We start from the raw sequence: 230,000 nt of genomic DNA, 5'->3' as shown, positions 1-230,000 counted from the left end.
GCAATTAATAAAAAAACAATAAAGGAATGTGGCTTCACTGTTTTGTACTGTGATTCTCATTCTGTCTGACAATGGCTGAAGTGCCTGAATGGCCTACAAATGATCAGGTCCACATGGGATCGGTGCCACAAATCTCGAAATCTTTAAGCTTTTGCAGCAACGACTTCCCTTATCAAATGACAGCTTTACATATTGTGCGAGTTGAGTTGGCTGATGAAATCTGGAGCACCTGGCCTCAGTGCTCACAAGCCCCCCAGTGATCAGTAGGGATCAGTCTCTTTTTCTGCACCTGCAACCCTTTCTCCTGGTTTTGCATAGCTTTTTGTTCCATACTACAACACACACACACACAACACCTACAACACGGTCAACGTACACAGTTATGCTATTCCACTACACACCTTGTATTTATAATTTCATATAAAAAAAATAATTCAACCCACTCTGGCATGCATGGCTCTACAGGCCTATGGGGTTATGAAAGTATGTGAATAGAAGATATGACTTATCATTAAAAATTGTCATTAAAGTCCACCATAATTCTTCTACCCAGCAGCCTTATGGCAACTGAGTGCAAACCTGCTATATGCACTAACCTGAATTGAATATATGAACCGACACGCTCATTATTGGGTTTCTTAAATCTGCAAACCACGCCAGGTCTCTTTTAAAAATCTTGATATATTTAAAAAAAAGAATATATTATTTCAGTAATGACATTGAGGCTGTATATAGCGCTATTGCCCAGCATACGCCACTTTAAAAAACATTCGCCACAATAACAGTGCTACATTAAAACCAGAATTTAATCAGAAGCTTCTCACAGCATATTGCACTCCTTCATATACTTTGCTCCCTTATGGACTAAGTTTAAAAATGCAAGCATACAGAAGCTTAAGGTTGCTTATATTGACTGTATGAGGATACTGCTCAACAAACCCAGGTGCTCCAGTGCAAGTGACCTGTTCTGTAATGCGGGGGTCAGCACCTTCCAGGCACTATTGAGGGGTCTTATCTACAAATATATTCGTCGCCTGAACGTCTCCCAGAACAGCATGGGTATGCTGCTGGCCAATCCTAGGTTTAGTGCCATACCATACCAATCATCACTATGGAAACACTGGTATTGTCTTTTATAGAAATGCAGTATTGTTGTTTCTTTTGTTTTTATTTCTCTGTATGTTGTAGGTCATGTCTGTGTCTTCTGAATGGACATTGAGTCTGGCAATAAAGTTGATGATGATGATGATGATGATGATGATGATGATGACGATGATGATGATGATGATGACAGCAGGGTGCGTTTAGTAGCAAGAGGTTGCAAAGGTCTTGTGTGGTGCACATTGAAACTCAACAAGTAAATGTAAATTAATTGCACATGCTCACAGATAACTGCTCTAATAATAATTGCATCCACATCCTGTGGTCATTACTGCTAGAGCTGGGTGTGGGGAAAAAAAGCTGACCAGAACCAATCAAAGTCTACTGAGAACTCCCATTTGAGGCTCCGTAATGGCCTGAGCTCAGGTCGTTGTTTTGAAGAGGTTCAGTCATTCGGACGGTTATATGCTCACATGGGACACACAGTAGCTTACACACAGCAGCACCATTAACCCGACAGCACCATCAGCTAGCCTACTGACAGCCGCCCCTTCTCCAAATAAGGCAATTAGGAGGAGAAAAACCGGAAGACTCTCCATGGTAACTCACTCACAAACAGGAGGGGCAAAACAATGGATCAGCAAGGGATGAGATGATTGACAGCTCGTGCGGCTCGCGCTCGCCGCCTTTGACTGCATCCACTATACAGCGATAAGAGCTCCCAACAGCACACCAATACACTAAATGTATTACGTTCGTGTCAATGTATTTGATACAAAAAGCTAGTCAGCGGCATGCAACCCAGTTCCCACCGCCGTATCACATTAAAAACACCGACTATTTAACAAAAGCGTGATAAATATTTTCTAGCATACCGGGTCCGTAGCCTATATCCTAATCAATATGCCTCATCTAAGCACCTGCTCACTCATTCGAAAGGAAGCCCACGGTTTATTTATAGCGATTCAAATGTCAGTTTACATTGTAGTTTCGTTGTTTTTTGTTTTTTGTTTTATCGGCACACCCTCCCCCTGAGTTGTAATGGCACAGGCTAAAACTTGGCGTTGCAAGATATTCAGCACATGGAAAGCAAAGAGCTGTTGTAGCCTACCTCAGTTTCTCTTGTTTATCCTCGTTTGGTTGTTTTTTAGAAGCGAAGAGACTCTCCAGTGAGATGTGCAGTAGTCCTCGTAGAGCCTCGGCTGAATAACGCTATTCTGCGCGTAACTTGGCTGCTGCAGGGATATACTACTGTTACAACCTTCCAAATCTCAAATTGTAGTTGACAGGTTGCTGCTCGGGCGTCCTTTCTGTCACGCGCCACATCACATGTAAAAAAATAAATAACAAAAAATAACAACCTAACAGATTTAAAAGTTAGCCTACTTCTTGTACTCAAAGCGACTATCGTTAATTGTTACTAATTAGTGTCTGCGACGTTGTGTTGTATGAAAGGCGGGGCGGCTTCTATCCTCTCATCCACAGCAGGGCTGGATGCTGTCGGTCACGGTTAGTGTTGTCCCCGCCCCCATCACCACTCGCACAGTAGAGGCTATTGGAGGAAATGTGTGAGTTTGATGATTTATCTGCAGAATTATTAATTCAGTAATTTACTCTTGTTCTCATTTGAAATTGTTCTCATTATGTAAGGAGTCAATGCTAAGCCTAATTGTTTTATGGGAAAATGATTATTCCGTTAATTTGCCACAAAACACAGATTATCAGTTGGTCACTCAGACAGTTATTTAAATCTATATTTATAATCATCTGTTCCGTCTTCTATTTCTCTGAATTCTGTACCTCTATTGTTATAGGCCTATACACTGGTGTATCGTGGTATTGTCAAGTCAGCAAAAATACAAATAAAACTTCTGGTGAATTTGATTTCAAAGTAAAAGTTCTCAAAGCGATGCATTACACCAGAGTAACACATGTAGAGTAGGCTACAATATAGTGTATGTGCAAAAGAAATCAGCAAACAGCAAGTGGTTTAATTATTAAAGTTTAAGATAGTGGACAACATTCAGAGTAGTATGGCCATCAATAGAATAAGTATTTATTTATTTATTAACTGATGTTTTTAAGTTGTCCTGTATGCCCTGGAATGAAAGTGCTGTAATCAGCACTGAATCTTCTGCTTCAGCCTTGGTGCTGAAGTTGATGTACATTTCAGTTACACTATCAGAATAACCAGAGGCAACCCTGATTAGAATGCATGAATTGAAAAGTTGACCCTAGTAAAATTAAAGTAATTAAATTAAATTAAATTAATTTTGCCCTGGTCTCAACAAGCCAAGTCATAATCCACATTTTGAATAATTTCACCAACTCATGTTTATAATATCAATGCTTTTATTTTGAACTAACCGGAAAAGTAATTATTACTGTTTGCTGTTAGCCTGTAGTTTGTATATTACTTGCAAACTGACCAATCACCGCAAACTTAGCCTTGTTGGAAGTGCACTCGTTTTTCTTATTTATATTGCCGGGGTGGGCGGGATTCAGGACAACGCACAAAGAATACATTCTCACGCCCGCTGTAGAGATTTATGAGACGACTGGAGACACAAATCGAGGTCACTCAAAGAACACTTCCTTTTAGTTGACACCAGCGAGTGTAAAGGGACAGTGAGTGCTACTAGCCGACACTTCACAGCAATAAACTGTATAGAAGACCGCGGGTAAATATCGATCTTAGCAAATATTATTTGCAGTCAAATGTGTCTTGCATAACTAAGGTTATTTAGGTTGCTAAAGTTTGCTTGGTTTGTTATCTTTACGTCATTGACGATGTTATATTAATGCTAACGTTAGCTAGTTATTGTTTACGTTACCAAGTTATGCTCAAACTAGTTTGCTTATACGATAGTGGCTAGTTCTAGCCATCTGTTATAATGTCACTTAACGTTAACCACTCTGGTTGATCTGCAAGGCAGGACTTGTGTGTTACCAGACACATAGACAAGTTGTCCAAGCTTTTTGGCTAGCTCATCTTGAAGTAGGACAACTATTAATAGCTTGCCACAGTGCTACTCACTTGTTCAACTCAGTATTATTAGACCGAAAGCAATTAATGTTAATTAAAGTAGAATCAGATGATTAGCCTGTCCTACAGCAGCATCATTGAATGACATTGTGATTCATGGATAAGCCTTTGAACTTCTGTTAACGTTACTCAATTGCTACCTTTGCACTCATTGCAGTTAAAAGAATGATAGAGAAGATAAGAAACGTTTGTGAAACTATGCCTAACACTTGCTATTCTGAACATGGGTCATGTTCACAGAAGGGCACAGCATGCACTCTGGATGGTCCATCTGTTTGTCCTACAGCCAAGTACTCTGTGTAAGTATTAAAATAATGAATATTTAGCGAATTATATGTATGGTGATTAAAGGTCCAATGACATGGTGCTCTTTGGATGCTTTTATATAGGCCTTAGTGGTCCCCTAATACTGTATCTGAAGTTTCTTTTATATAGATCTTAGTGGTCCCCTAATACTGTATCTGAAGTCTCTTTTATATAGACCTTAGTGGTCCCCTAATACTGTATCTGAAGTCTCTTTTATATAGACCTTAGTGGTCCCCTAATACTGTATCTGAAGTCTCTTTCCCAAAATTCAGCCTTGGTGCAGAATTACAGCCACTAGAGCCAGTCCCACAATGAGCTTTCCTTAGGATGTGCCATTTCTGTGTCTGTAGCTTTAAATGCTATTGAGGAGGAGAGGGGGGGGTGGGGGGTGTGGCCTTGCTCCTTATGACCTCATAAGGAGGAGATTCCAGATCGGCCCATCTGAGCTTTCATTTTCTCAGAGGCAGAGCAGGATACCCAGGGCTCAGTTTACGCCATTTCTAGCCACTGGGGGAATCATAGGCAGGTTGGGGGAACTCATATTAATGTTAAAAAACATCATAAGGTGAAATTTTCATGCCATGGGACCATTTAAGTGCATGCTAAAGATATGGAAGATTCCAAGTAGTTTTCTTCCAGATATATTCTCTATGAACACTGATCGTCAAGAAAACCTTTAGCTGCTGTTATCTCAGTCTGTATGTTATTGCAAAATTGGAACACTCCCAAACCCAGTCTTTCAACACTTGTTTCATAACAGATGTCTCATTTCTACAATCTCCACACATCCATGCTCCCAGACACCAAACACTCCGCAATTGTGCTTCCTAATTTCTGTTACTGTTTTTGTTCTCTTCCTCAGATATGACTAAACTTTGAAGACAGATGTGCATTTAGTGAAACCTTATCATCAATCCCCCCCCAGTACATCCATGTGTATAATTTTCTTCAAGTTTGACCCCCGGCCTGCGTCCAAAAATGCCTACAGGTGAGTAATTAACCCTTGTAACAAACTTTGATACTTACCGTGCTCAATGCAAAGTAAGTATATAAGGCGGCTAATTTGGTCAGTCATGCAGTACAGGGTGGGGAATTCCAAAAGAAAGGACTTGTAAGCACAATATATATGATGTCAAAACATAGATCATGCTCCCAGAAGATCATGAAATGTAGAAAATGTGTTTAAATTGCATTCACAGCCCTGGCGTTGTACTCTAGCTACAGCTATGTTGTAAACATTCCCAAATCCTTATAAGAAGTCCTTGAACAAACAAGGGAGCTGCCTCCAAACAAACTACAGCCCCTATACGCCCCTTCGCTCGCATAGAATGGAAGTGAACGGGAGGCAAATTTGCGTTGCGAAAGCACGCCCAGCCCTACTTGGCCAGTACTTGTTGCCTTCGTTGATTGGATTAGTTAGGTTTAGGCATGAGGAGTAAGATTGGTTATGGTAACAATACCAGGGTAAACCAATCAGAGGCAGAGTAAGCCAGAGTGGGGCGGGTCATGTCTTTGCCATCCTAGGAAAAGGGAGGTGGATAATCGCTGATGTTTATTTTGCGACCGTGGCTTAAGCAGCAATTGGAGAAACACAGAGATAAGGCTCACACATCATATCACCTGTGCACTTTGGATTTTGGCACTGCAGTGTGTTCATGGGGACATTCTAAATCCTAAAAGGTACCCACTGTGTCCATCTGGATAACAATGGTATAAGGCTATTTTTTAGATACCCAATAGGCTGTATTTTTGGAAGTGTGTGTATATAATATAATACAAATTATGCTTCTTCTTTTTTTACAAAAGAAAAAGCTGGGTTTAAATATTTCACTCAGTTTGCATCATATGGCTTCAGTGAAGTGTTGGAAAATGCAGCTACAGAATATATAGATACTTTTTTTTTTTTTAAATATAAGGTGAAAAAACCTTTTCAGGTGTCAAGTCTTGACATCACTGCTGTCATACTCTGACAATGCTGCAGTGTTCCCTATTTCATCTTGTTCCAAGATTGTCTTGTGTGCCACTTGGAGCTTTGTGAGGTGCAAAGACACACACACACACACACACACACAGTAGAATAATAGCAAAGGAAAAGAGGTACAATTATTTATTTATTTCTGTTTTATCATCTTATTTAAAAAATATGTGAAACCAAGGTTCTGATTTTGGAGGTGTCAGTCTTTGCCAGGGCCCAAGCTGTGTATAAAGGGACCCATAGCTTTCTGTATTGGGCACATAATGTACTTACCTACTAGTTATTGAAAATACATCACATATTTTGCTCAGATCTACGATCTTAAAGCGCTGAATGAATCTTTGTGCAAGCTCCATGTGTCCTACGCAGCAGTAAACGCTAACTTCTGTCAGTAGGGAGCACAGACCAGTGCACTATGTGCAGTCAATGTGAGTTACGGGGTGATGTCGACTCGAGTCCAGCGCATTATAATCCCCTTGAGCTTGACAGTGAACTTTATACCTGGCCATAGTCCATCTCTGTCCTTCCCTCTGGGAGTCTAAACCCGGCTCAGGAGATCACTGCAGAGGTGTGGTACGAGTTCTGACTCAGACCTGAACCTGGGGAAAGGTGAAACGTACTGTGCCTCATGTGGTTACGTCAGTGCTATATATACTGTATGTAGACCACTAGTAGCAGAAGTAGTTTTTTTTTTGCTGCTGTGATGTATAAATTAAAAGAATGTTTTTAGATTAAATTGGGTTAAAGGCTAGCCTGGGTGCCAGCTGAACTTAGCCCCACCCACAACATTTGAGGTCGGGATGTTTGGGCTGGACTTGATCCGTTGTGGAGCAACTATGCTCCAACCAGAGCTGTTTGGACCAATCAAATTGTCAGGGCGGGCTTTATATGATGATGGACAGATGAGTAACAGTAACGTAATCAACCACGTCACCAAAGAGCGCTTGGGCTGAATTCGTTTACAACAAAGATGGCTGCCGCTGGAGAATTGAAGATGTGTAGATTCCGACATTGCGTGTGTTATAGAAGATATCGACAGCGCATACAACTACGCTCAACATACGTTGCATACTCCGTCACTCTGATTGTTTGTAGGTCTATCCAACTGAGAGCAGAGTAGGGTTGGGTATCGTTTGGGTTTTTTACGATACCGGTGCTAAAGTGATACTTTTAAAACTTTTTAATCAAGTTAAAAAAAGAAGAGTACTAAACAACAGTTGGCGACATTAAAGAAGGGTTTGTTTATTGCTAAGGCCATATGGTCAAAATTAAAGATTTAATAATAATGTAATAACTATAACTTATAACAATAACTTATTTTACTAGTAAATTGCTGTTGAACAACAAAAACAACCACCAGATGGGAAAAAGGTATTTTACAATTACTGTGAATGCACCACGAGGCAACCTGTTTTTAAGTGAACGCACCGTCTGTGTTGTTTAATTCCGACAACAGCAGCTGCTGCGCTGCAGAGCAGACTGTTAGGTCCCGCTGTTGGAATCCTCTACAGGGAAATACAGTCACACTTTTAACCGTGTTTAATCCAGCTGCTAGCTAACGGTAGACCAGGGGTCGGCAACCTTAGGCACGCGTGCCACCATGGGCACGCGGGACCTTAACCAATGGCACACTGGCAATATGTGTGCAAGAGAGTTATTGATGTGTTGAAATCATGGTTGAAATGCTGAAGCACTCTCTCATCCGCATGCCAAATTACAACGTTCACAGTTGCGCGACCTCATAGGTGCCGATACCGTGGGAGCTCGAGCACCCACGGAAAATACTGAGCACCCACGTGTGCCAGACTCCCAGTTCATTTTTACATTCATTTAATATTAAACATTGCAGGTGGTGCTTAGTGGAGCGTCTGTCATAGTGTGATTGGTCATGTCGGTGGCATTGATTTATAATTTCCCAGGAAGCTGATTAAACTTCTCATCTCCAGTCCTATCTGTGAGAAGTGGCGCTGTCCTGAGTTGAAAGCTAGCTTACTTTACGGCGTGTGTGTTCGTGTCGGCCGCTGTCCATTTCCTAAGGTTCTGAAAGTCAAACATTGTTGACTACTTTTTTTTTTTTTTTTTTTTTTTTTTTAAACTGTGTGCGCGTGTGAGCACCCACGGAGGAAAACATAAATCGGCGCCTGTGCGCGACCTGTTATTTACGGTAGTTTGATTGACTCATATCTCTGACTGGGAACAATACAAAGAGGATTACCAACGGCCGCTGGGGCAGATGAACTAACGCTAGTCTCGTTACTGTAAGGAGGCTACAATTAAACCTTCGGGAGTTAAAAGTCAACACTTATCAGTGCACTCAGCTGTGTAGACCGGCATCAACATGTAGAAAGCGATATATCAATCTGCTCAGTCCGCTCTTGTCCACCGCGCTGTTTTACGCAAACACAGCTCTACTCTGCAAATAATAAATTTTTACAAAACAAGCTAAAAGAAAAGCTGTCGGTTTGTAGTCTATTTTTCTTAGTTTGCAGGGAATCTTGAAATTTGGACAAATTCTTATAAACTTAAGCTGTCTGAAGAAACCATCCTCTCTGCTGGAGCGGTAAATATGGCTGCATTATAAGACCAAAACAAATACATGTGGCTACTTAATATGCACGTGAATGACGCAATCGTTATGTTCATGTTGATAATGATGCTGGTTGTGTTATTATTATTTTGCCACAGCATCGTTTCATTGAAAATGAGGCATACAGGACCTGCTTATCAGTCCATTCGTCATTAAAGCTGGGCTTTTCCACTTCAACTTTTCCTTCAGGCTCTTTGACAGTGATAGTTTTGTCAGCCCATTTTCCACCAATCAGGACTGCATACTAAAACCATGTTTCCATAATCATAATAATAATATACAATAATAATAATACTTACAAGGTCCTGATTATGAGAAATACATGTTATCAAATGTTGCTATGGAATAAAATTACAGATTCCCTGGATATTACATTTTGATGTGATGTCATAATAAAACTTAATGTTAACATGGCACACTAATAAACAAGACATTTTGAAAAGGGCACTTCATATCAAAAAGGTTGCCGACCCCTGCGGTAGACTAACGTTACATGCTGTCGAGTGTAAAGTCAGGCACCGAAATTTTTGTTCTTATTCGGCCTCGTTACTACCATTTATGACAGCACTGGTGCCCTATTGGCACCGCGTTTCGGTACCCAACCCTAGTGCAGAGGCATTTTCTTTCCTGGTTGGGTTGAAACACGCCTCATAATCACAGCCCAATGGAGCAGTATCAGACTCAGACTCAGATTCTAGTCAGTATGATGACATCAGGCTAGTTAGAGGCAGGATTAAAGTTTCATTCAGAATAATTATTACACTCCCACAGCATATAAGGACAGTAGTATACTGTACCTACAGTGGTTAAGGGTTAAATGGGTCAGCACAGATGACTAAATCATTACCCACATGCTTCTTTTTTTTTTTTTTTTTTATTTCAACTTTTTCAGATGCTCAGAATAAAAGTAGTACTGCAAGTAACCAACCAGCATTATAATATGATTTTGACTTGTAATTATAGCACTTCCTTTAGGCTAGTTAATGTCATTGAAATATCAGCAGCTTCACTAGCAGTCCCTAGAGGCTGCCTTTCACCCAAAAAGATGAAAGGGATTGACTAAACAAAAAAATTCTTTATCCCCTTCGGAGTATAATGTTACTCATGGCAATCTGCCAATTAAATTATGATAGGTGCTGTAAGCAAGTTGACATTTTGACCGAACACTGGTTTAAGAGAGAACCTGTCCAAAGCCTAAAAGGTTGCTGATGTGTCTTGACCAATGGATGGCTTGCCATAATATTTGGTACAGATATCCAAGGTTCCCAGAGGATGAATCCTCATGACTTTGGTTACCTCTAGCAATAACAGCTTGATTTTTCACTCATCGACGTGACTCATCTCAACATCTACCAATGGTCGCTCTAGAGAAAAAGTCACACAGTCACCAAAAATCGTTTCCTCTTGGGACAATAACTATCTACAACAAATTTTATTAAATTCCAGCTATTTTTCAAAATACCTTGTATTGGAGCAAATGGTTGATCAAGTGGAAATGAAATATGACATGACGTTATACCTTATAGCTAACTCTGGTACTGCTAAGGCGGAGCTGTGCATTGTCCCTGTCAAATAAATAAATAAAAATAAATAATGCAAGATGAAAGGTCAAGGGCTGACACAAAGTATATGGAATGATCCAATGGGAATCCTGAATATCCTTGAATACGTAATTCCACATCAAATCTAACGTGGCTGCTGCCGTGTCCACAGACCACTGTGTTCACTGAATAGACAAAGAATCCGAGTTCAGTGTTCATGCAGAGCTTTGATACCTCTCTGCTTCTCACCAGCCCTCCTACACGATGCAGCTGGCTGACTGTTACTGTGATCAGAGCTGCACACATGTGATTCCCCCCTCAGGATCTGATAGCAGATGCTCTTTCTCTGGTATAGCATCATTAGTGTTAGCTTTGTTTTCTGGAGCAGCAGTGGCTCACACAGCACCATTGGGAACGGGCTGCCATTAGCCCTCGATGCACAGAGGTCGACCCCTATTAGGTCAGTTTGGTTTATCGGTTTGCTCTTAGCAGCATCCACCCACCCATGATTAATAGGGGGACCACTGCCGAGCTCAGGAGGAACAAACCTCTAAAGAGGTCAATAGATATTATTGGCCTTTTCTTCTGGCCTGTGTAGTTTTCCCAGAAGAAGAAGAGAGGGATGAGGGGTTATGTGCATGTGTGTTGCTGTGTGATGACTCCGAGTAGATTACAAAAGCTGAGTGAGGTTACATAGCCACTAAGTGATGTTACAGTAACCGTTCCTCGCTGCACAATTGACAGCAGTGACCTGCTAGTAAAGACATGTAGAAACTAATGGCTGGTGTTGCATTAGATGCAGGTCACACTTTGTAGCTGTTCATGGCCATTAACATAATGCCATCATCACTCACTCTGAATAATAATGCAAGTCAAAGTGTAGTGCAGCACTTAACTGACAGGCAGCCTGTGTCAGACAACGCAGTCCCATTCAAGGTGATTTATTTTAAATCGTGTGCGTGTGTGTGCACGCACACGCACACTTGCTTAGGCAATAGAAACAGATAAAACACCTGGAAAGGTTAGACGGGAGGCAGGCGCAGACAGCTCTGCAAGATGAGACGGATTATTAGGAACACCTGTAAGATTTCTCGTTAATGCAATAATCTAATCAACCAATCACATGGCAGCTACTTCAATGCATTTAGAGGTGTGGTCCAGGTCTAGACAATCTCCTGAACTCCAAACTGAATGTCAGAATGGGAAAGAAAGGTGATCTAAGCGACTTTGAGCGTGGCATGGTTGTTGGTGCCAGACGGGCTGGTCTGAGTATTTCACAATCTGCTCTGTTTACTGGGATTTTCACGCACAACCATTTCTAGGGTTTACAAAGAATGGTCTGAAAAAGGAAAAACATCCAGGGTGCTGCAGTCCTGGGGGTAAAAATGCCTTGCTGATGCTAGAGGTCAGAGGAGAATGGGCCGACTGATTCCAGCTGATAGAAGATCAACTTTGACTCAAATAACCACTCATTACAACCGAGGTATGCAGCAAAGCATTTGTGAAGCCACAACACGCACAACCTTGAGGCAGATGGGCTACACCAGCAGAAGACCCCACCGGGTACCACTCATCTCCACTAAAAATAGGAGAATGAGGCTACAATTTGCACGAGTTCACCAAAATCGGACAGTTGAAGACTGTAAAAATGTTGCGTGGTCTGAGGAGTCTCGATTTCTGTTGAGACATTCAGATGGTAGAGTTAGAATTTGGCATAAATAGAATGAGAACATGGATCCGTTGTGCCTTGTTACCACTGGGCAGGCTGGTGGTGGTGATGCAATGGTGTGGGGGATGTTTTCTTGGCACACTTTAGGCCCCTTAGTACCAATTTGGGCATCGTTTAAATGCCACAGCCTACCTGAGCATTGTTTCTGACTATGTCCATCCTTTTATGACCACCATGTACCCATCCTCTGATGAGCTGAGCAGGATAATGCACCATGTCACAAAGCTCGAATCATTTCAAATTGGTTTCTTGAACAGGACAATGAGTTCACTGTACTAAAGTGGCCCCCACAGTCCCCAGATCTCAACCCAATAGAACATCTTTGGGATTGGGTGGAACGGGAGCTTCGTGCCTTGGATGTGCCTCCCACAAATCTCCATCAACTGCAAGATGCTCTCCTATCAATATGGGCCAACATTTCTAAAGAATGCTTCCAGCACCTTGTTGAATCAATGCCACCAAGAATTAAGGCAGTTCTGAAGGCGAAAGGGCGTCAAACACGGTTTTAGTAGGGTGTTCCTAATAATCCTTTTGGTGAGTGTATATCTCTCGTTGGGTACACGGGCTCGGGTCGGGCTTGCGCTCCGGGTTGTGCAGTAAATGAGCGGTCAGGTGATGCGTTTCGATTAGCGCAAAAATGGATGCTGAGGAGGTGAAACTGAGGCTGGCCTCTGGAGGATTAATTTTATTTCTTTGTTCCAACTTCCAAGTGGCCTATAGCCTACGTTAGTCATGAATAAATTATGTTAAAATGTTTATATAATGCTCGTGCGCACATTTGAATAATGTCGGGCTGTAAACGGGTTCAGGCTTTTAAAAAGCTGTCAATCAAAATGTACTTGTCGGGCTCGGGCCAAATTCTGTCGGGCTCGGGCCTTGTTGGGCCTAACTTTTAAGGCCCGATTACAGCTCTAGTCTACTAGTCTTCTAGTCTGTCTTCCAACTCCCTTCTTGTCTGTCTTCCAACTCATTAGCTTATGGGATGTCATGAATTAGTCGTTGATAATGGATCTGCTGTTGAAACCAGCCATGGCCTTCTGTAATACCTCGTTGGTTCACGTCAAGCAAATAAACAAGACTCACTGAATGAACAAAGGTAACCCGACAACCTCTGGACCCCTGTCTCTCGCTCCCCCTCCACAGGCTAATATTGGCTGCAAACAGAGATGAGTTCTACAACAGGCCGTCCAAAGCTGCAGACTTCTGGGGGACCAACAGTGAGATCCTCAGCGGTAAGTCTCTACATTTGAGTCCAGCTCGCCACACACCATTTCACTACCTCACAAATACACATTTAAAAAGAAATGGTACATCTTGTTACATCTTGACAGATGGAATATGTGTTAGACTTTAAAACATATGTCTCTTGGCTCTGTAACTATGTGACAATGCAGCAGATGTTGGCTTTTTAGCCGTGGTTTATTCAAGTATACATGGGTTTCAGTAATCGAGAGAAAATCTGTCTCCTCCACCTCAGAATCCAATTCTCCTCTACTCCGTCACAGGATATCCCCACCCACAGTAAACTATATTTAATTGACTGATGTCCAATACACATTAAAGCCAAGCAGAGGAAATCAATCACCCGGCCTTTTTTTCCTGCGGAAACGCAGAGATAGCTTCGTTGTTCGTCAGTCTCCTTTTCCCCTCTGTAATAGAGGGGTCACGACTCCAGTAGTGGGCCCTTAATTGATGGCTGCTTTTATGCGGTGTGACAGGAATAAATGGCTCTGCCTTATCTGCAGGACCGTGGGGGGGGGGGGGCGGAGGGGCGGAGGCAGGGCCCTGAAGGAGACACAGCGTGACGCAAAGGGAAGGAAGCTATAGCTCCCAGTGGGATCAGGCTTGCTTTCAGTCCACTCCCAGAGGAGGCAGACCTCTTGGCTGCCGTGGTCACTGTCACTGTAAGTGGACCTGTCTTTATTGATCACCAGGAAGTGCAGTAGACATGCAGTGTACCTTTCCCATGTCATGCGAAGAAGAGGTATGTGGAAAGATAACAGATTCAGTGATGGATTCAGTTTATTTAATCGCTGCCAAAGCTACACACGAGGGTAGTCCAATCAAAAGACAGATCAAAGGATGTACTCCTCCTATACTGATCTTTTTATGTCAATAACAGTCAATGGAGTATTTTATTAGGTGTGTCTTATTGCAGGCTAGTTCAAGTTTAGTACCTTTTCTTTCTTCCTTTGCCCGCCTTTCACATTCGAAGGACGCCAAGGAACGGTCCCCATTGTCGTAAGACAAACGTTGTAAATGGGGAAAAAAAGAATTAACCTGTGAGATTAAGGTCTATGTTCAGTAATGCTTACACAGGTCTATAATTTGGTAGCCTATATCGATGACAATTCATTTAGGGGATTGCTCCGGTACCGCCGGAAGATCTGCCGGATGTCCGTCACCTTCCACTTTCTCTGTGTTGGCGTTCTAACCTCCGGTGGATTTCTGAGGACTATGGTTAACTGCAATCTGAGTTTTCTGTTGCATGACTAAAACAACCTTTTGAACGTACACACGTTCCACCAAAACACTCCCATCCCGGAGTGCTGTGTGGACTAGCCAGACCTTCCTCCGCAGCGCTGTGGAGGAAAAATACAGTAGTATCATAAGGAAGACTTTCTTACTGGACCTGTGTTAAACCACTGTGTAAAATCAGTAGAAACCTGGGAAATGACTTTACTAAATGGATACTAACTGGGTATTGAATGTTGTGGGGATTGTTCAAAAGTGTAAGGATAACTCTTATAACGGCTTATTGAATGGCTACTAACAGCGTAAAAAATATATTTTACCTCCCAGGTGAATTCCGATGAACAGCATGGAGCTGCGTTTAAGAAACATTTGACTACTTTTGTGTTAACCAGGCCTGGACCTGGAATGTAGTAAGGAGGGAGGATCATGGCTGGGGATCAGCAAGTGGGGCAAGCTGGCTGCAATCACCAACTACATGGAAGGACGTCTCAACCCCGATGCACAAGGAAGAGGTGAGCCAGCCGTGAAAAAGGCACAAATCTGTTATTCACTGATAAAATGCATCCATAGTCTCCACAGACTCCTGTGAAGTATGAAGAATGTTGCTTACACTTGAGATTTATTTGATAACTTAACTGTTCCTAATAGTCTATTAATGCAATTTCTTTAATAGGTTGGTACTATATATTTTATCGTTCACCCTTAAAAGCGCAACATTGCATTTCTGGCGGCTTGTGGAACCATTTGTGCTGCAAGTTTCACATATCTACTGTATCTTTTTATTATTTATATGTACATATTTTATATGTATTATTAACAACTAGGCTGGTTCATTGAGTGCTAAATTTAAGAACCATTTCTTTTAACCTTTGCCGTTCTGCAGGATTTCTAGTGTCTAACTACCTGATGGACAAGGATCTGGACTGCTACTCTTACCTGAAGAAGGTGTCGACAGAAAGCCACCTGTACAACGGCTTCAACCTCATCACCGCGGAGTTCAAGTGAGTGAAAGGTGTGGTGAAATCTATTTTACGTGTATAGTCCATTCACTGGTAAAGCTTAGCGAATGTATTAACATCATGAGGATCTTTACACTGAGATTTAGTTGCGAGAAGAAATGTTTGTCTTCCAGTAAGCAGTCACACTGATACATTTGACAAGTTGGAATTTATTTCAGAGTTAGAAAAAAATACGTAATGTAGCCACCTTAGGCTGTCGGATGTTCAGACAAAGTTCTTTACTGCACTGTTTTGGTGTCATGAAGTGATATCTGCCAATTCTTGTGCACTAAAGGAATCAAACTCCGTTTGTTGAGAATGGGCTGTAACTCTGTTCCTCTGAATTCTGGCCTTACCTTGGAATGAAACCGCAAAGGCAGCGTCTTCATCTCTGGAGTGCTAAGAAGGCAGAACTGAAAAAGAAATCTAGGCTGCTGAGCTGTGAAAGAACCAGCATTAAAATTCTGAAGAAACACCTGTTCGTGTTTCAGGGTTTCAGACAAATGAAAATCTTGACAGCATTAAAAATTAGGGTTTTTTTTTTCTTTCTTTTTTTCGCCTCTCCTGCTTCACCAGCCCGACTGACTGAATTTGGTGAAGTGAGAGAAATCGAAGTGGGATCAGTGCACACAGAGATAGTTGTCACGGTGGAGGCCCCTGTAGACAATTGGCATGGAAATGGGTCTCAGTTTCTGCCAACGAGAGGTTGGAGGTTCAGCTCCAACACACACACACCACCAGACGCACCAGACTGTATCCCTGGGGCCGGGGGGGGGTGTATCAGGCTTTCCACAGTGGAGTTTGGTGTCATGATCCATGTGTCAGTACCCGATCCGTTCCAACTGCACAATCCGTTCTGCGCATGCGCAAGATGTTCGCGCATGCGCTGTGGTACGATGATTTACGACACTACCCAATCTGTTCCCACACTAGCCTCCACCGGGAAGCTAACGTTAGTTTAGCTAATAGCTCATTCACGTTAGTTTAGCTAATAGCTAATTCGGGCGGACCGCTAGGTTATTATAGCGGTCTGCTGTTAGCCTCCACTGGGAAGCTAACGTTACTTTAGCTAACAGTTCATTTGGCTAACCGCTAGCTGATTGCAGCGGTCTGCCATCCGTCAGCCTCCACAGTTAAGCTAACGTTAGTTTAGCTAACAGCTAATTCGGCTAACCACTAGCTGAGACAGCATGCAAACTTTTAAAAGACCCTCAAAATAAAACTTCAAAACAAACGTTAACATATATAACAGCTGTTACGTCAGTTCTGCTTTACTTGTGCTCATTTAAAATACAATCACTCAATATTTGTCTTTATTGTTACTGTAAAGTCTTAATTTTGCTGTAGCCTGCTTTTCCCATCATGTTTGACTTAACGTTATTTTAGACTGAATCTAGCTGTCCATTCTGCCTGCACGATCCGTTCTGCGCATGCGTTATTTGTCGGCTAGCGCCTAGCCGACTTAGCTGTTAGCTAAACTAACGTTAGCTTGGGTGGAGGCTAGCATGGAACAGATCGGGCAGGTCGTAAAACTTATCAAACTTATCGTATCATCTGCGCATGTGTGAACATCTTGCGCATGCGCAGAACGGATTGTGCAGGTGGAACGGATCGGGTGCTGACACCATGTATCCCGGTAACATGGCCTCAAGACGGGTTTTTATGCTTTCCCGCCCTTCCTCCACGTTCTTTTAGCATCACTTTAAAGTGCCCATATTATGAAAAAAATCCCTTTTTCTGGGATTTGGGGTGTTCTTTTGTGTCTCTGTTGCTTCCACACGCATACAAACTTGAAAAAAAAAAATCCATGCTGTTTTGAGTGAGATACGGTTTCTGAATGTGTCCTGTTTCAGTCTCCGGGTGAAGTGTTCAAAATCTGCACGGCTTTCTAAGTCACTAGCTGAAACGAGGTGGCTAACCGTAGCATGCTAGCGCTAGCATGCTAGCTCGTTCTCAATGGCAAAACACTGCTAGTTCACAATAATCTACAAAAGAACTATTTCCATGTCCCTGTTCTGCAGGCATTTCACACAAAGTAGGTGTTTCTCAATGTTAAGGAAGGATCCTTCGAAGCCAGAATTTCGAGGATGCTACGTCATCGACGTCCGTCGAAGGACCGTTCCGATATCGAGGATCCTCCGAATCCTACCAAGAACTGAGTCCTTCGTTCGGAGAAATCCCCATAGACGGCAAAGGATGCATATGTGTATCCTTCGCGCTCCCATATCACCCACAATCCTTTGCGCGCGGCTTTGCCGGCTTGTTTTAAAAAAAAGAAAATGGCGGACCTAAACGGGAGTTGGAGCGGCATTGCTGACGGCGAAATAATCATTTAAACGTAAGTATCTTTAGTGTTTCTCATACATGTGTCATCACCGTTAATGTTTTAAATCAATGTAAAGCTTAACGCTTTAACGCTGGTACAGATTGCTATAGTAATTAGGTAGATACACCCGAGCTAACGTTAAGCTAACTGAACCTATCATTAACATTAGGCTGTTGGCTAGCTTGCTAGCTAGCGGTCTTTTTGTGCCATTTGTGTTTTTAAAGTTTAATGTCCGGTGGCATTTTCATCTCTTTTATATGTTGTTACTCTATATGCGTAACGTTAGCAGAGATTTAGAAATGTGTGTGTTTATCAGTTGTAGCTGCAGGGTGGTAGGTAACGCTGCACCTTATTTACTTCACTATCAACGTTACATGAAGGCTAAAATATATGAGTAGTTTCCCATGTAAAAAGTATAACGTTTCATATAACGTTACGTTATAGCATTCATAATGGTAAACATATTTTTCTTGTGTTTTGTCTTTTAACAGGAACAAACGGAGGCGGTCACTGAGGATGGGAAAGCAAAAGACAAGCAGGGAGACAGAGGCCAAAGAGAGATGAATAGCTAGATTATTTGCTAAAGCCTTTTAGAGATTGGCATTCTGAAAATAAATTCATTAAATGAACTGGTTTGTCTGTGTCATTACGTTTTTGGGTGTGTATATAATATAAACTGTTTTTCAATGTCTATTTCTAACTGAATAATTATATTCAGATGGTACCTGTTTCAATAACTTGTAAGGTATAGAAGCTCTAAAAAGACATTAACGAAACGTGTATCTTTTTATTATAACTTTTATTCAAACATTACTATATACTGTACAAGTAAGTATATTCAACATGAAGCGGCGATCAGACTCAGCTGCTGATAATGGTGTTTCCAGACTGCAGACAGAAGGAGAAAGGTTTAGGTTAGTCCAGTAGTTATCCAACCCGTCCTGGTAAGATTAGAATTGTATCACAAATATATGTAAGCATACTGTAACATTAAGGTACTTAATGTAACTGTGTAGTGGTCTCCATTATAGTCTTAACTGACAACTGTTGACCATTTAACACACTTACACCTAGCTACCTTTACTGTGTTAGTGGGTGTTTATCAATGGTGTTGTTATGACTTTTCATATGTTGGTTGTAGCCTTGTTGCTTGTGTGTCTATAGTACTATTTAACCTTTCTCACTTGCAGTTTACTGCATATCATACTGCCTGTGGTAGCTCATTAGCTGGTAGTGTTTACCTTGTAGTTGCTGATCATATTTTGCACTGCATTTATTTGAAAGCTAGAAGCTACTGGACAATGAGCTAATGTTACATGCAGTAAACTACAAGCTTTTGTAAACAACTACTGTAAGCTTAATCTAATTAAAATTAATTAATGCAATTCTCCTTACCAGTTAAGTGTTATGATAACTACAAACATGAACTCCCACGAATTTTTAATTTTATTGACATGGGATAAATAAGAGAAAACGACTATTGCTTACATTAAAGCCTATCAGTGTCGGTAACGTTGTCTACCTTGGCACGTTGCGGCAAAGTTGCCGACAGAATATTCTCCTCCTGCAAGCAGACTCACGCTGATTCACCTTCTCAACAAAAAAATTGAACTTCACAGTTCCACATCCATTTCGCATTGACATTTTGTCCAGTGTTTTGAAATGCAGCGCGGAAGTGAAGGCGGCGAAACATTTTCAATGACGCAAGTACGCAATGACGTGCACTTGCTAGCCTGTTCCAATGTACATGCTCTCCGAATGCTCAGGAGGAGCCTGGCCTAGCCTCTGAAGGATCCTTCCTTGAAGTTCACTTCCAAGGAAGGAAGGATCCTTGACATTGAGAAACGGCTAGTGTGAAGTGCGCCCTCGTTTAGAAGAAGACTCCCAGCTAGTCCTGCCTTGTACAGGCCGAAGTTGGAGAAACAGCTAGATACTTGATGTGATCCTTACCTAGCTACTGAGCATGTGCGACTGCCAACAAAGATGTTACAGCAGTGAGATGTCTCACTCTGTAGCTAAAATTGAGACCTGACACAGGGTGAAAAGAGGAGCTGCAGCAATGTGCCGTACAACAAAAACATGGTGATTTTTTAAAAATGAAACCATGTAAACTTATTCCGATATAACCTCTAAATACAATTATGAACCTGAAAATGACAATAATATGAGCACTTTAAGGTTAGAGAGATACATTGGTTTTCTGCTCTACGGTGTCGCCTGTGTCTGTGTCCGCTCACCACCGAAACGGTACTCAGAATGGCAAACCCCATTGACTGTCGTGCTAAAATATCAATATTTATTTGTTTGGTCTTTTCTTGCTTGGATTTTGTAAAAAGTATCGAGAAATAGACACAGTAAAGTCCATTGACCTAGTGACTAACCACAAAATAAGTCTGAAGTTATTAGCAGAGCTTATGTCAGTGAACTAGCATGTTGCTACTCCCCACAGTAGGCTGCTTGAAACAGGACAAGTTGACCAATCAGTCCTTGCGGTCTGTGTCGCCTCGACACAAAGTTACACATTTTTGGAGGTGCACGTCGAGCTACAGCGGAGGGCTTCAGGAGCATGAAACGGACTTAAGCAATCAAGATATGCAAATCTCCCTGTTAAGACCGGGAGCTGTAGTTGTGCCTGCGCTGCCCCAGTGGCATTCCTCTTAAATGAAAGAATAAGGTGCCACCCCCACCCTCACCGTGCTGTCATCTGAGGCAGAAATCACTCAGCAGAGCCTCGTGCTGTGAAAGTACTGTGTTTGTTTCTCTCCTCAAATACCCATCTGCTGGGTGCTGCGTTCACTGCAGATAGAGATGACACACAGCGGCTGAAAGCAAGCCTACATCTTTTTAATAAACAGATGTATTTGTTTTCCAATGTGGTGTGGCCAGCAGCTCCGAGGAAATAAGGCATCTAGTTTCTTTTCCGGATCAATAACTACGTCTAGTGGATAGAGAGTAGCACTATATTACAATTAGAGGATCTCTCATTCATCTGTAACCAGCTACATGATTTATGATGGGGCGGCAGAGGGTGACACAATGTGCTCACCATTTTTAAACCGTGTTTGTCTTCACTCTGGGTTTTTGAGAGTGTGTGTGTGTGTGATCACCCTCATTGTGATGCAATGAGTAGAAAGGGTGTACAATTAATACAGAACCCAGAGGCATTCATGTATTCCACTCTGGCCATGATTTATGTATTGCTTCTTTTAAATTGTGATGCTTGTTAAACCAGTCCTGCCTCGATTAATAATCCATGACCATGTTGAGTTGAGTTGTACATGCAAGTGATTTGGTCATTGCCATCATGCTGAGCCTTCCCTCCGTGGAGCTAATACCATGAATATTTACTTTTTGATCTCAGATCATCTCTGATTGATGCTCTCAAGGCTCCTTTTTTTTTTAACTTTTCTATAGCTTTGGTTTTTGATCTGATTTCATGTCACACTCACTTTAAAGCCAGTGCCCAGATATTATCCTTTATTTTTATTTCTTTAAGATTATTTTTTTTAGGCTTTTCCACCTTTTTAATGGACAGGACAGCTAGGTGAGAAAGGGGGGGATATTCACAGGTCGGACTCGAACCCTGGACCTCTGCGTCGAGGCATGAACCTCTATGTAAATGTGCGCCTGCTCTACCAACTGAGCTAACCAGGTCACGGTATTATCCATTTTAAATACTATTTTGTCTGATGTTTGCCTGCAACCAAATTCCCCGCTTAATGCACTTTCAGTTGTGTGGCTGCTTTATCAAAACAACTTTAGAATGTGGTTCAATCTCATGGTCTCAAACCATGTGTTGTAATTCTTGGCAGAAGCAAGTTTGAGCTGAGAAAGACAAACAGCGGAGCATCAGATACGCACATTCCAGAGTATCAGGGGTGGATGAACTCTCAACATTTTAAAGACTATGAATATTTGTTTTTCCAAGCGCTACTAAGATTACCTGTCGGAAAATCACATTCTCTTTGAGTGAAATAGAACATGTTTATGTACCCAATAGAATTAGAAGTGGATGCTCACAGTAAATAGCTCAAATATAGCCTGCATTGTTCATTGAGTGAATCCAGATGTCCGAAAATTGCCACAAAAATCTAAATACTTGGGATTTTAGCTCTACCATTGTTAGCATGCGGTCATATAAAACTTCAGGAGAAGCTTTTAATCCCACTATATTTTCCTGCCTTTATCTTTCCATGAAACCAAAGTGAAATTTTGATCTGACAATGGAGTTAAAGGAAAACTCACTGGATCACCAAAGCTATTACAATTCATCCTGAGGGGAACATAAATGTCAATTCCAAATTTCATTGAAATCCATCCAGTAGTTGTTTATGCTGTCTGACTTTTAACCACAAATGTCAATCTTGTGATGGTGCTGAAGGAAAAGTCAGGGAATCTCCAAAGTCATTAGGATTCATCCTCTGGGAACTAAGAATAGCGGAACCAAGTTTTATGGTTCCACCCAGCAGGTTTTGAGCTATTTCACTCAGTGGTGGACCGACTGACCGATCACCATTGCCATCCATTGAGCCATGAAGCTATCATGGCTAAAATGAACACCACGTAAAACAAGTGTTTTATCCCCCTATTCATTGACTTTAATGATCTGCATGTGTTGCTGTACACGCACAGATGTGTGTGACTGGATACCAGAGTACATGCTGTCCTTACCCAGGAGCCCCCACCGACAACCCATCTACATTCTGAACTGATAATGTCGAAAGCTCATCCAACCATCTCCGGGCAACTACTCCACAGCTGGCGATGGGGAAACCGCTCCACAGCCTCGGTATAGAGGACTCTTCATTAGATCGTCTCCCAGCCAGCATACTGATTACCTCTCTTACTGAGATCTGAAAAAGCCTGTTTTCGACTTTTCCCTCCTCGTTCTCGGTCTACCCAGTGATCTTGACCTCCTGCTGTTTCCTCATCTCAGCCCAAATCAACCCACAGCACCCCTTGATGGGAGTTTCGATATCCTAGCCAGTTTCAAATCGATAGAAATAGAGCTATCCCTCTGCAAATCCTCCACCTGCTTCCACCACAGTCAATTTGATGCATATCACGGGGCAAAGTGTATACATAAACACCAGGGCCTTTTCAGGCATTGTTGAGTTCAGGGCCATGCTCAAACTAGTTTTTCCGACATTGTGTTTGCCCTCCACAGAACTGACAACCGTTAACAGCTTTACAGATTCGTCAGTTTCCCTTCAGGTTACAGTGCCATCTGGTTCCCACTGAGCCGCTACTGTGTACGTGCGTGTATGAGGGGTGACTGCTATCACCCGAGTCAACATTGGCCAGTGCTGCTGTGTTCATAGTAACCATGGGAACTCAGGGAAAGCAGTTGTTTATTCAGACTGCTCAACCTGGTTTGGGTACAAGTTGGAAGCAATATCAAGGTCTTTGATTTGTTGTCGTCAGAGAGACGGTGTAGTGTCAACCTAACCTACAGCTTTGAGTGTTCTCTCACAGCTGCTTGGACACATTGTCCTGCTGTTAGAAAACTCTCTGCTCCGTGTGTGTGTGTGTGTGTGTGTGTGTGTGTGTGTGTGTGTGTGTGTGTGTGTGTGTGTGTGTGTGTGTGTGTGTGTGTGTGATGGTTGCAGGTGGTGTGCAGGTTAACACCAAACTGTCTAAACAACCACACTTGTTGTAATTGCCAATATGTGCAGATATGATACATTGTCAACTTGTGTGTGTGTGTGTTCTTTCTTTCCGTTCTTTCCATTCCTTCAGTCTTTAGTTGTTTTAATGAAGGGACTAATCCAATGAGAGACTAAGATTAATCAGTCCAGTCACCCCACCTACATATTCATTGTCACGTCACACAATCTCTTACCTCATTCTGTTTTATGTATTTGGGTTGACCTAATAGATAGTGGTCCTCAATGCTTCCATTACAAACGGCCGAGGAAAACAAGAAGCATTTCATTGTATCAAGTAAAGTTTAACGTTGATGAGCACATAAATGTACAAAAATCTTTCTTAACCTGAAGTGGTACACCTTTCTTGTGCTTTAACCAATAAATACGTCTCTCAACTATAAACCCTGTAGTCAACTTGTTTTTAACCTTCATATACTGTGGTATGAAATCATTGTTAATGGGTTGGGCAAACCTTTTTTTTTGCTTATAATATATGGTATAGACCAAAGACCGATATGTATTTTGGCTTTTAATACTATCCGATAAAGTTTGTGGCAGAGCAACAAACCCAGCAGCATATTTTATTCCTGTCTTGCCAGCTCTTGACTGGGAAACTTTCCAAGTTAGATGTTGAAGCAGTGTTGCGCCACATTTCAGATTGACTGATGCCACTGGTATGGCTGTCATAAAATTGACATAGTAAAAAAATAAAATAATAAATGAATTCCCCTGCTGGTTCAAAGGATTTGGTCCTAATTTACTATTCACTCTCCTGTACCAAAGCCGTCACAGCTGCCCTTGATGTCAGACAGATTTTTTTCAGACTGAATAAATTCCCTCTGAGGACTTTGCAAAGAGATCGAACACCGTAACTAAAAGGCTTTGTGCTAGTGAAAGTTGTTTGCAGCACTAATTTGTATTTTGAAACATTAATTTTACCCAGTTGCTCCTTTAGGATAGATTTAAATGCTGTATTAACTATAGTGTTATGTATTTTTTTTTCCATTTTGCAAATGAAACGGGCTTCTTCATTCCAATTTTCCAAGACTGCAAAGAAAAACAGTCATCAAAGAATACCGTATGGTGCACTGTTGATATTCTCTTTCACCCTGAGCACTCCTTTTACAGGATTCCCTCAAGAGTGCTTCTTTGAACATCATCTTCTCGCTGTATTTATGTTTATTTAAAGCGCATAGAAGCATTGTGACTCTTGACACAGCCTTCGTAATTAGACATAAACAATTTAATCATCGCTAAATGAAATCTGTAATTTTTCCGTCTTGCTGTGTCCCATGTAGGGCCAAACAAGACACTGTGTGTTACTATGGAAACAGAGGCAGCCCTGAACCCATCCATCTAAAAGCAGGTCTGTGTTTTTGCTATGGTTGCTGTAGAAACCGTTCCTTTCTCATCATACCCCTTCTGTCAGCCCATTCACGTTAGCCTGACATTTCCATGTTGATATTGTTGTCAGATTGTCTGTCTGTTTATTGGAGGATCATGTGCCGCGAGGTCACCCAACAGAGCTTACTAGGGTATATGTTTGTCTGTGTTCTTCATACGCCCCTCAGCAGGAATCTACGGGTTGAGTAATTCACTGCTGGAAACTCCATGGAGGAAACTGCTGCAAGGCAAGCGTCACTTCACCAGCGTTGTCAGCGACCAGTCCCTGTCCTGCGACGGACTGGTGCAAGAGCTGCTCAGCGTCCTCAACAATGAGGAACTGTGAGAGGCGAACACCCACTTTAAAGATTCATAACCCATTTAATTCATCTTCTTTTATGAATAAGCATATAATAATACTTTGCTTTTCTATTGATTTTAAAGGTCCAGTGTGTGACGTGTTTAGTTGTTCATTATCAAAATCTGTGTTGCCCGTTCACAGACTTGTCCTTTTTCATGAATATTTACCTCCACCATCAATTCCAAGTATTCCTTTTGGCTTGAAATTTTACATTTGCATTCGCATGAACTGGGGTAGACGCTCCATATTCATGCCCCATCTTGAAATACGTTAGCCGGTAAGGGACATACAGGACATACTGCTCCGCCTTTCACGTTTTCTCTGTCACATGATAAACTCCCAGCTGCTGCTAATGCTGCTAACGGGTATCGGAGCTTCCCGGCCCCGGTGGCAAGTTTGAAGAAGGAAACATGGAGGACCACACATATTCAAAATCCAAATTTCAGGAACAGGAGTCTTCTTCTTCTTCGCCCAGAAAAAGAAAAAGGAGATTGAAAAGAGCAAGAGACCGTCTTTTTGAAGCGTGAAGGCTAACGTAGCTGTAATACGTACTTTGAACTGCGTGGCGCGAGAGAATTGGTTGCGATATATGATCTCAACGCTAGATGGGAGAAATTCCCACACATTGGACCTTTTTTAAAAGCTTTTTGTTGGATGTAAAGCAATTCTGTGGCTTTAATATGGATGAGTTGCCATTAACGTTGACATGTAGAAGTTATTTACATCTACGTTCACTAGGGGTGTGAGGAGACACTCAGGTCACGAGACGAGACACAAGATTGGATTCACGAGAACGAGACGAGATTTTAACACTATTTTAAAGAAAACTTAAATGATAAAATATGACTTGAAAAATAGCCTTTTATTCAATCGAAAGTCACAAAATGAAATGAAAATGGAAACCACATTTATGTCCGCTTTACCGGCATTGCGCCGTGCGTGTCGATTGATGTAACGTGAATTAGTTTTCAGTTGCACTGACGTAATTCTGCACTGGTGTACTGATATCGCGAGACAACTTTTAACCTCGACGAGAAATTATGGTTCACTAGTAATATAGGGCTGCACGATATGAGGAAAATATCTAATTACCATTATTTTCACTGATATTGCGATTGCCATATGATTCACAATAGATTTTTTTTTTGCGAATATCTGTAACAAACAAAAAATCTTTAGTCTGTAGGATTCGATTTGTAGGCTGGGATGTCTGCAGCACAACAGTACTTAATTCAGAATGGTTTGCCCCTCCCCCCCTCTGTGATTTGGATATTGCACTAGTCCATATTGCAAGTACGTTAAAATTGCGATTAATTGTGTCTAATCTATAGTAATATGTAGAGTAGTATGTTGATGGTGAACATTGCAGAATTTTGAGACTGAAATTAGGGACGAGAACAGGTTGAGGAACCATTTGTTCAGGTGTTGCTTGTACATTACATCATTTTTGGATATTATGCATGAATCAATCGCTGACTATATACTGCATGGGGAATATGACAGAGAATGATCTATATGCTAACTCGTGACTCTAAAGCTTTTCAAAGAGGTGCATTGTGGGTTTGTTTTACAGGAACACACCTGATCCAGCTCAGGAGAGCCAGGGTGATGGTTTAAGCAAGCCAGCGATCCAGGCTCAGTCTGCAGTGTGTGTTCGCACCCCTCATTATGGCACAAGGTCAGTATCTCTCACCTACGCCTCCTCTCTCTCCTCTCTCTCTCCGCCACTGCCGGAGTCGTAGATGACGGAGAAACAACAGAACTGTAACAACAAAACTGTAAAATCCTCCTGCTTTCCGGTGGGGCAACATTTTGCCTTCCCCTAATTATGCGAACAAACAACCAACATCAAAGCCTGTGGGCTCCGACAGGACTTCATAGCGTTCAGGTGCACCTCGTTAAACTTATGGTGCATTCAAGTCTGCCTTGTAAACCCTGAGAAACTCAAATTCTTGTAAAGTACCCTTCTGCCATCTAGTGGCTCGTATTGCTGCATTGCTGCCACTGCTTAAAAAAAAAGTTTCAATTGAACTGAATCGTGACCAATCGAAACTAAAATTTGAATTATGGATTTGGAGAAGCGTGACACCCCTACACGTCCTGTAGCCAAAAGGTCAGAGGGTCAGTCTTTGCCACAGCCATCAAAGTGTCCTTTAACAAAGCACTGTCTGCCACCGCCTGCTCAGTCTTATCACGGGTGTTTGCTCAATACCTCAAATGTGACTTTTGAATGATCATAGTTGTCCTTGGTGTCTTCTTTGTTTTCTTTATTAGCATTTTAAATTGTTAATTTTAACGGGTTTGTGTTTGTTTGCTTGTATCCTGTGTCCCTGCCTATTTAGGACCAATACAATTATCCTGATAGACGCAGAAGGCAACGTGTCCTTCACAGAGCGCACCATGCTCAACTGTGACACAAGCAAATGGAGCACCAGTTCTTTCCAGTTCAAACTGCAGGCGTAAAGACATGATGGAGGAAACCCACTCTGTGCCTTTCTGCATTACCCCCCCCCGCCTCCTCCTCCTCAAGCTGCAGTTGACCATAGCAGCTATGTGAACATGTCGGCACAGTGATATGTATTTCTTATTCTTTATTTAAGCTAAAATGCATTATTTTTTTTTTAAATGTGTGCTAATTTAAAAGATTGCCAAAGAAGATTTATAATTTTGTAGAGGAAAATTATTTTACCCACATTTCACAAAACAGCAGGGTTGGGTTGCTTCAAAAAGTCTAGTCCAGTACAGGTCGCTGGTAACCTGCTTTAAAATGCAACCATTACCGTCGAGATTAAGATTATTTTAATGCAATCTAATTTATTCTTTTTGGTGTCATATTTTTACCTATACATGTCGTGGAGTGAACATACACTTTATGCACAATTTCCAAACTGCAATTTTAAATAGTTTTTTTGTTTCACACAATGGGAAAACGTTGAGCCACCAGTATTTTTCTAGAGAACGTGTAATCTGATTTAGGTTTACAGTTACTGTCATAGATTAGAGCTACCAACTACGTTTTACATTTCTGATTACTGTAACTCCATTACAGGTAATTCATGAGTTACATCCCAACCCTGCACAACAGTAGCCTGAGTGTTGGTTACAACAGATGTTGAATGCAAACCGTTTCAGGCTCTGGATCTCTGACCACTTCCATAGCTGCTTGAAAATAAAACAATTTTTTTTCCAAACAATCACATTTGGCTTACCATGTAATGATTGTTGACACAAACACACTGGGAGGAATTCAATTTTTTGTTGAAGTGACCACATGTGTTGATTCACCTGCCAGGAAATTCCTGCATTTAATGTATATCAAAAAGAGAGCTGGTTCTTCCTTTTACCGTATGTATTCTGATTATTGTGTGTGTTTGCCATTTACCCACACGTTACTCTTACAGGTGATGCTAATTCAGCAGGAAAAACAAAGCGGTTGAGTGGTTTAGAAACTCAAACTGGAGAAGGCTTGTGCAAATATTTAATATCTATTTTTTATTCCTCTATACTTGATGGACTAAAAGAGTTTTTTAGAGGCGTATTTCAATTGCCAGTGGCCCCATCGGGTTAATGTCAGCTCCTCAGGGGCCCATGAAAGCACAAGAACCCACACTATATATGACTTGAATAATGGAGCTTTCATATAGCCATATGGCTGTCCCAGGCAGTCTACAGCAGACTTTTTTTCTCTACAAAAAAGCAAATATGGCTTTTTGACACCTTGTTAAAGTAGGAAATTTACAGGGGCAAGTAATACAATTAGTTAATTACATTGAGCTACTTTGGTTTCTGGGTCCTCTTTAATGTTATTAGTAGCATATGTTTTCCCTAGTATGAAAAGTCCAAATGTCTGCTGTGATTAAGACCGATGTTACTTTAATGAACAAGACAAAATGTGCATGGCCAACATTCATTTTAAAACGAAAAGAAAAGATGAAAAAAAAACTGCTCTTGCATTGAATTTGAGCTACATATTGTGTTGGTTTAAGACACAACACATTTGATGTGTGTTTAAAATCCTCCCACAGGTTACTCTAACTATATAAAGACAAAATAATTTGTGAAACCATCTCCACTAGGCCTGTATTTTAAGTGGTCACTTATCTACTACTGTAAGTGAACAGTGACCCCATCTGGCAAGTTAAGATATTGCGATTTACAGGATCCTCATGGAGTCTGCCTCTCAAGACTTTAGGATATATCAGAATCAGATTTATTGGCCAAGTATACTTACATACACAAGGAATTTGACTTCGGTAGGTGTTAACTCTCTATACATTCAACAAATGGTCGTGTAGTAGTAAACATTCGGTAGACAAATGGTAATATAGACACATACTGTACAATAGATCAAACAATATACATTTAGGCACATATTTATATACAAAAATACAAATATACAAATAAGACATTATATCAAGACAAGTACATATGGAGTGGGATGCAAGGTGCAACAAGTCATAGTGTAAAGTAGTGTGCAAGATGCATATTGGAATGATAAGTATGTAATGTGTGGAGAAGTGGGGATGACCCCACTTATCCGAAGTTCAGGAGAGTGATGGCAGAGGGGAAGAAGCGGTTCTTCTGTCTGGTTGTTTTTGTGCTCGGGGATCTGTAGCGCCTGCCAGAGGGGAGGAGGTTAAAACGAGTGTGTGCTACTATATAAACTCCGCAAAAACAAGAAACGTCCTCTCACTTTTATTTTCAGCCAACTTAACATGTGTAAAAGTTTGTATGAACATTAAAAAAAAATCAACTACTAAGAACTAAACTGAACAACGTTCCACAGACATGTGACTAACAGAAATGGAAAAATGGCCCTGAACAAATGCACCTTTGACGTCAGTAAAAAAAAATAAAAAATAGTGTTATAATTAGTGTGTTACCCAAATGGTTTTATCTTGTGCGCACAAGATATGGATAGGCCTATATATAGCCTATTTATATATATATATAAGATACAAATATTATCTGTCAGATTTCAGGGACTCCATGGCTGCCTGCAAAACACTGCATCAGAGCTCTCTATGTTATAGACCTGTATACTGTTAACTGACTGCAGACATTTCTATTGGTTATTGTGTATTTTACAATATACAAAAAAATATTCTATATGGACATCTGGAAGAAATCACACTGTGTTTAGTTTGAGTTTGTGTTCTCCTCAACATGCAGGTCCTGAAATATGATTTTATTCATATTTTGATTGTATCTCATGCGAGATATGTTGTGTGTTGTGTTAATACAGGCATATTGTCTGCACAATAAAATAAAATATCTTCTTCTCACATTTCTGACAGTTTTGAGGCAGTTCAAATCATACACATCACAAAGCTACATGAAAATGACACATGTAGAAACAAAAAAAATGATAATTTGTATCATCCATTTGACTTCTTAACGTATCAATATAATCACACATACTTTGCATACTTTTATGTTATACAGTGTTTGAACAATTCGGCATCGTACTTACAAAACATATCAAAAAGATATTCATTTCCATCCAATGAACATTACAACCTTACTTAATGATCAAAAACTCGAGAAGAAAGGCACTTCAATACACAAAGAGAAAAAAAGAAGGTAAAAAAAAGTAAACAATACAAAATACAGAAAATATAATACAAAGACAAGGTGAAACGGAATGTAGGCTATATAATCACATTTACTTGAAAAAATCTTACAGTACATCAGCTATATAAATACTTCTCTTATTATTAACAATTTGGATAGACTCCAAAAAATTCCGAAATTCAATTCTGAAGTTGAGTAAAAGCTGGCCGAGATTTAGAAAATTTCGCTTTATGGATATGAAATTTCCCTTGTAGAATGAATAGGTTGACAATCCTATGTATATGTTTTTTTTTATCATAATTAAGAATAACATCTTTTGAATATTGAAATAGTTTTAAATTTTCTCCCAGAACTCCACAGAATAAATGTGTACTAGTTTGCGCGTGCGTCATTAAAAGTCATGGCAACAGAACGGTGACGCGCGACTAGGTGGGCTATATAACATCTGCAGATCTGCTCTCTCTCTCTCTTTGCTCTTGGACTTGACCGACTGCAAAATCTGATCGCTGGAAAGCATCTGGAGAACTAGCTAGCAAGCTAAAACAAACAACTGATAGAAAAACAAAAGGCGAATATACTAATATATATATATATATATATATATATATATATATATATATATATATATATATGTATATATATATATATATATATATATATATATATATATATATATATATATATATATATATATATATATATATATACAGTAGATTTGGCCTATATATAGCTATATATATATATTAGTAGTGGCGAAATGGCTGCTGTCAACAGAGGCCATCATCATGCAGGTAAGACTAACTTAGCTAGCTAGCTAAGTAACTTAATGTCAAGTTTTCCCCATTGAAATCAAATGTATTTCACATAGAGAAAATAAGCTTAAGAAATAAACATAGAAGTACATTAAAGTACATTTATTTTCTATGTTTTTTCTTGATTAACTCCGCTAGACACTTTAAAATCCTTCTCACTACAAAAATGAACATCATTTGTTGAATTTAAAGGTGAACAAGTAGCTAGCTAGCTGAACATTAGCAGAGTATTTGATGGCATGTTTCAACAACACAGATTGGGTGATACTCGACGTTTTCTGGCTGTAAAATTGTTATTAGGAAGTTGTATTAGTGGCGGCAAATGTGTGGAATACATCAACAATGGTGTAGGGATTTGAAAACGCTGTTATTTTGGTTTGAGGGGATCAATTTAGTCGAATTTGGCATCGAAAGTTTTGGAAAAAATATGGTGACTGGGCCAATTTTTCATAAAATGCATAAAATATATATTGTATGTAACCATGGAGACGATGGAACAATTAGGAGCAAACGTCAAGAACTATCAGAATGTCAGAACGTGCAGGTGATAAGGAGACAACATCAGCACGTCAGAACGTGCAGGTGTGAACATAAACAAACTGTGTGGCCAGCTGTTTCACACTGTATTCCCAGCTGTTGTTGGAGCATCGAGTTCTTTAAATTCAAAGTTCATCACATTTATGAGCTAATTTTCAGATATTTATTAAACGCATCATCAGGTTATTATTATTAGTGTTTTATGAGAAAATAGAAATCGAACTGCTGGTGTCTGGCTGTTGTTGAACAAAGAACACAAACGTTAACACTTTATTCTCATTTAGGACTCTTGTACTTGAAATGTTGTTATTTAACACTGAAATGTGTTTTCGTTCCAAGTGAGAAAAAAAAAGAGTGGCAGTTTAGTTGGTTTGTCATGTAACTTATAAAGTGGGGGAATAAATAGCGAATATAATGTGCCCGCAGAAGCTCAGATGTTTGTGTGATTATTCTGGAGTTGTCTGTTGATGTTTGCGCATGACTTTGTCAAGGTAGCCATGGTTCAGCGTGAGTAATAATGCATACATGTGTGTATTGTTATTTCACACACCGTAATTGCAAACCATAGGGGCAGATGGAGACTGTAACTTTAACTTGCAATCACACACACAGTCATGAAAATTGAAATTTATTAAAGAATTCTTGGAGAAGTGGAAAATGTTTTGAGCACGTGGGCTCTCAACTGATTGTATGCCAATGTTTTTCCGTATTGTATGCCAGAGTGATCAGTGGCACACAGCACACGTGTGTCTGTATTTGTATGCACTGATGGTGCAATGTAGACTGGGTAAACTCAGCGCGATCTGCCGCCGATTTGATTTCGCCCTGCAGCTCTGTGATTGACAAATATTGGTTCAACAAAATGTTGATTTTGAAACATGGTTGGCCCGGTACTATTTCTTGTAATGCCTCTGTTTGGTCCCTGCAAAAGCTGTCATCCTGTGTGATGTCACCTTGTTGTCACTTGAAATGAAGGTGGTTTGTGATTCAACTGCCATCTTTGTGCTTATAGGGGGGACTGGGCAAAGCAACTTTTTTTATAAGGTAAGGTTAAGGTAAGAACTTCTGAAAATTAGCATGTTCTTACATAGTTGTGATGGTGCATGCTTCATGTCTGTGATCGTGTGTTGGAGTATGTGTTGGGATGTGAATCAGTGTGTGAGCCCTTTCATTTATTTTCTTTAAGTTTTCAAGTTTTATTAATTGAATCTTTTATTTTTAAGCTCTTACCATTAGGTTACTGGTTATTTCACATGAAAGATATTTGGATGTGTGTTTTGTCTTCTCAACGTTCTAACGTGTATGTCTTGGAAAAGGAAATGTCTGCTATTTCTTCTATTTAACAGCACAAGGCCGGCTACACACTGGCTGCGTAGCGTGAGCGTGTCAGCTGCGTGGCGTGTCCGTTTTTATTTCGGCTCCCATGTTAACAGGTTAGGTGACATGCACGTCTCAGGCGCACCAAAAACGTGTGCATGTTAGAAAGAGGACCGACGCTTATTTTTCACGCAACATGCAAGTGTGTTGGAAGCGTTTCCTGGCAAAATAGAATATATGCTTATATGTGATTTTGACACAAATACATACATTTTGATGTTTGAAAATCTCTAGGTTTTGACATAAATGCAGATATAAATGTAATTTAAAAAAATAATAATAATTAAATTTTCAAATATTGCACCTGTCAATACAGAACAAAATATTATGTAGCCTATTTGCTGTCAATACTGCCAATGTTGTCTTTGCTTTAATCAAATCAGTATATATTTATGTTTAACATGAAGTATACTACTGCTTGAGTGCATTGTATCAATGGGAAACATCCATGTGTACAGACAAGGCTAGCAGCAGCAGCAGCACCACGTCAGACACGTTTCTGGTGTGTAAAGACATAGAAAATGCCACGCAACTGACACACCACGCAGCCAGTGTGAAGCCAGCCTAACAATCAGGATCACACACACACAGCAGAATTTAAGTTTTCATGTTTTATTATTATTTTTAAGATTATTTTTTGGGCATTTCCACTTTTAATGGATAGCACAGCTAGATATGAAAGCGGGAGAGAGAGGGAAGACATGCAGGAAATTGTCACAGGTCGGATCTTCTGCGCCGAGGAATTAATCTATATATGTGTGCCTGCTCTACCAACTGAGCTAACCCAGCCACATCTTTTATTATTTTAATCTATTATTTTTAAGCAATTTTTTTAAACTGACAATATAACGAAATACATTTTTTTATTTGATTATTGCTTATGAAGTCACCCATAAATTGTAATGATAAGTTTTTCCATGCTTTAACTTTTTCTCCGCAGGTGTCTTGTACATCATAGAACGTCCTGCAGCTGAAGGGTTCCCTGAGGTTCTCAGGATCCTCGACGACGGCGACGATGAAGGTAAAGCTCTCCCGATTTACATCTCTGATGATGACGAGGAAGCGGAGAATGTTTTTGTCTTTGCAGGCGATGACCCCGCAGAAGCAGACGTTGACATTCGTGAGGAAGCTTCCTTTGATAATGATGAAGAGGCTAATGAGGATGATGAAGATGACGAAGAAACAGACGACAGCGACAACTGGTCTGTATCCAGCGCTGATTCTGGATATGACAGCCTGGAGGAGGAGGAAGAGGAGGAGGAGGAAGAAGATGTTGGTGATGGGCCAGGTGGTCATCGGGGTGATGATGATGATGAATATGAGTTTGAATTTTATGATTATGTGATGAACTATAGGCCTCCTCGCTTGTGGGACCTACCACCACAACTTCAGCCACTAAACGGCCAACCTCCACAGGAGCCGGATCAGCATCAGCAACCTCACCAGCATCAAGGAGGCATCAGGGAGGAGGACAACTGTGGAGAGCCAACTCTCTCAGCCTCCTGCCCTCTCTCCTCCGCAAAGAGGAGCAGGGAGCAGGGCGACGAGGAGCCCGATCCTGCTAAAAGGCTCAGGAGGAGTTACGAGGGAAGCCTCAGAGAAAAGGAGAACTTTAAAGAGACCACTACCTCAACTTCTGGCCTCAGTTCCTCCACAAAGAGGAGCAGGGAGGAAAGCGACGAGGAGCCGGATCCTGCTAAAAGGCCCAGGAGGAGTTACGAGGGAAGCCTCAGAGAAGAAGAGACCTTTTTAAGAAACAACTGTCTCAACTTCTGCCCCCAGTTCCTCTACAAAGAGGAGTGGGGAGGGATACCTGGAGGTCTTTGCAGGACTGACAATCCATCTGAAAACAGCTGGTGGCTGGATTTTTCTTTGTAGCAGTGAGGGCTGGCCTTTGCGTCTGGCAGGGCTGGCAGCACCTTAAATGGTGTCTTGCACCAGGGCCTAACTGTGTCCAGTGACCTGATTTTAGTTTTGTAACTTTTCAGAGATGTCTTTTGCATCTGGCAGGACTTTTGTAACCTTAAAGGCTGGCTTGTTTGCAGCAATGCCCTAGGTAGCGTCTTGCACCAGGGCCTGTTTTAGTTTGTAATATGTAGAGGTGTCCTGAATAAGAACATCCAGCAGGGTGGAGCTCTTTGCCTAAGTCCTGGAGTTGTAAGAAGAGCCTCATAGAGAAGGACAGCTCTGTAAAGCTGACTCCCACCACTTCCTGCCCTAGCTCCTCCACAAAGAGGAGCAGTGAGGAGGGCGACGAGGAGAGGGATCCTGTTAAGAGGCAGAGGAGGAGTTGTGGGGAAAGCCTCACAGAGGAGCAATGCTCTGAAGATCTCTGTCAACTTCTTGCCTCAACTTCTCCACAAATACGAGTGGGGAGGTATACCTGGAGGTCTTCACTTAGAGGCCAAGGTGGTAAAATGACAGAGACTCAGATCAGGATTTCAGCCCTGTATGCAGCAGGACTGACCATCCATCTGGAAACAGTCCCATCTGGTGGCTGGATTTTTCTCTGTATCAGTGAGGGGCTGGCTTTCGCGTCTGGCATCGTCCTGTAGCGTCTTGCACCAGGGCCTGACTGTATACAGTGACTACGTTTTAGTTTTGTAACTTTTAAGGTGTCTTTTGCGTCTGGCAGGATTTTTTTTAACATTAACGCCTGGCTGGTTTGCTTGATTTGAGGGCTACAGGGAGGTCTTGACTAAGATGCCCAGGTGGCAAAATGACAGAGACTCAGATCAGGATTTCACATCTGGTTGCTGGATTTTTCTTTGTAGCGCTATGGGCTGGCCTTTGGCAGGGCTAGCAGTACCCTAGGTAGCGTCTTGCACCAGGACCTGACTGTATCCAGACCTGATTTTAGTTTAACCTTAGTCTTGAGGGCTGTTGTTTGAGTCAAGCAGAGATGGTGAAACCCCAGATAGTCTTGCTGTCGAACGCCCTAGATTTAATATAATATATAAATATATACACATTGTACACTAGAATTATAAATAGCATATCTAATATTAGAATTATTATACATGATAATAATGATGTTACGGTCAAATGGTACATGTAGTCATTTGTCCTATTGATTGGTTGCTGACATCAACAGGGTTGGTCTTATCTCATATTTTAGATAGATATTTTTAAAGATAATTTTTTAGGCATTTATTTGACAGGACAGCTGAAGACATGAAAGGGGGGAATGACATGCAGCAAAGGGCCACAGGTCGGAGTCAAACCCGGGCCCCAGATAGATATTTTTAGACAGATGTTTATTGTCTGGTTGGGGGGATTTGTTTTCACAGTCTGTTACATGCACATGGGCAATATACAGGGACAAATACATGGGTATTGTGAGGGGACACAAAGTGCTCTGAGCTCACGGATGACATGTAATTTCTGCTGGATATCGGTGTGTATTGATCAAAGCCGAGATTATTGTCTGAAGTGAGTACAAGGTATTTCAATTTATTGACATGTTCCAGCCGTCCAGGGTACAAGCAGCCGAAATGGGTTTCCTCAGGAGAGTGGCTGGCGTCTCCCTTAGAGATAGGGTGAGAAGCTCAGTCATCCGTGAGGAGCTCGGAGTAGAGCCGCTGCTCCTTCGCGTCGAAAAGAGCCAGTTAAGGTGGTTCGGGCATCTGGTAAGGATGCCCCCTGGGCGCCTCCCTAGGGAGGTGTTCCAGGCACGTCAGGTTGGGAGGAGGCCTCGGGGAAGACCCAGGACTAGGTGGAGGGATTATATCTCCAACCTGGCCTGGGAACGCCTCAGGATCCCCCAGTCGGAGCTGGTTAATGTGTCTCGGGAAAGGGAAGTTTGGGGTTCCCTGCTGGAGCTCCTCCCCCTGCAACCCGACACCGGATATGCGGACGAAGATGGATGGATGGATGGATGGATGGATGGCCAGACGGACGGACTTGTTCCAGTGTGTGCTTGTGGATGGAGATGGGAAACAGTCCATTGTTTGGTGCGTTAAAGTTCTGAAGTTTTCTCTATATTTACATGAGGGAGTTGTGAGTACACCACTGTGTCAGTGTTGATAGGTTGTAATGGAGTTGTTGTCAGTGAGTAGACACAGTATGGCAGTGTCATCTGAATATGTATAGTATGCAGTAATGGGTGATGGACTTATTCATATGAGACTGTCAGGGAAGAGAACAACTAAATCAGCGCACAGCTGGAGACACACACACTGCATGGGAAGAACCCAACTCTGCCTTCATCCTTCTTAGGAGTCAGCAACCAAAGGTACTCAATTCAATTCAGTTTTAGTTATAGTATCAAATCATAACAAGAATTATCTCAAGATACTTTACAGATAGAGTAGGCCTAAACCACATTCTATAATTTACAAAGACCCAGCAATTCCAGTAATTCCCCCAAGAACAAGCATTTAGTGTGACTGTGGCAAGGAAAAACTGTATACAACCTTGGACAGACCCAGGCTCTTGGGAGTGTGATGAACATTGGCAATAATAGTCACAATAAAGATAATGGATCTATGACTAGAAATAGTAGTTGTAGTAGTTCATGGTGTAGAAGGACATAGCAGGACGTAGCAGGACGTAGCAGGGCACTGCAGAGCGTAGCAGGGTGTGGCTCAGTATGTTGTGGCCTGTTAGTCGCTGGTGTAGTGGTAATGACTTCTGTTAGACGTACCAAGAAGTCTCCTCTCCATTACTAGCTGTGCAGTGACATTAATATGATTATAAATATAGGAGATAGATAGGGTTCTCCTCAGGCCTGGTCTAAAGAGGAGACCCCTGCTCCGGTTTTACCTGATTGCTGAACTGCATGCTGTGCACTCGGCCCAATTGAAAATGAGGGTCTCCCTCAATGGGCCCCGAGTTCCAAATAAAGGTTTGAAATGAAATGATTACAATCTCACCCTGTTTTCACCTGGCATTAACATCCGTCCTGAGTGATCGGATCACAAGTGGACAGCTCTGGGGAACGGTGAAAACGCAACATTTGGAGGCGGTTTGAGCTGCATGGGTCCACATTTTGATAGCTGTGAGAACGGTAATGTGTCCTGAGTCCACATTAAAGACCACCTACTCAACTGTGAGCGGAACTACGCACTCATTCAAAGTCTTTCTCGTGTCACAGAAACCACTGAAGGAACCGTGTGTTTTGGATATTATATACTGTCAGGGATGTGACAGCGTTTTTGTTCCTGCATGCAGCCTGCAGTCCTATATCCCCAGCTCTCTTGAGTTTTCTGCAGCACTGTTGCTTTGAAAATAACGTTATCATAGTTGTCTCCTTTGTGCATATGACTGAAATGAACTGTATCCTACATGTGCCACCACTCACTGCTATAACTATTATGAGTCCTGGGAAAGAAAAGTGACCTACAATGAATACACAAGAGGTAAGTATGCTACCGACATGATATACCTGTTTAATTTTTTGTATATGATTTCTTTGTTTGTTTTTTTACTGCGGTGATGATGACTTGAGATACAGGTATGGAAATCTTTAATTACATTATCAAAATAGTCTTGCAGGTCTTCTTTATAATTAATGTTATTTATAATTTATCTTACTCTTTTTGTTATATGTTTTTACTCAGGTGGTGATGGCGCCCGGAGAGAGAAGACATCGTGAAAGAGCGAGACTCAACGCCCCGGCGGTACATCCAGTTTCCATCTTTGTTTCCACCACGACGAAGAAGAAACGGAAGGACGACTGAGGAGAGGACAAGATGGAGAGCAGGTGTTGTTTCAGTCAACAAAGTAAGTAAGCCCCCCTTTATTAAAGGTACCACGGCATGAAAATGTCACTTTATGAGGTTTTTTAACATTAATATGCGTTCCCCCAGCCTGCCTATGGTCTCCCAGTGGCTAGAAATGGTGATAAGTGTAAACCGAGCCCTGGGTATCCTGCTCTGCCTTTGAGAAAATGAAAGCTCAGATGGGCTGATCTGGAATCTTCTCCTTATGAGGTCATAAGGAGCAAGGTTACCTCCCCTTTCTCTGCTTTGCCCACCCAGAGAATTTGGCCCACCCATGAGAGAGAGAGAGAGACATCATGGCTTTCAAACAAGCAAAGTTGCAGTTGGTCAAGGCCACACCCCCACCCTCCACCTTGCCCCCCCTCTACCTTGCTCCCCCCCTCTCTCCTCCTCAATAGCTACAGAAACAGAAATGGCACATCCTAAGGAAAGCTCATTGTGAGACTGGCTCTAGTGGCTGTAATTCTGCACCAAGGCTGAATTTCGGGAAAGAGACTTCAGATACAGTATTAGGGGACCACTGAGGCCTATATAAAAGCATCCAAAGAGCACCATGTCATGGGACCTTTAAAACTACAAAAGTATGTAGTGACATAAAGTTGTGATCATCTACAGTTAACATTACATACTGTATGTTGGTGATATTTGATGTTATTATATAAAAATATACATGACTTGTTTTTGATGTTAGGACAGGACTCCTGTATCTCCTGGGGGAACTTGAGAGTGGATGTCAACCAGCCAAACATCCCAGGCAGCTGCAGCACCACAGCAGTCCACCGGACACACCTAACCTGCTTCCAGACCCCCAGACCCCTGAACCAGTGCAGCAACCGTTAGAGGAAGAAGACCGCCCCATTCAGGAGGATGAGGAGCGTCCCAAATGCACCTGTGCAGATGAAGCTGTCACTATGGGATTCCTCTGTGCTGGCTTGTTTTTGAAGCTCCTCACACGCACGCACACACGCACGCGCACACACACACACACACACACACACACACACACACACACACACACACACACACACACACACACACATACACACTGAAGAAGCTCTCAGCATCTGCTCGCCTCCATGTGCACAAATCCAGTGGTGTAAGAAGGACTGAGATTGTTTACTTCAGTAAAAGTACTAATGCACTGTAAAACTACTTATACTCTGTTACAAGATAAGATGAAACTGTATTGTCTGTTCACTCAGAACATTTTCTTGCATCATCTGCTCCAACAATCAACAGATAACATAAAAAAATAAAAAACATTTGTATGGTCACCCATCAAACACATCTGACACACCTTTCTGTCTCACACACACACATTTATAATTGTCATGTAAAAATCCTGCATTGAAAATGTTACTTAAGTAAAAGTATGTAAGTATCAAGAAAATGTACTTAAAGTATTAAAAGTACTCAATACAGAAAAAGCCTCACATTTTAGTAACTGGAAACAAAAAATGCCATCAAAAAGAGCATTAAAAGTGTGAAAAAAGGGTCAAAAGTCAAATAATTTCAGCTGGACTTGTAAGTCGTTGTATTGTTGGGTAGTTTAATTTATAATAAAACATGGTATTTTATAAACTACATGTGTTTTGTGAGCAAAAGTCTTAATTTGTAAAGTAACTAGTAACAAAAGCTGTCAGATTACAGTAATGTAGTGGAGTAAAAAGTACACCATTTCTCTCCGAGATGTAGCGTAGAGTAGAAGTAGAAAGTGTCATGAAAAGAAAAGACTCAAGTAAAGTACAAGTACCTCAAATTTGTACTTAAGGACAGTACTTGAGTAAATGTACTTACAGTAGTTACATTCCACCACTGCACAAATGTGCAGACAGTGAAGAAAGAGAATCTGACAGACCATATGTAGGAGTGGTTATTATTATTGTTTATAGGCACCATTTATTTGACCATTATTTTGCCTACAGTGGTTTACTTTGTGTCTGGTGTTGAATTAAAAAAAATGGACTATGTGTAACATGATTCAGTCTTCTGTGAGATCCTTTACCCTCAGTGATGTGATGTCAAGTCAACATGAAGCTTCTTAAAGATTATTTTTTGGGGCTTTTCCCTTTATTGGGTAGTGACAGTGGATAGACAGAAAAGGGGGAGAAAAAGAGAGGGGATGACCCGCAGCAAAGGGCCACAGGTCAGATTCGAACCCAGGCGCTGCAAAGGACTCAGCCTAGATGGGGCGCAAGCTCTTAGCTGAGCTAGAGGCTAAAATGCTTCCAGACAACTTCTTAATCTCCACTGGGAGCCTGAGTTATCCGGATAACTTTATAAAATCCAGATGTTTCTACATCAGTCCATGTTCCAGATATGAGCAGCTCCTACATACTGCATCAAGCAGGTCAGGATCCATCACAGGGACTGAAGAACAACTCATTATGAAAACTGGAAGCACTAGTACAGAATGGATAGTACTACATTCACTGCAACAGACGCAGTCAAAATACACACAATACTTTCTATCACATCACAAATGTATGGAGAAATCAACCAAAATGAAGTTCAGAAATCACATTTTGTAAACATATATATATACAGTATATATCATTTTAGTGGATCTTGGTCCATTATTATATTATTTTACCTGCAAGGACTACAGATGGAAAGTAGCTATAGTAGCTGAATCAAGTACAAGGCATTTCTTCTGTTTCTTTTAAATTATTGCTTTTTTTGTACATGTTCCCTGATGTAAATAAACTAAACTAATTGAACTATTCTTATTTTGCTTTAACACTGATGATCAGGACAGAGAAGTCATTCATCAACACTAGATGTATTCTACTGCTCATGAGCGCTTTGTTAGAGTTTGTATCTTGTCCTGTTTGGCCATAGGTTAACATGCTTTAATGTTACTGTTCATTGACACCATGTGCATATATTTAAAACAAACCGCAAAATACATTTACATATTTCATGCTGGGACAGTTTTCTCAATTTTGACCCAGCCAAAATAAAAATCCTTAAAGCCTGAAAATCTAATTTCTTTCACTTTGTGATTTGTTTGCAAATCTTCATCACAGTGTTGCTTATTTCCTGACACTATTGAATGTCTGAATATCTACTTTGACTTGGCCGGGTTGGATCAGTGGGTAGAGCAGGCGCACATATACTGGGAGGTTTATGCCTCGATGCAGAGGTCCAGGGTTCGACTCCGACCTGTGACGATTTCCTGCATGTCTTCCCCCTTTCTCACCTAGCTGTCCTGTCCAATAAAACTGGAAAAACCCAAAAAATAATACCATGCTGAGTAGTACAACTCCTGACTAATCAACAGGGGTCTCGTTTATAAACGTGGCGTCCGCACAAAACGGGGCTAAAAACGTGCGTACGCCACTTCCCACGCAAAGGTTGTGATTTATAAAAAACAAACTTAACGGGAGAATGTAGAAACGTAGAAACCAGCGCAGATATGAGCGTAGAAATCATCTTACGACAGGCTTCACTTGTGATTTATGAAACGTTCGTATCACACCAATCAGAGCGTAAGAATGGTCGTACATTGATAAATGCGGCGGCTGGAAACGATCGTAATTTAAATATCACGCCCCAATATATTCTCGGTTTTGAGGCCTCGCCCCTACAATTCACGACATGGCGAGACGTAATCCGGCTGAGAAGCGGCACTTTTCAGAGGTGGAGATTGAAACCCTGATATCTCAGGTTCATTTGCACTAACGTGTGGACTATTTGGCAGCCTGAAAACTGGTATTAAAGGCTGTAGAAAGAATGCGGAATGGAAAGAGATCACTGATGCGGTCAACAGTGTTGCCGTAGTAAATCGGACTCCAGCTGAAGTTTAGCCTATTTAATTTATACATCCTTGACGCATTTTCTATAGTCCTAGTAATATACATGCTTATATTGCAATCTCTTAGGCCTACATGGTGTAGGCCTACCTATAATTAAATAAACACACGGTAGCAGAGTTTATGCAGTGTCTTTTATTTTACTCGTGTTCGTCGGAACGAGGCAACAGCTGAGGGAGAGCGCGTGTCTCCTGACAGCAGAGGGGCTGGAAAAACAAGCCAAAATAACTTGGTCAATGGCAGAAATAAATCATTCACTTGAAAGAGAGAAAAAAACCTTAAGAATAAATAAAAAGGTTGTGCATTGTCATGTTTCCTGTATCGAATATCATTGCCAAACATAACACTATAGGCTACCTTTTAAAAGTGAGGAATAATATCCTGTCTCCTTCATATAGCCCTCAGTTGGTGTCTGTTCTGGACACTGCTCTCTGGGCATCGGGTCATCTGGCTCCATCGCTACATTTATGGCACCGTGTTTTCCTGTGCGATGTTGTGCAGAACCCCCCAGGCTAAAACAATGTTGCAGACCGGCGCATAGAGGTCTTCTAAAAGAGCCAGATCTGCCATTGCTGATAAGTGATCAACTGATGACTTCTCCTTCTCCTGTTAAACTGATTATATGCTGCACTGCAAGTCCACACTGACTCGAGAACTTGCGTACACGAGTTCAGACCAGACGTGAGATTTGATCGCAGCATACGCTCACGTCCAAATTGATAAATGCTGAGCTTTGCGTAGGAATCGGCGTACGCCCGTCGTACGCTTGTTTTAGGTCGTACGCACGTTTCATAAATGAGGGCCACTGTAAGGATCCTACGCACAGTTTTATAAATGAGACCCCTGACCTTGTGTAAAATCAGTGGAATGTCTCTTTGAGTGACAAAATATTGACTTCACCGCAACAATAAGAAATGTAGACATCAGCCACAAGACAATGTAAATAAATGCATAGTAACAGGATGCTAATGAGAAAATAATAAATTCAATTTAAGTGCTTAACATAGAATGCAAACAAGACTTCTTGGAGAGTCAAACACTGTGATCTACCTGGGAAAATCTACCTTTGTGTCACTCAGTTATAAAGGTTAGCAGATTGAGGGGCTGAGAGCCTTCTTTCTTAACACTGGCCTTTTTTAGCCAAATCCTGTGATTTAAGATCTCAAAGTGTTTAGATAGCCTGCAGTTTTCTCTCCATCCCTTACACAGGAAGCAGCTGAGGTGTTTAAACCGATTGGCTCTGGGCACTGCAACATTTTGCAGACAGGCTGTTTTCTTCAGCTAAAAAGGTAACCGCACTAAACCTTTTCTGGCAGTTTTTTTTTTTTTTTTTTATATTATTTTTTGGGTCTTTTTCCACCTTAAATGAACAGGACAGGTGAGAAAGGGGATAGAGAGCAGGAAGACATGCAGGAAATCGTCACAGGTCAGAGTCAAACCCTGGACCTCTGCAGAGGCATAAACCTCTAAATATATGTGCGCCTGCTCTACCCACTGAACCAACACGGCCACTAGCTCTTCAGGTTTGATTCAGGTCTTTGTTACTTGGTGTTTCCTCACCCACCCCCATTAGGCTCCTGCACACTAGGCCATGATTTCTAAGTTTGACCTTTAGTTTAGTAGGCTATTTGTAGTTTAATCATCAGTAACGTAAACCAACCTTTTGCACATTGATTTTCAAAAGCAAGTCTATATGGCATTTTAACTACCTCAAGTTACACTAAAAGTGCAAAACTTGGCTTCAGCATTTAAATATTGAAGCAACATTTGTGTTAAGTGAAACCTTTATAGTCAGGTTCTTCAGAATATTTGTTCAGGTACACGGTCAGAGCTGTATGCTACATTGTTGAGACCTAGGATTCACAAAGGATTGCCAACACAGGGCATTTCAGACCGTTTGTTCGAGATTCTCATTTATTTTTTCAGCCAAGGACCCCTTTCAAGTTAGAGAATATACGGGGACCGCCCTGTGTACGTTTTAAAAAAATAATCACAGTTCCAAAAACATCTAAAGACAGCCGTGAAGTGAATTCATTCATTTTTTCTTTCTTGAATATTCTGACGTTGACACGCTAACATGTTGCTCACCGGCCAAAATGTGTAATGCTGTTGATTGGTTGAATCATACCAGTGGATGTCGTACAACGACGTTGTGATTGGCCCGCTGATCGATCAATTATCAAAATGCCGGTACTGGGAGGCGGGGCCTGAGTTAGTTTGCCGCTGTGGTTTTCTTCAAGATGGCGGGGCTGCAGTTGAAGCAGTATGGCGGCGCATGGAGAATAAAATAATTTAGAAAGGTAGTCATATTCCCGATAGTAGACAGCCGTTTCATATTTATCGGTGAGTATTTCTGTAATAAACTGTTCTCGAGCAGGCTGACCACTTATTCAGCCGCGAAAATCTGTAACGTTAAGCCTTGTTTCTTGCTAGCTTATTAGCCCGGATGTTAATGTCACCAGGGGCCCGCTGTGCAGAGGAGACTGAACAGATGCGTTAAAACGAGGCTCTTCCCCCTTCTATTTTACGATGAATTAGCTTGTTATTTGAACTTGGATTAACATTAATCATATTCCCAAGCAAAAGGACACATTTTACGTTGAAGTCAGATGCTAATTATTACAGTATTAGCTCATTAAGTTGCACTAACTTGACATCTAACGACCGTTACTCTTACTGGTCCTTTCTTTCTAGCTCCCAGAAGAAACCAGTGGAGGATGATCAGTGCCTAGATCCCATATTAAGCTGAATGCATTGTGATTTCCAATAATTGAGACAGTGATTCTGAAAGCTGTCTACATTAATGAAAAGAACAATGTAGTCAGCTTAGCATTTTCACCTCTGGTACGCGGTCTATACAGGGATGTGCTTCTGCATGCATTCTGGGTTTAGATAAGAAAGTCTCTCAACAGGTCAGATTTTAGAATAAACCTATCTGTCTGTATAAGTTGTAATTCGTTATACAGAGGAAATGGAGATAGATGATGTGCTACCCCCTCTCCCCTTGGAGCCACCTGATGATTTTGGCCAAGATGAGGGCAGGGCACCTCCACCACCTCCCCTGCAAACGTCCAGTGACGCAGAGGTAATGGACGTTAGCTCTGGTGGTGATGGATACACATACACCCCAGGGGACGGGGAAGCCAGCCCACAGCAGGCCCTCAGCAAGGGCTCGATAACTTTCTATAGCCACCTCTCAGATGAGGCCAGTGCCATCCCACCATGCCCTAGAACAGCCCGCCACGCGCCCCCAGTCACCGGGTTCCTACCAGACCTAAAGCTGCTTAGAGACGTTAAGATCAGCGTAAGCTTCACTGAAAGCAGCAATAGCAAAGACAGGAAGGTTTTGTACACAGGTGAAGGGCAGGAGGGAGGAAGTGATGACGGCTTAGACAGCGTAAATGGTGAGTTGCACGAGTCGACTAGTGAGCAAGAAGTAGCCGAGGGTAGCTCTGGAGCAGGAAACCTAGCAGGCCGAAGATCAGAGGAGGCTGAGGTAGACTCGGAAAACAAGGTAGAGTTCGCTGTCCTGGATGAGTTGGATGACTTCTACGAGAACTTCCTGGATGACGACGACGTGGAGCATGGTGGCTTTAAGTCTGATGTCATAGTTCAGCAGGAGCAAGCGGATGAGGAGGCCGTAGCTTTCTCCTATGGGGTACGTCTGTTCTTATGTCTGCAGTAACCCTTGTCATTCTAAGCTACGCCCCCGTTTTGCCCTTTACTGTCAAACGGAAATATGGTAGGCCTAATACAGCACATACAGTACAGTCCATACAAATCATTACATCATTAAACACAGCCTCCGCTGTCATTTCAATGAGATCACTGCAACGGCACAGCAGGGGGTGCAGACATGGCAACAACAACAAAACAACGTAGGTCAACTTTAGCAGCAATGCAATATCATCTGGCAACACACAGAATGGGAACACACAGAATGGGATAGTCTAACTCATCTGTAGAGTACAATGGACAGCGTTATTTTGCTGTTTACCTCCCTGTAATAGATTAGAAAGTGACTGCTGCTGTAATAACATTCTCATATTATAAACTGACTGATGTCAAAACAAAATAGAGTTATTGACATCCTGGATCCTGTCTTCTCCTGTCTTCTCACTAATATCTGGAGCCACCCCTACAAAGCAACAAACAGTGCAGATTGTAGTGGGAACGCAGCCTAATCGAGGCCAAGGTTTCATGGTGGTGGGATCCCAAATTGAGACCACACTTTCATAAACCTTGAACCTTGTTGTATCTTGTTCTTGCTCCTTAACTCCCTGGTGTCACCCACATAAAAAAAAACCTTTAGCAATGCAGATACTTGTTTTATTTGGTGAGATTGGCTCTCCTATGGTGTTATGTTGATGTACTCGACAGTAAGCGGGTTTCTGCAATGTTGCAGAAAATACAGGCTGGGTTATAAGTTTCTAATTATGCTACAGCGGAAAAATGGCACAAACAGCGCAACTATGAATTGGCTCATACAATTTGGGATCGTCTAATATGGTTTAAGTATAGCTAGAACTAAGAAAAATAACCGTTGTAATGATTTCTTGATTATTGTTTTTATTGTAACACTTGAGACCTTTTCTGCATTAAAATGTGTGACTGGTTGAGACAGAATCTAATCAAGCAGCAGACATTTAGTTATGTGTTTGTTTTTTCTTACTGAAAATGAGAAGTGAGATGCTGGAAGAGGTTAGTGCCATTTTTAATGTCTCCCATTAAATGCTGGGTGATTTGAGTTATGATGCAAGAGTAATCAATAGAAATAAAAAAGGAGGGATCCAAAGCGCTTATGTCATTTCATTTGTAGTAGTAGTTGATTTAGATTCAGTATGGTCTGTTTGTAAATTCAGAAGAATTTATTTTTTATGCGTCTGATGTTTTTTTCCTATACGCGTGGTTGTTTTCTCCACCAATTGTTCACCTTATGGCATCACATCAGACAAAACTCCCTCAAACTGGTGACCCGTCCTTCTCTCCCGGCCTTAACCATTGACTCTTCCAGGAGGAGTTTGACAATGACGTCGATGCTCTGCTGGAGGAGGGCATGCCAGTCCCAAAAAAGATGCGTCCCGCAGAGGACAAATTTGGCGGGGACAGTGATCATCAGTCAGATGGTGAAGGAGGTGTTCATCCCATGATGACCAAAATTAAGACTGTCCTGAAGAGTGAGTGGTGGATCTGTCTGTTTTAGGGTTGGGTACTATCAAGGCATTTTGGAATGTGGTTTCAGTACTATGGGGCACAATATGATATCATATATTCTAAACAGTATATGCTAGATGTTAAATCTGTTGAAAGTGAATTGATACAAAATATAGGTTAGTATTGGGTTTATAGTTTTTAGTATTATGTCATACGATAGTGTGCTGATATAGATTTCTATACAGGGTTTACCCGGGCAGTTGGTTAGAGTGGTAAGAACTGCACGACTAAAAATGGACAACCAAGTAACCCCCCTTTCTGTGTTGTAGTGCTCTGAAATAGTATCACAATCGAAAATGACACGCTGATGGGCACCTTTTGACATATGCACACTGGTGTTGGTCAGGTGGTGAGATGTAAAACACTACATGCAAGGACTCACTAAACTAATCAGGTTTGAAATCCTACTGGCGAACGAGTAAACTCTTGAGTCTGAAAAGTACATAAATGAAAAAAAAAAAAAAGTTTAGAAATGAGTATCCAAAATGCATTTTGTTAGTTCACTGTGTACAAACAAGCTCATTGTTCAAAATGCTGCAGATCAGGTATCAGATAATTGTTTAAGGTGTGTGTGACCATAGAAATAAAATGGGATGGCATTTCATTTCCATGTGTGTGACCTAAACTACGACATGTTGTAATGCCTAATCCAACTAGCTAGATGAAGAGCGAGTGTAGTGGTAAACTTTAAACTGTTAATGTTTAGTCCTAACCTTACTTACTCTACCTGATTTTCGTTCCTTAAAGAACAATTCAGGCACAAAATGAACCTAGGGGTTAATAACATGTACCGAGTTGACCGTTCACTGAGGTTTGTTTTCATGCTAATCGAATGCGTCTCTAGCTTTAACAAGGTACTGCAAACCCCGTGGTTAGCTGCTAACGCTAGCTTTCAGGGCAGATGGTATATCACTATTTTATACCACTTACAAGGCTCAAAATAGCACCACACTTTCACGGTAGCACAATGAGGGTCCCTACATGCAAACCGAAGCATTGAGAACTTTGTAAGTGTACAGACAGTTTATTAAAAAGATAGATTATAAAGACCGTAGCGTTCATGTTTACATGCCGACGCCATCTTGGAAAAACAGTCATGAGCAGGCGAACGCCGTGCAACCAGTAACCTGTAACAGCTCAAACGCAGCTTTCGTGATTGCGGTAGCTTGTTTAAAGCTAGAGACTCATTCGATTAGCATGAAAACAGATCCCAGAGAACGTTCGACTCGGTACGCATATGTAATTAACCCCTAGGTTCATTTTGCGCCGGAATTGTCCTTTTAAAACTTGAATCCAAGCCTGAGGTTAACCGTAGCCCAATGTGAATATCTCTGAAATAGCTGTCACACAATTAGGAGTTTTGTGGTAATGCATACGTCTTCTAATAATTATTAGATAAGTTCCCTACATAAAGTAATAGTGTAGTAATTATTGCCTGCATTTACATTTTCCCCCCTATGCCAGGTCGTGGGCGTCCACCCACTGAGCCTCTACCTGATGGATGGATCATGACATTCCATAACTCGGGCATTCCAGTCTACCTGCACAGAGAGACCAGGGTGGTTACCTGGTCCAGACCCTACTTCCTCGGGACTGGCAGTATAAGGGTAAGATGCAACACAAGTGTCTAATTAACACGGATGTGAACTAGGGCTGTCAGTCTTACTTTATAATACCATTCACATTTCATTTTTTTTTTTTTTTTTTTTTTTTTTTTTTTTATATTCGAATAATATTTGAATATTTAATGCTCAAATGCAGCCTGTTATAAACGTGTACTACACTACTCAGGCTTATGCATTGTCAATGTCACTATAACAGGGGTCTTCAATGTTTTTTAAGCCAAGGATCCCTTAACTGAAACGAGACGGATCAGGGACCCCCTATTACATACTGTATATTGTATAAATTGAAGCTTTTAGGGCAGCCTAAATCCTTTATAGATACTTTTTTTTTTTTTTTTTTTTTTTTGCATAGAATACTAAGCTATTCAAGCTATTCAAATAGTGGCATGATTTTATGAATATTTTATAAATCATGATGTGGAACTGTTAATCCTTTGGGATGAACTGTATCTGTGCTACCTTAGTGACTACCTTACCTATATGGCCCAGTAAGCATATTGTCAGTGTGGATTTATATTGGCTAATAATATGTTGGAATCATGTTAAGACTTTTTAATTTTTTTTTAAATATTCAAAAATTAACAATAATTTGGAGGCCCCTCTGCAATGACTGAGGACCCCCTAGGGGTCCCGGACCCCCTGTTGAAGATCCCTGCACTAGAAGCATGTGGTTGTTGTTACACGTTCTGTCCACTAGAGGGACTTCCAACATCATCAGCCTGGCCAACAGTCATGGCGCGTTGCATTTCTGGCACGCCGCTCTCTGTTTACCGTACATTTTATTCCACCACGAGTACACGGCAACAAACGCAAATCAACAGAGAACTCTGAAAGGAAACGTGATCTAACAAATGTATTAAAGCAGCTCTGTTGTAAAGGCTAACGATGCTCTGTTAGCACAATGACATCATGTTAGAAAGCACAGCCAAAACCATTTGTCATAAACTAAGTAACAAAAGTGTTAGCCACGATGCTAACGGCATTCATAACTAAGCCAAACGGTGCGCTCACTACTATTTTAGTGATTTTATAAGCAACCTGTTTCTTAATCCAGCTGTTAGGAGGTAATATATGAAGTTGAAGCCAACTCTGACAGCTGTAGGGCAGCTAACATTACCTTTTAGGTGTCTCCATGAAGCTCCCAGCTAAGCTCCTATAACTCGCGACGCAGTTAGGAAACAAGAACGAGCTAACTAATGATAACCTAAGCATTTTTTCTCGATGGATGTCGATTTTTAAAGTCGTTTTAAAACTATTTCCCATCCTTGTTCCGATTTCCAGCCGCAACCAGTCACTCCCCCCTGTACTAACGTTACTCGGTACGTAACGTTGGCTCACAATGCCTTGTGTTTCTCACTCCCGTAACTTATTGTTCATCAGACGTAGGGCTGGGCGATATATCGATATTATATCGATATCGTGATATGAGACTACATATCGTCTTAGATTTTGGATATCGTAATATCGTGATATGACATAAGTGTCTTTTCCTGGTTTTAAAGGCTTACAGTGATGTACTTTTCTGAACTTACCAGACTGTTCTAGCTGTTCTATTATTAATGATTATTTATCTAAAATCTAAGTGTGAAGATATTTTGCGAGAGCACCAACTGTCAACGCTAGAATATATCGCCGCAATATCGATTGAGGTATTTGGTCAAGAATATCATGATATTTGATTTTCTCTATATCGCCCAGCCCTATATCAGAAAATATGGGATGTAGAAATAAGCGCTGAAAATGTGTAGAAGAAAAATTTAACAATTTAAAACGTTGGAAAAAAACTAAAACAAACCTTATGGAGCTTTGATTTCAAAAAAGGTACTCCTGTTGTTATACAGTATTTGTTTACATTTTATTGTTATTTGAACAACTGAGCATTGAACCAGGTGAAGAAACCTGTTTATTATTTATTCATTTGATTTTGCAACTGTTCACTGAAATAGCCGGTTTCTATGAAACTACATGTGACATGTCATATTTGGCTTTAACTTTGACTGAACATTTGCTCTCACTTTGCGGAAAAAATATCGGGATATATATCGTATATCAATATTCAGCCAAAATATATCGGGATATGACTTTTGGTCCATATCGCCCAGCCCTAATCAGACGTGACACGAGAAGAGGGAGATTAGCTAATGTTAGCCAAAAAAAAAACAAATCTAATTATATTTGACTTTCGGAATTCGTTCCAACACCCCTAATGTGAACAGTTTTTTGCAGTGGGTTTGATTTTATTAGTTGGGTGCTGTCTGTTACATGTTTTGCTCCTACCATCAGTTTGTGCTGCTGGTCAGTGTTGAGCAACTGCCTCACAATAACACAATCTGCCACTTATAGCTTCCTGTCTGTTCAAGTCTTTCTCTTATCTATTCATTCCATTCCAAAAAAAGAACATTTGATTACCGAAAAATTGCAACTTATAAGATTTATGGGAAAGAAAAAATGTATCTTTTTTTTTTTTTTTTTTTTTTTTTTTAAAAGCCATGAACATATTCCAGCTTTGTTCTTGAAAGTCTGAGTGTCAAAAGTCAAAAAAATGTATTATTGCAGTTCAACATGGACATAACAGGTCTTTCATTTCAAGGAGACATTCTTACATTGAACATATTGACACCACTAACAAACACTAATACAATAAAAAAGAAGAAAAAAAGGATAATTATAATAAAAAAGACAAATATACAAAAATCACACACAAAGGGGAAGGGAGTGACCACTGTCTACAGAACCATCACTGTAGTATGGTTAACACTACTGCCTCATACATTACGGAACTTCTATACATAATATCCACAAATGAAAAATAAAATATAAAGCATGTCAATGTTCATCCTACTGGGAGTCAGGCAATGCGATTTGTTCCCTTACACAATCTAAGAAAGGTCCCCATATTATCTTATTGTACTTATTTGCTGATCCTTTCAAAGAGTATCAATTCTTTCAAATTTGAGAAAATAAGTTTGATCCAGCGTGTAAATATTGGATGTTTGCTCTCTTTCCATTTTATCAAAATCAGCCGTTTAGCGACGAGAGTAAGAAACGCAATGCTATCAGATTGTGCCTTTACTGTTGACCTTTTTATGACGACTCTTGGTCTTCCTTTTTGACACAGAAACATGACCCTCCTACCAGCAGCATTCCTTGCCTACACTACAAGAAAATGAAGGATCTTGAGGAGAAGGAGCTGAATGGGGAGGCGACGCCTAATGACGTGGAGTCTCCTGTTAAGCCTGCCGACGAGGTCAATGGCGAACAGAGTGCAGGCAAGTCAGATGCTACAGCTGAGGAGCAGGACGGTGTCCCTCCCTCCAGTATGACTGATGGCGACCCAGATGTAGAGGCTACCACAAATAACAGCCTGCAGCTTAAAGCTCTCTGTGACATTGCCCACGGAGCCTTAGGACAAGTTAAGGCCAAAGTGGAGGTGTGCAAGGACGAGTCCATAGGTAGGTACTTATAGGTAGCACATACATAAAGAAATTAAACATTAATATGAAATAAATACAGAAATTAATATATATATATATATATATATATATATATATATATATATATATATATATATATATATATATATATATATACACACACACACACACACACACACACACACACACACACACACAAAGGTAGTCCATAGGTTTTTTTTGTATTAAGCGATCTAACTTGATGAAACCTCTTCGCAGAACTTGAAGAGTTCCGTCTGTACCTGGAAAAATGCTTTGACTTTGAACAAGTCACAGTAAAAAAGTTTCGTACCTGGGCCGAGCGGAGGCAGTTCAACAGAGACATGAAGAGGAAGCAGGCCGAGTCGGAGAGACCCATCCTGCCTGCCAACCAAAAACTCATCACACTGTCGGTCCAAGATGCACCAACTAAGAAAGGTAACAATTCTATACATTCATACTTTGTGAATTTAATACAACTTTTTAAGAAGAAGGCAGGTGTTAATTTTTTATTATTGTTAACCAATGAAACGATAAAATAAAACAAGAATACATGTATCCTTACATAGTAGTTGGTGTAGCCTAGGGCTGGGTACTGCATTCCATACTTTTTAGGCACCAACCGCATTGCCTCTAAAGTATCGAGTATGTAGGGCTGTGCAATTAATTGAATTTCAATTTTGGCTTCCAACGATCACCAAAATTAGTAAAACCGAGAAAAAAAAGATTATTTTGCCATGTTCTGTTTTGCAAGAACACTCTTATTTTGTCTTGTGTTCTGAATTGCATGTGCACATCCACACGCGCACATCCACCCCTCCCGAAGCCATAAACTCTCTGGCAAGTCTTGTGCATATCATCCCCTGGAATTTAAAAACTTGACTTCACTCAGTGAGCGCTCCTGACAACACTGAGTGACAACAACCAAAAAATCAGCCCTAATATCTGTACTATCATTGTTAAAGCTGTCCTTTTTAAGTTTGTTTGTTTTGATGCATTTTAATTTTTCTATTTTAACAGAATTTGTCATCAACCCTAATGGGAAGTCTGAAGTTTGCATCTTACATGAATATATGCAGCGTGTCCTAAAGGTTCGACCTGTTTACAACTTTTTTGAATGTGGTAAGTTCTTTTTTGCAAGTGTCCTTAGGGAATTGAGGTGTTTTTAAGTCCTATGCCTTTCTTGCCTTATCAGGATTATATTGTGATGTGTAAGTCTACTACTGCTCATTCTGTTGCTCATTCTACAGCCCAGCACACATTTTCATTAGCCCCTTTGTAGTCCCAGAAATGTGCACACAAAACTACTGCTATTACCTCCTATGAATGAACATTTGTTGTTGAGTGTAACTTGATCTCAAATCAAACTGAATTTGTGTGCCCCACAGAGAATCCAAGTGAACCCTTTGGAGCGTCAGTCGTTATAGATGGAGTAACGTACGGCACAGGAACCGCAAGCAGTAAAAAACTTGCTAAGAATAAAGCTGGTAATTCCTTTTATTTACAGTACTTGGCATTGTGATAGGCTGGTTGGTGTATTTCACAACTGAAGATACAGCATATTAGCTCAGAGTACTACTGTTAGCGGGTGAAGACGTTGAGTTTGCTTATGGAGAAATTTTTTGAAAATCCCCAGTATTGTAAATATGTTTTTACAATTGTCTTAAATGTACAGCAGTTAAATCCGTTTAAGGGCTCCTCACAAAGAACCATCTTGGTCCTGGGTGTATAATAATCAAACTGTATTTTACACATCATGTTGTAGGTGGATGGCAATAACTGGCATGGAACATATGTGAATTATAGTAGTTTGTAGTTTTCTTTAACCAAATGAATCTGCTGACTTACCAAATGCTTACTGTTACCCAGTTTGGTGTAGCCGCAAGAGTGCTTATAAATGGAAGACAGAGTTGTTCCCACCCACTTAATTTCCTTTCACAACAGTCACTCATCTTTGTCGCACATTATATAATAAAGACTACAATATACTACAATAATATAGTAATTACTATATTCAGTACATGGTTGCACGGGTAAATTTGCATGTTTTAATACGTCACTACTTTTGCTCCCAATGGTAATTTGGTGTAAACTTCAGCTCGAGCCACACTGGAAATCCTCATCCCTGACTTTGTGAAGCAGACCTCGGAGGAGAAGCCCGTTGAGGGCGATGAACTGGAGGTACTTCTTTTTCTTTACCTGGAATCTTTTTCAGTAAAGTGGAATAGAGTAAGCTAAAGGTCATGTACGTGTCGCCAACATTGAAGGCAGGTAACATGATTTGGACAAGAATTGTTGCCAAAGATAGAATAACAGGGTAACACACAACAATGGTAACACTCTGTACTCTGCTCCACAGTATTTTAATCATATCAATATAGAAGACTCAAGGGTGTATGAGCTGACCAACAAAGCAGGACTACTTTCGCCATATCAGATTCTTCATGAGTGCCTTAAAAGGTAAGAGGTTGTCCATTATGCTAGCAAAGTACATTTTTATGAATATTTTTGGGTTTAATTTTTTTTCCCAAGATTATATCTATAATGAAGTTTTGTCTGATGCAGTGCATTACAATGCAACACAGTTCATTGCATTGAACACAAGTGGCATTATTTTATTTGCCATATTGTGATATATGTTAAAGGTCCTATGACATGCTGCTTTTTGGATGCTTTTACATAGGCCTCAGTGGTCTCCTAATACTGTATCTGAAGTCTCTTTTTATATAGACCTTAGTGGTCCCCTAATACTGTATCTGAAGTCTCTTTTTATATAGGCCTTAGTGGTCCTCTAATACTGTATGTGAAGTCTCTTTTATATAGACCTTAGTGGTCCCCTAATACTGTATCTGAAGTCTCTTTTATACAGACCTTAGTGGTTCCCTAATACTGTATCTGAAGTCTCTTTTATATAGACCTTAGTGGTCCCCTAATTAGGGGTGCACAATATATTGACTCAATATCGTTATCGCGATATCACGTTGCGCGATATTATACCGGAAGTCTCGCGATAATTACGCGATATTTTGTTTACGTTGCATCCCGCCCGCCATGTAACCAAAGAGTATAGAAGCAACAAGAGGAGAAACTCAATAGAACATTGTGTTGCATTAAGTCGAAGATGGCGGAGCTGCACTCAATAGACTGTTCCTTTGCAAGCTGCAGCACAACGTTCTATTGAGTTTAGCCTCTTGTTGCGTCTACACTCTTTGATGCACCTCTCGAAAAATACACATCACTTGGTAGCGTTGCAATTCCCCGACTCATTTCCTGGTTCTCCTTCTCCATAAACAACATGAAATCAAGGAGAGGGTTAACTTCTCCTGCTCCAGATTTTCCACCATGTTCAGAAAGAACAGGGGAGACACTTTGGTTCTCTCACTATAACGTTAGAGTCGCTACTCACTCCGAAGAAAAACGCCGTCACTTTCTCACTTCTTCCTTGCTCTACCACACACACACCGGCTGGCTCGACGCACACACCAGCGGAGAAGTATAAACAAACATCAGCTGCGTGGAGCGCCTTATTTAGGTGCCACTTAAATGCCTGCGCTTCTCTCTGATGATCCGAAAACGGACCTTAGAGGGAACTCAACTGAAACATCGCCGCACGGGAGGCTAGTTAACAAACACTTGGCATTAGCATTAGCTAGTTAGCGCTACACCTGACAGCAGGTAACGTTAGCATACCGTTAGCTAGCAGCTAACCGAGCATTTTAACAGAGTAAAAAATGAGGTTAAAATGCTGACAGCTAAACGGTGAAGAGTGTGTCTGTATTTCACTTGAGAACTGTAACACCAGACTGTAGCTGCCGTTGTCTGAAAAACAGCACAGACTGAGCCTCGCCAGCCTCATGCTGCATTCAAAGTAATTGTAAAATACCCTTTTCCCAGCCAATGTTTTTTTGTTGTTGTCGTTAACAGGAATTTACTGGTGAAATAAGATATTGTTATAAGTTATTGTTATTACATTTTTAATAAATCATTACATTTTAAATATATATAATTCTTTCAGTTCAGGCAACATTTTAAATTTATTGTTTTAGCACTGGGAAATAGGAAATTTATTTTTGATGCGTTTTCCCATAACTTTGGTAATTTTACATATGTTTAAAAATATCGAAATTAATATCTATCGTAATTTTCATTATCGATATCGCAATATCAAATTTTTTTCAATATCGTGCACCCCTACCCCTAATACTGTATCTGAAGTCTCTTTTATATAGACCTTAGTGGTCCCCTAATACTGTATCTGAAGTCTCTTTTATATAGACCTTAGTGGTCCCCTAATACTGTATCTGAAGTCTCTTTTATATAGACCTTAGTGGTCCCCTAATACTGTATCTGAAGTCTCTCTGCCGAAATTCAGCCTTGGTGCAGAATTACAGCCACTAGAGCCAGTCCCACGATGAGCTTTCCTTAGGATGTGCCATTTCTGTGTCTGTAGCTATTGAGGAGGAGAGAGGGGAGGCAAGGTGGAGGGTGGGGGGGTGGCCTTGACCAACTGCCACTTTGCTCGTTTGAAAGCCATGATGTCTCTCTCTCTCTCATGGGTGGGCCAAATTCTCTGGGTGGGCAAAGCAGAGAAAGGGGAGGTAACCTTTCCCCTTATGACATCATAAAGGGAAGATTCCAGATTGGCCCATCTGAGCTTTCATTTTCTCAAAGGCAGAGCGTAAAAATCTGCACGTTATTTCGATGAACTAAATCGACTACAGTGCACTGAGTGCACTCTACCTGGTAATGGCGTGTATCCACCAACGAGTCTTTCCTGACGCCTGTATATGTATGTATATATATATATGTGTGTGTGTGTGTGTGTATATATATATATATATATATATATATATATATATATATATATATATATATATATATATATATATATATATATATATATAGTTGAAAAATGTTCAACTTTGGGTAAAACTTTTACGTCACGTTTTACTCAGCCATCCAATCCCAGTGGAGGAGGGGCGGGACAAATCCCACGAACACCAACCATCACGTGTACATGTGCTGAACAACTTTAGTGACCTGTTGGGTCATTGTTGCCAGGGACAAAAAAGAGCCAGGTTGCAGATGTATAAATCTAAGGGCCGGGACACATCGGGCCGATTATCGGCCGTGGGACAGTCTGGCGAGGTCAGTGACTCGAATCTGTTCGGTGTGTCCCGTGCCGTTGTCCGTCTGAGGTGTGTCGCCGTTCATTTTGGCCGACCTGACATGCTCGGTCGGCGGCAGGGCCGTCGGGACTCACCCGGAAATGACGAGCGGAATGAGGTGACTACAGTCTCTCAAAATCTGACGGAAATCTTTTAAACTGACCTTTGTTGAGCTGATATGAAGACAGATTCAGCAACTGCACGGCCTATTTCTCGCTTAAAATGTTTTCAGAAACATGTTTCAGTGAACTATTTTAGTACAATATGAGATCGTATTCTGAACGGCCGCCATGACAGTCTGGCTTGGAATTTCTGGAGAAAACAAACCCATGTGACGCGTCCAATCAGCTGCCGGTTTTCATTTCTTGGGCAACATTACAGATTAGCGCCGCCTGCTGGTATAGAGATGTATTACGTCTCGTCGCCTCTCGTCTTTCTGGTCTGTTCTGTGGCAGTTTTTTGGGCCTCGGGACGCAACTGATCCTATCGACGCGGTTTCTGTCAACGGTCGCCCGCCAGCTATACATGTCTACACCTTAAAATGTACTGTTATGTCTTCCCCGTAGAAACCATGGAATGGGAGACACCAGCATTAAATTTGAGGTGATCCCTGGGAAAAACCAGAAGAGTGAATATGTGATGACGTGTGGGAAGCACACCGTGCGTGGCTGGTGTAAGTAGATCCTAATCCTCATCTACCCAAATAGTGACCGTGAACCAGTGCAACAAACTAACATACATAAGACACAAGCAGCTTTCAGTGACATGCTTTTTCCCCTTGTCACCAGGTAAGAACAAGAGGGTTGGCAAACAACTAGCATCTCAGAAGATCTTGCAGATGCTTCATCCCCACGTCAAGAACTGGGGTTCACTGCTGCGCATGTACGGCAGAGACAGCAATAAGATGGTCAAGAAGGTAAGTCCTCCCTTAAACCAGAATCGGAAGAGGATTTATTGCCAAGTAAGACACTTAAAGGTACACTGTGTAGTGTTTTAAGTATTGTATTAGCTGTAATCAATGTCTTCATTCATAAGTAAGTCCTCATTGGTGTAAAATGACCTCTGCCAATGATCTGACTTATCCTTGTAAGTGAAGAATTTCTTATCTGTATTTACATCGGACGGGCAAGTCCAAGGAGGCTTCCGTGTTGTTCCGCCATTTTGAAAAACTGTAACCGCTGAGAGGGACATAGAGCACTAGCTTACCTGTCTAGCTAATCAACAACTCGTTTTCGTTCAGAGCCAGCGTCACGTGACTGAAACCAGTTGAGAAGGAGATCAGGGCAAGGCACTCGTAACTGGTGGTTAGCACATACATAAACAAATTAAACCTTAATATGAAATAAATACAGAAATTTATATATATATATATATATATATATATATATATATATATATATATATATATACACATATATATATATATACACACACACACACACACACACACACACACACACACATACATACACAAAATAGCTGTTTAACATTGAGGGGGATAAAGAGGCTGGAGGGTTTACTGTAAAGCTCATGGAAACCTTTGGAAAAGTCTTTCTGTTTGTGAACAATTACCATATAATATCTGATTTTACGTATCTTAAAGCGTAACCTTTGGTCTTTTTGTGAATGTACCCGAGTCAAACTTTCGTTTTAAAAGCATAATTGAGTTTACTAAAAAAAAAACTTTTAACAACTCCCTGTAGCTGTTGGTTGTTATGGTCACCGTCCATCTACCCAGTCAAAAGTATTCGAGGGAGGAGAGTAAAGATGGAAAGCTCCTAAAGCTTAGTTCCATATAAATGCACGGATAATTCCTTGTTTTGTCATTAATGAAAAACAATATTGACCTTGTAGTTGGAAAAAGGAGCCTCATATAAGAATGACATTTCCTCCTATGGAGTCCGTTCATTTGCATTCAGAAATCGCCACTTTTTGACTGACAAGATGGTGGATAGTGTAAACAACAGCTACAGTGAGTTGTTAAAACCTTTCTTTTTACTAAACTCTGTGTATACAAACAATGTTGTCAATGCTGAGTTCATGTGTAGAGGAACAGTGTAGTGATACTTGGAGCAAAGTCTCATGTTGTGTCGAGCCTTCTTAATGTTTTAAAAATAGTGATTTTGATGCGATCATAGTACTGCCCCTAGCACTCCCATTCAAAAGGCCATTTGACCAAAAACGAGAATACGGTAAAACTTAAAAGTGGCGCTTCCGTCCTAATTATGCTTTTAAACGAAAGTTTGACACGGAAAGACCCTAGGTTGCATTTTGGCGAGAGTTTCGCTTACCGGGGGGATAAGAGATGTGGTTATGAGGATTGTGTTAACCTCACATAGTGCTGCCTGCCAATGTGGTCAACAGTCGAACCCTCACAGCATAAAATAAAATAAATAGAATAAAACCTCTCGCTGTAGAACTTTACCGCTTTGAGTAAGCAGTTATCGGGCTATTTCAGTTGTACTTGCCATTAACACTTTGCCTTGCTAACTTCACTACCTGCCACATCAGAGAACCACCAGTGAAATGTGAATGGTGATATGCTCTAAATGAAGATAATTCATTATGCAAGCACATCTCATGACTTTTAAAAACACCTGGTCTTTTGCAGGAGAACTCTGACAAGAGTGTGATTGAGCTCCAGCAGTATGCCAAAAAGAACAAGCCAAACCTTCATATTTTGAACAAACTGCAAGAGGAAATGAGGAAACTAGCCACGCAGAGGGTGAGAATTGTTCCCTTTTCATGCAGCATGCAGAACATCGATTTTGAATGCCATTTTAATTGTAACCACTGTTAAACATGGATCGTGTCTTCCACAACCCCCAGCCCAACTTTCTGTGGCTGCTGTGTAACTCAGAACTTAGATTTCCTTTTGAAATTGGTTTCAAACATGAATAAGGGAAGAGTAATAGGCCAAAGCAAAAATCTAAGCAGACATTTTGACAGCACAGCTGGTACTAATAACATTAAAGGGGAACTATGCAGTTTTGTAGCTTAATTTACCTTAACTGAACAGCTTCAGAGTCAGTGGAATGGTTGAATGGTTGAATTTGGGTTGTCTCGCTTCCCCCTAGCGCCTGTGAGCAGCTTTGCAACTTTGGGCTGGCGGCCTCGGCATCAGGAAGTATGGCGTATATCAAGTCTTGCGATGTATCGAATTGCTTCATGGCACTGCACACATCCAGGAACTGGCTGTTAGGGGCTTACTAGCTGTCTACCTCAGTGGACATGGCTCCGTGCGTTCGCAGGCTTCTTTGAAAACAAATGCACATGACCAGAGGGAGAAGATGGGAATTTTTACAACAGTGTTGCTGAATATCTATTCCGAAGCTGTAGGGGGAGCTCTATAGAGAAACCTGCCAGCAAAAAGAGAGAAAACAGCGAAGAAATTGCCAAAGCTGCATAGCGCCCCTTTAACGGTGGCTCTGTTCCATTCAAGTGAGCCAGCAGGCACAATTCCAGGACCCTAAAACTGAAGCAGATAAATAGAGTTTAGCCATAGTTTGTATTTACACCTGTGATGTTCCCACTGTGACATGTTAAAATGTCGCCTGTGAGAAATGCGGAACTCTGTATTTGCTTTCAGAGTGTTAATTCCGGGCTGCTATTTGTTCATCCTTTCTTCCCCTGACAAGAACCAAAAGGGTTTACGTGTTGTACATCCAACATTTTGTCACCAGACAGCTCATTAAAGGAAAGACGAGGTGGTAGAATTTCATTTTTGGCAAACTGTAAATCTGCAGGGCCTCAATTAATGACCTTGCCACTGCCGTGTAGAGCCCGACAGATATATCGGAGGGCCAGTATTAGCAATTTTCCAAACTATCTGTATCGGCATTTCTAATGGTCGATAAATGAATATTTAAAAAATTTAATAAAAACGGACAAGACCCCCTTCAACAGTGTTCTGAGTGTTGCCGTTGCGTAGTTTGTCCACCAGAGGGCGCTCTACAACGTCCCTGTTTAACCCTTTAAGTTTCCTATCTTAAGTTTGTATTTTATTTATCAGAACTTTAATATATTTTGATGTTGCTCTGTTCTGTTGTGACAATAAAACCAACCAGTTTATTTTTAAACTGCATTATCATATTATTTTAGTGAGGACTCAAATAACTACAACTAACTGTTAGGGAAATCTGTTTTGTTAAGCGTTTCAGGAGTTTAAAAATCAACATTGGCCTTAAAAATCCTTTTTATTGGTCGAGCGCCAATACCGTGATTTCTATATTTTAGAATTGAGAATGGATTAAGCTTTGTTATTCTTAACCTCTCGTACTGTTTTCATATGTACTCGTCATAATTTGCTTGCTTTTTATTGTATTTCTATACCAGGAGGAAACTAGGAAGAAGCCCAAGATGACCATAATGGAGTCAGCCCAGCCAGGGAGTGAACCCCTCTGCACTGTTGACGTTTAAGTCTCGAAATCACTGATTGAACCACAGCACTGAAACCCAGTCACTGTCAGACATCTCACACACACACACACACACACACACACACACACACACACACACACACACACACACACAAATTATGCATCACTGAGATCTAATGGCAATATAGTTCCACATTGACCTGGCCAGGTAGCTTGCTGCTTTCTTCCTTCGCCCATGTTGTGTTGGTTCAGCTGATAGTTGTAAGGGTAGGTCTAAATGCACTAACAGACAGTAGAGCAAATATCGTCTACCTCTCTAGATGCATCCTCGCTATGCCACTAGAAAAATAATAAAAAAAAATCGCCCAGGCTATGGAGAAGTTAATGTGACTTGATAACACATGAACCACATCAAAATAGAACTGCATGCTTGTTTTGATTGCGTGATTGTCGTTTTTAACAGTCGCAATAGTACCAGCACCTATTAGTTTTGTTTGTGCTTACAGTATTTGAAAGGGACTACTAATACTTATGTATTTATACCACTTGTTTAATTAGGGAAACAAAGTTACTTGTGCTGGTTGGTGTTCCGGATATTTTGGCTGATGGATGTAAAACATGCCGTTTTAATTTTTTTCCTCAGAATGGACAGTTGCTGTTATGGTTTGCACGATTGAAAACGTGTTGATGAAGTGATGACTATTCAGAACTATTGTTATGCACTTGTGTCCAGTCAGATATTTTTGTTGTCTGATCATGTTGGTACAAGATTTTCTGCTTTTAGGATATTTGGGGTAACTTGCATTTGGAGGGAATTGTTGCCTTTTTTTTCCCGGCTTTTGCTTTGGCAATACAAGTCTCATCCTGCTTCCCATGCCCACACTGCAGTAAACCCAAGCACCGAGTACTGTAATATGTTTGGGGCAAATTATCATTTCTTTTATGCTCTATGTTCTTGCTAGCTTTTTATTAAAGTACTAATGCCATGCACACCAGCTAACCGTTTGGTACATTTCCGTAGCTTTTCCGTTTTGGTGCCCTTAAGAAATTACATTGGCTACGTGTTGCCTTAGTTCATCCATTTCATGAAGGGCTCAGAGTATAATAAAGTACATTGGACCTAAAACACCCTTCAACAGGAAGAAGAAAGACCAAGTCCCCTTTACTTGATGAAGCATTTATTGTTAAGCCAGTTAGTATTTTAATAAAGAACAGCTGTAAAACATCAGATACTTTAGGGAAAATGCCTCCAGCATGTGCCGATTTTTAAAGACTCAATCCTTAATGGATTGTGTATTTTGTTTGTCATTGTGATAATTGATCATAGTTTCTGACCACAACTAGAATGCATTTTTCAAAAGGCAGCCTTGCCAAATTTAATTGGTACACTGACACATACAAAATGCGATCAAGTCATTTAGTTCAACACAAGCTGATGAAAGTGTGTATACCAAAGCTTACATCCAGTCTTATGCATTTTATAGAATTAATGTTGCTGCAAACTTGCTGGAACAAAAAATGAAACTGCTGTGCATTTTTTTTTTTGTCAAAGTATTTGGCCTTTGGTTTTTCTACAACATATTCAAGGACACATTGCAGTTTAAACACAAGGCTGTTCTGATATTATAGATTGCTTTAAGAATGTGCTTTTTTTTTCCCCCTCTGTGCATTTGTCTTGCCAAGTGTGTCTGTGAGAAAAAAAAAAAAATACTGCTTTGACATGTGTTGCTGTTGAGCTGTACCAATGAATTGTTTTGAGATGTTGCTGCCTAGAAAATGATGTATTGCAACCTGAGCTCTATGACTTCAGTGATATTTGTTATGCAAAATAAAATGTCTTGACTAATGACTAGAAGGGCTTTGTTTTATTCAGTCACAGAATGATGAAACACTCATACAAGAGAAGATTAATTTATTTATTCCATAGTACCCACAGTTTAACAAGGTATCAGTTCCAGGAAACCAAAGACTAACATTTAAACCTAAATAGCTTTGTGGTTTTAAGACAAAATAACCGACTCAATAACCCACTTGAGTGTACACAGCTGACAAAAGTTCTTAGACTAAAAAGGAACAGGCAAAGGAAATGTCTATAAAGCTCAGTTATAAGCAGAAAACTGCTCACTGTTTATTTGAAGCTGAAATTAATATTACATTACAAGATAAGGACAGGTGAGTGGTAGATAGTTATTTGGATGAACTGACTCTTTGAAGTAATGACTATTGGGGCTTACACATTACTTAAACAGAGGGGAAAAAATGCTTTTAACGTTAATTTCAAAGGCTCCTTTGAGTACTGTGTGTGCAAACGTTCCTAGTATGGAAAGCCCATGCTACCTATCAGAGGCCAGGGTGCGTTTCAAGTTAAGACCGCCTACTATAAGAGCAGTATGTACTGATTTGGCCAAAATCTAGCATTCAGTATGCCAAATATCCCCAGAGGTAGGACCAATCTACCTCTCCTACTGTGTCGCACAATGCAAAGTGACGCAACAAATGAGTTTACTTCAGTTTTGAAAAACCGGCTAAGCCTGACCTAGCATACTGCAAAATAAATGGATTTAACAGATTATCCCGACGAGTGCACTATACAGTACATACTGCGCTCATCTGTAGTATGTACTGTCGTAGGCGGTTTCAAATACAGCCCCGGTCTCTTCCTTATTGCTTGCTGGTCTGCTGCTGCTGGGAGTCGTAGTCCACTCTCTCCAGCAGCAGAAGCATCTCAACGTGCATGGTCTGAGGGAACAGATCCACGGCCATGGCTCGCACCGGACGGAACGGGGCCCCGTGAACTCTGTTGGATGGCGCTCTGCACAGACTAAAAGACAAAAAGTTACAACATAGGATTAACTTTTATAGAACCGACCACCTTTTAAATTATATTACAGTAGAAATATTTATTCAGGGTTTTGTTTTCCCTTTCACAAATCAGTTAAAAGGACAAATCTGGCGCATAATGAACCTAGGGGTTAGTAACACGTGTACCGAGTCGACAGTTCTCTGGGATCTGTTTTCATGCTAATCGAATGTGACCAGTTTTAGCGCAAACCGCTAATTAGCTTATAACGCTAGTCGTCGGGCACGGGTAAAGTAAAACTGTCCCGTTCACGTATACAGGCTGGCGCCATCTTGGGAAAACAGTCACGACTGGTACCGTCTTTATAATCTATCTTTTTAATAAACTGTCTGTACACTTACAAAGTTCTCAATGCTTGTGTTTACATGTAAGGACCCTCATTATGCTACCGTGGAAGTGTGGTGCTATTCTGAGCCTTATTAGTGGTGTAGAAATAGAGATTTCTTTTTACTTTACCCGTGCCCCGACGACTAGCGTTACAAGCTAATTAGCGGTTTGCGCTAAAACTGGTCACATTCGATTAGCATGAGAACGGTCGACTCGGTACACGGGTTATTAACCCCTAGGTTCATTCTGCGACAGATTTGTCCTTTAATAAAGCCGATGCCCACAAAAACATTGCTGCTTTAAAAACGGCAACATTATAAACACACAATGACTCACTCAATGAAGTTGTTCATGGCTGCCTTAGCGTTGCATGCCACATAAACCAGCCTCTTCAGATGCTCTGCCCTCCTGATGGCCAGGATCACCTTGGAATCTGTTTCATTAAGACCAAAACCTGATATGTGACAAGTCCTGCAGCGAGTGAAATGCATTTTCATGTATTGACCCGTTTACTCACGTAGGCCGGCCCTCGGCGGATCCACAATGGCTGTGAGGTTGGGGGACACCAGAGCATTGAGAATGTTGGGGAACACATCCTCGGCTTTCCCACAGTGAAACTCAACATTACTCAGACCTTCAAATGCAAACCAATGAAAAACGGATTTAAAAATAACAAAAAACAGAACATGCACTTTTAGTTGATCACACTGTGCCCGTCATGAACTAAATCTGAGGATCTAATACGCAAAAAGGTCATTTGAAACCAGGACTGCACGGTACCCACCCACCACTACCAACTTAAGAGATCAAACTCATCAATACCATCGGGACCTCTATGCTCTTTACACACCGACGAAAACATTAAGGGGGAAACACTTAATACTTCCAATTACTACAAGAAGTTTGGAATAAATGTTCACACAAAAAAGATAAGCACAAAATTAGATTGGATAAGATAAGAACTTTTGGTATCACTTTACTTGAAGGTATCTACATAGATCTACATACCCAGTCTCACGGCAGTTTGTGAAATGGTCACGTTATTTAATCTATTGATTTGTGTACACAAACACGTTTACCTAGTTCTTTTTCATGGTGGCCAAACTAATGTTTAAAAAAAACCCAACCTCCGGGTTAAGATGCTTCCCATTACGTGCTGACCACCACGAAAAAAAGCGGCAAACGTGTTCGTGTACACGAATCAACAGATTAAAAATAACGGGACCATTTCACGAACTGCTGTGAGACCGTATTGCTACATAAGAGTGACATGACACTGTCTTGTCACTCTTATGTAGATACCCCTAAGTAAAGTGTAACCAAACTTTTTTTGTCGTGAGAGACATTGTTAAATGAACATCTATTAACTTAAACGTCATTACGGACCATCCTACATGTAAGAATATTCCCACTGCGTACATAAATCACTGGCGGTAGTTTGAGGTTATCTGGCCTCTTACCGTTGAGCTTTGCATTAACTTTGGCATCCTCCACAGCTTCCTGGCACAGTTCGATCCCAATCACCTTCTTTACCCTCTAGAGACAAAAATCAACGGAAATGTCAAAACTGGCCAGAACCTCATTTTCACACCGGAAAGAATAAAAGAAAAAAAATAAATAGTGCAGAGGTTGCTGTCCGTGAGAGAAAGTTGGGACTTGTAATGCAAGAGTGGTCAAAATTACAAAAAGGTAATATGATTATGATTTCTTTTTATCTGGTACTGCCCTTAAAGTGTGTGATGAGATTAAATATCTTGGCAATCATATTGTTAATGATTTATCAGATGATAAGGACATCAACAGACAATGTCGCAAGATGTATGCTCAGGCTAATGTGGTTGCACATAAATTTGGCATGTGTTCTGCTAACGTTAAGGTAGCTTTATTCAAAGCATTCTGTACACCACTATCTACTGCCCACTTGTGGCGGTCTTACAGAAAAAAAGAACACGCAGAGATTGAATGTAGCATATAATGATGGCATGAGACGGCTTCTAAAACAAACAAGATGGTGTAGTGCTAGTCAAATGGTTGTTAGTGTTGGTAATAAGAAACCTTATTTATCGATGTGTAGAATGTCGGTCTCAGAAAACAGAATTATACAAGCTTTGGCCCACATGGATTTTTAGCTCTGTCAGGTATGCATCTAGACTGGAGACATTGGCGCTCCTGTTTGTATATTACAGGTGAAGGTTGTTGACCTTTTATGAATTTATATGGATTGTATTGTATATTTATTGCTATGTTTGTAAATAGTGTCATTTTTTTAATGTACTATGGACCTTCCATTTGTGTCCTGAATAAAAATTATTATTCACAAAAATGATGAGAAACATTATAATACAGTTATCTATTGCTGACTCCTGTGAGTTGTAATTATCAAAACCAGGTCAAAAGGTGAATTAAGTGTGCGTGACAGACGACTAGGTCACCTTAGCCAGAGAGATGCCGATGGTTCCAGTCCCACAGCACACGTCCAGCACTGTGCTGTCCCCATCCAGCTGGGCCCACTCCCCCACAGCAGAGTACAGCACCTCTGCAGCTCCTGTATTCACCTGCCAGGACACCAACCAGCATGGATTTGCAGCAGCGGAATGTAACTAAGTACATTTACTCAAGTACTGTACTAAAGGAGAAATTTGGAGGCACTTTCTACTTCTATTCCGCTACATCTCAGAGAGAAATACATTTCACTCCACTACGTTCATCTGACAGCTTTAGTTACTAGTTACTTTACACATTAAGGATTTCTGCACAAAATATGGTTTTATTGTAAACTGAACATTCCAACAATATAAGTGTCTACAAGTCCAGCTGTAATGATTAGCTGATTAATCACTTAGTTGATTGACAGAACTGTTTGGATCGTTTCCAGTTTCTAGAATGTGAGGATGTGTCTGCATCGAGTACTTTTGATACTTTAAGTACATTTTCCTGATGACACTTACGGTATATACTTTTACTTAAAGCTACATTGTGTAAGAATTTCTCCCATGTAGCGGTGAAATTGTATATAACAACCAACTGAATATTACTTTCTAGCCCTTCCTCCTACTGTGGCCGAACCCAAAATGATCTCTTAGTATCTCCATCGTTTCCACGCAGCTGTTCTAGCCACTCCAATATTAACTTTGGTCTTGTTGCTTTGCCTGTCGCGTAATAATTCTCTTTTTCGCTTCCCTGGCGAGTAATCTCCCCCTGGCATTCGTCACGGTGCCAATAGGTGTAAGAGGGCGAAATGTGGAGGTAGGTCCCTCTTTGGCTAATGTATTTTAAAGATGGGAGGCACAACATGGCTGCCGTCATTCAAGCGACTCGCTCCTATGTATTCTGAATGTCAGATTCTACGCTTATGAGAATACTTTGATTAGTTGGTGGAAGTAATTACATATGAATGAGTACATATATTTGTGAAAGAACAAAGGGGGTTTTGCAAAGAATCAACTCAAAACATTACATAATGGAGGTTTAAGTAATATTTTCAATGCAGGACTTTTACTTGCAAACAGTTTGGTAATAGTACTTTTACTTAAGTAAAAGAACAGAATACTTCTTCCACCACTGTGTATTTTTGTATTATAATACAATAAAAAGGAAAGGAAACACAAAGTACTTGTATCTTTAGTACCTGGAAGAAGGAGTGAGGAGATATTCTGAACTTTAGACCCAGGAGTTCCTCGTGGATGCTGCCTTCTCCAGCCACCAGCTCGCAGGGCAAGTCCTCCAGGTTAGGAGAAGTCCTGGGAAGCCCAAAAACACCAATTCAGTGCAGTATTTACAGTCCGCTCTCTACCGTTTGTCCTGCTTATTTTCCCCTGATGCTGTCAGTCATCTGGTGGAGCATGGGCATCTCTTCCTACCTTTGACCCTCTCTAACAAAGTAAAGAGAGGTTACGCCGCTGTCTTTGCCCTCTCCCTCGGTGAAGTACTTCTTCATGGAGCGCTTTAATGCATCAACTTCCTCTTCTTCAAGTTTCTAGGGAGTCATTAACAAGTAAAGATATCAAAAAGGAGAAATCTAACCGTGTAATTCTATTATCAGAAACGGGATCGCACACAGTTGGTAAGCAGAACATGTCCTCACTAGGGCTGAACAATATATCGTTTTTTTATCATCATCGCAATATTAACTGGCGCAATATACATATTGCGGAATATCGCAAGAGACACTCAGAGATTTTTTGTGTTAGTTGAAAGAAAATATCAGCAGGAAATAACACTTTAAAAATAATTTAAAAATAAGCTGTCACTTTTTTAGTGGTGCCTTATATATTCAATTCAATGTATATAATATAAATAAACTAAACTAAATAAAAGTAGGTTGGAAATGATTTCCTTTTATTTGTCTTTAGTTCAACAAGCAATTTGTTGTATTTTAGCAGAAAACTGAAAAGCAGCAGAAATGCAGAACTGAATACACTTTAATATCTCGTTATTTATCACAATATCTTTATCGCTATATTCACAACGTTATTGCATATTTTCCTCATATCATGCAGCCCTAGTCCTCACCTGTGGGTTGAAGAACGCTACAGCCATGGCTTGTTTGGTCCTCGTGGTCCTCACAGTCAGCTGCTTCCAGTGTCCTTCATACGTTTCAGGACTGTACACCGAGTATGAGGTTGTCCTATATGGATAATAATAGCGAGATTAAATGCCTTAGTGGTAGGGGTGTAATGATACATCCATCTGGATCGATATATCAAGTCAATGATCCACGATCCGGTGTGATCGGCGCAAAGTGAAAATATCGATACGCATCGTCTGAAAGATATTTTTTTTACTTGAAGAGCAAGTTTTTTTGCTTTTGAGTTGATATAAATGGAACTGTGTTAAATGGGCATACGATATCGTCTCAATTTGGATCGCAGGACTATTAATTGAATCAAAAGACTTTAAGACATCAGCAAATATCGTATCGTTGTTCAAAGAATGGAGAGAATATTGTATTGTGATGAAACTTGTGAGTTCCACCCCAAAGTAGAAGAAATGTGTCAAGACTTGATCTTTTAAAGTGCTCATTTTATGCTTTTTGGCTTTTTCCCTTTCCTTTGTGAGAGAGAGAGATAGATAGATTTTTTTGTGCACGTTATAGGTTTACAAAATGAAAAAGCCCAAAGTCCCCCCCAAAGGGACTTCCCATCTCCAACAGAAAACACTGTTCACCAACTGCTCCAAACAGCTCTATTGTAGTCCAGCCTTTACTTCAGAGACAAACGTGGTCACTTTGGAACACACGTTATAATGCTCACCTAGCTGCTAGCATGGCACGCCCTCATACTCTGCTTCTGACTGGCTAGTAGTCCTTACCTAGGTACTGTCAGGGCACGCCCTCATACTCTGCTTCTGACTGGCTAGTAGTCCTTACCTAGGTACTGTCAGGGCACGCCCTCATACTCTGCTTCTGACTGGCTAGTAGTCCTTACCTAGGTACTGTCAGGGCTCGCACTCATACTCTGCTTCTGACTGGCTAGTAGTCCTTACCTAGGTACTGTCAGGGCACGCCCTTATATTCTGCTTCTGACTGGCTAGTAGTCCTTACCTAGGTACTGTCAGGGCACGCCCTCATACTCTGCTTCTGACTGGCTAGTAGTCCTTACCTAGGTACTGTCAGGGCACGTCCTCATACTCTGCTTCTGACTGGCTAGTAGTCCTTACCTAGGTACTGTCAGGGCACGGCCTCATACTCTGCTTCTGACTGGCTAGTAGTCCTTACCTAGGTACTGTCAGGGCACGGCCTCATACTCTGCTTCTGACTGGCTAGTAGTCCTTACCTAGGTACTGTCAGGGCACGTCCTCATACTCTGCTTCTGACTGGCTAGTAGTCCTTACCTAGGTACTGAGCATGTGCGACTCCCAACAAAGATGGAACAGAAGTGAGATGTCTCACTCTGTAGCTAAAACAGAGAGCTCAACACACAGGGTGAAAAGAGGAGCTGCAGCAAAAATATGGTGTTTTTTGAAAAATTAAACCATATAAACCTATTCTGATATAACCTCTAAATACAATTATGAACCTGAAGATGAGCATAATATGAGCATTTTAAGTCTGATGTCTATGAAGAACCCTGAAGTAAAATACTGTATGTGATAGTTTGGTTTCCCGTGGCCGTGCCTTGCTCGTGTAAGAGTACCTGATGAACTTCTGAAACTCGCTGACCACTTTCTTGGCCTCGGCTGAGACATGGCGCGTCTCCGCCGGCGCCACCACAGCACAGGAGCCGCCTTTATATTTCCCCAGGCGGAAACCGATGGTCTTATCCTCGCCGTCTGCACCCACCGATATGAGGAACTCACACTTGTTTCTGTACTCTGTCTGCCATGATACAGGTAGAGAAATATGAACAGGATTAGGGGGATATTAGACACTTCATGCATTACTATGTGTACAACAATGGAGTTTACTTTTAACTAAGATCTTAAGTGTTATGCAAGATAAATTAATGTGTTGTACACTTACTGACAGCACATTAAGTTATTGTACTTCTTAAACATGTAGTGACAATTCTGCAAACTGGATTCTGTCTATTTTAAGACACTAATCTCTAATACAGACGTCCAGTATAGATTTATGAAGGTATGGTGTGTGTGTGTCAGTAGTAGGGCTGCTCGATTATGGAAAAAAATATAATCATGGTTATTTTGGTCAATATTGAAATCACGATAATTTAAGACGATTACTCGTTGACTTCTGGAAAGATGTTGCAATTATTGAACTTTAAAAAAAAGCAGTGGAAGAGGATAAATAAATCAACAGTAAAAACCACAACTGTGAAATTTGCCTTCATATTTAACCTATTTAAAAAGGTAAAATATTTTATAAATAAATACATTTCATTTATTTTTTCATTCAGTACACAAGAGAAAAGAGTTTACTTGCAAAACGTAATGAGCTAAATAATTGTTTTTTTCGATTATTTTGTGATCATTGGGAGCCAAAATCATAATCACGAGTCAGTAGAATGTGAAATGAGTTAAGTCATGCAGATATATACCTGTGTAGGAGATGGTCTGATAGCTTCCAGAGAACAACACATTTTGTTGTATTTCCCTTTCTGCGCAAACAGCCATGGCAACATGGCTTTGTTGGTGCTGCCAATCTCTCTGAAACAGAAACGGCGTAGCATTGATGGATATTTTGTATGGCATAACGCCCACACAGACACAGAACTTCTATGCAGTCATTCAGTAAAATATGCAATAATGCCTGAAACAATAACCTTTTGTGTGGAGGGGCGTTTAATGTGAGATTCTATACACTATTTTAAGTGTTTTCTACAAAGAGAATAAAAAGACAGTAAAGTTATTTAATGTGGACACTGAAAAACATGGTATTGGCCTTCAATGGCATATATTTGGTCAAAATCTAATTTTGATACTGTACAACAAATACAGCAGATCTGTTATGGACACACATGCTATTATTAGTATTAATGAATGGATGGATTAGGGCTGCACGATATGAGGAAAATATCTAATTGCGATTATTTTGACTGATCTTGTGATTGCAATATGACTGACGATATTAGAGGGAATGATCATGTTTGTAGCATTATTCTCTTTTTCTTCGAAAAAAATTAAATGATTATAGTGTGATTTTTGCGAGGATCTGTACCAAACAAAGACTTTTTCTTTATTCTGTAGGATACGATTTGTAGGCCGGGACATCTCTGCAGCACAATTGTGCAGCCCTGGAATTATTTATTTTATTTACCTTTATTTTACCAGGAAGAGACTCATTGAGATTAAAAAAAATCTCTTTTTCAAGAGTGTCGTGGTCAAGACAGGCAGCAGTACACATACAAAATACACTAAAAACGTAAAGCAACTGAAACAGCAAATCCCTTAAAGTCAACCACAATCCTAAACACATCAGGCAAAACATCTGCAGCCAGATGTGGCTGCCTCCAAGTCAGTCTACATCCTCTTAAAAGCGACCAATGAGAGCAGCTCAGTAAGTTTCATGGATTTCTGTAACTTGTTCCATGTAGAGGGAGCAGCAAACTCAAACACCTTCTTCCCCAGCTCAGTTCTAACCTTTGGAACAGACAGAAGGAAACGATCCTGAGAACGAAGATTCTAAGTCCCGAACGGATGCATAGAAATGACACCACTCACTTGGCCAGCCTCTGCAGAACCCCCACCACCTCCTGCTCCTTCCTCCTCAGCTGCTCCTCATAAGGCACATTCCACAGAGGAGTCACCACGTTGGCTATCTGGACACTGAGCGCCTCCTCTTTCTCATCCCCCTCTGTTCGCTTGGATGGAGGCTGCCCTCCTGCACCCTCTCCCTCCTCCAGCTGCTTCCTCTTCCTCTGGATGGGGTCTGCTTTGGGTTTGGCCAGCCTGACGCTCAGCACCTGGCCCTTCCACTGCATGCCGTGCACCATCTTCATGGCCTTGTCACGCTCTTCCTCGTTCTTAAAGGTGACAAAAGCAAATGTCTGCTTGCCAAACAACTTGATTTTGTGTGGGTTGAGGCTGTGTTTGGCCAGGAACTTCTTCAGGTCGTTAAAGCCGGTAAACTTGGGCAGATTCCTGATCTCCACTTTGTAGATCTCTGATGTGAAGAGGTCCTCTTTGATGTAGCGGTACATGCTGGGGTCAGAGGCTTCCTCGTTCCCCCCTTCGGCTTCGACACCAGGCTTTACATCGTCGTTGTTGGAGTCCAGGGGAGGCTCATCGGGCTTCTCCTCCTTTGAGGGTGGAGTATCGGCCACTGGGCTGCCACTAACATCTGCCATCACTCTGTTGATGCTGTAAAATTAACTATCCAATTAGCAGACTGATCTCATACATTCAAAAAGACAAAACATATTTGAAAAAAACGTTTTTAACAGTCTTATCAATGTTGCCAGACATCAAGCTTGATTAGGGGACATGGTAACATTTTAACAATGGTTACAATTAACTTCAAAATCTAGATGCGAGAGCAAAAAAAAAAAAAGAACGTTTACATATAAAGAACAGCTTTTATGTAAATGCAATAACTTCTACGGAATAGAGTTTTGGCTGTACGTCATGCTAAAATACTTTCATCACTTGCACTGCACACATACATGTAAAGTAAGCTAAAGGCTGCAGTGCATGCACTGAAGTTGCGTTCTTTCCTTTTCTTGTTTTATCTATCTTTTAATATCTAACAGGTTTCCAGGTCCCTGTCGTGCTAAATACCGCCAGCGGCCATATTCAATAGAAGTCCATAACATGTTTTTCATGTATCTTACCTTTTTATACACTTTCAATTCCACTTCTTACTAAACGTGCAGGGCGCTGCCATGTTGATTCAACCACGTGCAGCGGTGAACTTTGAACTCATTTAAAGTGGCAGTCGTCATTTCAGGGCTCGAGCGTCATGTCCATCGTTATAAGGTGAACTTATGAATTTAAAAACATGCGTTTAAAGGATTTCGGTTTCGGTTTCAATTTCTTTTAACCTTTTCTTTTTTTTTATTTGTTCCTACGGGAAAATGTGACTATTGTTTTTTACTCCTGAATTTTTGTTTGCTAACACTATACACACTACAGCACTTTATAAACTGAAAGGACAGAAGCCATTTAAGGCGAAAACTGCTGATAGTTGAAGGCATATTATTTTAAATAGCCTGAATGTACACAGAGAGACAGTGTGATAAATGCGGTCTATAGGTACAGTACAGCTTATTTTAATGTTACAAAAATATACACACCACACGTCTTTTCTTTGTTGCACGTTTCACTCACTACCTTGAGCATTTGCTTGAACCATTACTGATACAGTTTGGCTTAACCTTTTTGATAACTCTTTATGGATAGAATTATTCCAAAATGTTCGCACCTCGATTAAAATGTCAGTATATTAAATCAAATATTTTTTTTGCAGTAGGTGCTGTACAAATTCACACAATTAATCAATTGGTAGAAAGGTTATGATATAAAAAAAAAAAAACAGCATTTTGTGTGATACAAGCAGTCCCAGAGACGTGAGAGGCGGTGCGCGCGCTGTCACGGTGTGGGCGCGGGCATACGTAGGAAATTCGGCGCGCGAAAGCTGTAGCAGGAAGTGAGAGCAGCCGACGGCAACGGCGGCCAGTCTGGGTTTTGAATCTATCCAACTATTTCCATAATCTACAAACATCTACATTAATATGGCAGACCCGAAGGTGAGGCCGCGCATTTTAGGTCACTTAATGCACGATGTTCGCCTCGGAATTGGAATTTTGTGGCAAACATGTTATCTTATATGTCGTAATTCGTCAAAGTTTTCAAAGGAAACTGCGAGCCAGAAATGCCGAGAATTATGTCTTTCGTTATGCTAGAAAAGCCCATTGCTATGTTTTAAATGCCATAGGATGTAATTAAAGCTTTAGTGCATTCTGGTAGACAATTAGAAATGTCTAGTGCTAAATTTTTATACTTTTACGCATTCAGGGTTAACGTTGACGAGCTAGGAAGTGCTCTGAAGTGTGTAACGTTAACGTTAGCCAGACAGCATGTTAACAGTACCATCATACACCGATCATTAGCTAGCTATTTAGGAAGGCATGTGCATAACGCTACTAGCTAACTTAACTGTCGCAGTCGTCGCGCATTTGAACGGGGTGTTTAACTACTGCATTTAACCAGCTGACCAAAGACATTAAGGTTACCTGGGTCCCTTGTCTTTGTCTGCCAAGCACAGCAGTTGCTAACGTTTGTTGGCTAGTGTTAGCTTTAATAGCAGGGCGCTGGAGTCAGTGACTGCGTATTATCTGGCAGTCAGCAGTAACAGTGTTACATTGGGTGGAGTTCCAGTTAGCCCAAACATCATGTCACCTAAGTTCTTGTCAAATTAACTGATATTAGTTAACGACACACACCATTGTGCGAAAAGACAAACTATTAACGTTAGCTAGCTGTCGACTAAGGTTAGCCTGCTAGTGAAAAGGCCTCGTTAACTCATGTTAGCTAGGCAACTTCACAATGAGTTGTCTTCGAAAAAAAGTTGAACTGTTTAACATTAGGAGTACAAATGCAACTGCGACCAAACTTAATATAACGGTATCCACCTTATACATTATTCAAGCAGTGACTTTTATTTAGTTAATTATACCGATATTATCTTTAACGTCACTAGCAATTCTAACGTTGTAACGTTAACATTAGCTCCCTTGCTAAGTCGCAACGACTTCAGCGGGATACACCTAAAAGTTGATAGCTGCTAGCTAGAAAAGCCGGTGAGCATAATGGGGTAGAAGTGGAGTAGCCACCCTAAAAAAGGAAAGTCTCCCGCGTTTGCCTAGTTTCGTATCCGCTAAATGAAACTGCACCTAGCGTTACAGTTATTTGCGTATGGTCTTTTCACACTTTGTCACAGGTCATGATCTTGCGCACTTTTGCAATGAATAGCTATCCATCTTTATCCTGAGTTATTTTGTGTGGAGAATGTGTGTTCTTGCCAAATTAGTACTTTACATTCAACGTGGGAACATGCAACCCGAAATAGAACTAAAGATGCTTGGCTCAGCAATAGCGATTTACTAAGGGCTTTGCCTGTTGCTGTTAACCAATGAGCTCTTAAATCCCTCCATTGAAGCATTCATGGCCTGTTGATCAATTGTCAGAAGTCACGTTCTAGTGAGTTTCAAAGAACTGCACTGACCATATAACTTAAAATTGCTCTGATTGTCTTACATGGATAAGTTTTGCTTTGTGTTAACTCATCCATTGCTTTTAACTTTGACGACCAGGAAGAGCCTGAAACCACTGCAGATAATGCAGAGGACTCTAATCATGATCCCCACTTTGAGCCCATCGTGTCCCTTCCTGAGCAAGATGTGAAAACATTAGAAGAGGATGAGGAGGAACTCTTTAAAATGTAAGTCGTTTTAATAGTCTTTGTTCATTTGCATGTTATTTGTCACAAAAGTGGTGGGTTGTGTTTGCTGATTGGTATACTGTTGTTTTCCTAGGCGGGCTAAACTATATCGTTTTGCCTCTGAGAATGACCCACCAGAGTGGAAGGAGAGAGGAACAGGTGATGTCAAGCTGCTGAAACACAAAGAGAAGGGCACAATCCGCCTTTTGATGAGGAGAGACCGCACCTTGAAGATTTGTGCCAATCATCACAGTGAGTCAAGTTGACACAAGTAAATTAAGTGCAATTTTAGTACAGCAGGGGAAACAAAATAATTGTACATGACCCTCCCCCTCTCTCTCTTTTTTTTTTTTTATAAGAACATTCAACAGTATATTAAAAGAAAAATAAATATCCCAAATGGCATGTATGTGTGTATATATATATTCTCCATCGTAAGGCTCGGAGCTGTTTAATTCTTGAACTGCCCATTGTCTTTCAAATCCTGTCTAATTTCTAATGTACAGCTAATAGTTGTGCAACCACCAAATATGATGACGTCATACAGTGAATATGCTTATATCTTAGCCTTAACGTGTTTATCTTATTCCTTCTCTTGTCAACTACAGTTATGCCTAGCATGGAGCTGAAGCCCAACGCTGGCAGTGACAGGGCATGGGTGTGGAACACACTAGCAGATTATGCTGACGAAAGCCCTAAACCTGAACTCCTGGCAATACGCTTTTTAAATGCAGAAAGTGAGTATTTATTATACATCTAATACCAGTAGAAAGGTGGCCACACCAGTGTTTTAATTTGAAAGATATAGTGATCACACTGAAGTGAGAAAGTGCTTTAAGAAGCCCATTGTAACTTTCATTAACAAAATCCCAGCAGCTTTTTTTCTTACAGGTGTTCCTGTTTGTCAATGCATTATTATGCAGCCTCATTGGCCATCATACAACATCATGTTGATGTGAATATACACTAACTCTTTGTTCTGTTTACAGATGCTCAGAAGTTCAAGGGAAAGTTTGACGAGTGCAAGGAGGAGGTCAAAAAAAGTCTTGACGGAACAGGTACATGAAACTTGAACGTCATGCAAATATCTATTAAAATATTTAAAGTTGGATGATCTGCAGGTTATGTTTAGATTACATTGGTTATCCAAAATGAAAGTGTTGAAATTTTTCAAATTAGTTATTTAAAATATGCACAACCTAAGCAAAGAGTTCATTGGGTTACTAGGAATTGTAATCCATTTTACATGGTAACATGCCATTATTTTCAGGGCCCCCAATGCATTGCTCAGGTTTAAGTGATGTGCAGACTCACTCTGTTCTTTGCTGTTAACTCCAGCCTCGAACTTTTTCTGTCTGCTACATAAACATGCAGAATGTAACACACACTGTTTTTTCTAAGGCTAGTGTCCCTATGTTCTGCTACATTACAATTCAAATGTATTGCACAGTAAAACTGTTTTCTATCATGATCACATTAGCAAAGGGTCACATGGTCCACCTAAAATCATAAATTGCATATAGTGGCTGTATGAAGAGGTGGAATATTAAGACAGAGGAGTGCCGATTAAAACGTTAAAATATTGTTCGTTGAGTTTAAAGGTTGTCTCGCGATATCTGTACACAATTGCACCATTACGTCGGTACTACTCAGGACCAAGACCAATTCACGTTAAATCAATCGGTGGCAAAGGCAGAAGGTTTCATTTGCCCTGCCGACAGATAGGCTGAGGTTTTAGGGCAAGACAAGGCAACTTTAGTTCTTTGGCACCTTTTTGAGCAACATGGCAATTTAAAGTGCTTTACATGAAACATTTTAAAGAGCAATTAAAATTGGTCATGAAAATAAAACCGGCTAAAAAAATTATAAGATACAAGAAAAATAGTTATAGCGCAGTGTAAGAAATTAGTAATTATTTGATTAATAGGTTGTAGGGACAGGTTTGGGAGGAGAGAGGGACACCACAGTTATTAGGTCTGAAGAGGTTAGTAATACAGGAGAGAAGCGTTTGTGGCAAAACCTTTCACAGTGCTCATTTTTTTTATTTTGTGACTTTATCCAGTCATATTTCATCATTTAAGTTTTCTTTAAAATAGTGTTAAAATCTAGTTCTCGTGAATCCAACCTTGTCTTCTCACACCCCTATAAGACAGTGAGTTGATATGCAAAGTGAAAATAGCAGGACTGTTTTCTGTTAAAGACAGTTACATGGTAGGCAAGCAGAAGACATGCAACTGAGTTATGTTCAAACAGACTGTTTTTAGTTGACACATTTCACTGTTTCGCCACAGGCAACACTGATAGCGCAAACAAAGTGGCAGAGAAGCTGGAGGAACTCTCTGTAAAGGACAAGGCATCAGAAGAAAAAGAGGTCAAAAAGGAGACTGAGGTGAAAGAAGATGAGAAAAAAGAGGTGAAGGCTGAGGAGAAGAATTGAGAACCAAGAACTTGCTTTGCTGATCTTCAATATATCAGTGTTTCCTCTTTTTCTACAATAGACTCTAAATGGACTGAATTTGGACACTTGCATATTAGTTTTTTTTTTTTTTTTTTTTTTTTTTTTTTTTTTTTAATTATCTGTTTTCCCTCAAGATCACAAATCCTTGATGCCACTGGGGGGGAATACAAGATAGTGAATTTATTGGGAAAAATATTACAGTCCCCCCACCCCTTTCCCTCTGCACCATGGAATGCCACGCTTTCCATCCTTGTCATCTACAGTTCATTTTTGACAAACTGAAAAGAGGATTGTGATGGTGATAATTCCCACATTGGGGTACATTTTTTTTTTTTTTTTTTTTTGTTATTCTGAAGCAGAGTTTGTTTGTAGGGGGAGAGGATAATGTAGCCTGCTGGTTAGCAGCACAGGGCCAGGGACCAGACATGGAGGTGCACTATACACATAAAAACCCATGATGCATCTCAGTGGGCCTTCTTACCCTGTCCACTGTCCATGCTTCCACTGTTAGAAACTGCAAGTGAGGTGAAGACCTCTCAGTGGATGCCTTGTAGAAGTAGTTGTTTCTTGGTTCCTTCTTTCATTAGTTCTGTTGAGAACTGACTAGAAGAGGAATCCACTCCAGGCAGTTGAAGGGCCTCCGAAGCGTGCTGCAGAGCTCAGTGTCCACTGATGGCTGACTGATAGGAGATCAGATGCACTTAGCTAAGCTTTTCCTTTTTTTGTTTTAATTATCTGAAAACCAATAAGTCCAAAGTCAACGGTTCATCATAGTTTGGTGCAGCTATTCTGACTTAAGTTCCTCACCAGGAAATGGAGTTTGCATTCTTTAGATCATAACATTCCCAGACTTTAAGCATGTAGAGTATATGTAACAGTGTGCCCTATCTGATCTGTGTGCTCACCACCCTCTCCTTTTCTTTCAACTAATTGAGTTGTTAACCTTGCCTCTAAAGTGCATCTAAGTGCCAGTGCATCTGTAAATACATGTATATGGATGAAATGTTGCTTTTCATTTGAACTCAAATGATTTGAAATGTTTCCTCCACCTTCGAATAAAAGCTGTCAAAGACCATGTTTGCATTCATATAAAAATCACTTGTTTCCTGGTATAGCTAATTATAAAATGTGCAAATAATACTGCTCTATATACCAAAACAAGATTGTGATGAGGGTTGTAGGAGTCAAAACAAGATCATGTGACTGGTTATATGCAAACTACCAATCCTACAGAGGCTTGGATTTATTTTTGACTTCTAAAATGTCAAATCAACTGTTAAGTAACATCTATGGACTATAACAAGAATTTGATATCAATGTGCAGGTGTTCCCCATTGTACTTTTTATTTTTATTCACAAGAATCAATCTCATTCACTCAAAGAGTTGGACACTTTATTTACTTTGCTCAGGTCATTGGGGAAGTATTTCCTTTAAACAAAAATAGGAACCCATGTACATTTATAGTATATTCTATATTTTAATACATAGTGAACTTTCTATTTGGGGTTCAGAAAATAAAATCAGCTCAACAAAACAGATTCAATATTGACTGTCAGTAATGCTCCCTGACCTGCAGTGATTTCCATCCCCCCCAAAAAAAGAACATTGGACTAATGGCAGTCATCTTAAAGAGGAATGACATCGATAGTGTTTTTATATGTGGTCATGATAGTTTTTAGGCAACTCGGCAGCTAATGGTCTGTTCAGGTATTCAAGAAGTTCCACTGACGCCCATCAAGTTTGCCAAAAGTATTCCTGTATGCCACAGCCTTAAAACAAAAACTATGTTCAACCATTCAGAAACACATGACTTAAATAGAGTATCCTGTTACTTCACATTACTGTTTATTGTAAGGCAGCTGGGTGAGACTTTTAAAAGGGACCCTATACTAGCCACGAGGTTACTACAGCGAGTTTTGATAACATTCAACCTCGTCAGAAAGCAAGACTACCACAGCTAACGGCCTTTACGCTGATCTATGGGGAAAGGAATCAGAAATGAGAAGAAAAAAAGCTCCTGTAAAAAGTTATGTATTTTCATAATCAAGTAGGATCATTTATTACCTTGTACGTTGGCCTTTCTTCCAGAACTTTCTGCTGTTAAAATGTTTACCCAGTCCGAGTTGCCCCTGTAATTTGCTGCTCAATACAAAACACTAAAGGTAGTTCACTGTCCCCTAGGGTGCGATAGTGTTTCAACAAGCTGCATTTAATTCTGTATGAAAAGTAGCTTTTCCTCTGAAAAGGCAACAGTGGTTTATTGTTCATGCAAACGTAGCTGGGCCAAAGATACCGCTTTACAGCCATGTAAATTATGACATTTTTTTTTCATATTTATTGGTGCAAAATATGAACAAAAACCTTCCACTTAGATATTATCAGTTCATTTACTCGAAAGTAATACATGTTTTGAGACTTATTTTTTTAATTAACAGCAAAATAAAAGTGGGGGATAATACTGAAGCTGTTCCAGACAGCTGCTGCAAGTTGATTGATTTAACATTTTTCTTCTTGGTGATGTCACGGTGACATAGTAGCGTTGTCACCCATCCACTGTCTTTTAAAAAAATAAAGGGGTGTGTATCCACTTATGGCACTGCTCAAAGGCAGCCTCTACTGAAAGCCCAATTCTTGTCTTGGGCACAGCACACATTAGCAAGTCAACATGACTGTTCACTAGTCAAGGATTGTGACTTTTCACTTCCTCGAATCACATAATTACACTTCATTAGAACAAGCTAAATTTACTTTATGGATTTGACCCATTATATAATGACCTGAATTTATAATTTATCAACAAAGAAATCCACTCAAAATAAAACACTCATTCCAGGCTTAATTGTCTGTATAAAAAAATATGTATCAAACATAGCCTTTGGAAGGTTGGCTATATAAAAAGAAAAGAAAAAAAAAAACAATAATAATGAATAGGTGACCAGTCTCTATTTCTCTACACCTTTCCATCCGTTCCAATCCTATGATTAACAACGTACATACTAAACAATGAAACAATGGTTCTTCATTTATTTTTTAGAAAAAACTAAAACTAGAAGTTGTTTTGGTTGTGCAGGGCTGGACTCATTCTGGGCTCCGTTTCAGAAAGCAGGTTTAGTGAAAACTCAGATTTTGTTAACCCTGAGATGAGGGAAACTGGGTTTTCTGTTTCAGAAAGAGGAGTCATTTAACCTCAGTCAGTTACTATGGTAACTGAGTCGGTGAACCTAACCTGGTCGGGAGCAGGTTTTCTTCTCTGTCTCCTCCCTGTGACACAGCGCTCTTTCATTTCCTCATTCATCCATTCTGTCTGTATCAGGCGCATTTTAGCACAGTTTATTGGCATGAATACAAAAAATGATGTTGGTTTATTAATCATATTAGGCAGACTATAAAATGTTTTTTTTTTTCTAAAAACATGGCATTTCCTTTTGTCGACGATCCCGTTGATGAAGAAGCTGCTCTACTTCTGTTTTACTTCGCAGGCTGTTATATGTCGGGAGATGATATTGAAGCTTCGACATTTTAATTTTCCGATAACTTATTTGAGCGGTATCGTTTTTCTTCCCAGTCTGTTATGCAGCCTATAACCTTATCCGTCCTTACATCACTAACGTCACCCGTTTTGGGCATGCTCTATATCCCAGAAGATCATTTGTGTCACATTAATTTCTTTTTGAAAACTGCAGTTTTCTTTAAAGTAAAAGCCACTGTAGCAAAGCGCCGTCAGAAGAGTGTGACTCGCTCCAAAACGTGTTTTAAACATTTTTGTAGTGTTCCCTGGACACAAACCAGTAAGAGCCATTAAAAAGAAGTGATGTAAACCCTTTGAAATAAAATATTATGAATTATAATTCTGTTAATGATGGTGCTGCAGCCTCAGTGGGATTAGTAGGCATAGTACTTTTTCGCCTGCAGTATTGCACTTAAATGAAATAGATTATAGGTTCAATACCATTTCACCAGTAATATTAGGCTATGCTTATGATTAAATATGATACTCTAGCCTATATTGGAATATATGCATTTACTCTAGCAGCAATTTTCTCCCACGCAAATTCTCTCTCTTTTGCAGCAGCCACTGTGTTGTTGTTTTTTAACTCGCTGTATGTGCGCATGAGTATTTCTGCCGACCCGTTTGTTTGTGGTTGTTACCATGGTGAATCGTGGTATCATGGCTCCATTCGTGCTGCTTTTTTTTTTTTTTTTATTGTGGTGGTGCACGCGTGTGAACCTGCTCTGAGTTGATTGAACCAACTCCTATCAGCTGTTCTGGAACCGAGTTTCCCATCTCAGGGTCAATCAACTCAGACATCAGGGTTAGACTCCGAGTTTGTTAAACCTCCTTCCTGAAACGGACCCCAGAACTCTTGGGATGAGGTATTCTGATCTTTCAGAACGCTCAGCACTTGTGTCAAGGGTCATGTTGAAATCCGACTGAGCTTCACTACAACAAACTATGATGATGTACTGCACCTTTTGTGAAGGGAATACATGGGGCTAAGCTTTACTCGAGCCCTATTAATCTGAGACAAAGAAGGAGCCATTCAGCATGTGTTTATTATTTTATATCAACTAGCATCTCTGCTGGTTGCATTCATTCCCAAGAAATTTCTTTGGAATTTAATCATTAAGCAAGTCTTTCTCAATGACTTTGGAATGCAACCCCCAGACATGGTACGATGACTTTCTCCTCTCTATATCCCCCTTTCACACCTCACTCATCCGGTGTTGCCTGCAAATGCAGTTGGTGCTGATCCAATTGATTGGCCCTCTTATCGCCTCTCAAAGCTGTACAACTCAATATGCTGGAGATGGCATGAACAGTACAAGTTAACGTGAAGCACTTTGACTTCTTTGAGATCAATTGACTCGGAAAGGACATTCGTCTCCTACAGAGGTCCGTAGTGAGGATGTCAGCGTTTAATTCATCCGTTTATCCGTGTTTTTGTTGAGCCTTCAGCGCTTTCTGGAGTAAGGTTTGTGTGACATTTGGAACAACGTACACTTCATGACCACAGCTGAGAGACAACAGTAATACCATTAACGGTCCACTCTTACGACCAAGATGATGAGCCACAAAATGTTAACGACAAGACACTCCACACACACGCACACACACGCGCACACACGCGCACACACGCACACACACGCACACACACACACGCACACACACGCACGCACACGCACGCACGCACACGCACGCACACACACGCACACACACACACACACACACCAGCCTGCAGCGGTTATTAACTGACAAACAACCCTTCCGGTACAAACGCACACAGGCATTTGGCTAGACAGGCCCACACAAGGGCAGACAGATCCTCTGATTGGACAATAACTCCAAAACAGCGAGCGCTATGTGCCCCTGACTGGCCGTTATCTAGACTTCGCTAAAATAACAGACGAGAGAATCTCTTTGCAGCAGGGTGTTCGTTGTCGTTGGAGGCGGATGCCATGTCCCTGCTCACACTGATATCTCGTATGTGGTGCCTCCAACACCTGTCACCTTTTTGACGTTACTGTGGCGACTGGGGCTGAGGGTGGAACCCTGGGCACTGGGGTGGCAGTCCATCTGCCCATTAACTTTCATGGCCTCTCTGAGTGGAAAGAGGGGAAAAAAGGAACATAATTCAACACCAGGAGCCAAAGAGATTAAACACAAGCCAAACATATGAGGCTTGACAGTTGATATTAGGTGACAGTTTGAAATGACAAAAACAGCAATATGGATGATTACTTGAAAGGGTTACACTTTACACTAAGCTATCTACATAAGAGTGACAAACATTATAAAGAAACCATAAACGTTTATGACATACTTCTTTTAGTAAGTGTCATTCGGTTTTTATCATAAGTTAGGGTTAGGGTTAGAGTTAGGGTTCATGTGTTCATGACTGTGTCATGTCACCCTTATGTAGATACGTTCAAGTAAAGTGTTGCCCTTGAAAGTGTACTTGTTAGTGAGACAAAATGCTCGGGGGTGTTAAGACGAGTAGGTGAAAAGCATGCAAAAGAAATGAGGAGTTACACAACTTTATTCATTCGTCAAACAATACAAAAACGGATATTTTACTAGAAAGGAAAAACATATAAGTCAGAACAGAACATGTAAGAGTTTACACCAGACAGTACTAACCATGAATAAATGGACATAACAGTTGGACAAATACCATACACCATATACAGATGCTACACGTTGCCTCAGTTAAGGACTAGTACGCTAGTGCCCATGATTTGCTGGCTGTGTCCAGCAGACAGAGCAGGGTTTCCATTGGGAATACATTCAATGCCCACCAGTCCCCATTGGCTCAGTATAATGCATGCATTCCCACAGGGGGAGCGTTAGGATTCATACCTTGGGCCCCCTAGACGAGGCGCGTCTGTCCTCTCAAGAGCACTGATGTAGGAGAGTTTCTGGTGGGAGTAGGAGGGGGATCGGGGCATGGCAGGGGAGTGGGGCTGGTGGGCCGGGGAACGATAGAGGCCCTCGGGGCAAGTGGCCCTGCTCTGGCTGCTGTTGCTGCTACTGTGATCTGTGTGCAGGGAGGTGGATGAAGTCCTAGGGGCACGACCCAGCGTGGAGCCGGCATGACGCAACACAGGGGTTCGTTGCCCGTAGCTCACCAGCCCGACTCCCATGAGGTTGTCCCTGGAGCCTCCGTAGGCCGGGGGTGTTGGGCCTCTGGAGCCGGGGCCTCGAGGCCCATCTGGGTAACAAGCATTGGGGGGTAGGCCATAGCCCCCATCGAACACACCAGAGTCCTGAGCATAGCGCCCGTGCACTATCTGCCGTTTCTCCCTCTCCTCCATCTCCTTTCGCTCCTGGATGGAGGCCATGATGGTCTGGGAGAGGTTGTCGTAGCGCACCGGGGATGGGTCCCTGTCCTTCAGGTGAGGGGATTGCCTGCCCACCCCCCTGGGTGGCATCACTGGACTGAAGGTGGGGGCGACCTGGTGCCTCTGCATTTCAGGTTCTCGGATGTGGCACATTTTGGTGGGCAGGTAGGGTGAGTGGAACCCCACGGAGGGCATACCACGGTGGGCCATGCACTCGCTGGCAGTGGCTGGGGAGATGCTGGGATTGAGCAGGCTGTCATAAGACAAGCTGCCGTTACGGTTGGAGAGCGTGTTGGGCGAGAAGACGCTCTTGTACGGGGTGGAGGTGACTGCCTGCGGCTGCAGGGCTGGGAGCTGGCCCTTCTCCGGCCGGCGGTGCCCCTGCTTCAGGCTGAGAGAGCGGGAGTTGACGGGGTCAGAGTCCAGCTGGAGGGGAGAGGACTGGAAGGTGCGGTGGAGGGGAGCGTTGGTGTACTCGGGCAGGTCCAGGTTCGGCTCAGAGCGGTAGTCATGACCCCGGACACCCTCTTCCAAGATGGCCGAGGTCTTCCGCTCATCTGGCATGATAATCTGAGGAGCAAACAGCAGAACGTCAAATCTTAGTGGAAATGTGAATGTCCTTCACCACTGCTACTGCAACTTTTGAAACATGCAATAAACCGTAGACGCTAGATCGGATCCACTAGTCGTGTCGACGTCAAACGACGTGCCTCATGGCCCGCCTTATTCTGCCTCTGATTGGCTTACCCTGGTATTCTTACCCTAACCAATCCCCACTCCTCATGCCTAAACCTAACTACGTCAACCAGTCTAGCAGATCCGATATAGCATCAATAAACCCCTGGCTATTAGGGCAGAGCTACTAATCATAGCACCATAATAATGATACTACATTAAGTATGTACCTCAAACATAAGTGCCAAACAATTCATGTCTTACCTTCTCTCCAGCTGTGTGGTAGTGGACTTTAGGTATGGTGCCAAACGACGGTCTGTATTTGTACATGGCTGGAGTGGAAGGGTGGGTCTTACCAGGAAGAGAACTATCTACATCACACACACAGAAAGAAGACCACAGTTAACACTGCAGGTAATAGAAACCACACAATTACACAAGCTCCGATTGAAAGCCAGTTCTGGGAGAAAAGACAAGGCCTCAGAGCAGAATTCTATTATCAGAGTAAAGAGAAAATAAATTGGAGTGGCTGGGCAGTCAGACGGTAAGAGCCCGTTCTGTGACTGATATGCAACAGCTGTCTATCCTTGACTGACTACCTTATCCCTGAGCAAAGCATGAAACCTCTGTATGTGTCTCTAAGGGACATGCAAAGAACTCTTCCACAAATTCTTATTTGCTTTTTAAAAAAAAAGGAGGCAATCCATTTAGACCGGCTGCAGTACTTAGAAGTACCAGCAGGCAGTGATAGTGCTCCATGGAAGAGCAGAGAGCGTTCCCTCCCTGATATAATGCACCAGATGCTCTAGAGGGAACCTGCTGTTGTACGTTCACACTACTATTGACACTTCATACTATCGAATGCAACAGTATAAAGAACACATTCCCACCACTGATTAACACCCCTAGCTGTAAACCCACCACCACAATAGGATATATCACAGTTCCTAATGTACACAGATGGCTTCCAAAGCCAGTCAGTCATTTACTTAGTCCTGATTCTAGACCATATTCCGCTCCCATCCCTCCATGTGTCAGAGCTCCATTGCTACACGCCAGCACAAAAAAAAGCTGGGCATTCGTTTTGCAAATATTCACTTTGAAATTTCCCAATTGTACCACAAATCGGATGCTGATTCACTGAACAGGACTTGCCTCCTCGCTACAAATCACGGCTATTCTCCGGCCCGGCAAAAAAAAAAAAAAAAAAAAAAAGGCCATTGACCTGCCACTGGGACAGACATTTATCACGCTAAACTAGAGGCAAGTCACACACTGGGACACTGGTGATGTACAGAGTGGAGTTTGGGGAATTGCTGTTTGACACCCACCCTGACAGGAAACAGAAATTCCCATGTTTCTTACCTTCGCTGGATGCCATCTGGCTCTTCAGCTGGTTGTACCTGTCAGCTTTGGGTGGCAGCGGCGGCTGGGTTTCTTTCTCGTCCAAGCCGTCCAGGCTGCTTTTGGACTGCAGGGGGGGAGCAGGGTGGGGAGCAGGGTGTTACAAGCATCCAGAACAGGTGGGGGAACAGCAGATGAAATGGAGAAGAGCATGTGTTCGAGCTAGGGATGCACCAACTCTCACAGACGGTTGTAGGGTAGCTAAGCTGCACTAGGCAGATGCTCTACTTGAGCTTCATTTTTCTTTTTTCTTTTGTGGGTAATGGAGTGGAAATGATGAAATTATATCAGTGTTGGATTAAGTATTTTTTCTCAATAGCTCATTAATGTGTTAAAAAAAAAGAAACGAGTACTCAACTTATTAAGCATTGCACACGGTGTAAAACTAATATCCATGCAGCAGAAACAGCAATTTGTTTTATTCACACAGTCTTTTTCCTGACGCCTACATTGTCCACAATGCAACTCGTCTGCCGACAGTTAATTCAGTGATTTGCGGTGTGTTATGCTAGTAGCAGCTAATGTAGTCTCGAGCCACTTGCCTCAAGCAGAGTTCGAGGAGCGGGCTACAGAGGTCTTGTAGGCTCACTGCTTTCTAACTCCACACCCCAAGATTTGTTTTTACATTTTTCATGTAGCCTTCAGTCAACGAGGCAATTTATCAGACTTCATGCAGCTCCCTCCGGAACCACTAAAGGATTTATACAGCTTTTTGACATATGCAGTAGTCCTCCCCAAGACCTGTAAACAGACTTTGATGTGTAAAATTCTTGGACATCCCCAATTTTCTATTTCACTCACTGAATTTCTCAGTTTGCAGAAAAGATGTCACTGACCAAACCCGAACATCAGAAAATAATTTAATCTAAAGGGTTACCATTAAAGGGATAAGGGCGCTCTATTCACTGGAGCCCCTCTTTGTGCTTAAAGCTGATGAGATTATGTATTTAACAGGTACAGACTAAATCTGCTATGCCTCCTTAAAGGACCATGAATAACCTACAAACAATTTCCAATTCTCTGCAAGTTGATTTTCAAAATAAATAGCAGGAATTGAAACCAATGGCTATGGCCTCTAAATTGTTAACATTGTGTCAAGTGTCTAATAATATTCTGCTTTAGAACATGAAATATATCTGACTTTAGTGAGCTACTGTATCCTTTTATATGCTGCCTTAAGTATGAGCCTCAGTATTTAAATAGAAAATTGGAATATGACATGAAACTATGGGAATAAAGAAAGAGAAGATGGTTACACCCCTGCAGAAGAAGGCGTGACAGGGAAATAACAGAAAAAAAAGCTTTGTAGTGACTGTGGAAAAGCTGACCTTGGAGCTGATGATGGTGCTGTGGATGCCGTTGTCGCTGATCATGATAGTGATCTGCCTCTCCGACAGGTCAGGTCTGATAAATGGGGGCTGAATTTTGACATTGGGCTTTTTCCTGGGGTCCGATGTGTACCTGCATAAAAAAAAAAAAGGACAGCAGTTGGCTGCCTGGTTAGCTCACCTGGTAGAGCAGGCGCCCATGTGTAGAAGTTTACTCCTTAACGCAATGGCCGCGGGTTCAACTCTGACCTGCAGCCCTTTGCTGCATGTCATTCCCCCTCTCTCTCCCCTTTCAAGTCTAAGCTGTCCTATACAAATAAAGGTCTAAAATGCCCCAAAAAATTATCTTAAAAAAAAAAAAAAAAAGGACAGCAGACATGAAAACACAGATTCTTTATCGCCGCAGTACTTTCCCAATTCATAATTTGTTTGTATAGTTTGTCAGTCGGCATTGCCATTTACATTTGAAATGTTTAGTGATACAGAAACCAGGTAACACAGCCGAACCAGCACACAATAATGTACTATTACAGTACTTCACGTCAAAGTATACACCACACATGCAAAGGAGGGGGGCACTAGCTTTGTCTTCTTGCCCACTGCACTGTAGAGAAAACATTTGCTGCAAACTGAATTCATGTTTCAGAAAGCTCTTCTTATTCTAGCCTCACTGCACCCTGAATCTTTAGAATGTAATCTTTATTTCTAGATTAGAAATGCTCTGTGTTTACGTGCAGAAAGTTAGACTTGAACTCTTACAACAGTGATCTGTTTGACACTCAGTACTATATGTAGCTCAATACCGAATCAATAAATTATTTCTGAATAAATATTCAGATATATTACCTGATTTATGTACTGTATATGTATGTACATCCATAAATAAAACATATGGAAATGTACACAAAAACAGCTAACATTACTAATGTTATTTCAGTACTCCTCTCCAACTTGATATACTGCACCTTGTACTCCACTATGAACCCATGTTGGCCTTCCTGAGATATACAGGGCAGAATACAAAGGTGAAATTAGAGAATCACTTTGAGTAATCCCATTTGGCTGGTTACAAAGTTTAAAACACAACATCCTGATAGAAACTGTGAGCATTTCAGTGAGTCTCACAGGTTTTTTTTATTTTTACTTAGGGCTCTCAGTGTAATTTCTTTAATTTTTAATGGAGTGGATGGAAGCTTGGGGAGTAAAACCTGTGGTTTATTTTCCAAGCAGTCTTTATAGATTTCAAGTAATCAACCCCTACATAAAAAACAAACAATGCTGCTAAATGAATGTGACTTAACAGTCTGGTCCAACATGCTTTGAGTCAATGGCTCACTAAATCAAAAACCTTCCACTAGGCACTGTGCAACAACTTAACGGCAGACACTTGTAACCCAGCGTTTCACCCCCACCTGATGTTTTCTCTCTGCAGTCACACTGTTGATTTTTATGGAATGGAACTCATCCCTATAGGTTGTAAAACTGGTGTTGGGGCTTTTAGCGATGCTGTGTGTTGACTAGCTCTGTGCTCTGTTTCCCATTAAATGTTGTTCTACAGAGTGATTCAATTCCCTCAGCCATCTGCCTTCCCCCAGGGTTGCTGGCTGCTTTCAGGCAATACACACCTCCCCAACCACCTCAGAGCATGCACACACTCACACACACAAACACACACACACACACACACACACACATACATAGGTACAAGGTATGTGTGTTATTAAAAAAAAAGTTACATGGTGCTGCAATGGTACTAAGGCTTGGATGCTACAGGCTTTGATGGGCCATAACCAGTACACATGCATATGCAATATACATTTTACTTAAGAAATGTTTGAACTTCTGTATATATATATATATATATATATATATATATATATATACACACACACACACACACACACACACATATATATATATATATATATATATATATCATATTATATTATATTATATTGTATTATATTATATCATTATGCATACATTACTACATTCCTTGTTACATTCAGTCTTAGTTATTGCAATACTGTCTACACAAATTAATTTATTATTAGGGATGTAACGATGCATCGTTAAAATCCATAAAAATATGTAAAGATTACAACCGGTTGAGATCAAAACTGAATCGCGATGCATTTTTGAAACGGCTTAGGGCTTAATGTTCATTTGATTCCACTTGTTTGACTTCAGACGACACTACATGTTCCTAGTTTATTTGTTTGAAGAGATTTTATTTAATTGTTTTGATGTGGGATTTATTATTTGGGAGCGCCCTGGTAGCTCACCTGGTTGAGCGTGCGCCCCATGTACTAAGGCTCAGTCCTTACCACAGCAGCCCGGGTTGATTCCAACCCGCAGCCCTTTGCTGCATGTCATCCCCCTTTGTCTCCCCCTTTCATGTCTTATGCTGTCGTATCGAATAAAGGCCAAAAAAGCCCAACAAACATCTAAAAATTAAATACATGAATACAATTTTTAATATAAAATAAAATTTCATTTGCACATTTGATAAGAGGACACATCTGCTGTTTTGCACAGTTTATATAAATAAAGGAATATGTTTCAGTCATTTGTCTGCAACTCATTCTGTTAAATAAATCGTGAGAAAATTGTATCGTGAACTTAAAATCGTGAATCGTATTGAATCATTACATCCCTATTTATTAAATAATTATACTCCACCTTACATCTTAACTTGCACTATTTGTTTTCTTTTTGTCTCAGATTTTGTTTTTACTTACTTGTGTTTTTTTGAGTTATTTAATGAGCATAGTTGGAGTTGCATGAGGCCAACGACTACTTCGGTTATCGTTGCACACATGACAAATACAGAACCTTGAAATGCATAACCATACACAAACATATTCTCTCAAGTACATAAATACAGCACTATTCATTAAAATGTGTAGGCTACGGATAGAAAAAAAACCCTGAAAAGCAGCTACTGTGTACCCACTCACACATGCAGCATAACAAAGCATCTTACCTAGGTGCCAGGGGACTACATAAGACATACTCCACGTTACCACAGCAACCCCTGGTGAAGGGATTTACTCCTCCACGAAACTTGCCCGTCACCTGAGGAACACAACGCCTTGTTAAGAGTAGGCAGCAAAAGAAGGCCACAGTACACACACACACACACACGTACCTGTACACACAGAGGTCCAGTGCTTGAATACAAAGAAGGTGATTCATTTTGTTGAAGCACCACATAATTACTGCGTATGGGGATGTCTGTGCTGTTCATTAGCATTTGTGTTGTGTCTTTACTATCTTTATTAAGGTAAACGTATTTCTGCCCACACTCTAGCTGCTCTGTATTTTACTACCGTATGTGCCAGTAATGCACTGTGGTAACCAGAGGTTTGCTTGTCAAGATTTTTTACAACTATTTCAAAGGGTCCCTAAAGTAAGCACGGCTGCCAACAGTCATCACACTTCCAGGTGTGAATGTTTGAGTCTGTGTGAAGCAGAGCGGCACAGCTCTGTTGTTTTTCGCCGCGTAATTAAAAAGGCGAATATCTTTGTGTTTTCGTTCAGAACAAGCACGTCAGCAAGCTCCTGCACTCACCTGTTCATTGGTTGTTCGCCCTCGGGCAACAAGCACCATATGGAAACCTGTGAGTCCCATGACTGGAATAAAGAAAAGGCCCGCTATACACATCACCACCAGACTGGACAGAAACGTTAAAGATTAACGATGACAGTACAGGATCACAAAAACACGGTCAGATCTCCATCCACTCCTTCAGGCAGAAGTAACCACTTGTGCCATTTTGTCCACTCAAGAAACATTATTCAGCAAAATAAAATAGGGTTGAAACTAACGATTGAGTTGGACAAGTGAAGAAAATATTCATATTTAAGAAGCTGAAATGAGAGAATTGTGAGAATAGTTTTTGAATGAAAAACGACTGAAATCGATTACCTAAAAATAGTTGGCGATTAATTATATAGTTGACAACTAATCGATTAATCCTTTGCAGCTCTAAAATTGAATAAACAACCGACCAAACTGTCTACTTAAAGTGCTCATATTACAGTATGCTCATTTTCAGGTTCATAATTGTATTTAGAGGTTATATCAGAATAGGTTTACATGGTTTATTTTCCAAAAACACCTTATTTTTGTTGTACTACACATGGCTGCAGCTCCTCTTTTCACCCTGTGTGTTGAGCTAGTAGCTAGGTAAGGACTACTAGCCAGTCAGAAGGAGAGTATGAGGGCGTGCCACGCTAGCAGCTAGGTGAGCATTATAACGTGTGTTACAAAGTGACCACGTTTGTCTCTGAAGTAAAGGCTGGACTACAATAGAGCTGTTTGGAGCAGTTTGTGAACAGTGTTTTCTGTTGGAGATGGTAAGTCCCTTTGGGGGGCTTTGGGCTTTTTCACTTTGTAAACCTATAACGTGCACAGAAAACATATATAACACAATAAAGGAAAGGGAAAAAGCCAAAAAGCATAATATGAGCACTTTATTAAAACAATTAGCAGGCTTAGCAGTGAGATTTCCAGCAGTGAAAGGATACGTGACAGTGGTGTGCAGGGCTGCCAGTCTATCTCGGTGGTGGAGGACGAAGATGAGGCCGAAGGAGAAAACTCCCACCATGTGGATGCTCAACGACAGCAAGAAGAGGAAGAAGTAGCGGTAGTTCCTCCGACCAATGCAGTTGTTCACCCAGGGACAGTGGTGGTCGAAGTCCTGAGGGGGGAGAGAGACAGGGAGTTACACCTCGATAGTCTACGTAAGTTATCGAGAAGGCATTACATTATGTGACTTATGCTTCATCTTATCACTGGAAAGGGACTAGTTTAAATCCCTTGACTAATATGGCAAACCAAATCAGGCAACACAATGTTTTTGGTTTAGGTGAAGGTTAGTCTCGCATTGCCAGACCTTCCTCCACAGCGCTGTGGAGGAGGGTCTGGCCAGTCCTCACAGCATTCCGGTATGGGAGAAAAACGTGCTCTGGTCCTATTTGCTGACTGGTGTGAAGCCTCCCAGTTGCATTTGAATACGTCCAAGACCAAAGAGCTGGTCTTTGATTTTAGACGTGGGGCTCCCTCACCCACTCCGACTCTTGATAAGAGGAGAGGAGATAGAGATGGTGACGGAGTACAAATATCTTGGTCTTATCATTGACCATAAATTATCCGGGGATCAGTGTGCTGATGCTGTTTTTAAAAAGGGCCAACAACGCTTGTATTTTCTTAAGAAACTTCATTATTTTAATGTTGATAACCAAATTCTGACCTTTATCGAGAGTATTCTCTCCTTTTGTATCGTATGCCGGTATGGACATTAAAAAATCACCCATAGGAATAAATTGGGGAAATCATTGGTAAGCAACAGGTAGACCTGTACCGACTATATCTGACCAGATTGGCACAGAAGGCAGACATGGTCTGCATGGATACAGCCGTGGAGTTCAAGTTGCTCCCTTCTGGTCGTAGATATAGATACCCTAACTTCAGAACCAAGCGAGCAAAAAAACTCATTCATTCCCATGGCAATAACCCAATTAAATATGTTGGGATGACAGGAGGAGGAATATACGTATGTGAAGTACTGTGCAGTAGTTTCATTTATTTATGACATTAGGCTTTTTAGGAAGTGCAACATACTCCTTTTTACTGTATTCTATTTATTGATGTGTGTATGTTATGTGTTAGATAAATAGCGCTGTAGATGTCTGGTTCAATGTTTGTGTCGTGGATTATGTGTCAATATGCCTGTACTGTTCAACTAATTGCCTCTCGGGGACATTAAAGTTTTCTAAGTCTAAGTCTAAAGGTTCCGTATTGTAAAAAGGGAAATTTCTATGTTATTTTTTTGATTATAAAGTAGTTTGAGGTGCTATATAAAAAGTAAAAAGTATCAAAACGCTCAATCCACAGAGAAATGCACACGGCCTGTATTCAGAAAAGGTGCCTTAAAACGAGTCGTCAGTATATCTGTACGGTTGTGATGTCACAACTATACTGTATATAGGTAGAAAGTGCCGCTACAGTCATTCTACAGGGGGCAATGACAGTGCAGAGACTCAGAGAGCACATATACAGAAGACCTGGAAATGCTGACCAATCAGAGAAGACTGTGCTTTTTTTGGTAGGGGGGTTGGGGGGCGGCATAAAGAGACAGGTGCTACAACAGAGCCTTTCAGACAGACAGTGAATACAGGTATATTCAGACAGACAGCGTGAAATTTTTTTTAATGTTTTTTGAACATTAAAGCATGTAAACATGTTCTAGTAGAAACCCAAAACATAAGTATGAACCTGAAAATGAGCAGAATATGGGACCTTTAACTCCAATAAACATCCAATACGGTGTACTGATTAAGGGTGAGAGATTCTCTGGTTGCCCTACTTTCATCAGTCGATGTGTAAATAATAATTTACATCCTCATTAAATATTCTTAACCAGGTTCTTAAAAACACTCAAAAAGTCAAACACTCACTTTTTTTTAAAGGAAACAGGGAGCAGGAATTAATTCTGCACCCTGTGTGTAGATGTGTGTTAATGTCTTGATGGATGTGTGTGTGTGTGTGTGTGTTTGTGTGTGCGCATTTGTAAGGCCAAAGTGAGAATTTGAGAGCTAATACTTATAACAGTATTTTATGGTTGAAGCTGCCAAAAGCGGATATTTATGCTGGTAATTATGATTTTAATGAGGTTTTCTTCTTTTGCCAAAAAACACAGATATTTAGAAATTATTTATATATATTCAGCATTTGTCTCAGATTTTAATACTTGGCAGGATAGGGAATCATTCTGAATGGATTTAAGCTACAAACATATGTACTCTGTACATACAAACTGCATCTGATAACATTTCAAACATGTCAAATGCTAACAGAACAGTGTCAGATTGTTGATAAAAAGCTAATCTATTGGTCTAAAAGATGCATATTTAGATTTCAGTGCCTGTATGTATACTGAACATACAGTCTCTCTGTTTGCACATTAGTATTCACACATACACACACACCTCCACACAGTTGTCACAGACGCTGCAGTGCGAGCAGCGAGGCGGCCTGTAGAAGTGACAGGTGGCGCACCACTTCATCCGGACCTGAATGCCCTTGATCTCCACGTTCTTGTAGAGCGGCGCTCGGAAATCATCGTCCTTGTCCTCGTCCTCGTCCGCTGTGGGGAAACACACACACGGAGACACACACACACAGAGACATGGAGACACATTAACAAGGCACATATGCATATGGTGGAGTGTGAGAAAAACAAACCCAAACACAGAGCAAAGCATAGTTTTGATTTATGATTCCATTTGACAGGGACAACAGGGGAGCACCTTAAATGAAGCTCACCCCCGCTGTTAGCTGTCTGCAGAGAGAGCAAACACTGAGAGAAATGCACATTTTTATAGACGTGACCTATTCATTCTGCTTTTAGCATTAAGACTGATTAACAAGCACGCTGTGAATCATATATATGTATAACAGAAGCAGTTTGGTTTAGACATTATCAGAATGGTTTATCAAAAAAAAAAAGAATTGAATGGGAATTAAAGCTATAGTGCGTAGTTTAGACATGTAACTGCACCCATAATCTGTAAAGTACAGTTTATAAGACTACAAGTGGCTTTCCCCACCAGCCTTGGTGCGACTCTGCAGTCAATCAAACTGTTAATGAGAAGCTTTGTACATGGTGCTACTTTCCTGCGACTCAGAGCTTTTTGCTTTGGAGCTGCAGTGAAAAATAAAATATATCTTCAAAGGGCACTTTCAAAGCATCTACACGGAGCTCCGACCTGAGAAAATAACTTCACAGTACAATGATAACTGCAGGGAGATCCAGGTAGCCACACACACACACACACACACACACACACACACACACACACACACACACACACACACACACACACACACACACACACACACACACACACACACACACACACACACACACACACACAGAAAAAGAAAGCGAAAACAAGAGAGAAACAAAAGCTAGAGCACAGAAATAACCAGTTCCATAAGCAGAGATTGCTCTGTTATTATGGCTGCTCAAGTGTCTTCAAATAGATTTTAAAGGTGAACCGCCTGCCAAAGCAACAGAAACAAACAGCAGTTACGCTCGCTTCTCCCCTGACAGCTTCTTCTCTACAAATGCTCCATGCACAAAGCAGTGGCCTATTTCATACAATGTACATGTACACTTCAAAAATAACATTCAGTTTGGTTCAATTACACTCAGTTCTTGCCTAAAATTTAAATTATCTTTAGCACAGAAGAGTGAGGTACTTACATCTTTATCGTCTGAATCTTTGTCCAATACATTTTTAGGCTTAATCCTGTTATCACCATTCATGTTAAATGGCAATAATCTTCAAGTAGAATTGAAATCGTTGACACCCTGCCCTGATAAAATAATTGCTTGCACGAAGATCAGGTGGAATATTATTGACATCTGAGGTTGTTATAATTCCATTTTCTTTGAAATTAAGAAGCATTCTGAGGACACATAGACAAGCAGGAGAAATTCTACTGCAAGTATTACCCACCACAGCATCGTTACGTGTGTGTGTGTGTGTGTGTGTGTGTGTGTGTGTGTGTGTGTGTGTGTGTGTGTGTGTGTGTGTGTGTGCACTAAAGTTCTAATAGTTTTTTGAAGTATTTATTTCTTCTTAATTTTTGGTTAGTTATCAGAGTGTCTTTGTTAGTTTTAGTTTTACATTAGTTTTTCTTTGTTTTGTTAGGGGCAGGAATAATGTTTCAGTAGTAAGTATGTAATCACATATACATACAAAATACCTGGTTGGAGAATAGCCATGATGTTTAATATTTCATCTCTGCACTAGTAGTCTGATGCGAAGCAATTACGGCACGGCGCCATCTCATGTCAAGTCCGTTACATTTCTGTGGTTCAGCGTCACAAACGTTGACAGAAATTCATGTGGTCCCTTTTTTCCCAGTAGTGATATATGAATAGCTAAAAAAAAGAAAAAATCTAAAACTGAAATGATTTCCGTTCAAAATTTGTATTTTTTTTTTTTAAACCTGGTAATATAGTTTCAGTTCAGTTTTAGGTTTTCTCAAAGGTTTTAGTTTAAGTTTACTAAAAATATTTGTCTAAACTAATTTTAGTTAACTATAATAACCCCGGGTCTGAGCATACATGCACAAGTGTTTGCCATTGATCACGATAGATACATAGATAGATAGATAGATAGATAGATAGATAGATAGATAGATACTGTATTCATCCTGAGGGAAATTGTAGGCATCCAGTAGCTTATACAACCATAACACAACAAAACCATATATCTCACATACATAAAAATCACTCACAGAAATTTAAAGAGTTAAAGGTGCAAAGGTAGACTGTGTGCAATGGTGGTAGTGTAAAAGAGAACAGTGCAGGATAGAATGTAGAATGATCCCTTATGAAAGGGTAAACTGTGGATCTATATGAAGTGGGCAACTCCCACTGAGTGAGGGCATGATGACACTTGGGCAGGATGGATGGTTATAAAGGGGATCAGATCATTGACCTATAAGTAATAAAATGAGCACTCAGCCACACTGTTTTTATATGTACACCGCTAATATGTACTGTAGCTGTTGCCTAGGGTAACACGCAGTACAGGGTTCAGTGTCTTGTTCTAAAAAGCGTGACACGAACAACAGCTACAGCTATTGCTGAGGAACGGTACAATGACCAGTGGTGGAAGAAGTATTCAGATCCTTAAAAGTACTAATACCACACTGTAAAAAAATACTCTGTTACAAGTAAAAGTCCTGCATTGAAAATGTTACTTGAGTAAAATTATGTAAGTATCATCAGGAAAATGCACTTAATGTGTTATGTATTAAAAGTACTCAATGCAACAACAACAAAAAAACTCACATTTTAGAGACTGGAAACGATGCAAACTGTTCTGTCAATCAACTAAGTGTTTAATGGTCTAATCATTTTAGCTGGACATTATATTGTTGGGTAGGTTCATTTATAATAAAACATCGTATTTTGTGTGCAACAATCTTAATTTAAAGTAACTAGTAACTGAAGCTGTCTGAATAATGTAGTGGAGTAAAAAGTACAATATTTCTCTCTGAGATGTAGCAGAGTAGAAGTAGAAAGTGGCATGAAAAGACAACACTAAAGTGCTGTACAAGTACCTAAAATTTGTACTTAAGTACAGCACTTGAGTGAATGTTCTTAGTTACAGTCCATCACTGACAATGACTATAACTGCAACATCATATATTGTCTTTTATTATCGTTCTTGTTCTTCCACTGAGGAACGCAGCAGGAAGACATCATGAGAATTCTTTGTCACTATCGAACACCTATTACATCACACATTACGACACGCTGGCAATATAAAAATATTGATTACTGCTAACACTTTCTTCTAACGTCCTCTGGCATTAAACACAAATACATGTGTCTGTCATGTTCCAGTTTACAGATGAAATCAAGTTAAGTGAACATTTAAAAAAATAAAAATAATATATATATATTAGGGCTGTCAATCGATAAAAAAAAATTAACTAATTAATTGCACAATTTGCTGTAATTAATCGCGATTAATCGTTTTTTTTAAATTGAGACTGAAGCTTATAATAATGGATATTTAAATGCTAAATCACTTAACTTTGCAAATATGAAGAAAAAACCAAACAAGGAAAGGTTCTGCTAAGTGCAGAATGTTTAATATCTTTCAGAACAACAGCAGCAACAATTTGGCTTATTTAGTCCTGCTGAAGGCTGCTGAAACGGCTACAAACTGTCTGACCTGAGAGCAGATTTTTGTCACCGTCCCCGGCTGCTGTCGCCTGCTCTCGTCTACTTTACAGGCGAGGCGCAGTTCATCTCCAACGAGCCGAGAGTTCAGTCGGCAGCAGGGCAGTCGGGACTCACCCGGAAATGGCGAGCGGAGTGAGGTGACTAGAGTCTCTCAAAATCTGACGAAAATCTTCTAAACTGACCTTTGTTGAGCTGAAATGAAGACAGATTCAGCAACTGCACGGCCTATTTCTCGCTTAAAATGTTTTCAGAAACATGTTTCAGTGAACTATCTTAGTACAATATGAGATCGTATTCTGAACGGCCGCCATGACAGTCTGGCTTTGGATTTCCGGAGAAAACAAACCCATGTGACGCGTTCGTCCAATCAGCTGCCGGTTTTCATTACTTGGGCAACAATACAGAGTAGCGCCGCCTGCTGTTATGGGGCGACGACACGTTTCTCAGCCGCCACATGAAGTAAACAAACACAGCTGCGTTAATTTCGTTAATTTTTTTTAACGAGTTAAATATTAAAAAATTAACGCAAAAATTAAAGCGTTAATTTTGACAGCCCTAATATATATATATATATATATATATATATATATATATATATATATATATATATATATATATATATATATCACTGGATTCCCACACCACAGTGGGTAACAGTGCTAGCCTACTTTATGTTGACCACATAAGACATGCAAAAATCCCACTCTTATGACAGGAAAATGAAAAGAAATACACACATTCTATGAAAACCTAATTGCTTATGCGGAGAGGCCTTTAGATCCTGCATAAGGTCAATACACCTTTTAACTAGCAGGGAAACTGAAAATGTCACTTACTGAGTTCTGCAATTTGCAATGGCACCCAGATGCTTGTAACTGTGCAGCCTTATTAGCCACAGCCATCTCTCTCATCTGTCCATTACCTCATTTTGCAGTTTCCCCCAAAAGGAAAATGATAATAAATGTCCGCGCCATGCATCAATGACCTTAATGGGGGGAAACAAATCCTTAATACACACCAACCTTTCATTCTCACTTTTACAATCTAAATGACGGGAGTGATTCTCTAAGCAGATGCCATTCAACGGCTATGTCAGTTCTTCATTTTTTTGTATTAAAACTTTACAGTTGGTCTGCAGCCTGTGAGATATAACACAAAGAGCTTAGAAAGCTCCCCCTCCCTCAGTGGTCTAGAAAACCCAGCAAGGCCACTGTCACCTCTGGAACCAGATTACCTAATGATTATTACACCTTTATGGGCAGGTGGAAGACAGGTGCTTATCATTTACAAGCAAATTACAAACATCCCGAGGATGAATTCAATCATCATTACTTAACCCAGAGGATAGAACTAAGGTCAAGAGGCCTCCATCAGGAGCATAAGTCAGTGCAGCTTGTTTGACAGGCCAAGCAGCCGAGAGATACTGCCTGTGGGACATGTTGACTGTTACGGGCTGTAAAGCGGAAAATAGAGTCCTGAGACGTTGGGTAGCATCGCTGCTCTGATAAATCTGGTGCTATTAAAGGTGTACCCTCTACATGACGACTCAACAGGGAGGAAACATTACTCTAACTTGTGTGCACATACATTATGACAGATGCTATTATTTTTAGCTGTCAAGATAAAAATAAAGATAAATAAACATAAAGATAAAAATTGCACGTATTAATGTTTTTTTTTCCCCCAGAATTCTGTATATCTGTATCTGTAAGATATAGGAACAGCATTTGCACCATCACCATCACATTTCATTTCACTGACACTTTGATCCAAAGCGACTCCCAGTAAGTGCATTCAACCATGAAGGTAGGTACAAACTCAGAACAGCAAGAATCACATAGAAGTACATTAGCTTCAAATAAGCCAAACTACAAAGAGCCACATGTAAGTGCATTTCTTTTTTTTTTATAACCATCATCTTAGCCAAGGTGCAGTCGGAAGAGATGTTGTGTCAGATGATTTAGTGTTTAGATGTTGTGTCAGATGATTTAGTGTTTAGATGTTGTGTCAGATGATTTAGTGTCATCAAACTTAAACTTAAACTCATTTGCACACTAAGAGGCATGCATACAAACCTCTGGGGTAAACACCAGGGTCCATGAAGGTTGCCAAGCTGAAGTTGGCCAAGACGAAGAGGAAGACCAGGCCATTGTAGAGGGGCACAGCGGGAGAGATCACCTTCGTCAACCAGGGGCACCTAGATACACACATTTAAAAACGGGACAGAGATTAGGATTTTATTTCTAAATCTATCATGTGGCACTTATAGTCACACACATTTAAACACCGTCACATTTTTATCATAGGTGTGATTTTCTGTTCTAGTCTCAGCATTAATGACGATTCCCTGACCATGCAGTGTTTCCTACACATCGACTACGGTGTGGCGGTGCGCCGCACTATCAACACCGGCCGCCGCACATTGCGTTTCGTTATTGTTTTTTTTTTAAACGCTATTTAAAACACGAAGGTAAGCTGCCTGTAAGGCGACGTTAGAGGCTTAAAACACCATCGAGCCCACGGTGCACACAGCGTCTGTCTCCATCAAGGAGAGAATACGGCTGGCGAAATTCATAAGTTCACGAAAGGTTGGTATCTATCTCATGAACACCTTTACACAATCACACATTCACAATCACCGACCCGACTCTTAGCAAGTAAGCGATTGTGCCTGCTTTAGAAAGTTAACTAGTCACAAGTTTGCGGTAAAATGCAGTTGGGTTATCGTTGTCAAAACACTATATAGCAGCTGTGAATCAAAGAAACTTATTATAAATAATGTTATGTCATTTTTTACTCTTGTGCTGAATGTTTGCTGCTTCAATCCAGATGAGTATTGAAAAGTATTTTCTGCGACTGAAAAAGGCCCGTGTTGAGGATGAGGACCAGCCTGAACCGGAGGTATCAGTCTGAAACAGAGATGAACAGTCCAACCAGTGTTATTAGTTATGTTATTAAATTGTTTACCCCCCCCCCCCCGTGACACAGGGCGACACCCACTGCAACGTCTCCTTTAAATTCCACCAACACTTTGCGTCAAGAATGACCTTCTCCACTGCCTGCAAGTCATAACTTAGTCAGCACTGTGAAATATTCAACTGTGGAGACAGACACCTGAATCACACCCACAGCCCTGCTCAATCACACAGACTCAAATGTCAAGACACTGTGTACCTCCTAAGGCGCTATCATTCAGCGTGTTCTTGTCTCTGCAGAGATGAAACACCGTTAAAATGAAGACGTGTTTAGGCACACTGCAAAGATCCTGCAGGTCAGAGACTCACAGAGAGAATTTATGAATGAATAAAGTATGTTGCAAGAGAGGGACAAAGGTGTTTCAAAGAGAGACCCTCACTTTCACTTGCGTTTCCAGCACTCCCGGCATAATGATGACTAACACACCCACGGCCACTTCTGCACACCTCATAGATACACACCATTCAAGCACTCCTCTACAGATTATTCTGACGTCGAAAAGGCAATTTCCTGGTACCCGTGCCCTGAGATCATCTTCAATCTATAGCTCCTCTTGCGCTCCACCAGTCCTCTTTTGCTTTGTTGAATTATTCAGAGCCGTGACGTGGAGGGAGCCACTAACAGAGAATAGAGAAACGCTAATGGGGACGAGGTGGCCTGTCACACAACCAGCCTGCACTGGTCCATAGCTTTGTGAGGCCTAGCCTGGGCTCGATTCATTCTTCCAAGCTATCACTGCACCATAGCGGGACAATGCTGAGGCCAATTATAGCTGACTTCATTCAACTGAAAATGTAGCTCACATTATAATATTCCACAATGATGTATTACAAACATATTATGAACTCATTAGAGGAAGAGATACAATTTATTATCATAAGACAATCAACAGGAAATCACACGCCATTTGTGATGTCCTTCTCTTTATTAACGCATACGGTCAGCCACACTACATATCAAACTGAAAATGACATCTTGAGTCACAAACTTAAAAGTTTGGTCATTTAAGTTGTGTCACTTTTTTCTCTGAATACAGTTTCAGTGGTTTATTTTATGGCACATTTTTTTCATAGATTGCATGTATTTCTTTTCACATTACTTTTGCAAGATAACAACCTCAAAGAACTTGTCAGTGGAATTTCCATTTAGGCAGAGGACTGTAGTGAGTAGTACTGTGCTCTGTCATCACAGCTTGGCAGCAAGTAGACAAAGTACAAATTCTTAAAGAATTGATCAAAGAAAAGCATAAGCGTGCAGCTCCACCGTCTTACAAAATCCCAATTTACTACCCTGTCTAAGGATCATGTGTTTTTGCCCACAGTGTGATACAGTCGAGCCAAAGAGAAGGAAAAAAATGGAGTGCGGCTAACAGCAACCATTTTAGGAGTCTGGGAGCAGACAGCGTGGGAGGAAAATGTGACAGAGAAAGCCTGATTAGGGACACAGACACTGGTTAATTGAGTAGGAGTAACAAATAAACACACAGGGCTTATCAGCACAGTTTACAAGCCATTTTACTTGCTTGTGTAACGATGATACCACAACTGGTGCAGAAAAGCCTCCATCTTGTCAAAAGATCTGGATCAAGTTTATAAAGCTGAAGAGGCTTTTGCTGCCAAAAGTGCAGTAATGTAATGAGTCTGGCTGAATCCTAGCTGGCCAAAGTGGAAGAAAGGCCTGAGTTCTTCGTGGTAATTAAAATGCCTGCAAATTTGAGCTGCATGGAGAGGTAACGAAGCGGGCACCCCGCAGCCAATCAGCATTTCAAACTCCAGATCAAAAGCCCCCGCACACGCCCAGCACACTGTCACAACAGAAATGTAAAGACAATATTCATGCTGAAAATCACATTTCATGTCCTAGCTGAAATAAGGAAAAGAGCAAGGGGAAAAACAAAGGATTAGAGAGGAATAATCCCCAGCTCGCTCCTCAGGCTGGCAGAGTACCACACCGTCTCCTCACTAACCTTAATCCGATCAATACGAGGCAGACTGCTGGCACAGGGCACACCTTTCCACACAGCAGCTTTTACTTTGTCTTCATACAGTAGCATCGTTAAAGTGGAAATGAGTTTTGACTCACTTGTTTGTGACACAACATACATACATGTGATACAAGGTTTTTTATATAATGCAACTACAATAAAATGTACTCAGTTAAAGTATGACTGCAGAATTTTCAGTCCAGTCATAAACAATTGCTAGAATATTAACATGAAGTTGTATTGTTTCATTATTATTAACTGAGAATTTATGAAATCATGATCATGGGAAAGTCATCCGATTTGTGATAACTATGTCACTAATATCGCAATATACAGTCCCTTCTTTACATTCTGATATACATTTACATTCCATTTACTTTTAAAGCTGCACTTTTTACTATTTCTCATTAACACTGGATCAAATGACTATCCATAATGAGAAAGTAGTTGCTTTTTATGAAGAGTGAATTATCACCCCACTGCAGTTCACTTCAACTCTACGGAAAGGTTCCGCTTCTTTCAGCGTATTGTTTTGGTTTTATGGCCCGCAACTTTAATGTTCTGGTTCCGCTCTCATCGACCCTGTTTCCAGCTACAAGAGGCAGACAGACAAACCTTGCAACTAGCTGGTGAATATAGCGGAGAATTTAGCAGCTTAACAGCCAGATATTTCCATCAGGAGTGGGTGGAGACCAAAACAAAAGCTAAAAAGGAGAGTGGACTTAATTCGTCAGGTCTACTGAAACACAGTCTTGCATTGACAGACCTTCCTCCACAGCAATGCAGGGGAGGGTCTGGCTAGTCCACACTAGAGGATGTATACCCGAACCGAGCCCGTCGGGACCCGGCGGTACCCAACGGGCCGAGCTTGGTTCTGACAGATATTTAGAAATTATGTTCTGGGCTCGGTCATATCAGCGCGAAAAGGCATTGAACATTTTAAATTTAAAAAAGCTTATTATGTAGGTGCGGGCCTGTGTTAATGTGCGCTTGTTGCCCCATGTGCGCTGATGCAGCCTGATCCACACTCTAGTCCACACAGCATTGCGGGATGGGAGAAAAACGTGTTCTGGTTTATCGGCATTTCTTTAAACCAATCACAATCGTCTTGGGCAGCGCTAAGCGCCGCACAGAGCCACGGTGCCGCTGCAAAATAGCCTCAGGGAAGAACTTGTTTTTGGTGGAACATGTGTACGTTCAAAAGTTGTTTTAGTGGGGCGACCTATAGCTCACCCAGTAAGAGCGTGCACCCCATGAAGGCGGAGTCCTTTGCAGCGGCCCGGGTTCGAATCCTGGATTTACCCTGCAGAGATCTGAGGAGCCCAAGACAATTTCCATTTTTGGTCAAGTTATGTCCAGTAGAAATCCTTTTTTTTAATTTATATTCATGATTAATTCCTTCAACTGCAACCACCACAAACTGGGATTAGTTTCATCTAAACTGCAGCTGGAACTCACTCTACTTTGTAAAGCTGTAGTTTCCCCTGCTGCTTCTTTCGACTCTTACGGGTCTCATCTCATTTGTGGATTACAACGATGCTGCATCTGATCTCCACCCCAGAAACATAGCCATATTTATTCTGCTCTTATAACACTGCAATATATTTCTTGTCCTGCCTATGCACCACCTGTCTATACTTGTATATCGCATTGCACTTTTCTGCTTTTTTTTGCACTTCTGGTTGGACGCAAACTGCATTTCACTGTCTTTGTACTTGTACACTGCACAATGACAATTAAGTTGAATCTAATCTAATTTTCTGGACCGAGCCTATGGCTATCCGATGGCCTTCTCAGCCACTGCAGCAGTAGGGGTATCTCTGGTAGGGTATTAAGATCAAAAAAAACACCAGGCTTTCTTTCATGATAACCCAGCTGTCTTTCCAAAAAAAAAAAAAAAAAAAAAAAAAAGCCTCAACATAAATCCTTATCTGCCACCCTAAAAAACACAGGCTTGAGTCGGTCGCTTAAACAAATCTGGGTGGAACACTTTGAAATGAGCCCTCTAATCCCACTGCCCAAACCTATAGAGGGAGGAAACCACTCGGTGGCCTTTGTAAAGTAATTAGGTGCTTGATGAAGAGCTTAAAGCTTTCTAAAGTGGTAGGATTGGTCTGCTGGCACAGTTGCAGCTTTAAATAGGGTTGCAATAATCAATTGCATCTATCCAGTGGTGGAATGTAACTAAGTACATTTACTCAAGTACTGTACTTAAGTACAAAATTGAGGTATTTGAAGTCTCTTCTTTACCGGCCACTTTCAACTTCTACTCCATATTGCACTTTATGCTTCACTACAATATTTACTACATTAGTTACTAGATCCTTTACAATAAAGATGTTTGCACACAAAACATACAACTTACAAACGCACAGCTGAAACAAATAGTCGATTAATCGATTGACAGAAAATTCATCGGCAACCATCTTGATAATCCTTTGAAATTTTTCATGCAAAAACATTTCATGGTTTTAGCTTCACAAATGTGATGATTTGCTGCTTTTCCTTTTAATTATTTAAATTGAGTTTTAACCATTTTGAATCTTGTACTATTGGTTGGACAAAACAAGCATTGTGAACATGAATGTATGGGTGGTAATAATAATAATAATAACAATAATAACAATAATAACAACAACACACACACATATATATATATATATAATAGTTTAACAGTCACAGGGGCCATTTTTCTGCATTCTGCAAGACATTTTCCTGATGATACTTGCATACTTTTGCTAACATTTTCAATGCAGGACCTTTACTTGTAACAGAGTATTTATTTTGTTAGTTTTATAGGATCGGAATACTTCCTCCACCACCCCATCTATAAAACGTTGTCTAAATTCTCGCTACACACCCCAGATATTTGACTATTCAAATGTGCCTGTCCTTCATTTGCCTGCTTTTGGATCGGAGCAGGAACGGCATCCTTTGAAGTTTCTCTTATCTGTTCTTTTAGTAGCTCTGGAAGGATTGGGGGTGGGGGGGGTGGTGGTTGTGGGGGGGCAGAGTCTGACAACCATCAAAGAGAAAATTGAGTCAATCCAGAGAATTTTGGGCACCCACAGGTAGCATTTTTCCTAGCCTCGCATTGCCAGACCTTCCTCCACAGCACTGCGAAGGAGGGTCTGGCGAGCCCACACAGCATTCCAGGAAGGGAGAAAAACATGCTCTTTCTTATTGGCATTTCTTTAAACCAATCACAATCGTCTTGGGCGGAACATGTGTATGTTCAAAAGTAGTTTTAGTCGTGCAACAGAAAACTCAGATTGGACAGATAGTCTAGCTAGCTGTCTGGATTTACCCTGCAGAGATCTGAGGAGCAGTTAACCATAGTCCTCACAAATCCACCGGAGGTTAGAACGCCAACACAAAGAAAACGGACATCAGAAAAGAGTGACATCCGGCGGAATTTCCCGGAAGTGGAACGTCGTGGATAAAGAGTACACTGTTCTTACTCCAACATGAAGGTAGACATTTTCACCATGTGTCTGAAATAATTCAGGTGTTGAATGCAGGTTTGGTGCTTAGTGACATTCATGTCAGTCAGCTGCAAATCCAATCGTTTGCTTTGTGTAAAGATTCAACATTTTTCATTCTCTTGTTGATTAACTGTTTTTTTAAATATCCAATCTAGAAACACAATAGCATGACCATTTTCAGTTACAGTTTAATATGAAATACAGTAGTGCTAACTTGATTTTGAAGAATAGGAGAGGAAGTAGATTATTGAAGTAAAATTTGAATCTACTTGAAAATAAACAAATCCCAGTTCCCAGTTATTAGATGAAGAATATCTGAGAATAGTGCTTAAAAGGTTTGCTAAATGACGAGTTAGAACATTTCATTTTCACAGTCAGACAACCTTTAAACTACCTCTATTGTCCACTGCCACTCATGATTGAGATAATGCTGTTTGACTAACAACATATTTCAGTACAGGAGAGTAGTCTGCAGAAAACATTAAATATTGCAGCTTTTGCTTGGCTTGGCATTCAAATGTTCAAAGTTAAAAGGCAGAATAATTTGTTGGTTGCGGTTTGTAAACACAACATTCAAAGTTGGCCCCTCCTTCCCGGCTCAACGGCGGTTACAGTGCTCGCCAGCGAGTGAAAGCCAACCACAGATTCACTCGCTTTTGGAACGTGCTTTGTCCGCTTGCCGTTTTGCCTTTCATTATTGACCTTTTTTCGGCGCAGCGTCCTCCATTTTCGCAGCTTCTTCTTGGATGCATGCTTACGCTCAGGCAACCGGTCGCTACGTTTTTATAGAGGTTGACGCCCAGAAACGTCCCGAACACAGCAAGATAAGAAAATACATGTAGTTCTATGAGTAATGATTGAGAGGGATTCTTTTTGGAGGAGTCTATACATTGACTTTTTAGGAATATCCTACTCAGTGTGCCTTTAATATGCCCTTTCTATAGGGAGGAATCCATCACGTATTATCAGTAAAGCCTTATCAGACAGTACTGCCTGTGAGCATGAGTGACACCTATAGCACTCCACGATGCTGCAGGGCCACGGGAGTGTTCAGCACATCGTGAGAACAACATGTCATTGATTAGTTCATTAACACTGAACCCAGTGGGACGCACATGGGAGGCCTGGTGAGGTGAGGTTTCAATTATTAGGTTTCAGTTGTGATCCGCATGCATTATTAAGAAATCTTTTCACATTTGTGCAATCAGCCCCCGCCTCAGAAGCCCTGAACCAGCAGAAACCCTGCAGAGGTTAATTTTTTGCAGATTCATCCCGACTCTTCACATTCTGTCAAACCTATTTCATTCCTCGTAGGATTCATGAATGGCAGCAACGCGTACTGCTAACTCCCCTGGGACCTGCCAATCTTTCACGCAAACACATCACAGAGCCATTCACACACTTGGCATTCCACACACACTCAAACAAGCACCACAGCAGCAGGCCTGTTGTCAGTGCACACGTGATGGTGATGTTTGCTGGAGCAGAGCCGTCTGAGGCAGAGCTGCACAGATTGAATGGGGTATCATATGATGAGATCCTAAGATATTCATCAGGGAAGGGTATTTTCTCTTGTTTTGCCCACTAACAGAGCAACAAAATACTTAGGCAGAGTTGTATATTCACACATGTAAAGTGTGCATTTCAGTTAAGTTTAGTCTTTAGTCTATAAAATGTCAGAAAATAGTAAGTTATGGCCTTCACAAGTACCACAACATACATGTGTAAGTTTCATACTAGACCTTGATTGGCTTTCAAACTAGTTGCGATGTCACAAAATCATGTTTGTACGCACGTCTTAATCTCGGATTTAAGGAGACCTTTCTCCCTTTGGAAGACACGTGTGCAAACTCGAGGAACGTTTTTAAATTTTTTTTTTTAAGATTATTTTTTGCCATTTCTGCCTTTAATAATAGGAAAGCAATGAAATGGGGGGAGAGAGGGGGAAGACATGCAGGGAACCGTCCCAGGTTGGACTCAAACCCTGGAACTTCTGCCTCCAGGCATGAACCTCTATATGTGTGCGCCCGCTCTACCGACTGAGCTATCCTGGCCACACGCCGCGAGGAACTGTTGACTTCACTGTAAGACAACAGAGCAAAGGAGGAACCGGTGCAGCTGCAGGGTATACTGTATTCCATCTGCATTTCAGCTAATAGCTCAGTGAAATTTGCATATTCATAATTGCATAAGGGTCCATTTGAAATGAAATAAAATGCTTTGCCCCCACACGCTGCCCTTTTGTAATTTATATATTCCTAACCCTGTTTTTCATGGTCTGTAGAAAGAGGAAAGCAGGAAATCTATCCCGTGAAGAAAAACATTTCTATTCCCTCAGCAACAAATGTAGTTTAACCGGCTCACCACAGTAAATTATATCACAGTATAAATAAGCCCAATGAGCACTGATACTATTACAAACACTGCCTGCCTCCATACAAGCTCACGTTTCATTCCACAGCTGACACATAATATACATTTCAGCTTTGGAAATTCATTGCAAATCTAAAATTTTATTTAAAAAATGCATGATGGTCATCCAACTTAAAACTGAGGGAGATTCTCAAGGTTTTTTGTAACACTGACAGTGTAACAGTATCATCTGTTACACGGTGCCTTTTAATGTGGGTAGGCATTTTGTGGGAGCAGATATCACTTTTTGCAAATGCGGATATCACTTGGTGATAAAACAAATATTTCCATTTGTGTGTGTGTGTGTGTCAAGAACAGCGGGTTACCTTTTGTTCCTATGTCCTCCTCCTCACTGTCTTTGAAGTATTAAAAGAAACACACACACACAGGTTTTGATAATCTTCCTTTTTTTCCCCTGATAAGGAATCCACAAAATCACAAATCACACACACGCACACACACACACACACACTCACACACACACACTCCAAAAATGTCCTCTCACACTCCACTAAACCTGCAACAAATCAACAACGTCTGTTCTAATAATCCAATGAAACAAATGTCAACCACTTTTTCTGATGAAAAACAGTTTGCACTGACATGTGTCCATGAACTGGCACAACAAACACACCCATGTGCATGTATTCACAAACACAGTGTGCTGTACGGGCTGGTGTGTAAGTGTAATCTCCCCAAGGGGGAATGACGCATGTGCTGCCAGTCTTTCAGGCTCCCCGTGGGAAACTGGAAACCAGTACAGTGCCATGGGTCAGTTGGAATAAATTGGGTTTATGGGGCCATAGATACTGAGGCTTAACTAAACAAGTACAGTAAATATCTGTGGGTATTAAGACCACAGTAGCAAGGACGCTCAGCTCTGCCAATGCAACTGCTGCCTGTGTGTGTGTGCGTTTGCATGTTAAACTCTGCCAGGTTAATCCCAATCTGGATATTGGCTTCGGTAGGGGGATGAGTGCGTGGACTCAGCTAACAGGGATGCCCCTTGCTTCAAGCAACCATTGGGGCTGCATACTCAGTTGCCAGGCTGATGTGTACGGAGGGAAAGCAATGCATTGCCCTGTGTCACATTCCCAGCCACTCTTTTTCTAAGCCCCGAGCACTGCGACCTGCATGTGTGGCCACTGTCAGCAGCTTCAAGAGTTATGACTCCAAGAGTCTTCCAGTCTGCTGCGGCAGCCTGTTTTCAGGTAATTGGTTGTCCCTGGACATTAGTGTCAATGCAACAGAGACAATGAGTTGTATTCAACTCCAAAGACTCTCGTAGCATGAACCTGAACTCAGGAATCCGTTAAACTTAACTTTTAATTTATTATAAATATGTTTTTATGTTGATAATGCAAAAAAAAAAAAAAAAAAAAAAAACACAGTGAAACTAATCTTCGCATCTTCACGAAACATTTGGTAATGTAGGGACTATACTCGCTGGGATAGTTTGCCAACTACTGTAAGCTAACCGCTAACACACCAGCCAGCCAGGAACATGCTAGCTCTTTTCAGTCTCCAACTCTCCCAGCTAGCTAGCTTGCTAACTGTCAGTTGGCAAGATAGTTAGTCAACGGGACAATACATTTAAACAGTTTCAGATAATAGCGTTCAGTTTTGGACTCTCCAGCTCTCTTTTCAGCCCTATGAAGACCAAATTTGCGTGTCAAAGTTCACCAAAGTCAAAGCAAAAAAGTTGTGTGGATTTACACCGCAAAGAGTGAACACACAGATCCCAGGGATTTGATTGAATTTAATTGATTTCTGATTGCTCCACAACATTCCACAATTTTAAATGTTGTTATAACCAGGACTTAAAGCTAAGTGGACAACAACAACAAGATACAGTAAACACATCAACCTCCAGAATCCAGCATGAACCTTAGTTTGACAAACCGTAGTGTACCACCACGACAATTGTGTAATCTCCACTCACTGACGTAGGTCTCTAGAAAAAGCTATAAGGGGCAATGAGTTTATATTATTAAACTACTGTAATAATGAGCTTTTACTCTCTAACAATAAGCAAATATAACAATAAGAAGACTCAATTCATGTTTCAAGTCCCTTTCTTAACCAACTTGTTTATCTGACAGAAACCAGTCAGTGCACTTCTCAGCCACAGCAATGATGCCAAACTCCCCTCTGCCAGCACCCGGCCGGTGAAGACTCAGCAGTTTTTAGGAAATGAGAGACAAAAGGAACCGCACTGAACCCTGAGGAGGTACTCCAAAAATACAGCAGAGAGGTTAACAGAAAGAGAGACACAAACACACACAGACTCCCACAGGCAGAATGTACAAGTCAAATAAAACACAAAGAATTTTAAGTAATGGGAGACAAGTTGTTGACCTTAATGCACAATGACCCTTAGCCCAACCCCACTCTCCCCGACACAATTATGACTGTTATGGCTATTTATCTGCAAGTGCCATCTGCAGACTGCCTCCATCCACACCAGTGAGGTCAGTCCAATTCTCTTCTCCCTTCCTGCAGGAAGCCGTGGTGGAGCTGGGACTGGACAAGCACACAAACACACACACACACAAGCTGCTCTGAACAGAGCAAACCGCTCAGTCTGCAGCAGACACAATGTGGAGAATTTGGAGAGTGGGTCGAGGCAGATGGCCGCCCACCAAGAGCCAGGGTCTGCCTGAGGTTTCGGCCTGTTAAAAGGAAGATTTTCCTCGCCACTGTGGCATCAAATGCTTGCTCTTGGGCAGAATTGTTGGGTCTCTGTAAATTATGTATACAGTATACAGTATTATTAGTGTGGTCTAGACCAACTGTCTATAAAGTGTCCTGAGATAACTTCTGTAATGATTTGACACTAAAAAAATATAATTGAATCAGGGATACAGTGCATATTATTAACACACATTTAACTTGCATGCATAGAAGACAAGCCTTGTGATTCAGGTTCGACTAGTCTATATACACAACGTTCTACTTCTGGGATTGCGCCGTTGCCGCCGGAAATTCTGCCGTATGTCCTTCTTTTCGGCCGGATGTCCGTTACTTTCCGCTTTCTTTGTGTTCTTTATGAGGACTATGGTTAACTGCTCCTCAGATCTCTGCAGATAAAAACAAGTGCCTTGCAGTGGAAGGTGGTATAATATGTGGACAATTTATTAAAAGGGAAAAATCCCACAAATTTTAAAGTACATTTGAGAAGCGCGCACAAGGAGGCTAACCTAACTTACCTTAACAAGGTAAAGGATAACACAAAGCCCCCTCCCCCGATACAGAAGCTGGATGTATGGGTACAGGACATTGATGTATGGGTACAGGGTATGGATGTATAGGTAGAGGGCATGCATGTATGGGTACAGGACCAGGCAGCATGACCAGCATGACAACGGCAGGACAGAGAACACTACAGGCGGGCTTTCACCGGTGACCCGATAGCTGCTGGTTAGTAAATACGCAGGAACACCAAAAGCGGGGGTTAATATGTGTGAGTCGACTGACTTCAAAAAGTTCGACACTTTACTCAAACCAAAGTTCAAAACACCTGTTGATGTCTGTCTTCAAAACACCTGTTGATGTCTGTCTTCTGTTGGCTATTTAGGGTTTTTCCTGGAACACGTCACTTACACATTCTGCACTCATTCCAGCGGTTGAGAGACAGAGTTAAATGGCGGAAGGCAAGAGTGACGTTGTGGCTAGCTTGATAGCATCGCCTTTTTCAAGGCGGCCTTTCACAGAAAAACTTGAAATAATAAAAAACGGAAGACCAACTCCAGAACTGGAATTAAAAGAAAAGGTCAAGAAAGTGGAAAGGCATTTCAAGACCGAAAATGATCAGCGATATCCATGGATGACGGGCTGTAAGAAGCTGTACTCCTGGAGTTGTTTACTTTTTACAACTGACAAGTCATCCACCTGGGTAAGCGGCGGATTTGTCAGCTTTACAAATCTGACAAAGTCAACCCACCGACATCAAGATTCTGTGGCACACCTGCAAGCGACGGTCAGTTTGAAAACTTTTGGGGACACAAGAGTTGATCTTCAGCTAGATGAGCAGCGCCCACCTCCTCCGTGGAGCGGTCTTTCTCGGCTCTGAAGCACATCAAGACGCACGCCAGGAACAGTACTGGACACGATCGCCTGGGAGCTTTGGCACTGATGTCCATAGAGAAATCACTTCTTTTGGAGCTCAAATCAAAGGACAAACTTTATGACGCCGCCCTCGCCCACTTTTCATGTAAGGTAGGCCTATGTTATAAACCACCTTGATTATTATTTCAAGGGATTAAGATTACTGGATGTATTTATTGCAGAGGTTGTCCCAGCGCAAATTGCCTTTAATTCAATATCGAATCAATCAATCAATGTATCAGAAGTGTGCGGTTGGATTTTTTTTGTTTTTAGAGGGTTTTTATTCCCCCATGCTCACTTGTCTGTCCCTTTCCTGTGGCGAATTAAGGAGGTATAGTATAACCTATAAATTAAAATTGTGACTTTAATTTATTGCACTATGCGTAATTGCGCATGGAGAGGCATTTGCACTTCATTGCAACTTTAAAACATAGTCTTTGTATTACCAGCTTTGTGTAACTTTTGGCGTATTGTGATTTTGAAGTTGTATTGTAGATTGATGATGCTCATGGATTTATTTGTCAATGTCTGAATGATTGGTAATGCGCCGTGATTTCTTAGCGCTGTCCATGGTGACGGGGTGACATTCTGGGTGACCTAATTTTATATTTCCAGATTTTGGCTTTAGAGTATGTTTATTTAATTTCAACTATGTAGCCTAAATGGTCTTCAGTTTTCTGAAGTTAATGTTGAGAATGTTTCTTGTTGCGGAGAATGTTATTAACGTTATGGTCTATTTGTTTACATCTTTGTCATCGTTAATTAAAGGATTGCACTTGTTAAACCCTTTCAATTCATCGTACTGTTGCTTTTTTCCGCGATGATTTCTTTTCTCGGCGGTGATGGCCGAGGTGAAGGCCCAGCTGTAATACTCACGGTTCGCCACTGATGTACAGTCATGTTTCTCTGCGGGCAGTGTTGGCATTCACTGGTGGATCAGCTGCCTGCCTGCCTTCTGGTCCTGGTGATATTTACTGTACACTCTACACTCACCTACCTTTCCAAAAAAACACTGATTAAATGAAATGACCAAACTGTGTTGTTTTCACAACTCAAACATGCCGTTTCCGCTAATCCACTTAATCCCATAACTAAACCCATACAATGTGTAGCACAATGGCAGTCACTAATAAAAAAAAACTCAGCTACTTTTATAACTAATAATAATAATAATAATAATGTATTTTCACATTGAGAAAATTGTCCTCACAGCAAACAATCTTTCACAAAGGCTGCATAGTCATGCTAAACCGCTGATGCAGCCAGTGTCAAGCCACAGCAAATTCTGGTTGGGGTTTAAATCCACTTCTTGTTGCCGGATGCTTGTCTGCCCCTGCAGAGCCCATCAGCCTAATGAATTGTTCATCAATCAGTTTAATGTACACACACACACACAGGCTGTGGCTGGTACAGAGGTTGGCAGAGATGGATGGCACAAGACTCGACAGGTAATAAAACAAAGGGGGATGTCAACACATATTCCTCCTTCTTTACAGCCAGAGCTTTGAGTCAGATACCAGAAGACGGAGAGGGGTTTTGGAATCATCCTGGAGAGGCCCGTGTTGATGTAACTTATGATGCAACAACTGTCGGAAATTGTGATAAAAGTGTGATAAACTCCTATGGAGGAGTCTGAAAAGAAACAAAACCTGTTAATGCATGTTTTTCTTAGCATGACACGCCAGACCCACATCAAGATGTTGGGTCTGGGAACTCACCGTTGGCAGACTCAATCCGAGGGGCGGGATAAACGGTTGTCTTTCAAATTCCCTCTGCACGCAATAGGATAGCGCTACAACCAACCAGAGCAACGCTAGTTGATAGATTCAACTTTTGCCGTATGCGGTCGGCAAAACTCCGAACACATCTTCCTTTTTTAAGAATGACTTCAGTGCTGATGTTCTGTTCCACCATAGTCACGGCCAAAGCAGATTCCAAAGAGCGCTGTTCGCCAGCAGCAGCAGCCATCTTTGTTTTCAAGTAGCAGTCATTATGTTAAGCCCGCCCACCGACTCTATACACAATGTGATTGGCCTGACTAGAGTTTGGTTTTTCCAGCTTGCAAGCCAACGGAGAGTTGCTAGACGGACCCTGGCTGCAAATTACATTTGCTGCCGCTAGGGTGCGTCTAGATTTCTAGGCTATGTTTTATGTTATACAGTATATATACAGTATATATACAGTATATATATATATATATATATATATATATATATATATATATATGAAGGTCCCCTTGCAGCCATGTGCAAGGTCCACAGCTTCCAGACATCACTGGCTAAAACATTTCTAAGCTTCCCAGTTGCCTGTTACAACATCTTGGAATAATAGTTTGTTTATGTGCATTATTTAATTGGGCACAGATCATTTCATTACTAATTAATCCTGAGTTTGTGTTTAAATGATATCAACTCGCTACTAAGAGAAAGCCCCTGACACACACAATGCCCAATGGCATTAAGTGTCAGAAATTCTAAAAAGTCATTACCATGATGGAAACAGTAAAAGTGTCAGTGTTCTCCATGTTGGTAAGATTTTCTAAATGGACAGTTGGATAAAGAGTGTGTTCAGTGAAGGAGAGACACACTAGTTTACCCTGTCATTTGGAACTACGGCCATTAAAGCAAGTATTTCTGCTGAGCAGCAGCCACTGTGGCCTTAATGTTAAAACTGAAAAGTGTAATAGTAGCACAAGAAGAGAAGATTTAGAGAAGACAGCAAACTGTAAATATTGTATTTTTTTTTTAATCTTCTACATCTATCAGTTACTTCGCAGGTTCAGAATTTACACACAAAACACATTCTCAAACCTCAATAGTATCAGTTATACAGCAATAGCTAGCTAAAGTTTGCTAACAATGGCTACCATTAGCCACCATCAGACCAAGTAAGGTCCTAGCAGCAAAACCCTTGAGCAAGGGGTGTGTCTCATTCCTTATGAACTCAATGTTTCATTAGTAAAAAAACAATGTGTTGTACACCATCTCAAAAGTTAAATACTGTAGTCTCGCTTTCATTGCTAAGCCTACTCTGTACCTCTGAGAATTGGTTAATGTTAGCTGATGTTCTGTTCCACCATAGGTGACAGTGACCCTCAGTAGCTAGAGGGCCTTGCCCAGAACCCAGAGGAGACCAAGCGGCTCTGGCTTTTAGCATCATTATTCCACATGCTCAACAAATAGGAGTTTTGTGGCATTGTACGGGCAGAACACACCCTTTCCTCTGTTTTGTGTGAAATATCATGTCTCCAGTAGAACATGTGTTTAAGCCAAAGAGATTATGAGCCAACTATTGTGTAACTTGGCTAGCCTTGCATTATAAATGAATACTGGAGAAAATATTTTGAACTTCACTAGCAGTGGGAGCAGTTAATCATCAGTCAAGCCCATCCTTGCAGCAAAGTTAGATACAATCATTAACATGCCCTTTTAAATTCACCTGCAACAGTAAGTTAAATACACCCAGATACAAATGTGTTAATAGTAAATTCAGAGCATCACACACACACACACACACACACACACACACACACACACACACACACACACACACACACACACACACACACACACACACACACACACACACACACACACACACACAAGTGAAAAAAAATGTTTTCAGCTCCAACAACTGCTCAGTCAAACCCAATCTCCAGGCTTGACACCTCCGGCTATTTCATTTGCAGGGATTTGGCCTTCTGCTAACCTCTAACAGATTTGCCATCATGGTAAAAGGCCATTATTGGACTTTCCCTAAAGACAATATTATGGGATATTCACAGTTGGAATATGAAATCCTTAATCCTAAGCGATTGTCCATATGTAGCTCATAATACTGTACTTTCCAATTCAATTTAGCCGCTGACAGATGTGGAAAGAGATTGAATCCAGTCAGATTGAATATCTATTTAGCACAAAATACCACAGTGCACTGTGAGGAAGGCCGGTGGCAGCGTTACTGACAATTTGCTTAATATTACAAATGTGTTATTAAAATTGAAACTCAAAAGGGACATCTCTTGACTTTTTATTATTTCCTATAGTGCTTAAAAATGCTCTGAATTTTTTTTTTTGTCTTTGGTTGAATAAAATAAGGTTTCTTAGGTGGTCTCTCACCACTTCATAGAGAGTTGGTATTCAGCACAAGAAGCCTTTGTTCAGGGAACTAGGTGAAACACTGCTGCCTCACAGGAATTTTAAAGTGTAGAAGACGATATTTTTTTCCCCATTTACAGTATGGTGCATGTCTCCCATATGTAGTGCAAGGCCTCGGACTCAAAGGGAGGTTTCTGTGGTGTGGTGGTGGGCTCCATAATAGCCTAGCCTCCACAACAGCCCACATGTCTGGATGTATTATGACAGACTAGGGCTAGGACTAGAGCCACTCTCCCACCACTGATGTCCAGATGTGCTTCCCTGTGGGTCTTGATCTGACGCCTACCATTGTAGGTGGAAAATAGCTCATTTCATTTTTTTTTTTCATTTAATCCTCTTGGTCCCCTTGGTTAGCATAGGAGTGCATGTGTGTATTTTATTGTGAAGGTGTTAGATGTAGCCTTGTGAACATCAGTGGATTTTGTAAATTACCTGTGAGCTCATGGTATAAACCAATGTCAAAATGCCTTTGGTTTTATGGGGGGTTATGGACTGATCATCACTGTGAGGCTGCCATGTAAAACAGCTGAGACACTATTATTATTATTATTTTTTACCATTGAACAGAGCCAGGCTAGCTGTATCCCTTGGCTTGAATGGCTTCAGTCTTTATGCTAAGCTAAGATAACGGTCTCTTGCTTCTAATTAAATTGACAGATATGGCAGATGTATCCAACTCTTTGCAAGTGAAAGTGCATTTCCCAGTACATGTGTGCTATACAGTAAATTTCCCTCAAACCCAGCCAGTTAGCATACGATGTAAAATCCACTTAGGACTCAGCAGAAGATGCCAATCTGGTTGTTTCTTTGCAGTTAGTATACTATGTGTAAAAATTAATGTGGTAATAATTTATTGATGCCAAAATACAAGCAGCACCTTTAAATTCACTCCACTGAAAATGTAAATTGAGTCATAACAGAGCGTCAGAGGTTTAAACAGGAGAGTTGAATTAAATTAGATCATCTTCGGATATAAGAAGCTTTTCAGGGGGGAAAAAAAACACCATCTTGGGACCTTTCATAAGAATCTCCTTTCTGAATTTGCGTGGATTTAAACATGAATTAACCCCATCCCCATCATGTCTTTGTGTCTGCACTGCATTGATGTACGCGCTGAACAGACGTGAAGAGATTAGCAGGACAAAATGTCCTTCACTTCAAGCCCAAACCTGCTCCGTCCCCCTCCCTTCTTCCCTCTCTCAGTTGTTCCTCTTCATCCATCATGAGCCCCGGAGCAGCGGCAGGTGCTTTCACTAAACCTCCCTCAAGAGCTCACCCCCTCCATTTCCTCCTCCTCCTCCTCCTCCTCCTCCTCCTCCTCCTCTTCTTCTTCCAACGCTTTCTTTTTCCTCATTCATCTCTGTCTCTATGCCTCCCACTCTCTGTCCTCTCTCCTACTAAAGGAACTCATCAGTGGCCCCTTCACATCTGCAGGAATCTTAATTGTATATTGTCAAACGTGGATTTTTTCTCCAGCAAGGGAGGTGATCTAGATCAGCTGAGGAGCTGCAGGGAGGCTACGCATGCATGCATGCACGCACCCACGCACCCACACACACACAAATGAATGTGCAGAAACACACAAACCAAATATAAAGTATGGAGGAGCATGCTTGCACATACTTATTCACAGGAGCTCAGAGAGAGGAAAAAGCGGGATGGGAAACCTCTGAGGAGATGGAGTATGGCAGCTCTATGATATCATAGTTGCCTGCTCCTTCTCTGTTTGGATAGCTGCAGGGTTTAGGATGAAATGTGACTATCTGCTGGTCCTTTTGCAACCTTTCTAAAAGCGCAGAAGACACGCAAATGTGATCTGCCGAGCCTATGCTCAGCAGGCCGCAACCATGACGCGTCAGTACGGGCCGGGGCTCCACGTCCTACATGCTGCAGAGGGAAACAAAGAGTCCTATTGATTTACCGAGCTGCAACAAGACAAGACAATGGTTCCTTTTAGCAACAGAGGCTGGCAGCACTGGGCAGAATCCCACCAGTGTTCTCTGAGAACTTGGGGACAAAGGGAGGGACAGACAGAAGGTGGGAGGGTCAATAAACTTGGTTGATTTGTCTTCAATGCAAGCTCTCTAACTCCAGCATACAGCAAGTCACAGCACAGAACGGCATGATGGCACATACATGACTGGGCACATTCACGCTAACACTAAACGGTTGCATAATTGATATTACAGCAGCATTTATTTTTTTGGAAAGCATCAACATGTTCTTTCACATCAAGTGCCAATTTACACGCCACTACCCTGTGAGCCTTGCTTGGTTGGCAAACTTGTTGCTAGTGGACAGATGTAAATATAGGTCGCTGACGTTAAACGCTCACAGGGTCAGTTACAGCGTCCTGGCTCCACCACCCCAAAATAAGAGCTCCTCTTGTGATGCACCCTCAATTGAGCGCCCATTCTTTCCAAGGGGGCATTTAAAAACCCACAGACTGAAACATAAGAGGGATGGATAGGAGTTAAAAGAGCTTGGGCTAAAAATTTGCACTTTGGTAATGTAATTGGTGGCACAAAGGTGGCATGCAACACAAAGGGAAAGCAGGAGATTATTCCATGTGTAAGTGGTTGATATTGGGAGGGTGGAGTTTAAGGATGGAGGGTCAAAATGCCTGGTCCAGAATGAGATCTGCTACATTCTGGTTAAGTTCTGATAACAAGAGACAAATTAAAGCTGCAAGCGTACTAAGTAATTGGCCGTTTGCGATGGCTGTCTAATCATAGTTATCAGCAGTAACCATACTGTAACTATGCCTAGTCGGCTTGACAAGCTTTGGATTTATCCACATATCTAAGCAGTGCTCATGGGTCTCCACAAGAGAAATATACAGAAAGTTTTTTGGATGATGTCTCTTTTTTTTTTTTTAGAACAGAACTTGAAATTAAAATATGAAATTGATTAAACAGTGCGATTATCTGATCTAATGTAAGCTGCAAATGTTAGCATGCACTACTAACTAGCTTACTACAGTACCTACATTTCTAACCAGACATTACTTCATGTGCTTATTTTCCCTTTTTATAGGGTTCTCATCTTAAACATTTATGAGTCATCTAGAAAATTAAACTTAAGACTTGAATCACCTCAACTTGCTACAGCTAATCAAATCTACAGTGACAGTCGTTAAAAAGTATGGATAGGAAAGTAGGATTTGTCCTATTCATTTTTCTCTCTCTTGACGCTCAGGTCGTGCCATCTGCTCCGGCTGCACTGGGGAGTTTATTATGACGCTGACAGCCCTGCGAATTGTGACTCTTAATGAAATTGTGGAGCAATATGTAAGGTCTGATCCGCTTAAGGGGCTGTTGAGGCCTTTCCCCCTGCCGCCGCGGCAGGCAAGAGCTGGAGAGTCAGAGCAGTGGGAGCCTAGCTGGACCCATATGAAGGGATAAACGCTGATGTCAGGTCACCACTGATTTAATAAGGAGGACTCTCCAGGGCTGCTCCGCTGGGCTTTTACAATAACAACATATTCACATTAAGAGGGTGGGATTTCATTACTGAATTGTTAAGCGATTCCTGGACATATTTGCTGAAAGGCTCAACATAATAATGGGGAGTAGAGAGTTGGCAACATGTAGGAATGAAGACTGATGGCCTTTATTAAGATAAATGTATTTTGTCCCTTCACCGAATCAACGGTTACTCAGAGCACAGCCCGGGAGAAGATGAGAAGCATAAAGATTCATTTGAAAGTCCAGCGCTATGCAGAGTAACACAGAAACCAACTCATCTCCTTTGTTCCTTTCTTGCAGTTTTATGTATTACAGCTTAGACGTGATGAGCTCCAACAGCTAAGCGTTTTATTCTGGGTGATACTCGGTCGTTTTTGCAGGACGCTAATGAGAGAAACTAATAGTAGCCGGTGTTTACACAGAGCACTATTCAGGCCATTTAGTGTAACTAGCTCTGTTTTGTGTTTAATGTGTTTGGAAAGACTGATTATGTCTATAAATACACATGCTGACCCAATTATAGGTAGAGTAGAGTCATCTGTGATTTTGTCGGTTTAAAGCCAGCCAAAAAAAATCCCCTTGAGTAGGCTGGGAAGGGTTAGGTAATATTCTGAAAACAATTAGAGTTGGATATTTAAAGAAACACTCCAAAATCCATTGCGATATGTTGCAGAAGAATTTGACGTTTTTCCCTTTAGAGCATATAGTGTTGCAGGTAACAAATTCAGGTTAAAGCCAAACACAATTGGGGGGGAGAAAAAAAGAAAGAAGGAAAATAGCTTTTTATATTCTAAAATACAGGTGAGTGCCCCCAAAACGCCTTAAGGACACACTCACTCAAAATATATCCCGTGGTAGTCATAAGTGTCCACATACTGTATGTACTGTACGTGTTGTGAATCCAAATGCATCCCTGTGGCCACATGGAAGAACTGCCGAGCTGTATGGGGGAGTGCACATGTGCATCCTTTTATCAGGTTTCTGAAGAACTTTTCCTGAAGCCTGTGGATTTGGGGTTTTTCCACATGCTGTCATCTTTTCCCAATAATACTGACAAGAAAATCCCTATTTGGCCAAAAGGAAAGAGGCCTTGATGAGCTGAGTTAAGGAATCCACCATGGGTGAAAGGTTGAAGCCCAAAATCACCACAAAGGAAAAACATTAGAAGAAAAAAATTTAACTAACTTCTTCATTGGCTTAAAGGAATAGTTTGACATTTTGGAGATGTGCTTATTCCATCGCTTGCTGAGCATTAGATGATCAGATCAATACCACTCTCTTGTCTGTGTGGTAAATATGTAACTTAAGGCATTTCCTGGAGTTTGCACTGGTAACTTAGCAACTGCTGGTAACTTAGCAACTGGTTCTGGGCCAAGAAATAGTCCAGCAAATGACCCTCTTTAAAGCAGAAAATCAGCATTTTTAGATTAAATTTTTGTAGTGAACTAAACCGCAATGACTAAATGAGATATAACAATTTAATCAGTGAGCTTAGCTGCAGTTGGAGGATTTTGCTACCTTTGTGCAGTCTATATGCTAAGCAAAGTTAACTGGCTGCTGGCTGTAGCTTAATATTTACTGTACCGATATGAGAGTGGTATAGATCTTCTCACCAAACTCTCAGCAAGAAAGCAAATAAGCCTATTTCCGTAAAATGTCAGAGCTAGAGTGATGGTGGCCACTAGCTTCCAGCCGATAAAATGTTTTTATTTGTGATCTGCACTAACCAACACCTTGCTAGCCTTTTTCAACCTGCCTCATTATCACAACACTTTGCCTGAGGCACCGCCTCTGGAAGGCCAGTCCCATCCCTTAATTAAACCTCCAGATTATGCATTCTGTAGCATTTATAAACATTTGCATATGGGAGCGCACCAGTAGCTCTGCTGTTAGCCAGTGATCAGCAAGCGTCTAGGATTCTACACCAGCATATCCTGGTGTCAACTCAGATAGCGAGTTCTCACACAACACAACTCCAAATGAGAGCACCAGGAATCTGCTTCACACCCAGGCAGCCATTAGGATCCAGGGCGTGAGCAAACATCCCCATGGAACCAAAATAGAGCTCTGCTTCCAACTAATCCCAGATGAACAGGTGCTTCTATTTAAAGGATCAAATCCTCTCCAATCCACCCATTGGAATCCCTATTCCTTCTTTCCTACTCTTTGCTGTATGTCCCCCCCTATTTTTCCTTCCTGGATTATGGGCAGAGAAACAAAAGCATTGAGTCCTGAATGAGCTGTGGAAATGTGCATGAGGAAAACCACTTAAGAAACCAAAGCTTTCACCACCCTTCCCCCTGAGAGAGAGAGAGTGCCGAGGTGTTTGACTGAGCATGCTAATTTCAAATACAACGGCGAATTGGCACTTCTCATTCAATTTATTATAACGTTTCCAATATTAACCAGTACACCGATAAATGCTTCAAGGCCTGAAATCTACATAAGTGGTACAAGAAACGTAACTGTACGCACTTAAAATGAGAATATATAGCATGAATATAGATCCGGATTTGAAACTTATATTAAGACCAATAGAAATAAGGACAGAGCATCTAGGAGCCAATATTAACCCTTATCAAAGGCCAAAGCCGGACCTCGTTAACAAGCAGCTTGGTAGCAGAGTGTCTATGTCAGGAATAGGAATATGTTTTTAGTTTTTTTCAACCAAGCATTTAATGTAGTATTTCTGAATGGGCTGAGTACTCCTATTGTACAAAGATGAGTGATTAACAATCAGGGCAGCAAAGAGTGGCGATTTCCTTGATCCCGGACTGAGTAAACGTCTTAGGAAAGTTCACACAGAGTGCTAGGGCAACCTGGATGACGGAAGCGGGTTGGAATCAGAGGAGGAGGAGGTGCTGGAAGGAAAGAAGGGGGTTACAAGATTTACTTTAGCCTCTCCTTTGTTTTCTTTGAACTCAAGACCTCTTGAATAGCTGTGAGGCCCGCCAGGCAGAGCAACACCTGGTGGACACTGAGTGACGGGACAATATGGTGCAAGTCTGGCTTTGACAGCAGCCACAAGGTAGATTGATGGCACCCTGCGAGTATGGGATCATCATGGCAAAACAACAGTACGGCAAACCAAAGCTCTCATGAAAGCAGCTGAGTTTGAGCTCGGCTAATTATAATTTCCCCCTTGGGCCAGAAACCAATTTGTCTCGTTTTCAATACCACCAAGTTTCCCCTATCATGCTGACAGATTGGCTTGGGGCACTGTTTGAAAAGCTGTAATGAAAACAATTTTCTTCTAACAACCAGTGGGGTCTGGATTCAGCCTTGAAAAATGCAGAAAGAGTAATCCCTCCACTCCTATCGCTGTAAGTGGGTGGAGGAGCAAGGGAGCAAGCAGACATAAATTCTATTGTAGTAGTCCAACTGTGTTATGTTGTTAAAGGGGGAATAAGGTTGACAGGTCCCTGGGGCTGGTCTGGAGAGCCAGCTATTCACACAAGCACAATCACGACCTTTCCAAATATGAATTTTGTACGGCCTGTGCAGTCTTGGCTTTTGTTGCGGACACAATATGACATGCATGGGCTGCGGCGGCTCAGCAACATACAAAAAGAAAGAAAAGGCCGGGGGCATCCGAGTATAGGACAGTGTTCTTGGCTTTCTTAAAAGCCCTTGTTTCCTTTCTGTGGCTTGACCTGATGAGTTCTCCATAAAAAAAAAACAGAACAGTAGCCTACATAGTGATGACTTTGGTTGGCAATGTGGGTTTTTTACTGAGGCAGCCGATTGCCCTTTATTACTAAATGTAATCATCAATATGCTTTAATATATTATGCCAACAAATTACTTTATTGTCTCCCACAAATGTTTTTATTGTTTTATTTTTAACCTTTATTCATTATTCATTCACTTCAGACTGAAAAAGACATCATGGGTCACTAAAGCTTTCCAGTGAAACACAGAGAAATTCAATCATGTGTGATGTGAAATATGTGAGACTGTACTTAAGCACAGGGTGGGATGGTTTGAGCTGAATGCTAATGTCAGCAATACCTTGAACGGCAGCTGGATTGTCAGGCTTCAAGTATTGTGTTTGTGTCCGAACAACCAGCTGTTCGCCCCAATCAGCGTCCTGTGAGGCGCTACTGTACAGGCTTGGCTTAGGTGTGTGTCGCGGCCATGACTGTTAGCTTAAAAAAAACAGATTTCAATGACAGCTTCTCAAATGGTTCTGTGTAACAACCCATCTGGCGCGTCTGGTTAATGTCAACAAGCTAACATGTTCATAATAACAATGCAACATGCAGACATTTAGTATTATGTTCTTTGTTCACCATCTTAGCTTAGCTTGTTAGCATGCTAACATTAGCTAACTAGCACTAAACACTAAGTACACCTGAGACTGATGGGAAAATAAACCCAGGTATTGGGCAAATGAAAAGTTTGACACAATTTGTCACAATTTATCTTGTGGGGAACATGAAACGGTTTTTCACAATTTCACGACAATCCACCAAATAGCTGTTGAAATATTTCAGCCTGGGTCAAGGTAGTGGACCGCTGCTGTAGTCAAACATGATACATATTCAATACAAGGCACGTAGGAGCTAACATACCATATCATTCCATTAAAAAGCATGACTACACTGTCAGCTAAGCCACACTGAGGCTGTGGGCACTCATGGTTCTATGAATTGCAGTTAATAAAATCATGCTAAATCAGTGTTAAAGAACCATGTGGGAGGGAAAGTTGGGACCTATTAAAACCAAACCCATCCTAACATTCCTGGGACTGAAGATTCACTCTGACATCCAAATAACTGGATCTCATCAGCGAGGAAGAGTGTGGCGCTGCACCCTTCTAGGGCTTGGCAGAGATACACTCAGCACTTTGCGCCCATTCTTTCAGCTGGTTCTGAATCTCAGAGACACAAAAGCCCTGCAAACATCCACTGAGAGATGACAGAGGGACAGATAACCAGGCGGATTGGAAACCGGTGGCAATATGAAAGAGTGGACAGACTGTCATTGGGTATCAGCAGGTGTGGGGAGACTTCTCCCACCTGAGGGTGAGGAACAAAACAGTGGATTTACTGAGTGACCCTTTGATATACCTCACACAGACAGATACACTTGGCTCATACAGTATTAGGGCTTTTGAGTTGCAACCACCTCACAAGCCAGGCAGTATGATGACCAAGGGAGATAATGTGTCTCAGTTTCAAAAGACGGAAACACATACACTATAACAACATCCTGGTCAGGAAAGCATTTTAAACATTTTGACTTGTTTCTTGACAGTGCTGACATTAGAAGCAATGGAAGCAGCTGGAGAGTCCAAAATGGAGGAAGCTATCATTTCACCATCAACTTATATCAACCCTCCTCTGTCAGAGTTCAAACTGCTCCGCAAAAGCTAGCTAATGTGGAGAGCTTCTGTGACTAGCACTAGCATGTTACAGGCTGGCATGTTAGCCATTGGCTCAGCGTCAGTCCTAACTTTAGTTTTGGTGGGCATTATGCATTAACAAGCTGTGACTGGTTACACACAATCATGAAAAAAACGTATTATGGATTTATAACTGAAATTGTAGATTCATGAAACAATATTAAATGATTAGCTGTGCAATCAGATATTAACGGTGTGGATTATTTCATTTCCATACGTCTGTCTGCTGACAGCAGAAACACGCAAATATCATATGTGAGTCAAGATGGGCAAAACCATGAGTAAAAAAGTAAAAAACTAAAATTTAAAGTAGATACTGTTGATCCTATCACACATTATTTATAAGGTAGTATAAACTCTGCACACAACAAACGAGTGTACCTTCGCATAATTATAGATGTATTTTGTTTGTGTTCATCTACAGACAATTTATAAAATCAAACACTGTCAATTGACAATTAAATCCAAGCGTTGTAGTTTACCGAGTCAACATTCTGTGAGAATCCAGTAACAGTAGAACAATAACATTAAATGAGCTAGAGTCAATCTGTAATCCTTTAGTCATATTTCTGAATCTGTGCTACCCGTGAATTCCCGTCTTGTTTTAGTTTCTCACATCTGACCAGGCTGCACGGACAACACTTTGCTCTGCTCCAGTTTGTATCAACATGACATTTGTGTACTGCCCTTTTGCAACATCATCAGTGAATGATGAGCCAGATCCATGCTGCTCTGCCCACCAGGCCTCAGACTGAAAAGCATGCTCATTGTGACTACTACATCAAGCCTGACACCAGTATGTCCCACTACATCAGCAGGCTAAATCTCTGATGGGAAGCAATTACCTGCAACAAATGGGCCTATGAGAATGGCTGGTTTATAGCCACGAGGTTAAAGCATTTATTTAGGAAATCAAAGGTTTCCCACCAATGATAAGTATGAACAACAAATATGAGTGAAGCGGAGCTCTCCTCTCTGTAAACTCACAGAGTAGTTTCACACGACCAAGTTTGATGCAACAGGATGTAGAGGGCATCTGATCCTCCTTCCAAAGAAATCTTTTCCTCTGCCTAAACTTTCACTTACTCCTCTGGTCTTGGCAGGCATAAGGTCGGTCAAAGGGTTGGGTTTTTCTTCAGTGACTCTCTGTACTCTGCTCTGCTGTTACTTCCAGGACTTTAATAGCTCTCTCTTTCCTGCAGTAACCCGGCCATGACTTTAGCTTGCTTTGCTTTTTTACCTACCTACTTCATAGAAAGCAAAGTGTGTCTCGATATCATCTTTTTTTTAAAGCGCCTGATCTTGTCAGCAAACTCTTTATGACACCATCTATAACTTGAAATCACATCCCTCCCCTCCATCTTCCCCTTGTGGTACTTCTAGTTGTTAAAGTCTGGCATTCTCGACAGATAGCTGCTGAACAGTGAATACTCACTGTAGTTTGCTCTCGGTAAGAGTATAAGCTCACTGCCTTAAAATGTTTCAGTAAAAGCCAAAACACTTTATCTGACTCAAACCACCTCCCTTCTCGCAGAGCATTCAATAGGGTGGGGGGGTGCTATTGGCTCTTCACAAGTCACTCTCTGTGAAGAGAAATGTCATGTGATTGTAGGCCTTTGAAACTGAAATTTCCTTGATCTCTTTCTGCTAACTGGCTGCACTATTAAATAAACACAGTTGAAATAACTTAACGTTACCACTTTCCAGCCAAAGAAGATTTAATTAGAGGATTATTTCTCTTGTTTACTGGCCCTGTATTGTTGTGTTGTGTTCAGCAGTTTTCTGACAGTCGCTGAGGGGTTGTGGTGGGGGTGGTGGTGGTGGTGGTGGTGGGGGGGGGGGGGTTCAGTCTCATTCTGTCTATAGAAAAAAAGCAGCAGAGTGCGGTATTAATTGTCCCACTGTCAGCCATAGGCACTCATCTCATCCCTGAACCATTAATCATAAAGTGAGAGGCGGGCAAAGGGTGCAGGGCCAAAATCACATATGCATGAAGGCAATTTGTAACACCAGGAATCTGATCAGGAAAAGCACATTATGGTTCCCATGCTGATGCATATTGGATCAGCAGTGTAAGATTTGCTCGTTTTGTTTCTTTGAGAATATCAGTAGAGCAACACCTTGCTCATCAGTGCATTGCAGACTAACTGGCAGGAAGGGTTTACAGTAAACACACGTATGGGAATGCAGGATCTCATTAAAAAACGACCACAGACAGAGGGAAGCCTGTCTGTCTCCACGCAACAATGCTGCCTTTCTTTTTCATTCCACATAACCTCGCAGGAGTCTGAATTATAACTAGCGCCGGTCTCTCCTGAGCCATGAATAAGACCAACAGTTCACGAGTCAGAACCTTTTTACATCCGCACCTATTGACGAGGAGAAGAGAACAGCAGCCGTTAGTGGGCGCAGCCTCCACCTCCCTCCCTCGGTTCAATTTATGAATGGAGGCTCTATTGAGCCTGGATGGTCTGTTGCTTCAACCCACAGTGGAAAATATGACGACCCAGCAGCAGGTAGGAGAAAGAGGCTTCTGGAACGGGTGGGAGGTCCCACCACCAATACTCCCACTTTACACACAGCCGCTTGAATGTCTTTGTAGATGTTTAACTGACAACCAGAGTGACTTTGAGGTTAGGGGTTCAGCTTTGTCTCAAAATTGAGTGATTGCTCTTTGAGCACAGGCAAGACACGTGCAAATTAAGTCCCAACTTAGGAACTTGTTTCAGAAACCCAGAAACATCACCCCAATTTGCACCAGACCGACTTTAGCCCGGCGTGAAAAAGAAACGCAGCCCACTCATTCATTTGAATGAGACCAGTCCAGTGGCACAGCTATAGGCCTAACATCTTTAAAACAAACAACTTTATTAGAGGCGGTGAATGACAGCGATGGCTGTCTCACAAGATCTCAGCAAAGACGGGATTGGATCATTTATGTCAAATCCAGGGTCTGTTTGCCATAATACATTACTGATGTTAAAATAAAACTAATAATCAGGCTGGTTCCAATTCAGCTCCATACTGTAGGATTTTACGGTTATTGGAGAGAAAAAATAAAACTATGACATGCAAACAAAAAAAATGATTTACACAAAGGTGTAAATGATCATACAAATAGGAGAAGTATCATTCATCTGGCAACACTGGAGTCAAAACACCGGTTGCACACCTATTGTTTTCTGTGTAATCTCACAGTGGGAAACAGTGAGGTCAAGCACACCATAGATTAGTGATTCCCAACCAGGGGTACTTGTACCCTAGCCTGGCTCAGTTCTCCTATGTACTTTCGCTCAATTTTCATTTTCCTTCAGTACTCCGTCTTGATTTGCAGTATATTCTTGGGTTTTCTCCGGTCAAGTTTTTTCCGGTCCAATCAGCGAACAGAGGGAGTGGCTGAGAACGATGACGTTGAGGTTGTGCGCTAGTTTGAGTTGTAGTTCCGTAATGGCGGCGGAGAAAGATGCAAGCGAAAGTCGTTCGGTCCGTTGTGGCAACGCTGCCGAATATCCAGAAGTTAAAGCCCGAGCAAGAACAATCTTTGCTGAGTTGTGTTGGTGGCCATGATGTTGTGGCCCTCCTCCCCACAGGGTTCGGCGAAAGTTTGATTTCTCAGCTCGCTCCGTTAGTGGTGAAGGAGTTGGCTAAGGCTAACGCTAGCGATGCTAAGCCGACGTCACGACCAAACGTTAGCGATTGGTTACGGCAGATCCAGAGTGGCTCTGGGCAGATCCAATAGTTTTAAACTTCAACAGAGTACCCGCCTTCAAGGAAGTTAACACTTGTCAATGGAGAGTGGCCAGACTCTCTGGACAAATGAAATGTACCAGAATCTGGTAGGACCAGGCTAGTGTACCAGAGTCTGGTAGGACCAGGCTAGTGTACCAGAGTCTGGTAGGACCAGGCTAACGGACCAGAGTCTGGTAGGACCAGGCTAGTGTACCAGAGTCTGGTAGGACCAGGCTAATGTACCAGATTATGGTAGGACCAGGCTAGTGGACCAGAGTCTGGTAGGACCAGGCTAGTGTACCAGAGTCTGGTAGGACCAGGCTAATGGACCAGAGTCTGGTAGGACCAGGCTATTTGTACCCCAGGGGGTACTTCTGCTGTTGCCATGGGGTACGTGGAATGATTGTGGTGCAGCTCAACTAATTTGAAGAAATTGAAATCATATGATCAACATCAACTGAACTGAAACACCTAAACACTTCGGGCCTTATCTTGCACCCAGCGCAATTGACTTTGTAAACCAACCCATGTATCATTCCTATTTTGCACCCGACGCACAGCGGACTTTTCCCTCCATAGACTCACGTCGGTAAATTAGGGAATGAACTTGCGCTCCCGGGGGCGGTTCAGCGAAAAGAGGAGGCGTGTTCCCTGGTGCTATTTTGCAGTTTCAGAAAACAATTCCGCCACAGACCAGGAAAAACCTGGTCTAAAGTCAGTGGCGCAGTTATTCAGATGCAATTTTAGGGGCGCATGCTTGGCCGTAATGTAGAGTGTGCACACCGCGCATACACTTTGCTTCTCTCATCTCACAGACCCAGCAGCTCCCATTTTTGCAAACCATACTTACAAGGAAAAATATGACCTTATTTTACACAACATTTCCATGAATCATGGATGTGTTGATGAGATAAATGAGGAAATATTAGAGGACTTAAGGAGATGTGATGTTGAACTGCATGACTGTGCCGATGCCACTTAACCCAAATGCCCCAGCAGCAGCACAGGAGAGGAGAGACAGAAGAGCTGCATCGTCTATAGTGAGGTCATCTCGGTCTAATATAGGACTACATTGCAAAAATATCACCATGCATTCATAACCTCGTGATTCAGTGAGAGTGAGCCCAAAACATCGGAAAGTATGTTTTAGTGACATTTCTTTATTTACATTTTGTCAAAAAGAAAAATCAATAGCAAACGTCGGTCTCCTCGGCTGTGAACTGCTCCTGGCGTGCGCCCATGGATGTATTAAGCGCGAGCGCCTAGCAAATCCGCCATCATAATAGCAATCCGCCATGGAACAAGTGCGCCTTGTTCCAAGGGAATGTGAGATAACGCTCTGATTGGTTTATTGCACGTTACTCCCAAACCACACCTATGAGTAATGTAGCTACTTCAGACCAACCCATTTTAGATTTGCGTCGGGCGCAAGAGTCATTTATCCTGCCGGTAAAATAGCAACAGCGCCCGAGATCCGCCCACAAAGCTACTTGCGTTTTGTGTTTGATACTTGCGTTTCAGATCGTTAAAATACGGCCCTTCATGTTGCAGTTATGTAGGAGTGCATGAAACTAGTTAGCAAGTGAGCACAGTTTAAGTTTAAACAGGTAGCTAAAAGTAATGAATAAGTGGTAGATATAAATAGCTAAAAGTAATGACAGTTGAAATGATTCACTAAAAGTAGTGGATAAATAGTTGAAACATTCAGCTTCACTCCAAGTAGTAGTAATAGTAGTAGTAGTATCATTGTTGACCAAACCAACCTTCATTTTGACTGTTCAACATGAAAAAAAATAATGAATAGTGTTATACATTTAGAACATACATTGGGAATTGATGAAGCGAGTTCATCTGACAGGACTGTGGGGGTACTTCAGACCAAAAAGGTAGGTAACCACTGCCATAAGTAACAGGACAAGTTCATCAGCGGAGTCAAAGTCATCACCCTCCTCCTCATTAGGAATGTCCTGATCATCAAAACATGCTTGACATTCCGGTTGATGGTTGTAGACTGTCAGCAGTTGAACAAGCCATAAATGATTCCCATTACTGTGAGGTGTCCTCAGATAAAGCTGCATCTAGTGGGACACTGACAGACATTTAGTAGAACAAATATTCCCTAAAATGTTCCAATGATGAGAGAAAATGGCTTGGTAAGAAAATAACGTAGTTTAAATTAAGTTTTTGCCTCTCTCACTTTATATGAATGCAGTGTTAAAAACAAGAGAATTAATATACCGTATTAACTAGAACTCATGACAACAATTGCTACAGGTAATAAAGCGCTACAGTGCAGTGCTCTGGTGCAAGTGCTCGCTCTGATTTCTGGTAGCTTCTTGGAAAACACACAGGGCCTCTTGTCTTATCTTCCTCTACTTCCATCTTTTCTCTCCTCTTTTTCCATCTACCTACACACTCAGGCTTTAATGCCAAAGGCTGAGCGAACATTTGCCCAGCGTTGAAACAAGTAGGACTCCTCTACATAGAAATAGCTCTTTGGTCAGAGAGCATCCTGACATTTTGACTGGAGGAGTACGGCAATAAATGGACACATTTCCCACAAAAACAACAACCCACAACATCCTTACCGGGTCTGTGAAAACCAGCAGCACCATTTCTGAGTAATTAATACACAGAGGACTAACATACAGTATAAGTGTTGAAAAAAAAAAAGTAGGTTAGACTGATTTGTTTATGATATAATCGGCTCATACTGACATTTTTCTTAAAAGACCAGCCACGCTACATTTTAGTGTCCCATGATCTTAGTGCTTTTCCACACTGCCAACAAAGCAGAAAATTGTCATATTTTAAGATTAATGTTATTAGCAGACACATTTGCACAAATAGTGTCAGTTATCAGCAGGTCAAATGTCAATTGTGCAGTTTTTAGCCTGCAAATCCCATATTAGTTGAAGCCTAATGGGATTACTTGAGTCCGGCTAGGCAAACAACACTACACTGCAACACGCTAAATTTATCTTAATCACTGCATCAACTAGCATCCTCCAACATTTTTTTATATAATTTATTCAACCCCATCTTCTGCGGCTATCAATCCCCAACAGTTGCACCATCCATCCTCGCCTTTCTGAGAAAAGCAAATTACTTTCCAGAGATGGAAGAGGAAACAACATGACAGGCTTTGGATCCCCCACCCTCTGTCTCCTGCTACCAATCTCACATTAAAGTGACCTGTCAACTTGTGACTATAAATTGTTCTTTTTGAAATACACCCTGCCTTCATCTCAGCCATTGCCCCATCTAACACAGAGAAAGAGAGAGAGTCTGGTCTTGCTGCAATTGTGCAGAACAAAGAAGTCTTCCATTGAAGTCTGTAACATATTTATAGCTGCCAAATGTAAGAGGAACTTCTTCTACTTCTATTTCAGTCCGACTGCTGAAGTGCCATTGAACAATATGCACATGGCAGCATATGTACTCTTGTGTATTGGAGCGATACCCAGTTGCAACCCTTAAAGAGGTATCATTTTATCATACAGTAGAAGCCAAAAGACCCCTGAATCATTTGTAAGGTAAGTGAGTCCAACACTGCCAAGGTCGAGGGTTTACTGGAGGATTGGGTTGTACCAGCTATGAGTAACTGTGTAAAGTAGCTCAAAGTTAATAGTAACTAGTCTCGCACTGCCAGACCTTCCTCCACAGCGCTGCGGAGGAAGGTCTGGCTAGTCCACACAGCATTCCGGGATAGGAGAAAAACGTGCTCTGGTTTATTATTATTTTTGGTTTATTATTTCTTCTTTATCACAATTGTCTTGGGCCGGACAGAGCCATGGTGCCTCTGCAAAACAGCCTCAGGAAGGAACTTGTTTTGGTGGAACATGTGTACGTTCAAAGGTTGTTTTAGTTGTGCAACAGAAAACTCAGATTGGACAGATAGTCTAGCTAGCGGTCTGGATTTACCCTGCAGAGATCTGAGGAGCAGTTAAAGGTGCCCTGCCATACAAAACCGTTTTTACTTGCATTTTTTAAAATATGTTAGGTCCATATGTGTTTGTGTTATGTTGTGAATGTGAAAATGAACTGCTACCTCCTTAGTCAGCTCTAGCCACTGAAAAGAAATAAGCAGAGAAATTAGGCCAATTACAAAAGCTGGTCAGTCTGACATCATATTGCCTGAGCTCATTACTATTCATTAGCTCACCCAGTTGGGCTGGGTAAAGGATTCTGACTCATTGGCTAGCTGTTAGCCAATCAGATTCAAACAGCTTAGGTTGTTGAATATTAATGAGAACTGGCAGAAATTGAGCTGAGTCTTCCTGTAGGCTTTCTATACCACACTAGAATGGCTTGAAACAAGGTAACCAAGGCATTTTTTCCACAAAAAATGGTCCATGGTAGAAGTTCAGACATTACCACAAAGTAATGAAATACGTGTGGCAGGGCACCTTTAACCATAGTCCTCATAAATCCACCGGAGTTTAGAACGCCAAGCCAAAGGAAGAGGAAGGTGAGGGAACAATCCCGGGAATGAAACGTTGTCGATATAGACTAATTAGTAACTAATAGCTGCTTTTAAACTGGTGGTGTACTAAATGTGGTTGAAATTAAAGGCTGGTGAGCTATGCCCTCCTCACACCTTTCATTGCCTGGCAACAAATGCTGCACAAACTAACTTTAGGTAGGTTTATCTTACACTGCTTTCATGCTGCCAAAGGTAGTGTTTCCATTATTCCTAAAACCACCCTTACTAAATATGTACACCCTCTAATGAAGGCACTTTGGATAAAAGCAGTACATTACAGCACCGGCAGAGTGCCTACATATATGGTGTGGGTTGTTCGGATAAAAGCATCCATTAAATAGCTGATAATATTATATAAAGCAGCAGAATGTGCTGATACAATGGGCGGTAATAGGAATGTAATCGGTGTGCTGTGATTATGTGGAGCCAGGCGACCCATCCTGCAGGGATTAGTCAGGGAAAACTAGACCCTGTGTTCACTGTCACCTTGCCATGACTTCACACCTTTTTAAACCTGTGACAGGTCACAGTTCAGTTCACAGTTCACAGTTCACACACACACACACACACACACACACACACACACACACACACACACACACACACACGCTATGACAATAATTAATTCCAGACCCGTGAAGGAAGTGTCAATCTCTATCATTAAGAGTAAAGCAGTGGATTGAAAATAATTAAGTGGTACCTGCAGTTAAAAAGTCTTCCAATTTACAAAGAGCGGCAATCAATTAACTGTTAGAAAAGCAAGAGCCATTTCAATGCACCATTACCAGGTTTCACTAAAGACCCAATAAATGATTTGAAACCCATCCAATATCATCACTTTAAATGGGGTTAACGTGGAGCTTTGGAAATTAAATCTATTATGTAGCAGTAACAAAAGGTCATCATTCCAGCTCAACACCTGCTGTAAGGTTTTCTTTTTGTACACAGGGGAAACACCAACCGTAATTTTGACAGTCTCTTGGTGTTTGTTTAAATATGGTGTGAGTTCCCCCCCCCTTCCCCTCCCCCCCATTCCCCTCCCCTTGAGAAACCTAATTTCCTCTGTGCGACACGAAAGATGTGAACTGCTGTTTTGTGCCTCGCAAGAACAAAGTGTTGGCTTGGGAGCAACATTATCTTATTCATGCAGTGAAGTACGTGACGAAATGTTACAACAACCGGCTGCGTTTTACTGTTCTACCCTGCTCTGCATACAGCGTTCAGTTTCTCCAGCTGCCACTGTTTTTCCAGGAGACTCAGTTTATACATGATAACTAGCCACTGACAACTCTGTGTGTGTGTGTGTGTGTGTGTGTGTGTGTGTGTGTGTGTGTGTGTGTGTGTGTGTGTGTGTGTGTGTGTGAATGTATAAGCATGCCTTGGGGCAGGTGTGTTAGGGGGTGTGAGCATCAGCAGTTATGGCTGTGCCTCCCAGGCTGGGCATAAGCCTCCTGCCATTGGCTGATCAAGCTTTGTCTAGAGCTTTCAACCACATAAATATTCCGGACAAAGCTAGTAAGTGGACCTTGAGTTAAAATTTGTTTTTTTTCAAACCATTTTGTCAGTTAAGAAATGGTACTTGTACTTAAGCAGACTGATCTCATAAAGTGGCGTATGTATGACACGGCAATTCGTGTTTTTGCCGTTTACATCCGCTGGATACAGCGTAGACATACACGTGGATAGCTCAAAATGTGTACAGATAACACGCCATTTGGCTTTAGGAAAGTGGCGTGTATGTTTTCGCAAAGTTATGATGCCATGTTAAGATATTATGTTATGGATATGTGGTGATGGTGCCTAATGTATCTAAAATTTTGAGCTTTGGAATACTGAAATCCCAGCTAATAGTACAGTTCAATTCAATACATTTACTACATGCATAGGGACAGGTGTATGTGGGTGTTAAAGGTACAGTATAAAAAGTGCATCAGCCTGGATGGTGGTCTCTAGGTGAGACATGGCTCCAGCAGAGCCCTGAGCCCTCAGTATCCGGTGTTGGGATCCGGGCATCTGCCAGCGGTGGCATAATGCAAGCCTCATTAGGCCCTGGCATAAAGGAGACAGGCAGAACCCGAGCAACAGAGTGCTGCTAAGACCTCTGAAACACAGCAGGTGTAGGAGGAGAACAGAGGACTGATGTCCATTATAGGCTAACAAGGAATTCTGCAATATTCAGATTGATTCAAACTGCGCTGTGTCACAGCTTCTTAACATTGAAGTGTCTTTATTTGATAAGCCACCGCCTCAGCATCCCAGAATCAATAATCTGATACTGGTATTTTCAGTACACTCCACCATGACTCAGCAAAGATGAGTGTTATAACAGGCTGGTATAAATAGTGAGGCAAGAGTAAAGAGGTTTTCAGAAATGCTCACAGTGCTTAAAGTTGACTCTGACAATTAAATTTGTCTAGCTTTACAAGTCCTTTCACATCAATCAATATATGCTCTCTACATGGAACAAAATATAATTTTTCTGTAGCAGCCTTATACTCTGTTCAAAAGTAGAAGAGCACAATCGACCTTCCTTGGCGCTCTGAGGAAACATGTCAGCAAGATTTTAATTACTCCAAGTGTAAAGCTCTACAGACATTGTTTGCTTTGATGGTGTAACACTTGTTTCCTACTTTTGAACGGATTTGTATTTTTTTTTAAAGGTGAGCACCAACTTGGAACGCAAACACTTGCTGCCTTTTTTCAGTTCAGTAAGTTTAAAGGATATTTCAGGTTTTCCTATCAAAACCACAGAAACCAACAATGAATTCATCCTACTAATATTGCCTGTGTAGCCAAAGCCTGACATCCTATTTCTCGGTACCATAGACTGTGCTGACACTGCAAAAAGTCCAAACATTCAAACGAATTCCTTAGCTAGTTTGAATTAACTAATTTGAAAGCAACTCTTAAAGGGTAATGCTTTATATATAGATAGAATAAAGATCCCCAAATACTTCCACACGCTGCTTCTTCGATGCTTCGGTGTCATGATTATCTGAGCAGCACAGCTTTTCTCACTAGTGTCCTCCATTTTTCTTTATTATTTTAACTTACCCATAGGTCAATAGGTCACACATTAGGTCAACCCTACCATAGACCTCCATTGTTGTCCAAAAACTATTAAAAAACACATCAATGAGTCCCACTGTTGCACTGGACGACTTGTTCCTTCATTAGGATGAACATGGGAACTGTTGTTTATTTGATCGCTAGTACAGTGTCCTGGTGCTGTAAATAATCACTAGATCACCAAACGTGTATTAATCCGCAGATGAAACTAGTCCCAAACAAATGCCCTATTTACTCCTGTTCGAGTAAGGTTTGCTAACATTACGATGCCAGGCTGTTAAAGTAATTTACTGAGCTTCTGTTGAATTAAACTATACGGTATATAGTTGTGTCCTGTTTTTAAAGAGTTACATCTTCAGTAGGAGCAATCGTCTCGGGGCTGAGTCACAGACAGGATAGAGGAGTCGAAGTGATGGATTGTTGATTTGGGGATTTTTTTCATGGGATGTTTAGCCAATAAGAAGAATACATAATGCCAACATTCCCGGCAACATCCCCAATGTATAAGTAGGCTGAGACTGATTGGACCTCAGCCTACATTACGAGATTAGTGTGCGTCTGCGCACGCTCAGCTCCAGGAGCATAAAGCACATTCGTGATGCACAGGTGTCATCAGCAGATCCCTTCCCCACTTAAGCCCCAGGCCCATCTGTTCCATTCATACCCTGTGGAGAGGGGTCACAGCCACAGCCAGGCATTACGAGTCAACGGATGATCACCAGGTGCAAGGAAAAACTCTGTGAATATGAAATGTATAAGCGGGTGATATCGCATAGAAGTAAACATCTCCATCAAGACGCTGGAGAGTCCCAAGATTTATTAATGTTTGCACCTTCCTTCTACCTGATGAAATATTTGGCTGAAATGTTCAAGTGGAGCAAGATAAAAAAAAAACATTAATCAGAGCAGTTTGCTCAGTAATCTGGTCAGGCTGTGTTGGGCTCTTGGGTTTGTACACATGGAAGGGTGATAAAAATGTCCTCCGATATGGTTTGAAGATAAGGGCTGGCAGGCAGCCAGCTCAGTGAGCCCAAAAAGCAACTGAGATTCCTGAGTCTCACGGCCAAGTTAAACTCCTAAATGCTCCCTGCAGCAACATTTATAGTAAAGTGCAGGTCCCAGAACAGCCTCACTGTTGTTTTAAATAAAAAAAAAAAGTTTGATCCACTTGTCCGTGTAAAAAAACAAAAAAGAGGAGGAAAAAAGTACAACTATGCGTCGATAGTTGCTGATTGACAACAAACTGCCTTTTAGCCCTGTTGCCCATTTCAATGAGAGAGCGCTGTGCTCCAGTTACAAAAGAAAGTGGGGGAGAGAGAGAGAGAGAGAGAGAGAAAAAGAGAGAGTTAAAAATAGGTCTCACTCAGTCACCACTTAGCCTGGCAATGTGGAGAGCAGATTGTAAATGAGCACAGTGAAGTGCTTGAATGGCAGCCCTTGACGCTGGCTCTCTGGGCTCTGACACACACACTGAATGTGAAGCAGAAACACACACTGCTCACGATTGAGCAGTAAGCACACTTATCATGCATTAAGGGTATGTAGGGCAGATAAGGACAACAGCAGCCCTGTTGTTCTGAAAGAGCATGTGAAGAAATGATGCTTCATGTAGGATTAGACCTCGACCCTGGTTTGCTAATACACTCACATTACGGCCTCAAACTAAAAATCACACATCTTTGTCGCACTTCTGTACTAAAACTTTCCTTTTGCTCTCCCCTTGGGGGCACGTGAAGCAGCTGAGGACACACGTCATTCTCTGTAACAGTGTTCGACAGATGACGAGCGCCTAAAAGTGAGCAAAAACTGGCTACAGATGGACGAGCTTGTGGCAGGAAGCCTTGTAGGCGAGGTGTCGCCTGACACAGAGGGGTGAAGTGGTTTCTCTGGGCTATAAGGAATGTGACAGACGAATGCTTAGTGCACCTCGTTGCGTCCAACTCATCTCGTCTCCTTATTAATCTACCAACAAATTGCATGTCAGCTACAGTATATGCCGAAACACTGACACATTCCACTGCGTTTGCAAAGCCAATCACAGAGTTGGATATACGCAGAACAGAAGCTCAGTGGGGAGATGATGCGACCTATCATGCTGTGCTGCCTTCAGGTTTCATTTTTTCATCTGTGTTTGTGTACTTGGTTACCTGTAGACTACCATGTAAAAGGAATGTTGTAATGTTGCAGGATGTTTGAGGAAAAATAAAAAATCTAAATGAACAAAAATATGGTTTCTCAGTATCTTTTATGTGTTGTGGTTTGTCATAACCGTATTATCTTTAAACCTGTGTTCATTGATTTCCTGGCCCTTTGGGGGCAGTACAATGAGCCATAAACATATTGACATATAATCAGGTTATAGTTCACGTGGCCAATGTGTTATTTACACATCCAGCAGATCTGGGGCAACATTAGCATTCATTTGAAGTCATCTTTTCGGCTCCCTATTATTCTCTCTCCCCTTTTAGCTCTGTTTTCAGCTCTGACAAAAAATATCTGACATGCTAGCTGCTAAATACGCCCCTACTAGCTAGTGTGGTTTTTTTCTAAAAAAGAATCAACTGCTTGTAGAGCCTGGAAACTAGGGGTGTAAGAAAAAAATCTATACACTTGAGGATCACAATATTTTATTTTGCAATACTGTATCAATTTTCAAAAACACAATACCGATTTTATTTTTTAGCCAGACGTAATTATTCCACTCATTATTATTATTCACCAGGGGGGCAGCTCCCCCTGCCCCCCGCAAACTCATGGGTCAGACCCATCTGTTAGCAAAGGAGGGCCGAGACTAAGATCTACAAAGCTAAAAAGACATGACCCTCCCCTATTTTTCTCCGGTGGTCCATTCCATAAATACCAAACGGTCCCTTACATGCAAAAATATTCATGCAAGATAGTGGTTCACGTTTATGTTGTGTTTAAACCCCCTACTGCTAGATGGCTATGCTGAGATGCACCACTGTGTCCTTGCCTAACAGTGCCTAACAGGGCCTAACAGTGCCTAACAGGGCCTAGCAGTGCCTGACTTTTTGCTAGAAGCTAACAATGTAGATATGGCTGAACTTTGGTCTAATTTAGCATATCAACATTAGCTCACTAAGAACCTGTGAACCACAATCCCAAACTGGCAGTTTGATTTTCTGTGTACTGAATTGTTTACCTAAAGTAAACTTCTTTGACTTTCATGCACATCATGTCTTTTTTTAAGTGTTACTTTTTCTAAAATTATACTTTAAAAAATCCCAATATATTGCCTTACGCACAGTATCGAAATATATTGCAATATAGTGAATCGTGACCAATGTATCGTGATACGTATCTTGCCAATACACAGCCCTACTGGAAACAAGGTTGATGAGAGCTGTAAGAATGAACCAAAACAGTTAAGTTGTGGTTCGTAATTCCAAAAACAATGAGCTAAAAGCTGCTAAAATGCACCATAGAGCTGAATGGGAACTGCAGTCAGGGGATAAATCTTGGTGGGCTCTTCACTGAGAGAGACACCTTTTGTGTAACAGGTAGTTATTTAACCCATTGTTAATACAAAAATATGGATCTGTGCCAATTTAATATTTTCTATTTGTTTTAATTTCTGTAGACTCTCTTCTGCTTTTTCACTGATTACCTCACAAGATCTTTTGAATTTATTAAATAAATTAATGTCAGTCATCAACTTCGCTGTAAGTGTGTATGCTACTGACATGCACCCAGAGTAAAAAAAAAAAATAAGATTCAGCTGTACCACTCTGCCTTCATGAAGGTTGTCCATTGTATAGGTTTAGAATATATCAAAATGCAATTAGCTCCTGCTTTATGCATAACTCATTAGAGGGAAGATCAATACCCCTACTCATTCTGCCTGTGCTTCATTAAGTGCACCACAAGGCATCACCTCGACAGGGCATGAAAAATGTGTCGGCAGCACCGGCAGTCTTCCTCTTGGGGGAGAGCCACATGTCTGCAAACACAACTTAGCTTCAGAGGCAGACAGGATCACATGTCTGGCTGCTCCTGCTAACCCACAGGCTAAGTCACATTACATTTAGCCCCTGCGAGCCATGGAGAAGTGATAACACATTGATCATACTAATGAAATGCATGGAAGTGCGGAGGGTCACAGTACATAGCACTTTTCCTGCAGCCATGCTTAATGTCCTCGCCAATTATAGTTCAAAAAAAAAAAAAAAAAAACAGCACTTAAAAGTTCACAGGGGAACAAAAAAAAAGAAAAGAAAAAAAGTCTGATAAGACCTTTAATTTCTAAAGCATCAAAGTATTTTACACAGCACCATGTGTTTTTGTCATGGTAAATGTACTGCATGTGTATACGAGGTGCGAGGTCATGCCAAGCCAGGAGGCTCATGGGAGGACGGCACCCGGAGTGTGACCCAGAGAGTCTATTAGCAGCACAGACCTGCCTCTGTGCCGCCATTTGGCTTCAAGTCGTCTGATTCACATGGTGCGCTGCAGGCTAAGCTAATGTTACTCTCCATGGGCAATTTTAGACCCTTTTTAGGGGGGCTCAAGCCCCCCCCCCCCTACATTTCATCTCAGGCCCCCTAAATATTATATTAAAATCAGCCAACATGGGTTTTAAAAAAGAAAAATCTATTTTAGTGCTTCAAGTTAGAGTTTGCGAACTTGTTAGTGACAGAGGACAAACTATTACAAGTTCAAAGGGCTTGAAACAGGTTTAATATCCTGTGTGGCTGTCGCCAATGCTACGCACCTGTAACCCCGTCAAGGAAAGGGTCAACAGAAACGTAGTGTTGGCCAAACGGAGGAGGTTGTGCCAGTCCCCCACCTTTGGCTGAGTCTCTATCTGATCGGTCAGAGGGAGATCAGGAGACGGTTGGGAAGTTTATTGTTGGTAGTCCCCAGAGAAGAAGTTGGTCATTTCATGGTGCAGATTAGAACCCAAATTGAAACATAAGCAACTAAAATTGCTGAATGTTAGAACGTTGTATCATATATATATATATATATATATATATATATATATATATATATATATATATATATATATATATATATATATATAACTCGTCGTTATCACAGTGACTTATAAAGTGTCAGGTTTAGTTCCATCATAGTGTTAATAGTGTCGACAAACGTTAGCTGACGTTGTTGTTCAGTAGATAGCTCAGAAATTATCAGCTAATGAAATAACTGATTTAGCAGGGGGGGTTAACACTTTTGCAAGGCACTGTATCCGTGTCACATTATCATTAGTGCTGATATCAGTACCTTGTTGGAAATTGGTTATTGTCCAGTCACTGAAAGCCTCATCAGATATGATTGATGTGGTACAGTATATATGATTTCATATACTATGTAGTATGTCAATGCTACACTATTATGCTATCCATCTGAATTGACTCTAATGTCAATGCTGTTTTGCTACGGTACAGTAGAAATGTGTATGAATATGATGGTATTTTGTCATTTCATTTAACAGAGCATGGCTGTTGTGCGGTGGAAATGTAATTTCAAAAGCTTTTCCTCTCTGCCAAGAAATTATGTGAGAGCTCTGAATGATTGACATTCTCTAGCATGAAAATGGTTACACTTACACATAATTAATACAATTTAGCTAAATCAAAAACCCTACCAAAATGTAATGTACCAGTAGGGAATTTTGTTCTGTTCATGTTAATATTCAGATAAATGTATTTCACTTCTGACATGTAAAAGTAGCTGTTTCTACCAAGATTTGGTTGCTATACCTTTCAAAAAGCTTAAATAGGACATCAGTGCTCATTTTGGTACATTTTCAAAGATATCTTAAAGTACACTATATGGACTGCATTTTTCTCCCATGTGAAAAGTATCTGTTTGTTTGTTACCATAACAAATTATACATATAACATTTTACAGACTGCAGACTAGCCTGGCTCCGCCCTCTTACGTAGTTACGCTCATTTTCATTTCCCTCCAGTACTCCGTCTGGGATCGCGGTATATTATTGGGTTTTCTCCAGCCAAATTTTTGCCGATCCAATTAGCAAACAGAGGGAGTGGCTGAGAACAATGACGTTGAGGCCGTGTGCTAGAGTTGCGGCGGAGAAAGCCATTCGGTCCGTTGTGGCAACGCTGCCGAATATCCAGAAGTTAAAGCCCGAGCAAGACAAGAATCTTTGCTGAGTTGTGTTGGTGGCCATGATGTTGTGGCCCTCCTCCCCCACAGGGTTCGGGGAAAGTTTGATTTTCCAGCTCGCTCCGTTAGTGGTGAAGGAGTTGGCTAAGGCTAACGCTAGCGATGCTAATGCTAAATATAAGCCTTGACAGCCTCTCCTCTTGTTGCACATGACATACGTCACAACCAGACGTTAGCGATTGGTTACGGCAGATCCAGAGTGGCTCTGGGCAGATCCAATAGTTTTAAACTTCAACAAGGAAGTTAACACTTGTCAATGGAGAGTGGCCAGACTCTCTGTACAAATGAAATGTACCAGAGTTTGGTAGGATCAGGCTAATGAACCAGAGGCTGGTAGGACCAGGCTAGTGTACCAGAGTCTGGTAGGACCAGGCTAATGTACCAGAATCTGGTAGGACCAAGCTAGTGTACCAGAGTCTGGTAGGACCAGGCTAGTGTACCAGAGTTTGGTAGGATCAGGCTAGTGTACCAGAGTCTGGTAGGACCAGGCTAGTGTACCAGAGTTTGGTAGGATCAGGCTAGTGTACCAGAGTCTGGTAGGACCAGGCTAATGTACCAGAGTCTGGTAGGAGCAGGCTAGTGTACTAGAGTTTGGTAGGACCAGGCTAGTGTACCAGAGTCTGGTAGGACCAGGCTAGTGTACCAGAGTTTGGTAGGATCAGGCTAGTGTACCAGAGTCTGGTAGGACCAGGCTAATGTACCAGAGTCTGGCAGGACCAGGCTAGTGTACCAGAGTCTGGTAGGACCAGGCTAAACTGCAGACAGCATCGACAGGCAAATTTGTCAACGTGACTAACATCATGACAGGCTCCTGAAATTATCAGACAGATGCTGTGATTTATATTAGTGATGGTCTAAAAATATCATTTTGTGGGAATCTACAGTAGAAGCAGGAGGCTGATGCACGGAGGCATGATGTTCTTTTTCAGTTTTCTCCTCTTTAGCCGGGGCTCTCCTATTCCAGCTGCCACCACACCTCAACCACATGCCACATGAAAGCAGGCTCCACGGGAATCTGTCGTCACAATCCCTGTCACCCCCCACCTCCCCACCCCCCGCTGAGGGATTGACCTTTCTCAGCCACTACAGACACAACAATACTAACTACTTGCCCATCACTGCCAGAGCTGAGCCGACGTGTTTCAAGGGCTCAGGCTGAACCTTGACACGTGAGCTACATTTGCGTATATTGGCTCCTTTAGGGCTTAGCTCAGGGGGTTGAGAGAGACAGCTGTACTGCTGCCACTTTGCACTATCCTGAACAATTGTTTCGGTTGTTAGTGCTTTCCAGAGCCAGGTGTAGTTTCGGACTGCTCAGCAGTTTCTTTGAGAGTCCTGCTCCACCTCCTCTGCCTCCTCCATCTTCGGGAAACCATTCATTTGGGCTTTCCATCAAATCAATCACAAGGTTGTTGATGGGAGTTGTGGCTCCCTGTATGGTCATTTCTCCAGCAGTTCCTGCAGATGGACTCCTGAAGTCTCCCCGAACAATAATTACATCCGTCAGTCACCAAGGCCAAAAAACAAATTGCACGGTTTACTTCCTGTGGCAAGTCTGACTGTGAACTGCACAATTATTCAGTTAATTCATCTTATTTAGTGCACAGACATTACTTTGAGATTCATCATGTTAAAGCAACACATTTCTCTTTTGCTTATGAAAATCTTCAGGGATACTGTGATTTGAAGAATATGAAGGGAAAAAAAGTGTGTGGCAATACTGTGATGCTTGAGTAAATAAAAAACGTAAATTAAATTATACTAGTTTTGAGTGTTTCGAGAAATACATCCGATAACCAGAAATTCTCCTGGAAAAATAAAATGTGACAGAGGTCTCCAGGGAAGATCCAAGACTCACTAATAGCATTCTGCACACATTCTCAGGGGGAACTTCTCAATTTGCGGTACCCAGCGCATTAGTGCCGGCAACAGTATGTTAAGGAACGAGAACGCCGGGGCCTGTCGCAGATAAGCGCTGCAACTGTGGATGATTTCATAAACACGGAGCAAGATATATCGTGCCAGGCAGCACTTATCACTGTAAAGCCAACCTACCTGCAGTCTCTTGCTCTTCATTTAGAGCATGGCAGACTAAAACTTCCAGAGAAGTGAATATAGCTGGGAGAAAAATGTGAACTGACACTACGAACGACATCTTCAAAAAAAAAAACATGGCATAGGGAGATGTGCAGGATCAGAATGTAAAATAAATTAAGAGGGGGGGCAGAGAGTATAAAGATCAATTAAACAAACTAACTGATATTCACAGGTTAACCTTCCTGATGTTCAGTGATGCTTAAAGCCAGCATGCTCATGGGGATAATGCAAAGAGGTACATTATAACCGCTGCATTATTAAACTTCTGTGGGCAAAGTGAAACTGAAGTAGAGTTTGTGTCATAGATACAGAGAGAGAGAAGGGAGCGGTCTTGAGATACTGAGCTAAGTAAATATTTTACTGGAACTTCAACATGGCCCCACTTGTTGTGGTCTGGTCAATCACATAACACACAGTTGGAAAGGATGGCACCCTGAGTACTTGCAACTTGTTCCCCAACCACAAATCTGTCTAAACGTGGCTTTTTTAAGTCACCTCTGCTATTTGGAGACATATTTCAAGTGACTTTGAGAAAACATATCCTGGGAATAAAATCTTAGCGGCAGTAGGGGTCAGGGGATCGGCCCTCTGCTCTTGTAAGCAGGGTGGCCTTCTTGTCAACAAGAATACTATTAAAACAATTGAGGGATCAGCTGGATTTGGCAGGGTGGCTAATAGTTCCACAGCAGTTTAATCAGGACTTTAGCAATTATTCACACTGCTGAGAATGCACATGGCGGCAGCAGTGATGAGGGCGGGGTGCTGAGCAACAGACTTTGAGAACAACAAAGTCTGCTGTTCGTGTCAGTTCTGATCAAATGGTTTTAGCCTGCTGAAGTGACTGAATGAAGCCAGGTCACTGAATAAGATCAACGCCTTGTGGTCGGATTAAGACTCCGACTAAGATCCAAATTTGGAGTGGCACTGTGGTGTGGCCGTGAAAACACGGTGCTCTAAGCACTGACACCCAAGGGCTCTGATGTAGTTCATCACTCATTTAGCTTCAGGTCTGTTGATATTTTGCACTTCAGCCAGAGCCCAATTTTACCGGTGTACTAATAGTCAGTGTGTGAGGTCTGAGCTTACATGGACTGTTTTACCAAAAAGGTCAAAGCTCTAGGTTCCAGCTCATCTCTCAAGATGTCAATTGCCCCGAGACATGAGGCAAAACAAACAAAACATCCTCAGCCTGGAAGAGATAAGGCAGGAAGAAGCTCCTTACCTGGGACTTTAAGTTAGTTATCGAGGACTTAAAGCACTTGAGGCTGCTCAACCACATGGCCTTACATCCAGACCACACAATAGGCCCACAGCCCTATGTTCCCACATTTCTAAGATTTTTAAAAAATTAGGCCCTATGTTACCATAGTTCTAAGATTTCTTTCCAAAATTAGGCCCCATGTTCCCACATTTCCTTTTTAATAAATTTGCATCAGATTTGATCCCCCTTTCTCCCAATCTGGTAGCCAATTACACCCAACCTATTATCCAGTAGCAATGGACTACAGATGGAATGTAACTCTAAAAGTGAAAAAAAAAAATCTTAGAAATGTGGGAACATAGGGCTGACCACCTTGATTTCATACAGAGGCAGCCAAGAGCAAGTTTCTCAGTTCTAGCCAGAGATTTTATCAGCTCTAGTTAGCTAGCTAATAAAGCTAACGTTAGCTTCAGGAGTTAGTTGAAAACACTGTCTCCAGCTTTAGCATGGTTCTTGTATTGCTGTGTAGAGCTGTAGTGCTAGTATTATAAATATGACATGGTAAAATTCTGTTTGGCTGCTCAGTTTAGTTTTCACTTTTAAAGGTGCCCTGCCACACGTATTTCATTACTTTGTGTTAATGTCTGAAGTTCTACCATGGACTCTGTAAAAACTTTTGTGGAAAAAATGCCTTGGTTACCTTCTTTCAAGCAATTCTAGCGTGATATAGAAAGCCTACAGGAAGACTCAACAAGCTAAGCTGTTTGAATCTGATTGGCTGACAGCTAGTCAATGAGAGCCTGGCTGTCAGAATCCTTTACCCAGCCCAACTGGGCGAGCTAATAAATAGTAATGAGCTCAGGCAATATGATGTCAGACTGACCAGCTTTTGTGATTTACCTGATTTCTCTGCTTATTTCTTTTAAGTGGCTAGAGCTGACAGAGGAGGTAGCAGTTCATTTTCACATTCACCACATAACACAAACACATATGGACCTAACATATAAAACGGTTTTGTATGGCAGGGCACCTTTAACGTATTTTTGCTATATAGTAACGTTTGCTGGGGTTGTTGGAGCGTAAACTTCCCAAAATCCAATAATAATAATAATAAACGTTAGCCTAAACACTGATGTGATAGTCGTGAACAGGACATTTTTGGGTATTTCTATTATTAATATTGTTTTTTTTGCATATTTGATGATAGAGGGCAGTGTAAAAATGGGGAGGAGGGGGGGGTATGACATGCAACAAAGGCTGGAAGGACGGAATCGAACTTGCGATGTTGCGGTTATATGGGGTGTTTGGTGTTTTAAGCCCCCAACATCATCTTCCAGGCAGCATTGCCTGGAAGGCACTAGGATTAGGCAATGGTTAGGGTTAGGGTTAGGTGCCTTGAAGTCGACGGTCGCAACGCTGCCTTGAAGTCGACGTTGGGGTTTAAAACTACATTGAGCGTTATATGGCATGTGCTGTATCTATACGGCTACCAAGGCGCTCCAGGATTTTTTAAGATGTAGCCTTTCCTGTAACCCCACAAACTAAATGTAACGTTGTTAGTTAATGATGTGCTCCCTGGCCTTGGAAGTAATGCTGGGTTAGGTTACAACTGTGAGGTCTTTTCCCCCAGAGACAAGAGGCAAAACAAAAAACATCCTCACGCTGGAAGAGATAAGGCAGGATGAAGCCAAAGCATATTGAGAGCTGCAGAACCACACTGCACAGTGCCTAACAAAAACATCCAGACCACCCAATTAAACTGCTTGAGTGACCCATATCACATTAAAATGTGAAAAAGTGCTATGTACCTAACATTCATAGAGCCAGGGAACAGCTTTGTTCAATTATGTGAGTTACTGTAGTTTCTGTGCATCACTGTCTCCACAGAAGTATGAGTGAGAAGTAAAGAATTGTCTGCTTCCTGTCCTGGTTTTTCAGTTAAGGATAGAGTAACTATGACTTCAACAGCTGGACATGGATAACACTCACAAAAATTACAGGTTTTTCTGGAGAATTTTGGGCGAAAGAAAATAGTGTAGCTGAGAAAATCCAGTATAGAGCTGGCTGTGATGCTCTCTCCGGCAGAAGGTTCCGAGTACTGCCTCGGTCAAGGATGTGGTCAAGAACTTCCTCCCCCGCCATCAAGGGTATTAATTCGCTACACATTTTTTTATATTGTCTGTTAAATTGTGTAATAAAAAAATAGTAAAGCTGCATAATTGGGTCTTTTACCGGTTTGCAGCAATAGATAAATAAAACAATCCTTGGGACTAAAATTAAAGTCGCTTCAAGTATTGAAACTGTAACCTGAAACCTCCAATTAAGTCCACACTCTGACCTTTCAAAACTAGCTTCAAGATTCAAACTGTCGCAGAGATTTCTCTCCATATGACACTTGGACACTATAATAAATGGAAGTGGAATCCACAGAGAATGGTCTGGCCTGAGGGCCTGTCCACTGTCCAATTAAACCTCATTCTAAAATATCCTCGCTGTCAAGCATGTTGCCATTCTTTTAAACAGACATTTGGTAAAAGGATGACACAGTAACTGGTAGGGCTGGGTACCGAAGTCAATACTTTGTAGGCCCCGACCGAATTGCCTCTAAAGTATCGAAAAATGCCTCGCATTCAATACCCAATTTCAATACATAAGGACTAAATTTCATCGGCGTCAGTGAGCCAACAAGCATGCAGCATGCCTCTACCAAGATCTAATAATGTTTCTGATTGTCTGTCTAACGTTACACATCGTAAAGGCAGGCAGGAAAAACTCGACGTTACGCACAGAGACAGGGCTCACGTAGTAGGAGCTGAAAAATAAATTATAAGATTTGTGCGGTAATGTGTAATGTAATTTCTTTTTGTTTTATAAAATTGGTATCGACAAAAAGTCGTTCGTTTAGGAACTGGTATCGAAGTCACAGTATTGGTATCGTTATTGGTATTGATAATTTTTGAACGATACCCAGCCCTAGTAACTGGTTGGAGTACAGAGGCCCTCCGCCAAACTGGTACATGGTGAAGCCTCACTGGGTTTTACTTTCTGTCCCTGCATTCTGGCTGTAGCTTAGCATACTGGCAGGGTTTAATAGACCAACAAACAACAAGAGCAAACAATAGTCATGGGGATGTATTTGCCTTTTCATGTGTTTTGGCACCAGAGGAGCTCCATTATAATTTCAGATATGAGAGTGGACGATTAGGTGAAAGCTGAAACGGCTTGGGTGGAAGTCAAACAGCAGCTAATGCACAACATGACGAACCACTAAATGTATAAAACAGGTTTTGACTGTTTTTTAAAGCTATTAAAAAAAACACAATTCCCGGAATGCCACAGCAAAATACGTAAATGTATTCTTATAGGCGCTTGTGCTAAGACCTGCATGTATAATCTGTGATGGCTCCTAGGCCTCAAGACCTATTAAGTCCCTTTGGTTGCTGGGATCTGGGGATTGGCTAATAAGGACTGATGATTGACACCTGGATGAACTGATTGCTCACATGTCCATAAATAGGAGTGCCTGGGCAGTCACTCTTCCTGTCTCCTCAAGGTTGCTCGGTTTGTTTGGACTTTGGGTTGAGTTACTTTTGCGTTCTAAAATTGCTACACCTACACACATCCATACACTACACACATTACTGATAAACTGATAGCATGTTTACCTTTGTTTATTTAAATAAATTTGATTTTATTGAGCAAACGTGTGTGTTCTCCACATTTTGTCATACCCTTGAGCCAGGGCATGACAATGCTTATTAAGGACATTTCTATCTATAAGTACATGACATTTGGCAGGTAACACTATACAATAAATATAAATATAAAACTGATGCCAATTCATAACTGTCTAGCGTTGTGTGAAATAATAGCATGTGACATACATGACGGGATAAGGTTGCCTCTACAGTGAACTACAAAGGGACTGTGTGAAAGTGTAACAGAGGCAAGCCTGGCTGGAGCCCCCTGGATCCGCGGGCTTCAAAGACGAGAGCGACCAGTTATATTAATAGAATGTCACCTCATCTCACACAAACACATCAGATGGATAAATCGGAACAATATTAGCTTGGAGTGTTATGTGAATCCGAATATATATAATAACATAAAATTAGGTTGTTGTTTTTTTAACTTTGACATGCATTAAGTGACACATCCAAACACGGAGCAACATTGGCATTCATTTTGAGTCATGTTTCTAAGTCCAATATTTACTCTCCTATTAGCTCTGTTTTTGGTCTGCCAACTCCTGAGGAAAATATTTGGCTATTTAGCTACTATATGGTAGGTAGCATACAGTAGGTTTTTGGAGAGGAGATTTTTTTATGAAAACAGCTGCCTGCTGTGGTACAAAAACAGCGCTGAATGAACCAAAACAGCAACGTTTTAGGCCAGACAGCTGAACAAGCTCCGTAAAGCTGAGGGGAGCTGAAGATTCACCCTCAATTTCCACCAACTTTTTTCCACTGACTGCGGAGCGGCTGCATTCCGACTCCGTCCCAGCTCAGGTGATCCGCAGCCCTCCGCAGTAGATACGCAGAGCTTCTATTTTTGCCAGATGCCAGAGAGCTCCGCAACAATTCAGCACACGGCAGATTGTGCGGGACAGGAAGTTGAGCACAGAAACAAAATAAAACATCCGTTTAATTTCCAAAATAAAATACACCGTGCTCACGGCGGATCATATTTCCCTGCACTACACCTTGAAAAGGTCATCATGGGCAGAGACAGGCCTGAAGTCCAGTGGTTTGGTTTTGTGGTTCTGTTTATAGATCTCTTACGCGCGATCATGCATGAAATCGCGAGATCTCGTGGGTCCTCGTGACTTCAGCTGTCAGTCGTGGCCGCAGCCGTTCTGCAACAAATCGAGACCACTGAAGGACGGCGGAGCAGCAGAGCCGATCCGCAGCCGTTCAGCAGTTGGTGGAAATAAGGGGTCAGATGATCAATCTCTGTAGGTTTACCACAACGAACAACGTCTTTCACATTGTCACATTGTTTTTAAATTGTCATTATACAAATATCAACTGTAGCTGCTATAAAGACATTTCGGCTGACATCAGTCAACACACCACACAGACAGCGCTGTTTTTCACTCGCTTTCCTACAAATGTATTCAAATTTTACATTTTCCTACCAAACCAACAGTGATCAAAATATTTTTGAAAGAGGCTATAATCACATAAAAATTCTACACAGTGGCTTTAAGTCGAAAATGTCGATATCCGGGTTGGTCTACAGTAGCTCAATGGTTGAACTCTACTACACAGATGAATGAGAAGTGGCTTTGTTTGCTGTACCCACTCATCTCCACAGACTTCTAAAGCCACTTACTTCAAAAAGTGGCAAAGATGCGGAAGACCTGCCCTTGTAATCACAGAGTCTGATCTGTCTGTCTTCCTCTGTGTCCCACAGATGGACACTGCTTCACTCTTGTTAACACTGGGAGCCTCAACTTGCAACGGACTCCTTGATCTCTCAGAAAGCCACTCTGACCGAGGGTGTTAAGACATAGAGCTCTGCTTCTACTTATTAACAGTCATGGTCTCCCTGGCAAAACAACATGATGGGAAGCAGGGTGGAGCCATCCTTGGAGGGAGAGGCTGGAGGTCTAAATTAATCCCACATGTTCCCCAAGAGGAGACTTTCCAGGCGTCCTCGGCTTATTCGGCTGGTGGAGTACAGCAAAATCTGAGAGCACCTCGCTGCACTTTCCGCCTACACACTGCTGTGCACTGAATCCACATGGATCCATTTGGCTCAACTATGGCATCACAAGGCACAATTTACTTTTTTGGCAAGAACCAGAGCTCCAAAAAAAGCCAGTGCTTCAGAGAAACCAAAAGGACTTTAAATAGACAGAGAGAAAAGAACAAAGTCACAAACTGCAGTGGGAAACAAAATTAATCTAAATATTCATCCAACTCTATTGATCCAGAGGAAAGATGTCACATTCTGACACATTTAAGAAATGTCTTCCCGTTCTTCAAGGGCATATTAAATCCTACTACAAAAGAGTGCACAAGCAAAACAAACACGTTCAGAGCTTGGAAGAAAGAGGGCGGGCTAATTTTAGAAAGCACAGATTTCTATTAAAACTCAACATGTGCTTGAAAATCATGTTAAGAACATAGACAAGAATATTTATCACCTGCTGTTGCAGATTAGGATGTCTATGCTTTTATTCATTTATGATAAATCATGCTAATCTGCAAACAATGATCGCACCCTGTTGAAGACATATGGTCTTATGCGGATGGCTTTTTACTGGAAATTAGCATTCTGTTACAACTATTCAAATCCTTCCACAAAACAGGGAACACATTGTATGGTGTGAAAAATTATGCAATGCATTTGTTTTAGTAACAGCACTGAAACAGTACTTATGTTTTTTGTAAAAAAGAAAAAAAGTACAAGAACAGTGGAAACTGTTGCTCTTTAGTACATGATCATTAAAATGGAACTTTACAATGTAATAACTGTGATCATCTTGTAAAGTAGGTGACGGCAATGTTGATTTTGTTAAAAATTACAGTGGATCCTGAAGCTTAATGTAATTTAAAGTTGGCACCCGTTTGTGTTTGTGTTGCATGCAGAGCAGGCAGTTGCCCTGCTCTAGGATGCATGGTGGAGAGCCAGGGAAGAGGATCTGTCAGCATTATCTTAACCTAGTTGTCAAGCAGTGACAGGAGGGCTGGGATGGAATGAGATTAGAAGATCTGGCCTTTTTTTTTCTTCTCTGGGCCTCTTTCACTCATCAATACCGACAGAGGCAGTCAGCTCTATGAACGCTCTAAAAGACGAGGTGGCGGTTCAGGATTACTTTTCTCGTCAGTATAAATGTGCCTTTTGTACACTGCTGTTGTGTACTGCGGGTTGGGAGAGGAGAGGTGATGATGGTCTATGTACACAATATGTCACCACAGAAGTTATTCTATTATGGAGATAGCAAATGAAATTAACAACTTTATTTGTCTCCTGGACTCTTTAAAAAAGGACCTTTGCTGGACTCCTGACCCCAATGAGAACCACTACTCTACAGCTTTACTCTGAGGAGACACAACAGCTGGACATACCTTTGCTCGACAGATATATGGCAGTTCCCTGCCAGGGAGGACAAGACTAGTGTGTGTGTGTGTGTGTGTGTGTGTGTGTGTGTGTGTGTGTGTGTGTGTGTGTGTGTGTGTGTGTGTGTGTGTGTGTGTGTGTGTGTGTGTGTGTGTGTGTGTGTGTGTATGTGTGTGTGATGTATTAGCAGTTTTGTAATGGTTTGCTCCAAACCCAAAGTCCCATTCAGAAGTCCCATCAGAAAGACACTCATCCTTATTAGATGAAGACATTTGATCACATCACTGTCAAACTGTCCGCAGCTAAAAAAATATATATGAGCGATGGAGTTCAGATTCAGACATGTCAAGCTCACGCTAGAGTTAACAGTTCTCTTGCGGTCTCCACGGTTTGAAAAGAGACTTTGATTTTGGATATTCGACTTTCAGTACATTTCAAATCTACGTCTAGTGGCTATGTATAGCTATAATTAGGTACTGTAGTGCTATGAGCTTATACAAAAAAAGTTATATACATAGGAGTACACTAACTGGGAGAAATCAAATCAATTCTGTTACACTGAACTCTTTCTCACTAAGAGACTCCCTGGAATTCTCTCAAGGACTCCCGAGGCCCCTGAACACCACTCCGACTCACTGGTCTCCACCAGTATGCACCATAACTAAAGTTTGGTGTCTGAGTAGTAATGTTCTACATTACAAATGGAAATCAACACAGAGCTGATGGATTTAAATAGAAAGTAACTCAGATTGGTGTTGCATGATGGTATCAAATAAACTTCAAAGGAATTTGCTTGTGCGGGGGGTGGGACATAACATAGGGACTGACTCTTTAACACTGAATTAAGTCAAATCACTTTGACTTAGCCGTGGTGGAACAGGGTTTTTTGACTGCTACACCATGTAGCTGCTGTATCAGCTTTAAAAAAAAGGAAATTCTCAGTTTCTTTCAGCCAGGTGGATTTCACCATAAATGTGGTTGTGGTGGCTATATGGGACTAATTATCCACTACTTCTCTAGCACGAACACACGCTAAATGGAAAGCTATCCACAGCCTCACACATGTAAACAAAGTGATGTGTAAGTTGACCCGAATGTACAGTAGATCCCTATGCGGTTAACAATAAAGGCCGTTCCAGGTGGCCTTTTTCTGTGTTTACTTTCGTTCAGACTCAGAGACAAGCGTTTGAAATTATTCATATAAAAAAAAATCAAGTCCTTATATAACCAAATCTCTACAAGAAAGTGGAGAGTGCAAATGTTACATATATTATGGGAAATAGGTTGAAATGAACTGAAATCATCCTTTAAGGCCATGAAACTGCAGGAGCAGGGGATTGGTCTACAATCTGTAATGATCTTACAGGTTGGAAACGTGCCTTGTTGTAAACCATAAAGCACAATAAGAATGACAATAAAATATAAATCAGCACACGGGCTAAAAATATGCTGTCTAAAGCATTAAGAGTATAATGTAGCAAAAAAAGTCAATTTATAACCGTGGCCTGATCTTCTGCATTAGCTCAAAGATAAACAACACCCGTTCTCTATTTTGTTATTGCCTGTCATCTTTAGTACATTCTAAAGGCTAAAGTGACACAACCCTGCACTGCCATTGTCAATCTCCAGACCCTCACTTCATGGTGCTGATGGAAGAGGACCTACAGAGCAAATTACATCGTTATCTAATCTGACAAAGCTAGCCTCAACGCACATAGCCGCTACTGGTTTCATCCCTAGTGGAAAAAATACAGCAGTTATCTCGACAAACCAGGAGTCTGCGCCACATGGATTTTATGAACAGGCAGAGGGAATAATTTGGCCCCGTTGAGCTTGTACGTCTATCGGCTACTTCTGGCCCGGTCAAGATAATCAAGTCTTATCCTCTGTGTGACATGAGGACAGGATCGCTCCTTATCCACCCTAAGCTGAGGGGCTGGAACTTAATGCTGTGACAGTGTGTGAGGACAGAATAGTAATATGTAAGGATATACCGATTATCAGCCCTGGCTGATTATCGGGCCGTTTTTTGGCAGTTTGCAGATTATCTGTATCTGCGTTTTATTTGCCTGAGAACCGATAAAGTTAATTATTAATAAGTGCGCTACTTTGGCTTGTCCCTCTGCTTTGGTTTCTCTCACCACGGAGTCTGACTTAATGTCCCCACCACAACACTATCTTATTTATTAAATAACTGTTTAAAGCATTTAAACAAAGTTTTGTGTTGGAGTTTGTAACATTCCAAAATCTTAATTTTGACTTAAAGATTTCATTTTTACGGTAAATGCATATCTTTTATCGGTTTTATTAACTACTAATAATAATCGGTACCGTCTTGAAAAACCAGTATCGGCGGATCCCTAGTAATATGTGAGCCAATACTAAAGATGAATACTGATTAGAGCGTTGCCTTAAGGAGCTAAAATTTCCTGCTCTCGTGAAAGACATGGAATATTTTTGTTTAGCTCAAATACAAGGTTAAAGTTGTGCAAGCATGTCACAAGAGTCCTGTTTATGTCTCAGTATGCTGTACATGAGTATTACATCAGGGAGGCTGAGGCTCTCTGGTTTCTTGCTTTGATAGATGCTTGTTCGAGCAGAGACACTGAAACAGCTACAAGCATATTCACGTCGATGGCTAATTTCCTCCCTCTGAGAAACACTTTGCTCTTGCCACATCTCAAACTTGGCAATATATCCTCGATCACATCATTTAAATAAACAAACTAAACCCAAATCAGTCCCAATGTTATATGAGCAATATTTAAAACAGGCAGCCAAGATGGTCTGGCTCCCACACCGAGCATAAACAGGCCGGGTTAAACCAACAGTTGATTTAACTACAGTCAAACACGGCGCGGCTCGCAGCCACTTATGCCACACAGGAGGGAGGCATTAATAGTTACAAGCTTCCTTAAAGAACTCTTTGACAAAAAGACGACAGCAGCTCTGCATACATAATCACAAGCAGGACGCGGATTAGGATCAATGAACCAACATTCAATTATGCTTTTAGACCTTCAATTAATAAGACACACACAAAAAAAGTAAGTTACATACAGCAGAGTGAAGAGGGGGCAGGCGAACACAGAAATTGTGATTTCCAACACCTCTGGCCATATGCTGAATGTTCAGGAATACATACATTTTGCTCAATATAAGGTGTATTCGGCTAATGCTGCTTAAAAGCATACAACTTGTAAATATCTAACTTTTCAGTTAATAAATATGGGTGTGTTTTATCCTAGACACATTTTCTTAGCATTAGTATCTCTGATCCTTATTTCTTATGCCGCATTTCCATGCCACGGTTCTGCCGAACTCGAAAAGTTGTGGCTAGTATTGTAAGTACTGTAAGTACAACCTCGGTCGAGGTACTAGAAGGTGGAATTTAAAGACTGCAGACCACTGATTGGTCAGAGAGAATCATCACTAGTGCGACACAGATAATCCTGCACAAACCCGCCATTTTTAAATAGGCAGGCTACCGTCAATAGCAACCGCAGTAGTTTTTTTTAAAGCACACCACAGTACAACTGACGAAGTGCAGACATGGTTGCCACTGAAAGGATCCAGCGAATGTTGAAGATGATGCTATGGCAGTTATAGCGATGAGCTGAGAATTCCACCTACACTGAGAGAGTACTATCCACAGTGAAAAAAACGAAATAGCAAAAAGCACCTGGTACCAAAAGTGAGTTGAGTCAAAATGAGGTGTTAGAGTACCAGAGGACTGGGTGCTACATTTCTGCTTTACTACGAAACTTGTTGCGAGACAAGTTGCGAGAGAAAACAGCAAGTTCCTGTACTGTGTAAATGAGGTAACTATATACAGAGGTTCTATATCCTTAACCCTGTAAAATGGCTATATATTTAACCATTTAAATACCTTTAAAAATCTCGACAAGAACCTCTGAGCAGAGCACAAATGCAAAACAATGCATTTGTTAGGATCTGAATGAAGTCTGACTCAATGGATATACAGTGAAAAGGAGGAAACAGATGTGGAAGCTGAAGATTAGATTCCTGACAGGCCTGTTCTCATGTGCAGCTCTGCTCTCAGCCTGGTGGCTCCACCACTCACTGCCTCTCTCATAATTCACCTTCACGCAGCTGAAAGTGCTCAACAGAGGTCCTGTCCAGATGATCAATTGATAGTTTTCACACATCTATCCATGCGTACTCCAAAGTATGGACTATTAGTCTCAGCAACAAATGATAATGGTCACCCTGGCAGTTCCGTTTCCTGAACAGGTCATCCTTTGGACGTACGGTCAAGGGCAGTGATGAAGCCATCCTGAGGAATTACTTAAAGGTAAAAAGAAAGCTTCTTCAGTGCAGCCATACAGAGCTGGGACAAATTGAGACACAGCGAGACGCCCAAGCTACTGTATAATAGAATCTCGCTGTAGACCCAGATAAGGCTGGGATAATATTATGATGGCTAAACCATAACTAAAAGCTTAATTTATCATCCGTATTTTTGTGATGAGTCGTGGTCATGCTGTGTGCAGATATAAATAATTCTGTACTAATGTGTTCTAATTCAATCTCGGTGGGAAATACAAACTGTCAGGCGTCAGTAAGCCAAACACAGTAACACACTATGGACAGTGTGTGTGTGTGTGTGTGTGTGTCAGTGCTGGCACCAAGTCCCATCCTCCATTGCCCATATGACACCAAGTGGCCTGCTGGCAACAGTGAGACCATTAACACACTGCGGCCTAGGATTAAAAAAAGATCTATGTCCCCGGCACTCGGCTGTACTTGAGCGTATATATGAGGGACTAGTCCTTTAGCTTTAACCCCTGCACATCTAAGCTTGTGGCTACCAAACAAAGTTGCCAAAATAGAAATGTAAAATGTTCCTACTTTTGCACTTGTTGTACGTTATTCTGGTTAAGACATTTTAGATACCATGCCACAAGGCTAGACTGGGTCCAACATGATGTGTTCTATAAGAATGAGGAGATATGGCCTAGTTTGGATGTGCACTGCTCCCCAGGGGGTTCCATTATACGTTACTCAATCCTCCAGACCTTTTACTGGGAAAAGAAGGAGTAACCGAGTAAAGTCTTAATCCTCACCCTTGAACCATCTGCTGGGGGGGATGAACGTTAATTTGTAGCCTGAACAACTAAAATATATAGGCTATACTATATATATTTTTTCAGCAATAATTCTGACTTCTGCTATTTGCGAACAATATGACTTATGTAGATCTCTTATTAAATCATAACACATTGATTCAACACCAAGACTTGTAAATCAGGCCATTTGTTTATGCAAAGCCCTAGATATTACACCAAGGAGTGCTGGTATTTTTAAAGCTACAACCCATCCCACCGATGCTACCCGCAAACACCATATGTTTCCTTCAGTCTCGGTCACTGCCCTGAGACTGAGGGTGCTAAACCTTTCAGGGTGCAGTTTAAGCATTTTCTGTGTCTTCCCGCATTTTCTTGTTCATACAATTAGTGAAGAACACACTCTGTGTCACACTTTTGTATCTTATATGGATCTGTGTCGAAAAGCAATACATGATTTAATGGTACAAACACACACAACCTTAGATCAACAACAGCTATTACAGTAACTGGAATAAAAATATGTTAGAAATGATAGAATCATCATCTACACACCCAACATGTTCCCATTAGCCACAGCAACATAAGGTCTTTAAAACACTGTAAAAATCCTTCCGCCCTTGGAGGGCGAGTAATTACATTTAGCAATTTTGAACTTTGGCAGACAACACAACTCTGCCTAGGCTAAAGGTTGGAAGATATGTCCTTATAGTCCTCAGTCCAGGTCAGAGGTTTCCCACATGTTAACCCCCCCCACCCCCTCACCCCCGGGTTCCTTGCAGATGTGAGAGTGAGCTGATCATTTCACTGATAATCCACTCACCTGGGGGTTGGCACTAGAGGAGCATGTACTGTATGTGGGAATGATGATTCAGACCAGATGCATCACTCTCTCTCTGCTGTTATCTCCCCCTCTATGGTGACGGCTCTATATTAGATTGATAGCACTAACTCACTCTTTCATCAGATGGAGGGGTCTGGGACAATGATGCTGGCTGCGTGACTGACTGTGATCATCCTGATTGCAGCTGGTGTGTGGATGAACCACCGACTATCACCTGCTTGTCCGAACATAGAAATGCATAGAAGTGAATTCATATCTGCTTTTGAGAGGGTAAAGGACCTGTTTGGACTCGGTCAGAGGTTGCCAATAATCCTCATTCCCTCCAAAGTATAAACCTAAATTGCTGTATAGGCTATGTATAGGGTGAGACATGGTGGTAGATGCCATAAAGCCTAGCTGGGGACTCCTGCAGGACTCCACTTTGGGGACCCCAGGCTTAGAATGATTCGATGCCTCTTGATGGGTTGTGTGACCCTGGAACTATATCTCAGCTGAGTAAACATGTATTAAACACGATGCAACCATTTTAATTGTATCGACAACTGCCTGCGGCATTTCTTCAATGGGAAGTGAGTAACTGCGGCCTCAACTGTGGTCTCCCGCACGGTTACGGCGTTGTTAAACTTACATGGTTTATTGGAAGTTTACCTCGCAGGTATTACGGCGAAATGGTGTGTCTGAGGCTGCACGGGAAGGGCAGTGTTAAGACACCGCTGCGAGATTCCCCGTTGGGATAGAAATATAGCAGAAATACTCTAAAATCACTTATTGTAGCCTACCTGAAGTGACTGAATCCACCCGTGCAAACTTTGAGCTGCAAATCCACTCATGTCTGTGTAATCTGGACACACACTCACACACTCTCGCGCACGCGCGCGCACAAACACACACACACACACACACACAGAGTGTAGGAAAACCCGCCGGCATGCAACGAATGAGAAGCGAAAGAAGCGATGCAAACTTACGTGAAGACGAAAAATAAAGTGGTCGATCCCACAAGGAGTGTGGCAGCAGTGGACACTGGGATGTATTTGGTGGGTTTAAATCTCTTTCCAGCGCTGTTGGGCATTCTGTAATTTCCACATTCCTCAATTATTTATTCCGATTGGAGTCGCATGTAGAAAAAAAGATCCAGCGTGCAAAAGGTACAGGCCTTTCTATGGCTATTAAAAGGTGCAACCGGTCCGATCTATGCTATCGTTGAAGCCGCATAGATCCTAAAATAGAGAGGCAGGAATACACAGAGCTCAGCTCACTCGAAGCCGACTGGAAATCCCACCCTTCCAATCCAGCCCACTGCTGAGGTCACTGAACCGCTTGAAAAGGTGGAGCCTGTGTGCAAACCTGGTGCAAACCCTGCAAGTGTATTCAGAAGAAAACGATCGGAGCAGTAACGTTGATTAGCTCGCATTTAATGATTTCGTCAGAAAGCATTGATCGCTCTGCACTCTCTTTTTTTTTTTAAACCCAGGATAGCCTATTTTTTTGCGAATTTAAAGAAAAACTAGCCTATAGGCCTACTTTTCTCGCAAAATGCTCACAGACTCTATCAATGTAGCAGTAAATGAATCTAACAGCAGTGAGAAGACAAGCTGTTTGGTGTTTTGGAAGCTGCTGTGCAGGTATAGCCTAGTTCTGGTCCGGATAGGCAGTAGGCCTGGTGCTCTCTTGGCGGATAGAGCAACACCAAACTTCATTTGCAGTTTGATGTTGCTTTATTTTCTTGTAACCTACAAGCGTGCACGTGTAGGCTACAAGGCAGGCATAGTTGCTTTGGCAAATAGTCGACTTCCACTCTTGCATTCGGTTTGGTTATTGTATACCAAAAATGCATTTATTTAAGTTGCTAAAATGACTTCCCATGCCAGCCACAGTCCTATCACCAACAAACAAGCAGGGGCAGTGCAGTGGGCAGTTTATGTTAGGCCTAATGAAATTGTGCGGCTTTAAGTTGTAAACCAATGGCTCAGAAGCTGATGTGGTCCCACTGACATGTTGAATGGAGTTTATAACCAGGGCTACTCCGCTGTAGGTAGACTACTGCTGTGGATTTAGGGATTAGAGCGCCCTCAAGTGGCACATGTTGGGATTTATGACAATTGCGCGAGGTGTGGAGCGGAAGTCGTCATCGTTGCGGTGTTTATTTTTTTAATAATAATACTAATTTATACTTTATTAATCCCGCGAGGGAAATTACAATGTTTTCACTCTGTTGTTATTATTATACACAGGCCTGAATCACACACACACACACACACACACACACACACACACACACACACACACGTCAGAGTGAGGGGGCAGCTGGGGGTTCGGTGCCTTGCTCAAGAGCACCTTGGCAGTGCCCAGGAAGTGAACTGGCACCTGCAACCTCCGGTTCCCAACTCAACTCCCTACTGACTGAGTTACTGCCACAGTTTTTTGTATTCAATGCTTTCCAATACAAAGCAGGCATTTTTATATCTCATTTTACAAATAATTCTAAGCAGCATACACATAAAATATAGGAAATAACAAAAAAATCAAATAAAACAATAAGAAAACCCTATAAAGCAATAAAAAATAAGAATATACACAATACAATAAATTCTGATACATTGAAATAAACTTATAAATGAACAAAAATGAATAGGATGGAGAGCTTTAATCAATACAAACTTTAAGTAATTCAACAAGTTCAAGGCACTTCTTTTTTCCGGAGGGCTATTGCACAAAACCAGGATAAGGGATTAACTCGGGATATTCAAGATGAATTTAGTCTTGATTCGGTTGCACAAAAGCAGGTTGAATTAAACCCAGCCAAGTAACCATGGAGATGTATTCTTTGCAGTTAGCCTGCTCCAGAGCAGTTGGTGTTTTATCTTTGTTTGGTTTTGGTATTAAAGTAAGTATATCTTGTTTCATTGTAGTCAATAATGTATTATTTTGTAGTCTTATAATGCTTCAAAAGGCAATTCTCTTATATCAGTCCAGAAAGAAAAGTTAGTTGTAAGGCCATCTTGACCAGGTGATTTTCCCAAAGCCATTTTATTTATTGCCGCATCAAACTCCTCAATTGTCAAATCCAGAAAGAGACGAGTGATGGGAGGATGGAAGGTGAGAGAGAAGAAGAGGCGGTGGTGAGAGAGAGTTACAAGAAGTCTGAGATTTGTTAAATGGAAGAGCATATACCAAAGCCTAGTTGTTTCAATTGGCAGGAATTTGTCACTTTTGTTAGACAAGGGACTCCCTATAGTACTACTGGGAAATGAACTGCAGTAGCTATGTGCTGGTGGTTGAAGTGTGTTGAAAGGAAGGAATTAGTGGTTGTGAATGATTATAACCCTGGTAAGAGAATAGAATTAAACAAATTTAGACAAATGGACGAAAAGACCAAGCATTGTGTGGTGTGGGGACATCAGTGCACAAAACTAAATGCAAAATAATGGCAATGACCAGTCATAGAAGATTTGTTAGATGAGAGGAATTTAGTGATGGCATCAGTATAAACATTCATGCTTCAGTGACTGAAGTATACAGGGTGAAAAATGGCTGTTTAAAGCTAACTCAGAGAAGTTTAAGGAAGAGTCAACTTTATTGTCAATTCTGCAATATGTGCCAGACATACAGAGCAATTGAAAATACATTTCTCTCTGGTGCAATGACACGTACAAATATAATATAAAATATAAGAAATACAAATAAAGATGAAAATTAATATATAAAATAAAAAATAAAAAGATAAATAATATGTACAATTAAGATAAAGATAGATAAATAGTGCAAATGTAAGGCAAAACAAAACAGTATAGAAAACTAAAGATATTAAGATATTGAAAATGTGCAATATAAAAGGAAGAGTTCCTGAGTGTCTTCTTCTGAGTTTAAGGAAGAGTGGAAATGTAAATCATATTATTGGTAATACAAACATAGAAACTCTTGATAATAACATAGGAGAAGGCATTAGAACATCTGCACTGAGATCCATTTCTAAGAGTAAATGCAAAATAAAGAGGAAGACAGTACCATGGAGGAATGGAAGATACAAGTAAAGAAGCTGTGTGAAACAGAAATAGGGCATTTCAACTAAATGGAAAGAGTCCATCATATTCATGATAGATACAGTAGCTACAAAAAGCTCAAGCTGTAGTAGCCTGAGGAGGACAATAACAGGGAAAACTAGAGGTGTGTGTAGGGGTGGGGAAATTAAAGCTAAATGAAAATGTAATGTAATGGTTGGAAAAATTGCTAACAAATGGAAATAAGAAGCCAATAATAAAGAAAGAAAACTCTGAGTTAATATGTTAATTAGTCCACTGTTAAAGTAGGCTACACAGTTCTAATACGTTTTCTGAGGAGGGAGAACGAGGCATAGAGAAAACTGAACCTGAAAACATGGAAGAAGAAAAACATAGGCTAAGTGCAGAAGAATTGAATACATTTTTTTGTAATGCGATAACGTGTGGGAGGAAGGTAAAATACCAGAAGTTGTAAAGCAGCGGTAGGCTAATTGTCCCCATAAGTAGGATAGGCTAGCCTAACATCGCACATATAGCCTAGTGATGGAAGGAATAGTGAATGAAAGACTAATGTATTATTTAGAGCGGGCTTTCTCAAATGGGGGTAGGCCTACGTGTACCCTAAGGGGTAGGCTACTTTGGAGGACTGCAGGGGGTAAGGTAAGTTTTTGTCGCTGTTTTTGAAGTTTGTCATTAAAAAAAACAATTGTCACTTTTTGTCAATATTTTCGACCTGTTCTTGCCTTCCTTCCTTTTTTCTAATGTCTTCTTTTTTCTCCAAGTTTTTCTCGCTTTTATCAAAAAACAATTCCGCCTTTTTCAAAGTTTTTGTCAATTTTTTTGAAGTTTGTCTTCCTTCTTTCTACTTTGTTTTTGTCACAGTTTTCTTTTTTGATACTATTTCCCACCTATTCTTGCCATACTTCCTTTTTTCTACCGACTTTTTACGTTTTTTGGGGTTGTTTTTTAAAGTTTTGTTGCCTTTTTTTCATTAGCATTTAAATGTTTTTCAGTTAGGTTTACTAGGTTCAGTAAAACAGTGATTTGACAAACCGGAGACTGGAGGAATTAACCAACTCCACAAGATGGCGGTAATAACACTAAGGATGCCTGCTGCCGTTTTACATCAAAGAAGAAGAAGGCTCGGGTGGGCCACTATACTGTTTGTAGGAAACTGCCTAGATTAGCTTTGCTGTCTCTACTGTTTTTAGTTTCCAGAGCCGCCACCCGGTAGATGTTGTGCCATAAAAAGCGTGTTTTGTTTCCCTTGCTGGAGTTGGAATTAACAGTCAAACGCCATTAAGCAGAATAAAGCAATACATTTGTAAGGAGGGATAGCGTTACGGCTTGGTAGCGTTAAACCTGTTAAGCTCAGCTAATTAGCTAGCAATAGTTTGCTTGTTCAGCGGCTCGCAGGATGTCGTACAGGAAAACTTTAAAACTTGTTTGCGGGCTCGCCGGAGGCTCTGCCGTCTTAGTATTCGCCGCTGCCGCTGCTGACTCCCGCGGATACTTCGGCGAGCAACGCGGAGAGGCAGGGAGTCGGTGGTCGAGATTCACCGTTCTTCAAGCTGCGCAGCCGGCGTGGACACCTGCCAGCCACACGCCAGCCCCGACTGGACACGCCTGGGACTTTAACTGGGATAAGTACGTGCCTCCTAACATTACGCTGTCGTTTAACTGTTCGATTATTTGAACGTAATCAATAGCATTATATTCCCTCCATTTTCCACTCTAAATCTCTGTCAAATGTAGGCTACATCAATTTAATAACAGGCTATCCACCACGGTGAAATTTAGGTTGATTTTGTTAAACGAACGTATATTGGACATTAACATTTCGGCTTACGTGCAGTTTAGTGTCCCAAATGATGAAGGTCTTATTTGATACAGGTTAGGGTAGCACAGGGGGTTTAGCAGGTTCATAATTAATTAAGGACATTATATGGGTAATTTGGGACAATAAACTGCACGTATACCCAACATTTCAATATCTTGCTAAAATGAGTTGGTGTTTTGGATGCACACTGAATCTGGGGACCTAAGGATTTGAGTCACAATGATGTGAGTCTGGCGTGGGGTTTCTTCAAAACAAGATGTTTAGAAGTTTCTCAAAGTATTATACTGATATTATAGTATTATACTCAGTATAGTCATCTTAAATCATAGTTGTGTTAACCCAGTTTTCCACACCTCAAGTTAACCATGTCAGACAAAGCCACTCCTAATCTCAAGATCACCTCGTCTTACCTCTGTTCAGGAGAGACCCATCTGCACTGACCAATGGGAAGAAGAAAGAAAATGCAACTGAAGACCCCAGCTCCGAGCAGGACAACGGCAAACCAAAAGCTACACGCAATATTCTCCTCATCAGACACTCCCAGTACATCCTGAGTGGGAACAGCGACAAGGAGAGGATCCTCACTCCATTAGGTCCTTGTTTCCACTTAAGTCACATGGAAAGTTGACCAGACAGACAGCAGTCTGGAGAGTAATTTCAGTCACACAGATGAAACACATTGATGCTTGGATCTAGCTTCAATAAACGTGTACTGTACCACAAGAGAATGTCTAATAAGGGGAGAACTTCCACTCTCGGGAAACTTCCAGCTTCTGAACTGGTTGCAGTTCCAGTCTGGTTCCATATGAGGGCGCTCACGGGCAACTGCAGAATGAATGGAGGTCTATGGAGCTATACCCCTCAAAATCCACTTTTCTCAGGATATAATTTTTTTTCTAGTAATTTGAATGTTGCATTCGAAAGGGGAGGCAAAGAAAATACACACTGCTGGGTGTTAGATTTTTTTAAAGTCACTTTTTTGTTCTAAAAAGCCTTTTTAAAATGTCAATGACTTCATACGCATTGTACAGCCAGAGATACTGCTTTACGGCAAGCTCTGAGTCCCTTCTTTTTATTCTCTGGAGGCATTGACAACACAGCTGACAGGTTAGGCTCTCCCTGTCAATACAACACAGCTGACAAGTTAGGCTCTCCCTGGCAATACACGTGCTAGAAAGAGTTTTGGTTTGCTAATGTTTTAGATGGGCTCTGACATTCTGGTTCTGCTTTGGATGCCATCAAGTGGGATCTCTGGTTGTAATCAGTCCTTCGCTGACCAATCAGCATTCATTAGCGGAATGCTAGCGTGTTATGGGCAACAACGACTCAACCTGTAAGAAATCGAAAGGACATAAGTACTTGTTCATTCAACTTTCGACCTATAATCCATGTTGAACTTGCAAAAACTACAATCAAATCTGAGATTTGTCAACGGCAATCAGGCGAAAGACAAATTTAGCCGTCTAGCTTCATAGAGTCCCATTCATTTTGCACTCGCCTGTGATCACCCCCAGTGGAACTCTGGTGGAACTGCACCCAAATTCAGTACAATCAGGCTAAATAGACAGTGAACAGACTCTCCGTAGACAGGCTCTGGTACCACCCTGACAGCAGAATGATCTCCGTTTGTTTGCTTGCCTGTTGTCCTACCCAAATATCCATTTCTGACAGACCAGCCATTTGTTTTTAAAATGACCCCTGTGTCTCCACTTACAGGTCGTGAGCAGGCTGAGTTCACGGGAAAGCGGTTGGCAGCGTTGGGACTCAAGTATGATGTTCTGGTCCACTCCAGCATGGCCAGGGCCACGGAGACTGCAAATATTATCAGCAAACACCTCTCAGGTAGTGGATAGAGCCGCACTGTCTAACACCAGTCGGGGAAAGGGTGGAAAGTAAATGTGGTCATCTATTTTTTTATCTCTATTGCTCTAAGCACTGTTTCAGTTTATAAAATGTTATATGAACAATAACGGTAAAAGAAAAACACCCTAACTCTCACCGGGCCTAAGTTGCCCCCCACCAGACCTAAGCCTAGTGCTGGGCGATATGGAGAAAATCAGATATCACGATATTGTTGACCAAATACCTCGATGTCGATATTGCGACGATATCGTTGGGTTGGCTATTGGTGCTTTTACAAAATATTAGATCAAAGAATTAAAATAAAATTCGATAAATAATCATCAGTAATGTGGATATAATGACTATGTGGGTAAAGACCTAGAACAGTCTGGTAAGTTCAGAAAAGTACATCACTTTAATGTAACCTTTAAAACCAGGAAATGACAACACTTACCATATTACGGTATTACTATATCCAAAATCTACGATGATATCTGGACTCCTATCACGATATATCAATATAATATCGATATATCGCCCAGCCCTACCTAAGCCACTGGGAATTATTTCTTAATGTATTTAAATACATTTTTTAAACAGTTTCAATTACATTAAAGCTGGTGCAGAAATGCTGACCATCACAAACGTATATTAACATTTTTGTTTTGCCCCGGATGTCGTACGGGTCTAGGAGTGGAGCTGGTGAGCTGTGATTTGCTGAGAGAGGGTGCACCTATCGAGCCGGTTCCACCGGTCACTCACTGGAAGCCCGACGCTGTGGTGAGCGAAGCTACAACCACTCTACCTCTTGAGCATGCTGTAGGCCTGAGATTCTGTATCATTTGCATATCCTTGTAGCGCTCTGCTGCCCACATGTCCGTGCACGTGTCCTGTGAATAGTTTTTTTAGGCTGCAAAAAAAATCAGCCAATACATAAGTGCACTGCCACAGGAATGGGTCATAGGAAGAGTTGATTACCAAAATGCCAAAGTTTAAAGGTGTCTGGCAGCTGAGGATAAATCTTTTCAGTAGTTGATTCATTTAAATAGACATTTTGCCATTGTTACGTGATCAGTTGCTAAATTACCAGTTGGTACATTTATTAGATACATACATACATACATACATACATACTATGGACAATAAAAGAAAAGATAGGTAAATAAAAAATCCACATGAATGTACTAAGGGATGTATAAGCCTGAGGCAATTGCAGTGACAGGGCAGGGACTGACCCTGTGATTCAGTCTGAGAGGGGGTGTCACGGTGATAGTGCAAATAAGTCCAATAGTAAAAGTCTAGAGACCAGTATTAGATATGGACTCTATTGAGGACTTAAAGAGTTAGGTGTTACTCCATTGCAAAAACATACCCCAATGCTATCTAGCCACGCAGGTGGATTTTGGTCATCTTCATGTCATTTGCTTCAACTTCAAATTTTGGACATGATTGGATAATTTAAAGGGTCAGTAAGTAGCTTTTATAAAAATATTTTTATACATATTTGCTGAAACTGTCACTATAGTCTGACAGAAGCACATGAGGCAGCTAATCTGTTCCTTCCTCTGCCTCCTCCTAATGCTCCCAATGGCATTTGCAAGTTTCCACCGCGCCCGAAAATTAAAAACAATCACGGCCGAGAAGTCTCCAACGCCGTGTCGATGACTGCTCGTGAACTGTGGTCGTGTGCTGAGTGACGTGACAGTGTCATGAACACATGAACTCTAACTCTAACTCTAACCATAACTTGTCATGACAAAAACTGAATGACAGTTACTAAAAGAAGCATTATGTCATAAACGTTTATGACTTGTTTACTGTATGTTTGACATGTTCATGACAGTGTCATGTCACCCTTATTTAAATACTAGAGATGCACCGATTACAACTTTCTAGGCAGATTCCGATTTTCATTGAGTTAGGCCAGCCGATGCCGATTCTGCAAATAATTATTTTCTATCTTTTCTTTAATAGAACATTTTGCATAGAACATTTTTTGAACAGATAATGGATCACTATAAAATACAACTATATAAATTACTCCTGGTGTGGGAAATTCAGAGATCTAAAGTGCAATGTTAGAACCATTTCCTTCTTTTCACATCCAATATCCCAAAAAAAAAATTAGATTTTGGTTTTTGGTGTGGTCCCTCCACGCCCTACTTTCTCCTTGCAGGTGTTGCATATTGCAAACTTGTTATCTTCTGCACACACGCTGAAGAATCTCCAAACAGCGGACATGTTGCAGGTTAATTTACGAGGTTCCCTACATGTGGGAGAATAGCGCCGACGCGCTTCACACCGCGAGCGGGTACGCGCCACACACGGCAGAAAAGTTGAGAGAAAGGAAAAAGAGAGCGTGCTGTGGCGTCCGTGCGTGCGTTTGCGCATGTGAGAAATAGACAACGCCGTAACAGAACCTTGATTTCATATTTGATCAGCGCTGCCTAGTTTGACAGCAGTTCTTGACATGGGGCCGTTCTTGACCGTGTTAAGAGATTCCTCGGCTCCGATTGGTTGTTTTTCTTACGCCATTGAGAGCACCAGGAGGATTTTTATGGCCGTTTATTAATATCAAAAAGTTACGCACTAAAGCTTTAATGTAAATGTAACCACCAATATTTCCTACTGAGAGCAGTGCAGCAGCAGTTTCCTCCCCTGAGTGATTCAGTGCCGATTTAGCCTCTAGTAGAAGGAACGGTTTTTCCACACGGTTGGCCTCATTTTGGAACTAAACTCTTCATACATTCCCCACAATGCACCGCAACATCATGCATTGACTTGTGTACTGACCGAGGGGGCTCGGACAGAACCCTTTCATGTGACAAAGGTGGCTTTCAACCTCTCTACCGTCCTCCAGCAGTACCACGAAGATGGAGCTCGCATCGAGGCAGCGTTCCGCCGCTACATCCACCGAGCCGACGCCAAGCAGAAGGAGGACAGCTACGAGATCATCGTGTGTCACGCCAATGTCATCCGCTATTTTGTCTGCAGGTTTGTGCCGCCGGCGGACTCGGTGGTCGCAGCTTAGCTCTGTTCTGGCTTTGCTAACCATTGGGTTTGAACTATGCCGCAATTTGGCCTTCATATGATCGAGTATGTGCTTCACTTGTCATTGTGCTCTTAATGGAATTCTTAAAAGAAAATTCCTGTTTATTGTAAATCTTGGAGCTGCTACTTGCAGCTTTGTGCATTTCTTGGTGATGGTGCATCTGGTTGAAAATAGACATTTAGGACATCTAGTTAGTGATGATGATGATGATGACGACAAGGTTTTAATATCCTCCAAATGACTACTTACAGGACAAGATCACACACAAATCAAATTGTTAGTGCTCATATTATGCCCATTTCCAGGTTCATAATTGTATTTAGAGGTTATATCAGAATAGGTTTACATGGTTTAATTTTCAGAAAACGCCATATTTTTGTCGTACTGCACAATGCTGCAGTTGAGCTTTCCGTTTTAGCTACAGAGTGAGACATCTCACTTCTGTTCTATCTTTGTTGGGAGTCGCACATGCTCAGTGGCTAGGTAAGGACTACTAACCAGTCAGAAGCAGAGTATGAGGGTGTGCCCTGACAGTACCTAGGTAAGGACTACTAACCAGTCAGAAGCAGAGTATGAGGGCGTGCCCTGACAGTAGCTAGGTAAGGACTACTAGCCAGTCAGAAGCAGAGTATGAGGGCGTGCCACGCTAGCAGCTAGCTGAGCATTATAACGTGTGTTACAAAGTGACCACGTCTGTCTCTGAAGTAAAGGCTGGACTACAATAGAGCTGTTTGGAGCAGTTGGTGAACAGTGTTTTCTGTTGGAGACGGTAAGTCCCTTTGGGGGGGGGGACTTTGGGCTTTTTCACTTTGTAAACCTATAACGTGCACAAAAAAGATTTATAACACAAAAAAGGAAAGGGACAAAAGCCCAAAAGTATAATATGAGCACTTTAAAAGAAATTCCTGTTTATTGTAAATCTTCTAGCTGCTACTTGCAGCCTTGAGCATTTCTTGGTGATGGTGCATCTGGTTGAAAATGGACATTTAGGACATCTAGTTAGTGATGATGATGATGAGGTTTTAATATCCTCCAAATGACTACTTACAGGACAAGATCACACACAAGTCAAATGCTCATACCTTTCTTTTTGTTCCTTCAGGGCTCTGCAGTTTCCTCCAGAGGGCTGGCTACGTATGGGCTTGAACAATGGCAGCATCACGTGGCTCACCATCCGTCCAAGCGGCAGGGTGGCCCTCAGAACCCTGGGAGACGCAGGATTCATGCCCCCGGACAAACTAACACGGACCTGACGGCCCCAACGCACGGCAGGTTTCTGGGACTCTGATGCCCAGTTAGTCGGTTGCAGGGTCAAAGCTCAGTTTTCTCCTTAAGTGTCTTGAAAATTACGTTTTGATGTTATTGTTTTGTAATTGAACTACCATCATGTAACGAGAGACTTGGCGGTTGTGATTACTTCCGTGCCATAGAGCGCCAGCAGAAGTGATCAACAGCTGCTCGTGAATGTAACTGAGGATTTTTACACAAGTGGCTGATTTTTAAACCAAAAAAAAAAAAATAGTTGTATTTGTATAGCTGTTGTAAATGCAAATGTTCTAAGCTTTACATCTGTCATTACAGTATGCTGAAGTGTGAGGGTTATTGTGTTGTATGTCGCAGCTGTAGTAAATAAAATAAACCAATAAATGGCTCAGTTTCTGTCCCATTTCTTTCCTGAAATAAATTCAAATAGACACATTGGCAGTAAAGTAGGAGTGATGTTTTATTGATTAGTTGAAAGCAAATGAGGTGTAGACATACAGAGAATTTACCATAAACGTTTTTTTTTTTTTTTTTTTTTTTTTATAAAGCACAATGTTAAAAGCACAAGAAGCATGTTTTAAGTTTTTTAGGTGCATTTTTGCAAAGTTCCACATTCAGAAATGTTCACAGACCAGAATTCGATCTGTCGTTACTTGAGAGCACAATGATGACAATACAATCTTCTCAGTGAAGTAGTCTGTGCTCTCAGATAAAAGTTTAGTTCACAAAAAAATTATACATTCAGAACAAAGTAGAGTGGCAATCTAAATATTTAAAATGATTGGCTTTTTTTTTGTCCTAGACACAGCTGATAAGCCCTCGTACAGCAGTGAATTTATCCCTAAATTACAAATAATTTGTATAGAGCAGGTTCTTATACATTCAAATACTACCATTAGACTTAACGTGTTTTAGATAACTGCAAGAACCTGCGACATGTTTTCTGTAAGCCAATTTAAACCACCTAAGAGATTAATGACAACTTTGGGCATCAAAGCTCTATTAAGCAATAGTTTTGAAATTAACACTCCAAACTTTTTGTAATGTGAAAAGGTTTGCGAGTACCGCCGATCCCACCCGAAATCAACATCCAACTCTGTGTAGCTCTCAGCTAATCAGTTAGGTTCTCTGTAAGCTTAAGGCAGTTTCTTTGTCAGCTAGATGTCCATAACAAGCTAAATAATTGCATCAGGATTCTGTTGCTGTTGAGTTAGTCTTTCTGCCCCCTAGTGGTTAGAAATGGCCTAATACAGCTTAAAGGTTGTCTCAGACTGGACAATGGTTAGGTTTAGCCCAGACGAGACAAATTTGAAATTACACTTTACTGATGGGTGTGTTTTGTCATTCGTACTCACAATGTGGGAGATGCTTCTGAATGAAAGATATTTCAGAGAAAGAAAATAAAATTGTAGTCTAAGGCCGCCGGTAGTGGCAGAAAAGAAAAGTCCAGACATGTCCAGGAACCACTGAGAAAAGATGTAAAATGTATGCATTTATTGAAGAACAAAAAAAAAAAAAAACATGGAAGATCTTAGCCTAATCAGGTTCCCCCCATGTTCCATATATTTCACGTATGAGCTAGAGAAAGTGTGTCCAAACTGACAGCGCACTGGTCCATCACTTCAGAAAATTAAGGCGATTCCTGAACTGAGGAGAACATAGGAAATGGCAGTCGGTTTAAACACCATTAATAAAAACATTTAAATGTTGTGCTACTGACCCAACATACAAAAAAATAACTTTTTAAAATATTGACATTTAATTTTTGTTTTTTTTAAAGAACATCCTCAGTGACAGAATCCTGTTGAGGATAGTTTTAGTGATTAACTAACTTTGGGGAGGGCGGCTTGTATTCACGATATTCAAAAAAGTTGACTCAGGCTATGATACAGGTGCTTCACACAATAACATTAACGTCAATTCAACATCCCACCCACACCCACACCGAACATACATTGTCAAGGTTCTCTTTTCATGAGTGTACATCACAACCCAACGTGATGAGAATTCCTGTATTACATAGGAGCAGTACCATAAATCACTAATACAAATCTTCCAGACACTTGTGCATATTTCTGTTAGGTATGTGGTTTCTGAGCTCTGGTGTAGCCCCTGGGGGCAGCTGGATTTGTATTGGGGTTGGGGACTGGGGAGGGCGGGGTTAGGGCTTAGAGATGGTATGGCCGTAGTGGTGGGAGGGAGTAGGCAGTTGGATTGATGGCTCGTTCAAGTGCTTGAGGCGGATGCGCTGGATGTAGCTAGCATTGGCAGGGCTGTAACGGCTGGGGCTGAAGTCTGTCGGGGCGGAGTGCCGGGCGGGACTGATGCGGCCGGTGGGAGACATCAGGACGCTGACCGGGGAGCCGGGAGTCTGATGCTGCATCCTGAGTCGTGGTTTTACCACCGCAGGGGTGGGCCAGCTAGAGGACACACATCAATGCCAGTCAGTGTTTAATTCTACAATACTTTGCTACAAATACTGAAAAGGTAAAATAAGTACAGATTCTACTGTCCCACAGCACACACTAACCACAGCCTAGCTGCATAGTGACAGGGTTTGGGGGTTAACATCTGTTGCACCTGGTGCTGACATTTCGGCCCTTCCCTTCCATTAGTTAAAAATGCACTGAAACACCACACACGTGTCACTGCCATCATCAGCACCTTTGCTTGGACCAATTTTATAAATCCATTTTAACAAAAAGAAATTACAACATTACACACAACACACACACAGAGTTTTTCTTTGCCTGCCTCTACGACGTTCAGACAGCCAATCGCAAGCATTATTAGATCTTGGTACAAGCATGCTGATTGGCTCACTGACGCTGATGAGATTGACTCCTTAGGTATTGAAATGTGGTATTAAATGACTAGGCATTTTTCGATAGTCCATATTATAAAAGGTAATTCAGTCGGTGCCTAAAGTATCAAAGTTCGGTACCCAGCCCTTTTTACTAAGACATGGGGCCGTTGATTTTGTCTACAAAAACCTGACACTTCTTCTTGAAAAACCCAAAGAGCGCAAAATAATGAAAGGGTCATGATTGTTTGTCTTTTCATATTTATTCTCTGGAACAAAACACTCCGCCTCCTGGCATTGCACCTCACTACTAATTCCCAAAAACATCTTGTGACTGTAATAGCAAAACGTTTTAGCTGCAAGAGCTGAAAAGCCCTCTCTGCACTCGGCATGGGCCGGTATATACGATCCTGACGGTACGATAACCTTCAGCAAAAATATCACGGTTTCACAATTACAGCTTTAAATTTTTGTTATTTTTTAAATGTCTGGGTAAACAAAACAACAAAAAAAACACTGCACACTGGCAGGGACGGTGATTTCTAAACTTTTTTGAAACCATCTGTGTTGAATCTCTGCTAACTAACCTCCTTTATGTGACCATCATTTTTGTCCATTAGAGGACTATTACAAGCTATATTAAGTAACTTTTTTCAGACAAATCAAATTTTGGGGAGTCAGGATAGTCCACCTGTTAGTCATTTCCTATTTCAGAGAAATAATGTCGGTGTGGTGTAGGAAGGCTGTATGAACACAGTCAGAGGAGACAGACTAACATTACAACACATTCAGACAGAGTGTACATGTGGAAATGTAGTCAACGATATCACGGTCCGACAACAGAGGCCGTATATTTAACAAGAATGAGCTCTGACAAGGAATTGTTTCCCCACACAATAAATATGTATTACAGTATTGAGCCTTTAATCTGATAATCCGATTTAATCAGCCACTGAGACCAAATCTAGAGCCCGACCAACGAAGGATTTTTAAGGCCGATATAGATACTAATATTTGGGGATTTAAAAATCCGATATTCCGATACATCGGCCAATATGCATTTAAAAAAGAAAATCCAGAAACGTGTAACAAAACAAACAGATTTCCCTAACATTCCCTGTTTGAGTCCTCACTAAAATAATATAATACAGTTTAAAAATAAACTTGTTTGTTTTATTGTCACAACAGAACAGAGGAAAATCTAAATATATTAAAGTTCTGATAAATAAAATGTATAAAAATACAAATGTAGGAATTTTTTTTATTTTAACCTTTATTTATTCAGGGAAGGTTCACTGAGAGGCAGCCTCTCTTTTGCTGGAACTCCCTGATCACATTCACACAGCTCCACATTCATACCTGGAAGCTGCCCGGCACAACCACACAACCACAGTCTGATCTGCCGGCCACGTACAGCTCCACTGGAGCGGTTGGGGTTAAGGGCCTTGCTCAAGGGCACCTTAGTGGTGGTGAAGAGGGAGGGACAAGCGCTGCTCCCCAGCCAGATTTGATCCTGTTGGTCTGGGGATTGAACCGACGACTCACAAGCTCTCTTCTCTAACCTTTTGAGCCATAGTTGGTGGACCAACTATGCAAACGGCAACACTCAGAACATGGTTGAAGGGGGTTTCGTCCGTTTGTATTTTATTTTTTTTAAAATATTAATTTATCGGCCATTATAAATGCCGATACCGATAGTTTGGAAAATGCTTAATATCGGCAGATAATCGTGTCTAACCAAAACCCTCAGTCTTTAGGCCAGGACAAAACACAGTAAAACCAGTAGACCAATAATAGAGAACAATATGCATTGCAATAAAATGTCAGCCACGCGTACTAACCTCTGCATGTCTGACGCCGAGTACGCCCTCATTGTGCTCTTCCACTTATGAATGCTGGGATACTTCTGGGCATCGATGTCTAAGCCTTCGATCGCTGAAAAGACCTCTCTGTCCAACTTGGATGGTGAATCCCTGTAAAACCACAGAAGATTAATCTACTTTTAGGTATTATTAGCACTGCCACTCAGTGCCATCTCACTCTTTTGTAACTGGCAGCCTGTCACACTTCCCAAATAGCAGTCCAAGTGTTTGTGAGCTGGAGTCTGGACTAGAATTAGAGAGACTATGGTACCCCAAAACTATTGGACAGGACTTGCTACTTTGTCTAAAGGTTCTGACACACACCATCTTGAGATTATTTTCTATTTGAGTAGCTATAAGTTCCCTCAACATCATCGCTCTCTGCAGAGATACTAGTGGGACTCACCCGTCAATGAAAAGTCCTCTTCTAATGTGCGGCGGGGTCCTGGGTAGGAACTCGTTGGAGTTATCTAAGGACTTATAGGAGGACCCAGAGGACCCTGAGCTGCTCAGGTCCCTCCCCCCATGGTCCCATGACTTGGACCTAGCACAGAAGTTGCGCCCCCCTGCCAGTGACCCCCTAGTCCTGCCCAGCACCTCCAGGCTCTCCTCTGCTTCAAAGTACTCCTCTGAGCTGCCACTGCTGCGCCTCTCCTCCGCCCCTCCGCCCTCGGTTCTCCAGCCTGGCCCCTCCACATTCTCGCCGTCCAGACCGCCGTGACCCAGAGACAGGCGGCCCAGCCCGGAGCTGACGTCCGCGGCCGAGGAGGAGGAGCTGGCCGAGTCCCGGAGCTCCCTGTGCCGGTTCCCGCCGCTGCTCCTGCGCTCCCTGCAGCTGGCCGGGCTGTCCAGCGGCTCTTGCAGCGACATGCGCTCAAACTCCGCCATGAGGTTGGAGATGGGCGACAGCAGGCAGGAGGAGGACGGCGAGGTGCGGGGCGTCACCTTGTCTCCGTTGTGAGTCCTGTCTCTGGAGGAGGAGGAGGAGCACGCCCCGTTTTTGCAGACGACGCCGGGCGACAGGAGGCCGTCGTCGCAGCAGCACAGCAGGTCCTGCCCGGCCGCCGTCTCGATCAGGTCGGCCCCGCGGTGGTGCAGCGCCATGGGCAGGATGTGATGGAACTCGCGGCCACCCACGGCTCCCTTCAGGCAGTCCATGGACGCAGCGGAGGACGTGATGCTGGTGAGCGCCGCGTTCTGCCGGTTCTTGATCTCCTCGAGGCTGATGTCATCGCCCTCGTCTAGGAAGGCACCAACAGAGATGGAGTTGCAGAACTTTTTGGGCTTGCCTGCAACCAGGAATGACGCATGACCAAAACAGACTTAAAACTAGTTATCATTACAGTGCAATCGTATCATATAAATCTTCATGGCGGGAGATTACGCAGCATTGCAAAAATCCATTCCATGTCCATTTCATATCTTATTGTATCATACAAGAGGCTATATTTAAAAACACTGATTACACTACAATGCTAATTAACAGATTCAGTCAGAGAAGATGACCTAGAATGCATGCTTCTTTTTTTTTTTTCAGGACTTTCAGCTTCCCTGATTTAGAACAGGTGAAGGTACCTGGAGAGGGGGTTTTGAACCTGTTGCTGGTCTCGTTCTCCCCAGCCTCTTCATAAGTCCGTGGGCTGAAATCCTTCTTGCTAAGGTACTCGTCCAGCTTGCGGAGCCCCTCAGTAGAAGACATATCCACAAAACTGTCCAAAAAGTCCCAGTACTCAGCCCATGGGTGGCCCATCTCATGAGCCAGGTCTCTGGAGATAAAAGGATGACTTATCATTTAGATTATTACACATTACAATTCAGCAATTTCTCTGCATGTATTAGTAAAAAGCTGGTGTTTTCATTGTTGCTGGAGCGTGAATAAATCTTTCACTGATTTGGATTGAATGTCCCAGCGATTTTATATACTTTTTCAATGCACTCCATTTTATATTTATATTCATTTTGTTGCACTTTTCCTGGCTGTGACGCAATGAAGTGGAGACTGAAAGGATTTACACTCAGTGTGCCAGTTTGTTAAGTACATCTAGCTTAAATTAATAGTATAATACGAACAGCCCTACAATAGATTCTACCTTCATGAAGGTTAATGTTCAGTTTTTGTTGAAATTGTTCTACAGAGGTGTTGATTCAACCGGGCAGACATTTTGGAGGCTGCAGTTTGTGGTGCAATTGAATTGACAGGTGTTTCTATTATTTTGTTCAGCCTTTTTTATATGAATGAGGGTAAGATAAACTGTGTATGAGAGAGAGAGAGAGAGCGAGAGAGAGAGAGAGAGAACAAGAGAGAGAATGACATTTAACAAAGGCTGAACCAGGTTTGTACCCAGGGTGTGTAGTACATGACCCAACATGTCTATAATCCCCAAAAACACGTTTATCCTGCTGGTGCAAAAAGTATTTCCTGCACTGTATTGTCTTTATGCATCACAGTCGACAGCAGTAGCCCTTCAGTAGTCTTACAATAGGTTTTGGATATACCTGCCCACTCTCTCTGCCCCGCGTTCAGGATCTGACTTAAGAATGTGGTGGAAAAGCTCCGCCCGGTCTCTGGGCGGCGTCTTCCAGGACCGGCGAAAATCATCTGCCTACAGGAGAAAACAATACGCGCTGGTCACTAAAGGTTTTTAATGATGCGGTGATGGACATGAGCAAACAGAGACATGTACTCAGGTAAGAACTTGCTTTAGAAGGACTCAGCGGGCCAGCAAAGGCTGTAACAGTCATCACGGGATCCATGGGGCTTCTTTTATGAAGTTGCATCAGCAAGAGACTTTCTGAGGACTCAGGTGACCACAGACCACCAATGATTGGCTGGGAGGTATTGTCCGTTGCCCTCAGTAACGGAATGAAGCAGCGGTCTGTGAGACAACAAAAAACATTTAAAGTTTAGATTGATGGACATGACTTTTATCCACAGCACTACAGAACAATGGCCGCATAGGTTTACAACGAGGGTGGCATCAGTGATATACAGCAAAGATATACAGTGTTAAGAACTTCATACCAAATGCCATACTCATGCCAAATTCAGTACAGAACCATTTATCCAACGTTTTCACACCCCAGACTGACTCAGGGGATTGAACAAAAACACACAACTAGAGCTGTAAGGTGATTTGCAATCCAAAATTGCGGTTTATTCAATCGTACCTACGGCCAGTCAATGAAGTAACTCTGCACTAACCCAATTCTGTTGATGATGTTTTTAGCCTAATTCCTTCTATCACACAACATGGCTAACACTAGTCTGGCTATCACCAGACCAAGCTCAATCTTTTTAAGACTGAACATTAGTCTTGGGAGTCTGCTTTGGATTTTCTACTGCACAAGAGGCGTGATCAACGGGCATAGTTCAAATGACTCTGTACGCAATTGGATAGTCCTTCAACCAATCAGAGCAACGGTCCGGGTGATGCAGCAGCGACAGCGGCATCAACGGGTTGCTGCGCTTCGGTGGCCGAATGTAAACAAAAAGCTGCTTGGTCGCTTCTCTATTGTCATCGTGTTAAACCTGCCAATAGCGTGCCAGGTGGATAAGCCAGTTTGTGATTGGTCCAGAAGCAGGATAGATAAATGTACATGTTTCCAGCCTGAGCTGCAGGGAGAAATCAAATCGCTGGCAGATTGGACTGAGTTTACCCAGTCTAGGCTAACAACATAACATCATAAAAATCAACGTTGACTCGCACAACCAAATTCGCACAGCCAAATTTAAATTCAAACATGTTGCTTCTATTTTATTTTATTTATTTTTTTGGGCAGTTTCGCCTTTAATGGAAAGGACAGCTAGATATGAAAGAGGAGAGAGAGGGGGAAGACCTGCAGGAAAATCGTCCAGGGCGGACTCGAACCTCGGACCTTCTGCATTGAGGCATATACCTCTATATATGTGCGCCTGCTCTACCAACTGAGCTAACCCGACCACATTTTACTTCTAGGCCTATCACAATTATCAATTAATCGCATGTTAAATAAAAACAAGCTTGATAATTCTTCCGACCGCAATAATTTCCATTTGAATGCTTGTTTGTTTTTCTCCTTGCCTTCTCTTGCCTGTGTCCTTCAGGAAGCAGGGGGAGAATAGGAACACAAATCCAGTAATGTTTTAAGAAATGTGTGTGTCCTTACCCTCCAAATAGTCACTTATCTTCTGCCTCACTTCTTGTGTTTTATTTTTTCTGCTACAAATAATCTGTGGAAAGGAAAAGAAAAAGAAGAATAGTGGATATATGTACAGCCGACAACATACAGTACAACTGCTGCTGGATTAGCTGGGGAAAGAATTTGCTCATGCTCATCTAATTTTAGCCTTCAATGTGCAGTGAGTGATTGTTGCCAAAAGATTTAAAAAGCAAGCTTAAAAAAGGTCAGAGCTTCAAAACCTGAGTGAGTAGCATAACTGTTCCTCCCTCAGAAACAACTGCCAGGATACCAGTGTTCAGCAGAACTGTGCAAAGCTGAGTAGCTGCTAGACAGCTCCCATATGTACACATTCATGAATACTTTCTGTGTAATAACCCCCAGCGACAACAACCCAGGCTATGCTGACGGTTCTCTTACTCAGCGTGCTTGTTACTAAGCTCAGTAAAAGTCCAAAAAATAAAACTCCTTACATCACAAGGCTTCTGGCCATCCTTGTTCTTACAGTTCTTATCGCTGTCAGGATGCGAGCACAGGACGTTGACCACGCCTGGGCACCCAAACTTACAGGCAAAGTGGAGCGGTGTTTCAAAGCCCTGGAACACACAAGACACGCAATGAAAAGAACTGAAATCGAAAGAATCAAATCTAATCTGGTTTAGCTGGTATGGTAAAAGAACGTACAGCCTTATCTGGAGTGTTGAGGTAAAGATCTACAATGTAGCGGATACGTTTCTGCAGCATATCTTCCTTGTCGTCTGGATACATGAGGCGCATAAACTCAGGGTTTTCCAAGGTGTCCAGCAGCAGCTGGGCGATGCCTGCCTGGTTCTCCTTGGCTGCCACGTGCATTACGTTGTACCTGCAGCCCTCCTAACCAGACAAAACAGTGAGACAAGTGTACGGATCAGGACATAATCCATAATCCTGTCAATCTCCTGTCAACAGGAAAGGACGCTTCATTTTCTCCAAAAAGCAGCATCTGACCCTAACTTCACCTGCTGAAGTTAGGGATTTATCACCTGACATTTATTTCATTGTTTAATGATGAAAGTTGGTATTTATGATATAGTAGTATTCAATTTGAAAATGTAAAATACCAACTTCTAAGACTGACTTAATACTGTGAATTTAAGACTGAGTTTCTTCACACAAAAAATAAATAAATAATGAATGTACTTTTAAACTGATGGGCAAGAATAATTATACACACAGCCAGGTCATATTTGTGCTAAGGGCATTAGCTGAAATGTTGGCACTAATGTGAAAAAGATGTTTATGTAGCAACAACTGACAAGGTTTCAAGTAAGGCGATGCATCTCTTTTAATAGCACACAGAGTGTGAAAAATCACAACAGCACTACTATCGCTGGGCGATATGGCCAAAATCTTCTATTCCAACATAAGTCATTTAATATATATATATATATTATATATATAATTTGTAAAACCAGAGAAAGCTACCATGTCAAGAAATATTTATACTGTAATAGCCTTTACTAGCTTGCTAGCTCACCGTCTTGTCCTGTTTCAACTGGAAAGATCCTAAACCCCCTTCCCATGATAGATGGCTGAAGGATGTCACGTTCCATCTAAAACTAGAAAAGATTCAATTTTCCCTTAGGGGGAAAAAGGCTGAGTTCAGTAAAACGTGGATTCCATTTATATCTTACTTCACTACCGTTACTGGGATAACAAATTGGAATGACTCGTAGTGCTCTCTTCATATAGGAATACAAGAATGTGTGTAGCTGTATATGATTCCGTTCTCTTTCTCCCTTTATTTGACTTTTGTCAGGTTTTATTTATTCTACGTAGGGGTGTCACTAGAGGTCGACCGATTAATCGGCAGATTTTTTGGCATTTTTTACATAATCGGCATCGGCCAATATCAAGCCGATTAATAGGCAGGCGCATCTGCGGGCGGCCTGGTGTTGTTGTTGTTGTGGAACACGTGTTCGACGCACGCTGCCCCTAGAGTCAATTAGCTGTCATGTCATGCTGTCATGTCACAATAATTAAGCTAGAATCACAGACAGTGGATCTGAGACTTTTATTATTTGTTCTGTTTGTGTGTCTATATTTGAGAGGGTTGTCAACTCAATGCAGAGAAAGAAGTTGTAGTTAAAAGAGACCACCGCACCATAGGCTAGTGAAGGACTGGCTTTGCTTTGCTAGCGTCGTTGCTAGGGTTGGTACAGAGTAGACCCGCTGCGACCCGTATCTACCGGACCGAATAGCAACGCGGATTTCTGTGAGTCATTTCGGCGCCACTGATATGCCTGCGTTGCTCTCTGATGCTCGAAAACGAATGTTAGAATAACAGAAACATCGCAGCATGTGACGCTAGTTAACATTACACTCGTCAGCAGCTAATGTTAGCCTACGTTAGCTAGCAGATGGATTAAACACAATTAAAATGCTGACAGCTAAACGGTGTAAAGTGTGATTTATTTCAGTGTATATGATCCAACAGCAGCATGTTAAGCAGTGTGCAGCTGCGATTGTCTACTACACAGACGGTGCGTCGCGGTGCATTCAAAGTTGTTGTAAAATACCCTTTTGCCATGGTGGTTGTTATGTCGTTGTTGTAAATTGACAGCAATTTACTAGTGAAATACATTATTGTTATAAGTTATAGTTATTACATTATTATTAAATCATTTAATTTTGACCATATGGCCTAAAGTTGTTTCCCCCCCCTAGGTTTTGTCCATTTGGCTTTGTCTGTCAACAAACAAAACAAAAATACATACAGTTTTTGGGAAGATGATAGAAACGTTTTTAGCCTTGTATCACTTACAATGCACTGAATTATTAGCTGATTTATAAAACAAATGTTAGATTTTATATCTATACCTATCTATAAAATGACTTGAAGAAGATACTATACAAAAATACTAACTTAACCTTGTATTTTCCCCCTTTTTTAGTCATTAAGTCTGATGGCTGAAAAGAAAACCAGCCCCTTATGGCAGCGCTTCACCCAGCCAACACCAAAACAAAGAAATGCTGCTGGTTGCTACTGTGTGTCAGCACTACTATTGTTAAAATGGTTAATTTATTTTATTGTTCTCAGATGTTTGATAAATGCTTTTAAGTGCACTAAACTTTATCTTTTCATTGAAAAGTTTATTTGACAAAGTTAAGTTTATTTTCTTTCTCTCTCTCTTACCAGTTTTGTTTATTTATACAATATATTTTTTACATTATACATGTTTAATGTAAATATACAAGTGCAGACTGGTGTTCAAGTGTTCAATAAATGTTTTTGTTGAGAAATTTTGTGTATCTTAAGTACTTATTAGTTTTAAATTTTATCTTTCAAATAGAGGTTAAAAACAAGCAAATATCGGCCAAAAATAAATCGGCAGCATATATCGGCCATCGGCCGACCCTGATTTCAAAAGATCGGCATCGGCCTGAGAAAACCCATATCGGTCGACCTCTAGGTGTCACTATTCTCCAAATCCACAATTCAATTTCACTTTCGATTTTAAACTCACGATTCGATTGCTTTTTCCCCAGCAATGAGGGCAATCGCTGATCCTGCTTTTGATTTCGATAAGCTCATGCTCCAGCAATTGTTTTATTCCCGATTTAAAATTGTGACACCCCTAATGTTAAGGAAACTGGTTCAGAAAGTTGCAATAAATAAACAATCTGAGACTAAGTACACCTGGATATTATTCCCTCACCTGTACAATAGTGGGATTATCCCCTGAGCCAATGAGATAGCGTGGGTTGCTCCAGACCAGCTCGCTGAAGGCCACCTCGTCGCCCTTCTCCACAGCTTTCCTCAGTTTGGCGTTCAGGTCCTGGGTGCGTGGGCTCTTGAAACTGTTGGCCCGCTCCCGGTTGATGGCATCAACCTCCATGTTGTCTGATGTGGAGAAGGAGAAGAAAGTGAAGGACAGGCACTGCTGTCAAAAACTCCAAACATTGTTCAAGGCTGGTGTGCCCCGTGCGTCCGTCAGATACTAATGACCGGACAAAACTTTGGAAGAATGATGGATCTCCCCCACTATATACACTGTGGATTAATTGTCCTACCAAAAAAGATCTGCTTTGCACTGCTCTATCAGGCAATACAAGACAGAAATGCAGAAAATTAGAGATAATTAACATGTTATGACTAAAAAATTAAATGGTCTTGTTTATGGCAAGGATTCAAAGTGCGACTGTTTGAATCACTAACGGGCAACTCATGCAATATTGTAGCCTTAGCATGATTCCTTCAATTATACAGAGAAAGGAAACTGCGGCTCTCTGTTGAGCATATTTCTGAGTGCTGACCTTCTACATGGCAAAAAGGATCAGTGTGCCATACCATGATGAAACCTAGATTGTACTTCTAATAAAATATACAACAGTGGGTATTAAGTAGGGCCCATTTATATATATTTTTTATTACAGACAAGCATCTACTTACCTTTACTAATGACCAGGCCTGGTTTGACAGGAGATACACAGGGTGTACATTTGTTGGGAGAGGGGAAATAGTCACAGATCCCCTTAGCAAACTTCTCAGCATCCAAACGGTTGGGAAAGGCTTTGAAGCGGGCTCCCTTCATCATCTTAACAGCTTGAAGGGCATCTTTCTTATCTGTGTATACATGTGCTCTCTCTACAGACAAAAAAACAACACTAAGAATCAGCTTTTCATTCCACTTTGTTTTAACATGGCCAAGATGTCTTGTTTCCTTTATTACAGTTTGTTAATGTGGCTTTCTAACTAGTGGTTGAAGGATTTCTTTCCCTCATTCTTTCCCTTTTTTGTCCAGTCAGCCTGTTAAGTCATATTTTGATGAGGATCTACAAAGTGCAATAAAAGCCTGCCCTTACAGGTTAACAATACCAGCATTGACTTTCGTGGTAGCTCAATATTAATTTAGAGCAATTCTCTATTCCAGAGAGTTCGGGCAGTCCTACTGCCTTGCCGCTTACCACAAAAGAAATACAAACAAAAGTTTTCATCCCCTAAATGTGGAGGTCAGACTACATCAGCAGCAAGTACTCCTGAACAAATACAGAAACTGAACAAACACAGTCGATATAAACAAACAAGCAGCAACATGAAAATCTTTAAAGGTGGACTTTAGCCTCAAGTCAGTACAGCGCCCAAAGTTGAACCTATCAAAGAAAATAGAGCTCATAGGAGTATTTTTTCCCTGAGACAATGAGAAGCATTGAAGAATTGATACATTGACAAAATTGTTGATTAATTGAATTACTGTTTTAATTCAATTTGAATCTACATATATTCATCATGTACGTTTCCATCCAGTAGTTACACAAGATGGAATCAACGACAAGTATTTGTTTCTGGGGTATTTATTTGATAGCGGACGGTTGAGAAGTGAAAGTGGGAAGAGAAAAAGGAGAATGACATGCAACACAGGTCCACAGGACACAGCTGGAATAACACTGTAAATGGTATGTGCCTTAACCACTACACCACTCAAAAAAATCATTCCTCACTATGATTAAACACTTTAGAAAATAGAAAAACAATAATTATTAATTGTAAATCAACCCATTTGCCATGTGAACAAGCATGACGTTCATTTGATAATGACAGATAATTACTTTACTAGATATTTAAGTTTAGACTGATGATCAATACACTGTATACTTTCCTCTCTCATTGAAATAATTCTGATTGTGTAAAATTATGCTGGCTTTGCAACTACATATGAAGTCAGATATTTTTTTCCTACAATCATGTAAACTCTTTGCTGAGATTCCCAAATTTAAGACCACCTAGCAAGTGTTCCTGAACTGTGATGTAACTTTTGCTAACTCTCAATATGTAACAGTGAAATCTGTAGGACGCAACACAAAGTAACAAGCTGAGTCTGTCTTACCATTTCTAGCCAAAACATCCTCCCACTGTGGACATACGCCATAATAAAAGGTTGGGGACACCGGCTTTGAAGGGGTTTCTGTTTTGGACTGAGAGTTACTGCCTTCTGCAGAGCTGTTTGAGGCCGTCTTCACTGAGATCTCCTCTTCCTCTGGAGGGTTGAGACCCACACCGTAGCCAAAGTCCAACTCTTCGCCGGCAGCTTCAGTGCAGTTGCTGCTTGTTGCAGCAGTAGTGGGTGCAACTGCAGATGTGGCACACAACACAGATTTGGTGTTATCGGCAACGGAGGCCTCGCTGTCCGAGACGCCCGACAAAGAGGCGTTGTCCAATTCGGTGGTACAGCTCTCTGACTCAACCAGGACTCGGGCTAACTTCCTCTCATAGGTGGCTCGGGTGGTAGCGGTGATCGCCGGACCGCACTTGAGGTCTGCTCGGGCAAACTCCTCACGCAGTTCATCGGCACTCAGCCCCCTCAGCCTGCTCAGAACCGCCTCCATGCTTCAGCTCCCTACAACACACCACACCACACCACACACTTCAGCAAATATGACCAGCTGTTGTTGATAAATAACCACTGTGTAGGGAAATGTGATACTTGGTCTTTAGTGTTCCAAATGCTTGCTGTTGTACATCAAGAATCATCATTTTGTTGTTTCAAATAATACTTTGGCACCGTTACCATGTAAGAATTCTTCAAATATTATTTATTTAACTTGTGAATGTCAATTAAAAATGACAGTTCCATGTAAATTATAATAAATAAACAGCTTCACTACCACGACTTACAAATAACAACCATACATTCAGAAAGAAAAATGTATGTATACTCCTTTAAAACAGTCTGAATACATAACTTTAGTTTGGTATTATTTAGCATACACTATAGCTTGGCCATTACTAATATTAGCACATGAAGTGAGCTTAGTAGGTTATTACTTTCCACTATATTCCCCATAGCCACCCATGCTGTGTGTATATTAATATAAAATGCCATCTATCCTTTTTTATTGCAACAAGCTGCCACACATTGTAAAATACAATACAGACGGATTTTACCAACAACTAAACCCCTGCCCTTCAGTGTCAAGTATTTCCATGTAGGCTGCACAACTCTATTGCATAGCTAGCTCATGTGTATGCTCAACAGCTAACGTTACAAAGTCTTTTACAAATATAAGTCCCTGTAATACAATAAAGCAGGTGATACTAAAGTTCCAGAGCCCCATATTATTAACCCAACAACTAGACCGCTAGACTTGGACTAGCATCGGCTAGCTAGCATGCTAACCAACAAGTCATCTTTAGCAGCTGGGGAAAGTGCCTGGCAAAGCTAGCATGATGGAATCTGCTCAGATGAAAATCTAGACTGACATAAAGGATACAACTTTGGGCTGGAATATCATCGATCACAAAAATATAGAAAACTGGATAAATTATAACAATGAGTCGGTACATTCGCATGCTGTCACGCCCAAGTATGTCATTCGAGGTGGGTTTTCGGGCTGTAACGCAACAAATTTGATACGTCTTCGTGGTGATAATGCCGATTAAAAAAAATCAGTGTACGTGATGACATCTAGTAGCAAATGTGTCCCTATACTTACCACGGAACATTTTTATTGAATATACGCGGATCTATGGGAAACCGTTATTAGTTTTACACAGATAAACTGTTGGATAGACACAAAGCTGAAGACGGTCTGGAATAGTCTCATTGTTTACAACATGTTCTGCGCATGCTCAGTTTCAAGGGAGGGCGCACGTTGCATTCCAGAACTGTGGGAAAACTCAAATCTGAACGACCTAAGGGTGACAGACGCCGACCATAAAGTGAATTGTCACATCTCTCTCAAAAACACTAAGCAGAGATCAGGCAGAGATAAACTAGATAGTTTGCAACCGGCATGCGACACTGTACTGACGAACGTCACCGCTGAACTCCTTCCATATTACCATTTGTTTCGTATCATGGCCGTATATTGTTAGTAATTTTAACATTCTCATAACACATCAGTCAAAATGACTTGCTGGTCCTTGAGGCTAACACAGTATGCACCAAATTTGCATGTGTATGAAGTTACGATCAATATCAAACTACTCTTTAACATTTGCTGTTAAAAGCAATATCACAGCAAAAACAACAAAAGCTGTTCTTTAGACGGAGTTCTGCACGGCAATGAATTCCATTCTCACTAAACTTGAGTTGTAACGTTACATTTCCTTCTACAATTGTACACGTGTTCGTGACAACAGTTTCGCGGAGAATGGATATCTGGGTTCATCACTGGTCGATGATAAAAACAAAACAGAAACCTAATAATTAAAATTGTATTTTGAGGACGTCTCTTATATTTACGCACTTTTCCGAAGGCGTGAATGCAGCATCATGCTCTCCGCGACTAATCCAAGAAAACGAAAACACAGCAAACTCAGGTCTAGGTTTTTTACGGTCAACACATTTACCTACTCAAAATAAATGCAAGCGACGAATTGGTGGAAAGGTTTTGCTGGTACAAACACAATGCTAAAGAATTTTCGTGTTGGCACAATCCCACGTTGTCCAACTTGATCAGGCACTTAAGAGGCAAGCCAACAGCAAGACATTATGCTTCTCAACATATTGGTACAGAAACCGAAAGCAATTATTTACGAGTCCACCGTCCGTTAAAAGTGGAAGGAAAGGCCATTAGAGTGACGTCCTTTAGCTACTTAATTTCAGTTTGACAAGCATGCCAACAGTCATTAACTGACATTCTCTGACTTAACGATAGCTAGCCACTTAGCTATCCTAGCTAGCTAGCAAGGCAAGAAGCTATTTACTCAAGCCACCGGTTAGCAATAACGTAGCTACAGTAAGAACAGTTTTTATATTCTTACCGGACAAATCACTTTACACATTTATCGTTGTCAACTGTAGTGTACTGCTAGTTGAAAATATTATAACTTTAATAGTCATGCCCACCTCCTCCTCTCTCCCCGGCTAACGTTACTGTTGCTATGTGTCTTCTTCTCACCGCGATGGTTTCAAAATGCAGAGCGAGAGGACCCGGTTCAGTCTAACATAGTGCCTGAACAACATGACGGCTTAAACGCATAGACAGTATGAACTTTGACATATTTGTAAAGTCTTTGTAGCGTCGACAACATATAATGAATGAGCATAAACTACAGACAGATGAATAGTGCAATTTTATGATAAATACAATCACATCTCCCAACACAGATGTTAAAACAGGAATGAATCAATTCCAACCTTTGAAAAATAAAAAGCAGATACAGCCATACACGCATATGCATTGAGCGCTGGTGCCAAAGCAAATATTATTACATACCACCTAACGTAAAAGTGAAAGGTAGTGGGTTTTTTTCAGAACACAGTATATCAATATATTTGTTATTTGCCTCAGTAAGCATTCTCCTCAAAATATTTGTCCCTTTGGAAATTCATAATGATTACAATGGTGTGTGGGAATGAGCACCAACACAGCAACTGCAGCACAGTTACACAAGCTACTGAACCATCCAATGACCCCTTTACACTCAAACTTTAGTGCAGCTGTACCAGAATTACTATTGGCTTTGATTTATAGTATGCATTTGATATTTTGTATTTCATCTGTGTTACACTATTAAACAATTATGACTTTACAATCATACAAAAAGTAAATGTATTTATATATTAACCTCTGGAAACAATTAACTTATCCCAATACTCACGAAACAGCCATAAAACAAGTATAACATCCGATTCAGTGGTAGTCAATTTTAGTAAATACAATATGTACCAAATGTAACAGAAAATGAACACATCTGATTGCACCTGCTGTTAGAAGTAGTAAGATTTCTGCTTCATTGTAAAACTTTCCCTTTCAGTCAGTTAAGTTTTTAATCTAGTGTGCAATGTCAGTTGATGTGACCCACTTTTTTTTTTTTTTTACAATAAACCATTCTTCAGTAAGGATTTGCACACACATACAATATAACATATTACATCTTGCACACACCCTCAGCAGAAATATGCTCATTCAAACGTAGTCCTTTACAGCATACTAAATATTGCTTAAGGCTTTTTTTGCGTACAAATTACTGCAGTCCATGCTAGACAAAACACCTCCATATATAACTGAGATTAATGTTTTTAACAGTAAGAACCCAAGGTGATATGGTTACAACAAATGTAAGAAACACTGCATTTTAACAAGAGGCAATACAAAAAAACTGACCACAATTGTGCATGACGTTTAACTTCATGAAAAGGAGTGACGATGTTTCATCATCAACTGCCTAGAAACCATGTGGATGTGTAACCGCATCAGTTAAATCATAGATGAGCTACTGCTCTCGTACACAGGCACAAAGAAATGGAAGAACAGTTCATAGCCAGTCTGGTGTCACCAAAAACACTTTTGGAATTAATGTCAGCCATCATATTAGCCAGTGATTTCATTATTACAAAGACAATGACGACTAAATAACTTTTAGAGAAAAAACCCGCCAACTTAACAGGGAAAAACAGATTAGTTAAACAGTCCGTACTAGATCATATTTGTATGATAACAAAACTAAGGATGGGGGATCCTCTAAGAGACGCTGTCAGATTTGTAATTCATTAACTCAAAATAAATAAATGTGACAATAGCATAACAAAAATATAAACAGCTGTCAAATAAAGGAGGAAAGAATAAAGCTATGGTATATAAAGTATTACTCTGCGAAAGCACTTCTGTGCTGATGGGAGAATGCCAAATGTTGGCAGCAATTGTTAAGAAAAGAGAAAGGGAATTAGGGGCCGAAAAGTGCCTTTGTGGATAAAACTCCACTCTCCCTCTATTGGCCTGAGAAAAGTACTTCTGTTATGACTGCTGCTGTTCTGCTTCATTGTTATTTTCCACCACCATGTTCAGTGGCGCTGATGGTTTGGAGATGTTGTTTTCAAGCTCCAGTTCAGCCAGTCCCTCCTCTGTGTTTGTCCATGAGCTCATTGACTCATGTACTGTTACTGTGTGCTCCTCCATCTGTCTTTGGAGGCTGTCCATCTCCTCTCTGAGAGAAAAAAAAAAAAAAGAAAAGAAAAAATTACATGTACTCTGGCATTTGGACAGCTCCTCAAGCATTACACAACAAAAAATTTCACGTCTGTACATGGCTAATGTTAACAAAGTCCTTTGGTTAGAACAATAGGCGTACTTGAGCTGCCGCAGACAGTTGTGCAGGTTGTTGAGGGGCTCTTTGTTGACAGAAGTTGATGGTTTCAGCAACTCGTCCAACAGGGAGGCAGGCACGGGGCAGTCGGGAATCTTAACTGGTGTCACTGGGTTGGATGGGTTCCCCTCACTCTTCAGCTCCATGCGCTGCTGCTCCAACAAAACCATCATTTCAGGGATGTATTTACAGTAGTCCGTTATCTTAAGCAGGCATTTCTTTTTTGGATTTAAACTTACAACATTGGACTTTAAAAAAGAGAGGATGTTTTGTTTTTTTAGGCCGGTTAAACACTGGACGCGTCATGCGAGTGTGTCAGCCGCGTGGCGTGTCCGTTTATATTTTTTATTAAAATCAGAAAAGGTTACATAGAAACAGGAGGAGGAGAGGGAACTTGTCACACCACTACTACCATTCTAAATAAATACGTTTTTATCTAAAAAGAGCTACAGCTGTAATAGTGCAAACGTCAGGTATATTGGCGTAACTGATGACCGATAAGCAAATGCAAAAATAATTTAAATTAGTACAAATCTATAGTGGTTTCCCCCAAAATTTAAAAAGGGTGCTGTGGCTGAAAAGCCTATGAAAAAAAGCACTAAAACGTTCACAGTGAAGAATAAGACGCCTTACCTTCCTTAGACGACTCTGTTTGAAGTCCTGTTTGAGCTGCTGGTTCTGCAGTAGAACAGTCTTCATGCTGTTCCTCAGCTCACACACTTTGGCCTGCAGCATGAACTTGTCCTTCCTGGTGCCGCTCAGCTCGTCCTGCACCGACTCCAGCTCCACCTTGATGTTCTGAGACAGAGGAATCTTTGGAAGTTATAAAAGGGAAGGTGGAGGTGATGACGTACATACTGTACAGAAATAACCACGGTGCTCAGTTCACCCTTCGTCTCCCTAGACACTAACTGTTCACTTTTAGAAAAGTAATTCTGTAATACAGTAACATTTTATTTCTTTTTTTTGAACAACATACAATTCGCAACATGAACATATCTTGGTCCCTGCAATCCGACATACGTTATCATCTACATCTAGTTAAGTAGCAAGCTTAGTGTCCATTCTTTTTTTTTTACAAATCAAGTGAATACTTGCCTGCAGAGCTCTCTGTAGGTTGTCCAGTTCCCTGTGTTGACACTGCTCCATCATCTCCAGCTGCTGCTTCTGAGCCTCAATCTCCCTCTGCCTCTGTTCCACCTCCCACTTCAGGTCCTCAACCTGAACCAGTTAAAGTTAGACATCAGTGTCACTGAGAGTTGTTCGCCAACAAGTGATGGCTCAAAGTAAGGCTCAAACAGATATTAGAGTACTGGAACCCTAAAACTCTTCATGAAATCCCTGGACAATGATACAAGATTACACAGTCAAATGTTGTGTTATAATCAATTCAGGTTAAATAATACGAATCATAAAAAAAAAGAAATATAATCAAACAAACATGCATTGTGTCCGTCATATCAGAGGTAGAGGACCATGGCTTCTCTTTGCCAAAATATTTAAACTACCACTATCATGATCAGCTAAATATTCCAGTCAGTCTCTGACCTCTTGGTTAGTGAGCGGCTGCTTGGCCAGTTCCTCGTCCAGTTGTTTCTGGAGGATCTGGAGCTGGGAGTGGGCCTCAGCCAGCTCCTCTTGGAACCTGGAAACCTCCTGAGCGTGCTGCTCATCCTGAGCCCTGTATAGTATAAATGAGTGCTAAGATATACTGTGCAATGTTAGATTTAAAAATAAGTCATATGCTTAAAGTTACTTTATTCTTAACTCAGGGGTCTTCAATGTTTTTTAGGGGGAGGACCCCTAGCTGAAAGAGAGGGACCCCCTACTACATATTGTATAAAATTGAGTAGCAAATTAAACTGGTCCTACAATAATGTGTATACATACATAACTATTTATGGTGCATACAATACTAAAGTATATATACACACAATATACATATTCATACATCATGTTTTAATGTTAAAGACATGTAGCACAGTGAATCTTTAAGCTAAACTGTATCTGTGGAAGGCTACCTTACCTACAGGCCAGTAGCCTGTCAGAAAATTTAAATAAATCACAAATGGCCCAAATTATCTTTGCTATTAATATGTTGGACTCATGTTTATGTATACTTTTATGTATATTTTCAGACATAAGTATATTACCTTTTTTTAAATAATTAAACAGTAACTCAGTGGCCACACCTGCAGTAACTCTGAGGAACCCCTAAGGGTCCCAGACCCCCTGTTGAAGATCCCTGTCTTAAATCAAATACATGCACATACTGTAGTTTGTGGGATTCACTCTGCATAGCTTTGACCAGGTCCTCTTTGGCCTGCAGGTCCTTCTTGATCTCCGACAGCTCCAGCATAGCTGCCCTGTAGTGCCGTTTGCTGTGGGCTGCTTCAGCCTTTGCTGCTGCCACCTAAAGGACACATCGTCAGGACCACATCAGTACAGCCCGAGACAAAACCCCGGAAAATTAGATGCCCCAGGAAAGTTACCTGACTTACTATAGATACATGTCACAAGTCAGCTGCTGAACTTTTATAATTCTTAGAGGCTTCTTATTGTGCCTTGTGCCAAGCAAATGCTCTTAAAATAAATATTTAAATATATTCAAATTCAAATGACAGACTCTTTGGAAATGAAAATGATGAGCAGTTGGCATTTCAACTTAAATAGAAGAAGAACATAATGCATTCTGATGTACGGCTTAGAGCTCCTACCTGTTCTTTTAGGTCATTGACTTTGGTTTTCTCTTTTTCCAAGGCAAGCTGTAGAGTTTGTACCACCTGCTTCATTTGCTGGTCCTCCTCCTCTTTACGCTTCAGAACAGCTTGAACCTGTAAAAATGGACAAATGGGAAAACAATGTTCTGGTACATTTTTTTTTTTAAGTGCATAATTTTACAACCAAATGTTTCTATTCTGGCATACAGGAACACTTTACAACACAATGGGTAATCAACATTATAAGAAGGAAACAATTTTTTTCACCTGTAAGTTGAGCTGGACAAGATCTGCCTCTCTCTTAGCTAAGGCAGACTCTAAAATGTTGGAATGCTCCCGTAGTGTATTGTGGGACTGTGCCAATCCAGCCATTTTCCCTTTTTCATGTTCGAGCTCGAGTGCTAGCTTCTTGTTGGCATCTTCCAACTTTCGAATCCGCTTTTTGAAGCATCGGGACTCTTGAAGCTGTGAAATCAATTAATGTCATCAATACAAAATAACATAGATGAAGTGAGTTATGATAGAAGTGTAAACATGCTGCTCATACAGGGCTGCAATCAAATGCAGGAAACAATCATTTCCCATCAGAAGTAAAGAGCAGGGGTCTCATTTATAAACGTGGCGTACGCACAAAACGGGGCTGAAAATGTGACTCAAAAACTCAAATAAAAATTTGTTCTTAATATTTAAATCGGCGCTGTCTCGCCGTCACATTGTCCGCTACGGAGCGCAGGAGGATGAGATGGCCCGACTGCATGGAATACAGGATAGCATCAAATACCCTACCATTAGATAACGGCAGAACACAGTGTACATAACTAAATATCTATCTTTAAAACTATGCATATATCATCAAATGTCAAAGTCTGGAAATACAGCCGTTTAGCTCTCGCGCAAGCTTTACCCTTAATGTCCTCGTTATCAGTCCGAACTTTAATACTGTTAATTAATACGTGACAAAACCTGCATGAAGAAAAGTGCGTTTGCCTATTACACTTTATTTAGTCTTCAAATTGTATCTCGGGGTGGGGGATACCACTAGTTGATGCTGTGTTGGCAAGGTGTTAACAATCACTAATTGTTGTAAACATAAATACTGCGGTGAACCCGTGCGTAATGCTGCGTAATGCTGGCCCTGCAGGAGGACTAACCCCCAATGGAAGAATCAAGAGAAAAAGAGACTTCAGGGACCATGATGGCTAATTTGCCGATTTAGATTCCCTAAAGCTGAGCTCTTGGATGTATGTATTGAATTGGGTCCAGTAGAGAGGGAAAGGCGACGGAACCGTGCCATCCCGGTCCAAATACAGGTCCTCGCCACTCTGGGTGAAACCGGCTGTTTCAGACAGCTAAGTGTTTTTTAAAATAAATATTATATATAATCTTCAACTTCATCACTAAGGCTTGTTTGGATATAATATATAGTTCTGTTAAATCTTATTATATACATCTGGTATATTGAAGCTGTCCCAGAGTGCCGTAATTCCTGCCGTTTTGGAAGATTTTATTTATAAAAGGTAGTCTATAGATCCGGTTTCCCTACACTGTGCAACAACAGGCCGAAATTATAATTCAATTGGCAGCAATTCCCGAGCGTCTGAAAGTTTTTATTTTTTTATTTTTTTCTCTCCGCCAGTCGTCATGATTCGGTGTAACGAAAGAACAACTGCCAGGGTCATTAACATACTGATCAGCATTCACGAGGTGCTTTACATTAACTATTTATGGTTAAAAATGGGCGTGTACAGGGTGGGATAAGAGGCTGATCCACGTACGCACGCTTGTAGGTAATCTCTGATTTATAAAGGGAACATTGCTTACAGGTGTGCGTACACACGGTTTTATAAATCTGACTTTTTTTCGGCGTACGCCATTTTTATAAATAAGACTCCAGTTCTGTTCAAAAACCTCAACATATTGACAAAAATGATTGACTAATGATTGTTCACCTCATCCTCGAGCTCCATGACCTTCTCCTGGTAATCCTCCAGCTCGGTGGAGGTGAGGGTGATCACTTCCTGCAGCTCCCTCTCTAGCATCGTCTTGCTGTTGCTTACAGCCTGCAGCTCAGCCTGCAGAGCCTTAATCTTCTCCTGGATGAAAAATAAAAAAATAAAAAAAAACACGTCATTTCAATATGTTTTAGTTAAGTCAACAGGTGCAATTATTAAGGATAATTCACAATAAAATGACAAATATCTGTAGGTTAAAACAAATATGAGTCGAGGACATAGGTAGACAGAGGGCTTTCCTATTGATGTTTTCAAAATGTTGTCCTTGTTTCAGGTGGACAAAAACAATAAAAACGTTTAACTATAATATTAATCCTCATTCAGACTATGAGGAGGCATTTACAGTACAACAAGCTACCTGCATAAAAATACTCCTTAACTGCAATTAGAAATGCAAAATATTACTTATTATATATTAATGTTTGCTAGACAGGGGCAAGAATAACATCTCTTCATTTTATTCAGTGCAAGAAAAAGGTTTTATAGACCTCGTATCCATACAACCTTAGGCCTCCTGATGTTTGTAAAGTTCGTAGAAAGAGACACACAGATTGTGCGATTTATTTTCATTTGCTAAGAACTGTAAAAGAATGAGAGCCCAGTCCACACACTGTAGAATGCTCTGCTCAGACTTCCCTAACATTGATGCCTTTCCTTATGCTAATAGCCTGAAACTTTGCACCAAACTAGATATTGTAGCAGTGAATTTTTCAAGGAACTGCAAAGATCTGCCAGATTTATACAGCACCTGTAAGGCCTGGCTGTGTCCCCCATCCGACACCTGGGCCTTGAGTTTGACCAGCTCTGCCTCGGCCGTCTCCTTGTCAGCCAGAGCTTCTTGGAGCCTTCTACTCAGGATGCCCACAGCGTTCTCGTAGGCCTTGTGTTTGGCCTTCATCTCCTTCTGAGCAGTGGTCAAATCGGTCCCCAGCCGCTTCACGCGCACCTTCTGCTCTGAGATGGCCCTATTAGATGCAGATTAGAAATTAAGATAAATATGTCTATGAAATCAGGTTGCTCCGACAGCAGACCATGCATACATATGAACACAAGATGTAGCATCCATGACCAAATACCTCAATGTCGATAATTTTAGGGTTGACAATTGGTGCTTTCACAAAATATATATACTGTATTATTTTTAATTAATATCTAATAAAATATTATTTAAAGATTATTTTTTGGGCATTTATGCCTTTATATGATAGGACAGCTGAGGATTCAAAAGGGAAGAGAGAGGGTGAGAATAACATGCTGCAAAGGGCCACAGGTCGGAATCAAACATGCGGCCACTGTGGCAAGGACTGAGCCCATGTATATGGGGCTCATCCAGGTGAGCTACCCAGTCACTCCTTCCCTTTACCAATGGGATTTTAGATAAATAATCATCAATGATGTGGATGTACGACTAAGTGGGCAAATAATAGAACTGCAGTCTGGTAAATTCAGGAAATTACATCACTTAACCAGGAAAAGACAACACATATGGCATACCGGTATTACAATATCCAAAATCTAAGACGATATCTAGTCCCATAATCACAATATCCATATAATATCAATATATTGCCCAGCCCTAAGATGTAGGTGTACATACTTATTTGTCTATGTGGAGATCAGGAATTGTATAAGCAATGCCCTTTATTTATATTTATAAATAGCCCTTGATAATGGGGAAATGCACCATGATCCAAGTCCTTACTGTGATAGTCATTCAAGCTCTCCAAATCTCTATGCAGCAGATGACTCACTTTTTGGCTTCTCCTTCCATTTGCTCCACCTGTTTCCTCAGGCCTTCATTGTCTTCAGTCACTGCTGCTAGCTGGCTGTGATCAAACTGTAACGACTGGAGTGGGAGAAAAACAGAATACTTCAAATTACAATAGGATTCACACTATAACTGCTGGCAATACACGGTTTACTTACACCTGCTTATACTACATCCAAAACATTAGCTCTACTTTTATTGTTAAGGTACTTTGTGATGTACATTTGATAAGTAATATTGAACAAATGAAAAGATGTACAGTATAATTACCTGGACCTGGGTTTCTAGCTGATCCCTTTCGGTCTGAATGGCTTGCAGATGAGCCTCCATGTTGTTCATCTGCTCCTGGACTCTGACCACCTCCTTCTGCAGCTGGGCCTGCTCCAGCTCGGCCTTCTGCTTCTCCCCCTGAACGCCCAGCAGCTCCTGCTTCAGCTCCTTCACCTCCACCAACAGATGCTTTTTGGTGGACTTGAGCTCGCTGATCAACTGGTCTTTGGAGCTGGCGTCCCGACGGTAGGCCTCCACCATCACCTGTAAAGTCAATAACCGTGTGTCTAATTAACAAAGGGAGCGCTTTATCCTTTTAAGGAGTGCAAGTAGTCCTGCTCCTATTTGTCTTCACTGAGACAGCAGGCAAAATACTTTCCACAACACAATGTAACTACAGTGCAGAAGAGAGGGCTGAAAACAGGATTTGAATCCCACACTGCATCGTCTCTGGGCTTGAGTGAGATACATTTCACATGGTTATGGGAAACTGAATAAAAGGAGGTCTATACAAAACAAAATTGTACAGGAATAATCTATATATTTTTTTTAAATAGCATTGTGTTTGAAATATAAACATACGTATTATACTAAAGACAGTAGAACATTTTAAAATGATTACAGGAAACCATTAACGGAAAGCTGTGATGCATGTTGTTTTTGTTAACGCAGATTAATGTTGGTACAGCTGTACCATGGGCAGCTGTATTATGTAGGAATAAAAGAAATATAAATTGATAAAAAAAAAAATAAGAAAATAGGAGTGAACTTGTCAATGCATAAAAGTAAGAAAAGAGCAATGTTGGAAACCCATTGAAACTAGGGCTGGGCGATAAAACGATAACGATATGTATCGCGATAGACACATAATCAATATAAATAGAAAATGCGGTCGATAAAACGTTCGATAACTTGTTTTTCTTCATCAGAAGAAACCATTGGTAGAAACCAGAGGTTGTGAATCAAGTTTGGTTGCATGAACAAAGGCCCTCACTCTCTGGCAACCTAGCAACGTAGGGAGTGACACTCTAACATCCAATCATGTAACAGTATCATGTTTGGTTGCGCCACATTGCTGTCTCGTGTTCTCCAATAACAGAACCGGCGTGGAGTGGAAAGTGAGTGCCGCAGCGAGCGAGGAAATCGTTGATAAAACAGGAAAAGTCAGTATGGCAGTTTTGGGGATTTTATAAGTCTGACTGTAGATAGACCAATGACGTCAGACCGTCGTCCCCACCAACACTGGTACTACCATAAACTTGTTTTACCACTTTAGCCGCGCTCACACTTTGGAGCACAGCCGTATTCGCCATCAACGTCCAACAACATCTGCAGCTGCAACACGGCACAAGCAGCAGAGCCCCATGGAGAGGTACTCTGCATCAGCGCCTTACTAAACGCTAGAAAGAAATAACGAAGGCAGACATGCTGGGCACTGTCCAGAAGCCAGGTTACCAACCTAGCACTAAACCTGCAGAAAATAGTTCCTTCTCAGGTTTCTTATATTTAGCTAACACTTTGCACTATTTATGACACTTTATTAAGCATTTCTTATTTATTCTTTAATTTTGCACCTTAATGTTAAGAGATAATTGTTAAGTGTTCATTGTGATTTTAGACCTGTTTACATTTTAATTATTTAAGTGTTTTCCATGGTTGTGTTGACATTTCTGCTTTTATAACTGAGGGGATTATAATCAGAGCAGGGTTAAGTTTAAAATAAAAATGTTTTAATTTAATATATTTTTCTCCTGGTCCTTATTTTAAATAGGTCATAAAAAATATCAATAATTATCGATATGAAAAACTTATATCGTGATACAGTTTTCAACCATATCGCCCAGCCCTAATTGAAACCAGAGTAGCTGTCAGCCTTTTGGGTTCTTTGTGCCTTTAAGAAGCTGCAATTGAGCATTTTTCTACAAACATAAATGGACAAAGCATCTAAATACCCCATCTTTCCTCTTTCCCACTACCCTGTACATCTTTAACAAGTAGTTTATCAGTCATGCTACAGTACCTCACAAATCCCGGACTTCCCATTCATGAAGTTACTTCAGATGCAGTGAAGGGACATATTAGTGTCTTGATAATGCAGATTTTTCTTCTTTACAACCAGAGGTGCACTAAATTAGCTTTTTCTGAATTGCTGAAAGCAGCCACTGGTACATTTTGATGGACCAAGATAAATGTGCATGCACGAGTCTGAAGGGTCTACAAAAACCAGAGTCCAATACAATACACATTTCTGTCATTCTGTCAATGAACACCACCCTCTTTATTACAGCCTTTCTATACAAAATGAGAAGCAACCATCACTGCTCAATCCACCGAGGCGTGTCAACAGCACTCTTCTGAGATGACAGCCATCTGGCTCTACAATACGTCCTCCCACGACAGCGCCAGCTAGCAGATTTTATAAATAAATTTAAAAAATAATTATAAACGTAAGCAAAGTCTACAGTCTACACTGGCTGCTATGAACTCTACCCAGTAAAAGAGAGCGGTACACAATGTCACATACTGTAAAAGCAAAGGAGATGACTTACCTTCTGTTGATGGAACTGCTCCTTCAGTTTCTGAGCTTGTTTCTTCAAGGAACTGTTTTCTTGTTGAAGAGTTTCTATCTGTAACAAAGACAAATGGCCTTCATTATTCACTACACCATGGTGGTGGAGAGGTAACTAAAGAAAAAGAATGGATGCAAAAAGCTACTTGAATTATCTTTCAATTCTTGAATTTCACTGCTTAAACTAAATGGAAAACACACACCTTCATCAAAAGGAGGGAGTCTTAGAAATGCAAGGCCAGGGCTAACCAAGCCACTAGCAGCTCAGTAATTCCTACAATGCTTTATGCCCAAAGAATTGCTGCTCCCCATGACTGAGAACGTTTTTAACTACACTACAGATGTAGATGGAAGTATAATGAAGGAATGTCAATAGTTGGTGTTAAGTCATGTAAATGGATTGTATTTATATAGCGCTTTTCTAGTCTTAACGACTCAAAGCGCTTTTACATAGTACAGGAACCATTCACACACATTCATACACTGTAGCCGAGGCTGCCGTACAAGGTGCCTGCTCATCAGATAAACATTCACACACATTTACACTCCAATGCGCAAATGGAGAATGTCTTGCCCAAGGACACTTCGACTGCAGGGCCAGGGATCGAACAACCAACCGATTGGCAGGCGACCGCTCTACCACTGAGCCACAGCCGCCATGTAATGGTTCGATTCCGGTTGCGATTATATTTCAATGCCATTACCTTAAAGTGCTCATATATAAATGGACGGGGGACTTTGGGCTTTTTCATTTAGACGTAAACCTATAACGTGCACAAAAAAAGATATATAACACAATAAAGGAAAGGGAAAAGCCAAAAAGCATAATATGAGCACTTTAAGTTTTGTAGGCGTTTTCATTTTTCCACCTCCCACCTGTATCATACCTGATTTGCTTTGACCTGGACTTCCTGTCTGAGCTGATCCAAGATATCCGACGCCACCAGGACATCCTCTCCGAGCCGCTCAGCGTTGTCGTCAAGTTGGCTCTTGTCGGCGCGGGCCGCCTGCAGCGCCACCTCCAGGACAATCTTTTCGTTTTGGAGGTATTGGATGTTGTCGTCCTTGCCGCTGCTCTCTGTCTGTAGCTCGGCGAGCTGGGCCTCCAGCTCCAGGTAGCGGGCTTCCAGCTGGTTGATGGACTGCTCTTTGGTGTGCAGGTTCTCCTGAGTGGTGGTCAGCTGGCGCATCAGCTCCAGATGCTCTTTCTGGAGGGACTGCAGCTGCACGTCCTTCTGGGAAAGGGTCAACTTGGCCTAAGATGGAGAGTGTGTCAAAGGCGGTTTGGAGTAGAGTACAATACAAATTGTACTGCCTATACAAGGTGGAAAACCAATGATTTGACTACCTGCTCTAGTTCCCTTTCCAGGGCGCTGGCTGTGTTGGCCAGTTTAATTAATCGTTCCCGCTCATCCTCAAACTCCTCCAGTTTGTGCTGCAGATCATCCTCCACCATGTTCTTTGCATCCTGGATCTGCTTATAAGCAGCTTCCTGTGTCAGCATGTCGACCTAAGTCACAGACAGTAAAAAAGTTTCACACAATATGCTAGATTGATTTAAACAAAAGAAAACAATAATACCTTGTTTTAGTCCTGGATAATTTAGAAAAGCCTGCTTTTACCTGATTGGCTTTTTAACTAAATAAAAGCCTTCAGGTATGGGTTGTTTCCTATATAAACTTTACAAACCTGATGTCGACATATTCAGAAAGAGATGTTGGAGGAGAGTATACCTCAATGCTCTGCAGCTGAACAGCAATACGCTCTTTATCTTTGATAGAGCGGTGTTGGGTCTCGGTGAGTTGGTGCGACAGAGTCACATTCTCCAGCTTCAGATGTTCCAGGACACCAATCTGAGTCATCTGTCCAGCCTGGGCGAGATACAAAAACAACAAAGTGTCATGTCAACTCTTGTCGGACAAATGTTAAGCCCTTTCTTTCTTTTTTTTGACGTTTTATTCATTCATTTGCAAATCAAGTCCAAAAACAAAAAATACATATACAGCAGTTAATTAGTTACTGAAGCATATTCCCCTCTCAAAGGCATGAGCTCCTTCCTGAGAACTGATTCTAGTCAAAACACAACAGAGGTCTCAGTCCAGTTAACTTTAAAAGGGACAATAAAAGTTAGACCTATACCTTAGAGTGAACTGTGCCTAATTATATTATTTCAAATGTCAATCCCCTGATTAAAAACCAACTGCATTAGCATCAACCTTACCTGCATGTTGGCCATTTCACTTTGCAGTCGTACTCTTGCCTCCTGCGCCACTGCTAGCTGCTGCTGGTACCACTGCCTGAGCTGCTGAAGTGAGTCAATCTCGGCCTGGGATGTCTTCATTCGGCTCTGCAGGGTGCTGCGCTCCAGCTGGACCTGTTGAAGCTGGCTCTGAAGACCACCCATCTGATGACGCAACTCCTGGACTGCAAACGTGAAAGACCAAAACATCTCATTTTAACATGAGTGTGAATATGCACTGTCAGGGTGTTTGCCAATATTGTATTGGGTGTTCAAAAAAACATGAACTCCCCCCAAACCCCAAAAAAAAAATGGCACAGATGACACATCATCTACAAAATTTAAGACCACACAACAGCATAATAATAACATTGTAGATACACTATAAACCAAATAAACATATGTATAAATGATCACCATAAGCCCATCATACACCTCTCTCCCTAGCACAAAGCTTCTGGAGCCCTCCACATCCAATCTGGAAAAATATTTATATGACTTTTTCTTTTTCAAATGCCGCCACCCTAGCCCACTCTTGAACTGACCACACCCCTTCATTCCATAGTGGATGTTCATTAACTCAAAGCACAATTAGAGATGTTGACTATTTATTGTTACGCTCAGCTCTCTGGCTCTCCGTCACCCACCTGTATTGTCTCTCAAGGTTACAGTGCTTTGCATCTCCTCCACCTTCCCCATCAGCCTGTTGTATTGGTCTTCGGCCACATTCAGGTCATTGCTCAGAGAAGTCAGACTGGCATTCTTGCTCTCCAGACTGCCCTGGAGATCCACCATGGCCTTCTCAAGCTGGCTGCAGTTTTGCCGCAGTGTGCCGACCTCAGTAGTGAGGGCGCTTTGCTTCACCTGGCTGAGCTGAGCCTCCTCCTTCTTAGCCTGCAGCTGGGCATTCACTGTAGCGAGCTGGGCCTGAAGCTCCGTCTTCTCCTTGAGAGCCTGGAGGAAAGGACAGCATGGTCAGTACTTACACCCCGATTATTCTTGGTTTCCAATATACTGTCATCTGGGTGGGTAAATTGAAAAAGCCATTAAGCTAAACTGAATTTTTTTGAATGCTGTGATAAATGACATGGCATTATCATCAGTACACCCATTCTTATGAAGTAAATCTCCACTTGTCCATTTGGCAAACAAAAGCACATTTGTAAATATATAAATAGATTATTTATATTGGTCCTGTGTTTCATAAGACATGTCCTTCACAATCCTGGGTAAGCATTTAAATAGAAGACTATTTGGATAAAGTTAAAGTATGACGTACAAGCTCAATAATGGCAGATATAGGTGGCACAATTAACCAGCCATTAATGGGTATACCACCAGATACTGCAGCAAAATTAAATGCGAGCGCATCCGTTTCGGATTGCTACAAATTACTCTGCATCGTTTTTCAATTGGGTTGTAAATTAAGTATCTAAATACTAACTGACTCATGTAAAGGATAGATACACACAGTTATAATTAATTATTATAATCAATTAATTGATTGTTTCAGGTATCAATTTAGGATAATGAGTCATACGTCTAATGTACAATAGGTGAGCAAAATAGCAGCAATAGCAACACTTTTCAGTATAATACAATCAAATTGTCATGTCTTTACAACTTATTTTATATGAAACTGTGAAAGACATGTTGATTAGACTCTATGCTATTTTTGAGGGTGTAGTCTGTTAGATGATTTTCATGGTTTTATGTTATTTGGTCCACTCCTGTACAAAATACGCATGGATGGGTGATTTGTGCAAAAGGAACGGAAAATATGAGCGAGAAATCAAGAGGTTATATTACCTGATTGGCTTCAGATGACAAAGATTCCAGCTGACCCTCCAGTCTCATTTTCTCTTTCAACACCTGCAGCATATCATCATGGCCCATCACTGAACTCTCCAAAGAAACACTGCAACAAATGTAAATAACATTAGTGCGCTGATGATTAGTCATTTAGTTGATTGACAGAACATTACAACAATTTACATAATCAATTCATTGTTTCAAGTAATCTACAGCAACAAAACAAAAATGCCAAACAATTGTGAGTTCCAGCAATCAATGTGAGGAACTGCAGTTCTAGCCAAGCATTATCTTATCTGGCTTAAATATGGCCGTAAACACAATGTTAATATCTAGAATTGTTGATTGTAGCCATTATTTTACAGAGGTGGAAAGAGGACAAAAAAAAAAAACTACTTAAGTAAAAGTACTATTACTTTAATGAACTTTTACTTAAAGCTACATTGTGTATGAATTTCTCCCATCTAGCGGTGAAATTGTATATAACAACCAACTGAATATTACTTTCTAGCCCTTCCTCCTACTGTGGCCGAACCCAAAATTAGCTCTTAGTATCTCCACCGTTTCCACGCAGCTGTTCTAGCCACTCCAATATTAACTTTGGTCTTGTTGCTTTGCCTGTCGCGTAATAATTCTCTTTTTCGCTTCCCTGGCGAGTAATCTCCCCCTGGCATTCGTCACGGTGCCAATAGGTGTAAGAGGGCGAAATGTGGAGGTAGGTCCCTCTTTGGCTAATGTATTTTAAAGATGGAGGCGCAACATGGCTGCCGTCATTCGAGCGGCTCGCTTGTATGTAGTCTGAATGATTCTGAATGTCAGATTCTACGCTTACGAGAATACTTTGATTAGTTGGTGGAAGTAATTACACATGAATGAGCACACATAGTGGTGCACGATATATCGGCCGCCGATATAATATCGGCCGATATGGTCATTTTTTTACACATCGGTATCGTTCCGATGTCAAAATAGGGCCGATGAATAGAGCCGATGTGAATCATTCCTGTGTATTTGACGTGTGTAGGCTTAGATTTGAGTGTGTGAGAATTTAGATTTAAATCTGACCTGTGGAGGGCAGTAATACGCTTAACAGCGTCTATACTGCTGAAATCAGAAGAAGAAGAAGAAAAAGTGTGGGCGGGGATGTTGGTTTTTGCAGACGGAATCTGCGAAGTGGGACACTGGAAATTTTAGTAGACCACCGGTTCTCGGTGGGCGGGGGAGAGATGAATGTTCGGAAGTAAGAGGTTGCTGTTCGGTTGCTGCGGCCCGCCGTACAGCTTAGTTTGACCAGTGGGCAGCAGCGGCGGCCGGAGTGGGCAGCGGCAGCGGCCGAAGTGGGCAGCGGCGGCGGCCGAAGTGGGCAGCGGCGTCGGCCGCCGGAGTGGGCAGTGGCGGCCGCAGAAGTGGGCAGCGGCGGCGGCCGAAGTGGGCAGCGGCGGCGGCCGCCGGAGTGGGCAGCGGCGGCGGCCGAAGTGGGCAGCGGCGGCGGCCGAAGTGGGCAGCGGCGGCGGCCGAAGTGGGCAACGGCGGCGGCCGAAGTGGGCAGCGGCGGCGGAGATCATGGGGGTACATTCTCAGCGGTGAAACGCAAACGGGGGCTGGACCTAGCTAGGTGGAAAGCTAACGCTAGCCAGCCACCTGTTCCATCAATCCTGTTTGCAAGTGTCTGCTCATTAGACAACAAACTGGAGTACATCCAACTTAAACGAAACTCCAAACGCGAGTTCAGAGACTACTGTGTTTTTCTTGTTGTGGAAACATGTCGCCGGGTAAGAGTGGAGATTTTGTTAACACGGACTTATGCAGAAATTAGCTGCTTGTATCCCACTAAATGCTAACTGCTGGGGAAGTTTGTGACTAGTAAATGCCGACCGTTCTACATTTCACGCAAATTTACAACTGTGTTTATAATCTGCTACATGTAGCTATTGCACACACACGTAAAGTTCAGCTAATGCATACTAGCATTAGCGCTTGGTTGACTGTAAACACCTGTTTTGTATGTCGTTTTATATATTTTAAATGTGTAACCATTACAGCCACGGTGAAATGTTGTTTCGTGTATATGGTTGAAATGACAATAAAACACATTTGGGTTGAGTTGAATGCTGCCTCACTGTCGATCTGTAGGTGGATGTGGCTTGGGAGTAGAGTCTAAGCAGCGAAGCAAGTGAATTCTGGGATTTGGTGTCTTTCATCCATATGAGCAAAAAACGCATTTTATGGCTTATCTCGGCCTAGAAGGCACCAATTTCTATAATTTCAAGGGTTAGGCCTAACCTTTAAGTACTTGGCAGTTACTGTACTTCCAGTTCAGACTGCAAAAGCCAGTGTCTGTTCAGTCCAGTTTTTTCTGGCTCCATTTTCACATTTTACCTCTTTCAATACTTTTGGCTTTGGCCATTTAAGGCCTACTACCGTACTTTAAAGTTTTGAACTGTTGTACAATGTTTACAGAATACAGTGACTTGGTCTCAAGTGAGTTAGATGTTTATTGTGAATACTCAGGGTTGGCTTATTCATAGTGTGAATTCAGGACACACTTGTATCCTTTTAAAAATGTATTTTTATATAAATATTTAGATTTTCTTCTGAAAATCTGATGACAGTCATATTTTGCACACAGGTAAAGGTGCCCAATATCAGTGATTTCTGAAAATAAATCACAAAAGTAAAAAAAATGCCTTTTGGAAAATAGTTCCTTATTTGATTTTCATAAAAGATGTGTTCTATACAGAGATATCGACATCGGCAAATATCGGTATCGGCCATAACAGCAATATTAATATCTGTTATCGGTATCGGCCATAATTTTCACATCGGTGCATCACTAAGCACACATTTGTGAAAGAACAAAAGGGAGTTTTGCTAAGAATCAACTCAAAACATTACATAATGGAGGTTTAAGTACAAGTAAAATTACCAGAATAAAAATCTACTCAAGTAAAAGTAAAAAGTAGCTTATTCAAAATTTACTCAGAGTAAAAGTTAAAAACTTATTTTTTAACAGCGGGGGGAGATAAAGCTTTTTATATTTATAATTTATTTATACTTATTTAATTACATGACAGTCTTTTGCGATCTGATAAGGGAACAAAGCCATTTTGAATTTAGTTTGTTGACAGATACTTTGCCAAAGCAACGCTGCAAAACAACATTACAGACCTCTTTTATTTAGTAACAGATGTGATTTAAAATGTAGCGAAGTACAATACTTCAAACAAAACATACTTAAGTAAAAAATAAAAGTACAGATTTTAAAAACTACTTTAAAAAGTAAAAGTTCACAAAATAACGACTCAATTACAGTAACGTGAGTAATTGTAATTTGTTACTTTCCACCTGTTATTTTATTCCTTCTCTATTTGATGTAGTCAAGTACCTGCTGGAGAAGCTGTCCCTGCGGCTGCGAGGCTCCGCCGTCCCTTCTCTCTCCCGCTCCAGCTCCAGCAGGTGCTGCTCTTCACTGGCCGCCTGCAGCACCTCCTGCAGGGAGGGGAACTGACCCATGGCCTCTGGGGCAATCTCCCTCCCCTCCACCGTGTAGGAGCCAAGCTGCCTTTCCACTGCTGCTGAGAGCATCCCGACTGTCCCCCTGGTAGACACACTGCTGTAGGACGAGCTGTCGCTGTCGTTGCCGTCATTCCCCGGCCTTGTTCCTGATTCACTGCCGTCAATTTCGGAGACATTGTCCCCGACTTGGAGCAAAGCACCAGGCTGTGCCTCGGTCTCCGACGTCACACTGAACTCAGACAACGTGGACACGGAGCTCATGGTGGACTGGAGGGAGCTCATGGTGTTGTCTGCTGTTCTTACTCCACCACCTCCTCCACCTCCACCGTCATTCCCAGAAGACTTGTAGTCAGCCAATGAGTGGATCTTGCTCGGCCGGGGTGATCTGGACTTTCTCTCCTTGGAAGGGGGAATTCCCAAGCTACCCAGTTTGGGACCCCGGGGGACGCTGGTCCTCATGAAGGAATACTCCGTTGTCATGGCAACAGTGTTGGCCCTGGGTAGACCCTCAGGATGCAGCATGAGCTCTGGATCCAGGGTGCTGAATGGCCTGTTCTTGGGGGTGGTGCGGTGAGACTAGAAACAGAAAGAGATGAAACCATGTACTGCCAATGTGATACAATCAGACAACAAGGTTGCTCAGCTTAAAAAAAAAAAACACAGTATAAAATATTCAATTGGGAATAGCAATGACAGAAACTATAAAGAACAAAAACACAAATAGAGGGCAATTCTGGAGCCAAACGTGCACCAATGCGTAACATTTCTCCAAAGTGAACCGCTGTGGCCTCAATACCTGATAAACTGTTAATCTTCTGGGTTAAATTTTACAAGAAAATAGCATGTTTAGCAGCCAACTTCAGCTGAGAATAGGTCCATAAGCATGAAGCACAAAACGCCACATATACAGCATCAAGAAATAGATAGTTGTCTAATGGTAGACATTTCATTTTAATGATGCAGAAGCTGCCAAAACTGGTTTTGAAAACATGAGGACCTTTGAGGGCAAATAGAAGAGCTGGTACTGCCCATAACCTGATAGTTACACCATTCACTCACCCTCTCCTTATGTCTCTGCACTCTGTACTGTTTGAGTTGCTCCTCCAGACGCCGGCGAGCCTCCAGGCGAATCTTCTCCTCATTCTCCATATCCAGCGAGGGCTTCTGGTTTGCTGAAGAGAAAGTATGTTAGACCAACTGCACCACAGCTCTTTATTTACACAAGACCTGGTTTTATATGACTGTAAAAGTTGAATCTTAGCAATGAGCTGTACATTAAAATTATTGATTCAATGCTTGTACTATATTGTTTGTTGGTGAGGAGTGAAGCTGCCTGGAATCCTGTCCTCACACAACAATAGTAAATAAATTATTCAAATTGAAGTTTCCTATCTCACACCCAGGGCAGGAAACATGTTTTTGGTACAAGCCACGGTGACTAGTAATCCACAAACTGCACTGCAACATTCTCCATTTTACCTGACAGCTATTGCGGATTTTTAGAGCAGGCGGCAGGATGGGTGTTGCAGTACATGTTAACACCCATGTATCTAACGGTGCCCTATGCTGCATCAGTCCATTTGCTTGGTTGGTGTACACACATATGAAAAACTTTAACTCAGTCATGGCTGCAACAACTATGCGGCTAGTGTTGCCAATATTGCAATGACTTAAATGAAGATATTGGATCAGTCATGTTTATGTGCAACCAAAGGAGATGCTATAGGAATTTTCACGTGCCACCAACAAGATAACATGCTAGAGGGATTAGTTCCGAAATGCAGTCATTAGTCCATACAGTGTTCCAAGAAGCACCCATACCAAAAAGGGGTAGACTCAAACAACTCAAGAAAGTCCCACTGAACCCTTGTGTTTAGATAATACACAGACACGGGAGTTAAAACAAATGTGTACATGCGCCAAAAAAAGCAAAACATCCCACAGCAAAATGGGGTTAAAATACAGGTGGGTATAGAGGGGGCATTCACTCCACACAAGTTTATGCTTACACAATTGAGTCTCCTGCATAGGCATACTGAGTCTGAGGGACTGCAATGAATCACCCTTGTGAACCGTGATCTCAGCACTAGCCCCCTGAGACTTCTCTAGCATCATGGGTGGTAAAGCAGCCAAACCTGGGGAGGGCTCTTGGGTCTGGGAGTTGACAGGGGAGCTGGTGCTCTGGGGAGGGGGTGTCGGAGAGAGGGACCCATTTACATGGGTCGTCCCTGCAGCACTCAATTCCACTGCCAGTCCGTTTCCATTTGGCATCGCATCTAAACTGACAGCACCTGAAAGAGAAGGGGGAAGAGAAGCCGTAAGGAATTTGACAATTAGTTGAGAAGTTATTATGAACTAGACTGCAAAGCGAAAGTCCACAATTAGCAAGCTGGCTGGGCAACTCTGTCAAACTACAAAAGCTTAAGAGAAAAAGGTGGCTAGAAACATTCATGCAGCATGTGGGTACTGATGCATCCCTTTAGCTGCACCTACTCTTGAGCCTCTTTCCGACCAAGCAGTTACAGGAACATAGTTATAAGAACAGTCCGCTTCTAAACAGTTCTAACTACTCTCACCCAAAACCAGTTTTTGCCATTTGCAGTCACACTGGCCAAGTGGCCATAGGGAATGATAGGAGGGGTAAGGGAGTGACGCAAGCACGGCAACGGTCTTTATAGCTTCGTCACTGGACTTTAGCGTAGCGCCACGTACAACAAACCAGCATGGAGGCCATCGGAATGTTCGTGCCTTGCCGGGATCCTCATAATGGCATTCGAACGGTGGCGTTTAAAGACTAGGCTGGAGTACTTAACAGAGAAACACAGAAGACGAAGGCTCCAGCGTAATATGATCCTAATTAATATGATGGAAGGAGATAGAAGAGCAGAGCGCAACAGGCAAACAAAACGACGGGTATATATGTATATGTATATATGTACATATGTCTGTGCACCAATCAGAATTTAGCAACAGTTCTGATGACAGTTGTGGGATCGTTTGCTTATGTTACCAGGCGACAGTGAAACAACTGATCAAATCACACCCACAGTCCGTAGCAAAATAGTCAAGATTTTTGAAAAAATTTGAGAAAATAACCTTTTACCTTCTTTTGTAAAGTAACAACTAACTTGTCAACTTTTCAGGAGTATTTAAGGCTTAAAAATACATATTTTTAGTAATTTTCACATTGCCTTATTTTTTTCTTCTCTTAAACATTAACCACTGTAGACTATAAAGGATAGTGCCCCCTGAAGATAATTAATTATAATTCAGTTCAGCCACCTCAGTTCAAAGAGCCATGTAACATGGAGCAGTAGAACGCTCAAGGCCTTGTAGTAGCCACCAAAACATGTCATGCATGGCAAGTGTTACCAGTAATATGCCTAAAGGGGGAAGAACATTGCAGGTCAACAGATCAGAGTTGGAAACAAGCTAAGCACAGCACAAGGACATTCATTCCAGTAGAAATATATTACAAATATGTCCAACACAAATGATTTATTTGCCTTTGACATCTTTGTGATTAGACTCACTGACAAATAAGACCAGGCCTCTACAGGCTTTATGTTTTGTGACATTAGTTCCCTCATATTAGGCTATATACACACGAGTCAGAAAAATCAATTTTGGCATATAAATCATTGCATATTCAGATGGACATTACAGACATATCCCTATAGACACTTAACCTAATTGTATCCCATCGAGACAGCATCAGTACTCACCATTATGAAAATCCCCTTTTAGGTTTTGTGCGTTGTCCAGTCCTTGTTGTTTCAATTGTTTTTCACCTTCCACTTTGGATTTTATACCATGGTCTCCTTGATAGGCATTGGCCTCCATGTGAGCTGCTTCTGATTGGTTAGTATCCATTTCCATAAAGAAACTGAACAGTCACAATACTGCTGGTGCCCCTTCAGAAACAACTTCTCACAAAACCATCTTCTTAGGAGACAGGCCAGCTGGGAGCATGCCAGTGTCCAGGAACACTTCTGAACACAGTCAGCACTAAAGAGAGAAAATGTATAATGCGCAGCCCATGTTTGGAGAATGACACATTATAAAGATCAATATACATCACAGAAGATGCTGTAGCTCCTTAGAAGTGATCGGTTTTTAACAATAATGATGTTATGTAACAACACAGCCTGCTTTAATTTAAACATAAGCTAGAGTGAAGGGCTAACAAGCTGGCTTGGTAACGTTAAGTAGACTGTGTCGCGTTAAATATAGATTAACATTACATTATTTTACTTTGACATTGAAACAGATGCGACAAACCCCGTTAACAAATATGACAGGCCAAAACGTTTCAATTTAAACGGCTAAGGTTACAACAGATCTATCTAATTAAATAGTTGTATAAGTCGGTAGAAGCTGTTGATAATTCAGACATAAGCCATATCGACCAGTAAACAGGCATTTAAATCCAAGCCTTTAACATGTATCTCAAGCAGTTTGGAGAATTTTGCACAAACAATTCAGAAACATATTAGCCATGCTTACAAATTGTGTACATTTGTCGACAGGTCCGGTTTGCATTTATGGATTTTAAGATAAGTCTGGCATTAGCTAGGTTATCTCTTTATTAACAGCGGAATGTATGCAGCTGTGGAGTTAAAGTGCAGTGACAGCGTTATTATTCAAAAGTCCTGCAAGTTTAAAGTTATATAATCATCTTATGCTTTAAATATTAATGATAATCTTTGACTCCAAGGTGGTGTTGCTAAGTTAGCTAGCTACGTATCGGAGTTATTACACTCTGTGACGTTCCAAATCGCCTAGATCTGTTCAGTTCCAGTGTCTTTTTGCTGGAGTCACCACTTCAGTAGAAATAACAACGTGACAGTGATTGATAAACGTGCATGTAGATGCTTTTATAGTCCCCTAATGTGTCGACTGGTTTAGCTAGGTTTAGTAAAACTCTGCCGGTTAATGACCAGGAGGATAACGTTAGGCTTAAAGCCAAAGCTAGCTAGCGAGACAGCTAGCTGCTAGCTAGCTATATGTGTTTACCACGGAACCTGTCAAGCTACATTTGCTAGCTAACTCGCTAACGTTAGCTAGAATCGCCAGCGCCAGTGCAGAGGAGTGATTTCATAAATATTTTAAATAAATCAACGAATTACCTTCCGTCGGGTAATTATGCTACAAAACCTCGTGTGTAAATTATAAAATGACAATTTCGGTAAATGTAACAAAAAACAATAACAGCTCACCCTTTTGCGAGCTTCGCCGCTTTTACTACGTGGCTGTTTGGTTTCCGTCCCTTATCTGTCCGACGGGAAACAGAGGACGCATCACATCTGGAAAAACAAATAGACCTTGTCAGAAAACGGCGTGTCTGCACACATCGTTTGGATTTTAAATAGAACAATAATAATAAGAGATATATTGCAAATTCATATCGCAATGCCGCATTTATTACACGAACTATAATATGGAACGGACACTACTGGTAACGTTAAATCTGTCGGAAGCATTACCACATCCGACATCACTCTTGTGGTCAAAAAGCTGCGCCCTACTTTTCAGCAGTGGCAGCTGAAGCGAAGGTGCCGCTGGTGTCACTGGTGCCACCATGCAGAAGTGCTGCCAATGCCAGTTTTTGTTTTTGAGCCTGCCGCAATACGTTGCACAAAATGCAAGGGTTGCATGAATACGCACACCATTACATAATGCCACCGCTCAATGTAATGAGATTGTACTGGATTTCACAGAGAGGATTTGAGTTAAGATGATATTGGCCTTGTATTTAAAATACCATGTCACTGTCGACCATAAGCTTATTTGTTAATTTGCATTATATAGGCTACTATCATCATTACTCCACTGTGTGTGTGTGTGTGTGTGTGTGTGTGTGTGTGTGTGTGTGTGTGTGTGTGTGTGTGTATAAGGGTATAAGAATCGTTCTAATAACAACATCTTGCGGATTTAAATTCAGTTTGTCTAATCACATTGTGTATGTAGGCCTTTTAATAATAGACTAGATGTATCTGTGAAACAAATGGTCCCAGCTGTTGGATGTTCGTGCACAATTCAACCTTTATAATTAACTGAACTCAAAATGTGTATCCGTAGGCTCACGCACATACACTATAAGGACATTGAGGGCTGGCTGTATAATAGATCATTAACACCAGCCATATATCCTACCCTTAGGGTTGCCACCAGCAAGTACAGCCTAAAACAGAATCCTTGCATGCCCAAAAACTATACACCATCCAATGCAGGTTCTCTTAGCAGCGCTCCCACAAGACACACGGACAAGAAACAGCGATCCATGTGTAATGTGTAAAGTGTTAGGTTACATTGTATCAGTCTCCAGTCAAATTACATAGTTAAACTACTAAGACCCATATGCATTTTTTCAGTACAAATAAAAGTATAAGGCAAGGGTAGGCTAAGTCAAACATTTAAATGCATTTCTTATTTATATTTTAAAGCCAAAGTGTAGGATTTCTGTCGTACTTTGGTGCCATCTAGTGGTAGTGTCAAGAACGACACTGTCACACAAGACTGGTGAATGGTCTGAAAACAACCTCACTCATTTCCCCCACAATTGTTTCGTGGTTCTGCCACCCAAAACGCAATAAGCCATCAGATATCTGATATTAAAGATACTATAAACCTTCTCAGGAGTGAGTCTGTGTTGCCAATAGCCCGATCCTTTGGAAATAGTTTATCTTCCCCTGCGTTATTCTGCAATCACTAAATGAAGTATGTTATTTAACATTCTGCTTTTGCCCACATAGGCTTGCCAAAAAGGCCAAGTCACATTTGGAGTGGTGCATGAGATAATAGCTTGGATGCTTATCTGAGATCCTGAGTGTGGGTGGTTGAAGGAGTTGCCCTTTTAAGTAAAATCAAACTGTGTGCTTATACCACGCTTAGACACCTTATTTAATCTGACTGACTAAGTTGTGTGGGCAAATCAGATCTAGCGATTGAGTAAAATTTGGGGCTCTCTTAAAGACATAGCCTACATGGCTCTCTAAAAAATGTAATAGCAGATCAGAACTGCTACTGCAGAACCTACTATATAATATTTTGAAATTCAGCCCCTAAAGGAAAGTATTGGGTACAACATTGAACTAACACTAGAGTTTGGTTCACCACACCATATTGGCAAGTCTTTGGCTTGGTCAGTTTATGCCTATCTGTGCTGCTAATTTTCTTAGTGCATCTACTAAATTAATTGTGTTTGTTTTGAAGAACTCACTCAAATTATCTCAGACTCTGTTGGTTGATTCCAAGATGTTATATCAGTGTTAGAGTCTGAGATAATTTGAGTAGGTCACAAACAAGTAGGTCTACATTTCACTCAGCAATCAAATAGGGGATGTTTCATTGGAAAGCACACAGACACTCCTGACCTGCACTCTCCTTGACACAAGTTGAAAAAGATAGGCATGTTTTATTTCATGATCTGAGGCTCCAAACAAGATAGATAGATAGATTCAGTTATTACAGCTAAGTCTATAAATTATTGAGCAATGATGACTAGGCCTAGGCTATATTTGATTTGCATGACAGCTTTGACAGGGCCCAAATAGAATTCTAAAAGAACGACAAAATATGTGTTAATTCGTATGCATTCATTTAGATTGCCTAGCCTATACAAATAAAACAATAATGTACATTGCTGAATGCAATGTTCTGTATCTGCTATAGCCTTTGGAAGAAGGAAAGCATTCTAGGCTATAGAAATATAATTGCTAGACCTAATCATTGTATGGTAATCATAAATTGCACTAGCAAAACGCCCTCATACAATATAGCCTATTATTACGTTTTTGTTTTTGTTTTAAAATACATTTCATATAGGCCTAGCCTAAAAAACAGTGAAGTTATTATAAAAGCCAACAATATGAGAGTTGTTGGCTAGGGCGCTGGTCCTGTGTTCGAGTTCGCCCATGAACGATGGAAGCGCGCTCCCGATACTTCAGGTGAATGAGAGGGAAGCAGAGGAGCGGGATACGGTTCACTGTGCGTCGCATTTAAAAGGAACAATTAGAGGAAAATGAGTTGTGTTACGTCGCTTGGGGCGCATGTTTTTATGACAACATATCTACTCTTCGTGATGGGATGCGTTGCACAGAAAGTAAGTTGACATTTGTTGACAATAAGCTGACAATAATTCACAAGCTTTACCTCCAGCCCCGTTGAGTGCCGTGCTCACATGGGGGGAATCAAGCTACGAATCCCGTTCGTAAATCTTCATATTCAACTGTGTTTTCTTCTCGGCAAACATTCTGACCCCAAGGGACTTCAAGAAAGTAATTTTAAGAAAAGTTAGGTGCCACTATTCATTTCGGCATATGTCTGTTAAAGAAACGCTCGCGTCAGCTAGGCCTACATTTTAAACTGAAATGTAACTTTCGTCTGTTCTGTCAACACTTTTGGAACGTACTACTAGAATAACGTTACAGTAGCCTACACCGTTGTAGGCGATAGCAAAAAGCGATAGCCTTCGTAATAAGCCAAATTTTGTTGACATATTAATACTGTAAATGCTTTTTTTGTTAGATAGTATATATGCCGACTATATCAGAAGACCACTCTGCTTCGAAAAACGTCTGAGTTTATGTATCAGAGTATAGAAAAGCTTGGCAAATAGCGATGGTCTTTTAAATTTACATTTTGTACAATTGAGTTTTGCGTACGCTCTGTTTGACAACAGAATGGGACGTAACATTACCTTCTCAAAGCAAAGTCTTTACGCTGCCTCTGAAATTGCTAAAGCTGTGTAGGAAACAACTTATATTGCATAAAGAGGTTATCTAAACTGGTATTGTTGTCAGGCAGCTTGTTATTTGAAACAGTGTCTGTCCAAAACATTTAGCCAACACATCCGCCTCATGTCGCCTAAGTAGCCTAATAAACTACTGTAAATTAAGTGCGGTTTGCATTTCGAGGTTCATGTTCAGTTTCGGTATTTATGTTTTATAAAAATCGCATACGTCCTTATTTTACAATCAAAAACAGTAAAAAATCTAGAAAAAAAACCCTGTAAACTTGTGTTTTTTAATCCCCTTACAAAATGCTCACTTAGTCTTGTCCACCTTTTGCCATTCACGTCAAAGATATACAAGTTTAGTTCTAGGCTATGTTTTCAAACTTCGTGGGACATTACATCGTAGGGCTTTCAAGAGGATGTTTTTGATGGCACAGGCGTGTTTTGATGTGACTGCACTTCACGGAGTTAAGAGAATGGCATGCAGAGTCCAAACTGCTGAAATGAGAACCACATTGAGAGCATGTAAACCTTGTGTTGTACTTTCCATACTTCATTGAGGCAAATTTCCAAGCTCTGCCTCTGACATGCAAAGAGTTAATGATCAAAAGTTTGTGTTCGATAAAACAGGAATCCAAACAGCCGGGAGTTGCTTCTCGGGGATGTTTTTAACTCAATCAGGCTGTGATTCATGTTGGACATGTTTTAGCTTCTCCTGTGGTGGAGTCCAAGCTCCTGCCAGGTTAGTGAGGCTTAGCTGTGTATGGGTGCTTTAGTGTTGATTGGTTGAGGTTTAGAAGTTGTTTTGATTCCATAACCTGAGGTGTCACTATAATTTGGTTTATTATGGATACCTGCATCATAAGAATAACTACACATGTGACTAAGGATGACAGGACTTGTTGATCTACATTGTCAGCCGCCCAGAACAGTCATGTTTACAATAGATAGCGGCAGGGGTATCCTCTGTACTTGCTCTTGAAGAAAAGTAATGTCTCAGAGCAGAAAACACTGCATGTGATAGCAAGAGCATTTAGTTGTTGATATGTGATTTGATCACCACCTGTGATCATGTCTATCCCTAGCAGTCTTAGCTGTCTCTGTTGGGAAAAGATCCTTCTAATCGACATTGCCTGACTATATGCACATGTGTTATTCCTGTGGTCTTGGAAATGGATATTAACAGCAACATTCTTAAAATGATGGGGGATGTAGTTCATATTTTATTTACTTTCCTGACAAATATTGTAGTAAAGTCATTGAAGCGAAGCATCCAAACTGTAAACCGCATCCCCAGTCAGTGTTCCAATCTCATACGATTCTGTTTTTGATTTATGTGCGATACCCCCAAAATGTCCCCATGCATTTGGGACAGTGCCTGGTGTCATAACACAGAAGGATTACCCTTGACACAGATCTCCTCTTGGACATCAAGACCACATTGTCAGCTAGGAGAAGCTTTCACCTGTCAAGAGTCATCCTCTTCTGCTGATGGACAATGGCTGCTCAACAGCACAATTCTTAGAACTAGACAACAAAAGCCCTTGGTATATGGAATTGTCAGCATCTCCAGCTTTAGTTCCTGTGTGCATAGGGTGCTGCTCACTATCTTTGCAATTATCTGCCTGAGGGGACACGGTAAATGATGTCTTTGTCCTCCGCTCCCCTTTTGTATTAAGTTGATTTTTGGAACAGCATAAACAAGCTTGGGATTTATTCTATCCACCTCAGAAAAAAAAAATGGGAGGCATCCTAGCCTGTTATTCCACAATGCAGCGCTGTGGACGAGGGAGAGTGAATTTGAGCTTTGTTCTGTCTTTTGGAAGGTTTTAATTAAACCTTCATCGTTAAGTGAATGGAGTTGTAGAACCCCAGTGAACTGTGAATTTGCTGATATGCACACACAGTCTGTCAACAGATAAACATGTCACCGTGTGTCAGTGAACCGCAGTGGGATTTTAGAGGAGATCGAGCGGAAAGCCAGAGTCAGAGTGATGAACAGCGACTTGAGTGAAAGCTATCCTGTTTTTGTTGCAGATGCAGTAGATTATTCAGTAGAAAACAAATGTCATTTTCAATACAGCTCTATGGTAGCATCAACACTGTGAGATATTGATGTTGCTAATACTGGATGAGGTTTTCATTCAGGTTTTCATAAAATTTAGAAAGGCTGACAAAAACATTTTTGTTTTCAAAATAAAAGCACTAGTAGCTGCATTTGGTATAACCAGCATTTGTTTTACTTTCCTAGGGATGTCCTGAAGGTCTTAGTTGGTGCTAGCCCCAGCTTGTGACTCTCATGGATTGTATTTAGACTCTTCTAACCATCTGGATTAAAAAAATGCCATCTGCTGCACAATAAGAGAGGTGTTTTGCTCCTACGTAGTGGCTCTGTTGTCTAACCCAAACAAAGATGGTAGCCGGAAAAAGATTTACACTCACCTAAAGGATTATTAGGAACACCTGTAAGATTTCTCGTTAATGCAATTATCTAATCAACCAATCACATGGCAGCTGCTTCAATGCATTTAGGGGTGTTGTCCAGGTCTAGACAATCTCCTGAACTCCAAACTGAATGTCAGAATGGGAAAGAGGTGATCTAAGCAACTTTGAGCGTGGCATGGTTTTTGGTGCCAGACGGACTAGTCTGAGTATTTCACAATCTGCTCAGTTTACTGGGATTTTCACACCCAACCATTTCTAGGGTTTACAAAGAATGGTCTGAAAAAGGAAAAACATGCAGTATGCTGCAGTCCTGGGGGGTGAAAATTCCTCGTTGATGCTAGAGGTCAGAGGAGAATGGGCCGACTGATTCCAGCTGATAGAAGATCAACTTTGACTCAAAAAACTACTCGTTACATCCGAGGTATGCAGCAAAGCATTTGTGAAGCCACAACACGCACAACCTTGAGGCCACACCGGGTACCACTCATCTCCACTAAAAATAGGAAAATGAGGCTACAATTTGCATGAGCTCACCAAAATTGGACAGTTGAAGACTGGAAAAATGTTGCTTGGTCTGATGAGTCTCAATTTCTGTTGAGACATTCAAATGGTAGTGTCAGAATTTGGCGTAAACAGAATGAGAACATGGATCCGTCATGCCTTGTTACCACTGTGCAGGCTGGTGGTGGTGGGGGTGTAATGGTGTGGGGAATGTTTTATTGGCACACTTTAGGCCCCTTAGTACCAATTGGACATCGTTTAAATGCCACAGCCTACCTGAGCATTGTTTCTGACCATGTCCATCCTTTTATGACCACCATGTACTAGGGGTGGGAATCACCAGAGGCCTCACGATACTTATGTCACGATACGATATTATTGCGATTTTAAACATATTGCAATATTCTGCGATATACTGCAATGTATTACCTTTTTTCCAAATTCAAATGATGTCCCCAAAGGAAAATGTTGTCAACATCTGTTTTATTGAAAAATATACATTTCTCTGTTTGTTCATCTCACTTCAAATTTATTGCTGTAAAATGGAGATTGTCAAGCAGACAAACTGACCATATATCATAAAAGATCGATACTTGGCGTCTGTGTATCGATACAGTATTGCCACAAAAAATTTCGCGATACTATGCTGTATCGATTTTTTTTCCCCCACCCCTACCATGTACCCATCCTCTGATGGCTACTTCCAGCAAGATAATGCACCATGTCACAAAGCTCGAATCATTTCAAATTGGTTTCTTGAACAGGACAATGAGTTCACTGTACTAAAGTGGCCCCCACAGTCCCCAGATCTCAACCCAATAGAACATCTTTGGGATTGGGTGGAACGGGAGCTTCGTGCCTTGGATGTGCATCCCACAAATCTCCATCAACTGCAAGATGCTCTCCTATCAATATGGGCCAACATTTCTAAAGAATGCTTCCAGCACCTTGTTGAATCAATGCCACCAAGAATTAAGGCAGTTCTGAAGTTTCTAATAATCCTTTAGGTGAGTGTATGTCTCAAGCTGTTCAACGTGAACCAAAATGAAAGAATTTTACTATCCCAAATGCTTGTATATATTGATGTTGCCTTCTACTACTTTCTATTTTCAAACAAAACATACATTCATATTTCACGTCAACTTGAGAAACGGGTTAAAAACTCTTTTCTTTTTCATCCTGATGATCAGAAGTGTGTGGATTCTTGAAATACCTTCAGAGCAGAAGGAACATCGGATGTTTAGCTCTGTGACTCGATTTCAATGCTAACACATGAGAGGCACGTACTGTGGCTCAATGCATCAAAACAGCCAAGGTGAAATAGGCTGTAGTTCAGGGGTAATCATTGTTGCAAGAGATGGAAAAAAAGAAGCTTATCTGGCAATTTTGATGCTGTGGTTGCAATGGAAATGTTGTATCCATTTAGACTCTGATTGACTGCAGTTTAACTGTGTCAGTCCAGTGCAGCCCAGCCTACACGATTGGGCTTCTCACTAGGGTGCTGCCGAAAGACTAATTATCACGGATGCATTCACTGGATCACATTCCGAAATCTGGAAATGATTTCTCCAAACTGGTTGAAACCACCGTGATAAGGCCATGATTCACCACAGGGTTCCACAGACTCACTTTAACAGCAACCACAGCAGCTCTTTTTTTTTTTTTTTTTTTTTTTTTTAAAGGAAATATGTTAATAGTTTTTTTTTTTTTTTTTTTTACATCACAAACGTGAACTGCGAGAGTCTTCTCACACACCCAGTCACACATCCGTGCGAGTTCGAGGACCACAGCGGTAATAATTCCCAGCGTTCCACGTTTCCGTGCAGGCTGCGGTAAATGTCCCACGGTGGCTCTGTAAACGAAACGTCGATCAAACATGCAAATGGCTCAAAGAGGCTTTTCATAAGTCAGTCATGATGCACACAGTGGTGTAAATGTGCTGAGCCAGCGCTACAGTGGCCAACGAGGGTGACCCTAGAAATGCCTGGGCTTAATTAGGCCGCCACACACCAGTTGTTTGTAAACTCGCCCTGGCTTGAACTACAGCCACTGACATCAGCCCATCAGGAGAGGCATTGACATCACAGGGGTGATATGTGATAAATCCCGGGCTCCAGTATCAATGCTTTTCACAGCTGTGGCAATAGGACCTCAAGGAGGTTTCAATCTATCTGGGTATTTGGAGGCAGCTGTACAAAATACAAACAAAAAAACCCAGGAATGGGGCATCTTGCTGGTACTGCGTTGCAGAATGCTGACTCTAAAACCCTAAAGATACCATTCAAACTTGTTTTTAGCTGAATGTCGCTGTTTATGATTGGTATATGGGGAAACCAATGTTTTTTGCAACTCCTGTTGTTGCCCTTTTGAGAAAAAGTGCTTTTTATTCTAATTTAATTAGTGGCACTCCTCAAATAGCTCCAGCTTTTATTTTATTTGTTCTAAGAGTTGTCTCATCCCCATCATTGGTTTTACAACATAAATTCTCACACTTTCTACTTTAGCATTCACTTTGTACGTCTGTTCAAATCTTTCTTAATCCATGTCACTCCGGACTCAAACCCTGTCAGACTACTTGATTAAATTAAAGGTATTGGCAAATTAATTCAGTGCAGGCTACACACTATTGGTCCACAAAGCTGTTCTATGTTGACATCAGTCCAGACCTGAGAAATTGAGTGGGATTGTAGACTGCTGCTGCTCCAGCGCTAGCCTTTGAAGCAGTGTCACTTTTACTCCTCCAGTAAACAGGGCTGCTGAGGATTCCTGCCCCCTTTTTGAGGGGCCCGCCTGCCTGTTTATGAGCCAGTCCAAATAAAGGTGTACAGACAAGTAGTGTTTTTTTGGCTTGTTTACCTTTTTTTGAGATTGAGATTGAATTGTATTTTTTTTTTTTTATAACGGATACAGGTTTCTTCTGCACTAGAACTTTAATTTAATGGTTACACAGTTAACTGAAGTAACTGAAGAGTAATATTTTCCTTTTTCTTTATTTATCATCTTTTTTTCTTTGACCACATCTTTCCATTTACATATAGAGTGCAACCTCTTATATGGGAAAAAAAACTGGTTTAAATTGGCTTTAAATAATATTTTAAACAACAATAAAAAAAAATTCTAATACAATGGTACTATACAAACAAACCGGCCCCACAACATCAGTCAGTGGATTTAAAGTTGCAGCTGTGGCAATTAGACAGACGTTCGAACCCCATCATGGAATCGGATTGAAATGCCTTTCTTTTTTTTCTTCTTTTTTTAAAATGTACTGACGCAAAGTGAAAACATTAGAACAATACCATTTGTCAGGGGCCTCTCAGTAATGACAGCAGCTGGTCTGATGTTTCACTGAACAAGTCATTTCAGACAATTATGTGCTCAGTTGATCAACTTCTGTCCAGGGCAGCCCCTGTCAGTGGCACAACTGGGGCAATGACAAGCCGCCTCTTATGTAAACTTTTAGCTTGCCTTGTGCTTATTAGCATCCTTTCATTAAAATATGATCTGCCCTCCCCGTTTGTGGAGTGGCTCACCAAAACGGCATTGCAGCCCATTGTTTCGCCATGAGAAAAGGCATCCTTGAATAATTAGCGGCCTGCCAGTGGAGCGGCCTGTGATGTAACAGAACTGAGATGTTTGGCATTATAAGACTGTCCCATTTCCATTCGACACTGTGGCACTTTGGGGCCCTTTTCATGTGTAGTCTAGCATGCACATCCCAGGGTGCTGGGACCTCCCGGCTGCCTCGTCCTGGTGGGAGAGATGACACAGTCTCTGTCCATGACACAGTTCTCTTTCATCAGATGTAGGATTTCACATCATACAAGAGATTAATTCACGATTAATAATAAAAATATATATATATATATATATATATATATATATATATATATATATATATATATATATATATATATATATATATATATTTAATTACTTAAACAAACAGGGTGAAAACTGAGTGAAACAAGTATTTAAGGGAGGTTGAGGAAAGTCCAGCAACGCAGCACAACATACATTCTCTCACAAGTGGTCGTTCTTGCCCTAAAAGGGGACATGCTGTCCTTCTCTTCCCCCTGTTATGCCCCCATATTGTGAAGTGGTTCCCCTCATTGCGCAACCTTGCTGCAAACACTGAACCCCAAATCGGCTTACTCTCTCTAGCCTCAGCAGGAATGGCATTTGGCCCGCTCAAATGTCATCCGTGTAATTCTTTGCTGTAGTACATTAATTTCTAGTGAGTTAATGTACTACTAGGCATGTGTAGCATGCCATGTGCCAAAGTAGTTGCTACTAAATGTCAGTCAGGGAGAGAAAAACCGGAATTTAAGGAATTTAAGGATCAAAATTGACATCAGAATTGTGGTAATTAAAAAAAAAAAAAAAAAATTCAATTTTGCATTAAATTTGATGTCACTCACATACCACAAATAGTGCAATGTATCTGATGATACTACTGTTTGTTAGCCTGGAAATCCAGACCCTGAGTGCCAGACCCTTGTGTGCATTTGAAAATCTCACTGCACACAATTGGATAACACTACGACCAATAGCAACAATACACGGGGTGACGTATCCAGAGCCCCATACGCTTAGCTACCAGCCGAGATAACTGGTAGATTAAACGCTTAGCTACCAGCCGAGATAACTGGTAGATTAAACTGTCATCATCTGTTTAGCTTGCCTCTGGCCCGCCTATATCAGATACACCAATGTAATTGGTGCAGCTCGGCTACAAGGGCATAGTTAATGAGCATCATTACTCGATGCCAGAGAGACTCGCTGAGCAAAATCAAATTGTGCCCTCGCGAGAACTCTGGATTTCCAGGGTAACTGTTTGCAAATGTAATTAGGAAACTATGACTTGTACTGTAGTAACCAGTAAAACTGCTACTAGAATCTTCAGGTGTTAGGTGCCGCCGGAAATTCCCTCCTGACCCTCATTTCGGTCGGATGTCCCATACCTTCCTCTTTCTTTGTGTTGTAATTTTAATCTCAGGTGGATTTGTGAGGACTATGGTTAACTGCTCCTCAGATCTCTGCAGGGTAAATCCAGACAGCTAGCTAGACTATCTGTCCAATCGGCGTTTTCTGTTGCACGACTAAAACTACTTCTGATAGTACACATGTTCCACCAAACTAAGTTCCTTCCCGAGACTATTTAGTAGAGGCACCGTGGCTCCGTACAGTGCTTAGCACCGCCCAAGACGTTTGTGATGGGTTTAAAGAAATGCCAATAAATAAAGAGCATGTTTTTCTTCTATCCCGGAATGCTGTGTGGACTAGACGGATCCTTCTTTGCAGTGCTATGGAGGAAGGTCTGGCAATGCAAGACTACTTGTCATATAATGATCTTGTCATTTAAAGAGGATGAGAGAGAGTACGAGTTCAGCTGTGGACCTGTTGCTCGTTTAATCTCTACTGTAAGGTCTGCCCTCGTGAGGGGCAGATGGTGATTTCTGATGATCTTTTCTTCACTGAAACTCTAATATGAGAACAAAATTTGTCAGAATGCAATATGTATTATGATCTAACTTCTACTACACAACACACACACGCATGTGCGCATGCTTGAGCGCGTGCACACACGCGCGCACATGCACACACGCACGCACATGCACATATTTTCTTTAGGTCCTTTGGTCATGCTGCCCTCCTTGCCCTCCCCTGGCCTCCTATGTGTCTGTTCTATACACTTGCCTGGCTGTGAGGCTGTCAGCTGTATCCACTATGGAGAGGGTTTTTGGTTTGATCCTGATGACCAGAGGGTCGAGCGAGTGTTCTCTCTTCCAGTCGTGACTGAAAAATTACATGTAGAATTTTGCTACTGAAAGTCTACTGCCTGAGGAATGCCTTTGATAAATGCATTCAGATGGGGATTTCCTTGTGTCCCTGTTGCCCTCTTTCTCCCCTCCATCTAAACTGCATTCTCAAAGTGATCTCTTATTCTTTTTAGCCCAGTCCAGAGCACCACTGTCGCCCGCGGGTGTTGGTTTGTTACCTGTGTGGCATGGGGTTCTGCCAGTCTGGGTCATTCCCACAGTCCAGAACTGAGGCCAACAGTAAAGCTCATAAACACACCGCCCCCTACAAAGATCTGGTCCTCAGCTCCCCGGCCCAGC

General features: G+C 41.3%; 11 protein-coding genes and 1 non-coding gene across 31 annotated transcripts in view; 7 read left to right on the top strand and 5 right to left on the bottom strand.

The window, feature by feature from the left end:
* Window positions 1-2,630, bottom strand: part of arvcfb (ARVCF delta catenin family member b) — a 280,461-nt gene extending 277,831 nt beyond the window's left edge. For both annotated transcript variants that reach the window (XM_028579335.1, XM_028579336.1), the window contains exon 1: window positions 2,213-2,630. The gene's annotated coding sequence lies outside the window, so the exon portion shown is untranslated. The remainder of the gene's footprint in view (window positions 1-2,212) is intronic.
* A 987-nt stretch (window positions 2,631-3,617) lies between these two features.
* On the top strand, window positions 3,618-28,819 carry tango2 (transport and golgi organization 2 homolog (Drosophila)). 2 transcript variants are annotated; one of them, XM_028578926.1, is made up of 11 exons: window positions 3,618-3,782; window positions 4,388-4,446; window positions 5,316-5,441; window positions 13,429-13,517; window positions 15,153-15,272; window positions 15,644-15,761; window positions 25,031-25,098; window positions 25,304-25,457; window positions 27,050-27,154; window positions 27,819-27,982; window positions 28,093-28,819. In XM_028578926.1, exons 3-10 carry the CDS (start codon window positions 5,386-5,388, stop codon window positions 27,937-27,939), a joined length of 831 nt encoding a protein of 276 aa, XP_028434727.1. In that variant the 5' UTR covers window positions 3,618-3,782; window positions 4,388-4,446; window positions 5,316-5,385; the 3' UTR covers window positions 27,940-27,982; window positions 28,093-28,819. The 2 variants fall into 2 exon arrangements, with proteins under 2 accessions (XP_028434727.1, XP_028434728.1); XM_028578927.1 differs by having other exon boundaries at window positions 3,620-3,782; window positions 25,307-25,457.
* A 2,935-nt stretch (window positions 28,820-31,754) lies between these two features.
* On the top strand, window positions 31,755-40,521 carry LOC114555047 (sarcoplasmic reticulum histidine-rich calcium-binding protein-like). 7 transcript variants are annotated; one of them, XR_003692518.1, is made up of 5 exons: window positions 31,768-31,841; window positions 33,412-33,443; window positions 34,717-34,797; window positions 39,338-39,500; window positions 40,191-40,521. XR_003692518.1 is itself a non-coding variant. In XM_028577135.1 (3 exons), exons 1-3 carry the CDS (start codon window positions 31,808-31,810, stop codon window positions 35,652-35,654), a joined length of 906 nt encoding a protein of 301 aa, XP_028432936.1. In that variant the 5' UTR covers window positions 31,755-31,807; the 3' UTR covers window positions 35,655-37,309. The 7 variants fall into 7 exon arrangements, 2 of the variants coding, with proteins under 2 accessions (XP_028432936.1, XP_028432935.1); XR_003692520.1 differs by having other exon boundaries at window positions 33,412-33,454; XR_003692519.1 differs by lacking the exon at window positions 40,191-40,521 and adding an exon at window positions 39,587-39,621.
* A 5,003-nt stretch (window positions 40,522-45,524) lies between these two features.
* Window positions 45,525-65,007, top strand: dgcr8 (DGCR8 microprocessor complex subunit). The gene is made up of 14 exons (XM_028578809.1): window positions 45,525-45,657; window positions 46,009-46,972; window positions 48,329-48,491; window positions 49,993-50,135; window positions 53,272-53,605; window positions 53,846-54,043; window positions 54,626-54,727; window positions 54,994-55,092; window positions 55,704-55,786; window positions 55,965-56,065; window positions 59,340-59,446; window positions 59,562-59,689; window positions 61,385-61,498; window positions 63,109-65,007. Exons 2-14 carry the CDS (start codon window positions 46,286-46,288, stop codon window positions 63,190-63,192), a joined length of 2,343 nt encoding a protein of 780 aa, XP_028434610.1. The 5' UTR covers window positions 45,525-45,657; window positions 46,009-46,285; the 3' UTR covers window positions 63,193-65,007.
* Window positions 65,008-65,047: 40 nt separating this feature from the next.
* Window positions 65,048-75,694, bottom strand: trmt2a (tRNA methyltransferase 2A). The gene is made up of 12 exons (XM_028578811.1): window positions 75,567-75,694; window positions 74,458-75,096; window positions 73,335-73,443; window positions 72,474-72,655; window positions 70,852-70,966; window positions 70,200-70,315; window positions 69,968-70,079; window positions 68,772-68,894; window positions 67,800-67,875; window positions 66,857-66,973; window positions 66,676-66,772; window positions 65,048-65,973 (listed from the first exon to the last, which is right to left on the bottom strand). Exons 2-12 carry the CDS (start codon window positions 75,081-75,083, stop codon window positions 65,814-65,816), a joined length of 1,833 nt encoding a protein of 610 aa, XP_028434612.1. The 5' UTR covers window positions 75,084-75,096; window positions 75,567-75,694; the 3' UTR covers window positions 65,048-65,813.
* A 603-nt stretch (window positions 75,695-76,297) lies between these two features.
* Window positions 76,298-81,708, top strand: ranbp1 (RAN binding protein 1). Its single transcript, XM_028578812.1, has 6 exons — window positions 76,298-76,481; window positions 78,048-78,175; window positions 78,270-78,427; window positions 78,784-78,912; window positions 79,165-79,233; window positions 80,467-81,708. The coding sequence occupies exons 1-6, from the start codon at window positions 76,467-76,469 to the stop codon at window positions 80,610-80,612; spliced, it is 645 nt and encodes a 214-aa protein (XP_028434613.1). The 5' UTR covers window positions 76,298-76,466; the 3' UTR covers window positions 80,613-81,708.
* On the top strand, window positions 79,480-79,606 carry LOC114556439 (small nucleolar RNA SNORA77). Its single transcript, XR_003692682.1, has one exon. It is a non-coding gene; the product is annotated as a small nucleolar RNA SNORA77 (small nucleolar RNA).
* Window positions 81,709-85,835: 4,127 nt separating the features above from the next.
* Window positions 85,836-164,791, bottom strand: zdhhc8b (zDHHC palmitoyltransferase 8b). 3 transcript variants are annotated; one of them, XM_028577898.1, is made up of 11 exons: window positions 164,366-164,791; window positions 103,738-103,859; window positions 97,878-98,035; window positions 95,415-95,587; window positions 94,456-94,558; window positions 93,868-93,959; window positions 90,882-91,014; window positions 89,515-89,620; window positions 88,414-88,520; window positions 86,993-88,044; window positions 85,836-86,234 (listed from the first exon to the last, which is right to left on the bottom strand). In XM_028577898.1, the coding sequence occupies exons 1-11, from the start codon at window positions 164,467-164,469 to the stop codon at window positions 86,102-86,104; spliced, it is 2,283 nt and encodes a 760-aa protein (XP_028433699.1). In that variant the 5' UTR covers window positions 164,470-164,791; the 3' UTR covers window positions 85,836-86,101. The 3 variants fall into 3 exon arrangements, with proteins under 3 accessions (XP_028433699.1, XP_028433701.1, XP_028433700.1); XM_028577900.1 differs by lacking the exon at window positions 164,366-164,791 and adding an exon at window positions 164,177-164,249; XM_028577899.1 differs by lacking the exon at window positions 164,366-164,791 and adding an exon at window positions 164,026-164,076.
* A 3,588-nt stretch (window positions 164,792-168,379) lies between these two features.
* Window positions 168,380-175,786, top strand: pgam5 (PGAM family member 5, serine/threonine protein phosphatase, mitochondrial). Of its 4 annotated transcripts, none has more exons than XM_028579283.1 (6): window positions 168,380-169,045; window positions 169,659-169,831; window positions 170,955-171,080; window positions 171,772-171,860; window positions 173,944-174,074; window positions 175,235-175,786. In XM_028579283.1, the coding sequence occupies exons 1-6, from the start codon at window positions 168,816-168,818 to the stop codon at window positions 175,383-175,385; spliced, it is 900 nt and encodes a 299-aa protein (XP_028435084.1). In that variant the 5' UTR covers window positions 168,380-168,815; the 3' UTR covers window positions 175,386-175,786. The 4 variants fall into 4 exon arrangements, with proteins under 4 accessions (XP_028435084.1, XP_028435083.1, XP_028435081.1 ...); XM_028579282.1 differs by having other exon boundaries at window positions 168,382-169,045; window positions 173,941-174,074; XM_028579280.1 differs by having other exon boundaries at window positions 168,399-169,045; window positions 171,766-171,860.
* A 137-nt stretch (window positions 175,787-175,923) lies between these two features.
* ankle2 (ankyrin repeat and LEM domain containing 2) lies at window positions 175,924-193,181 on the bottom strand. 3 transcript variants are annotated; one of them, XM_028577145.1, is made up of 13 exons: window positions 193,050-193,181; window positions 190,086-190,595; window positions 188,651-188,845; window positions 187,917-188,101; window positions 184,903-185,091; window positions 184,692-184,814; window positions 184,207-184,270; window positions 182,761-182,936; window positions 182,557-182,663; window positions 181,636-181,826; window positions 180,467-181,349; window positions 180,040-180,171; window positions 175,924-177,815 (listed from the first exon to the last, which is right to left on the bottom strand). In XM_028577145.1, exons 2-13 carry the CDS (start codon window positions 190,582-190,584, stop codon window positions 177,557-177,559), a joined length of 3,003 nt encoding a protein of 1,000 aa, XP_028432946.1. In that variant the 5' UTR covers window positions 190,585-190,595; window positions 193,050-193,181; the 3' UTR covers window positions 175,924-177,556. The 3 variants fall into 3 exon arrangements, with proteins under 3 accessions (XP_028432946.1, XP_028432948.1, XP_028432947.1); XM_028577147.1 differs by having other exon boundaries at window positions 192,965-193,052; XM_028577146.1 differs by lacking the exon at window positions 193,050-193,181 and adding an exon at window positions 191,692-191,832.
* An 80-nt stretch (window positions 193,182-193,261) lies between these two features.
* golga3 (golgin A3) lies at window positions 193,262-217,488 on the bottom strand. 3 transcript variants are annotated; one of them, XM_028577142.1, is made up of 24 exons: window positions 217,415-217,488; window positions 215,921-216,203; window positions 214,205-214,486; window positions 213,255-213,367; window positions 212,065-212,771; window positions 208,677-208,785; window positions 207,515-207,821; window positions 206,850-207,052; window positions 206,362-206,499; window positions 205,977-206,138; window positions 205,516-205,884; window positions 204,609-204,686; window positions 202,060-202,323; window positions 201,773-201,867; window positions 200,770-200,986; window positions 199,959-200,102; window positions 198,277-198,474; window positions 198,007-198,123; window positions 197,563-197,702; window positions 196,838-196,970; window positions 196,388-196,510; window positions 195,923-196,087; window positions 195,275-195,441; window positions 193,262-195,130 (listed from the first exon to the last, which is right to left on the bottom strand). In XM_028577142.1, the coding sequence occupies exons 2-24, from the start codon at window positions 216,072-216,074 to the stop codon at window positions 194,941-194,943; spliced, it is 4,575 nt and encodes a 1,524-aa protein (XP_028432943.1). In that variant the 5' UTR covers window positions 216,075-216,203; window positions 217,415-217,488; the 3' UTR covers window positions 193,262-194,940. The 3 variants fall into 3 exon arrangements, with proteins under 3 accessions (XP_028432943.1, XP_028432944.1, XP_028432945.1); XM_028577143.1 differs by having other exon boundaries at window positions 195,275-195,438; XM_028577144.1 differs by having other exon boundaries at window positions 214,331-214,486.
* A 2,608-nt stretch (window positions 217,489-220,096) lies between these two features.
* si:dkey-112e17.1 (uncharacterized) overlaps window positions 220,097-230,000 on the top strand; it is a 23,515-nt gene continuing 13,611 nt past the window's right edge. For 2 of the 3 annotated variants that reach the window (XM_028578315.1, XM_028578314.1), the window contains exon 1: window positions 220,098-220,299. In XM_028578315.1, coding sequence (XP_028434116.1) covers window positions 220,219-220,299 — 81 coding nt within the window. In that variant the 5' untranslated portion in view covers window positions 220,098-220,218. Of the gene's footprint in view, window positions 220,300-230,000 lie in introns of all 3 variants that reach the window. The other variant, XM_028578316.1, reaches the window with a different exon arrangement.

The sequence above is a fragment of the Perca flavescens genome, chromosome 5 (assembly GCF_004354835.1).
Source record: "Perca flavescens isolate YP-PL-M2 chromosome 5, PFLA_1.0, whole genome shotgun sequence".
In the NCBI taxonomy this organism is placed as follows: Eukaryota; Metazoa; Chordata; class Actinopteri; order Perciformes; family Percidae; genus Perca; species Perca flavescens.
The sequence above is the reverse complement of the archived record's forward strand: the minus strand, read 5'-3'. Positions and strand labels throughout refer to the sequence as shown.

Excerpts from the sequence above, each read along its gene's own strand:
- dgcr8 (XM_028578809.1), top strand. The coding sequence starts at position 46,286 with ATGGAGATAGATGATGTGCTACCCCCTCTCCCCTTGGAGCCACCTGAT. Across the intron at positions 55,093-55,703 it reads ACTTGCTAAGAATAAAGCTG|CTCGAGCCACACTGGAAATC; the intron begins GTAATTCCTTTT and ends TGTAAACTTCAG. Across the intron at positions 55,787-55,964 it reads TTGAGGGCGATGAACTGGAG|TATTTTAATCATATCAATAT; the intron begins GTACTTCTTTTT and ends TCTGCTCCACAG.
- pgam5 (XM_028579279.1), top strand. The coding sequence starts at position 168,816 with ATGTCGTACAGGAAAACTTTAAAACTTGTTTGCGGGCTCGCCGGAGGC. Across the intron at positions 171,081-171,765 it reads TATCAGCAAACACCTCTCAG|GTCTAGGAGTGGAGCTGGTG; the intron begins GTAGTGGATAGA and ends GATGTCGTACGG. Across the intron at positions 171,861-173,940 it reads ACTGGAAGCCCGACGCTGTG|CAGTACCACGAAGATGGAGC; the intron begins GTGAGCGAAGCT and ends ACCGTCCTCCAG.
- ankle2 (XM_028577145.1), bottom strand. The coding sequence starts at position 190,584 with ATGGAGGCGGTTCTGAGCAGGCTGAGGGGGCTGAGTGCCGATGAACTG. Across the intron at positions 188,846-190,085 it reads GGATGTTTTGGCTAGAAATG|AGAGAGCACATGTATACACA; the intron begins GTAAGACAGACT and ends TTTTGTCTGTAG. Across the intron at positions 184,815-184,902 it reads TCAACACTCCAGATAAGGCT|GGCTTTGAAACACCGCTCCA; the intron begins GTACGTTCTTTT and ends TGTGTGTTCCAG.
- trmt2a (XM_028578811.1), bottom strand. The coding sequence starts at position 75,083 with ATGGCAGATGTTAGTGGCAGCCCAGTGGCCGATACTCCACCCTCAAAG. Across the intron at positions 72,656-73,334 it reads TCAGACCATCTCCTACACAG|ACAGAGTACAGAAACAAGTG; the intron begins GTATATATCTGC and ends GTATCATGGCAG. Across the intron at positions 67,876-68,771 it reads TCGGCATCTCTCTGGCTAAG|AGGGTAAAGAAGGTGATTGG; the intron begins GTGACCTAGTCG and ends TTTTGTCTCTAG.
- LOC114555047 (XM_028577134.1), top strand. The coding sequence starts at position 31,808 with ATGGCTGCTGTCAACAGAGGCCATCATCATGCAG. Across the intron at positions 31,842-34,716 it reads CAGAGGCCATCATCATGCAG|GTGTCTTGTACATCATAGAA; the intron begins GTAAGACTAACT and ends TTTTCTCCGCAG.
- tango2 (XM_028578926.1), top strand. The coding sequence starts at position 5,386 with ATGTGTATAATTTTCTTCAAGTTTGACCCCCGGCCTGCGTCCAAAAAT. Across the intron at positions 15,273-15,643 it reads CCCCGATGCACAAGGAAGAG|GATTTCTAGTGTCTAACTAC; the intron begins GTGAGCCAGCCG and ends GCCGTTCTGCAG. Across the intron at positions 25,458-27,049 it reads GTCCTCAACAATGAGGAACT|GAACACACCTGATCCAGCTC; the intron begins GTGAGAGGCGAA and ends TTTGTTTTACAG.
- golga3 (XM_028577142.1), bottom strand. The coding sequence starts at position 216,074 with ATGGAAATGGATACTAACCAATCAGAAGCAGCTCACATGGAGGCCAAT. Across the intron at positions 207,822-208,676 it reads TGTCATCTGAAGCCAATCAG|GCTCTCAAGGAGAAGACGGA; the intron begins GTAATATAACCT and ends CCTTTCCTCCAG. Across the intron at positions 195,131-195,274 it reads AACTGTCTGCGGCAGCTCAA|AGAGGAGATGGACAGCCTCC; the intron begins GTACGCCTATTG and ends TTTTTCTCTCAG.
- zdhhc8b (XM_028577898.1), bottom strand. The coding sequence starts at position 164,469 with ATGCCCAACAGCGCTGGAAAGAGATTTAAACCCACCAAATACATCCCA. Across the intron at positions 93,960-94,455 it reads GGCGAACAACCAATGAACAG|GTGACGGGCAAGTTTCGTGG; the intron begins GTGAGTGCAGGA and ends TGTGTTCCTCAG. Across the intron at positions 86,235-86,992 it reads CCTCGTCTAGGGGGCCCAAG|AGAGGCCATGAAAGTTAATG; the intron begins GTATGAATCCTA and ends CTTTCCACTCAG.
- ranbp1 (XM_028578812.1), top strand. Across the intron at positions 78,428-78,783 it reads GATTTGTGCCAATCATCACA|TTATGCCTAGCATGGAGCTG; the intron begins GTGAGTCAAGTT and ends TGTCAACTACAG. Across the intron at positions 79,234-80,466 it reads AAAAAGTCTTGACGGAACAG|GCAACACTGATAGCGCAAAC; the intron begins GTACATGAAACT and ends GTTTCGCCACAG.